This window comes from Urocitellus parryii, chromosome 9, assembly GCF_045843805.1.
Source record: "Urocitellus parryii isolate mUroPar1 chromosome 9, mUroPar1.hap1, whole genome shotgun sequence".
Taxonomy (NCBI): Eukaryota; Metazoa; Chordata; class Mammalia; order Rodentia; family Sciuridae; genus Urocitellus; species Urocitellus parryii.
The window spans coordinates 58,074,330-58,342,738 of NC_135539.1; the positions used below are offsets into that span (position 1 = coordinate 58,074,330).

The window sequence follows — 268,409 nt, forward strand, 5'->3', positions numbered from 1 at the left end:
TCTTCTGAGAAGTGTCTGTTCAGGTCCTTTGCCCATTTATTGATTGGGTTACTTGTTGTCTTATTGTCTAATTTTTTGAGTTCTTTATATATTCTGGTTATTAGGGCTCTATCTGAAGTGTGTGGAGTAAAGATTTGTTCCCAGGATGTTAGCTCCCTGTTTATCTCTCTTATTGTTTCTTTTGCTGAGAAAAAACTTTTTAGTTTGAGTAAGTCCCATTTGTTGATTCTAGTTGTTAACTCTTGCGCTATGGGTGTCCTATTGAGGAATTTGGAGCCTGCTCCCACAGTATGTAGATCATAACCAACTTTTTCTTCTATCAGATGCCGTGTCTCTGATTTAATATCAAGCTCCTTGATCCATTTTGAGTTAACTTTTGTGCAAGGCGAGAGATAGGGATTCAGATTCATTTTGATGCAAATGGATTTCCAGTTTTCCCAGCACCATTTGTTGAAGATGCTATCCTTCCTCCATTGCATGCTTTTAGCCCCTTTATCAAATATAAGATAGTTGTAGTTTTGTGGATTGGTTACTGTGTCCTCTATTCTGTACCATTGGTCCACCCGCCTGTTTTGGTACCAGTACCATGATGTTTTTGTTACTATTGCTCTGTAGTATAGTTTGAAGTCTGGTATCGCTATACCGCCTGATTCACACTTCCTGCTTAGTATTGTTTTTGCTATTCTGGGTCTTTTATTATTCCATATGAATTTCATGATTCTTTTATCTATTTCTACAAGAAATGCAGCTGGGATTTTGATTGGCATTGCATTGAACTTATAGAGAACTTTTGGTAATATCGCCATTTTGATGATGTTGGATCTGCCTATCCATGAGCAGGGTATATTTTTCCATCTTCTAAGGTCTTCTTCTATGTCTTTCTTTAGGGTTTTGTAATTTTCATTGTATAAATCTTTCACCTCTTTTGTTAGGTTGATTCCCAAGTATTTTATTTTTTGGGGGGATATTGTGAATGGAGTAGTTGTCCTCATTTCCGTTTCAGAGGATTTGTCGCTGATATACAGGAATGCCTTTGATTTATGCGTGTTGATCTTATATCCTGCCACTTTGCTGAATTCATTTATTAGCTCTAATAGCTTCTCTGTAGACCCTTTTGGGTCTGCTAGGTATAGAATCATATCATCTGCAAATAGTGATAATTTAAGTTCTTCTTTTCCAATTTTTATCCCTTTAATTTCTTTCGTCTGTCTAATTGCTCTTGCCAGTGTTTCGAGGACTATGTTGAACAGAAGTGGTGAGAGAGGGCATCCCTGTCTTGTACCAGATCTTAGAGGGAATGCCTTCAATTTTTCTCCATTCAGAATGATGCTGGCCTGTGGCTTATCATATATTGCTTTTACAATGTTGAGGTATGATCCTGTTATCCCTAATTTTTCTAGAGTTTTGAACATAAAGGGATGCTGTACTTTGTCGAATGCTTTTTCTGCGTCTATCGAGACTATCATATGGTTCTTATTTTTTAGTCTATTGATGTGGTGGATAACATTTATTGATTTCCGTATATTGAACCAGCCTTGCATCCCATGGATGAATCCTACTTGATCATGGTGTATAATTTTTTTGATATGTATTTGAATCCGGTTCGCCAGAATTTTATTGAGAATTTTTGCGTCAAGGTTCATTAGAGATATTGGTCTGTAGTTTTCTTTCTTTGAAGTGTCTTTGTCTGGTTTCGGAATCAGGGTGATGTTGGCCTCGTAGAATGAATTTGGAAGTTCTCCCTCTTTTTCTATTTCCTGAAATAGCTTGAAAAGTATTGGTGTTAGTTCCTCTTTAAAGGTTTTGTAAAACTCTGCTGTATACCCATCCGGTCCTGGGCTTTTCTTAGTTGGTAGTCTTTTGATGGTTTCTACTATTTCTTCTATTGTTATTGGTCTGTTTAGGTTGTCTATATCCTCCTGGTTCAATCTGGGCAGATCGTAAGACTTAAGGAATTTATCTATGCCTTCACTATCTTCTATTTTATTGGAGTATAAGGCTTCAAAATAGTCTCTGATTATCTTCTGTATTTCTGAAGTGTCTGTTGTGATATTGCCTTTTTCATCCCGTATGCTAGTAATCTGGGTTCTCTCTCTTCTTCTCTTCGTTAGCATGGCTAAGGGTCTGTCAATTTTATTTATTTTTTTCAAAGAACCAGCTTTTAGTTTTGTCAATTTTTTCAATTGTTTCTTTTGTTTCAATTTCATTAATTTCAGCTCTGATTTTGATTATTTCTTGCCTTCTACTTCTTTTGCTGTTGCTTTGCTCCTCTTTTTCTAGGATTTTGAGATGAAGTATGAGATCATTTATTTGTTGGTTTTTTCTTTTTTTGAGGAATGAACTCCAAGCAATGAATTTTCCTCTTAGGACTGCTTTCAATGTGTCCCATAGATTCTGATATGTTGTGTCCGTGTTTTCATTTAACTCTAGGAATTTTTTAATTTCCTCCTTGATGTCTTCAATAACCCATATGTCACTCAGCAACCTGTTGTTCATTCTCCAAGTGATGCTTGATTTTTCCTTTCTTCTTTTATCATTGATTTTCAGTTTCATTCCATTATGATCAGATAAGATGCATGGTATTATCTCTACCCCTTTATATTGTCTAAGAGTTGCCCTGTGACATAATATATGGTCTATTTTTGAGAAGGTTCCATGTGCTGCTGAAAAAAAAGTGTAACTACTTGATGTTGGGTGGTAAAGTCTATATATGTCAATTAAGTCTAGGTTATTAATTGTGTTGTTGAGTTCTATAGTTTCCTTGTTTAACTTTTGTTTGGAAGATCTGTCCAGTGGTGAGAGAGGTGTGTTGAAGTCTCCCATGATGATTGTATGGTGGTCTATCAGACTCTTGAACTTGAGAAGAGTTTGCTTGATGAACACCGCTGCACCATTATTTGGGGCATATATATTTATGATTGTTATGTCTTGTTGGTTTATGGTTCCCTTGAGCAGTATGAAGTGTCCTTCTTTATCCCTTTTGATTAGCTTTGGCTTGAAATCTATTTTATTAGATATGAGTATGGACACGCCTGCTTGTTTCCGCTGTCCATATGAGTGGTATGATTTTTCCCAACCTTTCACCTTCAGTCTATGGATATCTTTTTCTATCAGATGCGTCTCCTGTAGACAGCATATTGTTGGGTCTTGTTTTGTGATCCATTCTACTAGCCTGTGTCTCTTAATTGGTGAGTTTAAGCCATTGACATTTAGGGTTATTATTGAGATATGGTTTGTACTTCTATCCATATTTGTTTGTTGATGTTACTAAACCTGATTTGTTATCCTCTTTGACTACTTTCCCCCCTTTACTGTCCTACCTCCCATTGTTGGTTTTCAATGTTATTTTCCATTTCCTCTTCCTGCAATGTTTTGCCAAGGATTTTTTGAAGAGATGGTTTTCTAGCTGCGAATTCTTTTAACTTTTGTTTATCATGGAAGGTTTTAATTTCATCTTCTAACCTGAAGCTTAATTTTGCCGGATACACGATTCTTGGTTGGAACCCATTTTCTTTCAGTGTTTGAAATATGTTATTCCAGGATCTTCTAGCTTTCAGAGTCTGTGTTGAGAGATCAGCTGTTATCCTGATTGGTTTACCCCTAAATGTAATCTGCTTTCTTTCCCTTGTAGCTTTTAAAATTCTTTCCTTATTCTGTATGTTGGACATCTTCACTATAATGTGTCTAGGTGTGGATCTCTTATGGTTTTGTACATTCGGCGTCCTGTAGGCTTCTAGGATTTGGGATTCTGTCTCATTCTTCAAGTCTGGGAAGTTTTCTCGTATTATTTCATTGAATAGGCTGTGTATTCCTCTGGTTTGGAGCTCTGTGCCTTCCTGTATCCCAATGACTCTTAAATTTGGTCTTTTGATATTGTCCCATATTTCTTGGATGTTCTGTTCATGGTTTCTTAGCAGACTTGCTGAGCTGTCTATGTTCTTTTCCAGTTGAAATACTTTGTCTTCATTGTCTGATGTTCTCTCTTCTAAGTGATCTACTCTGCTGGTAGTATTCTCAATTGAGTTTTTAAGTTGGTTTATTTTTTCCTGCATTTCTAGTATTTCTATTTGTTTGTTTTTTATTTCCTCTATCTCCCTGTGAAATTGATCTTTTACTTCCTGGATTTGTTTGTCAATGTGATCTTTCATTATCTGATTTTGCTGTCTCATGTCTTCCTTGAGACTCCAGATCATCTGAAGCATGTATATCCTGATCTATCTATCTGACATTCCATCTGTTGCACCTATTACCTCTTCTAAAGTTGAGTTGACCTGCATTGCCTGTGGTCCTTTCTTTCCTTGTCTTTTCATACTGCTGGCGTTTCTTTCTGCTTGGTGAAACTGTTGTGTTTTGAAATTTTCCCTCTATTTATTTATATTGCTCTTGTATAGTTGAATAATCACCCTTGCAGGGCATGTAGTGGCTGTGATCCTCCTCCAATTGGTGTGATCCGTCTACCACGCTGGCAGGCCCTAGGTCTGCTCTGCTGGTCGGTCAAAGGTCCGCCTACCCAGCAGGCACGAGGGGCACCTCTATCACTCCGCAGGTTGCTGGGCCTAACCTCCCGATGGGTCGAAGGTTCGCCTAGCTTGCAGGGGGCTGCTCCCGGAGCGAGAGCTAGGCCTCCCGGGGGAGCCCGGATGGTGGAGGCCGACTGCCGGTTCAGGCGGGGCGGGCCAAGCCGCACTGGGTGCCGGCGGCTTGCAAACGCGGCTGGTATCTGCAGAACTTAACTCCTGCACCCGCTGCGGGGGCACCTTTATCGCCGAGTAGCTGCGGTCGCGTGGTTGGGACCCGGGCGGGTGGGGCCGCTTCTCCCAGGGCGAGAGCTGGGCCTCCCGGGGGAGCCCGGATGGCGGAGGACTGCCGGTTCAGGCGGGGCGGGCCAAGCCGCTCCGGGATCCCGCGGGTTGCAAAGGTGGCTGGCGTCTGCAGGACTTAACTTCTGCACCCGCCACATGGGCACCTTTATTGTCGAGTAGCTGAGGCCACCTGGTTAGAAACCGGGCGGGTGGGGCCGCTTTTCCCAGGGCGAGAGCTAGGCCTCCCGGGGGAGCCCGTATGGTGGAGGACTGCCGGTTCGGGCGGGGCGGGCCAAGCCGCTCAGGGATCCCGCGGGTTGCAAAGGCGGTTGGCGTCTGCAGGACTTAACTTCTGCACCCGCCGCCGGTTCAGGCGGGGCGGGCCAAGCCGCTCAGGGTTCCCGCGGGTTGCAAAGGCGGCTGGCGTCTGCAGGACTTAACTTCTGCACCCGCCACGAGGGCACCTTTATCTCCAAGTAGCTGAGGCCACCTGGTTAGAAACCGGGCGGGTGGGGCCGCTTCTCCCAGGGCGAGAGCTAGGCCTCCCGGGGGAGCCCGTATGGCGGAGGACTGCCGGTTCCGGCGGGGCGGGCCAAGCAGCCCAGGGATCCCGCGGGTTGCAAAGGCGGTTGGCGTCTGCGGGACTTAACTTCTGCACCCGCCGCCGGTTCGGGCGGGGCGGGCTAAGCCGCTCAGGGTTCCCGCGGGTTGCAAAGGCGGTTGGCGTCTGCGGGACTTAACTTCTGCACCCGCCACGTGGGCACCTTTATTGCCGAGTAGCTGTGGCTACCTGGTTAGGAACCGGGCGGGTGGGTCCGCTTTTCCCAGGGCGAGAGCTAGGCCTCCCGGGGGAGCCCGTATGGCGGATGACTGCCGGTTCGGGCGGGGCGGGCCAAGCCACTCAGGGTTCCCGGGGGTTGCAAAGGTGGCTGGCGTCTGCAGGACTTAACTTCTGCACCCGCCACGTGGGCACCTTTATCGCTGAGTAGCTGTGGCCGCCTGGTTAGGAAGCGGGCGGGTGGGGCCGCTTCTCCCAGGGCGAGAGCTAGGCCTCCAGGGGGAGCCGCCTGCCGGAGCGGCTGATGGTTGGGGGACTAGACCTCTGTGCCCGCGTGGCCTTCCAAGATCCACTTCTCTGGGGCAACCTGTCACTTCGAGTAAACCTACCAGTTCACGGCAGCTCTCCTCTTAAGGAAGTTATGCTAGAAGTTCCTCCGTAGCTAGGCTGCAGCTGTTTCGATGAGTCTTTCATATCCCGTTAAAGTGGAGACGTTGGAGTCGCTGCTTCCTCGCCGGCCGCCATGTTGGATCCTCGGTGGTGGTGTTTTTTAATTCAGTAACTTGCTTTGAAGAACTCTGTCTCCCTGCACTGTGCAGACACTATTTTTTCCCCTTGCTTTTATATATAAGTCTGGTTTTGGAAGGAAGCCTTTTTGAAAAGGTGGCATCTGAGCAAATATATGAATAATGAGGAAGAAGAAGAAAAATAAAAAGAAAATATGGAGTGAGATATGGAGAAAGAACATTCCCTGAAGGTTATAATATAAAGGTTGTGTTATTCAGGGGTTTCTCCAGAGAAACAGAACCAATGAATGTATAGGGATACAGTAGTCCTCCATCCATGGTTTTGCTTTTTGAACTTTCAGAAGTCTGCAGGTAATTGTAATCCAAAAATATTAATATTTATCAACTCTCTCAATATAGACAACACATTCACATAATTCCTGCTATGATTATATTGTAATTGTCTTATTATTAGCTACTGTTGTTAATCTTCTTACTGTTTTTTTCTGAACGTATGTACCCATGATAAATTTATAAATTTAACTTATATATTTATTTTGTTTACTTATTTTTATGTGGTGCTGAGTTATAAGTTTAACTTTATTGTGGGTGCATATGTTCAGAAAAAGCCTAATATATATAAGGTTCAGTATTATCTGTGGTTTCAGGCATCCACTGAGGGTTGAACACATCTCCCATGACTAAGTATTCACTGTATAAAAGAGGAGGTTTATTTTGGAAATAGATTCATGAGATTATGGAGGCTAAGAAGTCCCACAGTATCTTACTCACAAGCTAGAGAATCAGGAAAGTAGTATAATTCAATCTGGGTCTGAAGGTCTGGGAATCAGAGGAACTATTGGTATAAATCCCAGTCTGAGACTGAAGGTCTGAGAACTACAAGAGAGACAGAGTACTGGTATAAGCCTAGGAGTTTAAAGGCCCAAGAAGAGGTACTCTCACGTCCAACGAAGGGGAAGATAAATGGATGAATGGCTCAGTTCAAGAAGAAAGAGAGAATTCATCCTTTCCCCACAATTTTGTTCTATTTGTGTCCTCAATGAATTGGGTAGTTGATACTCACCCACATTGGGGAAGGCAGATCGTTTTTATTCAGTCTGCTGATAAAAATGCTAGTCTTTTTCCAGAAACACCCTCACAAGCACACCCTGAAATAGTGTTTTACTAACTATCTGGGCATCCCTTAGCTCAGTCAAGTTGACATATACAATTAACCATGAAAAGGGCCATACTGGAAAAAGTGACTTATCCCAAGAAGGTCAAGGGGAATGGGAGCACAGAAAATGAAGGGAGGTAAAACCACACACAGAGAGAGAGGCTTCTGGCCTCTAGCATGACAGAGTAAACAAATCAACAACAGAACCTTGCCTTCTCTCAATTCAGGCCCTCTTTGCCTTACTATATTTTCCTCATAGAAATCATAAAGATTATTTTATTAATCATTTTAAAACAATCTTTCTCTCAAGTTTCAAAGAACATGGATTTTTGTCATGTTCATGGTTGCATCTCAGCCCCCAGAACAATGCCTAGCATGTAGCACACCTCAATAGGAATCTGTTGAAAGAAGGAATTGACAATTAAGTTTAACTTTGTCCCTTAGATAGTTGTCTTTTCTCTATGTGTTACTGAAACTCATTTTTCCTTTTGTTGCTCTGAAAATCTTTACTTAGACTCTTTAGTCTCAAAATTGAGGCCCTTTCAGGAGATGACAAAGGTCTTCATAATCAAAGGGAGCCTACTTCTCAGGCACATATGGATGCACCAAGACATGGAGGCTCCCATCACATTAATGACTGATAATAAGATGCAGGACAACTTAATCCACCTGATCATCTTCAGGAATATTGGTTTCAGAAGTGGTTGGAAAACCTTCTTCTGGGCCACTTGTCTACTTTATCCTATCTCTTCTTCCCCTTTCCTACCCTCCAGCTTTGGCATGTAAGTGTATCCACATCTCACCAATCTAGGTTGTAATGGAGGTTTCTTATGAAGACAGATTAAATGATGCAGACACACCAATAGGAAGATTAATAGATCAAAAGGGGACAAAAGAGAAGTTGAACAAGCACAGCTAAAAGGCATAGACAATTAGATGATGGCTAAGATTCCTTGTAAATCATAGGACCTTACCTTTTCTTGGAAAGTGGGAGGCAAGGGCAGAATAGGAGAAACCCAGGAAAAGGTGTTGTTGTGAGAATGAACAGAAAATAATAGAGTGATTACAGGATGGATGTGTTCTTGGTGGAAGGGGTTAGTGCTAGAAGCAAGAAAAATTTTTCCAAGGAAGTCCAACCTGATAGCAATTCTGGAGGCTTGGCAGGGGTTTTCTGGGCTTGATGTGGAGCAAAGGGTAGGACATTCCAGACAGGATGAGCATATAGTAACAAGAAACAAATAATCCACTTTATAATTGCTTTTCAACACTGGTTTTCAGAATTAAGTTTGTTTGGTCCCATCTGATAATTTTGTTATATTAGGTTATATAGCAACTGAACATGAGGAAGGAGGTCCCTAGATAAGCTATATGTGAGGTAAGAATCAGCCACAGGCATTATTCTAAGAGAACAATTCACAGGGATATTTGAGTAATGATTGACTTGATGTTTTGTTATGAAATCTCTATTAAGCACACATTGGCAGAGTTAATTTTTCTAATGTTTCCTACCTGAATGCTATGTATAGTGCTTTTTCCTTATAAATATATTATTTAATATATTTTCTTTTTTAATGTATTTAATATTTTTTTTTAGTTGTAGATGGATGCAATATCTTTACTTATTTTTATGTGGTGCTGAGGATTGAACTCAATGCCTCACACATGCTAGGCAAGCGCTCTGCCACTAAGCTACAGCCTCAGCCCTGTATAGTGCTTTTACTTTGTCATAAAATTCTTTATATGTTTAGTCTATTCATTCTGATGAGATTTTACTGGCCCAGTTGACTGTTAAAATAAAGTAATAAGTATAGGAAGTGTAGAGAAGCATGTCCAAGCCCTCTGGCAAACTTGGATCAAATGAAGACTTATACTCCAAGAGACCTCTAAATCACTGCAAAAGAAGCCTGGCCTCAAACACGGATTGTGTGCTAGGGAAGAGGTCATCACCATTATCTTCCAGTCATGGCTTCTTTTCTGTGTCTACTAGTCATCTGACTGCAGTAAAATAACATTTACTGCTTTTTGTTTAATGTTCTAGAACGGATGATTAGGAAGCCATTGGAATAGAGACAATGGGTAATCACAGAATCAGTGAAATGCCCTGACCGGCCCTCTCTCTTGAGTTGCTGTTGTTGATTATAGGCAGAAGAGACAGAGAATGAAGCTGCTTCATCTTACCCTGAAGTATGACCAGAGCTAAAGTAGAAGGTAGGAAGCTTCTACTTTACCAAGGTCTTCGATACGGACAGGCTTAGGAGTGGTCTTTGATGGAGACTATTGTGAGGAGAGGTGCCATAATAAATTCCTGAGCTACAGGCTAGGAAGAACAGCCATCCTTCTTCCCTGTTCAACATTCCCCGCCCCAGAAGGAAGGGTCCCTCATCATCCATTTGTCTCACTTAGGAGTGAGCAAAGTTGCTAACAGGAAAAGGAACCTCGGCATGGGAACTGAGGGCCTTCGTCTTTATGTGAGAAGCCGCATTTCACCTTGTTCCATCTTCATCTTCTTTTCAATATGTGGTCTTCAGGTTTAACCCACAATTACTTTCTTCTTTGAAAAATACACAGTGGTCTTCAGACCCAGTCTTTAAACATTGCCTTTTGAGTTACCAGGGTAGATTCTTCCCTGCATCTCTCCACCGCAAGAGTGTTTGGAAAAGTGAAGTACAAATGGTCTTCTGCTCAGACAATCCTGGCAGGATCCTGGTGGCAAGGTTCACGAAGATTTGGGTTACCCAGGCCAAGTCCTGCAGACTGTGTCTTTGAAATTCCTCCTCTCTCATCTTTCTTTTGGAATGCTTCTCTTCTCCTTTCCATGTTGCCTGTAATCATCACTTTTTCAATTTTACCTCCGTTACCCAGACTTGGATTCCTGTACTGGTCTTGCTAGCTGGTGGATCTGATTGCCTGCTTAGACATTTGAAAAACTCCCTATTTTATTATAAAATGCACACATCCCTCTCTAGGAAAGAAGTCCTGCCCATGCTACCCATCAGGAGTGGTTAGCAGCTTCCTTACTTCAGGTTACAGACCCTCTGATCTGATATGGCCATGTCCTCACTCACCCAGATCACAGCCTTGGAAGGCTTATTGCTGTTTTATTTTTTTATGGAATGTCAAGAGGACATTCCCTCCTTCCTTGTCACATCTTTCTCAGCCTTTAAGACCCAGTCTTCTAAGAAGAACATTCTTGTTCTCATTCTCCTACAAATTTCTCTGGGGCTTCCTGACTATACCAATAAATTATGCCGTTTAGCGTTGACATTTTTTAAATTTAAAATATATTTAATGATGATAATTCAGTACATATTTCTTTAGTATGTTTAAAGTGGTCCCCCAAATCCTAGGTCCATAATAATTCTGAATAAATACTTATTACTTGATTAATTTTGCATTTTATTTCGTGGAAGGAGACTGTAGTTAGTTCCAGAAAAAAAAAAAAAGTGTCACTTGTTCCATTCTTCACAATGACTTTAAGACAATTTTAACATCTTTAGGGGGTTACGGTTTTGGTACTCTAGGTCCAGGATTTTTATGCTTTTCATTTGGGGAATCCTTTTTTCAAAACATAGTCATTGTTGTGACCAGCATTCTTTTGTTCCTTCTAAATAGCACCAAAATGTTCCCCTTTCTCTCTCCTTTCCAGCGCATGCTCAGACCTCTTAAATGCAAGAATTTCACATGAGTGTGGTGCTACATTCCTTCCATTATTCCCTACAGTTATTTCTTTTAGAACATGTATATTGAGTTGTTTTTTTAAATTATGGATCATTGTGTTTATACACAGAGTGAAGTACAACACATTAATGCACTAACACCTCTCACTCTGAAACATAACTACAACATGTGGTTGTCACATGGATCCTCACTCCTAAGGCAACTCAAGGTCTTGGTCCTAATATCTGTCATACTAGAGACAGCAGGATCTAATGTCTGTTGTTTCAAGGTCATTGAAATTTAGCTTTCCTGCTTTCTACAATTGGAAGTAAAAATGAATCAACTTGTAGGGAGTAGGACACATCATCTTTTGTCAGGAAGGAATAGTTTCATTGATCCCCAAAGAACATTGGTCTTTTATTTCTTTATTATACAGCGAAAATCACTAATGGATTTTCCACCCCCTCCTCTGCTTTCTTTTCTCTGTTCCAGTTTTGCTCAAGGTTTGCACTGGGGACAGTCTTCTTCAGGATATAGCACTTCTCCTGGCTTAAAATGTCACATCCGTAATAATTCCATTTTCTTTCATCCTAGGTTTTCCTTAAAATTTGTTTACTTTCTCCTCTCTTCGTTTTCTAGGCCACTAACAAAGACACCCAGTGGTCAGCTCTCAAAGGAGCTGACTATTAATTCATGACCAACCCCATTTCTTAAGAAAATTACAGGATGTATCTTCTCATCCATTTTAGTTTCAGTTAAAATGAAAAAATAAACAATTAAGCTGTTGGCACAATAATTTCATACTATCTCTATACCACTGGACCTCCTGATTTCCTGTGCTGTCTTTACGTTAAAGAATCGAGCTTAACAGTGATTTCTCAGTGATGCGTGGAGCTTTAGGTTCACCTGAAGAGTAGGAATTCATTTCCTGAAATGTTGTCTGGAGATGTAAATGAGATTAAAAGATTTAAGAGATTGCTCTTGGGAAGCACTATGCACAGGATAAAATAGAATCTCTGATGTGTCCAAATCCTTCCACTTGATCAGGGGTGCTCTTGTTTCTTTTCTAACATTCAGGAATTTTTGTAGTCCCTAACTTGGTCTGTTTCACTAACATATTAGTCACTCGCTTCTAGCTAGGACTTTTCCCTCCACTCACCACTTGATTTCTTCCATTTTAGGAGATTTTTCAATAGAGTTAGATTTAGAAGGAATACTTTTGGATGGAAAACAGAACACCCACACCAACAAGGATAAAATTCCTCACTCCTTTGTGAGGCTATTTGTAACCCAGGGTTAAACTTGATTAAGAACAAGTGTTGAAGTTTCAGTTTCCTTGTACTAAGAAAACCCCAAATCTTGCCTGAACAGTGCAGTGAGAGCGTGGATATCAGCAGAGAGATCCGCATTTAGGAATGGAAGTTCCTGCATTGCAAAGTGGCCACCACTTAGTAGGGCAGGAAATGAGGTCATGTGCATTGTCAAGCAGGCACGGGTGACTGGAGAAACTGAACAGAGTTCAACAGGCTAAAGAGATCAGCTCCTCCGCTCCCCACGCAGGCGTCCTGTCTGCCGCCGAAAACCAATAGCCCTGTGCTTCCAGCATTTCTATCCAAGACTGTGTTTTGGTTGTATGGTTGTTTATTTTGGAAATGTCACAATAAATAACTGAAGAGGCAATATGAGAGAAAGCCTCCTTGGGAAAGCCTACAAATTCTTTGGGGACATAAAGCCACATGCATGTGGCCTCTGATAAGAGGAAATCGCTATAGATAATATTTGCTTTTTCTATATTCCCTGAGGACAATAAACTAGAAACAGGAACAAGCAGTAGAAAAAAAAATCTATTTGTTTATCTAGGAAAGCCTTCTGTTTTAGTCATTCTGGTTAAACAAGGGAATGAGGACACTGGATCCTAAGCTCACTGAGTACCCTAAGGCATGCTGGAACACTCAGGAGTTAGATGGCCAGATCCGGAGGAGTGTGATCCATTTTTACTCTTCCATGCTTGGGCCAGCTCTTTGGGGAACATGCCAGGGCTGTACTGCATGGATTAGGTCTCTGATCCATCTTGTCTGCCACAGCCTGAGACTTTCTGACACACAGTGATCTGGAGGCAGTTTGTAGCCTTAGCTAAGGTGAAAGAAGAATAAAAATCAAAGTAACCCCCTCCCCACCCCATGGCACAATCCTGTTTGTGCACACATGGGCGGGGCGGTCTTTCCTTCCTAATCTCTTTGAGCTTTGCTCTGTAAGAGTTTTGTCCTGGTCACATAAACCGCCACAAGAAACACTGAGCCAGATCCAAATCTTACATCACTGAGAAGATAAAATGTTCCCTGTATTAGACCTGAAGCCACAGCATCTGGGGCAGTGACCCTCCCCAGGACTCTTGCCCTCCACCTGGAGGAGGAAAGACCCCTTAAGGAGTCCATGAGTTACTCAGGGGCTCATCAAAGAAAGGATTTTACTTCCCTGAAGAGTTGTTTATTTTTCTTCCTAATTACTAAAGAAGAAAGCCATCTTTTCCGGAATGTTGATTTGGAGATTCTGAATTTGAATTTGTGAGGCTGCCTTCCTTAGCTTGCCAGAGAGTGACATCCTAAACAACCCAGCAGGAAGACTTTAGGATTCCAATATCCCTAGAGGAAGAGGTGGACAGAAGGGTCAGAGAACACTTAGGTGACTGACACTTTCAAAGGAGTTAGTAAGGTGGAGAAAGACCAACAAATCTCCATGAAAGGCGGACAGAAGCCACTGCATTAAAAATACAGGGCCTCAGCAAACAACAGTCCCCTAGAATGAAAGGGATTAATTACACTTTGAATCTCAGAGGAAGATTCCTCTCATGTTGTAGATGACAAAAATGAAGAATGAACTTCATTATCTGATCTGAAGTGGGGAGTCAGAAGTTACTGAGAAGATCCACATGGCTGACAGGGAGGAAGGAACCAGAACAAGTTTAAAATAAGCTCAGGAAAAGCTTATTTCTTTTTTTTTTTTCTTTTGGAGGAGGGGTGTCTAAAAGCCATAGAATACTATCCTGTTTGAACTGTAAATAACATGTTTCAAAGAGGAAAAAGCTGTAATAAGGAGAAAGAAAGTACCTGCCCGGGCATCCAGGCACTCTGAGGCTCTGTGCCACCTGGGACTCTCTTTGAAATCTACCCATCCACAGGTATAGTTTGTGGAAGGACCAACATGCCGGGTTAGTCTGGGTCCTCTGACGAAGTAGATGCCAAGATGAGATCACTGTGTGAACATCTGTATAGGGTGAACACCTGTGTGAGGAGAAAATAGCACAGGAGCCAGAATAAGCTGAGAATCCTCATATTAATTATGTAAATCGGATGCAGAACGAGGATCCTGGAAAGACTGTTTGAATGGAAATGTCCAAGATGACCATGGAGTTCAAGGAAGGTTTAATAGGGACACTGGGGAGCCCTTGAGCAAAGGCAGGTCCCATGTCTCTGAGAAGTGTCATGTCTCCCAGGGGTACCCTGCTGTGCTATGTCATTGACTGGGGATCAGCTTGTGAAGGGTGACTTTGAGGCCAATGTCATGATGGACTTCAAGGCCCACAGATGGATGCTTTGGTCAATTACTTCCTGAAGTTGGAGATTTGCATGGTGCATTTTCCTGGCTGCTAAAAGAATTTATTTTTGTCCTCCGTGCTAGAGTTTTCAATACTTCTTTCTTATTCCATAACCCCTTTATAGAGAATTTGCTCCATCCTGAGCCCAGATAGGACAGCTTTGATTACTGTATGACTTGGCCTTTAGGGACACAGATAATGGGCCATTGATCCTTAACTGTCCAAAGCTGAATTGTGAATAATCTTATGCAGAAATTTGTAACTGGGAAACAAAGACTGAGTTTGTTACCCGTAGGAAGTGAGACTCGGGGTAATATAGACTCAAGTGCTGATGTATGGTTCATTGTGAGCTACACATGAATAAATAAATAAATAAACAAGCAGAGAAATCCGTGCAGCATAGTGGTTATGGAGTGAAAGTGAGGGAGTGAGAGGGAGAGAGAGAGAGAGAAAGAGAGAGAGAAAAAAAGAGAGTGGGGCGTATGGAGGGAAAGGAGAGAGAGAGAGAGAGAGAGAGAGAGAGAGAGAGAGAGAGAGAGAGAGAGAGAGAGAGAGAGAATGCCTTCTGGAGGCTTTGCTATAGAGCACACTGAAAGGCACATAGCCCTGCTGGAGGCTTTGCTATAGAGCACACTGAAAGGCACATAGCCCTGCTACCTTGGGAGTCTGTCACTTTGCTTTTTTGCTGGCTCCCGCAATTCTTGACCAGGTCAGGTGCCTCGTCCCACCCAGGCTTGGCTCACCGAAGTGCAGACCTGCTGCTTCTTTTGGGATAAACTGATGGCTGTGGCCAAGTGGTGCTCTGTGCAGAGGGTTTTAGTGAGAGGGGAAGGTAAACCAGACATTCTTCCCCTGATAATGGCGATGTTAGCTGGCTCAGGCATGGGAGGGGCAAGCCTTTGAGGCCCATTTCTAAAGAAGGAGGAGTTGGCTGGGTCCTGGATTTGAGTAAAAATGCCTTTAGGTCAGCAGGGGCTGGTCACATTTGTATTTGCTGAAGTTGATTCTGGGAAGTTGGACAAGGGAAGAAAGTCAGATGCCCCTGCATCTTTCAAATCACGTCTTTTTCTAAATCCTGGCCTCTTTTTGGTTTCTTTCTTAAAAATCATGAGACACTGAGAGTTAACTGATCTGTGGAAGCTTGGAAGCTGAGACAGGAGTGGCAGTGGCTTCTGCTGGAGGTCAGGAGAAAAGCAGAGAAAGACAAGTAGGTCTCAGTGAACCCAGTTGAGCCATTGACAGTCCCAGCTCTCACCAATGCCTTCCGGTCCTTTCATGCTCTTCACAAAGGTAAATAGAAAATGTCATTTGTAATGACCTGGGTGGGTCAGAGGCTGGGAAAGGAGGAGGCCCAGTGAAACCAAAGCCAAGGGATCATTCTCTTCTGATCACAGAGAAGCAGAGAACACAGTCTCCTTGTTCACCCCACTGTTTCCTGGAGTGAATTAATAAAATGGCACCATGGGGAGGCAGCCTTGCGGATCTTAGCCAGAGGCTGGAGCTCAGCTGGGGTCTTCCAGCTGAGCCTAAAAAGCAGCAGGTATAAGATTGGGGCCATTGTTGGTGGATATTCTACTTCCACTGACAGATATCAGAACCACTCTATAGAGTATTTAAATAACTGCAAATATAATAATGGGTAGATCAAACATTGGGTATCGATGAGAGCTGTAGACATGGTTATTATGCTTAATATAAAAATGATCTCACAGACTGTTGGAAGTTCCAAAGTCTTGATAATTATTAACCATTTACTCCAAATTTCTGGAATATTTCTCAGAGAAGACTGAAAAGCCTTTTATGTCTTAGAAAGTTCAGAGTTAAAAATTAAGCCCAATTTCTGTTGAGGAACAGTTAGGAAAGTTGCCAAAGTTTTGCAGTGACAATGGAAATTAGGTCTCTAAATTGTAGTTGCTATTGAGAACACTATACGTGGGTTAAATGCCAATTAGCTAGTTGTTCGAGTGATATATGAGCTATTTAAATCACCTTCCTGTAACTTTGGTGTCTTGTTAAACCATAGAAAATTTAAAGAACTGCTTTCTTTTCTTTCTCCTCTCTCCCTCCCTCCCTCTCTCCCTTCCTTCCTTCAGGGGCACTTAACCAATGAGCTATATCCCCAGCCCTTTTTAGTTTGATACAAGATCTTTCTAAGTTGCCTATGGCCTTGCTGAGTTGCTGAGGCTGGCCTCAAATTTGCCATCCTCCTGTCTCAGCCTCCCAAGTTGCTGGGATTATAGTCATGTGCCTAGCTTCTCTCTGCTTTCTTAAGTGGGAATAAATCAACAAATTAATGCAGAAGTTACAGTAATTTCCAGAGTGTTTTTTTTTTTTCTGCCAAAGAGTAGGCTCAGTTTTTGGCTACATGATTTTCATTATTTAAGACTAAAATTAGAATAAAGTCATTTTTGAAAAGAAAGATCAGATATGAGTAAAATGGGTCCCCTTGATCTTTTTCTCCTTTTTGGGGGGGAGCATGCCAGGGATTGAACTCAGGGGCACTCAACAACTGAGCCACATCCCCAGCCCTGTTTTATATTTTATTTAGAGACAGATTCTCACTGAGTTGCTTAGCACCTCACTGTTGCTGAGGCTGTCTTTGAACTTGTGATCCTCCTGCCTCAGCCTCCATACAGGCATGCACCCTTATGCCAGGCTCTTTGTCTTTTAAAGTGTGGAAGGTCAGGCAAGTTAAATGCAAATTAAAAGTGCTTAGTACAAAATCTGAGAAGACGTTGTAATATATTTGCAGTACCTCTGGTGGGAAGTTCATTCAGTTAAAAAATTTAACTGGTATGTGCCAGGCATATAAAACACCTATGTTTATTACTTGTATAGAGATGAAATGAGGGAACAAATCTAAGTCTTCCCCTTGAAACTTATGTATAATACCACTAACAAAAAACACATGCAATATTAAATCTCACCAAGACCAATATAGATAAGTGGAGACAACTTTGGGTGGCAAATTAAGAAACCTTTTCTTTAAGCCTTTGCTATATATCACCAAAATAGCTTCAATCTTTGGGAAATTGCTGTGTACTTTTTTTTCCCTACAGCTCTGTAACCTCCTGAAGGGCAGATCCAGCATCTAATTTGTCCAAGTCTTCTACATTGCCTAACAGATTCCTGGGTCTAACAAATGTTGCGTAAATATCTGTTGAATGAACAGGCCTCCCCTTTTCTTACATTTCTTCATTCTAGCCAGCCATGATGGTATTACAGATTGTTTTTGTTTTTGAGATTGTTTTGGCATCTTTCACATGCCAGTGTTTATAGACAAACCCCTCAAAGAAAGAATGCAGGAGGTATTTCCCTCTATCCGCACTCTTCACACATACCAAAGAAGCCAAGAAGTGTTTAGCATGGCTCCTAAGTCTTCTCTGGTGGCTCAATTTGTGCCACAATACTCTAAGATGAGTTTCACTGAAGGTCCCACACCCACATGCTTGTCACTCTTGACTCCAGCCTGCAGGCTACTTCCCCCAGAGAAGTGGTCCCTGAATCAATGCGTGGGTCAACTTCAAGATTCCAAATTGCAAGTAAGTTGAAGAATTTTTCAAGGATGGCAGGTAAGGCAAAAGAGGTAGGCGATAGGCATATGCAGAACTAATGCAGGATTCGTATCACTTGGTGGCAGTTTTAGCTAGCTTCTGAGTTCTTCTCTACTGGCTCTGTTGATCCTCAGAATCCAGGATTGGTATCCCTCTGTCCCATCACCACATATCCAAGGATAAGTCTCTTTGCTGAATAAGTATGTGTGTGTGTGTGTGTGTGTGTGTGTGTGTGTGTGTATTTCTGGTCTTTCTTCTTCCCTTTTCTCTCATTTTTGTGTGTCTCTCTCGGGCTATGACCTGCTTGTGAGTCATGACTGTTGGATTTGTAAACCTCACCATATTAAATTTTGGCATAATTTCAATGCTGGCATTGATAGCTAAATTTAAAACCAAATGGAACACAAGTCTTTACCTAAACAAGGAAAGGATATCAGAGCTCTCACCCAGGTAAGTCATTAAAGAAGGTGTTTTACTCAGCTTTTTTCTTTGCAGTGACTAAGGGATCTGACCAGAACAACTACAGAGGAGGAAAAGTTTGTTTGAGGGCTCTTAGTTTCAGAGGTCTTAGTCCATAGAAGGCTGGCTCCACTTCTTGGGGCTTAAGGTGAGGTTGAACATTGTGGCAGAGTGTGTGAAAGAGGGAAGCGACTCACATCACAGTGTTCAGGAGGCAGAGAGACTCTACTTGCCAGATACAAATATGTACCCAAAGCCACACTCCAGTTCCCACCTCCTCCAGCCACGTCCTACCACTTCAGTTACCACTCAGTTAATCCCTATCAGGGGATTAAATCACTGAATGGGTTAAGACTCTTACAACCCAATCATGTGTCCTCTGAACCTTCTTGCATTGTCTTACACAAGAGCTTTTGGGGGACACCGTACATCTAAACCATAACAGAAGGCTTTGGAAACAATTGGGGAAACTTAAATATGGACTAGGCATCAGATAGTTACTATGAATTTTCTTAGTGGTAACAATCATATTGTGATTATGTAGGAAAACATATTATTTTTAGTAGATGCTTGATAATATATTTTTGGTAAAGTGTCATGATAACTGTAATTTGCTTTCAAGTAACTTGCAGTATCTATCTATCTCTCTACCCATCTAGATAAAACACACATGGCAAAATGTCAACAATTTTGGATTCCTGATAATAGATCTATGTGTGAGCATTCTATTTTTCTGTATGCTTGAGAATTTTTACAAAAGCATTGAAGAAAGTGATAAGACAGATGTTTCTCTTCTTGGGGATAAGTATGACCCCAAAGAAGCCTCTTATTCAGGCTTGCCTATCTCAGAATCATACTTGAACACGAGTGTTGGAGAATAATCTTTCTTTCCAGGGAGCATTCTGCCACTTTTGGCAGCCTACTCTGTATTTTCAAAATCTTTTTGATCAATAAATTCTTTCTTATGTCTATTTCAAATGATAACTGAAATTCCTCCAGCTCTTGGCTATTTTGGTCCCTTCTAAAGTTCAGCGGTGATTTGGATGTAGGATCAGATTTTCACTGTTTTTTTTTTTTTTTTCTTTTCAGGATTTGAATTCCCATGGACATTTTAGAAAGGCTGGTAAGACAGGCTCCTCTCCAGTGTGGTCTGATGTTTATGTGGAAAACAGAAGGGAAACAGAACACAGAACTAGGATGCTAAGCTACACAGCCCCATGTCCCCCTCCCTCCCTTCCTTCTTTTTGCTGTCCTGGTGTCCTCTCCTCATAGAAGCCTTTCCTTCCTCGACTGCCTTATCTACCAGAGCCCTCCCCCCATTACTCTTTCCCTATTTCCTTCATTTACTTTTTTTTTTAAAGACAGCATTGATCATTTCCTGACATGATCTTACACATCTTGTGCATTTATTGCCTGCCTCTTCCACTAGAAACACACTCCACAGGCAGGACCTTGGTCTATGTGGGTGGCTCTATAACTTTATTTATTTATTTAGTTTTTATTTTTCGGAGGCAGGATCTTGCTATGGTACTTGGCTGATTTCAAACTCCCCTAATGTTGTCAGGCTGAGTGGAGATAGAGTAACCATTAATTTAGCAGAATGTTCTGGGCTCAAGGGATTCCCCCTGCCTCTGCCTCCTGAGTAGTGAGTTTACAGGTGGGCACCACCATGCCCAACATGGTTTTCTGATTTCACTGTGCACCAGAATCCCTTGGGGAGCTCATTGAACAGAAGAACTGCTGGGGCCCTTACCCCAGAGTTTGTGGATCTGTAGGTCTGAGGTAGAGCTCAATAATTTGCATTTCTAGAAAGATTTTCAGTGATGCTGATGTTTCTGGTCCACACACCACATTTTGAGAGTCATCAGTCTGTTCTTCACCAAGGTATTCCAGATATTTGTTGAACGGATGAATGCGTGAATGACTGCATGGGTGAAAGCTGTTAGTTAATATTATCACAGGTTCTGGGAGTGAGAGAATTTTTACAACCAAATGAGCAGCTGAAGAAAGCAATGTGGTTCCCTGACTCGAGGACTGCACATTTCACCAGGAGGAGCATGGTACACAGTCCTTGTTTTGGATCATTAACCATCATTAGCTAGGAGTTTTGGGATGTTTAGGTACATTTTAAACTTTGGAGGACAATGTTATAGAGGACAAATTCTATCCCTTATTAGAATAAGAAAAAAGTGGACAAGTCCATGATTTGAATCTGTAGGATATTTCTTTGTTTGCTTTGCTCTCCTCCTCCTGGTTCTCCTCTTCCTCTCCTCTCCTCTCCTCTCCTCTCCTCTCCTCTCCTCTCCTCTCCTCTCCTCTCCTCTCCTTCCTCCTCCTCCTCCTCCTCTCCTCTCCTCTCCTCTCCTTCCTCCTCCTCCTCCTCCTCCTCCTCCTCCTCCTCCTCCTCCTCCTCCTCCTCTTCTTCTTCTTCTTCTTCTTCTTCTTCTTCTTCTTCTTCTTCTTCTCTCTCTCTCTCTCTCTCTCTTTCTCTCTCTCTCTCTCGATACTGAGGATGGAACCCAGGGATGCTTTATTACTCAGCTACATTCCCAGCCCTGTTCATTTTTTATTTTGAGACAGGATCTTGCTAAATTACTAAGGCTAGCTTTGAACTTGCAATCCTCTTGTCTCAGCCCCCCTGAGTCTCTGGGTTTAGAGGCATGTGCCACCTCGCCTGGCTGCTTAGGTGTCTTCTTAGGATGCTTACCCTTCAGTTGGATTTTATTTTCTTTTAGTCAATTCCATTCTAAGGAAGCACTGTTATAAGATATCCTTCACTTGGAATTACATACTTAGGGACATTTGGGTGACAACCAAGAAGCCATTCCCTAGTTTTATTTAATCTCTAAAATCTCACAGAGACATGATAGCCTTAGCTAAGTGCCTCAAATTCTTTTCCTCAAGCTATATATGATTGTTTTCTATTCATATAAACAAAACACACTATATAGAGAACCAGTTTATTGAACTGAGTGCCAGAGAGTAAGAACAGAACAACCTTAGGTATTATTAGTAATGTGTTATATTTGTGTAAAACAATACTTTCCAAATGACACAAATGATCTCATTTACTTGGTGTTATTTTGTAGTGGACAGTTTGGTGTTTCGGAAACTCTGGACAAGTTGAGTAATTTCCATTTCCAGATGTACATTTGTTGGTCAAAATGATGGGCTCACATGCACCCTGGTAGAAGTAAGTTCTAGTCCGAAAGTGCACGTGTGTGCATATGCACACACACACACACACACACACACACACACACAGAGGCACAAGTGTGCACGCTGACATCCCTGCTAGGAAAGCTATGTTGCCCTGGGTGTGCTCAGAAGGCTGGGGGAGAGGGAGTCTGGTATGTTTCCAGGGTTCTGTTTTGGTGTCAGATTGAGTGGAGATAGAGCGCCCATTAATTTAGCAGAGCATCTGGGATCTTTAAAGCCAGAAAGAGCCATACAATTTATCAATCTTAATTTGCTCGCACTACAGTTAGACAGAGAAGATCTCTGGGAAACTCTGACAGGACCCAGATGTTCTTCATTCGGCTGATATCACACACACCAGCAAAGGCTATATGGCTCCCACCCCGGCTTCCTTAGCCCCCCTATGCCTGTCCCTTGTGCTTGGGACTGCTGTGCTGGAGCCTGGATAGCGTGGAGTGGCAGAAACACACTAATGCAGCCAGGCCTCCTCTCTCCATGCAACAGGAAATTACCCTCTTGTAAGTCGTTGGCATTGGGGGTCAGGGTGAAACTTTCAATCAAATAAACATTGGGGTTGAGTTAGAGGACTGAGAGGGAATTGGCCAACTTACCCAGTGTCCAGAACATGCTCTGAGCTCTGCAACAATCAACCCCATGTTTGAGGGCCAGTGGAGAGATTACCACAGTCACTTCATTGTTTGAAATTCTTGAAAGATATAAATTAAATGTTATATGTCTTTAAAAATTATTTTATTCATTCTTTTTAGATAGACATGAAAGTAGAATGTATTTCAGCATATTATACATATGTGAAGTATAAATTATTCTAATTAGGAGCCTATTCTTGTGGTTGTACATGATGGGAAGTTACCCTGGTTGTGTATTCAAATACAAGGCTAGGAAAATTATGTCTGATTAATTCTACTGTCCTTCCTACTCCCCTCCCCACTCTCTTCTCTTGGTCTAATCCAACGGACTTCTATTCTTACCCTCCCCACCCTCCCTTGTTATGGGGGTAGCATCTACATATCAGAGAGAACATTCAGCCTTTGGTTATTTGGGACTGGCTTATTTCTCCAGTTCCATCCATTTACCTGAAAATGCCAAAATTTCATTCTTCTCTATGGCTGAGTAAGATTCCATTGTATGTATGTGTGTGTGTGTGTGTGTGTGTGTGTGTGTGTATCATGTTTTCCTTATCCATTCATCTGTTGAAGGGCACCTAGGTTGGTTCCATTGTTTGGCTATTGTGAATTGAGTTGCTATAAACATTGATGTGGCTGCATTATTGTAGTATGCTGATTTTAAGTCTTTTGGGTATAGAATAAGAGTGGAATAACTGGATCAAATAGTGATTCCATTCCAAGTTTTCCAAAGAATCTCCATACTGCTTTCCAGAGTGGTTGAACCAATTTGCTGTCCCACCAGCAATGTATGAGAGTACTTTTCCTCTCCACATCCTTACCAACATTTATTTAACAATGCCTAATATAGCAATGTTTAGTTCATGAGTATGGCTGAATGGAATTATTAGAATTTCACTAAATTATCCATTTTCATATATTCCTATTCTCTTTGAAAATAGGGTTTTTAGTTATATAGGATTAAACACACACACACACACACACACACACACTCACTCACAATTTCTGTATTCTTTATGCTATGGATTGCCTACTGTGTGCCAGGGCCAGGTTCTGGGCATACAGAAAGAGATAAGACAGACACCATTTTTGACCCCACAAAATTTAAGGTTTGGACGAGAAGGAGAAGGAAACATTAATTACATGAAAAGGAATAAGGAACAAGAGAGGGGGAAGCATGGGTTTTTTGAAAGGGGTTAGTTGATTTCTTACTGTACCCCAGAAATCAGGGAGAAGGAAGCAACCTTTGTTTTGATTCCTAATGCATAAGAAGGAGAGAGGCAGCCAGAGATGGGAGTGACTCTTAACACAAAGTTTATAAAGGAGTTGAGCAGAGTAAGGCTGGGTTTGGGGGTAACTGTTGTGTCAGTTACTTAGATGGCATGGAGTGAAAGAGTCCCTTCACCTGTCCAGTGATGACCTTAGGCATGGAAAGAGGAAGTGAGTTTTCTTTTACTATATAGAGACACAAGGTTCTTGGCATTTGCCCAGTTCCTTGGAACTAAATCATTATATTTCAAAAGACCTTAGTAAAAATGTAAATGCTCCCAGGAAGAGTTAATATAAAAATCACTACCCAGCAGCAATTTCAAATGAATTAAATTATCTCTTCATATTTCCTAATCATCTCTCTGGACTTGGAGGAAGGGAGCAACGAGGCTGTTGAATTTTGAAGGGAAGAGGTAACATACAGAGTAAGGAAGAAGAAACAGAGATGCTAAGATCTTGAGATCCCCCAAATGGGTTTTGGGCAACACCATTTCAATTTGGTGTTAGTAGGTCTTTTATACATCTCAAAAGTTCCCATGACCATAGACGATGGGAATACACATTTAAAGAAAGTAAAAGTATATTTGTAGTAAAGCTTGTTGGAGCAACTGTTATGGCAAAGTGTGCGATGATTCTGCAAGAGATACCAGAATATCAAACATTTCCTAAATGTATTTGATCATGGAAGTACCTTTTTTGGTGAAATTTTTTGGGGACTAGAGTTCTAGCTGTTATACTTTGAGAAATTCTTTTTTATCCATGGAGTGGTTGAAAGGAAGGACAACTTCAGGAAGAGCTTCATTATCTCATCACAATGGTCGAAGCATTCTGTGGTAAGAGGCATTGGGGTGACTCATTTTCCCCCAAACCCAGCCTTATGACATGAATGAACATGTGCTTGACTCACCGAAGAGTTAGGAATATTTTAGCTCAGTCAACGATCTTTCCCTGATTTATTTATTTACTTTATCTAATTTGGTTTTTTTTGAGATTAAAAGTTTTGAATTATGCTCCCTAAATGAGGTAGACTGTTAGAGTGTCTGAGCTCTCATGCAATCGCTTTCCAGAGAAATGTGCAGCAAACAGTGTCTATAAAAGTGCCACACAATTCATCTTGTCCACTTGACCCTCCTTTATCTTGCTTGGTTTATCAGTTCATCTTGGAAACACACTTTCACCAAGCTGACCATGACTATTTATATATACTTGGAAGACATTCCACTGGAAATCACTCTCAAATGGTTCTGTTCAGTATAGCGAGGAAGTGGTAATAGGACCCCACTGTTTCATCGCTCTGTTTCCTTAAGATTGTTTCCTGTGGTGTTATCAGCCAGTTGAGGATTAGGAAAATCTCCCTCAGGCATTCCAAACTTCCTTCCAACTCTTTTGGTTTCTTTTGGAGCAAGCAACATTCATAGTATCTCTGTGCTAAAAGCTGAGAAGGCAAAATCTAACAGGGGGAAGGGAGATAGCTATTTGTTTTGTTAAGGATTTAGATGTCTACCATGCCCAAGAGACTCTGTTGGGTATTGCAGAAGATGTTCAAAGGGGTATCATGTGGCCATGTGGCCCTTGCCATCAAAAGTCTGACAAAAGAGGAAAACAAGACATCTGCATCACTGATAAATTATCAGGTAGATAAAGGCAGATTCAGATAACAGGAAAATGCCCTGAGAGTTTCCAGGGAAGACTTCATGAGAGAATTCTCATGGCATTTGATAGGCTTTGGAAGATGGTAGAATTTCACTTTGAATACAGTTGGGGATGAGGTTTTAGGGGGAGGGAAGAATGGGAGCAAAATGTGAGAAGATAAGGTGTGTTGAAGGGCGCTAGGCAATATTTGGGCATTAGCAAAGACACATCCTGGGATGTCAGCAGCTAGAAATCTGGAGTCATTCTGATTCCTTGCCTACTTCTTTCACATTTTGCCAACAGGGCCCCCAAGTCCTGTGGATTTTATCTCCTGAGTATCTTTCAATCCCTCCATGGATTCTTTCCTGTTTCATCTTTCCTATCTTGTCTCTCTGCAATCAATACCTGACTACTTTCCCTGATTTCTGTCTGGGAGGCTTCTGTTGTGCTCAGCACACAGCCTCTGAAGAAAATTTCTCAAAGGGCAAATGTAACTAAAAACAATCTTCTGCCGAAGCTAATGGCCATGGAGATGGAGCCCAAATTCCTTACCATGGCTGGAGTAAGGAATAATTTGATGGCCCTGGATTCCGATTCCAGTTCCCTCACAGGTGATGTGAACAACTGAATTGACTCATGTAACCCACAAAGTGGCCATTATTAATAGTTATCATTAATATTCATATCCCCCCTTCCTCTCCAAACCTTCCTCCTCGCCATTCTTACAGGATCCCTACTCCAGCTTTTGTCTCTGTAATGTTCTCTCTTGGCCTTACCTTTCTTCTTGAATTCTTTTCCATTCCATCTGTTTCTCCAGACTTGCCTTTAGCATCCCCTCCTCTTGGAAATCTGCCAGAACCCCCTCCACCCACTCTGTGGTCCTCAGGAGCTATTGAGTATCTGGGCTCCCATCCCACACACAGGTAGCTGACTTCATCTTTCCATACCTGGTTGCCTCCCTAGAATAGGTTCCCAGAGGTGAATTGCTGGCCAAATGAAATGTGTGTTCTGAATTCAAATACCCAGTGCCAGATTGCTCTCTAAGAAGGGCTATCCATTTCCACTCCCACAAATAGTGGAAAAAAGGGTCTTATTTCCCTCCACTTTCTAACCCTGGATAATATAACTCTTTTTAGTCTCTGCCAATCTGATAGTTGAAATATGATATACCATTGTTGTTTAATGTGACTGTCTTTGATCTCTAACAGCATTTCATTGTATCTACATTTCTACCTTTATGAATTGCCTCTTTGTTTTTTGCATGTTTTTCTAGTGGGAAGTTTCTCTTTTCCTTATTGATTTGCAAGATGGCCTTCTCTATGTGCCTTTAAAAAGACGCCTTGCAAATATTTCTCCTAACTTGTTTATTACCTTTAAACTTAGCCTATGTCATATATTGCTCTTGTGTGTGCGTGCACGTGTGCACATGCGCACCATAGGGAAGTTTAAAATGTTTAGGTTGTCAAACCCATCTTTACCTTTGAAAAATCTAAGTATTTTTTATACTTAAAAAGACATTCCTACACCTGTAATCCCAGCAGCTTGGGAGGCTCAGACAGGAGAATCACGAGTTCAAAGCTAGCCTCAGCAATGGCGAGGAGCTAAGTAACTCAGTGAAACTCTGAATAAAATATAAAATAGGGCTGAGGATGTGGCTCAGTGGTTGAATACCCCTGAGTTCAATCCCTGGTACCAAACCCCCCCAAAACTAGAAAAGATATTCCTCATAGTAAGATTGTACACAATACTTATTTTCTTTGAATATTTTATGGTATTTATGTATGTAAAACAGATCAGTCTTCAATACATTCCTAAACCAGGTAATACAGTGTTTCAATAGTATTAGATAACACTCTTTTTTCCCCCCATGAAACACACAAGTGTGCACACACATTTGAGATGAAGTCTTGCTATGTGGCCCAGGGTGACCATGAATTTGTGATCCTCCTGCCTCAGCCTCCTGAGTAGCTAGGATTGTAGATGAAACATCAGTTTAAAAATATTTGCATCATACAACGAATTCATGTATATGTGTGTGTTTGCATCTTGTTCCTGGATGCTTCGTTCCTTTCTATTGGTCTGTCTTTCCATTCTAGGTGAGTTCTGCACTTTTTAAGTTAATATGGCATGGTAGTGCATTTTAGTATCTGGCTTATTAACTGTACTTTTCCCATAGCCCTGCCCTTGCCACATGGAATGAGGAAAGGATTCACTACCATCTGAGATCCCATGAGATGTTTGAGATTCTGAGGGTGTTGGAGACCTGAATGGCCTGCAGTAGTGTGTTCTTTCAGAAATCCTTGAGATTGAGCATATTTGCAGAGCTCTGGTTCTTGGTGTTGGCTCAGACCTTTGAGAGTGTCTGTGCACATGTGAAGTATTCTGAAATGATGAAGGTTCTAGGGCTTATGAATATGCCTTCTGAGGACTGAGAGTTGAAGGTAAGGATGGTGTGAGGGAGGGCCAAAAAGAGAATTATAGGGTTTTGATCTTTGTGGTCATTCTGATTTATGCTTGATAACAACGTGTTCCTCACAAAAGGAAAAATTTCACATTCATAAAATCATGATAACTGTGCTGCTTTGTTTTCTTAAAATAAGAAGGTGGGAAATGATAGATGGCAAGCATGAACACTAGTGACTAGAACACTGTGTGAAACGTTCGGTGACAGAAAGAATGAGTTGTTTATTCGTACTGTGAAAAATTTTAAAATATTTTTAGGGCCAGGAGGAGAGAGATCTTACCCCCAGTACCTTATATGGGTCCCGTTCCTACCCATCCTTGAAGAGAGAGCACTTGAGTTGGCCTTGCCTCCATTCATACGCTCACATTTCTAACCACTGAAACTGTCTAGTTATCTTAACTCAATCCAGCCCCACAAAATACCATCTGCCAGAAACAGATCAAGAAAAGTAGCAAGCCAGGTTTGGATTAAGCCTGTGAAGAAGGCCTGGTGCAGAACTGGTGCATGAGGAGGGGGGAATGTTACACAGGTCAAATTCCACTCAGGCAAGACTTGGGCTAAATCTTCCATGGTCTGTACTTTCCCAGTGATCAATGGATTTTCTTTAAGTGGGTTATCCCCGTGGAGTGTGGCCATCTTTTTTTTTTTTACTGTGCATTTTTGTGGTGACCAGATTTAATCTATAAATAGAACTCGCATGACTATGTTTGTTCCTCTGGGAACTAGGACCCAATCAACCCTAGATCGGGCTTCCACAGGTAACTTGGCAGGTTGTGGGGAGTGGACAGTTTCTCCTTCATGAAGAAAGGACACATTTTTGAGTGGAGGTGTGATCAGAGACTCTGCAATACATGGAAGGAATTTCCCTAACGTGCTGCGACAGCGTCAGGACGTCTTCAGGCAGCTGATTTCTGCTCTGAGTTTACAAAATGAAACCCAGATTTCCCTTCTGGAGATGTAAACAGAATTACTCCCATGTAGAAGCATGGCCAGCAGGAGTCAAAATGAGTACTTCATTAGCTTCCAATTGTGATTTATTTTTTGTGTCTGCATTCTTTAATGTAATCAGTCCTCAGAGAAAGGAAAGCATGAATCTTTCAATCTAACTCTTCAGCATGAGATACTTTGCTTGACCAATAATAGACTGAAGAATCAGAATGGAACTGGGTTTGCAAGGTACAGGTCAATGTATATCTGATTTTCTTTTTTTGTTAGTTTTTCTTTGCTTTTTGGTGGAAAGCTTGTCTGTATTATAAATCCCAGGAAATAATGACACTCTCTTAGTGGTGAACATGTGACATTTACTGTGTGTGCCTGGACATAAAAAAGGCACAGTGATATGCCTTAGTGGAACAGAAGCGACAGAGCATACACAATTGGGCTGATAATAGGGAAGGTGGAGATATGAATATAGGGATGAGCGTCTTTGATCTATGAGAATGTAGAGGAAGGCCAGGTATCAGAGAGGGGATGGGGCCAGGGGGCAATCACCAATAATACTGGGGAGGGGATGGTGTCTGAACTGCCTCTGGGCAGAGAAGGAGAAGTAGGTCCAATGAACAAGGAGGATTAAAAAGAAGTTCCAGGCAGAAAATCATGATATCATAAAATCATGCTTTGGCAAAGTCATAGAGGTGTGATAAATAACTCAGGATGGGAGACAACTGGGTGTGCCAGAAACCTTACGTGATATTATTCAGAGAGCGATACATGGCCTCTGGGAAGTGGGCAGAGAAGTTGGGGTGGAGGGCAGGGCATGATCAGATTTGTACCTAGGAATGATCATTTTGGCAAAAAGGTGAAAAAAGGATGAAGAGTGATTGAAGGTAGTAACAGGAATTAGCTAGTTGTGGTCATGGATGTAAAAAGTAAAACAGGCTTGGACTGGCCCAGTAACACAAGGGATGGATAAGGTGCTTTTGACTGAATAGACACCTTGAGTGGTGGGTATGGAGACAGGAGTCTAGAAGGAGTTGGATGTTTGAACAACTGAATGCAGAACTATTTGACTGAGTTAGAGAATGGAGGAGGGGGATAGGGCAGAGGGGGGGCTTTGAAGAGGGAGGGTAAACCTGTGTCCAAGCTGGACGGGTGGAACCTAAGAGTAAATGGTTCTTTTGTATTTGTGTCTGCATCAGGTGTGAACCCTGGCCTAGAGACATTTTCCCTCCCCGGTCCCTGGAAAACACAATTCCACTTTGTGCCTCTATGGATTTGATGATTTTTAAGATGACTCATATTAGTGGAATCATATAATATTTGTGAGTTTGTGTCAAAAATTTTTAACAGTATATATCTTCATCTAAGTTCATCTAAGTTGTAGCATGAATCAGAATTTCATTCTTTTTAAAAACTGAATAATATCCTGTTGTATGTACAGACAACTTTTTGTTTATCCATTCTTTTTTTTTTTTAGTGGACACTGGATTATTCCCTCTTTTGGCTAAGGCTGACATGAACACTGGCGTGCAAGTATCTGTTGATGCCCTGCTTTTCAATTCTTTAGGGTATATCCTTAGAATTCCTTTGGATGTTCTATAAGTGTCCAGTTAGGACTTTAATTAATAATGTAATAGAAATGAATGATATTGTGAAACTACGAAGTTTTAGGAAGGAAGAAAGCATGTAAGGTTGACAAATGTGCTAGTATTTGTGCTCTAGTCAAAATTTTGTGGGTTATAAGGAAATATATTGAATACAGTCTTAAGTTAATGGCACATTTATTTTGGGAGAAAGTATCTGCAATTAGCAAAATGCACTTAGATGAGATTTAGAGTTCATTATCATGTTAATATTTGTGTTATTTCTGATGGGGGAGGAAAGTATATTGGAGTAGGAAGGAGTAGATGGTTCTGCTGTCAACACGTAATTACAAGGATTTTTTCAAGGTCATGTTTTTAAGGACCTATGATTCTTGCAAGATAACAAGGATGAAATGTGGCTTGAACGACTGAAGCACTGAAGGAATTTTTAGTGATTGTATACAAAACCTTCTGACCTATGTCCTAAGACTTGTCCCAAGTCTTAAACCTCTTTAAAAATAGCCTTATTATAGTTGTATGAAGGACTGCCACATTTCTACCACCTCCTATAAATATACCATGGCCTAGACTTGGTCAAAATGTTACAGTTGAAAAACTGAATGAAATCTGTATTGTTCCTTATGTAACGGCATGTTAACTATAGGCAGATAACTTTTAGAATAGAAATCCATCTTATATCATTGTGATTATCATCATCTTATTGACCTATAGAAACTATTTCCTTCTAAATTATTATGAGGTTTTTAATTTAATTTAATTATTTTACTTTTTACTAATTTAACCACCATGATGTTGGAAGTAAAATGATTAAAATGTAGATATTCTTGAACTGCTGCTCTAGTAGAGGTGGGGACAGGGGAGGTGATGTAGTTGAAAGATTTATATGCAGAGTTGGTGACTGCTTTTTGGGGGGCCATGGGCTTCTGTTTCCACTGGGACTCCAGGCAGGAAGTGCCTCTTTTAATCCGCCATGTTTTAGAGAAGGCTATTTCCTCTCTTCAGAGTCTCGACCATCTAGAGGGAATGTAGGCACAGAGTTCATTTAGAAAAACAGAGAGCAGGGCTGGGGCTGAAGCTCAGTGGTAGAATGCTTGCCTCACATGTGTGAAACACTGGGTTCAATCCTCAGCACCACATAAAATAAATACAGCTATTGGGTCTATCTACAACTAAAGAAAAAAAAAAAAAACACAGGGCAGCAAAATTTCAAAGACATAGTCGGTGTTTGTTTTTCAGGCCAATCTGAAGGAAAATAAATCTTCCATAGGAATAGATTGATAATAATTAATTAAATATTACTTGTCAGTTAGCTTATTTATGGTCTGTTCATCAGTCAGACTGTAAACTCCATGACAAAGGGAACATCTGATTTAGCATTGTGTAGTCTATGCCTAAACAGTGCTTGACCTGTGGCACTTACTCAATGGTTATTTATTACATAAATGAATGAATGAATGAATAAAGAAGGACTTAGCACAAAACACCAAGAAAAAAGAAAAAAGTTCTGAACACATAAGGGAGAGTTAATTGGGTCACTTTGAGGTTATAGAAGATAATCATACCTGGACTCTTTGATAGGTAAAATACTCCCCTCCCAAAGACATACATCTATATTTGAGTCCATGGAACATGTGGGTCTGTCTTACTACATGTCAAGGGGGGATTCAGGTTGCATATGGAACTAAGGTTGCTAATTAGCAGATCTTAAAGTAAGGAGGTCATTCTGACTTATCCCTTTGGGCCCAATATAATCCTAAAAGTCCCTTGAAGTGATAGATGAAGGCAGAAGGAGAGAAGAATAAGAAAGTTGAAGATTCTGTGCTGCTGGCTTTGAAAGGAGAGGAAAGGAACACAGGCCAAGGAAAGCAGGGAGCCACCCGAAAAGGGACAAGGACAGGAAACAGATTCTCCCATGGAGCTTCCAAAGGAGCACAGTCCTGCTAACACCTTGCTCTTAACCCACATGGCCACTTTCAGACTTCTGATCTGTTGAACTGGAAGATAAATTTGTGTAGTTTTCAGCCACCGACTTTGTGATAATCTCTGATGGCAGTAATAGTAATTGCTCTATGTAGTAGGTATGTGTTGATCTCACCTGTCTCCTGATAACACTACCCTGATTCTTCTTTGAGGTGCTCCTGTTTTCAATCCCTGTCTGTCTGTATGCTTTGGGTAAAGTCAACTTCCTTCTTCATATCAAATGTGAGCACGGATTCAGTCATGGCCAGTAGGAGCATCGCATTTGCCTGGTCACAATGATTAGTTAAGGGTTGGGCATTGCTGAGTCAAAGTAAGGACGTTTTCTGGGATCTTCAGGAATAAGGATTATGGACTTGAAATCTGGGAGATGTTGGGAGTCATCTTACCACCATACAATTTAAGGCAACATGGAGGAGCTCACAGTCAAGAGAGGGAGACAGGCTGGGTCCCTGGATCCTGAATTTTCTTATGACACAAGTCAATAAATCTCTTTGTTGCATAAGCTCGTTTAAATCTGGTTTTCTAATTCTGTCACCAAGTTTTTTTAGTGAGAAGACATAGAAAAGTGATAGAAAAGTTTCTGCCTTTTATAATCCTAATATTTGAACATATGTGTTTATATATTACATACTGAATTATTCTCATAGATTCTAGGTCCAGCCATTCCCAGTCAGCCATCTTTATAAAGCTCTCAGTTAAATGTCCCCTATTCGCAACCGTACCAACTATAGCTTTATATAGACAGATTCTCAACCTGAACCTACCTGACTGTTAGCATCAGATAATATCTAGAAGTTATCTATAAATACCTATTTATAGAATTTTGCTGCAACAAGTCTTTCTTCTATCTTTATGTGCTTAGCATAATGAAATTCTTCGTTATTTGAAAATCTTAGCTGTTTAAAGATTTTCTTTCTTTCTTTTTTTTTTTTTTTTTTTTGAGATTGGTTCTCTTTCTGTTGCCCAGCCAGACTGGCCTTGAATTCCCGGGCTTACTCAATCCTCCCATCTCAGCCTCTCAAGTAACTGGGACTACAGGTGTATATTACCGTACCCACAAGATTCAGTTATTATCGGGAGGTAATTTTAAAGTGAAATAACTTTTTAATAATTTGTATTCACTAAATAATTTATTTTGTTTTCTTGTGGGTTCTCCATATTTAATCAATCTATTTTTTATAAATGCACCAGTCTGAATTTGTATGCATGAGTGAGGCATAACTTTTCATTGGGGTATTCAGAATCAGAGGGCAAAGATTTCTCTCCCACTGTGTAGAAGTCTCTTTTATGAGGGCTTCGTCTTAAGAGTTAAGGCTTCATTTACAGGGGCCAGGCTCACCAATTCATGGCCAGGGTGTAATGAGTAAAGTGGGCTGGGTGGCAATTGTGGTTGACCAGAAAACCCACATCAATCTGAAGGGGGCCTTGCCACTCAGGACCAGAGCTCTTTGCTGCAGAAGAATGTAGACCCTGTTGCGGGTCTTCTAAATTTTCAAAGAAGCCAGAAATCTGGATATTTATGTACAGTTGCAAAGCTTAACATATAGGATTCAAATAAGAATATGTTGACTCATGTTTGCTCATCCACAGAGAGCAAATTTGATCACTAGTCTCATTGTGTTTACTGTTCACATGCTTCAATTTCAGGTGTTGGGGACACTGACATGCTTCACCTGTGCAAAAGCGATGACACTGTTGAAAACACTAGTGAGGAAAAGCAGACATTTATGATGGAAGGAAATTAGGGAGAAAAACAAACAAACAAATATACAAAAATGATGAATACACTGGATAAATTATTTGGGAGTTGGCATGATTCTGCAAAAGAAAGAGAATCCTACAGCACGTGAAAAGTCCACGGACATTTACAAAATTAGCAAGAAAATAAGAAAAGTGATTGACAAAATAGAAAACAAAAATAGACTATTTGGTGAAGAATTTAGCATAAAAATAGATAGCTATTTGATCTAACCATCCCTAACCATCACATGATTGAAATGGCAACTTGTATATCCAGAAGGATCTGGTGGCCAGCTGGGCTGAATGCACATGGAACAGGGGATGAGGAACAAGAGATGGTCCTTGGCTTTGGCCTTAAGATCACAAGGAGCCTGGATAAAGTTATAGGGGAGTGGAGGAAATAGAAATGGCCACAGTGTACAACTCTTTTGAGAGGTTATGTTGTAAAAGATGTGGAATGACAGATGAATCCTGAGATAATACAGTTGACTGTCTTTATCGGTGTGGTCTATATGGGTGGATTCAACCAAACTTGGTTAGAAAATATTTGAAAAAAGATTGCATGTGTACCAAACATGTTCAGACTTTTTGTCTTGTCATAGTTCCCTAAACAGTACAGTATAACAACTATTTCCATGGCATTTCTGTTGTGTTAGGCATGATGAGTAATGTAGAGCTGGTTTAAAGTCTATAGGTGGATGTGCATAGGTGCTCTGCAAATACTATACTAGTTTATATAACGGGCTGGGCCATCCACGATTTTGGTATTCTTCAGGGTGCTGGAACAAATCCTCCAAGGATACTGTGGGAGAACTGTTTCTCAGCAAGTGGGAGGAGTTTATGACCCAGCTTTCAACCTTCAAAGTGCCAACTCACTCTCTATTTAGAGGAAATGCCTCAGGCATTGCTGCCTTTGAATTTACAAACCCACTTAAGAAATACTTCTTGGAACCTAACTTATTTGTAAATGCAAGAACTCCTCCAAAGGATTCTTTCCCATCAAACTTACAGAACGATTTAAAATATTTTGACAATTTTTGTTCTTTGAGCAACTTGGGGTAACAATTTGCACAGTAGGTCACGTTTGAGTATAGACAAAATACCGTTTTATGCTCAGATGAAGACTTTTCTATTCCAAAACAATTTTATGTGCTAGAATTATTATTTTTTTTCACTAGTCAAATGGTGTGGATAGTAGATAAGAGAGGAGGAGAATCTAACTCCTGCAAAGGTGCAGAGGCCTTGGGGACATCACTTATACTCAAAAGCTGTTAGTTGCCAATGTTCTGTCACTTAAGCCCAGATTATCAAAGCAGGCATCAAACAGGAACAGATATAAAAGATGTTAGCCTCCGAACTATTTAATAGAAGTTCTCCACAAAATCTTATCAAAAGCTCTACTTGTGCCCAATAATTAATTACTGTGCAAAATTTAGAATTTCCCCAAGACCACCCAATTTTAGTTAAGAGCATCTTTCTGGTTAATATATTTGGGGCAAAAAGTGGTTTAACAACATAAATAAAATACTGAATTTCCTTTGAAAACACACTGCATTTTTTCCTCTGCCAAAGAACCTCACAACCTTAGGAAAAAAGCATTGTCAGGTTAAGGCAAAATGGCTGCTGGAGGGAGGCTGCCATCTTCTCCCTTCAGCTGTTTCTCCAGTCACAGAACTTAACTCACTCCAGATGTAAACTCCTTCTCCTTCCTCATAATTTTTGTCTTGATTGAAACAACTAAAAGAGACTATTTTTTTCCTCATGTGAACTCAAAATAGGAGACACTGAATTGTAGTGATAAATACTTGGCAGTGTGTGGTTTATCTCCTGCCCCTTGGATAGACATGTAAAGGCCATGAAATGAGGGGAAAAGCATTCTTTGCAGAGATAGGCCAAAAAGGACTAGACTTGAAAAGAAATATGGTCGTGCTTATCAAAGGAAAATCCTGGTTCTAAACTGAAAAAGACAATTCATAGGTAAGAACTCTCTCACAGACAACAGCATTACGAAGGAGAGAGAGAGAAGTGAGAGAGAGTTATGAAGACAGAGACAGAGAGGGAGAGACACTCTAAAACACACTGGTTATATGACTGTCTCAGACAATAAAATATATGCATTCAGGTGGTAATTTTTGGTTGACTTTAAGGGCAAGAAGCTTTGAAAGACATAACTGGATGTGAGAAATCCCTATATACATATACCCTTACCACAAAAATTTTAAAATATTCAATACACACCACACACACACACACACACACACACACACACACACATACACACACACACACACTCTCCATTGTACTCCAAACAGGATGTATGCATCCCAGGAAGGACTTCTCCTGTTCCTTTCTTTTTTCTATAAGGAGACTCTCTTGTAAGGACACTAGGGGAATTTTGTTATGATTATCTCAAGAGCCTGCATAGGAATGAATGTGTGGGTGAATGGGGGCTGAGAGGAAATATCTTTCCTGCTTCCAGATCATCATGGACCCAATCATTATCTGGGTGTTTCTGGCTATGGCCACCTCAGTAGGATGCCTCTCTGTCTGCCTAAGGTGAGATTCCAGGGCATCCCTTTAATTCCCCTGCACATGTATCCTCCAGAGGAATCACATAGCATGATGGTAAAGAGTGGACTTTAATGTTGAACTTCTGCTCTTCCTTCTCAGGCAAGATGTACATCTTTTTCTGTATATAAATTTCTAGGAGTTGGCAGGGGATTCTCTAATCTACTGGGTTTGGGTGGAGCTGGTTCTGCTCCTTGTTTATCTCATTCTCCACCTGGGATAAGGAGTCTCACCTGGCATGTGTTTCTTTGGTTATGTTTAAAATGAAGATGATCAAGATTTATTGTGCATGTGTGCTTCCAACATGTTTGCTCCCCATTTGCTCAGATCCCATTGACCAGGGCATGTCAGCTGGCTGAACTCAGAAGCAAGGTGTTATGGTTTATTATAACAAAAAGCTCCCGTGTTAATGCAGGAAGTGAAATGATTACATTATGAGAGCTGTAACCTTATCAATCCATCCTAGTTTGAATGGACCAAGTAGGTGGTGACTGTAGGCTGGTGAGCATGGTTGGAGGAGGTGAGTCACTGGGTGCAAGTTCTGGAAGGGTTCATCTTCCCCTCCCCTTTTCCCTCTGCTTCCTGGCTGCCAAGAGCTGAGTAGCTGTCCGTGGTCATACCCTTTGGCCATGATGCTTCATCTTGGGACCAGAATCATTGCTTTAGTCAGCTTTTTTTTTTTCTTTTTTTTCTTTTTTGCTACTGTGACTAAAAGACCTGACCAGAAATATTTTAGGGGAAGAAAAGTTCATTAAGGGGCTCACAGTTTCAGAGGTCTCAGTCCCTAGACAGCTCATTCCTCAGGGCTTGACGTGAGGTAGAACATCATGGTGGAAGAATGTGGTGAAGGGAAGAATCTCACATGCTGATCAGGCAGCAGAGAGAGAGAAAAACCTTTTGCCAGATACAAAATGTATGCCCCAAAGGTATGTCCCCAATGTCCCACCTCCTCCTGTCACATCCTACTAACTTTCAGTTACCATCCAGTTAATCCCATCAGGGGATTAATTCACTCATGGGGCTAAAGCTCTCATAACACAGTCATTTCACCTCTAAGCCTTCTTCTTCTTCTTCTTTTTTTTTTTTTAAAGAGAGAGTGAGAGAGGAGAGAGAGAGAGAGAATTTTTAATATTTTATTTTTTAGTTCTCAGCAGACACAACATCTTTGTTGGTATGTGGTGCTGAGGATCGAACCCGGGCAGCATGCATGCCAGACGAGCGCGCTACCGCCTGAGCCACATTCCCAGCCCTCTAAGCCTTCTTGCATTGTTGCACACATGAGCTTTTGGGTGACTACTCACATTCAAACCTTAACAGCCATGGTAACAAATGATTGTGGATTGAACCTCTAAAAACTATGAGCCCAAAGAAACATTTTCTCCTTTAAATTGTCCTTGTCAAGTATTTCAGTCAGGCTGATGGAAAGCTAACACACAAGAGTTGAGGAATGACAGGTGGACTTTGACTGATGGAGCAGTGAAGCCATGTGGTAAAGGGAATAGTTACAGGGAAAAGCGAAGAATTGGGGCCATTGAGTCTACCATTGAAAGGCACAGCAAACTCCCTTGGTATGGGTTCACCAGCAATGCAATGTTGGAGGAATAAGTTATTGATGTCACACTAAGTATTACTTTCCCACTGTCCGTGTGGAACACCATGAGATGAAGATCTGTAGAGGGATCTCTCTTCTTCAATGCTTTCATGTTCTCAGCTCTGTCACTGTATAAACCTTCTCTTTTTCTAACCTCTGTTCTGCAAATCTCATCTGCACAGAGGGAAACTTGCTTCCCTCTCACCAGACCTCTCTATAGAGGAGAGTCCATCTTTCTCCAAAGACTGTTTTCCCATGTCTTTTAGGCTAGTAGAATGTTCTTAAGATTCTTTATTGTAGCTTTTGACTTTCCATTGGCTGCTCCATTTGAGGTTTCTCCACAAGTGTGTGTGGCAGAATTCTCTCACTTTGTCTTACATGCACACACGAATACCCTTCAAATACATCATTCCTGTCTCCAAGGAATAATATTAGTTTTTGAAGGCAGCATAGTACAAACACATAAAGAGAAAGAAAAATACTTTCTGGATTTTTCTCTTTTCTACCCACCTCAAATGAAATGCTGTTGGTCCCAAGATGATTTCATATCACACCAGGCAACATAACATCATTACCTTTCCTTGATTCAGAGTTCAAGCAGGTAAGGTCCCTGGTTTTCTCCCCATTTGTGGCCCACAGGGGAGTGAGTTAGGAGAGAGTAAGAATATTTCTATTCTACAGATAGCATTTTGGTTTAAAAAATGCATAGCATTGCAACCTCACCCAACGTGAATTACTTATGGACAGAGATTGATTTGGATTCAGTTAGCAGAACCTCCAAGGTTGAGGATGACATTGCAATTCTAATTGCCAGGCTTAATCTTTCATTACTTCTAGTTCCCAAAAGATGAAAATGAAAGATTGATCTTCTAGAAAATGAGGTCATAGACAGATGGCAATTGTTTGAGACCACGGCAGACATTTATGTGACATTCTCAATTGAAACAGACAAGTTTCACATCTTTTGATTTGACAAATTAAGTTCATTCTGCCATTTAGACTTTTAACAAGTGGATTTTTCATATAAGGAAATTTATATAATAAAATATACTGTTCTCAAATCCTTGAAATCCCTGTGGCCTTGGGGATCAGCTCCAATGTTGGTAAATGACCTGAAGCAGAATCAATCTCTCTCTCTCTCTCTCTTTCTTTCTCTCTCTCCAAGAATCTTGAAAGTTAAAATAGCATTCACCAAACTGTTTAGGAGTCAAAGGATATTGGGATTGTTTAACCACATGCCTGAATCTAAGTTGACTTCTGAAAAGTTTAAGCGGACACAAGTTCTGATGTTCTAATTCCCAACTCTTTGTAAGCTGAAAGAAGGATTCAGTTCTGTACTTTTGTATCTAGAAACCCTTCACAGATCTGAGCTCTCAGCTTTTTATGCTCTCATTGTTCCAAGCGTTTAAAAAGATCCTCTAGGGCAGGAAAACCCATTTAGCCCCCATTGTTTCCAAGGTTCCTTCTCTTCTTCCAGCATGGAATACAGTTGCCATGGTGGATTGTGTGATCTTGGTCCCAAATTAGGCAAATCTGGATTTGAATGTCCAATCTGCCACTAACTATGGTGTAAACTGGCCAGGCACTCACTGTCCCTAGACCTGGATTCATTGGTACAACAAGGTTAATTCCCTCTCCCCTTGACTAGACTGCAGTCAGGTTCCCCTGAGCCTGCTACTCAACTTGAGCTGAACTGGGACTTTGAGCTCTGCCCTTATAGAGTCCAGTATTGGCAAGAATCCTGCTAAAGAATTCTTTCTCTCCATGTCTGTAAATTTCTCGCCCCCATTCTCTCCCAGGCAATATCCCATCACCCTGGATGACCCCTTAGTCAGAATCCCCCTTTGCCTTGATGTATCCTTTTAGTAATTTTCCATCCTCTGCCTTCTACTCTGCTTCTTGGCTATAAATTCCTACTTTTCCTTGTTGTGTTTGTGGTTCAGTCCAGTCTCCTGCCCCTACTGCAAAACCCCATTGCAGTGGTCCCAACACGGATTGCCATGGTCCTGAATGATCTGCCTTACCTTTTAACAGGGGTCAGAATAATTTTTCTTCGACGCTGTCTGCCTCACATGGTTGTGGTGAGGAGTAAATGGAAAATGCTTGTAAAGCACTGAGTAGAAGGCCTGTCACAGAGTGCATGCATAATGCATTTCCAGTTTTATTGTCTGCATTATTGCTTTTATTATTCCATCCCCAACTAATCTCTACTTTTACGATCTCTTCCTCATAGCGGTTCCTCAGATACTTGTGGTCAGTATTTCTCCCTAGACATTCTCTTCTCTGAGTTGAACAACCCCAGATCTCTTTGCATGATATGCAGAGATGCCCCTTATTCTTGTTTCTTTACTTTCAGTGATGAAATCTGGCCAGTAGAGCAGAAGCCTGTGGCTCCTGGGCTCAAACTTCTGCATCTGAGTGTGGGCTGTGAGGCAAGTAGCTAAGGGAGATGCTCCATGCTTTCCACCTGGAACTGGAGCCATCTCCTGCATGCAGATTGATGGAAATTCCCTGATAAGGACTGGGAAGGAAGACGTCCAGAAGATGGAGTGGAAGCCAGGCAAGCTGAGCTTAATCATCTGCCAACCCTGACTATAGCCTATTGCCCAATCTGTGAGATCAGATGGGCATCTGTGGATCAGCACCTTTCTCGCCCATCTGTGGCACCAAAGGATCTGCCTTCATTTGTTTGGTAAACTCTTTCCTATCACAGGTGTGTGGCTGGGTGTCACATACAACACGTGCCCAGAGAATGGCACGTGTTTTATTTTCTGTCATTCCTTATGATAGCTATTGTTCTCAGGTCTGTATCATTACAGATTTAAACAACGCCTTTTCTGTGTTAATGAACAGTGTAGATACTAAACTCTTCAGCTTCAAGGAAGGAAATTCCCTTCCACTTTCTACTGACTCAATAATCAGTGCCTTTTGTTTCCAACCAGGGAGGAATCTGTTCAGTCATTGTGTAAGTTATATTTCTGGTGCTGTAAAAAAAGAAATCCCTGAGTTTATTAATTTATAAAAGAAACGCCTTAATTAGCTCATAGTCTTGGTGGTTCTAATCTATGATAAGGTGACTCCATTGCCTTGGACCTCTGGTGGGGGTGTGTAGATGGTAATATTGGGGGGTATAGGGGGAGCAAAACCACTTACATCATAAGCCAAGAAGCAAGAAAGAGGATGATATCAGGGTCCCCAAATCCTGTTCAGAGGCATGCCTCTAGTGACCAAATAACTTCCACTAGGCCTCAACTCCCAAGGGTTCCAGCATTTCCCAATAGTGCCAACCTGGGGACCCAATATTTAGCATGTGGACTTTTGGGGGACATTCAGCATCCAAACTAGAATAATCACAAAACTCACATTTATCCTTATTGTCCATGAGAATATGATGATTATTTCAAAGGGAAAAAAAAAGCAGAGAATGGAAATAAACATATGAGGAAGCCACAGGTCTTCCTTTCACAATATTCTCATGCAGCGAGAATGCCATGTACTGGTAGAAAGGACTTGCAGAGCAAAGTAGAAGACATGAGGAAATGATACAAAAAAATGCAATCATCTTAACCACCTTTGTGTATGGTGGCAGCAAGTGAATGAAAAACAAATAAATATTTGTAAATCTTTTATGCACTTAACAAAGCTTGCATTTCTCCTGGATGAGTCAAAATCAAAGGTTTGATGTAAAGCGATTCTCTTTAAATCCAGCTTATCCTTAATGTGAATGTGCTTTTCCATCTTGGGTTCATTTTTTTTTTCAAACTATCTTATAGGATAGATACATTTGAAGGAGGATGTTATATTTAATGTGGTGTTTAACCCTCAGTATTTCAGAATACAATCCAATTCAGAAGGATCATCTTTATACAGGTAATCAAGTTAAAATGAGAACAGTAGGGTGGACCGTAATTCAATATGGCCAGTGTCTATAAAGAGAGGAAACATGGACAAGACACAGAGGGAAGAGGCTGAGGACACGCAGGGAGATTTCCCTGGGAAGAGATGGTATTGGTGAGGGGCAGACACTAGCCAAGGGACACCTGAGGCTACCAGTAGCTAGGAGCACTTAGGTGCTTCCTCAACACCCTATCAACACCTTGGTCTTGGATTTCTGGCCTTTAGGACTGTAAGACAGTAACTTTCTGTTGTTTTAAGCCATTCAGTTCATGGTAGACTTAGGAAACCAAAACATAGGAAAAATATGGAGTGTTTTTAAAATTAAAAATCCTTGGGGAAGTAAAAATTGTAAATATGTCTGTACCCTACAGTCAATTAAGTGAATAAAAGGTGAAATCTAAAACTTTGAAACGAGGGAGGTCCACTGTTACTACTTAAAAAAGAATTCCATCTAACAGTTGGAGAGCAGAATAATTTGTTGATGACCTGGTTGTTTCTATAACACAACGCACAATCAAAATAAGCAACGGCATGGAGATATTAAGAACATTCCTACTGTGTCATATCATGGCGCCAATAGAAGTTAAATTCAAGACTTTTTATTGTCAAGAGGCCCTAGTATCAGGCTACATTTCCATATGGATTTTGTCCAACAATCATAAATAACAGAGAACTTGCTCATAAACAATTTCAAAGGCAGTGTGTCAGGCAGATGGTATTTTGCGGGTGGGGTGGAGAAATTTAAAAATGGCAAGCCAAGTTGTACCTCATGTACACTGGCCATTCTGAACTCACCACTGAACTAAGCATTGCTGGGAGAATTAGGGTTTTACTGAGCTTTCAAATGAGCCTAAATTTTAAATGTTTTAAAATCCTCATGCTAAAGAAATCAATATCTTCTGTTTTGAAAAAAGAACATTAGACTCTAGGGAGTCACTGACTTAGCAATCATAGATATCAGACCAAGGTTTTCATGTTTATGCTCTTCCTGAGAGCACCAGAGAGATCTTTCTATAGGGTTAAACTGAACAGGTGCTGTAAATTTCACGGAGGAAATGTGTACCTTGTAAGGGAATTCTACCTTGCCAGAGAATTCTGTGAGGACTAAGCCTTTTCTCATTTTTCCCTGTCTAGGAAACCAAATCCCAACTCAATGTTTAGAAGGTATTAGTGCAGTAAAGTGAACGTTCACACATAAAATGGAGGAAAGGAGCAAGGATATCCATAGAATTTGTTGAGATGGCGGAGTTTCACCTTATATGTACAAAGTATTTTAGTATCATGAAAAAGAGTTCCTCTTCTTGCTCACTGTGAATATGTGCAGGCTTTAACCAGTGGGGCTGACTCAGGATGGATCCTTCTGTGTGTGCCTCAGGCAAGTCTAACCCTGAAGAGACTAGTTTTTATTGGGTTGGGCGCTTCCATCTTGATCTTTGGCACCCATATTCCCCTTTTTCAGATTTGGTTTAGCATATCTTCCTCCTAGATACACAAGTACCTCTGGACCACCATCAGCTTTTAGATATGTCTAAGTTTTGAAGGGCAAGTGACATACCATATGAAGTGAAGGATTCATCCAACTGCTTGCTCTGAGCTACAGGGAAAGTACTCAGAAGTAGGTTCTTGTTGAGATTCAGAATGTCAGCGAGAGAAATGGCAAGTATATAAATGTCTTGTGATATGTAGCCAATAAATTGAGTGGCTGATATATATCAGAACTCAATATTAAACATGTGCATTAAATTCACCGAATTTTAGTGAAATATAAATAAAAATAAAATCCAAAAACTATCACCAAACCATTTAAATAATGATGACAGAATTGTGAAGAAAATGATGTGTTTAAGTTGATGCAAATTGATATGGTCTTCTTAAGAGCAACGTGTGATCAGGAGCTATAAACATCTTTATATACTTTCACTAAGCACTCCCCCTCCTTGAAACTTCATTCAGTGAAATAAAAAAAGAATGCCCCACATATGATAGTATTCAGTTTGATGCTATTCTTAATGTATAAAGCTGTGAACGGTTATTCCCAACAAGAGGGAGATGGTTAAATAAATGTGGTTTGCTAGTTGAATAGAACATTGGGAAACTATTATATGAGTCGATCATCTCTTATCCAAGATGCTTGTCACCAGAAATATTTTGGATTTTGGAATATTCATACATACATGATGAGAGATCTTGGGGTGAGACCTGTCTGAACATGAAATTCATTTATGTTTCATATATGCTTATACACGGAGCCTGAAGGCAATTTTATACAATACTTTTAGTTCACCTGTGTTTTGACTGTGACACATTGCAAGAAGTCAGGTGTGGAATTTTCCACTTGTGGCATCATGTCACTGCTCAAAAGGTTTTAGATTTTGGAGCATTTCAGACTTGAGATACTTGGATTAAGGATGCTCAACTGGTAATAGCATTGTATGGGCCTTGTAAACAGGAGGATGTATACACATTTGTGTGTACTCTGGTGCTTAGTCATGGAAGTGGATTTCAAAATGCATGTCACCATGATTATTACTATGCACACAGAATACATTAATTCATTTATTCTAGGAGAATTCTTGAGCATCGTTTATATATATGGTAGGTGTTGTTGCTTGGTTTACAAAACACAGATGAGAAGATATAATTTCTTCTTCATTGAGGCTTAGTTCAGATGGAATATGGTCATGTAAACAGATGGAAAGGTGAAGTCATTTACAAAATGCTATTGGAGGATAGGAGAAGAAATGATGTTGGTCAAAGGTACAAGGGAAATAAGAAGAAAAAGGAGCTAAGATGTGCATGTGGACAAAATGTAAAAGGCAATGTAAAGAAATCAGTTGTTTAAAGGTGGAAATATTAGGAGCGACTTAAAAATATTTAATCTCTTTATTCAGATATAATTCACACAGCATAAATTTACCCACTTAAAGTGTATAATTCAATAGTTTTTACATACTCACAGAGTTGAACAACCATGTCCACAATCTAAGTAGAAACTTCATCATCCCAAGGAGCAGGTAGTTTTGCTTTAAATTTCTTCCAATGTTAAAAGATTTTAAAAGAATAAAGGTATAAGAATGATTTTTTTTATTTCTGGCTATTATAGCAAAGCTGTATGTTGTGCATAAAATGAAACACAAATATTCCATCATGTCTTTAATTTTAGTTTTATTAACGACAAGGTAAATTAGGTACCTGAAAATTCTTCACAGATATCTACAAATGTATTTAAATAAAACAATATTTGAGTTTTAAGAGTGGGGTTTTAGTGGTAACTAGTTATTTGTTATTCGTTTACTGCATAAAAAAATCTCCAAGTTTATAAAACTTAATTTGGCCATTTTCCCATATCTTAAAAACCAGCTGCAAGAATTGGAAAAGGGAATTCTTTGAAGAGAAATACAAATAGGTTCTAAGAGGAGCACAGGGCATTGGGACTTAGGAAAGAAATAGGCAAAGCTGTAGGCATTATCTCCTCAGTGCAGCCAGGGTGCTCTCCATGCAGAGGGAGTGCGAAAGAACCCATGACTGGAAGGCTCACCTGACCTTACTCTCCTCCCTCCCTCCACTTGCTTCCACGTTCTGAGGTTCTGAGGGACTTTGTGCATAGGATGCTCCCCCACAGTGCCTACTGGCAGCAGTGTCCTCCCGGCTGTGACTGTAGAAGCTATGGTTGGCCTTTGAAGTTCTCATGCCTTACTCTGTTCTGAGTCCCATTCCGGGCACCTCTAGTTTTCTCAAGTGTCTGCATGCACTATCTATGCAGTTCCCTATGTTTGGCTTTAAGTTTCTTCAAGGCAAAGGGTGCACTTTGTCAGGTCTCTGACCAAAAGTCCCAAGGCTAATTTTTGTTGGTCACAAGTCAGTTACGACAAAAGTCAGGCCATTATCTGGGGGAGAGAGAGTTTCCTGGCTTCCCTTAGGCCACATCTTATAGATGACAGATGGTCGGCAATCTGTAAAACCAGTTCTACCTAAAGGTTGAACACCAAAGACCCCCAGAGGCTGGTGTGGGAATCCTCAGTCTCTTAGAGGCACGCATCATGCTTCTTTACCATCAGCCGCACAGACTGAGAGCTTGGCTTCAGCTCCTGACAGACATGAAATAGCTACCAGGACAGGATTTAATTCACAAGCAAAAAGAAGATGAACTGCAACAATGTGTTTTTCCATGTGCCTTTCGTCTGCTTTCCAATGAGGTTCTGCAGCTGTAGCCAAATGGCTTCTCTCCAGGTTAATGCACAACATAAAATTTAGTGTCTGTGAGTTTGGCTCATTTTTCAAATAAAGTGTGATTGTTGAAATTGGGACACAATTTTTTTCCAACTGCTTTGTAAACTTGAGGATTATAGTCAGCTTGTTCTATCATATTTAATATTCAGGATATTAATTAAAAAAACTAATGCCAGTGTAAACATGCCTTAGATACATAGGTCTATAAAGTATTGCACATAAAAATTTGTTCAGCATTTCTTCATAGTTAATAATAATGTTTCCCATTATTATAAAAAGTATACAAAAAAGTATACAAAATTGTGCAGACTATGAATTTGGCTAGCCAATCTTATTTCAAAATGATAATATTACACATGATTATGGATTATTTACAAGTGTTTTAAACAAAAGTATTGATGGTTAAATTAAAGATGATGGGAAAATAGCTTAAATAAAAGATTATCCTCCAAGGTTATATACTATAAAGATTAGCAAAAGATGAATAATAAAGTTGGAATAAGCAACTTTAAATAAAATCTTTAGGAATTAGTTTTCTAGGTGTGTCTCACATCTATATAACTTATATGTTTCCATCCTATTTGTCTTCAACATGTTTTCTCTGTGTATACAAGCATGAAGTATAGCAGGGAAAACAGGTATTTAATCCTAAGGTAAATATTGGTGTTGCTTGTTATAGCTATTAAAAATTATGTTTATCCATATTGTTAAATTTCTTTTTTATTAATGGACTCTAGAAATTTTACCATTACTTTAAAACACCACATAGTGTGATGAGTACCTCGAAAATCATGTATCAACTAAGTGAGTGGAAATATTTAAAAAAAAAAATATATATATATATGAAAGGAAATAAAAATGCCAACATTTTTGTTAGGCTAAATGAAGCAGCTGTGAGTTTCAGAGAGTGTGAATAGTAGTGATTTCTGGTATGAGGCAGGAAAATATTAAATAAAACAAACTTCTAATATCAATTTGCTTTTTCTTAATATGGTCTGTTAATGTTACTGCACAAAGTGGTTATCATGGGAGGAAAAGAGGTGAGCGATTCAGAAAACTAGCTAACCAAATCTTAATTTCCAAATCCTCTAGACAACCAGAATCTGAACTTAGAGAAATGGAAAATAAATAAATAAAAATTTCTCCCCGCTTACAGAATGATCTTTGTCATTTCAAAAGTACTTTCACAGTACCGACAACTATTGCGTATCTCCCTGAGCCATCACTTCATTCAAAATGTTTCTTTTCCATAGGGAGATGTCAGATATTCCATTGGATACAGTAGTGTTGTACAGTTCAGTCTTAGTTCACCCCAATTCTATAGTGATTCTGACATTTCGACTTTGCAACTCAAGTTGGATTGACCTGGACAACAACTTGAATTCTCATTCCCATTTGAACCATTTCAAAATGTCTGTCAAATATGGAATGAGGAAAGCAAAAGAAATCTTCCATGATGCTGATTGCTTCTACAGTGTAGGCATCTCCTGGTTCCAGAAGGTTTTCCGGGCTCTATAGAAACTTTCCTAAAGTGTGGAGCAGATGAGGTGATAATCTCAGGGGCCCTACATTTCCTAGGTCACTGGCAGGTACAGGAAAGCCTTTATTTAGCCCTTATGTCCTTTCTTTTCTTTGAACAGGATCAGTGTTTGGGTTTTTGGTCATTGCTTTTCCTTGTCATGCCTCAGGAGTTTTGTCACTGGTCAGCTGTTCCCTGTCAGCCATATCATCCTGAGGAGGTCTTGCTCTGTCAAAGAACCCGCACTACGAAAAGAAAAACAGGGTATAAAATCAAGCCATTTGGGGAACCTGTGGAGTTCCCTCATTTGAAGAATTTTCACTTTATGTATTTCCTAAGGAACTTGGGGCCGTATGAATATAATCTGCCCAGTTCTCCAAATTAAGAGGAGAAGGTAGCATGTTGTTTACCTGGAGAGAGTTTATGGCATGGGTCAAGGTGGGCAGGAGGGCAGAGTGTTTGGGTAGTAGTGGTAGAAAGTACTTGTTTTATATCAACCACTCATGATTGTTGGATATTCTCCTGGGATTACAGCAGTGTGTCCCAAGGATGCCCTATCTGCTTTTCTGCATCTTTGCTGAGTCAGCAACAGTGCTAATTGTTGACCACAAAAGGGACATGATCTCCTGAAGAATTCTGTAGGTGGCCATGGGGTGGATTAAAGGAAGAAAGTGTGCTACATATCCCTCAGCACTGGGTGGGACATGCAGTACATAGAGGGAGAGCTGATTTGTTTTTTAGGCATTTTAGTGACTTTACATAGATTAACTTGGGAAGAGATGATTGTAGAATCTTCTTCCTCCTGAATTTCACCAAGGAGGATATATCTTTTCCTAGGAATTGGGAACCTCAATTCTTATTTATTGTTTCTTGTATTGGAAGCCCAACATGAGCTTTTTTTGTTTTGTTAGCAGAATGCTCTGTCATTTGGTACTTTGGATTGTACTTTATATTTATTGGAAATAAAGTTATAAAAATAGCAGAATAATACAAAAGTCATTTCTAAATATGTTCCATTGCCTATGTGGGCTCAGGATGGCACATAATAGGTGATAATGATTAGAAAAACCATTCTTTCACTGGAGCCAAAGCTCTTTCAGTTTATGGGTCTGTTAAGCATGCTACAAATTGTTTCAAAATAAAAATACGCAATGTTTTTTAGGGAACCACAACAATAGTGATTAACTAAGATGTGACTGAATTAGCTTATAGTCATGTAATCATTGCATTGTTTCTCTTTTGGAATGGAAAGCTCTGTAGGACTTGGCAGTTGTACATGTTTTGGGGCCAGCATTAAATTCCCATTGCAGACTTTTAGAATAAACCTCAGTATAACACATTACAGAATAAGTTATGGATCCCAATAAAGACAAATTACTTGGCAAGATTAAAAAACAAGTTCAAGCACCTTATGATATGCATTATGCATGATCCATTTGGCTTAATTAATCAAAATAAAAAATTAGAACTGACATTTTAATTGCATCAGTGCATTGCTTAGAAAAAAAAAACCCTCAAAGGATTACTGATAGTACAATGTCAATAAGAAGCTTAAGATCTTGGTCAATGAAATTTCATAATAACATTATCACTCCAAGAATATTGGACAGAATATCACAGGTCCTACCTAGTTAATAAAGCCTAAGTTTCTATATTTTTATTCACAAGAAATCTCAAGATAAAACCAACAACAAATACCCCCTTTTTTCTTAAATATGAGCCACACAAACAAATCAAGTATGTTAAAGCAAATAAAACACAATTTTCCCTTTATATCCTTTATATCTTTCAAAACCTCTAAATGATGCCTTTAGCATTATCTTTTAAAATCCCTAATAATATCTTTCTATCAATATCTGCAGAGTGACTTCTGCAGTTCAAAAGTAAAAATAAAGGAAATCAACTTACCTTCCATAAAGCTAAGGTTAAAATGGCCAGAACCAACAATCCAAGAAGTATTGCTAGTATTATGACCCACAGTGGGATGGAGAAGGATACATTTGGGGTTGCCCAAATAACTGAGGTCTTAATCTGAAATGAAAATAAAGCAAATAAGCTTTGAGCTTTGAAAAAATGCTTTGGTGAAATAAGGCGGCAATTGCTTGTATAACACTGAGGATAGTTCTGAACAGATCCATATAATAACTGAAATCGTTTTAAGGAGAGATTTGTGAGATTAAGCATTTGAACACGGACTTGAAAAAACAAGCATATGTCCAAGTCTGGGCATATGGGGTGAAAGTCTTAATGATAGATGCTTCATGACTGATTGACTTGTCATGGGCAAGGGGTGGGGGGATAGAGGGTGTGGACTCCGACAGGGAGAAGTGGACCAGTGTTGGGAGCTGCCATATAGTAGCTGAGCGCCCCCTAGCTTTGAGGGATGGAAATGTGGAGACTGGCTTCCCTGTGTGGAAGCAGGTGGATCCCCATCTCCACTAAGCAGGGGAGTGAGGCTTTGGGAGTGGGTGTTACCCAATGGAGTGGGCTGCCTTCTTGTTCCTTTGTAATACTACCCCTTACCTTTTTTGGGTGGGATGTTGTATGAACAGCTCCCCTCAATAAATAGGATGGTTTCAGACATGCTTCATCTGCCCCTCCCACTTCCCTAGTGGGAACTGAGGCAGAGGAGCTATCTCTGAACCCCAAGAAAAAGTTACTTTCTGTGCCTGTGATTATTTATTAGCTAGCCCAATTCACTTGGAGTGACCCTGACTAATTTAGTCGTGTGTTGCTGCAGACCAGTAACCAACAAGGTGGAAAGAAAGAACTTTAAATTGGGTTTCAAATACTGGGGTCTCCTTCACTGATAGAGCACAGAATCTAAAGAGTCCCATGACTGGCAATTGTTAGTGGTGGAAATTGCTTAGTTCTTCTGGGACTCAATTGTATCATCTGTAAAATGATCAGATTAGATTAGATGAATTCTAACCTTCTTGATGATTTCTAACTAGATTTGAACACCTGCTGACCCCCTTTTCAGCTTAATTTATTTAGTAACAAAGGGGATGCCAGTCTAAAATTGCACAGATACTTGCCGGCCAAACAGCTTTGTAAAATTGTTTTCTTCTAGCTTATTTAAAGACTCTGTGGTTCAGGATTATCATTTCACCCTATTTTATATAATCCTCCCAGTTTTTGCCTTTAAACATTTTGCCTTGCTGCAACCTCTTTAAATACGCTTACTGTTTACTACAGCTTGCACATTTCCATTGCACTGCTGTTCTATTCTCAAGTAAATACCATTGTCCTTTGGAGAATCTCTGATGTTATCTAGGTTGATGTGGCAGTGAGCAAAGTAAATGTCGTCTTGATGTGTTGGAGCCCCTTCAATGCTAAATCCAATTTTGGGTGCAAAATTGAAATAAGCATCTGGAGATTGGATCCCATTTCATTCCCCACTGTTGTGAAGGAGCTTGGAGGAAAATGAGACCTTTCTAGCTGGATGGCATGCTCCACACCTATGACCCATCCTTGCCTCCCAGAGTGGACGGAAGAAGCACTTCTATTGCTTGTGTGCTGGGAATCTGTGCAAGGAAGCTGCAGACTGCTCCCTGCCCCCAGAAAAAGCAAGGAGAGACCCGGCCATGCTACTAAAACCTTTTGGGAAAGAAAATAAAAATTATTGGACTCAAATGTTACTCACCAATATAGGCATGCCAGGTTTTAACGGAGAGTAAGAAGCATGGCTTTCACTAATGGTCTGTGTGTTCCTAGTTTTAAGTATGCTGGTTGAACGGATCATGATTCCAAACATCCTGAAACATGCCCAAGAACTCTAGACCACAATTCTACAACCCACTCATCAGGAGAGGATACAATCATGACTAAGGTTGGTGGCTATGGAACTTGCCCTGGCAGGAAATGTCTGGATATTTTCATAGCCTGAACCCAAGTATTGGGCCCTAACCATGCTCCCTCTTCTGTTCTGCCTTCTTAACTAGATGTGGGCACCTTGCTGATGGTCTTCTCAGCTTGTCCTGGTTTTTAAATTGCTCATCCCCTTTCAGTTCACTTCCCCTATATGCAGATATGGTGATGCCCAAATTCACTGATTCTATAGTCCTGGGATCTACAGCCCTGGTATCATTTTTATCCAGATTAAACAATGGAATCCACAGAATAGGGAGATCAGTAGTCACTCAACATTGACAGCAGTGCCAGAGACTTGACAGACCTTCTAAATAAGAAAAAGGCTGGCCTTAATCTACTTACCACTACACTTTCTCCCTTTGCCTATTAATGTTCCTTGTTAGCATTTTCCCCATTTCATCAATAAGAAAGGGTGACATTCTATCCCAATGATGGCATCATAACTGCTGCTTGCCACTGTTCAAGGATGAGACACATGGTTCGCATATTGGAAAAAAGCATTTTAAGTACCCCAAATGGCTGTAATGCCACTTGGATTCTACAGCTCCGGTAATTTATTCTAAGATGATCCTTTGTGTGTATGTGACTACATGAGCATATCAGAACCTAGATGATTTCTCTTTATGTTTCTTTGCCTTGGTTAGTTACATCTGATGATACACATGAAATCACTGCTCAATCCTAACATTTTCAGTATTCTGGAAAAGGACATGGAGTAGTATTTCAACATAATTTTACTGGAAGCAAACTGACACAGTTTTGGTAATTAGAATTTCAGAATTTTGGAAAAGAAAGGAACAGTAGCGATCATCTGCTCAGAGTCCAGTTACAATGACCCAGGAGAGAGAAATCTGGAGCCAAGGACAATTCTGGTAATTTTTTAAAATAAGTTTTTTCTCCCTAAGTTCTAGTCCACCAAGAAAAAAAAATTTTTTTCATTGTTGTTGTTTTTTGCCTGTGTTGGAACTTGCCAAGTTTGCTAACAGGGAAATTGTTAAGAGCCAGATTTGCTAACAGGGAAATTCATGGTAAGAAAAGCAACAGATGCTTCAGAATCTTCAGTTTCCTGATTCACTTAATTAATATCTTAAGTTATCTCCTACTATTTCATGGTAAACTTAGGAAGCAATCCTAGCTTTGTAAGTTAAGGAAATTTTGAAGGAGATGAAATAAGGAGCATAGACTCTTCACATTGTTCATCTAATAGTAGGAAGTGTTATGGCATGCCAGGTGCCTCTGCCACTTGGCTAGAGCAGGCTTTGATGCATTGTCTATAAAACTGGTCTATCTATAGAAAGAGGCAGGGAAGTTCACTTACAAAGAGCTAATAAAGACTTTTGAAGGTTTATTTTGCAATAGTGATGAAAATGTACAAATAAAACATGAAATAGATCAAGATATGCTTAATAGAGTCCCTTGAAGCAGGGTACTACTTTATGGGGATAGTTATAAAACCTGCTGGCTTTTTGCTTACTTTTACTTCCCAAAATTTGGACAGCAGGGCCTTAAAACAGTCTGTGAGGAAATGATCACTATGTCATGATCCAAAATTTTGAAATTCCCTTTCAGTTCCAAAATCTGAAAATCTCATTATCAAAATAGTTGCCAGTCTGCTTCCAGTAACATTAAGTTCATTTAAAAAGTACCGCTTCATACCTTTTCTCTGAGTTCTCTCAAGTATTAGGATGAAGCATGTCTATACATTGCCTACATGTATTCCTGTGCAGTTCATCAGGGGAATGGGACACACAGTATTCAAAGACAAGCTTGGGGGGTCTCTCTGTGCCAGCACTCTTCCTCCTCACTCTCTGCCTATATGACAGCCATATGGCACTGAGATGGCCCAATCACAGTCTACAGGTGGCTGCAACTGTAGAGACCTCCTTCACCTTGGTGTCTGCCTGAATTTTCTCTAGGCTTTTTTTTTTTTTTTTTTTGTAGTTGTAGATGGACCGAATGCCTTTATTTTATTTGCTTATTTTTATATAGTACTAAGAGCAAACCCAGTGCCTCACATTTGATAGGCAGGCAAGCACTCTGCTCTGCCACTGAGCTACAGCCCCAGCCCTCTCTTGGCTTTTTGGTGCATATTCATAAAGTCACTACACCAAGGGCAGTGCAAATCCAGAAAATCAATAACAGTGACCCAGAGCAGTTCTGCAGACTTGCAATGTGGAGGCTCAGTCCCTGGAAAGAGCCAAATGTAATGCGTAATTACAAAAGTCACATACACGTCTTGGAAAGAGAGATCCTTCTGGGAGGACAGTGACTAGGGAGTTCCGTGACATTCATGTCTCTAAATCTGCCAATGGCAAGGGGGTATTTCACCTGCATGTGGAAACCAGCAAAACATAGCTTTTCCTGAAACTCAATACTGTGTCAATAAACTAGAGACTTAAACTGCCAGTGAGCTTAAAAGGAAAGGGTTGAATCGATCACTTTTATAGGACCAAGGTTTATTTAAATATGTGCCAGGACTATGGAATTGCAGGCTAATTTGGGGGAAGCTTGATCCAGGAAGTAAAATGTTGACAAATACCAAAACTTTGTTATTTCTAATATTTATATTTGTCTCACAGCTCATCTTGACAAGCCCACAAGAATCTTGGATTGAAGGATCCACCAGATAATAAACAGAAGATTTTTAGGGCTTCTAATGACTAAGCAACGATTTACAGTAAGACTCTTTCATTGGTTTGAAACATTATTTATTAGACGCTCTGTGTTCTCTGAAGCTCTCTATTATTTTTGGCTATAGCTTCCTCCCAATGAGCCATATGTATAATTTACAATTTTCTAGAAGCCACATAAGGGTGAAAAGAAATTGGGGACATTAATATATTTTAACCCTAAGTATTAACTATTATCTATTTTCAATAAACTTATTATCATTTAAATATGTAATTGGTAGAAACATTTTAAAAGATATCTAACACTCTTTTTATTTTTTTAAAATGTCTCTGAATCCAGTGTGCACTATACATCAGTAACACATAACAATGGCTAAATTTTCAATGGTTAGAGGGAAATATAGTCCTAAAAAAAGAAGCAATGTTTAATGGAAGCAGTAGTTCATTTTGCTTCAGTTTTTCATTTTACATCTAAATGAGTATAAGTGAAATCAAGCTATAAGTTCAGTTCTTCAGTCCCATTGGCCACATTTCAGGAACTCAATATCCACCTATGACTGGCAGTTTCCACACTGGACCACTTGTAGTTACTTAAAGTATAGCATACAATTTTAACAATTCACTTATTATCTGCAAGTTTAGGAAGTGGAATTCATAAATTATAAGTGGTTTGGATTTTCTTAAAGTGATCTTACATAGGAAAAAATTTAATCTTACCTTCATCATGTCATAAATCTTGTTTTTTTATTATGGTTGAAAGACCACAAATGAATTTTTAATGTCTACATTTTATCAGACATTTATGATATGTTTTTGTATATTTTTACAAAAAATACCAAGATAGAAGAAAAAAACTCCTTGTATATGCAAATGTAATTAATGTTGACATCTGTATTTATGTATCATAAAATCTTGTATAAACATACTTTGGTGGGGTCAGAAGAATGTTTTAAATAAATGTACCAAGCCACCCTACCTACAGTGCCATTTAGAACAAAATAATAACACCAAGTGGATCTGACCTCATTTTCAGCATTTAAATTGCTCCTACAAGGTAAGTAGTCACTGCCGTAAGTCTATACACCAATTATTTAATATTAGGATTCTACTGTCAGGTGTTGAAATTTTGCTAACAATTCTTAAAATCAAATGGATCTAAAGTTTACATATGAATTTTGAAATAAGGTTTTTTCACAAAATATTTGATAATGAGTCCCTTTGAAATTACACTACAAATACTTTTTCCAGATGTAAATTATAGAATTGGGCATTAGTGACACGGCATGCAAATGTCAAGGTTCACTGGGGTCTTTGTTGGACTTGAATCTCTTTGACCAACATACCTGATAGGAACAACTTCGAGGAGGGAAAATTTATTTGGGCTCTTGGTTTCAAGGTTTGGTCCTTGGTGGGCCAACTACATTGCTGCAAGCCTAAGGCTAGGCAGAACATCATGGCAGAAGGGCATGGTAGAGGGAAATTACTCAGCTCATGGCAGACAGTAAGAAGAGAGAGGCACAAAGGAACCATAGGAAGGATGAAAGCTTCCAGGGCACACCCTGAGTGACCCACTTTCTCCAGCTACACCCCTCCTGCCCACAGTTAACCGCCCAATTCGTCCATTCAAACTAGGGTGAACTGATTAGGCTACTGCTTTCATAATCTAATCACATCACTTCTGAACATTCATGCATTAGCACAGGAGCTTTTGGGGGACACCTCATAGTCAAACCATAACAATTGGTAAACCAAAATAGTGTTCAGTAATAATGTTCAGTAATAAAGTAGTAATCTTTATTCTGTTGTGCTATAATGATTCAGTGTTCTCTCGTTCCCTTTGACTTCTACAACCTTTGCCTCACCTGTGAACAGGGCACATGTCACACTGCATGAAGGCATCATTTGTTATAAACACAGATATTATACAAATAGAAGATGAAAATTGCTAGTTTCTTCTCTATGTAAAGCTTACATAGGCTCAAGAAATGGCTGAATTAGGACTATGTTGGAAAGATGTACAAACTAACTATACTGCACAAATGTCTGGGAAAATGAGAACAAAGTATGTAGTCTCATCACAAAGTCTTTTCCCAGTGGCTGATTGGAACTCTGATGATTCTAAAACTACCCATTCCAATGGATTTTACTACCTTACAGCAATTCTCTTCTGCTGGTCTTTTTGAGAGAACAACAAGATCTTTGAAAAGATGTTGATGCAAAAATTGTCTGCCAGCTCCAACCAGAGTTCTTCTCTCAACTGAATCCATGGAAAAACTATTTGCCTGTATTGCACAGCTAACTCTGTACTGGCAAAATCTCCAGTTTGATATCAGGAGACTTGAAAGCTCTTCCATTCTTAAATGTTTTTTCAATAACCTTTACCTAAATGGTGTGGTAAATCATCTATATAAGATAATAAGTCTTTTATTTCTTCGCAATATGGTAACCGGAGACGGGTTGGAGGAAGCATGCATTTGATCATTTCATGGATCTTTTGAGATGAGTTGAGAACAGCAGGCCATCACCTGTGGCCAGCACAGAAAGATGCTATTCTGTTGATGGAATCAACTGTAACATGTGTTTCTGTTATGGAACACGTGCTCAGAGAAAACAAAAGGGATTGGATTTATCTCCTTTCAAGCGATAAGCCTTTGAACCTCTTTGGATGAACATTCTATATTAAAAGCCCAAAGCCTCTGTTTTCTAGGTGGAACATAAATCTAAGCTTTAGCAGATATGTCATGAGAAAAAGAGAGGTGATCTAAACAAAGAAAGATGTGGCCATGCTGGCTTCAAAATACTTTGTGCAAATCTTGATGATCATTAACGTGGGCTGACTGAGAAAGTAAGACATTGAGGAATGTTAGAAGCATTCATTGAGACTTGAGATTTACCTGTTGCACGTACAATATTAGAGCTTTATGTACATAATTTAAAAAATTGCCTTCATAATGCCAACATGTGGATGAGGTTAACAGCCTTAGGGAAGTTAAGTGACTTCCCGAAGGTTTCCTAAGTGGAGCAAAGCAGAGCCAGGATCAAATCTGAGTGGCTCTATCATGCAAGCCTTAGGCTTTCTTCTAGGTGATCTGACCTGCTTGTGCTTAAGTTCTTAACTCTGGTTCCACTACACAATCTGCACTTGTAAGGCTTTTAAAAATTCTTTTATTGGTGTATATTAATTACACACAACAGTGGGATTCATTGTGAAATATCCATACAAGCATAGAACACAATTTGATCAATTTTACTTGCAAGGCTTTTAAAGCACAGCACCAGGACCCCACCTCAGGTCTACCTAGTCCAGATATGTGGGATGAAATCTTAGCACATATATATTTATATTTATGTATTTTTAAAGCTGCAGGAGTGATGATTTTGTTTCATTAATCCATTCGTCAAAGTTGGATCATTGACCAATGGATCAGTTTAATTTAAATTGCTAAAAGTAGATTAGGTGATAAAGATTAACTATTACAATTAAGTAATAAATAAAGACCCAGGTAGAAAGAAATATCAATAGGACCATCTAACGTAGTGCTTCTCAAACTTGAGTGTGTTTATGGATCCACTGATGATTCTGATAAAATGCAGATTGGGATTCAGCAGGTCTGGAGTGAGGCCAGTTCCTGTATTTCTAATCATCTCCCAGGTGATGCCAAGGCTCCAGCCTGCCAACCACACCTTGTATAACAAAGAGTTCAATCTGGGGGTTGTAAGTATCCATGAAATGATCAAGAGATGAAAGCTGAAATCTTAATACTGTATTTCAGAGCAGTCTGTTTTTCAGAGGTTTCTGACTAACTTCACAACTTGAATGTCACAGTTTTGGTAATGGTGCCTGCTGGTCCCCTATCACCCACACCTTCATCCTTCTATATAGCCTTTGCCACATTTCTGACGATGTCAGAAGTTGTTCTGTGACAGATTTGGGGTGTCAGTGATGTTTAATAAGCCCTATTTTAAAAAAAGGAAATTTCATTCAACTGAAGCTCATTGTGTGCTTTTTTTTTTTCCTTTCCAGGTCAGAATCATGGTATCATGGGCTTTGCACAGAGAGGAAGTAGTGACTCTTAAAGCCATGTAGCCAAGTTAGCCATGGCTAACTTGCCCTAAGGAAGGGTTTCTTCTCTCCCCAACGAGACTCACCTTGCTGCCATTACAACTAAAGACTAAGTACAATTTCATTATGATGATCATTGCTATCTGATTTTCTCTGAAACAAAATGGCTTGATTAATAGATAATGAATACTATTAGCAATACACTGCAATTTTTTAGGTAGAAATTTATATTGGAAGTTAAAAAACCAGATCAAAAGGCACTAGGAAATTTCCAGACTGAAATTAAAAAAAAAAGGTGAAGTAAAAATGGGAAACTTTTCTCAATTCAATGTAAACATTTAAACCAAGCACATCCTAAACAGTGATTAAAAATGACTTTAATGATGTAATTTGTGCCCGTGTATTTTTGAAAGATACTCACTGCTATGTTTCCTTCTGGGAGTTTAGCTGGCTGATCTTTATAAGGCATCTTCTTAACTTCAAAGGACACCAGGGATGCAAGAGCATAGGGATCATTTTTTCTCTGAAAGTAAAAATATTTATTTAAGTGTATTTCCTGTAAAGCATTTAAAGGTCTGTTGGTAGCCACTTAATTGTTTTCAATGTCTCTTTTACTGTTTTTCCTTTTCCTTCCTTCCATTCACCCATCCATCCATTCATGTATCCATCCATCCATCCAAAACTCCATTCAAACATCCATCCATCCATTCATCCATCCAAACACCCAGTGGACCATTCATGCATTTCCTATTTCTAAGGATAATTTACCTTATTAATTAAAGACTTGTATATATGATTAATATGAAGCAGAAAATCAGGGTCCTAAAAAATGCACAAGGATTAATATAGTTACTGCGAGTGAAGTATAAAGGGCAGACACAATGAGTTACAAAATCCTTGTTATCTGACAGAGGAAACTATTGTGTACTTAGTTCATAAGAAATGTATCGCATGTCACTTTGTACTGAAGACCCAATAATAAAGGAGACATCAAAATGCCAGACCTCAAATTATACTACAGAGCTATAATAACAAAAATGGCATACTATGGGCTCCAATACAGACATGAAGACCAATGGAACAGAATAGAAGACAGAGACAAATCCATATAAATACACTTATCTCATACTAGACGAAGGTGCTATTAACATATGTTGGATAAAAGATAGCCACTTCAACAAATGGTGCTGGGAAAACTGGAAATCCATAGGTAGTAAAATGAAATTTAACTCTCATCCTGCACAAAACTCAACTCAAAGTGGATCAAGAACCCAGGCATTTGGGCTGGGATTGTGGCTCAGGTTTCTCAGCTTCAATGCATGTCTTGCCACCAGATGCCCCAGTGTGAAAATCAGAAATGCCCCTAGTTATTCCCAAATGTCCCCCCAGGAGCAAAATTGCCAGTTAAGAACCACTGACCTACAAGCATACAGTGTTTCTGATAGATTGTTTCCAAAAGTTCTCTTTGCTTAATTGGCTCTTATGTTAAATTTTATTTATTTTTAATATTTATTCATTCTTATTTGTTCCTTTTAGATATACATGACAGTAGAGTCAATTTGACATCTTATACATACTTAAAATATAACTTATTTAATTAGGATCCCCTTCTTGTGGTTGTACACGATGTGGAGTTTCACTGGTGGTGTATTCATATATGAACACAGGAAAGTTATTTCTGAATAATTCCACTGTCTTTCCTAATTCCATCCCTGCCTTCCTTCCATTTATTCCCCTTTGTCTAATCTGCTGAACTTCTATTCTTCCCAGCCCTATCTCCCCTTATTGTGTGCTAGCATCTGCATATCAGAAAGAACATTTGGCCTTTGGTTTTGGAGATTGGCTTATTTCACTTAGCATGATAGTCTCCAGATCCATCTGTTTACTAGCAAAAGTTATACAGTCAAGACCTCTACAATGAAAACTACAGAACACTAAAGAAAGAAATTAAAGAAGACCTTAGAAGATGTAAATATCTCCCATGTTCTTGGATAAACAGAATTAATATAGTCAAAATGGCCATACTACCAAAAGTACTATACAGATTTAATGCAATTCCTATTAAAATTCCAATGATGTTCCTCATAGAAATAGAAAAAGCAGCCATTTTTTTCTTTTATCCATTCATCCACAGAAGGGCATCTGGGTTGGCTCCACAGTTTAGCTATTGTGAATTGTGTTGCTATAAACATTGATGTGGTTTTTCCCTGTAGTATGCTGTTTTTAAGTCTTTTGGGTATAGACCGAGGAGAGGGATAGCTGGGTCAAATGCTGGTTCCATTCCCAGATTTCCAAAGAATCTCCACACTGCTTTCCATATTGGCTGCACCAATTTGCAGTCCCACCAGCAGTGTATGAGTGTACCTTTTCCCCCACATCTTCGCCAAAATGTGGCATATATATATACAATGGAATTTTACTCAGCAATAAAAGAGAACAAAATCATGGCATTTGCAGGTAAATGGATGGTGCTGGAGAAGGTGATGCTAAGTGAAGTTAGCCAATCCCCAAAAAACAAATACCGAATGTTTTCTCTGATATAAGAAGGCTGATTCATAGTAGGGAGGAGGAGCATGGGAGGAATAGATGAATTCTAGATAGGGCAGAGGGGTGGGAGGGAAAGTGAGGAGGCAGGGGATTAGCAAGGATGGTGGAAAGTTATAGATATCATTATCCAAAGTACATGTATGAAGACACAAATTGGTGTCAACATACTTTATATACAACCAGAGATATGAAAAATTGTGTTGTATAAGTGTAGTAAGAATTGTAATGCATTCTGCTGTCATTTATTTTTTTAAAAAATCAACAAAAAAATAAAATCGCTTTTTTTAAATGTTAAAAAAAAAGAAAAAGAAAAAGCAGCCATGAAATTCATTTGGAAAACAAGAGGCCTGGAATGGCCAAAGCAATCCTTAGTGAGAAAAGTGAAGGAAGCTGGGCGAGGTGTGCACACCTATTATTCCAGCGGCTTGGGAAGTTGAGACAGGAGAATCATGAGCTCAAAGCCAGCCTCAGCAATGGTGAGGCACTTAGCAACTCAATGAGACCCTGTCTCTGAATAAAATACAAAATAGGAGTGGGGATGTGGCTCAGTGGTCTAGTACCCCTGAGTTCAATCCCCAGTACCTCTCCCCTACAAAAAAGTGAAGGAAACATCACAATATCAGACCTCAAATTATACTACAGAGCTATAATAAGAAAAATGGCATGCTATGGTCTCCAAAACAGACATGAGGACCAATGTAACAGAATAGAAGACAGAGACAAATCCACATAAATACTAGACAAAGGTGGTATTAACATACATTGGAGAAAAGATAGCCTCTTTAACAAATGGTGCTGGCAAAACTGGAAATCCATAGATAGTAGAATGAAATTTAACTCTCACCCTGCACAAAACTCAACTCAAAGTGGATCAAGAACCCAGGCATTAGACCAGAGACCCTGAGTCTACTAGAAGAAAATACAGGCCCAACTTTCTATCATGTCAATTTAGGAACTGAATTTCCCAGCAAGAAATAACATCAAGAATCAATAAACAGGATGGTATCAAACTAAAAATCTTCTTCACAGCAAAGGAAACAATCATGTTAACTATTGATTAAAGTCAAAGGGAAAATATTTGGGAATAACTTAGGAAAATTGCTTTGAGAACTTATGCTTCTGTGACTCTCCTCCACTTGAAACAGTGACTAAACCCAATGCTGTGCTAGAGCTGGCCTCATAAAGGCTCTTGACAGCCAATTGTTAAAATTTCAAAAATTTTGGTGCTCAGTTGTTAAACAAAGGCATTATTAAACCTTCAAGGTAAATGTAAGTCCATTGTATTTCTTGGAAGGTAATGAATACTCAAAACTCAATACCTAATCATTTTTATTACATTTTCCTATTATCTATGCTCCCAATGCCATGTATGACTAAATAAATATCATATTTATAATAGTGTGCTACTGAGCATTCCTTCCCAGCTCTGTATTCACTGACATTGTGTTGGCAGCCTGAAAACAGCCATGATGAAAGCATTTACACCATGGAAATCAACACAAGTTATACCTCAGAGCTTCTTTTCTCCCCTCCCAAAGAGCAGTTCAGTCTATTAAACACTTACTAGCACATCACTATCTAAGATTCAGTGCTGGGTCTCTGGAGGCCAATTCAGTAATCTGGATTGTAATAATTTTGCTCATATATTTTTATGAAGCTTATTTTTTTTCCTATGGCTGAATTTTCTTTCTCTTTGGTAAATCCTATTTTCTGCATATGATAAGGACAAGTCACAGGATACAAATTTTACATACTTAAAATTATTATATATCTGGCCTTTTTTCTTTCTAGCCCTTCAGGGTAAATAGCTCTATTCATTTGGAAAAACAATTCTTTTGAAGGTTTCATTTTTCTGCTGTTCTCTTTTCTGCTGATATTTCCATTTTAACTGAAAGTTGGATTTTTATTTCTATCTTTGAGAATTTTTAAAAATAAAGTTTGGAAATCTTTGCTCATAAAATCTTCTGTGTACTTGGCAATTTCAATCTAATTCCTTACCATCTTCACTGATAGACCCAGGGGAAATTTTAGCCTGGGGATTCTGTGTATGTGAAGATTTTAGTTGAATACTCAAGTACATGTCCATGCTCCCAAACCCTGAACAAAGAAGCTTTCGTTCATTTCCAAGGTCACTTTAAAAGATTGGTAGAAAATCATATTCCTTCACTTGAAGTTGTATCTTTGGCAAACAAATTGTGCAAGACCCTTCCATCTCTGCATCAATTCTAGCTAAAAAGATTTCCTCTTACTTGATTTTCTGCATTTATGAAAGAATAAAATATGAAAACTTCTTAGCACATAAAAGATGAGGGTTGAAATCTAGAATGTAGAATGTGGAGAACTATATTTCTCTAAGGGATTTTTCTTTCCTCTTCCCTTCATCCCTCCCACTGTTGACCATAGTTGGATTCCTCACATTTCCATTCATCCTCAATCTGTACTGTTATTTTCGGTGGTTCATAAACCACTGGACTTTGTTGAGCTTCATAAACGCCTGAGATCCATCTTAGATATTCTGATTAATTAGGTCTGGGATGAGAACATATTTGAATACTTTTTGTAACTTTCACATTGTGGTTTAACGTTTTATTTTTAAAAAATTTTACAGTCGTGAGATGTATAATGATGTTTTTGGTCATCAATGGACCACGTATATGATGGTGGTCCCATAAGATTATATTGCCAAGTGGCATCATAGTGGCCTTCATTTAAGTACACTATGTTTACACAATGATGAAATTGCCTCCTGAGACATCTCTCTGAGTGCATCTCTATTATCTTTTTCATAAAATAATGTTAAATGATGCCTAGGTATACTTTTATCTCCAACTAGATGGTACAAATCTTCCATGGGACCTAGAACTCTGCACTAGGGCTTAATTGATATTGGTTGGTTGACCACCTGAATAGAGGATGACTTAAGACATCTAATGATTTGGCTGTTTGATGATCCTACCCCATGTACCAGTCATTTGAGAGCACCTTATAAAAGGCTTAATGTTTTCAATTATTGAATTGGATGTGCAACTTTCCATTAACTGAATTAGGAAGTTTGGGAAGTGTTAAGAGAAGGTCGTGGTATATATTGAGGGCTTCAATTCACAATGAGGTCTTACCTTCATTATCGATTCACTCATGCAAACCAACACAGCCTAGGGCCTGAGTCAGTTAGGAGGTAGGAAAAGAACCTATAAAGACTGAAACTCCTACATCGGCCTGTTCTTTGTTTTAAATTCTCCAAAAGCAAAATTTCTTCTATCCTTTATGGCAAATAAAGAGGAATCTTTGTCTTTAAAAAAAAATTCCCTGGAGTGCCAAGGAATGGGAAATGTGTTTTATTAAACCATGATCAGCTGGGTTGATGTCAAAGATCTTAGTTCTGCATCATAGATCCAAGGTGTGGCATGGGTGGGTATTTAATTTGTAAGAAATAATTATGGACAGTGTCACAATAATGATTCCCTGTTTAAAACTGAATGCTTTCAATTGTGCTTTTCACAAAACAAGTATAATATTCTCACATTAAAAGTAATCTCCTATCCAGCAATTACTCATATAATAGCAATCATTGCCATATTAGAGTTGATTGAAGACTGAAAAACAGGTTGTTTAATATTCCTTGACAATATCTGGGGCCTTCTTTTTACCCCAGATAGCCATTAAATCCCAGAAAAATGCCTGCCTTCTCTGTCATTACTGCATTATTTAAACTGTGGTTTGTAAGCCCACTGGCTGTCTCTATTATGTACTTTCGCACAATGGTTTGCTTACAATAATGGTACAAATAAAAATTATTGGCAACAAATGGAGAGGAGATGAGGCTTCTGAGGTGGTTAAGTACCTAAGCATGTCTGTCAAGGTCAAAACCTCTCCCTTTCCTGCCTTTGAACTGCTTAATTCCTTCTCCACAATTATTTTAAAAACACATTTCCATTTTATGAGCCCATGTTTAAATACTCAACATTTCCCAGAAGCCAAGCTTTGTGAGGTGACAAAACCTAAGAAATTGCTGGAGAAACTTTAAATTATAAAGGAAATTTCCATTTTAAGCAACAATCACAGGACAAGGGGTTCATTTAGGATTAGCTAAAATAAAAACTTTTTTTTCAGACCCATTTGCATGTTTACAAAGGGACAGAACAAATATAATGCATCAAGTTGCATCAACCATGAATTGTAGACTTTCTAGCCTGGATTAGGGAGGAAGAAAATATTTATCTCCTTCTGGATTTTGTGATAAAACTATTAAAATCCTCAATATATTATGTGTCTGTGTATACATATACATACACACACATAAACAAATAGAGAGAGAGTTTGCAGTAATGCATTCCTCTCTGGCATTAGGCTTCCAAGACTGAAATACTGAAATAAGCAGAAACTGCGAAAGTATAGAAATTTGGGCCACTAGTGTGGTTAGACACATGGTGACTCATGCCAGTTTTTCTGGTATCCCAGGAAGTGACCCTTTTCCCTGGAAAGACTTCAGAATGTTGATGCAGGTTATTTGGTTTGACTCCTTGTGCTAACAACTTACTGTTTAGCCAGTCTCTCCATTACCAGGGACTTCTTCAATAAGAAACACAGGGTCTTATTTAATAGGAAAATGAAGATGCAGTTTATACTCCGCTGACCTCTGGAATAGAATGTCACACATAGAATGGAAGCATGTAGACTGAAATACTTTCTTTGTCCCTCAATTGTAGGGTTGTAATGATAACTCTTTCATGGAAAAAGCATTCTCCCTCATTTCAGTATGATGTCATGCTCAAAGTCATAGGAGAAGTGCGTAGTTACCTTTAGATTGCATGGGCTTGGGGTTCCCTAATCTACCTCTCTTCCAACCCTTAGATAAGAAGCAACAGCAAAAGGCAGAGAAATCTGAAGCAAATCGAGGGAATACAAGTGGTAGAGTGGTTCTGGTTATTTGATTGAAAAGTTGTGTCATTAGGAAAATGGGCAACCCAGGGAAGCCCATATTATTTATGAAAAGTAGAATATGACTTGAATAGGCTAATTATAATTTTCAAATTTATGTTATTTCAATACCTCTGAAATGACATAATTTTTGTTGTTCAGTCTTTGAAGAAAATAGTGTTAAAAAATGTATACCAAAGATAATTAAACAATAAAAATCTAACATGACAATTCATAATTGGGACACTAATAATTTCATTCTTGGAATTATTAGATGGTGAAAATAGTTTTTTTAAACTTATCTTTTTTATGCTTTCTCTCTTTTATCTCATTTAAAGTTCCAAATTTTATGAAAGACCCTTCAAGAAACCATCTGACATTTTAACATGAAGTTTTGTGTTTAAACTTTCCTTTATAAGGCAAGAGAATGAAGATTAAATGTTAAGTGACACAAAGATTTATATGTAACATTCTGAGATGTAGAATATTTTGCAAAGCTTCTTTGGAGTGCATGCTTGCTTCTGCATTTTTCAATTACAGAATAGCAAGCAACTTGCTTCTCATTTCCTTATAATGAGAAAGGATTTATGTTTGGCTTTGATGATAGAAACTGCATCAAACAAGGTAACAGGTTATTAGTGGATGTCCAGGAGGATTCTCAGTTTCTGTATCAGCAAAAGAAATAAAAGAGAGCAAAATGCCTCAGCTATTTGAATATGTCATTTGGTTATGTCTAAGGGGCATAGATGTGGGTTGAAGGAGACAATTTTCAAAACCTTCTCCCCTGGTTGAGTCTAAATCAATTATGACAGCTGTGTGGGTCTTGCATTGCTCAGACTTCTGAAGCTACCTGACCTTTGGCTGAGGGCTGGAAACCGTGCTGAGAGCACCTAATAGTGCTGATCATCATCTTGGACAGGGAATAAGAAGACAATAATGACCCTTTGGACTTGTTTCTGTCACTTGGTATCCTGGATTGTCTGCCTCTTAGGACCAAAAGAATCAAATGAGGATGTGGCTCAGAGTGAAGAGGAAGCCTACTTTTTGACATTGTTAAAACCTTGCTATGGTTTTCTCCTCAATTTGAGAACCTTATCATCTCAGCCAGAAGTGTTTCATTGGAGAGAGGTAAGAAAGTGAAATGATCATTTCTTTGCCTACAAGAAGTCCTTACTAAAGCCACTTAACCAGACCAGCTTGTGGTTTGGGCGCAGGACAAGATGGCAAAGATTTGGAAGAAAAGCCAAAGGTCATAGCAAACATGACCCAAAGCTCCTCACTGAAGACCTTTCCAGCTGTGCAGAGAAGTTCCAATAGGATTATCCATGTATTCATCTGTATTTTGTATCTCAAACTGAGCAAAGTGCATTTCTAGAGAAGGACATTTCAAGCCACTTCTTGTTCATGTTTTCTGGCGACATGCTGTTAACTTTGCCAGAATATTGGCTGCTTTCAGGGTTATCAGCATTAGACCAAGAATGATAATTTGTTGATTTCATTCCTGATTAGCTCAATTGGTTTCCTTCTGAATGAATAGTCCATACGTTATGGCCCAGCCAACCCTAGAACTTGTCCACAGGTATTTCAACCATTGCAATGCCAGGTATAGCTTCCTGGACAAGGTGCTACAGGGCTGCTGGGAGAGTCAAAGACAGAACATTTTTCCTGCCTCAGAGGAGCTCACATTCCTGGGTCAGCTATAAATTTGAGGAGGACTCCCTCCAAATTTAACTTTCAAAGAATGTAATCTCCCTCACTTTTTTTTTCATTGTATATAGCAGAATTTCAATGTTTTATTTGCTAAGCAGTTCTGAATCCAAAAGTTTACTTGTACAGTCCCTAATTACATCCAAGCTTTGAAGTAAAGCCAACACATTTTGCTCCTCAGTCTGAACATCACATCATTTTGCTGTCCTTGCTGGCTAGTGGGGAGAGCAGGAGGTGGTTGTGTTTACTCAAACCTGGAATGCTGCTCTTAGTAAAAAAGTGGATTTTTGACAAAGGTTTTTGCCTTTCGAGGCAGCAGATGATACCATCATGAAACAAAAGGAGGCCTCATTCTTACCTTATCATGGGATATAAGAAGAGTCAGGAAACTAGTATTCAACAATGTCCAAATCTTCATTCATAGATATGATAATTGACCATATGAAATAACTTTATAAGTTTGAAGGGAAACATATTTCCCTAAAGTTCTAAAACAGTGCATCCCATTGGAACTCTCTTCAAGGACAGAAATGCTTTTGCACAGTTCTGTAGAGGAGTTAAGAGGAGAGATCCCTGAACACTTGAAGTGTGATTAGTGACATTGAGGAAGTGAATATTTAATTTTATTGAAATTAAAATACTTTAAATTTAGATAGTCACATGTGGCTATTACCATTATAATGGGCAATATAATTCAAGAATTATGTTTGTACTGGATTCTGAAATGGCTTGTTATGAAATTTATTGTATTCTTAAAAAAGCTAAAAAGCTTTAATACGTAGTATTTATAAAATATCTATACAGTTGTTACAGTACAGTAGTCTAACAGAAGAGTTAGTTTAGCAACCTGTAGCATTGCGATTATGATGTAAAAATCTATAGCATGTAGTTATCACATAGAAATCTCTAGCAGTTTAGCAAGGTAACATACATAGGACAAAAACTCAAAGATTCCTCCTCTTACTAGAGAAGGCCACTTAACCTCCACATCTCAGCTTGCTTATCTGTAAAATGCAGCTAATAATAATAATAATAACATGTATCCCACAGGATTTCTGTGAGAAGAAGTTACAACTCACACACAAGCATTTACTATCCTGGCGCTATGGTGATTACTCAATAGAAACCTTGCTATTTGCAGACATATCTGTTTGGAAAGGTTGGCTGGCTGCTCTTCAAGTTTAGAGAACCATTTAGATATAGTCTGTTCTGAGTCAACCTAAGTGTAAACATAATACAAAAGAGGCTATTAATAAAGCATGCTGAGCTATTGCTGACTTAAGCTAAGCAGAATAAACATTATAAATAACTTATTAGGAGAGGTTCCATGTGAGTTGCCCATACATCAGTAAAGTTTTAGGAATAAAAGGAGCCTTTAGCCCAATCCCTTCATCTCAAATGGGGAAAAAAAGGCCCCATGAAAGTTCACAGAGCTAGTCAGGAATAGCACCAGGCTCTTGCCTCCTGACCCAGTATCTACCAAAGATAGCAAAAACAGAGGAAATCAAGGTCAGGGCTCCTAGAACTTGTTCTAATGTGTGCATGTAGTTTTTACCACTTTGATTAGTTTTCACAGAGGAAGGTGTGTATATATAATTCTGCTGGGTGTGGTGCTGCATGCCTGTAATCCCAGTGACTTGGAGACTGAGGCAGGAATGAGCACATGTTCAAAGCCAGCCTCAGCAACTTAGTGAGGCCCCCATGCCACTTAGCAAGACTCTGTATCAAAATAAAATATAAAAAGGGCTGGGGATGTGTTAAGCATCCTGGGTTGAATTCCTAGTACCAAAAACATAAATAAAAATAAATAAAATTCAAAAACACACTTTGCCAGTGTTTACCAAAAATACGAAAGAGTCACCATAACTTTATTCTGATTAGAAAATCTGCCCAAGATTAGTGATGAAGTACTATTTTTAAAAGTATAAGAGTATATTTTTAAAAGTATGTAATGAACTGAAAGAAAATAGTTATACCCCAAATGCCTTAAACCCAACTAATTACTTCCCCCTGTACTATTAAGGTTAGTGACATTTTAAACAGTGTATTGTCTGGGTGTGGTGGCACACGCCTATAATCCCAGCTTCTCCAGAGGCTGAGGCAGGAGAAGACGTTCGAGGCCAGCCTGGGCAACTAAGGGAGACCTTGTCTGAAAATAAAATTTGAAAAGAGTTGGGGATATAGCTCAGTGGTAGATAGTTTGCCTAGCAAGCCAGAGACCCTGGGTTCAATTCTCAGAACTGGAAAAAGAAAAGCATACTTACTATATTAATTAATTAAAAATATTGTGGCAAAATGGAGTAGCAAAGCTTTCAGTAGGGATGTGGGACTGCTGACTGGAGTGGGTTGAATAATGTCTCCCCTAAAGTCATGGCCATCCAGAATTTCATAATATGACCTTAATATAACTACATCATTACAGATGTAGTTAAGGAAAGGTTAGAGATGAGCATTTAGTAATTAGGGAGGGCTCTAATCCAATGAATGTCCTCAGAAGAGACAGAAAGGAGATGACACAAAAACACAGAGCAGGAAGTGATATGAAGACGGGGCAGATACTGGTGTGATGTGTCTGTAGGCCACCAGATGCTAATATGGCTGGCAGCCACCAGGGTCCAGGAGGGGGCCTGGCACAGTTTCTCCCTCACAGTGTACAGAAGGAACCGGTTCTGTGCACACCTTAGTTTTACACTTCTGACTGAGAGGGTCAATGTCTGTAGCTTGAAGATAATCAGTTTGTGGTTGTTACATCAGCTTTTAGGGCACTGACACATTGGTTATGACAGAATCATTTGTTTCTAGTTTCATTTGATTAGAGAAAGAACAGGATTTATGACTTATGCTTTGAGATAAGTTTCACCTTAAAAAAAGCAGAAAAGTAAAGAGTTGGTTAATGTAATTGGGGTAGCCAGTCTCCAAGGAGGCCCCAGTGATTCCTGCCTCCTGGTGTTTCACACCTGTATGTGGGTCCCTCCCATACTGAACAGGGGTGATACGCATGAACTGCAGGAAATTGGGGAAATGCCAGAATGTGACTTCCAAGGCTAGGTCACAAGAGACATGCAAGATTTGCTCTCTCCTGGCTTGCCTGGGGGAAGCTAACCACTGTGTTAGGAGGGCATTCAATCAGCACCATCTGAAGAGGTCCACGGAGCAAGGACCTGGCTCTCCTAACATCAATCACTAGCTTTTTATGCATGTCCTTGAACCATATTGTGGATGGTCCTCCAGCCCCAGTCAATCTTTCAGATTGACTTCAGGCCTCACTGACATTTCAATTTTATCATTCAGTGAAGATACACCAAACCAGAGCACCCAGCTAAGCTGTGGCCAGATTCCTGACTTTCAGGGTGAAAGGATGAATACTTATTGTTTTAAATTTCCAAGTTGGGGGAAATTATTTTTATGCAGCAATAGGTAACTAATACAGTCAGAACTATAAAATTGTAAAAGAGCTCCTAGTTTCCTCCTCCCTTGAACTATTGTAGTAGATTCCAAACTGTCTCAGTCCTTCTGGTATTTTCCTTTGAATGAAAGTTGTTCAATTGAATATAGGGCAAATACAAATCATCATTTATAACATATGATGATAGGGAAAATCCAAGATGAACATGTACGTGACTTTTTTTAGTGAAACACCATCAGTACTTAGAAACATTCTCTATGTTATTCCCTGAATGGCCCCTACTCAGGAGATATTTACTATTCTAGCGAATTTTGTGTTTTCATTCATTTGTTTTCTCTAAGATTTACCAATGAACTGTTTAGTTTTGCTTATTACTGTACTTGACTAAACAACATTATGCTCCTGAGATCCTGCACCCACCTTCCCTATAGAGGCGGCCCCCTTTCCCACTCAATCCTGTGACCTTGTTTCACTGGCTTCAGGGGGCACTTATCTCTGTCTAAAACAGGCTTATGCATGCTTTTGTCACTTCCAACTCTTTTGCTGAGGGGACAGCTCTGTGAAGGTTGGTGCTACGTCTGCTTTGCTCACTGATATTTCCCTGTGAGGCAGTGCCTGGCACACAGTAGGTGCTCCATAAATATTTGTTGAGTGAACATATAAATAATGGTTTGGCCAAAAAAAAAAAAAGGGAGAGAGAGATTAGTGGTTCAAACCTGGGGATGATTTTACTCCCAGGAAACTGTCAATATCTGAAGACACTTTGAGGTTGTCACAAGTGGGTTAGGAGGCAGTGCTGTGGAGTCTCCTGTAATGAATGGATGACTCCAACAATGCAGGATTATCCAGTGCAACATGTTAATAGAGATGAAAGCTTTGCCTTCGATAAAAGATGATGATAATGATGATAATAAAGGTGTCCAAATGACCTTTAAAAAGTAACTAATTTTCTTCTTTTTCTAATTTTGTTTTGGGGACAAAATTAAAAGAATTGTGAGATGGGAGAAGTATTTTAAATGGTAGAAATCATGAAAATATAGAGAAATAAAATTCTATGCTTATAGGTAGGCTCAAAAGAATTTTCAGTGGCATAATGAACCAGGTGAGTTTTTTAGTACTTAAAAAAATGAGCAAGAATGCATAGATTTGGTTGGAGTTGTAATTTAGTGTTTTAAAGAAGAACCCTGCCTAATCAATAAGGTCTTAAAATACGGAAGTTAATTACTTAGTTGAATTTCATTTTATTACCATAAAAGAGATTTTTAAACTTTTAAAATGCAGACAATTAATGGACTTATCCAGAGCAGTAGAGAAACCCACAGTAAGGATAAGGCAAAGCACAGAGTAATCTATAAATTCCACAAACCAGGATCTCTGCTGAGATGCTGTTGTGGTTGGAGCCTGTGCTGCAGGATCACGTGATCTGAGGAATTTTGTGGAACACTCTCCTTTTTCCCATCGAAATTGATTTCCTCTTTTTTATTTTTCTGGACACATGGCTTGACTTGTGTTGCCATACTCACCATCCTTTCATTGGCAAATATTTATGGGAAACCTACTGTGTACCTGGCACTCAGCAGATAGGAGTGAGCTAAGTAAAAATACTTGCTTGACTCTACATTACTACTGAAGGTCTTAGGGCCTCAGGGTGGCTAAATCATCCTTATCTGCAGGAAAGATGACCTCAACTCCTCCAAAGAAATTTCCTTCAAATGTTTTTAGTGAAGCAATTAAAGTTTTCAAATTTAAACATGTTAAACATCTAAACTAAAAATTTTGCAAATGATAAAAACTTTTTTTTTTAAAGAGAGTGAGAGAGGAGAGAGGAGAGAGAGAGAGAGAGAGAGAGAGAGGGAGAGAGAGAATTTTTTTTTAAAGATTTTTTTTAAAGAGAGAGTGAGAGAAGAGAGAGAGAGAGAGAGAGAGAGAGAGAGAGAGAGAGAGAGAGAGAGAGAATTTTTAATATTTATTTTTTAGTTCTCGGCGGACACAACATCTTTGTTGGTATGTGGTGCTGAGGATCGAACCCGGGCCGCACGCATGCCAGGCGAGCGTGCTACCGCTTGAGCCACATCCCCAGCCCAAATGATAAAAACTTAAAAATTAAAGTGAGAATATTAAGAACTGGGAATGTTAAGTCAACGGTAGAAGGCTTCCTAGCATGTGGGAGGCCCTGGGTTTAATCCCTAGTACAGCAAGGAAAAAAAAATTAAAATTAGAAAGTCTAAAAATATTTAAATTAAAAATTTATTTTAAAAAGACATCTCACTGAACTTTTGAGAAGAGGTTCCAGTGAATGGTATGTAGATGTATCTGTGATATTATTACCTGGAGGAACGTGTGGGCCCACAGTCGAGATCTGACCTTGAGAACTGCACTCTCTCCTCCTTCTAGTCGTCCCACTACACAGGAGATTTGCAAACACTCGATATTTGTACAATTCTGCAACAAAACAAAACAAGACAAAAACCCCCAACATCAGGGACAGCACATTAAAAGACAGGAGCAGTTTTATGATTTAGATGCTCACATGTGAGACAATGCAAGAAGGTTTGGAGAGGAGGTGATGGGGTATTAGCATTAACCTAATCAGTGAATTAATCCCTGATGGAATTGTCTGAGTGGTAACCAGAGGCAGGTGGGGTGTGGCTCGAGGAAGCGGTTCAGTGAGGGTGTGGCTATGGGGTATATATTTTGTATTTGGAGAATGGAGTCTCTCTGCTTCTGATCACCATGTGAGCTGCTTTCCTCTGCCACACTCTTCCACCATGATGTTCTGCCTCACCTGAAGAATGGAGCCAGACTTCTATGGACTAAGACTTCTGAAACTGTGAGCCCTCAAATAAACTTTCCCTCCTCTACAACTGTGCCGACTGGGTCTTTTAGTCATAGCAGTGAAAAAGCTGACTAAAACAGGCAGTCTCTTTAAATGCTGGTAGAGAATCAACATTAAAGTCCACTTATTTCCATTTTATTTCTTCAGAAGTCACTACCTTATCTGCAAATTTAATTTAAGGAAAGAACAGACGTATTGAAACAACCAAGGACAAGTAGGCTAGTGGTAATGATGCATGGATATTAGTGGTAAGAGAGAGAAATGGACATGCATAAAATGCAAGTTCTCTTCTAAGTACTCATCTTCGGAAATAGTCAATGAGTTGTTCTGTTTCATTTACTCAGAACCTGGGAAGATGTTTCTTATAGACATTCTTTCCACTAGTTGCTATATTGAGCAAGTATGGAGAGGGTTACAGAGGAAGCTCCCAAGTCCATAATCTGAGACTCAAAATTATTGACCTATTGATAAGCATTTGTTAACATGCTTCTCTCTGCCCCAAATACTTCCTAGTTGTGGAGCAGGCCCTTTTGTGAATTCTATTCATCAGGCTGTTTTTAACCATTTCCTTAGGTTTCCCAACTTATAATGGGTCACTCTGGATATATGAGATGCATGATCCTAGAAAGTGTTCATTATGATGACATTTTACCTATCAAACCAATAATATTTTATCAATCAAATTGCAGATTGAATTCCAGTATGGAAATTAATGGATGCCAATTTTCTATGTGCCATTGTACAGAATGATACTTCTTTTTAAAAAGAATTTATTTATTTATTTATTGCATTTCTTGTTACATATATAGAGCACTATTTTTCGTATCTCTGTACATACAATATGTTCACACCAACTTATGCCATTATACATGTACTCTTTTTTTGCATTACAGAATACTTCCTCATTGCTTTGAATTTATCTTAGGGGTTATCCTTATTCATTTTTCATGTCTCAAACACTGGACTACAGGTGCCCATCACAAATAAGTCTATTGAACATTATGTGAAGCACTTGACCAAAGCATTTCACTTTAATGAAATTGATACATAACATAATAACCTGAAGAGCATATTACCATAAGAATATTTTTAGGAACAAAGAATTCTCTAAAAACTAAGCAATCAGTAACATATATCAGAATAAATTCTGGTAAGGTCAGATTTGTACAGGATGCTTCCAAATATAGGTAACTGGGCTATCCTTGTCTATTAGATTTGGAGCCTGAGGTGCTGATGATGGAAGTAGGAGATCCCAAAGCTCTGCACTTCCTGGGTCTCATGGGGACTCTTACATTTTTTATGCTCCACAATCAAGATGCTACTCACTGCTAATCCCACCCCCAGGAGGCAAGAGGGAAGCCAGTTGGTGGCTGTTGTGACCTCCCTGGAGATTTCAATCCTGGTTAGCTAGCTCTGTTGGAGGACTTTGGAGAAGCTGATGTGTGGAATGGCCCTTGAAGAGTGAGAGTTACCTGGAAGAATGGGGTGACTGGCACAAGGTCCTCCTGAATGATGGAAGGGCATGCTCAGGAAAGGGGAGGGCAGGGTACGTAGGGGTGAGATGGATAGACAGAAATAAGATGAGAAAGAAAATCTAGGTAGTGAACAATACTGCTTATGCTAAGGAGCTTAGATTTAATTCAGAAGGTACTGGAGAACTGGCGTCAAGTTTTTAAATCAAGGGCCATGATCAGGTTTGTGTTTTAGAGAGAAAGGTGGTATTTGAGAAAAAAATAGAGTTAAAGGCTAGAGGATAATTAAGAAGCTTGTAGCAAGAACCCAAATAAGAAATGCTAAGGCCCTGAACAGAGGCATTAAGAATAAAGACAGAAAGGTGAATTTTACAGAAATTTTGGAAGTAGAATAGACATTTGGAGTTTGCAATGAAGCAGAGAGAGTAGTGGAGGGAGCTCTTTGTATTGGAACAGGGTGGAAGGGTACTGGTAGGATCCATACTGGTGTTACAAATATTGAGACTGCTAGAGAAGAGACACATTTAGGGTGGTCTTGGAGACAAGAGTTTTGAACAGGTTAGGACTGGGATGGCTACTAGACATCTAGGCAAACCTTTCAAGTCTTGACTGCAAGAAGGGACTGCTAAGATGGCAGGCTGCATTTAGGCAGGACTGGAGATATGGTCATGCCAGAAATTTCCCTGAAAAAGCAAAATCATTGGGAGGAAAGCAGAGGTCCAGAAGATGGACATATGAGGTACAAGGGCATTAAAGGATGGGAAGAGGAGATGTCCCTTTAATTATTCTAAGACAGGGCTAGCCAGAACATAGGACAAACCCATGAGAGAATTTTTTTGGAGGGAAGCCAAGGGATATAATAGTTCCAGAAGGTGGCCAATAGTATCAAATGCTGAAGAGAAATTAAGAAAGATAAGGTTTCTGTAATCAGAGAAGTGAAAGGGAAGACAAAAATTTGGAGAGGATTAGAAGGACGTGATAATAACAAGAGCAGCAGGAGAACAAGATGAGAAAGGCAAATATAGTCTTAGGTGGAGGAGAATTAAATTTCAGTGTTTTAGATACAAAAAATGTTATGCAAATTGGAAATTATGATCCCAACACAGGATGTTGGCATTTTGCACTTTTAAATTCCTAATCAGAAATGTGATTCAGTAAGTTGTTTTTAACCAAACAAAAACGGTGGGAGGTCTTATTTAGCTTTTGATTTTAGAATAAACTCTGCATAATCACTCTCCAGAGTTGTTTTGACTTGAGGACATAGGGAGGTGTATGATTTGCAAGTTTTGATCCTATAAGGGAAAATGTGAATAAAAGATGAGTTAAAATCAGATAAGGAAAAGAAAGATTACCTTGGCAATCATCCATGAGCAAGTAAGCTTCTATGATATTCAGAAGTTAAAATTTATGTCAAAATATTTAATAAGAAACAATAGAAGGAAAATATTTGACTCTACAACACAAAGGCACATGATTTTTCAGAAGAATTTTAGTTATTGATCTCTTTTGCCTCAGTGTACTCATGAGACATACACAGAAGTGGAAATTTAAAAAACAAAAAACAATCTGAATCTATTTTTCACATGGTTAGTTCTATGTGGGTTTGAACATTGGTTTTTCCAAAGGGCTTTTCCCATTGGTAGTGTACATATTAGAATTCTGCAGATGTCACTCATTGTTTTCTGTTTCATTATTTACCCTGGAAGCTTTTTCTTAATGACAATATACAGAGCTCTATGAATTTATGGGATGGGTATGTATTTATTATACGGTTATGAAATTTATAGGTACTTGAACCATAATCTGCCAATTAGAGCTTTTTGCTATATAATTTCAGGCACTTCTATTTTTAACAAACACTCCTTGCTTGACCTTAGTTTTACTGCACTGTTTGCTTGTACTTTTCTGTCCACTTCCATGTTTGAACTTTTAATATCAAGATAAAATAAATGAATGCCAGAGTGTTTGAAAAATATGTTTAAAACATCATTTTGACCATTTGAACCATATATGTGGCACCAGATATGTTTACATTGTTTTGCAACCATCACTACCGTCCATCTCCAGAACTTTCTCATCATTCCAAATTAAAATTATGGATCTGGAAACCACTCTCCCCTTTTTTATTTATTTTTTATTTAAAAAATATTTATTTTTTAGTTGTAGATGGACAGCATGCTTTTATTTCACTTATTTATTTTTATGTCGTGCTAAGGATTGAACTCAGTGCCTGACGTATGCGAGGTAAGTGCGCTACCACTTGAGCGACATCCCCAGCTCCCCCTTTTTTGAATCAATGAACTAGAGAGTTGGGATTTGAGTCTTTTCACCCTAATACTCTCTCTTTGATGGCTGCTTACTACCACTAATAAAATGTTATCGATGTGCTGGGTAACATGTTCAGAATTCTCAGAACTATGAATAATCCTTTGTGGCATTATCCTACTTTATTGAACTGAAATAAATGATTAGGATTACCAGAGTTTAAAGAAATATTTGTCTCTGCTTTTTAAAAAACAATAATAAATTAATTCCAAGTTAGTATAGGAGGGTGAGAACAGAAAGGAAGTCAGTTTAGGACTTCTCTAGTTTCCCACCTCTTTATCTTCCTCAAGGCTCCCATGCTTCTCAGCCTGTGGCTGGCTTAGACAAGGCCCCTGAATGAACTGATCTGGACTCAGAACTCAAAGAAAAGCAGAGCCTGCAGGTAGGGGGTGTTCAATTGGTATCTTTCCCAAATCTGGCCTTTACTGGAACTTCTCTGCCTCTTCCCTCCCCAACATGTACTAGCATGTAGTTGATTTTTCTCATTTAGCCAAGTATGATGCTATATGTATCCAGTGCATCCTCTGCTTTAGTTGAGGGGGTCCAATGATTCATAACCTTCACTCCTACCATCATTCTAAGCTTTATCTCCTGCAATTCCTTGCTAACTTTCAATTTTTTTAATTCTATGAATTCAACTGATTATTACCCCTCTTCCAGTCATACAAATACTAAAATCAGAGATTTAATTCCTCAAGCATAGATTTATTCCCTTCAGCTATTTTGAATTATTACAGTTTCATAACTGGCTCAAATAATTATATTCCTCAAAGCAGCTGTTCATTGTCATAACAGTCATTTTATTTCAGATTCAGTAGGTAGAGAGGCTAGTGAATTGAATCTCCATCATCACTATCTTTTTAACTGCTTGCAATATATTTAGTTAGAATTGAATTGAGGGTTTGGGGGCAGAATAAGACTAGATGGAATGTCACAACAAGAGCATTTTGGAGGTGACTCAAAAAGCCATTAGTAGTAGCCATGATAACTTCATCCACAGTGTCATTCACACATTTGCTCAACAAATGAGCGAGGCACTGAGCTACACCCTGAAGAAAAAATACTAAGGAAACTAAACATATTCTTATGCTTATGGGTTTTCAACAGAGTGAAAAGGTAGGGAGAGAAGAGTACCCAAGGGCCGGTCCCTACCCTAATCCTCTGGGTGTGTCTACCCGGGATGATGGGTTTTGGGGTGATTACATGTGCAAGGCTGGAAGATGTACTTGTATGGTCTTACTCTTTATGGAACTGGTCTGTGGAACAGGGCTAAATTGTTCCTTGATGCTCATTTTCAGCCTTTGCCACATGGTCAGAGAAGTAGTGGATGTTCATGTGAGGAGATAAAGCTCTAAAAACAACATTGGGATGAGTAGGAGAACTGCATCAAAAATACTGACTCATGAATGCTTTGTAAAGTTTTGCAAAGTACTGCCTAGGCTCAACCTAGAGCAACTACAGACCCTAACGCTATGACGCTACAGGGATTATGACCCAGGAAACCTGAACACACCATTCCCGACTCTTCTGGATGGGCAGAGAACTCTGAGATTCAGGACAGGTAGGTTCTCAGGGCCCAGTGATGAACAGCCCTCCTCCAAGCTCACTTCAGACTCTCTGTGGACAGGTTAACAACTGAACCTTCATGTTCTTAAAATGGATTAAAGGTCACATTTGATGTTTTCATCCTTATTTCTCTAAAGTGGCCTCTGTGATAGGTTTAGAAGAACAAAAAGGTTATATCACAAATGCTCCTTAATCCTCACAGAAAAGTCACTTTCATTTCTTACTGCCAAAATATGTCAGGCGTATCTGAGCATCAGAGGAGACTGCAAATAAGACTTGAAGTTAAAACCCTCTGTATCTGGGATTTCTGACGGGTCCAATCATTCTCTTCAGATCTATGCACACAGAGACGACTCACCAGTATTTTTGTGGGAGTCTGTCTGTGGAGCTGGACACCAGGCACATCCCGCTTCCTGACAAGATGAGGAATGGTAGAGTTTCGCAGAAAGGCACTGAGCTCAGGGGTGTCCTCTGGGGAGGCTGCAGGCTGCAAACAGAAAGTGGAAGAGATCATACCCAATTGCATTAACAGTTGTTACCTTTCATTAGCCTTGAACTCTAGGCAGTTTTTCGTTCCCAAGTGAATCGGATTCATATGAGAGTTCAGACATGTGATTTACCAGCAAGATGTGCAACAGCAAAATGACCTGCACTGACAAGCAATGAGCCTTTCCACTCTCCTGTTACAGGAATTCATGAAGCATGGGGGAAATGAATTCTTAGGAAGTTTGTCTTGTAAGGATACGATTTTAAGCAGCAGCAATTTCCCCAGAAGGCTAGAAAATATGTAGCTGATTTTCAGACATGAGTTACTTTCCTCTCATTATATTTGGAGCTGGCAAAACTCAGGGTGGAAAGATGGCTTTTGAGGTAGCAGAAAAGTGGGAAAATAACCCAATGTGGTCAAGGGCCTAATGTTTGCATGACTGCATCCCACATTCCAGTGCTTGAGAGAAGTGTCCCTCAGGAGAGAACCATGTCCTAGTGAAAATGACTTTTGTAAAGCATGCCCCATGCACATGATGCTGTAATGGAGCTTGTTTTCAGCCCTGAGTTTATTTTGCAAGTGTTCTAGAACTGGTGATTTTATCTCAAGCTTCATGCTGGGTACATCCAATGGCTGAAAAAAAATATTTTGAGAGTTCCAATACATCACACACAATATCCTATTCACATTCTTTATTTGAGATGCACTGTCTATACAAACCTCATTTTCTGCCCCTCCCACCCCCACTTCCATCTTGAGAATTCTGTCTTCTTTTACCTGGTTTTCCTTCAGGTCATGGAAGGGAAGCAATACTAGTATACTCAGCTCTGAGGAATGAAAAAAGAAATTTCTACATTGCAGATGTAGGATGTACCACATAAGATAACTCACAAGGATCTGGAGAAATCTACCAGACTGACAGAAAGAGTCGAGTCTACACTCCCTAGCATGACATGTACAAGTCTTTACCCACTGATAATTGCCTTTGCCTGCTTCTTCAGGCTTCATCTGCCACTGAGAGCTGCGCATATCCAGGGCTCCAGTATGCACAATTGTTCCGAATCCTGAGCTGCACCTGGCTAATGCCTGACCTGTTTCATGTTGCACATGCTTGCTCTGGTGCCCGTCAGTGTCTATCAAAACAAACCACAATTTCTGCTAACTGCTCTAAGTTGCCCAGTGAGAACATGTATGTGAGAAGCACAGTCATATTCAACCTCCCAGGAAGAACACACAGGCTGAGAAAGAAGATTCAGCCAGGAAAACTCAGATGGGGAAATCAGATGTAAGAGGTAGTCCAGGAAAGTGTGGTTTTATAGAAACCCAAGGAAAAGAAAATTGCAAAAATAAACAACCAAGGATGCCAAGAGATCCTGAAAGGTAGTAAAGAAGGGTGAGGAAAAAAATCTGTTAATTAAGAAATTGTAGATGGCTGGGCGCAGTGGTACACTCCTGTAATCTGATTCGGGAGACTGAGGCAGGAGGATTGCAAATTCAAAGCCTCAGCAACTCTGCAAGGCCCTGAGCAACTTAGAAAGACTCTGTCTCAAAATAAAAAAATAAAAAGGGCTGGGGATGCGGTTAAATTGCCCTGGGGTTAAATCCCCAGTACAACCCCTGCCCCCCTCCAAAAGAAATCATGGATGCCCTTTGATTGATGGTACAGGCAAAAATCAAACTGCAGTAGCTAAGAGTGAATGGAAAAATAATTATTTGAAAAAAGTATAAGTTTAAATCTTTCTATTATTCTCATTAAAATAATTTCTAATAGCTCTGAGTTGAGATGAACCTTGTCCTCCAAAAAAAGCAGCAAAACAAAACATTAATTTTCCTAGCAACACTACGTATAACAGAGGAAAAAGATATCAATCAAAACTTTATGGACAAATGTAAGTGATTGATTAAATGAATTAAGATACATGTACACAAGACTAGATATTTTAAAAAAGCAATATAGAGCTACATTTTAATTTAGAAAGATACATGTATTAGGGGGAAAGTCAGGTTACACAATAGCATTATGTAATTAAGCTGTACTTATCAATAGAAAAAAATGATGCATACCTATTCTATGTATCTATAAATAGAAAAGTCTGGAAGAGTAGTCATCAAAGTATTACCAGTGGTAGAGACTTGATGATAGAGATCAGGGAAGTTTTGCCAATTTCCATTTCAGATATAACAATGACATTGCGAACTTTAAAAGAGTATTCTTATCTATTGTCAATATACAGTGCAACTCTTATAGGAATGAAAATATAAAACGTAAGTTAATAGAACACATAAGAGTTAAAGGGTGGGAACACCACTAGAGGTATAATATTTCCTTCATATATTGCCTGATATAGTCTTATGATGGGTGTTTAGTTTTTTTATATGAAAATTTTAAAAAATTCTAATTAAATGAGAAATAATGAAGTAGGGATAGCAAATTCAGTTTAGCTACAAATAGAAGAAAAAGAGACCCATTCCTGGAAGAGGACACAGGGCGGTGTTATTTGGCTTACTGTTTTGTTTTACAGTTGCAGGAAATTTTAGTAAGTTTACAGGATCCAAAGAAGGAATCAATAGAAAGGGGAAGGTAGGATATACAGGAAACGGGAGATATTTGCTGCAGCAAAATTAGAGTAGGAGCTGGAGGAACAGTTGTCCTTCCTCTGAGAGTGATGAAGAGGAGTCATGGATGGATGAGACATGATTAGAAGGTGTGTGGGGCTGGGTGGGCTGGCAAGGGGCCAGGGGTTATGATGGGGCAATAGATCATTTTAAGATCACCTGGTAGTAAAAATGTGAGAGAAAGTGGATAGGAAGTTCAAGGAGAGTCAGGAAGTTCTAGAGTAGCCATTGAGGAGAATGAAAAGGATAGATTATCAGAAGAGCAGAATTTCCTATGAGCTTGGCTGTCCCATGAGCAGTTCCTGCCATTAATCCAAAAAGTTAAGCGTGGAAAGGAAATTGAAAATTGGGGAAATCCTTAATCTCTCCTAGAGTTTCTATCATATACCTTATGTATGTGTTGTTTTCCCTTTTAGAGGCACCATGTGTTATTTTTATTTTTATAGGTTGCTGACAATTAGGTTGCGGAGGTTAACTTTGTAGCTACCAAACTACAGAGAAGAGGTACTGGAATGAACTAGGGAAAGATTCTTTATTCCCATGTGACAGCCCATAATTGTATTAGAAACATCAGTATTCACCTCAATCAGTATTAGCTATCAACAATAGCCCAACAGCAAGAAATTCCTGCAAGGTTCCATGAGGTGCAATTTGTGTAGGAATATATTCTACTGGGGTACCGTGTCATTCACAATTATTTGTAACAGTCTCTCGATAAAACACAGGGCTTATTCTGAGCTAGAGAATAAGTCCTTTGCAAGACAGGGGTCAGTGGAACACAGTTATTTCTTTTTTGTAACGCTTGTATTTTACAAGTGGCAGAATACCACACTTAAAACACTATGGTCAAAAGTTCTTCAAGTGGCTTGGAAACCAGTTTTCTCAAATGGCATTCCAGAAATTATTTCAAAGAACAAAACAAGACAAAAAGTAAGGAAGAAGTTATCCAAGAAATGTAAACAATAAGGTCCATTTTCAAGAGGAATATTTGGAGCCATGAACCCACAGACCATGCTTTTCCTGAATCTGAACTCACTGGAAGCGAAGAGTCCAGCTTCCTAGCATCCTGTTAGGCAGACATTAAATGCTACAAGGAGCTGCTTGTAAACACTTCAGTGGCTGTCTCAGAACGAATGACAATGTTTTTTTCTGCAATGAGGAAATAATTCTTAGTAAATATGTTTCTCCAGCTGCTACTCCAAATTTGACCCCAGCAAGAGTTATTTTCATAACTCTTCACTCTGGTATAGGTTTAAATTTATAGACCAAAGGGATACTGAGAGGCTAGAAAGTGCAATGCAGCTGGACACGTAACACCGGAAGATAGGGGCTGGAAACCAAAGCCACATGGGTTACCTTTCTCTTGTTTGTGACTTGTCTTTGGATGCCAGGTATTTCTTGCACACAAGAAACAGTAGACTGTTCTCATGGGCTTCTTGGTCTGTAATTAAGTCTAAGTGGGGACAAGTCCGGGGGTCTGTCTACTTTGTAATTAAGCAAATGTTAAGGGTTTGTGGGGAAAGAAAAAAAACACTTTTTTTTCTTCTTGAAAAGTTCATGCAAAGCATAACTAGAAGAATCATCACTTACTCCAGAGGTAATATTGGAGATTTTCTTAGTCTTGGACATGGTGTTTTTGCATTTTAAAATATACATGGGCTGATGGGCTTAGGTCCCCACCCCTAAGGCTGCAGAAACCAGGTTAGCTTGAATGGCATGAATATAATGAATATACCTAACTTAGGAACTAGTACCTTCATACTTTCATTTCATTTTTCTATGGTTGGCAATTAATCCTTTAAAAAGATATATGTACACACACACATATGTGTGTGTGTGTGTGTGTGTATAATATAATTTTGATCTCAGAATTCTTCTTCCTTAAAGTTAGACCCAGAATGTGCTGTGATCTTAACACAGGTTACATTTGAGCATCTTTCTCTCTTAGGTACAGCCTCACATTCCTTAGTCTTTCCTTAGTCTTTCTAGTATATGTATGTGTGTATAGATTATATATAGATATAGATATATATAGATATACAGATATAGATATGCAAATAAAATGTACTCTTGGGAGTCATTTCTTTTTGTCTATCTTCTCTCTGAGATAGCCTTCCAAAGTGTGTGTGTGTGTGTATACATATATATGCATATATGTATACATACACATATATGTACACATATATGCGCATACACACACACACACACACACACACACACACACACCTGAAGGCTATCTCAAAGAGAAGATAGACAAAAAGAAATGGGACCCAAGGGGTATATTTCTTTGGTGGCCAAGGATTTGACCTACAGGCACTGTTAAGAGTAAAAGGTGAGTGGGGCGCAGTGGTGCATACCTGTAATCTCAGCAGCTCAGGAGGCTGAGACTGGAGGATTTCGAGCCCAAAGCCAACCTCAGCAACTTAGCAAGGTGCTAAGCAACTCACTGAGACCCTGACTCTAAATAAAATACAAAAAAGTGCTGGGGATGTGGCTCAGTGGTTAAGCACCCCTGAGTTCAATCCCGGTGTGTATATATATATATATATATATATATATATATATATATAAAGAGTAAAAGGTGAATAAATTCCTCTGCCAGAGGCAGGGTTCTCAGAAGAAAGCACACATAAGATAGGATGGAGAAGACAAACCCAGGATCTAGTGGCTGTCACTATGGCATCACAGTTGGAAGAGAAGAAAATTAAATTCAGTACTGCTTTCTTGAATACACCACCCCTTACCCCCACAAGAAGGAGAGCTTGTAGCAGAAGCCTGAGCATATTACAGGGCAAGTAACAGACATCAAACAATGCCCTGGCTATGAAATAAATTGGAGCTGCAAATATTTAAGGCCCTCAAAATGATTAAAAAAAAGAATAAAAAGAAATCAGTAGCTAACACAGAGAAAGAAGAAATGATCTTCCTTTTTGCCTGATTTTTAAGTAGAGAGAGAACGAAGGAGAGTTGTTTGAGAACTGACAGGGGTCACTGCCTTCTGAATTAATGAGAACCAGTAATCGGCGGCAGTTAGGCAAGAAGAAAGTACTCATAAGGATAAGACAAAACTATGCAAATTTGCCAAGCCACTGTCTGCAGGCCCACTTGATTCTAAAAAACGATTTGCAGGGCTATAATCCTTGACAAATGGACTGGTTCTGTGTCTCTGCAATCCATGTTTGTGCTATCTGGTTGTAATTTGGGCTTCCTGTGGGATTGGTGTTGTTGAAAAGCCTAGTTCTCAGCGGCAACCTCCTGCTTCCCAGGCCCTAAAGACAATTCTTATAAACAGTGTGGGCTTTCTCTTAACATTATACTCTCTCCAGTGTAGTCTCCATCAGATCATTTTGATCTCCGGATTCTTCTTCCTTGAAGTTAGACCCAGAATGTGCTGTGATCTTAACACAGGTTACATTTGAGCATCTTTCTCTCTTAGGTACAGCCTCACATTCCTTAGTCTTTCCTCTCTCTCTCTCACTGTTTATTACAAAATCTTGCCAAATTGAAAAAAAAAATCCCTTTACTCTTTATGAAATTTTTGGTTCCTTAGTAGATTTTACATTTTCATCTTATCAAAAAGATCATAGTGTGTTTGAAGGCCTCTCCAAACCCCAGGATAAAGTCCACCAAAATAACAAAATTGATAGTTTGAAATAATTATTTTACTGCCTTGAGTATAGTTGAGAAATACTTTACTCAACTCTAAAATCTGATTCCAAGAAGGATCTGGAACAAATTAGATTTAATGGATTGGTCTGAATGCTGCAGACAGTTGAATGTTTCAGAATGTTTTGAATGGTAGAATCTGAAGAAATTGCCACATGACAGTCTTCTTCCTCTGACCTAAGATGGTGAAGGCTGGAGGCAGAACCTGCATGGATGTCTGCTAATGTCCCTAACGTCACAGACGGCGGGTGAATGAATCTGAGGAGGTGGAAGCCATCCTGGGGGAACAGAAACCTAAGGGCAGCAACCATGTCACAGAAGGCCAGCGTGAAAGCAGGAGGGAGTGAGCCCAAGGCACTTCTGGACCACCATGCGGACATTGGCTGGGTCTTGGTTTTCTCAGATAGGAAAATGAGGGTGTGCATAGCTCATCTTCTCCTGAACCCCATTATCACCCATATTTCTACCTACCTCAGACTCTGAGATTTGAACAGTGTCAGCAAATCAAGTTGAATGAGTCTCACCGAAGCCTGCTGGGGGGCAGGCATTCAAATAAAAAAAAGTACACAGACTTCTAACAGCATCTGTGTGTGGTCACTCTTGCCCCACCCCAACTCAGTGACTGATGCTTCCAACTTGAGCAGCCAAGGTGTGGGTGAGCTGATAAGTTGGCCCATTGTTTCCTAAAGCAGTCACAGGTTAGAAAGTTCATGCTGTTAGTGTTTCTTCCTCAAACTTGGGGGACATTTGGGTAATTTGGGGGATAACCAAACTCTACCAGTTACTGTTATAAAAACTGAACTCTGTTAGGGGCTTATTGGACTTTGAGGCTTATGTGAGAAGACTTTGAGCCTCATGTTGCATTTGGAACACTTCTTCAGTTTGTAGATGGGTTGGATTTCAGAAAGCTTTGGGCTGGATGTTTGGCATTCAGAATGCATTTCTCTTTAGAAATGATGTTTCGAATGGTAGTTCAGTTCTCAAGCCAGTCCACAAAAAGCCTACTTAAGCCTCAATATGGTTTTGATGCCATAAAACTGTGTATTTGCAATAAAAATAATAGTATCCAGGACTGTGGCCATATGGATAATTTAAAAAATAGGGTAAAAAAAACTCATTGTGTTAAGTATATGATATTGAATGCTGATATTTAGGTGGAAATAAGTTTAATCGGAGGAAAATGAGAAAGTCTGCGGAAGCTTTGTAGAGATTCTAAGCGATATCTGGGACATTTCAAAGGTTTTAGATTGGTGGCACTGGTTCCTTGAAGTGGGTGGCCTAGAAGATGCTTCTAAGAAAATCTGGATAGTTTCTTTTTTATGATAAGATTTTTTTAGAAATCTGTGAAAGGGCTGAGAGGAGAGGTCTCTTTTCAGTAATAATTGAGCAAAAGTAAGAATATACATGGGAGAAAGAAATTGGCTAAGACAAAATTGGCTAAGATGCGTGTCTAACATTGGAGAAAGGGATTTGGTTGAAGGGAAATCAACTGAGTGGCTGAGGAGGAGAATGTGGTGAGAGAATTGTGAAAATCCCTTGGCTTCTCTATGAAGGTTCTCTATGTCAGGCCATGGAACATCTGGAGGGTTGGTCCAGTGTGTGTGGAACATCCTCAGGAGGCAGAAGGATGTGTGGAAACTGGACTGTTCGCAAACACAGATGTGTCAGAAGCACTTACCACCTGTCCTTCTCCTTATAAAGAAACTGTACAGCAAATGGTCTTAGTCCGTTTTATTGCTAAAAGAGAATAACTGTGATTGGAGAGTTTATAAAAGAAAATTTATTTTAGCTCATGCTCTGGAGGCTGGGGTGTCCAAGAGCACGGAGCCAGCACCTGTGCAGCTTCATGGAGGAAGAATGGAAGGAGTCCCATGGAGAGAGGAAGCGAGAGCAAGTGGAGGAACCGCTTCTACTAACGGCTTACGGCCACATTAGGGGACCCCTTACGGAGAACTAACTTGAAAGAACAGCATTCATCCCTTTCATGCCGGCAGAGCTCCTGTGAATCAAAGTCCTCATGAAAGCCCCACAACCTCTCAACACCATTACCCTGAGGACCAAATTTTGTCATGAGTTTTGGAGGGGACAGAACACACTCGCTCCATAGCATAAGTAGGAGGAATTGTAACTTACTCCTGGGTGAATCAAGCCTGAATATTGGGATTTGATTCTTGCTTTAACAAGTATAATTCTGCCTCCCTGGTCCTTTTACTAAACCTGCTTTCTCTGCTTCTTACCAAAAAACAAAACTTTCTATACCATGTTAAAAAAACAGAACAAACAAACAAATAAAAACAAACCAGCAATTAGCTTTGATGCAAGAATTTAAAATTGATATTAATCAGAAATGTCAGGCAGGGGTTGTGGCTCAGTGGTAGACCACTTGCCTAGTGAGGTGCTGGGTTTTTTTTTTTTTTTCCTCAGCACCACATAAAAATAAATAAATAAATAAAATAAAGTTATAAAAAATTATTTTAAAAAATCAGAAATGTCTGATGCCTATTGTGCTGAAGATAAGAACATATATATAACTTCAGAACATATATAAGAACATATATATAACTACAATTTCCTTTTCACTAATTTCTACTTTGTATTTAAGACAGAAAATACAGTTTATCTTTCCATTCTCTAGGAAGAAATAAATTGCCAAGTGAATTAGTAGCAATTTGACCAAGAAATTATTTAATATCTTAAGAGAAAAAAATTTTCAAATGTTTTCAATTGTTTATAGCCATTGGTTTGAAATATGCTGGTTATCCACTTTATTTTCTATTTATTGATAAAAAGTCTTTTAGACTTTCAGGGCATATATTAAATATAGGTAGACATACTTTGAGAACCTTTAAGTAATGTTGTTTCAACCTTTTCTTGAATTCAGAATTTTAAGAATTCATATATTATTCTAATTAGTTACTTTAGAGATCTGTTGCAATTTTGTTACCAAATATTATATTCATTTTTAGGAGTTTAGAACTTTAGAAAATGAGCAGAAGTTGCATTTTAAAAAAATTTCTAGCTATGGACAGGTTCTTAATGAAAATCAATGAGTATGTACAGAATAAGTGGGAAGTCCTGGATACCAGGTGCTTAGTGTATACTACCACTTGGTTTTCATGAATCTGTCAACATTTGAGCAAGTTATCTATTAGTACTATTCCAGTCACTGTAAATGATTGTTTAATTGCCACAAAGAAAAAAAATAACTCAAACCAATATAGTGAACATTAAACAAGTTACACAATATATACAAACATATATAAATAGTGTCAGATATAAACTAAACATTGCACTCAGAGAGAGAAGTTTTCCGCATTATCATGTGCTTTAAGAATCCATGACAAAATATAGTACATGAAAAATACAGAATAGAATATGCAATAGTAAAATGAAACAGACATTATTATTACTGTGTGTATATACGTGACTACATGACCAATATGATTCTGCAACCTGTACACTCAGAAAAATGAGAAATTATATCCCATCTGATTCAAATGTATGATATGTCAAGGTCATTAAAACAAATAAAAATTTTAATTTAAAAAGAAGAATATGAAAAAGTTTGAAATACTTCAATGTTATACATCAATATTTGAAGACATTATTGTATAAGGAGCTACAGTCTCTTAGGATGTTAAAATTATCCCAATGAAGAGTGAAGAAAGAGGAAATGGGGAGGGGGGAATCCTAGGGAGCAAGTATTTTAAATAACTTTATGGAATACCAGTGGCCTTATTTATTGTTTCTCCATGAAGAAATAGACTGTTGCCCCACAAGTCCTTTACCATTGAGTCTCCTTTTTGTCTTCCTGTCTTTGAATAAGGAGGCATATGGGTTGACACAGAAAGCCTATTATGACTCCCAGTGACCCAATGCCTGGGCCCAGGGTCAAAGCTACCCTTTGCCCCAGATGGTTAAGTCAAATACTTCAGGAAACCTGCCCTTGCCCCATAGTTACTGTGTTCCTGTAGCTACTAAGGGAATATTTGCTCTTAAATAACATTGTCTTCTGAGGACACCATCTGATTAACCAATTTTTTTGTTTTGTTTGTTTTCATACAAATGTGACATTTTCTAGGGCTTATGCTAATTCGTTTCTTTCCTTCCCAAAAGGAACCTAAGCCAAATTTGGATCTTAATCTGGATGGGATCAGCTCTTTGGACACTTGAGCTCCTTGTTAATGAACTCCAGCAGACCATCACGTGCACAGGAGGTGGGAGCTTGCAGAGAGGTGGAATGTGAGGGTCCTCCAGACCCTGCATTTCAGTAGATCCCCAGGTGATTTGGAAGCATTTAAGAGATGCAGCACACTGCTGCTTTAGGTTTCTCCATAAGCTTCCAGTCTGGGGGTTTTCAGGGAGTAGAGAAGCCTTTGGCAAATTCTTGCATTTTACCACTTGCTATTGGCAACAGCTGGAAGAGCCCTTTCTGGCAAAGATGCTTGTGTCTTATGGAAATATACCAAAAAGACTTCAAAAATAGAATTTTTTACTAATTCTCCAAAACATTACATATCTATTAATGATTTTGATTTGGTGATGCTGCTCATCAAACCCTACATAAAAGATGCATATTGAAATGGGCTAAATAATCACAAGTTACTATGAGCAATAAAACCTAGGAAAATTTAAGTTTTTTAGGAGTGACATTTAAATTTGGTGCTTAATTGGAAAACTAAAAAGGAAAGCTCTGATCAATGATCATTGAGGCAACATAAAATTACTGTGCTATTTTAATTTTAAACAATCAGCCATTTTTACTTTTTCCTTACTATAAAAAGTATATAAAGCTATGATTAGACCAGACTCTTACCTTTATATCTTGTGGGTTGATATCAGGACTTGTTTGACACCGAAGAGGTCCCAGAGTTTGAATATGAAAAATATAAAGGAGAAACTCATCCCGTGCAGAGAATGGCCAGCCCACCTCCAGAATGGTGTCACTGATGGTACTTGGTCCAATATTGTGCAGCTGTAAGCAAGTGACAGATTATGGAATGGTACAGTTCAAGGTGGGGATATGAAATCCAACTCCGTCGACCTGTACCTATGTGCTATTGGTTGTAAGTCATCATGATAATAACTCTAGCAAATATGAAAAAGAAGAAAAAAGTCCATATTGGAATCAGGAACTCTGAAAGCGTGATGTGATAGTGTTTAGAAAAAACTCTTTGGTCTGGTCTGTGAAGCTCTGAAAGTGGATTTCTTCACTGAAGATCATACAGATTGAACATCTTTTACCCAAAATGCTTGGGACCAGAAGTGTTTGGGATTTTGGAATGTTGCACTTATATAATGGGATATCTTGGGGATGAGACTGAACTCTAGACACAAAATTCATTGATAATTCGTATTCACCTGAAACCTAAACGTAATCTTTCATTGTGACCCATCACATGAGGTCAAGTATGATATTCTCTACTTGTGATATCATGTCAGGTCTTAAAAAGTTTAGGTTTTTGGAAAACATTTTTGATTTTCAGAATAGGCATGCCCAACCTATATTTGCCCAGCCCAACCTATATTAACCATGTCTGATAATTGCAATGGTTACCTTGAATTTGTATTATTAGTACTAGAAATGCAATTATAATTAAATGCTTTCAAAACCTACTGATTTTTTCTTTATATTTGAAATCTGCCTTTTGTTCCCTGACTACTTGTCAATTGCAACCATATGTGATGCACTCTCTTTTACTCTCTGGAAAATGGTTATCCATCAAGGGCAAAAGCCAGCCGGTGTTCACTACAGTTCATTTTGCACATTTCAAAGCTGAGCTACTTTTGTTTTAATCAGCAAATCCCAAGGAAAAAAAGGCCACATTGAGTAAAGAGATGGATGTTGTTAACACACAAATCCCATATTCACAGTACACAAAATAGCTTGCCAAAAACACTAAGCATATTTAGATTTATCATGGACTTAGAAATTCACTTCAAAGTTAACAAGGATCTTCCCCCCTCAGCCCCACAGTTCTGATAATTATCATGCTCTATGAAACAAGAATTTTTTTTTGCTTATTTAGGTGGCCTATTTAGCTGACATTATCAAAGAAGTATGGCATTCATTGGTACCGTATATTATGAGACATGAGATTAGCATGTAAGAAACATTTGATGATTGCTTTTGGCACTGCTGGTAATTACCCTAAACTTTTATGATCTCTTTATGCTAAGATCAGAAACAGCACTACCCTGGGAATGATTGAGTCTGAGTGTTTTTTGCAAACTATAAAGTTTCAACTTTCTTGAGCAGAAACAGGCACACACAAATTTAATAAATTATTTGACAGCTTTTCATTTTTTTGGTGAGGTTCTTGATCTGAATGCCACTGGGACGGGGTTATCCCTTCACTATCAGATGAGCTTAGGGCCACACTTTGATCCAGCTCTGGACAGGGCTTGCAAACCTGAGCTGCAGTTTGGGCAGATAATAGAGGTTTCCAGGCTAATCCTACTCAGGACTTGAGGCTTTCCCCCCACTTATGGAAACAGCTCTTCAGTTTGGAAATGGCTTTATAGTTGCCCTGAGAGAATGCTATTCGTGACCCTGTAGCTTGAGATGAAAGTCAAAGCTAGAATCATTGAATTGATGGCATAAGTTACATAGGAAAAGAACATAAGGCATTACCACTCTCGAGAAGGTACCTCAATCAGAAAACATCTTAGAACTTCATTTTATCAAAATTCACTTTCTATACTCTTGAAAAGGAATAACTACTCTCCACTAATTGCCTTAACTTTATTAACAAACCAAACCAAAAAGCTGAACAATGAATAAACTAACCCTTTACTATGTGTTGGTTTCTAATTGTAAAAAAAAAAAAAAAAAAAAAATTAAATAGCTCCATGTCAATAAATCTTTACTTTGTTCACAATGTAAGACTTAAAATGGGAAAAGAACATCAGGTTCTTTTCATGTTTTGCTTATTTGCTTCTGGAAAATATTTTACTAATCAACAGACTACTTAAAACTTCAAAATAAGTTGTTAATTTCTAATCAGGTTATTTGAATGAAAAATAAATTTATTCTTAGATGTCTGCGACACACCCATCTCATGTATTATATCTCATGTACATTTTTTTAGTACAAGAAAAATTAATAAAGTTTTCTATCTGGCACCTTCTAATTGGCGACCATCAATGGGTGGGTTTTAAGGTTATCTGAAATGAAAGAGAGTCTAGGGAGTTAGACATTTTTATGTATAGGCTATTCAAATATTAAAAAGAGAGCAAACAAAGAGCAATTAAATAAAGAAAAACAGTAAGAAGATAAAATATTTTTTACCATGTAATGGCTCTCACCACCAAGGAGAAGTGACCATGTTTGTGAGTGCCCAGAACATCTCCCACCACCCACTGAAATGTGATAGCATAAAAGCATGAATCTAAATAGTATATAAAGCTCAAAACTTGGATTGGTGTCTTTTAAAATGCTGTATGTTTGTTAATAAAGAACATAAAAATAAAACCCTAATACAACTTCACTATCAGATGAGCTTAGGGCCACACTTTAGAAAACAGCTAATAGAAAATTGTTACCCAGCTGGGTACAGTGGCATATGCATGTAATCCCAGAAACTCGGGAGGCTGACATAGGAGGATCTAAATTTGAGGTTAGCCTCAGCAATTTAGTGAGGTCCTCAACAACTTATTGAGATCCTGTCTCAAAAAAACAAAATCTCTGGGAATGAAGCTCAATGATAAAGCATCCTTGGGTTCAATTCCCAGTGCAAAGGGGGAAAAAAAAAACCTACCTCATAAATATGCTCCACCAATGGTCCAACTTCATCTTCTTTGTGGGGCTCCATTTCCGGTTCCCAGTTATGAATGGGCAGAATGATCTGCGGAGGGTGGGATACTCTGAAATATGGAGTGCTGTGTTAATTGCTACTGATGGCCCAGGGGAGGAATGTTTCACTAGTGTACACTGCACTGTCATCAGACAAAGCAGGTGGCTTTCAATTTATTTCAAAAGATATTTGTCTACAAGGAAAAACACTGGAAGTGAAGTTCAACAAAATGACTGAAGGAATTAGTGGAGGATTTGAAACATTTGTTCCTATTCAGAGATCAACTATTTTATAGCACCTCATCCTTGGACACCAGGAGGCATAGCAGAGAGCATTCTTGAGAGGAGTAATTGAATATTATGCATCCATCTGTCCATTTACCTATCATTCTATCCATCCATCCATCCATCCATCCATCCATCCATCCATCCATCCATCCTGTGTGTGTATGTTTCTGTGTTTAAAGATTATATAATCCTTGCTTTAAGTCATATTGCAAAGTGAGATTCTCTCTCTCTCTCTCTCTCTCTCTCTCTCTCTCTCTCTGTGTGTGTGTGTGTGTGTGTGTGTGTGTAAATTTCTAGAATCCTCTGTGATAGATGTCCAGTTGTAAAGAAATACTGTTTCTGGTTTAAGACTTCAGAATAGAAAGCAGTCATTGTATATTCCTTTTTCCTAGGTATTTTTTTCAGTTTCCTATGAATGCAATCAGACCTCTCACCAGACCAGGTTTAGAGCCAGAACAAAATGAAGCATGATTGAGTTCTAGAGTAGAGAATGCAAGGGTGAGTCCCAAATGCCATTTTAGGGATATCCAATAATTACTACAGTCTCTAGGAAATTTAAAGGTTACTGGTTTTTCTCCTCCTTGGGGGTAATCTCTTCCCAAGGTAGAAAGTACAACTTATTGTGTTAAATTATGACCCAAAGCAAATAACTTAAAGTCAGTATGTCTGTATTGCTTCATCTTGAAAATTATGATAAACTGTTTGGGTTGTATACCACAGACAATTGGAAAACATCTCCAATGCTTGTGGTCAAAGTTAATTTGGGTGCATTGTTTTCTAGGGTGGGAGAAGGGCATTTCAAAATGGGCAACCCACAAAATGTTATTAGATTGTAAATTTATAGTCCCTTTGCATGTCCTTAATATGTAACTGTTAAGTAAGAAGTGTAGGGCTCAGCTATGCTGTGCTGACACCTCAAAAATCACTTATTCAAATTGGCTTGTCATCATGCCCTGTTCTTGTCATTATGCTGTGTTCTCTTTTCCTGCTTGATTTGATTAAATCATGTTATGCTCAAACCTGGGGATATAGTGGGGAGAAGAGCACAGGACATGGTGTGTTGCTTTCATCAGATAGAATCTCAGAGATCATGAGTTCCATTCCCAAAGGCCTTGCCAGCTTCCCTACCCAAATCTTTACTTTATTCTCAGCTTGGCAATAGAGAGGGGAGTTCATGTTCAACATTCATTATTGTGCATCTCTGGAAATTTTTTTTTTCATAGAGAACAAACATAGACCTGAATACATTTTCTCTGAAATTTTGGCTCTTATGGTTTTTAATCCTATAGGACTGGTTATAAATTCTCTAGGATTACAAAATCAAATTTTTAGACCTTAACGGGTACTATGGAGACAATGTAATCAAAACTTTTCATTTTATACACAAAAGGAAAACTGGTGTACAGAGAATAATGGGTGAGCTGCAGGTGAGGACTACAGCTTGCCTACTCATGTGGACTTTAGGGGCCACTAAGTTGCAATGATATTTAGTAAACACAACTTTAACTTCCTGTCAGGGCTCTGTAACAAAACTTAAGTAGAAATGTATGAATAAATATAATTTATCGTGGAGCACAGAAAAATAAACATTAAAAAGGGTCATAACAGTATGGTTTATTTATTTATCCATTGAAGACTGATTAAAAGCTGGGGAAACCATGGAAAAGAATGGGTCCCAAGTAAATCAGTGGCACACTATTGTTTCAACATGAAGCTTTTTATAAAGAAGAAAGCAAATCATCAAGAAAAAAATACAATATTCTAATTTTCTTGGAATGAGCAGCCTGTGCAGTAATCTAACTACATCTGTTGAATATTCCTCCCTTCTAAAATAGAGGCTAGAGCATTATCCTTGGAGATCCACAGTTAGTAAAAAGATTGGTGTACTGTTAATTGTAGCATTGGATATCAGAAGGGAATTGGAAGCAAGGAATAGTTTTTTTTTTAAATTAAATTTCATTATGAGATAATGTGGATTCACATGCAATTTATAAGAAATAATATAAAAAATCCCTTATACCCACAAATCAATCTCCCCCAATGGTAACATCTTCTAAAACAAGGTGTGCTATTGTATATAATGTCACAACCAGAATATTGACATTGATTTAGTTAAGATACAGAACATTTTTTTATTTCCACAAAGAAAGCCTTTCATAGCTACACTTATTTCCCTGTGTCCCCATCCTCCCTTTCTCTCTTGACATCCACTAATCTGTTCCACATTTCTACAATTCTGTCATTTCAAGAATGTTATGTAAATGAAAACATACAGTAGAGAGCCTTTTGGGATTGGCTTTTTCCACTTTGTATAATTCTGAGTCCCATTCAAGTTGTCCATCTATCAATAATTCATAATATTCTATGATATGGATGTATCACCGTTCATTTATCATTCACCTGTTGAAGGAAATTTGGGTTGTTTGCAGTTTGGGGTTAATTCAATAAATTGCTATAAGAATTTTTGGTATGTGTTTTATATTAACCTAATTTTCCTGAAATGAAACTTTTCTGGAATAAAGGAACTAGGTTTTTGACAGGTTAAAGTATGTATGCTGTCCAGAAGTTCAAGTCTGAGGGTCTGGTAGTATTTTGTGAACTCTGTTTTGAAATCCTATTACTTTCAAATAGCAAAGACATTCATTTATTGTCTGAACAATGCTGTGGACAGTATCCTATATAGACCTTGGTTAGATCATGATCCTTCCTAATACAAACCCATCCTATTCTGATTATTTCACAAATCCTGAAATTTATCTTTTCATAAGCTCAATATATGTTTTGATGTCTCTAGTGGCCAAATTTACTTCTCACAGAGCTATGCTAAATTGATCCTTTGTCCCAACAAATGGCATATAAATTGGGCCAAAGTCAATGTTGGTGTTATCTAGCTACGAAACGAATGAAGTGGTTATCTACAATTTTCAGCTTCAACAAAAATCCATTTTGGTTTATTTTTAAAACTGTAAGAGCAACAGTAAATTAAGGAAAAAATACTATAGAAGATAGCATGTGATAAAATATGTTCAGATGAATACTATTGGACAAAAGAAAATAAAATTTTTCTTAAGATTGAACATGGAAGGTGTTTAGCATAGCAACTGTTCATTCCTTGAAGAAATAAACACTGGAACAAATATTTTTGCTGCATATTCAGAGGAAAGAGTTTTACTATATAAAATAGTCCAAAAGAACTTCAATACTGTCTTAGAGAACAGACTTTGGACATTAATGTAACAATTAAAATAACTGTACCCATGTGAGAAAACTAACTTTAATAAACTGTTTGGATTACTGGCACAATTGAATAGAAATTTTCTTCTTTTATTTTTACTGTAAGTGATGGCAGAAATGCATCTCATAAAATAAATATATGAAAATAAAGACAGATCCATTAAGCTTTGGATTGAGTTATGACTTATTAAATAAAAATATTTCCCAACTTTAAATTTATTTTGGAATTGCTAAACACTTCCCACTTATTTTTGGTTAGCCAAATTAAGCTAAGCCAAGCTTAAAGAAGAAGATAGAAGTTCACATATAATAGCTGAAAATTTTGAAAAGATATAAAAATAAGATAGTGCCAGTCATGGTGGTGAATACCTGTAATCTTGGCAATTTAAGAGGCTGAGGCAGAAGCATTGCTTAGTTCAAGCTGTGGAATTTAGTGAGATCCTGTCTCCAAAAAAAGGTGTAAAAGAGAGTGCTGGAACCCAAAAAATTCCACCAGAAACCTTCTAGGACTAATAAATGAATTCAGCAAAGTAGCAGGATATAAAATCAACACCCATAAATCAAAGGCATTTCTGTAAATCAGTGACGAATCCTCAGAAAGAGAAACTAGGAAAATCACCCTGTTTATAATAGCCTCAAAAAAATAAAATACTTGGGAATGAACTTAACAAAAGAGGTGAAAGATCTCTACAATGAAAACTACAGAATGCCAAAGAAATAAATTAAAGAAGAGCTTGGAAGATGGAACGATCTATCTTGTTCTTGGATAGGCAGGAATAATATTGTCAAAATGACCCTACTACCAAAAGTACTATACAGATTCAATGCAATCCGAATCAAAATCCCAATGACATTGCTCATAGAAATAGAAAAAGCAATCATGAAATTTATCTGGAAAAATAAGAGACCCAGAATAGCCAAAGCAGTCCTTGGCAAGAAGAGTGAAGCTGGTGGCATCACTATTCCAGACCTTAAACTCTACTACAGAGCAACTGTAACAAAAACAGTATGGTATTGGCATCTGTAGACCAATGGTACAGAATAGAGGATACAGAGACAAACCCACATAATTACAGTTATCTCATATTAGACAAAGGCACCAAAAAACATATATTGGAGAAAAGATAGCCTCTTCAACAAATGGTGCTGGGAAAACTGGAAATCCACATGTAACAAAATTAAATTAAACCTCTATCTCTCACCATGCACAAAACTCAACTCAAAGTGGATCAAGGACCTAGGAATTAAATCAGAGATCTTGTACCTAATGAAAGAAAAAGTAGGCCCCAAACTCCATCATGTCGGATTAGGCCCGAGCTTCCTTAATAAGACTCCTATAGTGAAAAACTTAAAACCAAGAATCAATAAATGGGATGGATTCAAACTAAAAAGCTTCTTCTCAGCAAAAGAAATAATAAGTTAGGTGAATAGAGAGCCTACAGAATGGGAGCAAATTTTTACCTCAAGCACATCAGATAGAGCACTAATCTCTAGGATATATAAAGCACTTAAAACCTTAACATCAAAAAACAAAACAAAACAAAAAAATAAATAACTCAATCAATAAATGAGCCAAGACACTTCTCAGAGCAGGATATACAATCAATCAAAAAATATTTGAAAAAATGTCCAACATCTCTAGCAATTAGAGAAATGCAAATCAAAACTACTCTAAGATTTCATCTCACTCCAGTCAGAATGGCAGCTGTTAACAATACAAATAACCAAAAGTGTTGGAGAGGACGTGGGGGAAAAGGCTGGTGGGACTGCAAGTTAGTGCAGCTAATCTGGAAAGCAGTATGGAGATTCCTTGGAAAACTGCGAATTGAACCACCATTTTTGACCCAGCTATCGAACTCCTCGGTATATACCCAAAGGAGTTAAAAACAGCATACCTCAGGGACACAGCCACATCAATGTTTATAGCAGCACAATTCACAATGGCTAAATTGTGGAACCAACCTAGATGCCCTTCAGTGGATGAATGGATAAAGAAACTGTGGTACACAGCGGAATGTTACTCAGCAATAAAAGAAAATAAAATCATGGCATTTGCAGGTAAATGGATGGAATTGGAGAATATAATGCTAAGTGACGTTAGCCAATCCCCCCAAACCAAATGCTGAATGTTTTCTCTGATATAAGAAGGCTGATTCATGGTGGGATTGGGAGGCATAGCATGGGAGGATTAGATGAACTCTAGATAGGGCAAACAGGTAGGAGGGGAAGGGAGGAGGCTGGGCGTAGAAAAGATGGTGGAACGAGACAGACATCATTACCCTAAGTATATGTATAAAGACATGAATGGGGTGAATATACTTTGTATACAACCAGAGATATGAAAAATTGTGCTCTATATGTGTAATATGAATTGTAAAGCATTCTACTGTCATATATAACAAATTGAAATAAAAATTAAATAAATTAATCTAAAAAAAGAGGAGGCTGGGGATGTAGCTCAGAGGTAGAGCTTCCCTTGGTTTAATTCCAAATACCTTAAAAAGTAAAAATATAATAGTAAAAAAAATTGCTTATGTTTTCTTGTCTTTTAAAAACAGTGTTTTTTTCTCATCAAGAGCTAGAACAGAAACAGAAATCAACAAAAATAAAACATCTAGATTAGCTCCAAAAATCTAAATCAAACAAATATTTTCCCATAAGTCAACTCATGACTTAAAGAAGAAATCATAAAAGAAATTTAAAAATATTTTGAATTGATTTACAATGAAAATTTAACGTCAAAATTTTAGAATGCTACTGAAAGTCTTATAGGAAAATAATAGTACTGTATGGGTTGGATCTGATATGCCCTGCCCCCCTGCCCCGCAAAAGCTCATAGATTGAAGGCTTGATCTCCAAGGCAACAGTGTTTACATGTGAGTCTTTTGAAGATGATTGGATCATGAGGGCTCTAATCTCATCAATGGATCAATCTGTTTGGTGGATTCATAATTAATGGACAATCTTCAGCTCTTACCTCACACCAAATACAAAATTAACTTAAAATTAATCAGAGACTTAAATGTAAAATCTAGGATTATAAAACTTCTGGTAGAAAACACAGAGGATAAAAATACTTGTGACTTTGGAAAGGCAAAATATTTCTAAGGATACAAAGAGCACAAAATGTGAAAAAATTAATCAATTGGATTTCATGCAAACTTTAGAAATTTTTGTTTGAACACAGCTAAGAAAATATAAAGCCATACCTTAGACTGGGAGAAAATGTTTTCAGGACATGTAACCGATGAATGATTTTCTATCTAGAATATGTAAAGAACTTCTACAACTCAGTAAGAAAAAGACAAACAATCACATAATAAAAAAAATTGAGACACTTTATCAAAAAAAGAGTTGAAAATAGGCATTGAAAGATTGCTCAATACAACTAATCATTAAGCAAATGAAAATGAAGCCTCAGGGAGATATACTACACATTTATTAGAGTGACTAAATATAAACAAACAAAACATGGTGGCTAAGATGAACATGACTAGAGAACTCTCATCCATTGCTAGTGAGAATTCAAAATGGAAATGACATAACCTTTCTGGAAAATGTTGGGCAATTTCTTACAAACATATACATCCTGAAGAAATCAGTATATCCATTTGTGAAAACAAAATTCTCAACAGGGACCTGGCTGTGAATGCTAATAGCAGCTTTATTCTTAACAGCCCCAAACTATAGACAACTTATATGTTCACCATATAACAAACACCTTGCAGGACATCATATAATGGAATACCTCCCAGCAAAAAAAGAAGCAGACTACCGATACAGGTGAGAAAATGGATGCTTCTCAAATTCGTTATGCCAAGTGTACTCTGAATGAATGAGACCATTTATGTGACATTCTGGAAATGATAGAAATACAGTGACAAAAAAATAGATCAAGATTCCCAGAGTGCAGGAGAAGGACTGACTAGAAAAGAATCTATAGGAATTACTGGGGTGATGATACTGTTCTATATTGAAAGTTTTTATGGTTTTATAGCTCTTCAAACTGGACTCCCAAAAGGCTGAATTTTAGTGTATATAATTTATAACTAAGTAAATGTGACTTAAAAAACCCACAGACCCCATAAATTGTGAAAAGATATTTGCAGCATATGTAATTAATAGATTAGTGTCTAAATTCTTGAATAGAAACAAAGTTCTGTGCATTGACAAGAAAAAGTCAATCCTTTTCAGAAGAAATATGTACATAATATTAACAAGAATTTTTCTGAATGTGAATAACTAAGAGACATGAACCTATAAAAAATCTCAATTTCATTTAAGGATAGGGAGCTGCATATCAAACTATCAGTTACATATTCTTTCTTATCCATCAATGGCTTAAAATTAAAAACTGGACCATTTTATCTGATAATGTGTAGCAATGAAAACTCTCATACACTTATGGTAGGAGTGCAACTTGACATAACTATTTTGAAAAAGAGATTGAAATTATTTAGTAAAGTTAAATGGTGTAAACTCTCTGATCCTGAAATTCCAGTTTTTAACATAACGCCTGGCTGACATTTGTCCATTGTGTACTGGAAGACATGCATGAAAAAGTTTGTAAAAAAAGGAGAAAAGAAAAGTTCCAAATTTTCATCAAAAGTAGAATGGATGAATTAATTATGTTCTATATTTCCAATGTAAGACTGTTGTGCAGTTAAAATGAATGAACTACAAGTATGTGCACAAAATTGGGTAAAAATAAAAATACTGGTTTGAATACAAAAATCACAGAGCATACATATATAAATTTTATAGACAGGGTCCCAAAAAACTCTGTCTCATAGGCAGGACAGGACAGCATGCTCATTCCTGAGCATGAGCTCTGAAGACAAGTTGCCAATGTACATATTCTGGCTATTTTCTTCCTGTATAGCCTTTGAATTCTTGTACCATAATTCTTTTATTTGTACTAGGATACTACTATGTAATAAGATGTAATACATGGACTAGTACACAGAAAATGGTGATAAACGTTGGGCAGTATTGATAATAATATTATGTTATCATCATCATCATCATCATTTAATCCACTGGGGGGGGTGCTCAGTGGTACCCAGACAGCTGGGCAGGGTCCCTGTGAGAGCACCATGGGACAGCCATAAGAAGGCCCATGGAGAATGGCTCTGGAAATGTAGAAATCCATTGTTATCGTGGCGGAGTGTAAACCATTCAGGACCTGTGGAAAAGGAAGGGAACCAATATTCTGGAACCCCAAGGATGATTGGTCCAAAACACCAGTTGACATTTTTTAACCAAGTCCTTGATTGTTCTGAAAACAGCAGAATTACCATAACAAGATCAATGGATTCCATATTTGTACAAGATAAGAACTTGGCCAGTCCACTGACCACTTTCCTCCTGTCTCTCAGTTGACTGCTTATTGGCACCTTCCTCAAAGTACAAGACCAAAGGGAAAAATACAGAATGTATATTCCATCCACCCTTGCACCTGAGAGTTAGTTATTTATTAAACTCAATGTGTGATAGAGTGAGGCTAAATTGTCACTGTGTCTAAAATAATTATTGAAAAGTGACCTTATTTTCAGGCAATCATATTGTTGTCTATTTTATCTAGCTTCTCATCAACTGGTTTTTATAGGTTGAACTGTCAGTTTGGGGAATTCACTGATGTTCTGACATACGTAGAGTTAATTATTATACAAAGTTTACTGTATTTTTTGATAGAATGTTAGTGATGAGTAGAAAAGAATGCAAACTAGTAACAAATTGTGATCTCTAATACATTAGGAATATTTCATATAATTTTTTTGGTATGTGTGTGTGTGGTGCTGGGAATTGAACCCAGAGCCTTGTGCATGTGAGGCAAGCACTCTACCCACTGAGATATATCCCCAGCCTCTCTATATAATCTTTACCAGTATTTCATCATAAGTCTTTACATACATGGAGCCATACTACCACTACTGCTACTGCATGCTATTATATTATTTTTATGTCTTGTTTATTACTTACCCTCTTATTTCTACTTGAGCTACAGCAGTGATGTTGATCTGCAAACTCACAAAATTGCTGTCTGGATTGTCCTTGTTGGAACTAAAACACAATGATACATTATTTAAATATATTTCCTCAGGTGTGTTACACACTATGTGACCCTAAAAGACATTCTGGTGATCACAAGAGCAACACACATTCCTAACCTGATCATTCAGAAAACAATGATATATTCATTCTACAAAATCATAACCATTTGTACAGGGCAATGCTAAGATCTTTTACGACCAACAGTAAGGAAACAACTTTCCATGAGGAGACACTTTATCTGGAAATACAATACAGATCTAGAGAAGCCAACGCTTTTTAGTTTCATTGGCTAAAGCAAAAAGGCATTTAGCTGAGTTCATTTTCTGGCTTCTACCTTGGACAAATTCCTTAGCATCTCTGAGCATCATGTTCACTGCCCATCAAATGGGAAACGACAACACAGTCAACTCCTGATTTTCCATGCTTATAAAGAGGGGAACTGGCATGAATAATCCAGAGCAGCACTTAATTGAAAAAGCATTTGTGTTTGGCTCTGGAATGCCTCATACCATACATTGTTTTGGCAGCAATTTTATCTTCCTCTTGGTTTATTTCTTAAGTTAATGTTAAAATAAGTGTATGTTCATGGCATACTCACTGTCTGGGAGAGGAGTGGGGAGTGAATTGGAAACATGGCTAATGGCAAGGAGAAACGAGACCCAAGGAAGTTGGGCATTTCATAAACAGGCCATTCAGAGGTGACATGGATCTTTCTGAAAAGCATCAAGAGTCTCAAGCTGGAAAGTGTGTGTTTACTATAATATTTCTTTGAACAGTGACCAAATTATTTTTAATTTTGCTGTTTTATTCCCTCAAGCAAATGTGATTAGATATGAAAATTAAACTCCAAAAAAACAGGTGTGTTAAGTAATCAGTGTTGTAAGGAAAATAAAATGTACCTCCCAAGAGGCTCAGTCACTGGGCCATTTACATTTGTTGTCCCTCTGTGCTATCATTGAAGTCACTAGGCAGCTTTTAGCCACCTGGGATGTGGCCACATTACCACTTATGGGTCATATTTATATTCTGGTCTCATTAAGAAAAGCTTCCTCTTTGTTCATCATTGAATCTCACTTGGATTTAAGGGACAAGATTTGACACCATGGTGATGGGAATGGGGTAGTTTCTGTCTAGATTTTGAAGCTTTCAAAATGTGGGAGCTGGAAAGAACAGGATGAAGTTCTGTTTTCAAAGGAAGAAGAGACAGAATTGTTCCCATGATGCTTTTGCAAAGTCCTGATCCATTGTCTACACTGATAAGGCAATTCACCCGGCAAACACATAACAGATATAAACAGGCAGGTGCCAGGCTCATTTCCTGCAATGGAGCATCACTGCTAACCTTGTGAAGGAGCCTACAAGAACTTTTTCAGTGAAGTTTGAACTCCAGTTTCCAGGCCATTCATTTAACTATTATCTATTCTATCTAGCTTCTTTTCATTCCTCACCTCTCCTCCTCTTCTTCTTTCAAAGACAGGATTCAAATTTCTAATCACCAAGAAATCATTACCAAATAATTCTATTTGTGGCAGAGTTTATGGTCCCAAATGTATTGAGTAACTCTTTAGTTTTGAAATTGAAATATCCTCGCTCCACAGATTAACCAGATTTTTTTTTCTATTTCCAGTTCATTACTGCTTTGCAGTAGTGGAAATCAGAATTATGAAAAAAGTATCATTTAAGCTATTGCATAATAATTCCATTGAGTTTGTTGGTAATTAGTTTAGAGAACAACATATTCACTATGATACCCTGAAAATGTAAATGAAGGTCAAATGTTGAAATTGTCTTTGAGATTCAGTCTAATATGAGGCTGTCAGAGGCTGTTTTAAGATGCAGCAAGAGCAATGGCAGAGTCAGAGTCCGAACCCTCTGGTAGGTTAGTCAGAATCATCCCCTGTGACACAGGCATGCCATGACACTTGCTACTGAGTACCATGGGTGTTGATAAGATCTCCTTGTAATAAAGGAACCAGGTTTGATATACAACTTAGATGTTTCTCTAACCTTCCTGGAAGGAAGTGTCCCTCACAAATACCCCCACTACATTCAAACAAGCGATCCATCACTGCCACAAGGCTGAGTTATGTAAGGAAGGATGGATTTCCTCTACATGACTACGTCCTATGGCATAAACCACAGAAAAACATGTTTTTCACTTTGTTACCCAAATGCCATTTTTCTTTTTCCCATTGTTTCCTATTTTCTAACATTCTTTTAAAATTTTTCTGTGGTCCTTGGGATGTCAGCAAAGACAGTATAATGTACATTTCACCACTACTTAGGAAGTAACTTCAAGAATAATTGCAAAACCCTGTTTGTATGTGGAGACTGCCGTGTGAGAACCTCTCTACCCAGGGAGGGAAATGTTGATGTCATTTAGATCAGGGGCATGGAAAGACCGTTAATTCAAATATTTGCTAATAGAAAATATTTTAAGCTTATTAACTTATAAAGCCCATTTCTCTTTTTTTTTATTTGTAGAAAAGTGAATTAGGCACAGGTAATGGTGATCAAAGTATGGTTATAAGAGTTCAGGTTTCAGAGCATTGGTTTAATTTATTTTGGGTTTGAATGCAGTTAAACTGAATATAAAACTACCCATCTCAATTCTTATTTACATCTTCAGAGCCTGCCAGTGTAAGCAGATAAATGTCCATCTCTTAAATACTTTTAGTATTTGAGTTTTAAAAATATTCTCAAACAATTTTATCTCTATAATATATATTTTGAGAATTTGATGTTTTATCTATGTTCCAGTTCTTTCTGCATATTTGCATTCTTATTTTTTAGTGTAATGTTAAAAGAGTCATGAGTAGACCTGAAATATAATTATGATCCATTGTTAGATGAAGGGGGATGTTAAAGTATGTACCCATTTCTATTTTCGGTCCAATTCAACATTTCATTACTGAATTAATTACTTAAGTGATGCTCTACAAGGTGGATTTGGATGTGGCATTTACAATATCATCTACTGCCTTTTACCTCTTCAGTTAACTACTGTTTGCTTCCATTCTTTTATTCATAATTGCAATCAAGAGAAAGGAGGAAATATCAGAGAATTTGCTTGGTACTTTATTCCTAAATAAGGCCATGTATTTTATGAGAGATATATCCTTCGCCAAGTACATAAAGCTTCATGCTCCTGTAGGATCAATGGCATAGGCAATGATAGAGGGAAATAGAAGCTTCAGACAAAAGTCTAGAGTGATGTTGGTCCTTCACTTTGGCACTTTTCCCCTGTAAACTCAGTAATACAAGCATAATAGTTCCAAACTGAAAATATTTACAACTATCTGAACGTTTTTGGAAATACATAGTTTTACCAATATAAAAACTCAATTTAATAATCTTTTGGTAACATGAAGAGATATTCTTTGAATACATTCATTCCATCTGATCTCATTGCTATCTGGAGAAAATAAAAATGTTCTAAGATTCAGCAGAAAATATTTAAGTTAAATTCAAGAAAGACCTAGGTAAAGTCAGAAAAGAATATCTAAGCTAAGTTAGGATAACTTCCTCCTAAGAGATCTATCACAAAATGTGAAGAGGGGTATTTTGTGATATAGGTTGCATATTTTTAAAAATATGCTATACTCTTCTAGAGTTTATATATTTTAAAAAACCTCTAAACCTTTCATTGATGTAGTACTAAAAGGTAATCAGGTGCACAGAATAATTTTTCTAAAAGTTATCGCATACTAATGGCACTTCTTGAAAGATATTAAGATAAATTTAGAGATTAGCCACATTGCATTGCTATTAGAGAACCAAATTCTAAGCACCAAATTGTAGTCATTTCTATCTTTAGAACAGGGATTCAAAATGTTGACAAATTATAACTATGGAAGGCACATATGTGCATCTATACCAGAGTTTTTTGAAGTTTTGAAACTTTACACCATATTATGGTTTGGATGTGAGGTATCCACCAAAAGCTCATGTGTGAGACAATGCAAGAAGGTTTAGAGAAGAAATTATTGGATTATAAGAACCTTAATCCAACCATTGAATTAATCCCTGATGGGGGTTAACTGAGTGGTAACTGAGGCAGGTAGGGTGTGGCTTGAGGAGGTGGGTCCCTGGGGGCATGGATTTGTGGTATAAATTTTGTATCTGGCAAGTGCTTCCTGATCATCATGTGAGCTGCCTCCTTCCACCACTCTTCTGCCATGATGTTCTGCCTCACCTCGAGCCCCAAGGAATGGAGGCTACTGTCTATGCAGTGAGATCTCTGAAATTGTGAGGCCAAAAGAAACTTTTTCTTCTCCATAATTGTTCTGGTTGGGTCTTTTAGTCACAGTCATGTAATAGCTGAATAAAACAGACCACACACACAAAAATACCTATCTACTTCACAAGGCACCTGCATGTGTACCACCATGCCTAGATTGTTTTCTTTTAATATGGCTTTTGAGCCATTAAATTGATTCCATTCCCAGCTAATGGGCGAAGTACATAGCCAGGAAGCCCTGACCTGCAGCCTCACTACCTGTGGGTCTTCCTGCTTATCAAATACCACTTTTGGCCATGAAGGAGCAAACAGAATAGACAATGAAAGGACAAAGTTACAGCTGAATTCTTGAACAGGATCATCCTTAGAAAAGGGGGATGGCTATCTATGTGGCTCAGTTTATCATTGCTGGAGAAGGTTCTGCCCCCAAAATTGCACATGCAAAATCTATGCTTTTTTTTTTTTGCAGATTTGCAGTAATTACCTGATGCTGTACTGAGACTATGGAGTGTGGTAGGGGTGGGAGGCATGTGCATGGAATGTGGGAAAGTGGAAGAGAAGTGAGGTGTCCAGGACAAAATCTGATTATCTCATAATGTGGCCTATGAAATGCAGTCTCTGTGTCAAAACCAAAATGTTGAAAAAACTGAAATAATTTGAGAAAAATAAAGAATAACTGATCTGTGAAAGTCTAGGTTCTGATTTCAGAAGGATTTTTCAGATAAAAGAGCTTATAAGTGGCAGATACTATGAATCTCTGCTCGTGAGTGCTGTCCATAATGTGAGCATCGAAAGGTCTAACCTTCTGATTTGGAGATCGAAGTTAATGCTCATGTTGGTTTTCTCAAGACGTGGAACTGCAAACCGGAGGCCCAGAGAATACTGTAAACAAGGACAACAACAACAGAACACACAAAGGATACAAAGTTATTCTGTGAAAATATTTCCTAAGTAATTCCTCCAAAAATCGAACCTTAGTCACTGTAATATCCTTTTATCTGCTTCTGCCCTGGGTGGCTGAGAGTTGAGAGGAAGTCATGGAATCAGACTTCAGGAGTCCAGAAGATTCAGGTCACTCTACATTTTGTCCTGGACCCTCTCTTTTTATGTCACCTCCCTAATGCATTTATTGGCATCAATCCAAATGTATGAGAGGATTGGTTCAGAAATCTATGATGCTTCTGTTTGATAGACATTATATAGTTGTTGAAATTATAGCTGTAAGGTCAATGCAATAATGTGGGTGATGCTTTTGATGTAATAATGAACAACAAATAATAAAAGTTACAAAGTTCTTTGTGTAATGGGTTTTAAAAAGTCTATGTATGGAAAAATTACCACATGGGAGTGGGCATGTACTGGAGGGAAGTATTCCACAACAATATGTTGGGTTAGGGTTATGGTTGTATGGATTATTTTTTCCTCTTTTATTTCCATTTTTTAAAAAAAACTACTCTTATTATTATTTTTTTGCTCTATTAGTTTTATAATTTGAAAATAGATTTAAAAAATGGAGAAAACAATAATATAAAATGAGGAAGTTGGAATAATAGTTAACATGTATATAAAATTATGTTATTCTTTCAAGCACTCTACTAATGTGCCTCATGTCCTGTAATCAAGACAAGCACTCTGAGATAGGTACAGTGGTTGACATTTTTTAAATGAATAGCAATCTAAGGATTAAAGAGATTAAGTGTCTTGCTCCAGGTGCAGAGCAATAAACTACAGAGCAGGAATTTAAACCCATGCATAATGACTCCAGAATCACAGCTACTATAGTATGAGAATAGAATCAGTTATAAAAACATATTAATAAGAATCAATAATACTCTAAGAGTAAATTATCATTTTGGTCATAGATCATCCTCATTGTTTCACTGGACTTTATGGAATGTGCTAAGGGTCAAACACCATCCTAGTAGCTTTACTTACACTATCTCAGCGTCTTTCTTCAAACCTTTCTACAAGTAGGTTTTTCCCCATTTCTCTGTGACTTGCCCAAGGTATCATAGCTGATAAGTGGCAAAGCTGGTATTTAAACCCAGATGTATCTTAATTATAAAGCATGTGCACCCTCATGCTCCAGTAACAAGCAAGTCCTTTCTAATTCCAAATGAGCAATTTTTCTGTCAGGCCATTGCCCATGCTCTTTTCTCTTCTTTGAGATATTTTTTTAAGCCTTTTTCTGCCTTTTCTACTTGAAGAACTCCTACTTAGGCTTCAAAACTCAGGATTAGAGTTGTTATTTAAGTTCTGTAGTCACCGGCCAGGTCAGGAAGAATTTTTCCCTCTTCATTCTCAGTCTCCTTTATTACTCTACCACAACTCAAACCTATGACGTTGCAAATTTTGATTTTCATATTGGAAGGAAATTGTGTATCTTCATATTTATATTGTCAGATTCTAGTTTAGGAAGAGGCATAGGGGAGGATGCAGTAAAAATTGTTAAAAGAATTATGAGAGTGTGCCCTTGTTTGCACACATCCATGATGGGAATTGTACTATATTGTGAATGAGGCTGCTTTACATTGGTCTTCAGTATAGAATGGTTCACAGGGATGAAGACAAATCAAGGCATGGCAAGGTCATATTGATAAGAGGCACATGTGGTCTTAACTCATACCTAACACCAGATCTCTGGACATTCATTTCAAAAATGTTTTTGATCTCCCCTCCTTTTTTCTCTTTTCATTTTCTTTTTTAAAAAATTTTTATTGTTGGTTGTTCAAAACATTACATAGTTCTTGACATATCATATTTCACACATTTGATTCAAGTGGGTTATGAACTCCCATTTTTACCCTGTATACAGATTGCAGAATCACATCGGTTTTTCATTTTCTTATTAGAGAAAATTTGTGAGTTGTTAGGAACCTTTATTGGCATTGAACTATTTTCTATTATAACTACTAAAAGAATATGATTTTACTATTTAAAAATCAGAAGCAAAACTTCTAAATACTACCTTGAATGTTTTGTTATGTTAAAAGTCACTTGGAAATTAAATTTTTGAAAATATTGGGACTGAGATAAATATTCCTGATGATTTATGATTTTTTTTTTTTAAAAAAGATTTAGTGCTGCATTTCTATTTGGGATTTTACTGCAATTCACTGAGAGTCTTTTAAAAGTACAAAATGAAGAAGTAAATAAATCAAAGTCTTTTATAACAAAACAGAATGCAATAAAATTTGATGTGTTTAAGGGCATTAAGGGGTAAGATAAGAAAGCTATTAGGTTTCTCCTACTAGAGAACTCGGAGATAAATGAATGTAAACAATTTACTTCCCTGACTTTTAAAGATTATTTGCTGGTAAAATGGATTGACATCCTTTCACATAAACACATTTGTGGTTCATACCACACCGCCATTTTTACCCTCCTTTTTGAATGACACTGGTGGCCAGTTTTTGCTCCAAGACTATTCTCTGTTATCGATGACCTTATACAAACTCTGGTCCATATTTAACACTTAACCAATACTGGAGAAGGGCAGAGTGACTATACCTACAGATGCTAACCTATGGCGCCATGTCAATTCATTTTCATTTGTCCTTAGGTAATCATATTGGGTGGTTGGATATTTTTCTTCAAAACTGGCAAAAGAATTTATTAGCTTCTAACTAAAAGGATTAGAGTGAAAAATGTTCTAATATCTCAGTTTGGACATCCCATTCTCTTCCATGGATTCATTTTAAAGTCTCATCTGCTCTTCATTAGTTTTTATCCAAATCCTCTCACAGTTTTGCAGACCAGACAGAGTAAGGTCTTTGTGGTTAGGCCTGGTTTATATCTGGGTTCTGTCTTCAACTTCTGTGTGACTTTGGGTAAATCATTTGACTTCTTTGTGCCCCAGTCTCCTCATCCATAAATTGCAGGAATACTTGACTCATGGGGTTTTGAAAATTGAATAAAAGAACACAAAAGTACCCCCTTTCCCTAGGGATGGGTTTATAACACACAGGATAATCAATCCATGTGACCCAATAGTAATCTGTTAGAGGAATTTACCTTTCACTTAAATATGTTTTTGACCCAAAAAGTAAGTTTACTGGACTACAGCTTGGTACATTTTTTTTAAATACCCAATATTAGTATAATAGTACAGTCTATACAGTCTATATTATTCTTGTTTATATCCTGAAGTATAAATTGGGAATACATATTATTTGAGAAAAAAGTTTCACATATTCAGGTAATTGTGTGAAGCACTGGCCTAAAAGATTTATTTACTGGAAAGCTTCTCAGTTTCTTTAAAATGCAAGTGTGTGCCTAGATCTCTCAGGGAAGGACAGGATGCTCTTAGTGACTGCAGAGCTCCCTTTAAAAGGATGCCCAGAGGAGCAGCACTCTTTAGAATCCATGGAGAATTCACTTGAATACAAACCTACATATAATCATAACTTTTCACAAATTTTTTTCAAACAAACCATTTCATTACCCAAACAAACCATTCACAAATATGAACACTAACTTTAAATCCAAGAATATGTTAGCTCAGTTTATGGAAGATTTATTATGTAGCATTTTCAGATTTCAGAATTTTTTTCCTGCCTTATGACTTTGTAATATAATTGCCATGATGAGATTTATTAAAAAATTACTATGTGTGGACTTAAACTATGATTACATAAAAGAAATTGATTATCCATAAGTAGTCCTGAGTGGGAAGTTCTTAAATTTGGAAACAGAAATAAAAAAGGAGGAGGAGAAAAACAAATAACTCCTATTCTTTTACAAGCATGTTGGAGAAAGTCATCAACCTTTTTGCCCTTGCTATCAACAATTTTCTGTGGTATTTTTCAAATGCAGACCCAGCACAAAAGCTACAGTATGGCAATAATTTAAATATGAATACTGTGAATAATATCTATATAGGAAGTTATACTGAAAATAATAGGGTTTTTTTTTTTGCTAAAATTAAGTTATTTTAAGTACCCCCCATACATTGTATTTATTTTTTAATTCAAAGGGGGAAAGTCTTTATAAAATTAAAAAAAATATTTAAGGAAAAAAATCTAGTAAGAACATCTTCATAGATTTGCTGAAAAAGACTCATAAATGTAGAGTCTAAAAAGAAACCCTGTAAAAGTCAACATCTTTTTGTATTTTTAACCTGTGATCATCAGTCTATGGTTATAGTGCTAAATTCCTCCACCTGGGTAATTTCCTGCCTAATTTGTTTGGGGTGCTGTGTGCTAGGTTGATGAGTGCTAATAGGGGGGAGGGGCGGTACGAATTCTCTATAAAATTCAATTTGACGGAAATTGGTACATTCTGCTGGTTTTCTCTTACATTTGTTCCAGGCGCCATAGGGTTCCCAAGGTCACACACCACCATCCTGGTCACATTTTCCATCTTGTACTCACAGCTCAGTGGCCGCAAAACCTACAACGGGAAAGAACACCGGCTTGGAGTTCAGGGGGCAGAATAAATTACATCCCGAAGCAATGTGGGGCCTGGGAGCTGCCCTTGATTTCAAACACCTGTGTGAGAAGAGCTGCACAGAAATTAATCTGTGACCACTGACTCAGAAGAAACGTGAGAGGAAAAAGGGGAAAGTAAAATTTTAGAAGAAAATGTGTTGAAGGGTAAACATGGGCTTCACCGAGGAACACAATGTTCATATTTATGTGAATATTTTGGACATTATTTTCACTGATGTTAATGTTAAACTCAGGGCACGAATAAATAGACACTCCTTATGTTAATCTGGCAAAAGCGAAATCCAGTAACATGTATGGTTCATCACAAGACTTGATGAACATTTGCAAGAGAATTTCCTTGAATACAAATTTCTACCCACCATGGTCTTGTCTAGAAATTAGAGTTAATTTTGTTCAATACTCAAAATATGCAAACAGAAGACGTTTATACTTAACCAGTATAATTCCAATCTCTTTGCTTCTCCCTATATCCTGTTCTGATTAGAGTTTATAAAAAGTCAATTTGGAAGAAGCACTTGGAACTCTAGCCTAGATAAGGGGAGGTAAAAAGAGTTTATCTTTGCTGCCTTCTGCTCCTCCCACCTCTACTTCCTGTCCTCACGCTACTACCAGCTGCCTAGAAATCCCTCCCTCGAATCTCACCCTGACTCTTTTTCCAAACTCCGGAACCTACTGGCCCATGCCCCTGCTCTCCATTGGATGATAGCTACTTATGCTAATCCATTATCTTGCTCTAACTATTACATGTCATCAATGCCCAAAGATAACCTTGCAATATGATTATTTTTTTTACAATGGATCACCCTTTTGGGGATTTCTCTCCAGGAGATGATTCCCACCAAGATGGTCCTTTATCTACCTATCAGAAGTGTTGAAATTTTATGGAAGGAAGAAATGTGAAATTTTCAGGTAAAAGTATCAGAAAAGATCCTCTATTTCTTTCTTTCTACTTTAGTAATGAAAAACCCCAAATCCAAACCCAAATCAAAACAACAAACTCCAAATTCCAGACATCTGCTTAGAGAATTCCCTAGGCAAATCACATACTTTGAGACTTCAACACACACACTCTTAACTAAAGGGAAAAGAGTGAATCACTGACATTTGGGAGCACATTTAACACACGCTCTCTCCAAATACCCTGAATGACATGTTAGTTACGCTGAAGGAACTAAAAAGCATATTTTCCAAAAGCTGGTAATCTTCTCTTTTCTAAAGTTTGATTTAGCAAGTATTCAACTTCTTAAAATCCCATAACTAATCCTAATTACACAGGGATGTTTCATGTTGAGATTATTAACTCAGACACGAAGACAGAAAAAAAAAAAGCTTTAACAAGTGCCCATATATCCCTTGAATATAATTCAAGGATTTAGTTTCTATAGAAAATATTTTTTCATCTTATCTAAGCGTTAAAGTATAAATGAGGACATTTTTCCAGCTTTCTAGAAATAGTTATTTGAAATCAATCAAAGATTTTTCTCACTCCCACATCCCCTCCACCCTCTGTCTTTTTTTTAACCTTTATTTCCTTTCTACGAGAGAAATTGTTTGTCTAGAGATTGTTTGTCTAGATATTTCTAGATTATTTTCGTCAGCAGTTCCAGGGACATTTTGGTTCTAATCTGTTTATAGCTCTTAAAGTATGATTCACTCACATATTCATCCACTAAAAATATTTACTGTGGACCAGCTATTTATCAGGTTTTGATAGATAAGATCTTTTGTCCTCACTGAATTTCTAATTAATATTATAATGGTAGCAAGTAACACCAGCAATTATAACAAGCCATGGAAACACATTATTACGTAGGAGCTAATAAGTATTATAACAGGAGAATTAAATCATGATAAAGGAGGACATACACACGGATTTCAGCAATTGGAAATGTCCTGGAGGGGGTGGCATTTAAGTTGAAGGGGCAATGCTTGCCAGTGGTGAGATTTGAATCTTGATTCTGCTAGATCAAGTAACCTTGGGCATGCTACTTGATTTCTCCTTATCTAAAAAACAGGGATCATGATAGCAGTTTCTCTATAAGCTTGTTATGGGGCTTGAATAAATTATATACATACAAGAGCTCCAAGCAGTATCTAGCCTATAGCCACTGTTAATAAATATTAGCAAGCTCAATTATTATTAAGCTTCAGTTATTAGTACATCTCAATTATTATCAATGTCTGAAGGATGAGTAAAGAGACGTAAGTCAGGTGAGCAGAAAGAACCAGTAAGCCATGGTGAGGCTGAAGAAGTGAGCTGGGGTGGCAGTATGAAGAGCTTCAGAAGTCATCTGAAGGATTTGGATCTTATTCCCCAAACAACAGGGAACTGGTAAAGATTTCAAGTCAGAGAGTGACATGGTCGGATGTGCATTTGAAAAAGATGGTTTTCTCTGTAGTGAAGGGACTGGTAACAGGGAGATGGGAACATGAATTAGGAGACTGTTGGAAAAATCTGGTTCACGGGTCATGCCAATTGGGAGGAAGGCAGAGTCAAGTGCCAGTGGATGGAGAGATGGAATATGGACTAAGAAATGAAGGACTGGTTTTAGGCTTTGGGAAATTGGGTGGCTACTGCTGCCATTTTCTTAGGAAATACAGGAGGAGTGTGTGGTGGAAAGACAAAAGTCTAGTTAGGGACAGGCTGTAGGTGAGGTGCTTGGAGAGATTTAAGTGAAGATGTATATGAACTACCTAGAATAGAAGGGGCTTTGGAGAGACAGACAGAAGAGTGGTTCCTCGGGTCTGGGGAAAAAGGGTAATGGGACTGTAATGAAGACAGAATTTTAGTTTGGGATAATGAAAAGTTCTGGAACTGGAGAGCTGTGACAGGTGTACAACAGTGTGAACGTCAGCCACTGGATTGCACACTGCAGACAGTAAAAACGGTAAATCGGACCTCATACATATTTTATTACAACAACAATAATAAGGCACATAGGCCTTTATTCCTAGAAAAATTTAGAAGAAAAGTCAATGAAAGAAAGTATACAGGTTGGCTCAATTCATATTTCTAGAGAAAGTAATAATCAACATCTAAAAGATGAATGTTTTCAAGAACAAGAATAAAACTCCCAAATATGCAATCAGATAATTCCTAATACTTTTCCCCTTAAGAGAATGTTTTACTAAAAAAAAAAAAACCAAACTGCATTTAAATGAAAAGGTTCACAAACCTCAAACTGTATTAAAAACAAAGAAAAAACAGAATGTGGCTTAGTCTTGTAAAATTCAAAGACTGAGTAAAAATCTTGGCCCAAGGGAAATTGATGGAGAGAAAAATTTGCTAAGGGTTCATTTGAGATGACGGATAAGGTCGATGGTATTATTTACAGCCAACCACAGAGTGATAAGCCCTCTCCCAGGTTTTCCATTGCAACCAAGGGAACAGTAAGCTGAAAGTTTTGCTAAAAGAACATAGATGTTTTGTTTAATGAAGTCAGGGGTGGAGTGACACAAAGGGAATCAAAACAAAAATGTGAGTAGAGCTCTGGAACATTTTAAAAAATATTATACTTGAGCTTCTTTTTCATAATTTGCTCACATATCATTTGCATATAAGTATTTGTAGGTGATTTTTCTTTCTTTGTAGAGGGTTTATTACAAGATGACAGTTTTCAACTCAAAATGGTCATCAAACACCATCTTTATAGGTGTATGTATAAGTGCTCCACTTATTCTCATTTTTTTTTTATATCTTGAAGTAACTTTAATGGAGAAATGAGTAAGGAAAATCACGTAAATAGAGGAAGAAGAAATGCAATGATTATAGGCCATTCACTAGAGAAATGAAGGTACAAATTGATTTTCATGTCTGTAATGGGGACAGGAAGGAACAGGTTGTACAGCTCTATACACTTTTGAAAAGAAATGGGATGAATTTTCCTCTTCCCAGTCTCATTGCTGACATAGAAAAGAGAAAAATTTTGGACCATTTTTTAAACTCCTTTATTGAGGTATGATTGACACACCCAAAGCTATATATATTCAATGGATACAACTTGATGAACTTGGAGATATTTGTTCTATGAATTTCTTCCATAGAAACTCATAATGATTTTAAATGAGTCAAAGATACTTGATTCTTATTCATCTGGATTTTTCTTTTCTTTTACAGGGAAGATAATTCAACTAACTTAAAATTCCATGAAACTAGAAGTGCTAACAGAGTGTTTCATATTCCCTAAGTATTAAAATGGCTTTAAAATAGCAATATCAAAACAGAGGAATCCCTTTTTATTAAATTATTAGAACTCCTTAATCATTAGGAAAAAAAATCATTAGAACTCCTAGTGGTTTCAGTATTTGGAAACTAGCAAGACATTTAATAAACTTTAGTTAAATAAATCCTTCAACAAGTATTTAAAGAGTGCCTGTTCCTATTGAAAGAAATGTGAAACTTGGTCTCTACTCTCAATTGTGAGTTTTGTATACTCCTGAAACTGAGGGACTCTTAATTAATCTATAATAAATTAATAATGGTTTTCTAGACCAAGTGATTAAGAACACTGTAGGAGCAGAGGATACACTGAGGTGGGAAATTTCATGTTCTGATCACGAATGTAAAGATGATAAATAGTATTAGTGTCATTTTAACAAACATGAGAACTTAGGAAGAGGTTTTTTATTTTTTTATTTTTTTTAATTTTTTTTTGTCCTGGTCACAATCCCAAAGTAGGCCAAGAAGAAAGAAAAATTTACTAGTTTCCTTTCCAGATTCTGTCCAGGTTGTTATCAGAGCTCAGCAAGATTGACTGGACCTTCTTCCCCAACCAATAATCAAAACCAGGCCTCCAGTGACCTGCTGGGAACTAAAAGGAACTCAAAATAAACCTTGAAAAGCCCACAAGGATGGGGATTTAGCCTGGGATATTAGCTGATCTACCATTTTTCCCAGCTCTGTTCTCTTCCTTGCTGCAGCTTTCAGTCTTTGGCAAACTTACCTTTGTACTGTGGCAAAGACAGACATTACCACCATGTAAACCCTTCATCCTACCATGATTTGACAGAGCAAGGTACCATTTTGTTTTCTCTCAGTTAGGAAGAAACTCACTCAAGCTTGATGACCCTACTTAACATTATGTGAATTTGAAAGCATACCCAGCTCCTTACTTCAAATAATTTTCAGGCATTACCTTGTTGTTACGTTCAATGCCAACATAATCCGCCTCTTCGGGTATCATTACAAAGAGTTCTGCTTCATAGGCCCCTTCCCCTTCATTTCTTGCATTTATTATGATCATAAGGTGATTTTCATCTCCAATGATAATCTGGTGCTTATCTCTAAAAAATGTAGTTTAGGAAGAATGATTAGTTTATTCTATTTCTCTGACTTCATGGATTTTCTTTTAAAATAATTTAGGAGGGAAAAGGAACAGAGCAAATACTAAACTAGAACTTCAACAAAGAAGATAGGTCATCATGAAGGAGTGGCAGGAAGAGTCAGGAGAACTGTGTCTGGATGGGAATGGCAGAAAAACACCCAGTGGGGTGCTGGAATTGTTTGACAATCAGGTCTCAAACTACAAAAAAAAATCTGATTTATAGCATTTGTGGATTCCAATGGGATAAATCGTCTCACGGTAGTTAATTTCAAGCTACGAATATACTGAGCAATCTGCTAGCAAAAAATTATGCAAAATTAACATTTGGCTTAAAAGCCAGAATGAAGCAGCTTTGGGACACTGCTAAAACATATATTAGGAAGAAAATAGGCTATGAGAAAAAAAAGAGAGATGGTTTAGAAAGTAAGAGGGGACATGACACACTTATGATAAGAAGGAAGAAACGGGCAGGGCAGATCAAACAGGATCCTAACTGGCTGATAGAAGGTTTTGAAGGATTTTGAAGAACCTTAATTCACTTTGAACTCCAAATCAAACCAACATTTAGAAATGACTCTTCCACTTTTGACCTTCACTCAAATCCATTGCTTTTGACACGTGGTAAATTATGAAGTTTGGGCAAAGTTCCCTTGAGAAATTACCAAATAGATTCCAAACTATAGCAGTAACCGTAGTTTCTGGGAGAGGAAGGAGCACAAATCTGCTTTTGCTACCAGAGGATGTTTTATATCTCAGTCTGAATTCTTTCTGAATGCCGTGAAATTACAGATGCTCAAGTCTGGGCCCCCAGTTACTGACAACTAGGAAGCCCTTTGATTCTTATTTGACTTTCTGACATCTTATGCTTTACTCCCTTCTGTGCATTTTAAGTTCCTTTTTTTTTCCAGCAAGTTAAAATGAATTTTGTTTTGACAGTTTTAAGGATGGCTTTGAGCATGCATGCTGTGAAAACCAGTTTGGTTAAGGTGTAGATAGAACCCCCCTCTCTGAATGCTTTGCCCACTTGACTCAGACAAGTAAATATAACCCCAGCCACCCCGTATGTGAGTTTACTTTTAACAAAAAACACTGTTTTTTTTTTAACTTTTGTTGAAAGACGAAATAGCTCAGGCAAAATCTCAGGGTGTCACTTGACGCCAATGACAAAGAACTAACCAAACCCCAGGCTAACCCAAAGTGTTGCCAAACTCAAGAATTTCAAGTAAGTTGCTTTTTTTTTTCTCTAGTTGGAAGTGTGTACCTTCTCCAGAGGAACTTTAAATAAACACCTGTATCTCATTGGATAGAATGCACACATTTATTTATTTAAACTCACGGTCTAGCCGACAGCTTCAAGTCAGGAACACACAGATTATCATCTCCACAGTCCACCAGGATGTGAGCCTGTGTTGTACAAACCACACATCAGGAATAATCTGGGAAAACCTGAATCATATCCTTTCTCTTGAAAATTCCAAGCAATTCCAAAAATTAAACCAAAGCTTTTATCTCATGATGTCCGATTCTACCCAGTCCTGTACCCTAGGTTATGAGGTGACCTCTTGACATGGGCTAGTTTACCTTGTTGTCTAATTCCAATTCATTCTGAAATGTCTGTCCAGAATGATACATGTCAGTGTTTTGAGTATTATAGGCTGTGTTGCTTCTATTACTGCTACATTTTGATCAAATTAAATCTTGGTTGCATAAGAGGAGGGACTTCAGAAAACATCAGGATGCAGTGTTTCAGGAAACATGTTAGAAAAAACTCTTAGAAAAAAAGAAAAAACTCCCAAATGTTGCATAGTTACACAACTATATACAGGAAACAAAACATAAGGGGCCAGCCTTCATCTCAGGTCACAGGAACCTGCACCCCCAGAGGTTACCTGTCAAAAATGCCATCAAAGTTCATCAAGGACATACCTGCTCAGTAACGACATTGTCCTTGTAGTGGTTCAGTATTGGGTTCACTTCCAGGCCTTCTTTAAAGGTGGATTCATCCAAGCTGTAATTCAAACTAATGTTGATCGGAGATAATTTATCTCGGAATTCTGTTTCATCCTAGGAAAAATAACCACAAGCTCAAGAGAGGCTCCATGAAATAGCTGCAAGATGTTGGTCTGCAAAAGGCAGGCAACACTCAACATTGCTCAGTGAAAGTGACTGATAGAGCAACAACCATGGCAACAGGTTTGGACACATGCTGATTTATGTGGTATATAGTAGCTAGCGTAGTTAGTTTATGTTCAGTGATGCAATCATTTAGAACCCCAGCTTCACTAACATGTGCTTCTAGAGGGAATCTTTGGGATCTCTGGATTGTCAACAACTCACACAGAATCTGTCAAGTTGCAAAGCAAAAGATTACACTTATATACTGTAAATTCAATGAAAACCACCAAGAATTAGGATTTTTGTTTTCGGGAGATTGCCAGAATTTATGAGTACACTTAGCTCAGGGGAAAAAAAAAATCTTGATTCTCTTCCTCCCTTATTATTTCTTTAAGGCCTGGCTTGCGTGAACTTCAAAACACTTTCAGCACATTTCACATTCCCTTGATAAAAGGCACAGAATTCTTCCAAGGAGAAGCTAAGCACCCAGTAGCAAGCACGCAGCAGGCCTGTCACCTTTCAGTTATGCCATTTAAGGCCACAGTAAGAGGTGTGAGTCATGCCTGGCTTTTCACGTGTGAATGTGGCTGTGAATCTCTGGTCTTCCCTAGGGTTCCTCTTGCAAACCAGTCCCTTAGGGGAGAAGAATTGAGAATAAATGACCATCATCCAACCACTGGCAAGGTGAAGGTCGATATTGTGTTATAAATATTTGGACTTTTAAAATTTCATGGTAGGTTTTAGAGTTGTAAAAACATACTACTTTTAAAAAGCATAATTATAAATTACTTTTAAATTACTTTTAATAAAAGCCTTGAATGCCTAATGTTTTCCTAAGTTGGCTCTGAAATGCATACTGATAAAAATCTAACATGACATACTTGCATAGGATAAAAACTCAAATAAATTGTATTGAACTTTTATGATCTTTAGAGGGGAGGCACTTAGAAATGAAAACCACCTGAGTTGAGTGCTGTTATCAAGATTTTGTTCAAAACAGAAAGAAGCCTTAGAAATTAAGAGCAACAGATCATTAGGTTTGTTGAAGTCAGGGTCAGGAAGAGTATTCAACCTTGAAGTTTCCTCCTATGAAAATGAAAATAGATGGGGATCTCTGGAGACAAATAGGATGATTACATGGGGGAAAATGGCTGGAATTCAGATTTGCACGTGAGAGGCCACGAAAATGATTTCTGGAACACTTACTCGAAGGTAAACGACCAAATCCTGGCACTGGAGGGATTTCTGACGCTTTATCACCAGAGGGAAGAGGAGATGGGGCTGATGGTTACGCAGGAAGAGTGTTCTTTTAATGGCTCCTTTCTGTTTCAGGGAATCTAACTGCACCTCAGCTGTCAAGGCTAAATAGAATCAGGGGAGGAAAAGTATCCAGATATGAATTCTTGTTTTAAATTGCTTATTCAGGAAATATTTTTTTTTTCAATTAGCTAAGATCAAACACATACATGAACTGAAAAACAAAGTCACAAAGTATTCTCCAAGCTCAAATGTTTTTGTAATGTTTTTACAGACTGTCATTTTCCTCACGATTATATACTTTATACAAAATAGTAATACCAGTTATTGAAGTAATATTATGTACAAGTCTCCAAAAGTGCAATAGAAATCTGGGTGTTGAGTAAGGGATCTTTAGTTTTACATAGTCTATGCAGAGAGATGATTACTTTTCAGTTTTCTTGGTACAGTACAGGAGTATACTCACCTATTGTGTTTGAAATGCTCTGACCTGCTACAGATGCACACACTCTTAAAGAAAAGCTATGAAAAAATAATAGTCAATAATTGATGGGTTAATACAGTTTTGAATCTGAAGTAGAAATCTTCCTATCTTTCTTCTCCATTAAAACGAACACATAATTTTCCCTTTATATTTTTAATTGTACACACACACACAAACAAACATATATATCTGCCACCAGTCTGCCCCAACACCAGTACAATTAAGACAGGTAACTTGTTATAGGAAAGTAATACTTGAAAAAATTCCTAGAGTTCAACTGATTTAACAATTGATCAACTAATACCCTGCAGCTTTTATGCAGTAAATACATATAAATATCTTCCATATGCAATGGAGTGAAGAACAAGGCAGGACAGGTGTGGATAGTAATGGCAAAGCCTGGATTAGTAGGAACATGGCCCGATCTGCAATACTGAAAGATTCATGTGGTTAGAGCATCCAGCAAGATACGGAAGTTGGTGGAGGCACAGCTGACTTGGTGGAATGATGGGAAACAGGGCTTTGAAGTCATGCTAAAGAATGTGAATTTAATCCTAAAAAGCATAGAATAGCACACTCTGCTTCACTTACATTGCCCACTCTGCTTGGAAGGACTGGAACTTGGTGGTAGCATGCTAGATGTGGGGTAAGACTGGCAGTAAAGGGAAAAGAAAAGGGAAGACAAGAGAAAGAAAATAAGGAGCTTAAGGTTGCTAGGTAGGTACAATATATAAGCTATTGGGCTGGGGATGTGGCTCAAGCAGTAGTGTGCTTGCCTGGCATGCGCGGGGCACTGCGTTCAATCCTAAGCACCACATAAAAATAAAATAAAGATGTTGTGTCTACCGAAAACTAAAAAATAAATAAATAAATATCAAAAAATTCCCTCTCTCTCTCTTTAAAAAAAAAAAAAAAATATATATATATATATATATATATAGGTTATGAAGACAGTGATGAGAGGAAAGGTGTGCACAGAAGACACTTTACAGTTTTACCATGAACCTGCCTGAATCCTAATCCAAGGAAATATCTTGCTATGGCTTGTGGGATGACCTGCACTTGGCCCTGGTCTGTGACCACAGAAGGAATGAGAAACATCCCATTGTCTCCTCCTGAGTTTGCCGAATGTTCTCACCTTCCTCTTGGAAAAATTCTGAGTTTTAACATATAGCATGAAAGATGGAGCCTTTTCACATTTCAAAGGAAGTAAAAAATATAAGAAAATACTTATTATGATCTAATGACAGTCTTAAAGATTTTACCAACAAAATACTATAGTATGATTTAAATATTTCCACAGAATTCAAAGTAAATAAGCCCCAATCATACTTTAATTACATGTTGGCTTCCTGTGTCAAACATAATGAAAATGTGTCACATCTGGGATTCATCTATCTCTGTGACCCCAGTCAATGTCTCCCTTCAGGGTAAATAATTCGCCACATACCATTAAGTCAAAAGTTCCCCGAGATGTCTATGCCATTACAAGTGTTTATACCACTTCCCCAGGGAAATCACAAATTCCGGTGCACTTCTACTTCAATTAGAAGTATTCAAGGACGATGACTAGTTAATCACATCTTTAAATTTTGTAGCAGGTCTGGCTTCCAAAAATGGAGATTTTCTGTGTACAACTTTTTTGTTAAAGTCATCTACTGACCTTTATTCTATTTATCATTATTCTGCATAGACAAAGCTCATGAGCTTTTAGAAGATAAGTTCATATTTGTAATGAAATGATCGACATGAGTAAATTAAAATAATTTTGGAGATAGTGTTTTGTTTAATACAAACAGTTCAAAAGCAATATAGATTTTGGAAAAGGAATAAATTAGAGCTATGAAAGTGGACATTATTCCCACTTTGTGAGAAGGTATTTGGTAAATGAGGTTATCAACTGAAGGGTTCCTGTTGATTTATGGATTATATGTTAGTCTCCGTCTATATTTCTTAGTTTCCCCTTTCTGTTCCTTCAATACCATTAACAACTGGATGACTCACATTTTTCATGAAGCTTAATATAATCACTACAACTTACTGAATTACTAACAACAGTAGTCCAATCTGAATCTGTTGTTTTAAAAATGTCTTTAGCAGAAAAAAATCTTTGTAAGTCACAAGTTTCCAAGAACTCTGTTCTAATCAAAAGAGAAAAACCTCAGACTAGTTCAGCAGTGGACTGGCATATTCATCTAAAACACAGAAAAAAAAAATCTGTTATCTACAGATCCATGCACAGACATCATGTGTTTTATATACCGTAGAATTAGGACCACTTGCAGGTTAGTACATAGTTATAAAGTATACTTGGGTTGTCAGGAAAAGCTGTGAACCATTATTGAATTTATGGTCATATTCGGCATGGCCCATTATTCTGAATAGGTCTGATTGGAATAACAACCATGAAATCAATCCAGACCCCTCTTCACATAAATCTAAATGAAACTGTTCACAGACAGTGCTTCTGATATGGTCAGGGCAATACAAAATCCTCATACTAATTGCCACCCATGCACGATTGGAATAATGATCCTGTGATATGAGTCTGCTCATAGCCATCCACATATGATGAGACAAAAATGAGATCAATAAGAAACGTGATTTAAAAGTACAAAACAATTCATTTTTCATTCTCACCAATTCAATCCTTTTTTGATGATGGCAAGTATTAGATTTTATATAAAGTCACTTAAATCTGGAAAGGCTTTTTGTTTGTTTTTTTCCAGATTGGTGAATTGACTAGTTACTTTTGCATTTATAAAATGCAAATTTCCACTAGTTTTTTTCTAATTTGTTAACAATTAATTATGCTAATATTTATTGAGTTGGATTTCCTTTTCTTTTTCTAACTCAGAAAGCCAATAGCAGATATCTTATAAAGCTACACAGCCAATTGAAAGACAGAAATCTACAATAAGCTGGGTTTGGTTATACATGCCTATATGCCTATGATCCTAGAAACTCAGGAGGCTGAGGCAGGAGGATCATAAATTTGAGGCCAGCCTCAGCCATGTAGCAAGGTTCTAAGCAACTTAATGAGCCCCTGTACAAATTAAAAATAAAAAGGGATGGGGTTGTAGCTCATGGTAAAGTGCCCCTGGATTCAATTACCAGTACCAAAAAAAAAAAAAAAAAGGAAAGACAAATCTATACTGATGAAAGTGAAGAACCATTTCAGATCTACAGTAAAAGGTTATTCACAGAAGCCTTTCAATTGCTTTGGAAAAATATGCTAAGTTATAAGAATAATAACAATAACTATAAAGAATGAGAGAGACACATTCTATACTAAAACAACTGCTACCTCTGTATTTTTTATACTCTGAGGTACCATTCAGATTTTTTTTTAATTTTTTTTTTTTTGGTACCAAGGATTGAGCTCAGAGACACTCGACCACTGAGCCACATTCCCAGCCCTGTTTTTGTATTTTATTTAGAGAGAGGGTCTCACTGAGTTGCTTAGTGCCTCATTTTTGCCAAGGCTGGCTTTGAACTCACCATCCTCCCTGCCTCAGCCTCCTGAGCTTCTGAGATTACAGGCCCACTCATAAATTTTGCAAATGAAAATGAAATGCCTTTCAGGAAACATGTGCAATAGAATTAAATAAATAACTTTAAAGGAATGCAATATAATTTGTCTACATAAGAATCGCATCTCATCTTAATAACATGACTTAATGCAATAGGAAAAATTGCTCACACAAAAAGAACATTTTCTGGTTAAAAAGTAATAATCTTTCTGTAAAACCAAACAGGTTCCTTAAAACTACTTAAATCTTAAGGAAACTATCCAGGGAACTAAAAATCCTTAGAAAAAAAAATTACCTAGTTCAAAACCACCACATTCTATACCAGAGTGTGCTGTCCATGCTGAAAGATCTCCTTCTAGAAATCCACGGGGTTAGAGAAGACTACACGGGGATCTTAAAGTTTTAATACTCACACTCATGTAGCACTCACACTTCATTTAATGTTCATTTAATCATGCCAGGCTAAGGAAAAATGCTGGCTCTTTCACATATTTTCTCAGATCAGGTTTTCATTATACTATTTTATGGTTTAAACCATTTAAGAATGTGCTCAGGGCATTTCCCAACTACTTTCAAAAGCAGTTAAGGGAGAGGACATGCCTGCCCACTCTAGGAGCTCCCAGCAACAGGATGTTTTTGGAAGAATTCTTCAGGGTCTTCTGGATATCCCCCACCCTCCATCCTCAAGTGTTGACTCTGATATGAACTCCTGTCGAAAGGCCATCGGTAACATACTCACACGGGCTGGAAATACCTTCTTTGGGTCAGGACTGGCCTGTTCTACCTTCTGACATTCTGAGAAACTGAACATACTGGCCTGAGTTAGACCGTATCTCCTGGAAAATGAGGGCAAATCTCAAACACCTCAGGGATTTATTGATTTTCCAGAAGATAAGCCCCGTGGGCATAATCCAATATAAAAATGACCTCTGACCCTTAAGGACCTACTGTTGAAATACAAGGGAGTATTTTCTTGGGGTTTGATATAATCTAGTTTCATTTTGTCCTCCTTTTATGTGACTGGCACAATTCACAAGGGACACTTTGAAAAGCTGGCTCAGCAATATTCTCCTGTGTTCCAGGCCAAGGAGCCATGATTCTGCCACAATTCCTAATGATGAGACCGTGATCACAAAAATTCTGTTTAGGGAATACACACACACACACACACACACAAATTATTATTTTTTGTACTATTTACCTTCTATCTAGTTGTACATGCTGTTACAAAAGTGACATCTGTTTTCAGCCCAGGAAGCACTGATTTAACCCAAGCTAGACTATTAGAAAAGTTGCATGGGAGGGTACATAAGAGATATCCGAAAAGTGGTATCCAAAAGCATATGCAAATGCAAGATAAGGTATTTTGTTTTATTTTTAATTTGATTATCATTTTAGTATGCCAAAGAGATCTCTCCAAGGTTTGTTTCACTGGGAATTTTCCCAAAGATTTTGATGTTTCTCATTTCAGAGCCTAAAGATCAGAGAACTAGCCAAAGGTCAGCATCACGTAGTAGTTGCATTTGAAAGACTACTTCCTTGCTACTCAAACTTGGTCCACAGACAAGCAGCATCAGTGGCCTCTTGAAGCTTTTTCTACATATGCAAAGCTTCAGGCACTACCTCAGACTTACTGCACTGAAATATTTCATTTTTTTTTAACAAGATACCAACGTGATCTGAATCCACATTAGAGGTTGAGAAGCACTGGGCGAACTCACCAGGCCACAGGTGTCAAAGATTCTGGAATCTGGCAAGTTTTATTGTCAATATTGATAATCACTGGGTGCAGCAGAAGCTGGGCATCCACAGTCACAACTGGCCTTGCTCTGCAGGGAGAAAACACAGGGTCTGAATGGACCTCACCGCAACAGGCAGAAGCTGTCTTCCTGAAAGACAGAAGTTTGCTTCCAAAGGCTACTGTCAACATTCCCAGCTTTGTGCCAAGAATTCTGTTCTCTGCATGAATAAAGAGGGTAGCACACTCAATTAGCTACCTCTGAACACATCTGATAGCATATGAATCCAAATAAGGGATGCCCTTGGCCTATCAAGTGAAGCCATACTCACAGATCTGTTTCTTTATGGAATGGACTCACAATATTGTGACAACATTGGTATAAAATATTGCTTTACAATTTGGTAGAATATGTATATCCATATTTGAGAAAATCCATCATCTTTCAGCCACTCACAATAAGTATTTGAATTTTACAATGTTGTTGGCTCATTGACAACGTTTTACCTCAGTTGACAATGTTCTATCTGAGCTTTGCAGAGTTAGCTAAGCAGTCGAGGGTGGGTTTACAGAATAATTCTGTACTTAACTCAGAGTCGTGGTTCTTAATCTTGACTGCCCAATAGAATCACCCAGGGAGCTTTGAAATACAAGGCTCAGGCCACACCACAGAACAGCCAAAGGGGAACCTCTGGGGCAAGAACCACATTGGAATGTGTTTCTAACATTCAACAAAGTTTGAGAGAAGAACTGATAGAGTTAGCACCATTCTGGCCACTCAGGTAAGGATAAAAAGACCAGAGAATAAATCACCACAGAAGTGAGTGGAGTGATCTTTAAAGCTTGGGAATCAACACCAACAGATTTCAGGATGACTATAGGAATCAAGGCCACCAGGTCTCAGGATGCAGTGGGTAAATCTTCTCTGAAGACAGAAGAGGGAGCTGTGACTCAGGGGTCAGAAAGTTGCTTAGGACATTGCTTTAAATAATTCCATCATTACCACATGGGGCCTACTGGGATTTTTCCTAAGGTGCTTTATGCTGTAGACCTCTACTTCATTATTTTTATTTTCAATATTGTGTTAACTCCAGTCCTTAGAATAGCAGAGAACAAAATGGAATTAGACATGCAAGATATTTATTGTAACAATCACCTACAAGAAAAGAAGGGAGTGAAGGGAGGAGGCTTGGAGTTTTGATACCAAAAGGATGAAGGGAAGACAGAAGGTGGAATAAGAAAGTTCTGGGGTGGGTGATGGGGTGTCCTTGGGTCAGAGTTGCCTGTGAGGGGAGTTGCATGTCTTGTAGGAATAAGCTTCTATTTATGTCCTTGCTGTGTTCAGTAGTTGGCGGGGAGCTGCTCATGGGAAACAGGGCATTGACACAAGAGCAATGGCAGATGCAGAAAGCAGCAGTTGGGGCCATTTCTCTTCAACTTTTTGTGGCCATTGCAAATCCCAAGCCCCATACTTCAAAGACTTTGGGAGTATGGAACTGATGAGGAAGAAAACCCATCTACAGAAGGAAACCTAACCTCAGACTTTCTCTGGGAGCTGACTGTATTAGCACTACCTTCCCTACATGCCTAGGGACAGCAATTTATGCTCTATGACTTTTGTCTTAATATCCTGACATAGTTTCTTAAATTCTTATAAATGTTTTAAAGGAAAGTCCACACATTTTGAACATCAACTATCTCACCAGCTACTGTTCAGAGTACTTCACATGCAGATTCTCACTGAATTCTTTTGAACAAAGGTTACCTTATGAAATAAGCATGGCTATTCCATTTTGCAGATAAAACACCTGAGGCTTAGAAAGTTATAGGAATTTGTCCAAGGTTACAAATTAGTGAGTGTGTGGAACGGCCTGGCTTGGATTCCACACCTGTTGCATTTGAACTGCTGATCAACACTTGATTTTGCAGGCTGCCAACTCCTGGTATGTTTTATTCCTTAACTCGGTGTCCACACTTGATTATAGCAGCCAAGGTAAAGAGTAAATTCCCCCACTCCAAACTCCTCTACAAGTGCACATTTCAATGATTTCCAAAGTACAAAGAGAAAATCAGATACAGTAATATTTAAAGAGTGGCTCATTTTATGATTTTCTGAGTTTCAAATCTTATTTAATGTTTCACTGGTAGGGACTGGAAGTTTTGTCATCAAGTATGAAAATAAAAATAGAGAAGGATGAAAGGCTAAAAACTGAGGGCCAAAATACCTCCAGATTTTAAAAAAGAGCATCTGGAGTATTATCCATAATAATCAGAATACGTTTTTAAGGCAAAACAAACAATAAAAAGAAAATGTACCTAAAACCATTAGAAGAACATTTGTATACCACCAGCCACATACCTGTAAACAGCTACTTTTCCTGTTCCAAATGCACCCACAAGTAAATCTAAAAAACAGGGAAAAAAAATACATGTGCGGTTTATAGAAACAATCTACAGGTTGAGCATCCCTAATACAAAAATTCAAAATTCAAAATGCTTCAAACACCAAAACTTTTGGAGCACTGACATGGAACACAAATGGAAAATGCCACACTACGATTCTTTGTTTCATGCACAAAATGATCACAAATATTTTATGAAGTTACCTTCAGGTTAGGTGTATAAGATGTATATAAAAAATATAAACCAATATCATGTTTAGACTGGGTTCCCATCCCCAAGATATCTCATTATGTATATGAAATATTCCAACACCTCCCCAAGCTGGGAATCCTAAACACTTCTGATCAGGGCTACTCAACCTGTGCTAAGCTCAGAAACATAAGTAACACGTGAGCATCCTGAAGTGCTGATTGCAGAGTAGAAACCACTGAACAGGAATGAACAAACCTTTCTGAAGACATTTTGGAAGGAATGGGATAACAAACATGGAGGGAAATGAATTATAGTAGATGGGGTAGAGAGAGAAGATGGAAGGGGAGGGGAGGGGGGATAGTAGAGGATAGGAAAGGTAGCAGAATACAATAGTCACTAGTATGGCAGTATGTAAAAATGTGGATGTGTAACCGATGTGATTCTGCAATATGTATTTGGGGTAAAAATGGGAGTTCATAACCCACTTGATTCTAATGTATGAAATATGATAATGTCAAGAGCTTTGTAATGTTGTGAACAACCAATAAAAAAAAAGACATTTTGGAAAGGGTATTGGAGCTTCAGATAAACAACTAGATATGGCAGGAGAGTCAACTAATATCAAATCCTCCAGGACTAAGGGAGACCATCTTTCTAGAAGTGCCTAAGAAATTCATCATGACATCATTTTTCCTATCCTCCAAACTAGAGGTACACATTCCTAGAAGAGGAAAAGGCACAAAGCAGTTCTCAGTGTCCATTATGCATAGTGTCTTATGAAGCCCTTACCAGCCACAACCCTATGAAGCCAGGATTATGACCCCTGGAGAGGGATACAACCATTTGTTCTTCATAGGTAGTGTGGATGGTGAGTTTGCTTTTGGCAAAGCAGTCAGCAGTTGGTGAAATAACTGACATATATTCTAACAATCTTAAATCACAAAGTGATAATAATAAATAGCTCATATTGATTGAACATTTATTTGCCACAAAAAATTCTTCTAAACAATTTACTTTGATTCCTAACCAGAAGTTAGGAAGTCTCTATCATTAGTACAGTTTTTCAGACGAGGAAACGGAGAAGGCCATGGTATAAATTTACTAAAGTTCAACAATCAGGTCAGAGGTGAAGCTTGCTTACAGCAGTAGATGATTCTGGAGTATTTGGAGGGATAACACTCACAGTTGTTTCAGGGCTTCTCTGTGATTGGTTAGTATATATAGGTGAAACTACCCACTTTTCTCAACCTAATTTACAATGTTTATTCTTGGTGGGAGCTATCCAACACAAATGGGAACGACAATAGCTAAATCTGCAGAGTGAAATTCAGATGTGACAAAACTGGGCTTCATAGAAACAAGGGCCAACCAGCAGAAAACAGTTGAAATTATAATTGGCTCACTTTAGTAATAAAATAGAAATGAAAATAGAAAAAACCCAAAACCCTCCAAAAAAAACAAAAAGGAGAGGAAGGACCCTGAGTTTGTTGCTCCATATGGAAACTAATAGCCTAATTAAATTGGAATAATGGAGTTTACACAGCAGAATGATCTACAGCCACCTCAGCACCCACCTTTCCAGACAGCAAGCACCTGATTCTCCACCTGAGGGATTAATGCTTCTGGCCATTTATGAATGGAACCAGATGAAAACTAGTACAGTTTCCTATCCCTCAGGCATGCTTGCCCCCGTACCTCTGATTTTCCTGCTCAGGTGGAGCCCCAGCTGCCCATAGCAGCAGCTACCTTGATAAGAAAATAAACAAAAAAAAATCCTATGTCTTTATTCCTTACTCCCTTCTCAAACCAACTACCTGTTTTCTAGTCCTTGTTTTAATATCTGCTTTGGGAAAATTAAACTTAAGACACAAAAATTCTAGTTAGAATTTGTATTTAAAAAGTGAACTCAAACATCTTTAAGATCAAAACCACAGTAAGATATCTTATAGATACACAGATTGCAACAATAGGCTCAGAATTTTGATACCAAATCTCTGCATTTAAAAAGATGCATACACTAATATTCAGATAAGTCAAACAAAAGTCATCTAAAGAGCTCACCATTAGCGAAATGGAAGAAAACAGTAAGCAAATAGCCAACGATGGCACATGGAACAAAACTCTTTTTTAAGGGTTTAAATCTTTGAAGATACGAAGGTTTCCTAAGTCTACCAATTTTTAATATTATAAGGATAAATGATGATATCAGAACTTCAACTTTTTCAGTGATTTTTCTCATTCATTTTTGTTACATTTGCCTCTTTTAGCATATCAATGCATTTTTGCTATGTCACAGGAAAAGGAGCCACTGATTTGCAGAAACATAAACTCAGTCCATCCTGTGTAATCACAGACTCCAATATTTAGACAAGTGTAACACATGTGGCCCTGGCCTGAGTCCATATGTGTTGACCTGACACCAGACAGGAGTGCTCCATTATGAAAAGCGATTCAAGAGGAACTACAAGCTGTGCTCTTGACTCTGAGTAAGATGGCTATTTATACAGCAAGAGTAGAACTTGCATAAATCACAGGTGAATTTTATGAATGGACTCTCTGGATGGGCAAAGAAAACAAGACTGTAAACCTTTCCAAGCAGAAATCTTTAAGTTTGCATGTCCCCGGTACTTCATAGAATAGTATGGGTTGAAATAAAAGAAGAAATCATCTTTGCAACCACATTAGCAGGTACCCTGTCAGATACAGAGTAGAGACCTCATAAATGCTTGCTAAGTAGGGGAGTAAGTAATAATGGGATAATATACAAAAGATGAGAGGGATGAAGAAATGAGATACTTATTCAGATGTGTTCATATAAACCACAGTGAAATTCTGCTGTGTATTTGGAGGTATTGGGACCTCCCCCACAACACACACACACCCCAGATTTTACAGAGTAATATAGAGGATTCGTCACAACTAGATTGTCATTAGAGGCGAGCATTTGAGATACCACCTGATGGTCCTCAGGAAGATAACTTTTCCTTTAGGAACTTTAATTCCTGTGCCTTAGGGTGGAAATTTTCCTACTCTGGAAAAAGAAAATAACTGGCAAATAGGCCACAATTTTCTTTAAGGAATGTGGCCACAGTTCTTTAGAGGCCAAGAAAACAGTTATCTACCACAAAAGTATGTTTGTCTTTTGAGACACCACCTTGGTATTGTGCCTGCTGGAAAAGGCCAGAGAATTTATAATCAGGACCTTAAATTGGTCAGATCTCTTTAGAGGAGCAGAATTTATTTGCTGGTTTGTGTTTCTAACCAATTTGTCTTTCCAAAATATGCGATTGGTTTTGATAAGCACTATATGATTTCTCTTTCTCTTTTCTCTCTCTCTCTCTCTCTCTCTCTCTCTCTCTCTATATATATATATATATATATATATATATATATATATATGTGTGTGTGTGTGTGTGTGTGTGTGTGTGTGTGTGTATGTGTGTGTGTATTTCATTTCATATATATTGCATATAATGTAACATTTATATGCATATATACTTTAATATATGCTATAGACATGTGTACATGTACATTTATGTGTATATGTACATATTTATGTGTATACCTACACAGACAGAAACAATACCCTTTAAAATTCTTGCTTAATTCTGTGCTTAGGAATTTAAATGATAATCTGCAGACAAAATAATTTTTGTGCTGATCTTTGAATTCATAATTCTGAAGTTTCTTCCTTACTTTGAGATAACATAGGTCTCACGCCGTTATCTAATGTTTACTTGTCTTCCTTACAGAAATATCTTAAAGGCAGATCTAAAAACAAACAAAAGAAACACTTTGCCCTCTCTCTACATAGACACTGTTTTTTCCACGTGCCCCCACCCCCAAGAAATAACTGGCAACTATAGTTGGTTCTTTCCACTCAATCAAAAAAATGTTCTCAAAGTGCTCAAGGCCTTTCTTTTTGCCTCACATTGCCTGAGAAACAGAGTTTATTTTCCTTTCTGCTTTTGATGGAATAACTGAGTACTTTTAAGGAAACAAAAGGGCTGTTAGCATAAACGCAGGATCAGTTGGCAAGGAAAAAATTACCCTAAAAATGTGAGGTCATAGGAGATGTATTACACCTTTGTTTTGTATTTCATTCTCTAAAACTGTTATTCTTATGTGAGAAAGAAGAGCCAAGCCTTTAAAGTAGTGCTTGGATTGTTGAATCTGATTCCACTAACAGTGAAAGAAATCTTAGCGTTGGAAGAAGTGCTATTTGAAAACATGAGCTTTGTTTTGAATGTTTCTTTGAGGTTTAGGTAGGTGCACAAGGTACAGGGAGGAGATGGAAAGAGGAGATTTCTTGGTAGAAAGGGCACATGGAAGAGGCAGATAGGAGGAAGAGAGGGGCCAGTATTCAAGAAGCCCCCAGAGCCACTTTGTGGGAGAAGTCTCTGCAGCCCCTCCAGCACTACATTCCATAAGCTGTCAGCCTTTCCCACCTATCACCTCCCTGGGGACCATCTTCTCACATTTCACTCCTGTCTTGTTGAAAAATGGATGGATGCTGAAGTTGATTGCTTCAAATTGCTGCAGATGTCTCCTTTTTTTTTCATTTTGGAATTAAAAAACATTCATTAGCCTGACACAGTGGTGCACAACTGTAATCCCAGTGGCTCAGGAGGCTGAGGCAGGAGGATTGCAGGTTCAAAGCTAACCTCAGCAATTTAGCAAGGCTGTGAGCAATCTAGTGAGATCCTGTCTCAAAATAAAAGGTCAAAAAGGACCAGAGATGTGGCTCAGTGGTTAAGCATCCCTAAATTCAATCTCTGGCACACACAAAAAAATTACTATTTTAGAATACTTCTACAATGAGAATTGCTATAAAGAACTATCAAGTGAATGAGAAACACAGGAACATATAAATACTAGTTTATGAAATGATTACAATTACTCAAAAGGGAAGACCCCCTTAAACATGAACAAGAACACAGAAATCACAAAGGAATTTTAAAAATTTTATCTTCTTCAGATAACATAAAAAAACTTCAGTAAAGTTGAAAGAAAAATGAAAGAAGCAAGGAAATGTTTACAAAGTGTATGCTCGATTGAATGCTAGTTAATATTTTAGTGCTCAGTAGAATGGTACCTAGTAAAAATGAATGCTAATTATTATTGCTATGCCTAATTAAAAACTCATACAATTAATAAAACTATAAACATTCTAATAAAAAGATTATTCACATAAAAATTTATGATCAAAATATATTCAACTTCACTAGTCATCAAAGGAGTACAACAGGATGGACAATGAAATATCTTTTTCAGCTTTTCAAATTTACAAAGATGAAAAGGTTAGAACCAGGCAGGGTTGGCAGAGAGCAGAGGACCAAGAACTTACATGCTCTATTTGTGGAAGAATAAACTGGTATATTTTTCTTGGAATGCAGTTTGTTAATATGTGTGACAATGCATAGAATTTGCACTTCTAGGCATTTATCCTGAGATATATTGCAAAATTGTATGGGAAATGTCAAACAAAAAGCTAATGTTCCAATTATCTAAAATGTAATTACAGCAATCATCCTTTATAGCAGGTTCATTTTCTGTAGTTTGTTACTTACAGTCAACTATGATCTGAAAGTATCAAACAAATATTTATATATTCATTTAATATACACATGGGATATAAAAGTATAGTCATATATTTATCAATATATAAATTCATAAATAGAAAATTCCAGACATTAAAATATGTATTTTTTAAATTGGATACTGTTCTGAGAAGTGTGAGGAAATCTTGTATCAGAGTGTCCATTCTGCCCGAGACCGTCTCTCTGTCTAGTATATCCACACAGTGTGTGCTATCACTTAGTAGTATGTTGGTTATCAAGTCAACTATCATGGTATCACAGTACTTGTGTTCAAGTAACCCTTATATAGTTGCCTAACACTAAAACCCAATGCCTGTATCATTCATCTCACATCACCTCATCATGTAGGCATTGTATCATCTCCCATCATCACAAGAAGGGTGAGTATAGTACAGTAAGATATTTAGAGGGGGGAGACCTTATTTACATAATTTTTATGACGGTATATTGTTACAATTGTTTTATTTTACAAGTTATTAACACTTTACTGTGTCTATGATAATGCATAAAAAAACAGAATATACAATGTAAGATCATATTCAATTTCAGGCATCCACTAGGAGTTATGGAATGTATTCCTCAAGGTCAAGAGGGAACTACTTAAACTCCTTTGTTGCAACAATCTCATGAGGAAGGCACTTTTATTATACCCACTTTATGGGAATAAAATAATAACAACAGTAATGAGAAAGAGGAGTTATAGAGAGGCAGGGCCCAGTTTGAAGACTGGACACTCTGGTGCTCAGCCACACTCCTACATGCTTACTAGGATGCCACATTACATGCTATTTTTCTCTTTTCAAGGTTTTTTAAAAATTGAAGTATATTTTACCATAGTAAATTTCATTCTTTTTAATATGCAGACGTGAGAGTTTTCATAACAGCATCTAGTCATGTAATTATTACCACAATTAAGAGATTGGTGGTGGTGCACACCTGAAATCCCATCGGCTCAGGAGGCTGAGACAAGAGGATCAGGAGTTCAAAGCCAGCCTCGGCAAATGCAAGGTGCTAAGCAATTCAGTGAGACCTGTCTCTAAATAAAATACAAAATAGGGCTGGGTATGTGGCTCAGTGGCCGAGTGCCCCTTCACCACTGAGCTCAATCCCCAGTACCAAAAAAAAAAAAAAGATATAGAACAATCAATCCATCATCCCAGAACAATCATCCCCAAGCAACTCTGCAGTCCAACCTGCCCTGACACCTAGCACCTGGCATCCTCTAATCTGTTCCAGAATGACATGTATAGTATGGAGCCTTTTGGATCTGGCTTCTTCCATTCTCCTTAGTGTGTCTGAGATTCAAACATGATGTTGTGTGTTGGGAATTCATTCCACCTGTCGCTGAATGGTGTCCCAATGCATGTGGCACTGGATGACCCACGATCTGACTGACCATTCTAGCTAAGAAACCCCTGAGTTATTTCTGGGTTTTGAAAAGTCACTGTACATACTTGGATACAGGTTTTTGTGCATCTACAGGCTAATTTTGACTTGCACATTGTCTCTTGTTGAATTTCTCTAAAGCCTTTGAATCCCTCTTTTCAATGCAGTGTAGTACTTCAAGTGGAAAATTAATGAATGAAAGGTAAAAACTAGGAAGTCTACATTCTGGTCTACTTTGCCACTGGCTTCTGAACGACCTTGGAGAAGTCACCATTGACTGCCATTTCTCTGGTGAAGCCTTTAAGGGTCTCAGATGAGAAAGCCAAGAACTCAGGAGAATTTGTTGGGGTGAGGTGACTGTATTCTCTGTGCTCTGATGTACAATCCAGGACTCTCCTTAGTCTCTTGTCACAAAATTCCTCCTGAGGTGGGGGTCTTTTCTTGCCTCTATTAAGGTAAGGTCAGTTTCTGACACTCTCCCTGGTTTTACCAGCCCTGTATGTGAGACCCTGCATGTCACCTGTGCAACTTGGCTTCACCAACTCATGGTTCCTGTCTTGGCATTTCTGCTGCCCTCACCCCACACAATCACCTCCAGGCACTGCCCATAACTGACTGGATTCCACTTCCGGTAGCCTCTTCCCCTAGCACCCAAGTGTTTTTAAGATGAATGAAGGTTGTCAAGTGGAGTCATTTACTTGCACCTACCAAGGTCTATTCGCTTTCATTCGATGATGATATTAAGAGAAATAACAGGATTAGAGACATGGTATGAAATACTGTGGTTAAAGATGGCACGTAAATCTGGCAATGACCCTTTGGAAGTGGGCTATGGCATTGGTGTGTTTGGCACTAGAAAAACAGCTCTTGTCTGTGGAAAGGAGGCATTTAGATAAGTCTCCTTAAGTCTGGCAAATGTGTTAATCTAAAAATAGACAGAGGCTGTCTTTCTTCCTTGCTTTTTTATTGCAACATACAAAATATTACTGAGGGGAAGGTTATGAGTTGAGGAAGAAATGTTTGAAAAAAATGCATGATTTTATCCCAGAAAGTAATAATCTTAACAATCTGTCTGAAATGCTTCCAAATGAACTCTGAAGAAAAACATTTATGAGCTTGAACATGGTATTAGGTTGCAACATTCTAATTTACTAAGCGTTTGCTTTCCTTTTAAAAAAAAATCCCACAAAAAAGTAAGAGCGAAATATCAAACGATGAGTCTGCCTTATGAAAATAGTTTTCTATACATTATTAACATCCTGTGGCTGCAAGGATTGTTTCTTCCCCTACTCTGCTCTATTGATCCACTTGCTGAATTCCATGTCACTGTGTCAAAGGCATTTCATTTTGTCCTTGTCGTGGCCACACCAATTAACAATATGGGTGCTGTCCAGTCAGTTACTGAATATCCCAGGGAAAAGTTTGTTTCTGTAAGACCAGGGTCATTTATAAGTATCTTCCTATTGGGAATGGTTTCATACTCCAGAAGAGCCCAGCAGCTCATAAGACACTTCCCTTGACGTCCAACCTGATGGAGAAACTCCTATGATTGGAACCTCATGGGGTTCATAGGCTTGCTAAGTGCTGTGGGTTGAATTGTGTCCATACCCAAGTCACATGTGGAAATTCTAACTTGTAGTACTTCAGAATGTGTCTGGATTTGGGGATAGGGTCTTTAAAGAGGTAATGCATTAAAAATGAGGTCACATGGGTAGGATAATCCAGTAGGACTGGTGTTATAAGAAGAAATCATGACACAGACACACACACAGAAGGGAGAGCATGGGAAAAACACAGAGAGTCAGTGGTCAGTTAAGAACCAAAGAGAGAGCCTTGGACACCTTGATGTGGGGTTTCTAACCCCCAAAACTGGGAGGAAAGAAATTTCCTTGGTGTTCCTTAAACTACCCTCTCTGTGGTACTTTGTTATGGCCGCCCAAGCAAACCAATACCCTAAGATAGAAATGTGCAGATTTATAAAAGAAGAATAAGGGAAGGGAAGAACATTTACACCAGTGGATTTCTGTGCTGGGCATGCTCACTCAGCAACTCTTCACCCACCAGGAGCACCCACCAGGAGCCAGGCCTTGCCCCACCTAGGCACGTAGGGGGTCTGCGAAGCCAAGCACACAGGTACTCCCAGCACTCCATGTACTTAGTGTCCATCAACCAACTCATCAATGGATCATGTTGAAAACACAGACCAGGACCCACTGAATCGAAGTCTCTAGTAAGACCTACATCTTCTTAATTACTCCTATCCTGAGGAAGATATTATGATTATTAGATCCTTCCCTAGCGCACATTTGAGTAAGGGAAATAGTACACATTTCTACAATTGGTGTGAGGCAGCTGTTAGGGACAGAAAGGAAAGAAGCCGAGGAAGAGAAGAACTGGGCATCCCCAAATGAGCTTCCCCTACTCCATAATTTCATCTGAGGCCCGGCTAGACCCCAGGCTTTTGTTGTTTTTGCACTCTCTTATGAGCATCTTTTAGGGTTGATAGATTTTAGGTAACAGGCACTAATGTCATCACAGGAAAATGTCAGTAAACTTTGTTCAATGATTACCCTACAGAAAGAACAATATTCTGTGACAATATTTCCAAATAGAAAGGACTGACGGGGATTTTCTCACTGTATTGATTATTTTGAAAGTTGCCTAGCTCTCATTTAGAGGTGGTTTTAGACATAGATCACCTGTGTCAACAGCTTATAGCACAGAAACAGATCTGGAACAAAGGACCCAGACCTCAGCCTTAAAGCTTGATTCATTCCACTCCTCCACCTCCATTTGGCCAGTGGAGTTAAGAAAGAAGAGCAATTGACTAACAGAGTAGTTTGAGAGTTTGCAAATTGTGTCCACAAGAATTCTGAATGGTGGGAGTTTGGTCTAGTCATTTTTCTTGTATGGTTGGATAAGCTAAGGTTAACAGGTGTAAGTATGTCCCAGGCTTCAGAGTTGGTCCATGATGGATGAGGAAAGGATCACATGGGCCGCTACCCCTGGTGTGGTGCTCTTCCCATTATGCTGGCTACTGACTCTCCTGAGCCAGTCACTTGAGCAGCAATTGGCACCTAAATACCCAGCTAAGATAGAACTAGGAGCAACAGTTGAACGCTTGGCAAGAACGAGCCTGCCACTTTGGAGCCTCTTGTGCTCCCAGGAGAGGAATACCAAAGTTTATTTTCATCATCTCTATTTATATTTTTCATACTCATTCTGTACAGGAATTACATAGTTTGCTGGTTAAGTAGGGTTGGAAGGCATTGGTGAGGTAAAGAGAGGAGAGCAATAATTTATGCGCAAAGATGTGTGGTTGTGAGGAAGTTGGTCTGTTCATTCATTTAGGTCTTCACATTATTCATTCTATCAATCATCCATTGATGTACCCAGTATTGACCAGGGGACATTTATATCAGTCACTGTTTTGAAGACCAGGATTCCAAAGTGAGCAAAACCAAATCTGGCCTAGCTTTCAGTTAATATTGCATCCAGTCTGGTGGGGTGAGAGACATTTATTTCGACTTCCTGAGGAAGTGACATTTGACCTGGGTTCCTCAGTGGGAAGTGAACTTCTGGGAGAATGGCCAGGGTGCACAAAGACTGTGACACAGAGGGAAGCATCAAGAGAATGACACTAAAAGGTGATTTAAAATTTGCATATTAACTAGTTAAAAATGACTTAGAGAAAAAATGGTCAGTGGGAAGGCAGAAATAATGTGGGATTCTAATATGAGGACAGCTTATTCCAATTGTTTCCCTTTCCTCTCTCCCTCCTCCTCTCACTGAAAGGAACCATGGCAAGGCAGCACGTTTTTATTAACTGTATCTTTGCAAGCAAGATGAAGGGTAAATGATATTTTCTCCTACTCACTGATGCCCCGTGGCAGAAATATGTAGTAGCCATATATAGTCAAGAATTCACTTATCTGGAAATGTGCTATATTTTACTACTTTTTAAGTAGTATATTATTTAAATCTGCTCTGAAGCGGACTCTAGGGTGAATCATGTATGAAAGATTATTATTTGTGGAAAGTCTTGTTTTAGAACATGATTCAGGCGTGTGAGAAGGTTTGGGTTTTCAATTTAAGGTCATTGCTGTGTCCTTGATGGAAGGCACCATATTTCAATATGGCTGCCTCATCAAAAGTGAACCAGGGGCAAGGCAGAAAGGGGCTCTCACAGGTCTTCATATAGAATAAACAAAACATAAATATCTGTCGCAGAGATATAACAGTTCCCAAGCTGTCATGTTTTAATCTAAGCCTGGGGAGAAAAAAGCTCAGCATACTATGCTATTGGATTTGAAAATAATTGCAGATAATATTCTTTTGGTTTTTCATAAATGCAATTTTAACTATAGATGACAGTCATTTTCAAGCTCAGTCTGTGAATTTCTTCCTTGGAAAGACATCATAAACATAGAAGATGAGTGTGTTCGTGGATGCCTGGGCACTAGTATGTGGGTATGCCAGGTTCATTTCAGCTGTACATAGAGCAATGATATAACTCTTACCACAGAGGAGTCAATACAGCTTGAAATCAATCATGGTGGTGATATGTACACTGTGAAAATTGGTAAATTATACAAACCTTGACTTTTTATCTTTTTTCTCTGGAGAGTTGGTTGTTAAATATTTTCTCCAACACACTCCTGAGTATAAAGGCTCATTTCAAGTTAATGAGATGGACAGGACCTCTTGAAGTCATGCAGGATGCTCCCCAGCTGTCTGAGGGATGGGAGGCAGCTCTCACCAACAGGAGCTGAGGGTGGACCTAGGCTTCTAGCTTCCAAACACCTCCAGCTGAACTCAATTGATTCAGTGCATCACTCTCACCTGGGAGTCTTTAATGTTTTCAAACTCAAGTTTCTTTTCTATTACAACTCATTCTTCTCATTGCTTAAAATCAAAGTCCTTAAAACATAATTTTGAACTATAAAAGATACTGCCTTTTCTCATTGTTTTCCTAAGAGTATCAATTATTCAACCTGCTATTCAAGGCCTTTAATTATCTATCCCCAATTTACCTTTCAGCTTTATTTCTCCATTTATGCTCCAATTAATTTGGATCAAATCACTTCCAAAAATTGCCTTGGAATGATGGAAAGAGAAAACCGCAACTGTGCAGTAATAATTGTTACAGGTCAGACTCGTCAGTGGATGCTTAGATTAGTGGACCAAAGTATGATTAGAAACGAGATATTTGTATAGTCTCATAATAGCTCTTCAGAGATAGGGGGAAACATCCTCGGAAAACCTGGCTGATAGCACCCTTAGCAAGTGATTGAAGTGCCAAAGTCAACAGACATCATCTCATGCCTCCAGGCACACGATGCGGGGCACAGCATGACATGTGTGGTATTCTTGCCAAATATACAGCAGCTCAGTCTAATTGTGAGCAAACATTTGGCAAACCTAAATTCAGGGACACTCTTAAAAACTGGCTAATACCTTCAAAAGTGTCAAAGTTGTGACAGCAAAGAAAGACCAAGGGACTGTCTCAGAGTAGAGAAGACTAAGCAAATGAGATAGTTAAATGCAACAAGGAATATTAGATTGGATCCTGGACTTAAAAAAAAAAGAGTATGAATAGAACAAATGATGTGATTATGTAGAATTTCCAATAGATCAATTTGATCAGTTAATATTTCATTGTACTGCAGAGGTACAAGATGTTACTGTTAGGAAAAGCCAGGTGAAGGGATTATCAGCTTTTCCAAGAATTTTTTTCCAAGCAACAGTTAAGAAAGTCTTGTATAATTTCACTAAACTTTTTTTTTAAAGATAAATCCTTAGTAATCCACTCAAAATTGCAAAGCAATCTGTGGAGGCAGAATATCTAGGTCTTTTTAGAATAATAGAATCAAAGAATTTTAGAGTTAAAAAAATTTAAAAAGAAATGTAATTCATACATCTACTTTACTTCTAGGTAGGAAAGGCAAGGCCTAGAGAAGTTGAGTTATTAATATCACAGTTGGGAGAATTGGTTCTAGAACGCAGGCCCTTTACCTCCCAATTCCTTTTGACTTCTACTTTATGACATTACTTGATTCAGGTCCATGAACTTTTCCAGTATAATTAATTCAATTCAATCCAAATTCATAAGATATTTTTATAAGAAATGTAACATTCTAATTTCTAATATGTTTATAATGAAATTATGAAAATCTTGCTCTAAAGGAATGCAATGTTTTGCTTTTCATACAAACTTGAGGAGCAGTTTGAGAAGTGAAAATAAACTTTTACTACAAGATTTGAACTTGGTTCAACTAAACTTGATCAATTTCAAGGAAGCGCAAAGTTAATTAAAATGCATCATTCTCTTCGGGTAAGCCCTCCCCCCTCCATTTCCTCTTGTATATAGACTCTCTTGTTCACTTATTTGCTTATCTCACATACACACACACACACACACACACACACACACACACACACACACACCTCATTAAAACAGATGATGGGTCATTTTATTTCACTGAGTGTAATTGTATGAAATGACTTCATGATATAATCATTGTATATTAGAGGTCTGAATGGAACAGTGATAGTCTTGGCATCCAGCCCATGTTTTCCTTCAATTTTTATTGCCTGAAAGATTTCTGCTCCTCAACAAAACCTACCCTTCCCTCTCCTCCACCCTCTCATGTCTGGGCTCTGCATTTAGCAGATGGTGTTGTTATGCAATTATGTTTAACGGGATTAAACTAGATCATTGAATTTTAAAAATCCTGACCATCACAGCTGTTTTTCCTCTGAAATGCTTTCACTCAATTAATGTGTGTAAGACATCCTTCTGGTCAATCCTAGCTTTCCAAGGAGCATCAACAGGGGAACCTAAATACATCCATATTTTGAATAAGAAAAATAACTTGGGTGCTAGAAATGAAAATACTTATGACTCCTATTTCCGTATGTGTGCCCGGTGACAATATTTGTCACCAAAAAATGTCTAAAAAATACTGGGTGGATACATTAGACATTAAGAAAATGATTGCCCATGTTTCTATAATCAAATCTCCATAAATCTCCCCATGTTTGTCCTTGAGACAGTATTTTTCTCAGGTATCCTGCTCAAAACTCCAGGTCGTCTTTGACAGTCACCTCTTTTTTACTTTCTGCTGTTCTGCTTTCCACTACAACCGGTAAGTCCAGTACAGTCTATTTTTCATTTACACCATTTTGTTAGTTCCTTTCCTTCAATTCCCATTGTTACCACACTAGTTCCCACCTAATTTATATGTAATCAAATATTTTTCAATGGCTAAGGGGCTGAGAGGGAAGAGCATCTTCTCTCCCTGGCCCCCTATAAAGCACAGCAGTAAGGAAAGAGAGAAGTACTTGGTCTCTCATCTCCCACTTTGGGGTAGGAGTGAAGAGGAATAGTAGTGGATTTTGTCACACTGGGGTAGCAAACTTATGATCTTATGGGGGACCTTCTACTGAGGGTCCAGCAACAGGAATTTTTTGAATGGTTCTCCACCCAGCAGGGTCCCAACAGATATATCCTTACTCTCATATTCCCAATTGTCTGGGGCAGAAGAAGCAAATGTAGTCCTTTACATTAAACTTGGAGACCATGGAAGTTTGCTTATTTGAGCAAAAGAAAAGAATATCAACTAGTTGCGTATAGGAAAAAGAATGCCTCCAAAAGATATACAATTTTGTTTTAAAAAGTTGTTTGAAGAGCTGCTATTTATTAAACAAGTTCTATATAATCTCACTGTAACTTAAATATATGATCTCATTTTATATCATAAAGTTATCTCCTTCCATTTTCACACCAATATATTCTTGTCTGTTTCTATATACAAGAAAACTGAAATTCAGAGAGGCCAAGACCGTTCCTTACTCTTACATAGCTAGAAACCAGTGAGGTCAAATTTGAAACCCAGGCTATTTGTTTCTAATATCCTAGAGTGCAGTTCTTTAAAATCATATGTGAGCCCAATGTGACTGGGAAGTAAAGTGGTTTCTATTCTGTGAGTGGCAATCAAATTTATTTTCTTTGCTATTCTAAGCTCTTCAGGACATTTTGTAAAAATCCTCTCCCAACTTAGAAAGTGCAACCCACCCCTCTCCCCCGCCCAAGCAAAGTAGGTCTTTTTAGATCTATAATACTAGATACGGACATGGAAACTCAAAAATGTCAAATAACTCATTGAGTGCCAATTGAACCAGTGTTGGGTGGGAATTCAAAATCAGGCATCTGGTTTCCCTTTCCCTGATGGAAGTCTTTAATAAGGTTATTTTTATATTAGTTAGATGTTTTCCAAAAAGAAAGAAGTCTTGCCACTCTCCTGCTATGTAAAAACATATACATACAAACAAATATATATATATATATATATATATATATATATATATATGATGGGATAATGGTAATATTCTAATGAATATGCCCTGTATGTATCTTCTATGCAGTGCTACTATGCTTTGGACTTATAATATATCAATAGTTATAACTGCTATAATTACAAAAAATATTAACAATATAATTGACTCCATTCCTGAGATCTCTGGCATTCCTCCTTCCCAAAACAAGAAGACTGAGTGGTCCTGCTAAAAGACATAACATATGTAGCTTGCAGAACAGATCCCGTGACAATCCAATTCTTTCATTTTGACACCAGCCTGTACTCATCTAATTTTATAGAAAGGAAACTGAAATTCAGAGAGGTCAAGACATTTTATTACTCTTACACAGCTAGAAAGCAATGGGGTCAAATTTTAAACCTGGGCTGTCTGTTCTCATCATCCTAGCATGTATAGACATACATCTTTTTACATGTCCATGCTTTTAGTTAATTCAGGTACCAGGTGAACTGATTTCTAGACAGTGTATAAGATGAAACAGCTATAATGCACAATAAGCAAACATAAAGCGTCACACTCATCCCTACTCTTTTTCCGTGTAAATAGCAGCCAGGTTATGTAAAGAACAGGTAGAGTACTGTGCTATCTATGAGTGGGGCAAAGGGTATGCTCTGCATTATTCGAGGCGGTTCTTCACAAGCTGCCCAGACAGTGAGGACAAAGAAGGCCAACACTGCAATCTGTTTCTATCTGGCTGCTCACCACTGTAGTACCTCAAATGGGGAAAACATGCCGGTTCATTCTCTAGAATGGGGAAAGGAGCTGTGCTGCATGTCATCACTGTTGGGAAGCACCATCTCTTAGGTGTGTTCCATTTCATAATGATTCCAAGTGGTTTGACTTGTGTCAATTCAGAATTTCTAAACTCTTTGTCTTTGCATTTATTTCCTCATGATCCTGCAGGTAACCAGGCAGACGCAGTCATGAGATCTGGGATTTTTGTTTCTGGTCTATTTAGAATGGAAGAACTGGAACAGGGCCACTGAGAACATGTGACTTTGAAAAATGCATGTGAATTTTAAAATGTGCCCCTGCCCCTTCTTGAGTGCAAGACAGGCTTAAGGAATGCCCCAGAATATGAATCTTCCCCAACTTGCTCCTTGGCTGGTCATAACCTGTACATCATTTGCAGCAGCCCTGGTCCTGGAATTAACTCAGGTTCTGGAAGTAATCAGGGGAACGGGAGATGCTTGTATATAGGGCTACAGGGCCTGTACATTCTCTTCTGGTAATGATTTTAATTAAGACCAAATGATTATAAAATTTCTAAGGGCCAACAATATTTTCCTCATAAAATATTTTAAAATTCACAAACATAATATTCAGCAACATGTTGATTTTTTTTCAAGAACTATATTATTGTGTTCCAAAAAAAAAAAAGACTTGCACTTGCAAGATTTAAGTATTTCATAAATTTGCAAATTCTTCCCTGCTATGGATTGCCTGGAGAAAGGCAAGAAAAGAGCCAAGACACAAAGAGAATTATCTCTCAGTTCAGTGTGAAGATTCATCCTTCATGTCTTGAACATGTAATTGGTGGAACTGAGAAAAACTAACACTGAGCATGTTCAGAGGGGTCAAGAAGCTTTGAGCAAGGACTCCAGAGGGTAACTCACTGACAGAGAAATCTTGCTGAATCTGAATTATTCCTAACTGGCATCAAGCACAGATACCACTTCAGCCTCCACTCCCTCAGCACCTGGAGTTCTGGCCGAGACCCATGCCTCCCACTGCTTGGGGCATCCCACCTGTCCCATGGGTGGGCCAAGTTATCCCAGACTCACAATGTTTAAAAATCATTATTTTCTCCACATTTCTGGTCTTCCTTCGTATTTTCTGTTTCAACAAATGGCACCACCAGCCAGCTTGTCACCAAAGCCAGAAAACTGGAAGTCATTATAAAAGCCTCCCTCTCCTTCATCCGTCCCCCATGAACAGTTGTCACCCAATCCTGTTGATTCCATGTCCCAACAAGCTCTTCAACCATTTACTTCTCCACATCTGCACTACCACTCCTGGGATCCAGGTCACTGTGAACTATACTGGTGCCACTCACTGCCAACCCCTCTTCACACCAAGCCAAAGTGAAACTTCGAAAGTGCCTTCTCCTTTTCCTCATTAGACACGAAATCACAAATGGTGTCTCCATCGGACTCCAGCCTCCTCCTCTCTTGAGCAACACACTGGCTATTTGATCAACACATCCTTCACTTCCTTTGCCTGGTGTCAGGCAGAGCCATTCTGTCTCTCAAGTCCCCTGGTACTGAGAATGAGGGAAGGAAGCCTAAGACCGGCCTAAGGAATAGCAAGAACTTTCTAAATTAACTGTTCACCTAAATCGCAACCCAGGAGTTGAATTTCATTAATCACTGTGACATATGTTGGGTAGGAATAACATAAGGGATCTAGATTTTTGAATTATTTAAAATTAGAATACATTATGCAGGAGATCCCCTTTCCCACCCTCACCCCCTAAAAAGTAAAACTAAACATCATTGACTATACTAATATATCATGACCTAGGAAAATAACTAAATGTTCTTGACATTACCACAGGTAGAAAGCACTAGTATACGACATAATAGCAAATCCTCTTTGAGCCCACTACAACATCTCTGTTGGTGTTGTGAAAGGTTTCTGGCAAATTTATAAAAATGTGTAATGTTATCCTTTTTGCCTAATCCCAGAGGAGAAGAGAAAGCCAACATATTAAAATTAATGATGTATATTTAGGCAGTCAGCTTATTGGACTCTTGCCCCAAACCAGAGAAAACCCTGGAAAATATATGGAAATATATGGAAAATTCCCAATTAGGGGAGGCGCTGGTGGGAAGAGACAAGGTTTCAATAAATAGCTGAAGCTGTCAGTTAGCTATTAATGATTTCTCAGCATTTATTGAAACCATTTAAAAATAACCAACATGAAAAAATAAAAAGTGAACCATAAAACCAAGGAGCCTTTTGTTCTTTACTAAAAGTTCTGATTACTGAAATAATCCTTGAAGACAAACCCCTATTTTGATGTGGAATGCATAGAACATGAATTATCTATCAGCACTTTATGAATTTCAATTTGAATTAGGTAATCAAGAAGAGTTTATGATTCCCATCACAAACCACTTTTTTTGTTTTTTTTTTTTCCTTAAAATATTCTATCTTTGGAAAGCTCTAAAATGTGGCTGGAAAATATTTATGCTCTAAAAACATGAGTCTTATGACAGAAAAATGTTGAGGCTCATCTATTGATTAATTGGAACTGTGAGCATAAATGGGAATTACTGGGTTAAAATAAATTATTCTAGAAAGGTATCTGCTGTACACTGTGTTTGTCAACAGAGACAAAATTACTGCAGGGTTTCAGTGAAAACTGGGGCTGCAAAGTTGATAAGCTTTACGTTGACTGCAGCTTTTTAAACTATCTTGCCTCTATAATGTTGTCTCTTGCCTGGAAAGGGAAAGTTTGTTTTATTTTTCCTTCAAATTCTTATGAAAGTGTTTAAGCTCGACCTTCGTCTTTATGAGAGAACTGCTTACACATGATCCACTCTCCAGAGAATGGACTCTTGCCAGGAAGCAGACTCTCACATGGGAAAAGGAAGAAAACCTTACCTGGGTAATCATTCTTGTCTATGTCTGAATCTCCTCTTAAAGAAAAGCCAAATCCGGAAGGGATGGTCTGGGAGGCCCACGCTCCTTGCAGAATCTGGGACGCTCTGGTGTTCAAGCCATTCTCATTCCCATTGTAAATGAGCACTTGGCCTCTTTGATCCTTGCCTGCAAAGGGCACACCAATGGCGATGTCTACAAATAGAGACATAGAAACATACTTTGAAATAAAGAAGAATGTTTTTTTTTTAAAAAAAGAGCAATATTTTGAAATCCAAAGGGTTTATTACATTTTTCAGGAGGATTCAGTAGTATTGCAGCAACAGAAAAATTATCTGTTGCCTTTTATCCATCTGACAAGTATTTACTGACAAGTATTTATTTATTACATGTTGGGTGCAGTGGGTACAACAGTGAGTGGGACACTCAGTCTCTGCCTGTGTTCAGAAAAAAAAAATGTATGCTCTGGTGCAGGTAACAGACAATTTGAATGGAGACATAATCAAAAAATATCAAAAGTGATGAATGCTGTGTAGAGAATCTTAATGTTGATATAATTGGAAGTGGTGGGAGTGTTGTTTTAGATTAGGTGACCAGAGATGGCATTGCCGTGTCTGGCAGAGAAACTGAAGCCTAGGGACAAGGAGTAACCAACCACATGAACCTTAGAGGGAAGAGCACTCCAAGTGAAGTCACCTGCCCAAGGATGAGCTATGGGGGAGCATGGTAGGGAAGGGGGAAACCAGGTCAGATCACAGATCACAGGGCAGGTGGACCAGATGAAGCACCTTTGTGAGTACTTAAGAGTTGTTTCTTTTGAAAAGTAAAGAAAAGTAAAGAAAAGAAAGAAAGAGAGAGAGAGAGAGAGAGAGAGAGAGAGAGAGAGAGAAAGCCAGCCCCTTGTGTTTAAAGATGAAACTGTTAAATGGTTACCCAGTCCTATGAGCTAGGCAAGACCCATTTAATAGTCGAGGACATTGGGAAACCTAGAGAGTACCTGACTCCCACTCACGTATAGTTTACCTGCCTCATTGTTTTGCAGGTTTTTCCTGAGCCATAAGTATAAATACATAGTTGTACTTGAAAAAGAATACCCCAAACATAGTAACATAAGAGGCCATGGCAGTGGACCATGGTGGTGTCCCTTGTTTGTAACGTTCCTTCATTTCTCTTTGTTCCTAGGTCAAAGAGGATACGGAATGAACTAGGACTCGGTTTCAATTACATTCATGAGGATTGTAAGTCTGCTTTTATTCAGCAGGTCAAGATAAATGATCTCAGAATTCAGATCTCTTAGAAGGGACATGGTAGTGGGGTAGGGTGAAGGCACTCTTCCTTCTCTTCCTCTGAGTCAGTGACTTGATTTCTGTCCCCTCCGTTAAGCTCAGGAAGAGTGGCATTATTTTACCTAGTCAGGACTCCTGATACCAAGGCTCAGAGGCTAAGACCCTTTTGATGGGGTTAAAAATGCTTCTTTTAGCTCCTAAAAGTATCATAAAGGGTTTAAGAGAAAAAAATATGAATACAACCACTCATAGATGATTGTACATTATTATTTCACTTAATAGGAAATAACGTACTGTGAGCAGCAGTAAGTCACTTAAAAGGGAACTTTTCTTTTGTCAATTCGTGCAATCATAAGCTTTTAGTATGTTTTCTGGTACTTTAAAAATTACTAGGGCTGGGATTGTAGCTCAGTGGTAGAGCATTTGGAAGCTACTAGGTTCAATTTATCGGCACCACAAAAAATAAATAAATAAATGTATTATGTTCATCTACAACTAAAAATATATATTTTTAAAAAATTACTAAACACACATGGCCCAGAAATACTCTTTTCATTTATGGTACTGGGGATTGAATCCAGGGGTGCTCTATCATTGACCTATACTACCAGCCCTTTTAATTTAATTTTTTCTTTTTTGAGGATAGGGTCTCACTAAGTTGTTGACACTGGCTTTGAACTTGTGATCCTCCTGCCTCAGCCTCCCAAGTAGTGGAGTCAGAGGTGTGCACCACTGTACTCTACTAAAATTGTATTTTCAAAGAAAGCATGAGTTCAATAACACTTGTCAAAAGTACAAATGAATTCTGACCTGATGTGAATACTTCCAAGATTATTTTGTATAGCAAGTTTCTGTTATATTCTCAGCTTTGATCTAGAAATTCATTCTACCTTGGTTCTTAATTGAAAATGTCTATAAAATTTTGTGTGAACTTGCATATTTTTCTGAGAAGAGGGTACTTCTCTTTAGGTTGACTTTCCAACCTAAAGAACTCCAACCCTATACTTAGGAATTTAGCACTACTTTACTGCAAACATTGAAAATGCCTTTAAAATTATGGAGTTTCTGGACCAATCACTATTTCAGCAAAAACTATATGTAATCCATATAGGTTAGTCAGAAGACAATATACTTGCTAATATATCAATATGTATCTATTTGTCTTGACTCTTTTACATATAGAAGATTCTCAAGTCACTAATGAAAGTTATTGTGGGACTTCCTAAATTGAACATGAGAAAATTTCCATGTAACATCTACATTAGTCAAAACATAAAAATTTAAAGTTGTCTTGAGATTTTAATAATTTATTAAAAACCAACAATAATAACTATACCGCCTACACCACATGTATACTTTAAAATGCCCATTGTTTCCTTCATGCAGCAGTAACATGAAATTATGACATAAATAACTTCCATGCATTCATTTGAATTACCATTGTATCCATCCTGGTTCAGGTCCCCTAAGTGTGCAATAGCACTTCCAAATCTTCCAAAAATCTCAGTGCCTGTGAGGACCTGTGGGTCTTGGAAGAGGAGGGCACTCACTTGCAAATACAGGTAGACTTGCCCTACTTCTCTAGGGTTACTCTCAAATTCACGTTCCATAAAGAGGGGTGCCCCAATCAATATGTCATCCATCCTGTAGGGAACAAAGAGAGCAGTCAGCAACCTGGAAGGCAGAAGATTGCTTTTTGGTATACTCACAATAGGCTAAATTTGTACATTTTCGTTGATATTTTTCCTTTTCCGAGGGTCAATTTACACCCATTGTATTTCTTTCACTGCTTTGTTATATCTTTGAAATAGAATGCTGTTAGAAAATAAGAATTGTTAAATTATCACCTGGAACCTTTTCACTACGTGGAAAATGACTACTTTAAGAAAACCACAGATTTTCCATAAGCTGTAGTTACATGAGGAAAACATATCAAAAACACCTAAGGAGTTATTTTTCTAGAAGGAGATTAGAGTTTGTCTACAATTTATACAGCTATAGACCAAATTATGCATATTTTGTGCAGTAAATAAGGTCTAAAATAAATGTATCTTTCCTTTTCCTTTTGCTACTTCTAAATAAATAAAAGAGTCCAGAGAAGTGAATAGTGCTGGCTAGAAAACCAGAAGAACTTTCCGTCTCAGATGAAAATTTATAGTTATTCTTTTTACATGTCAATTATAGCAGGAAACAAATTGATGACTTTAAAGGTTTTAAAAATTCAAGAAACCGCACCTAACAGATGATTTCGAGATGAAGACATAACCATCAGGAGAATAAAAAACAGCAGTGCTTAAAGGTGTTTCTTTCACAGAGAAGTATAGAACAGAAAACTTTAATTTTTTTTTGCCATGAGCCTTCCTAGTTAGTTAATTTTTATTTTACAAATAAAAAAAATTAAAAATGAAATTCTTTAAAAAAAATTAAAAAGCCACACCATTCTGTGTATATGATCTTGTGTTTCACTGGTGGTGTATTTATATATGAAAACAGGCAACCACAAGAATGAGATCCTAATTAGAATAAGTTATACCTCGTGTATGTATAATATGTCAAAATACACTCTACTGCCACATGTATCTAAAAAGAACAAATTAAAAAATTTTTAAATGTCACACCAAATATAATACACAATTTGACCTCTACTAATGACTAAAGTTTGCCTGAAGGCAGCCCTATCCTGGAAAATGCAATGACGTAAAAGGTCGCTTAACACAAATAAATACAAACCTGCATTTAATGTTTAAGTATATGTAGGTTAGGTAATGCTGGAGTTTGACAAGTAACATAATTGCTAAAATATTATTATAATTTAATTTGGTATCATTAATATATTACTACTAGTATCATATCATTAACACAGCAAGTACATTAATGCCATATATAGCATATTACTAAAAGTATAACTTATTGCTATATATTAATATAAATGCATATTCATATTAGCATAGAATGTAAATCATATATATGCTGTATATTTTAAAACTCATTAATAGTTAAGGTCAAGGATGAACTGAGGGCGGTTACTGATAGCCAGAACCTGCTTGCAGATCTGAGTCGTCTGAAAGACACCAACACTGCTATGTCCCTTCTCTCTGAATTTTCACCTCGCCTATGGTGTTGGTCTCCTGTCTGCTTCTGATTCTAAGTCACAGGCATCCTGTGTTCCTGCTAGTTCCTGCTAGATACTCTGAAGATCCTATGATAAGTTATTGAAAGAATACAATGATGACTAGTAGATGAACTAATTAGGTCCCTGATTAATTTACAACTGAGGTTAAATTGTTACCCATATAGTTATACAAGTAAACAAGGCAGGCTAGGAAAAGTAGTATAAGGGATCGAAGTTAATGTTGGAATCACAGACAGGGCAGAGGCTGTGTACTTGGAGGGAATTAAGGAAGGCTCCCAGGAGGAGATGGCATGTGCCCTAGGTAAGATTCTGATAGGCGGGCCTGGAGGTGAGCTTTCCACAGGGTAGTGTTGTCCTAAATGAGGTCAAAGCACCCTGGGGGGGGGGCGTGTCATGGCTCCATGCTAGGAGGATTCCAACTCATATGATTGGAAAAGTAAAATATACAAAGAATTCTTGGAACTCAATAATGTGAGCTAAGAATAATATATCCCCAAAACACATTAGCTATCGTATTATGATACACAACACTACATTATACTATTTGCTATTTTTATAATTTATAGTATATATCTATAATATACAATAAGAACAAGAAAAAAAAACAAAGAAAAATTGGACAAAGGATCTGAATAGATACCTCATCAAAGAAGATACAGATGGCAAACAAGTATATGAAAATATGCTCAGTATCATATATCATCAGGAATTGCAAATTAAAACAATAAGATACCACTACAAATCTCCTTGGATGGCTAGAGTCCAAACTGCTGACACCACCAAATGTTGGCAAGGATGTGGAGCAATAAGAACTCTCATTCATTGCTGGTGGGTGGGAATGCAAAGTGAGATGCTCCTTTGGAAGGGAGTCTAGTGGTTTCTTACAGAGCTAAATATAGCCTTACCATGTGATCTCACATTTGTGTTCCCTGATAGTTGCCCAAATGAGTTTAAAAAGTATGTCCACACACGGGCTGGGGTTGTGGCTTGGGCTGGGTTTGTGGCTCAGAGGTAGAGCGCTCGCCTACCATGTGTGAGGCACCTGATTCAATCCTCAGCATCACATAAAAATAAAATAAAGATATTGTGTCTACGTATAACTAAAAAATAAATATTAAAAAAATCTTTAAGAAAAAGTATGTACACATAGAAACCTGCACACATATGCTTATATCAAAATTGCCAAAACCCGGAAGCAACCATGATATTCTTCAGTAGGTGAATGAATAAACAAACTGGTACATCATACAATGGAATAGGGTTAATTAAAAAAAATGGGCTATCAAACCATGAAAAGATAAAGAGGAACCGAAAATATATATTACTAAGTGAAAGAGGCCAATGTGAAAAGGCTACATACTCTATGATTCCAAAGAGCTAACATTCAGGGAAAGGGAAAACTATGGGCCAGTAAGAGCCATGGTTGCCAGGGATGGGGGAGTGGATGGAGATGACAAGAAGAGCACAAGATTTTGAGGACAGTGAACAATTCTGTCTGTACTGTAGTGGTGGCTGTGCATTGGTATGCATTTGGCAACACCCATATAACACAGAGTGAATCTTTATGTAACTTTTGCTTTATGCTCCTTTGTTGATATGTCAATGTAAATTTATCAATGGTAACGAATGGACCACATCCATGCAAGATGTTAATAATGGGGAACTGAAGCGGGAGAAGAGGGACTATAGGGAAGCTCTCTGTCCTTCTTACTCAGTTTTTCCTGTAAACTTGTAAACCCAGAACTTTAGTTTGCTCACATTGCTTGTTGTCCTGCTAGATGAGAGGAGAGCAGGGATCTGTGCTCCTCCAGTGCCTGGCCTTTCCTTAGGGGGAGCCTCAGTTGCCTGTTTCTGTCATTGTCACTGTCCACATGAAGAGGCATTTATTACACACCTAGGTGTGGATGTGGATGCCTCCTTCCTCAGAGTAAGATCCAATGTCGCTGGTTCCCTATTGCAGAGATTTAGCAAGGCCATGTTTTAATTCAGTATAGAAGGAACAAACCATACAATTAGTCTCCGGGAGTTAAAATATGACACAGGTCTGATACAATTGGCTCAATACCTTCTTCACTGTGAACATCAGATTCTAGAACTGGAAATTATTAGACCTATCATTGTGAAGGCCTGGCACATCCATGGAATCCTTGGATTTTAGAAGTAATATGAAAGCACTGATTTATTTTCTTAGAAATATGTTTCCCCAGATACTTAACTGTCTTAAAATGTTCTTAGCCTCCAAAAAGACAAAGAGGCATTTGTTCTTAATTTGTGATTATGCTCTCATAGAGTTGATCACAATAACTGTCTTGGATTTAATTGGTACAGTGTGCCTCAGAGTGTTTTGGACTTAGTATTGTATTAGCAATACCACTTAATCATGGTACATATTATTGTTTAGGCTGGCATTTTAAAACCTTGATTTGCAACTCATTAGTGGGTTATGAAATCAGCATAATGGGTCTCTGCCAGCATTTAAAAAATGAAATTGCATACAATAATAGAAGACAGAGTAAATGCCATGCATAATAAAGATAATATTGTCTTGTGAAACTTTTATTTCCATTGTGTGTGTGTGCGCGCAGGTATGTGTACTGGTTTGTAATATCAAATGTATTATAAACCACAGGCAAAAAATGGTTGGAAAACCACCGCAGTAGACTATTTTGCCATTAAGCTATTTCAAAAATTGCCACATCCTCTTGTTAAATATATCCAATTCAAGTGTAAAGTTTTAAAATATTTATTAGTAAAGATAACTTTTGTTGAACTTCTGATAAGTAGTTGAGTATAGTAGGCTGGGTACCATTCTAAAAGGATATATACATACGCATACACACACACACACACACACACACACACAGAAATAGAGAGAGAGAGGAGATTTTTAAAATATATTTTAATCTAAAAGAAACAGTAATGCAAAAATAATATTAATGATGTGGTTCTGATAAGTACCATTTCCTCTGGGTCATGTTGGTTGTTTGGACAAGATTTAAGTCATTTGGTAAAGGCATTTCATAAAAGTAGGATGTGTACTTAAACTTCATTTTATCCGAAATGTCAAACTCAGTGTGGCCTTCATACAGTTTTTATTTTTGTCTCACTTTTATGTCTAAGTTCACTCTGATAATCTCATACCATGTGAGACTCGACTCATCTTTCACATGTCATTTGATACAGAACATTACCAACACTTTAATCAAAAGCAAAGCACAAATATTATGATAAAGTATGAGCAGACCCACCAATGAGAATATTCAATAAGAAGAATCTGAATTCAAGTTTTCAGCAGTCAATTGGTGTTAATGGTTTGAGTTAATATATAAACTTTGCTTTTTCTCTTTCTTTTTTTTTCCAGTAGTACTTTTTGTATGCTAAGTTCATGACTAAGTTCAGAATGTAGTTATTCATTAAAAGAATGCAGATCAGTAAACTGTACAATAGAGTTGATATCTAATCAATCTAATTGATTTATGACAGGCAAGAACAAATATAAGAATTATGCAAAATTACATTGTAGAAATTAGTTTAACTTACTGCCTTTTTATGTTTTAACTTTCTAGATGTTTTACCTAATTCGATCATAATGACATGTCCTGTACAAATGATCATACTTGTACTAAATCGAACATAAAGCCATAGCCACCCAAAGTGTCTTGCTTTCAAACAGATTTCTCTAAACTGCTCTCAGTTAACTAACTACTACGAATCTATGTAAATGTATCTGCTTTTGGCTTCACAGAGGCTGGAAACAATATGCATATGGAAATAAATGTCCAATGAATTAAATTGTAATTCTGTGAATATCTGAAATCGTATAAATACTGTAAGATTAAAAAGCCTCAAGGAAAAAACCAAACCAAACCAAAATAATACAGATTGCTTCCTTGGGTACAGGATAAAAAATACCATCCCTACTTGTTGTTAAGGAGTTTGTCTAGAAATTTCTAGCAAAGTTTACATTGAAAGAGTTGTAGTTCTGGCTGTCGTTAGATAACTAAACTGAAGTTATTTTGCCAGTTTGTTTACACTGTACTTTCAAAACCATCACAAGCTTGACAGTATCATCTCCCAGCCAGCAGGCACACAATTGTTTGGTCTAAATTTTTTTAGTCTACTCAGAATACTGGAAGGTTTTTTTTTTTTTTTTTTTTTTTTTGTAGTAAAAAATATTGGGGAAAATCTCCACCCATTTACTTGTCACTTAATGACACTTTCTTTTTCCTGATATTGAGATGTTGGAGCATTTGTAGGCACCTTGTTTTTGTTGCATAGTTGATAAGGAATAATGCTGCCGGAAGATGTTCACTAGGTAGCCTCGTGTACAATTATACTTGATTTTCTCAATTGGAGAATGGAAAGTCTGGTCCATCCCATAAACTGTGTGTGTTTGAAGGAGTCCTTTCTCTGAACTCTGAACAATGACCTGGCCCAGTTATTTTCTTAAGTCTGTATATACTATCGATACCATTATTGTCATCTCAGACTTCATTTTAGCTACATATTTTTATCTGGGATCTTTCTTTGACCAATTGCAATTGCTTCCAAAATAAATTTATTTCTAATAGGACCTTGAATTTAAATATGATATATCTGAGTAATTACAAACAGCAAGTTATTACCCCCTTTGGTCACTTTACCTTTGAGAATGGCAACATTAAGTTATTAGCACCTTTGGTTACCTCACCTTTTTGAGAATGGCAGCATTAAGTTAATGGACCTATTTTTTCATGCATTCTGAAGAATTTGGAATATGCTACCTAATAAAAAAGAGAAGTCATGTGCACAGCAGTTTTTATAGGGACATCAAGAAAGAACAAATTTATCACTTGAAAATTCCTGTGTTGTTATTATCATGTTGTTTCGATCAGCAGGAAGCCAACAAAGTCCTTTTCTCATGAGTTTTTGTCCTTAGCATGGCAAAAATATTTACTATAAACATTGTCACAAAACTTGGCTATAGTCTAAATTGAGGATGTTTCCAGGAAAGAAAGAGGGCCCTCCAGGGCATATTGTGAAACCTGGGAAAATTTGCAGGGATTCAAAACAGGAGCGGCCTCGGAAAAGCACACATGGAATGAATCTGTGCCCTATAAAATGCCACAGAGCATTCACAGGGAAAAGCCCCTGTAGTCATGGGACCTTCTGTTGAGAGAAGCATATCTAGACACATCTGAAAGGCCACCGCTGATGTTTTGTATTCACCGTAGAGTGGTTTCAATAAACCCAAAGAACAGGCTGTGTTTGGACTTCAAGTTCTTCTCAACAATTGTCTTCCTAAGTTATTGACAGCCTTCCATGACAGTTACAGTCTGTCCAGGTTGGAATTCTTGACTGGTGCTTCGAGTCTTTCTTTTTCTTCACACTCAAGACAAATAGAGATTAAGGGGATTTGATTTTAAGTTAAAACTGCTTCCAGGAGAAAACTGGTACTGAACTAGACTTTCAAAATATATCCAGAGTGTAACCATTTCTGTTTCCCTCCAAGCCTGCAGCTTGGGTCCAAGATCTTGTCCCATGTACCTTGGCACATGGCACTTGACCAGGTGGACAGAACCCACCTGTGAAAAGCAGAGTCTGGGGACTCAATTAAAGCAAATTCAGGCCACTCCCTGCCTTGGAATCCTCCATGGATCACAGGTTGCACTGTCCCTGTTGGAGACAGACTCATCCTAGTTCATAGAAGAGTCTGGGTGGCACTATGTAAATCTGTCGTGAATGCAGTGGCCTCTGCACCTTTATGATCAGACTCCCCCCTTGCTACCTCTCTGAGCCTCTTTGCTGATCCTCAGATATGCCAGGAGCTCCCACCTCCAGAAATTTGTTTGTTTTACTATTTGTCTGGGAACACTCCTCCCTTTACATCATCAATGGCTTCCTTTTTAAGTCTCCTTTAGGTCCTGTCTCCACTGTAATCATCACTGAGGTTTTTTCCATGTACTTCATTTAAAACTGTAGCCACGTCAATGTTTGTAGCAGCACAATTCACCATAGCCAAGATGTGGAACCAACCTAGGTGTCTCTTCAACAGAATGGATAAAGGAAATGTGGTGCATATACACAACGGAAGATTACTTAGCTATAAAAAAGAATAAAATTATGGCATTTGCCAATGAATGGATGGCAATGGAAAACATCATGTTAAGTAAAACAACCTAGTCCCCAGAAGTCAAAGGTGAAGGGTTTCTCTGATATGTGGAAGTTAATCCAAAATAAGCAAAGGGGACAGATAGAAAGACAGACAAGAGGGGAAAAAAGAGAGAGGGAATTGCATCAAACTAGAGGAAGGATCAGTAAAATAGAGCAGGTGGTTGACGAGGAGGAGGGAGAGACAGGATAAGGGAAGAACAGTGGAATGAATCTGACCAAATTCCATAAGAACATTCATGAACATACCACAGTGAATCTCAACACCAAATATATCCACAGGACACTAATTGTAAAAATACCTATAAATAAATTGCAGAGAGATCAGTCGAGAAGAGGTGTGGGAGAAAGGAGGGAGAGGAAGGAGGAAGTGCTGGGGACTCAATTAAAGCAAATTACATTCCACACTTTTGTGGTTTTATCAAGATGAATTCTAATGTTATATACAACTACAAAGAATCAATTTTTTTAAAAAAATGATTGCATAAGAAAAATAACTGCATCCATGGGGCTGGGGATGTGGCTTAGTGGTAGAGAACTTGCCTAGCATCCCCAGCACCACGAAAGAATCAAAATAAAAAAGATAAAAGACAAAAAATGTCCCCTAGTACTCCTTTCTGTTTTCTTTTAAAATTTAATTCATAAACTTTATCTTATAGAGTCGAATAAAACTAAGCAGAAAGTACAGAGTTCTCACATTACTCACTCTCCTGTAATAGCCTTTCCCACCCTCATCCCCCACCAGAGTGGTGTCTTTGTTACCATCAATGACCTGACCCTCGTGCACCATTATCAACCACAGTCCATAGTTCACATGGAGTTCACTCTTGCTGTAGTGCGTACTATGGGATTTAACAAGTGCATAATGACATGACAGTATCTTTTATGATAGTTTCAGTACCCTTAAAATCCTGTGCCCCACCTATGCATCCCTTCCTGCCTCCCCCCAAACCCCTTGCAAACACTGATCTTTTATTGTTTCCATAGGTTTTCTCTTTTTCCAGAATGTCATACAATTAGAATGATACAGCATGTAGCCTCTATACATTGACTTATTTCACTTAGGAATATGCATTTAGGGTTCTTCCATGTCATTTTCTGACTTGATAGCTCATTTCTTTCTAGAGCTGAATAAAATCTCATTGTCTGGATGTATCACAGCTTATTTATCCACCCACCTACTGAAGTATATCTTGGGTGCTTTCAGTCCTTGTGTTTTGGGCTTTTTCTACAGAGTTCTTATCACCATCTATTATTCTCTGTATTTGAATGATTTTTTCCCATGTGGCTCCCACTTTTCCAACTCTAGCATAATTACATGAAGTTGTTACATTCTGCACCCAGAACCAGGGCATAAAAGATTCTCCAGAAATAAATGTTCAATGAAAGGATAATAATGGGATATTTTCCAAAAGGTATACAAGTTACTGAACTTATCTCTAATCATATCCCACAACAAAATATAGAAAATACATTTCTAGCTGTACAAAGGTTACAGGAAAATGTCAAAGAAACTATTTAAAGAACTTGTTCCAGATCATGGAATGTGATAGGAGTTTTCAGATATTTCCTTTCTGCCAAACTGTGAGCTCTCTGAAAACAGAGAGCCAGTCTAATTTATTCACCTTTGTGCAGTATTCTGGGCATGGAGAACAATGTGTGGCACAACAAGCAATAGTATTTATTGGGTGGATACTCAGTACATCTCATCTTAAAGATCTTCTTATTTAATGATTTATGAATTTATAGTGAATAAAGGGGTGTTTAATAGTTTTGAAGTAATGATGTTACTACAACCACAGTGCAATAGTGCTGTTTGGTCAAAGCTTGACTGTAATTACTATCCTAATCAGAAAAATGACATTATTATTATTTCATCTTCCCCATGGATATTGCTAATAGTTGGCTAAAGCAATGTCAGCAGGAAAAAATTCATTTTTGTGCAAATGTATTATGACTGCATCACATTCTAGGGGGAAAATTCTTAGGAGTGAAGAGACAGATGAACAAATTCCTCAATGGATGTGGATTTTGAGTGGCCAAGGATTATTCACTTCATAAAATTAAAAATAAAACCAAATAAAATAGTCCTCTTTTAGAAGTGGCAGATGTGGAAAATCTCAGTAAAGACATAAAATAGGATGACAGAATTCTTTATTAGATACATCCTCTTGTCCTGAATCAGAAAAAACAGTTCAAACAAAGGAGCCTCTATGTTTTTGAGGAAGTACAAAAGGATATACTTTAGGAAGGAAAAATATCCCATCTTTATGAATGACCATGGTATATAGAGACTGAGGGGGGGTTCTTATAAACTTACCCATCATTGTTAACATCCGATACGACAACACTATAACCAAAATAAGATGCCATCTGCAAATAAAAAAAATCAAAAGTGACATATTTTGTGTTCAAAAAAGTCATTTTTATAGTCACCTCTTAATTACTCCTGAATGATACATCTTATCTTGATACATTTTTGCACTTAAATCCTTGGATGTGGACTGACTGCCGGAGTCATTTAGTCTCACTCTGACCCGATGAATAATATTCCCCATAATAACCCTGACATCTGCTTGGACATCCTCCTCTGGTTAGGCTTAACAATCAGCCCATTCAATCTGTGAAGACAACAATTAGAATGTTCTGTGCTTCATGCAACCTTTCATAACTTCTAGTCTTTAATCCCACCTAGTTCTGTAATCTTGAATCCCACAGAACAAATCCAATTCCGCCTCCACATGAAGTCTCATGTTCAAATGTTTTCAGATGGATCACCATGTAGCACCTCTTTCTTAGAGTTGCCACATGTATAAACAACAAAAAAAAGGATGATTCTTATGAGTATAGTAACAGAAGAGTTAAGTGGGATTGCCAATCTTTACTTTGGCCCCTGTACATTATTAAAGCATAAGGGCAGTTTTAATTTGGGGGAAACCTACATCTCAGTATCAATTTTATGTTAAGCTCATATTCAATGAAAGCTCCTGAATCTTTTCTACAAGTGTAAGTAGGGTACCATAATCTCCCCATGTTTTGCCTCTGATATTTTGTTGTTCGATCTAGGTTTTCAGGAGTTATATAGTCTTTTCAGATATGGCTGATCATTCCAGCTTGTCAATGTTGTTTCCATGGTCTGCCATCTGAAGTTTCAATTGATTTAGCCTCCTGCCATCTGCTAAGCTAATCAACTTCTAGAGAGTATGTCCATGGAAGGCAGAGAATGATCAGTTTAGTTCTCTCTTCTACTTAAGCAATGTTTGGACCAAAGCAGGCACCAGGTACCAAAATCTCTTTGCTGAGGGAAAGAACATGAAAGTTACCAAGTGTCACATGATCTCAGTTCTCATTTTCTTTTCTTTATTCTAAACATAAACAGTGCAAATCTTAAACCTTGTGTGATGTGTGCGGCCTTTGCTCAGAGAAATTTCATCATGTATGCATTAAGTTCTGAGGTTTAAGATGATCAAACTAGGTGGTATTGAAGATGAGAAGTTATAGAAGGACTAAATTTAGCAATATTAAAATGCTTCTAATGATAAACATGAAAAAAGAGATCTAGCTAAAGTAGACTTTCTGCATTTTCTCTTTGGGTTTCTTTTCTTTATTAACATGTATTAATGGGATTCTGTGTGATATCACCATACATGCAATCAGCACACATTGGTCAAATCCCCTTAGTTGTAGTTGTTCAAACTTTACAGAACCATCCAACTTCACTGCCATCCCACCCTCATTCCTCCATAACTTCCAAAAGAGTATCATGAGAGATGTGAACTGCTTTGTGGAAAACTGCAGAGTAACAGGTGGACTGACCCCCCACATTTTGGCAACAAGATGTCAAAAGCATTTTCAGCTCATTTAATCAATTTTCTTGACATGCCTCTCAGACATCAGTACCCAATTCGGTGCTTGAAGAAATGTGGCAAATTTCACCAGTCACAATACCCAGGAACATGCAGGGTGGGAGATAAACTGTGGTCTCGACCATATTTGGTCAAGAGGGTGTTAGCATCCTGTGTTCAGGAATTGACCCACTCACAGTAGAACCTCAGGAAATGACAGTGGGAAAGGAGCAATGGTCGTCTCTGGGAGGAAAGGGCTCTCAAGATCCCATTTATACTGAGGCTCAGGAGAGAGTTCCAGTTACAGGAAACAAGAGCAGCAGAAGTCCAGGCCCATCAGCAGTGACCAATAGGATGAGACCTCAGAGTTGCCACTGTCTTCTGAAAGGGAAGGAGGTACTGAGAGCTCACCACCAGGTACACTAAACAGCACTGGCAATATACTAAGACCACAGCAGGTAAGGGGGTTTTTCTTTTAAGGAGGGTAATCTGCCTCACTGTGCAAGCCTTGCTCAGTGGCTAGCATGGAGAATCTGAGAGTCCTACATCCCAGGACATGTTCTAGCTTGCTCTTCTAGGATTCTTCCTTTCTTAGAGCCCTGACAATATCTTCGGAAAACAGAGGAAATCCTACTTGCTTTTCTTAATATTGCAATCTGTTGTCCTGAATTACTAGGTTCTTAGAGAGGTGTTTAACTCATTTGCTCCAACACACACACAAGAACACACATGCACACATACACACCCTCACACTGTCTGTGGGAGCTTTTCTCCTTGATGTTATTGAGGACCTGTAGCTACCTGGCATCCCAGAGGCTCTTCATCATTTGCAACTAATTCCCAACATGCAGTGCCAGCTCTACCTGTGCTGCCACCTATTACTAGTAATTACTTACTCACTTCATTAAGACCCCGGCCCATTCTAGCATAGCCTCAGTCAACTCATTTTCAATTGCAGCATAAAGTGGCTAAGAGATCATCTTAAGTGGAACATGGAATTCTCTCTTTGCCACCTCAAGGAAGAGATATTCTAAAGGGCTTTATCTTTATGTCACCTTGAAAGACAGGAGCTTAATACAGGCTGTTCATGTCAGCTTCAAAGCATGCACTTAATTTAAATGTGAATTTACTAAAAAATAAGTTGAAACTAGGGGGTTACTGAGAAATCTCATGGGTTAAGTCCCTGCCCCTCTTTATCTTTGACTTCTACTTCTGTTTCCCTTGTATAAACATTCTAGAGACTTTTCTGTGATTCTCAGACATGTAAGATGTTTGAATGTCTTAGAATTAGCTGCTATTAGCTATGCATTAGATGTTGCCCCCCAGAGGATCCCCTGACCACCCTAAGAGATCCTTTACCACCCCATAATTATATAGCTATTTATTTTCTTTATATCATCGATCACTATCTGAAATTATCATGAACATTTTATTTGATTGCAAATTAACTCTTCCATCCTGCTGTACTCCACACAGAGCTGCAGGAGAGCTGGGTTCATCTTTCTGCTCCACAGTTGTATCCCAAATCAGTTTCTCACACATATCAGATGCTCATTAAATATTTTTTGAGTGAATGAATAAATGATGTAAGTATTAAAGTATATTGGCATTGAGTGATACTATGATTTCATATTAAAATATCTTTACCTGTTCACCAGTGAAATTCTGAATGAAGGTCATATCTGTAGAATTAATGATTGACACCTAAAATCAGAGAAATTAGATAGACACATCATTTGCCATAAAGCTAAAGAAATTATTTTTTAAAAAATTGCAACTTAAATCATTTAATTTTTTGTGAAGAATAATAAGCTTTTTTAAAAAAATTTATTTTTTTAGTTGTAGCTGGATACAATACCTTTATTCCATTCATTTATTTTTATGTGGTGCTGAGGATTGAACCCAGGGCCCCGCGCATGCTAGGCGAGCGCTCTACCGCTGAGCCACAATCTCAGCCCCACTAATAAGCTTTAATAAGTAATAAGAATTAGTGATATGCAAAACAAAACTGAAAGTCCTGGAGAATGACCTAAAGGAAAAATCCAAATAAACTTTTGTTTGTAGTTAACTCTAGAATATTTTCAGACAAAAAAAAATTCATGCTTACTTATTGGAGGTGGGGAAATAATAGTTCAATTCAAAACCACTGAGAACAAGTAAACTGATGGTCAGATAACTTACTAATCAGGCTTTTGTCTAAATATATTTCTGTTTTTATGCTATTCTAAGAATTCAGAACTTTGGTTCTTAACCAAAAGAATAGATTTTAAAGTACTATCAATATAGCAAAAATAGTTCTTTTAATTCTGTCTACCCAAAACCAAATCAACAAACATTATACCTTCTAGATTTTTAAAAAATAGACTTTGTAATATATGTTTTTATTTTTATAAAACTTCAATATATTCTTTTCCTAATTTCATGATGACTAGTTGTGATGGACTTGCCTAGTATCCATCCCATATTCCTGTCTACCTGGAACATCAGAATGTGACCTTATTGAGAAGATGAAGTTAGTTAAGGATCTCAAGATGAGATTATCTTAGGTAGGCCCTAAATCCAATGATGTTGCCACAAGGCCAGGAAAACCAGAGTCATTGAGAGTTGGAAGGGTCAAGGAGAATCCTCCTTTAGCTCTGTTGGAGGGACCAGAACCCTGCCCACACCTTAATTAGACTTTAGGCCTTCAGAACTGTGAGAGAACATATTCATGTTGATAAAAGTCACTCTGTGGTTTATGGCAATTCTATGTAGCAATCTTAGCAAAATAATGTCCTAGTGAAATCACTGTTGATTTATTATTTCTACCGTATGAGACACATTAAAGTGCTGATTGTAGCAATGCAAGCCTTTACAACATTCCTCAATTGTGCACACAGACAGGGTCAGCTTCCTGGGTGTGTGGCCTATGTAGTCACACAAGGCCCTGGGCTCCACCAGATCCAACCTTAGTTTAACGCTTTGTTGTTGCTGTTCTGAAATTTTTAACAATTTAAAAATCTTTGATAATTATGGTTCTTTGCAAAAAAAATTGCCCCACATTTTCATTTTATACTATGTCCCACAAATCATAAAGCTTCTCCTGCATGTGGATCTGATCAAAGTTATCCTCATTTGTTTTCCTTCCTATTTTAGTAAGCAAACAGCATGAATCAATAGGAGGCACTCATTACTGAAGAAAAATTTTGAAGCCTTAAATATACATTGCGGGAAAACATTTCTCTTCATAAACAAGAAATATCTTAGAAGGCATTGTCAAGTACTCACATATCCAAAATTCTGTGCTCCTCTTGGAACTCCAGCAACTAATTCTGGAGATAAAATAGAAATTTAGAAGGGAAATTCCATGTATACTTAAAGCTGTATAGTAAGTAACTGGTAATGAAAGTATTTTCAAAATGGGGTAGAGGGTTAAAAGTTCAAAGTCAGAATTTTGCATTACATTTTCATTAACCTTTGTTTCTTTACAGACAACAGAAAACATAAGAGCAAGTTTTTCTTTGAGATTGTCGAGTTTTCAAACCATTCTGCATGCACTTCTGTTTCTAGAATATCAGCCTGACTTTTCAAATCTGCAAGTGATTTCTAGGTTGAAACTTTTATTCTGATTTGCCAGTAATCACTATGGGAACTTTTTTTTTTTCTTTTTCTGGTATAGTAGTACAGTTCCCATGATACTAACATGCTAAAACTAAATGCAAAGTTTGATTACCTAAGGGAAAAAAACACATATCATAAGTTAGATGCTAATTTAATTTTACTGCCTCTTGGCAGCAGTGTTTGGGCAACATGGCAGCTAAGTATATCCCAGGGAGGAAGCACTGATGGTACAGCAGACAAGTCTGAGGAGGCGGGCAGTATAGTCCAGTGCACAGTGGCCTGGCTATAGGTTCAGAAAACAGTGGTTGCAGTCATGGGTCCTCCTATACCTGAGATGAGTGACTGAACTTAGTTTTCCACAATTACCTACAATCTATGGGAGTTAGATTATAATAATAATAATAATGATTATTATTTCTAGCTCTTGTTTATATAAATCTAAAGCATCTTTTATATTAGGGTTTAAAATTTAGTATAATTTAAAGAGGCAATGGAATAGATTCCTATTCTATCCAAATTGCTACCCATCCTCCAAAACTGCTCCTAAAGGTACAGCACATAATCATTGTAGCATTAAGTATATCTGCTGTTCTGTGCTTCAGCAGAGTTGAGCGTGTATAGTATTAGTATTAATCACAAGGGAAGATTCACTTAGGTCAGACGTTAGATATTTCATAAGTAAATTCATTCATCCAGTTGACAAAGATGTACATGTGATTGTAGGGAAATAGTAGGAATAAAACAGACAGAATGCCTTGGTCTCTTGGAGCTTATATTCTAGTTGGAGAAGGTAGTCACCTAAAAATTAGAATCAATTAAATGGCATAGCAGAATAAAATAAATGAAGTAGAGAAAAGCAAAGGGATGAACTGGTAGATGGGGTGTTGGAGTTAGGATGGGGAAAGGATTGCAATTTATTAGTGTAGTCAGGGGAGACTCGTGTGTAGAAAAGGAAGAAGTAAGTATTGTAGATATCTGGCAGAAGTATGTCCTAGTTAGAAGGAACATCAAGTGCAAAGGCCCACAGGTAGGAGTGTGTTTGGATTTATTCAAAGAATAGCAAGGAGGCCATAGTGACTTGAATAGAACCAGTGAGGGGTAATGGAGCAGGAGATGAGACCAGATTTGGGCCAATGACCAGAGCCTTTTAGGTCATTGTAAAGACTTGGGTTATAGTTGGGAACTCATTGGGAGAAAAGAAGGTACATGATCTAACTTATGTTTTGGAAATTGAAGTTTGATTTCTGGATTTAGGACAGACTGTAGGAGGGCAAGGGTGAAGCAGGGAGACCAGGCAGAATGCTCTTGCAGTAATACAAGTGTGAGATAATAAACTTGGATCAGAGTAGAAAATATGCAGGAAGAAAGACATGAAAGAAGTGGTCTGATTTCTGGTTCTATTTTGAAGGTTTAGTTAGCAGGATTTGATTGTGGATTGGATCTGGAGAGAGAAAGAGCACTTGGCTGATTTCCAAGGTATTTGACTTGAGCAACTTAGAGGACAGCACTGCCATTAGGTTGCAGCTGGGAGGGTGAAAATGGAGGGCAGCACCTCTTTCTGTGGGAAGGGCAGGCCTTCCGTACCACCACATCAAATTTGGGATGGCTACTCTATTACAGCTGTGGAGTAGGAAGCTGGATCCATGCACCTGGAAATCAGTCTAAGCTGGAGAAATAAAAACTACAAGATCGCCAAGAGAGAACTCAGATTTTGTAGAAACTGTCCATGGATTTAGTCCTGGGTCGCTCAGTGAGGTGAGGGAACTGAAAGAGCTGCCAGGGACCTAGAGGGAAGCCAGGTAGAGAGATGAGGAGGGAGGAATCCAAGCTGTCCAGTGCTCCTGAGGTTCAGGGAAGATGAGACACATGGAGACCCCTGGTTTGCCTGACAAGATCAGAAGCAGCACAGATCAGCAGGCTGAGGCTTAAAACAAGGGAACGGAGGAACTGTCACACAGAGAATACCGAAAGAGAAAAGTGACAATCCTTTCAAAGCAGAGAAATACAGGCGTTAGTTATAGCCGCAGGTGGAAGTGGGACAAGTAGATGTTTTTTTTGTTGTTGTTGTTTTTAATGGGAGAAATAAGAATACGATTGAATGGTAGTAAGAATGACACAGGAGAAAGGGAAATGGTTCTATGAAAGATAGAAAAGCAAGAATTGCATCTCTGAGGACAAGAGCAAAAGGGACCAAAGCAGAGGGGTTAGCTTGAGAGAGCATGTGAGTAGTCCACCTATAGCAACAGGAGAACAAGATAAGGTTCTGGCCAAGGAAGCTTCTAGCACTAGTAGGATACTGTCCACTTTTTAGTCATCTTTTTGGAGGGTATAAATTAAATCCTCCTGACACTGAGAACCAACTACAATCTAATATAATGGAATTGACTTCAGGGTCAGACCTGTCAACTAAGACAGATTCAGGGGGATTGTGTCATTTGAGATGCAGGGCAACCATTACTTCTCGTATCTCACAGACATTTAGAATCTTGTTCCCCCCCAAATCAATCATTATACCCAGTAACTTTGGAAACGGCAACCTCCCAAGACCACACCATTAAGGGGCTATTAAATGAAATGTTGATTAAAGATGTTTATGATCATTCATAAATGATTAGGAAATTTAATTACTTAGGGCCAAAGGCAAATTAGAACTGTCAATCAACGACACAGATTTTTGCTTGGAAGAGAAAATAGGAGACTTTTCTTAGATCTATTCCAGTAACTCATGGTGAAACCTTCAGAAGTTTCTTAATATCAGCAAATATGTTCAGAAAAAATTTAGGTCTTTGACCTGAAAATTTTTGTCTAGTGAGAAGCAGAAAAGAGACTTTTCATTGAATGTTCTTCTCTTGAACAAGCAATATACCATATGATTTATCATATTTACCTCACTTAACCTCTAAAGAGGAGGGATTAATATCCCATTTTGATATATAGGGAAATCGAGGCTTAGAAAGATTCAGTCACTGTGGAGGCCATAGTTATTGAGTAGAAGTCAAGAATTGTCAAGTCAATGTTCCTTCTCCATATTCAATTACTTTCCTGATAAGGGTCACGTTCAGATCATTTTCTTGGGTCTTAGCTCACCACATCTAATTCCAAAATGAGATCACAGGCTCTTTATCTTTTTTGAGTCATGAATACATTTGAAATGGAAAGAAACTTATGCATCCTCTCAACAGAAAAATTCAAATACATAGAAACCTTGAGATTTTTAGAAATATATATTTACATATATATTTATATAAATTATATATATATATATATATATATATATATATATAAATCAAATTTCTAAGAGCTCAAAACTAGTAAAGCCTATCTGTGGACCACCCAACAGTCCAGAGATTCCATATTAAGAATCCTTCATGTAGAGGACATCAAATCCTTTTTCATGACATTCTAAGTCCCTGGTGTCTAATTAAGTAAAGAGTGAACATGGACAGCCTTGGATTCATAACAACCTAGTGAACTGACTGTGGTATGGTTTCAGAGAAGTTTTTATTTCAGATATCCTCAAAATTTGGATACATTTTCTAGATATTCCTGAGATCCAATGGAAAAATCATTATTTATTTTCTACCATCTTTCCTGGGAAAGTGTTGATGTGCAGCATCACTAATTTCCTTGGGTCAGAGTATTATTTTAGAGAGCTTTTTAAACAAGTGCTCAAATGCCATGGAGAAAGAAAAAAAGGAAATCATGTTGGGCAAAGTGGTGCATGCCTGCAATTCCAGTGACTTGGGAGGCTGAGGCAGGAGGATTGTGAGTTTGAGGCCAGCCTCAACAACTAGCAACTTAGTAAGACCCTGTCTCAAAATAAAAAATAAAAGGACTGGAATGTAGCTCAGTGGTAAAGTGCCCCTGGGTTCAATCCCCAGTAAAAAAAAAAAAAAAAAAAAGTGCATGGATTTTGCCTTTAAGGAGACACATGAAACAGCTTTTGTGGTTAACCTTCTTCCCTTTCTTTTTGTTTTGTTTTTCAAATCACAAGTATAATTGGATTATACTTATTACTCTGCTTAAACCTTGTGTGGCTTCTCCCCTGTTTTTTGCATAAGTTCTAGAATCTTTTCCATGACCTACAAGACCCTACATGATCTGGGCCAGTCCCTTTTCTCTAAACCAACCTTATTTCATTATTCGTATCAAAGTCCAGCCAGTTAAAACGAATTCCCTGAAAACTACATATTTTTTTACACACTTTAGAATATAAAAATTGGCTTTTATCATGGTACTTAGCACAATTTCTAATTCGGTATTCTGGGTTCATTAGTATCTATCAGACTCTGAGATTAAGGACCATTTGTTCACCTCTGCATGCTCCACACTTTACACACACACACACACACACACACACACACACACACACATTTGACTAATGAATGGCCAATCCCATAGGAGAGAGAAAAGGAAGATGACATAAGGGTTTACAGAAGGAGGCTAAGTAAGGATTTCTGGAGAAGATGACTTTTAAAATTGACCTAAAAAGATAAATAAATAAAAGCACTTGGCCACTGGAAGATGGCGATGGATACAGACTTAGAGGACTGAAAACAGACACAACAGCCAAAGGAAAGGAAAGGAAAGGATAGAAGGCAGGTGATTGCATGTCACACACGAGAACAGGCATTAGATTGTGCTGTTATTTTGGGACTGCACATGTTCAAAGGAAAAGAGAGAAGTAATGTTGGCATGAGGCATAGGAGTCAGGTGGGGAGTGTAGTTTCAGACATCCACAATATGAGATCTTAGAAGTTAAATTAAAAAGAGGGATCTTAATTTCTCTTTTAAGAGAAATTGGGTCTGTTGCCAATGGCATGGCTATTGTCTAATTATTTAACCATCTGTACGTTTTTCATTCGCAACATAGGATGACTGCCCTAATTTTTATTTCTTAAGGTTTATATCAATTCCTATGAAATTTGTTGTGACGGAAAATGCTGCACCAAATATGTACACATTTTTTGCAAAATATTATCATATGTATTTGGAATTCCATTTATATATATTGTGTATAACAAGAAAACATATTTACAAAAGGACTTTTAATGTCATTTTACCTATTCTCTATGCTTTTAAGATGACTTAAGTTCAATGATGTCTCTCACCTTGCTGAGAGTCTCCAGTGAATTCCCCAGCAGCAACTGAGTATCCTGTTTTAAAAGAAAAGAAACAAACTGTAATCAGATTAAATGAGATATATCTAGTATAGTACTCCTTTATTTAGAAATCTTTATCAACATTATGAAATAAAAGCTCGTGGTTCAATAAAGAGGAAAAGCAATCTCACTACTATGAATACTTTCATAGTAAATCCTAGATACACAATAGTTGTTACTACCAACATTATGTAGAAACTGGCAAAAAAAAAAAATCAGATTCCCAATCAGGTCAATTTTCAAAACATGAACACTTCATCATCAATCTGTATATGGAAATGGCAGCTGTTACATTTTAAGAGCTTTGCTACTTTTGATCATTAACAAGGCATGCTTACTAATTCCTTTAGTAATTATTTTTCACAAATTTCACTTAGCTCCGAAAGGAGGTGCTAGCTGTTCTTAGAAAACATAAGTACCATTTAAAATTTTTTTCAAATTTATCAAGCAAACAAAATACCACTAGAATACCAAAGGTGGGAAAGAGTAGTGATGAAATGATTTTGTGCGGTTTGCGTATGCTAAAGTTTGAGAATATTCGAGCAGCTGGAAAGTCTCTTGTTGCTGATCTGGACACTGGCTCAGCAACCATGTTGCCCCGGTAACATTGGTAGCAGCCCTGCTAATACATGGTGTCTACTATCAGCCAAGTATTTTATATGCAAAAGATTGTTATGGATCCTACAGAAGAGCTGCTCAAAAACAAACAAAATAGCTTCTCAAGTTATGCAAGTATACAACATTAGTAAAAAAAAATGGTAGTTGTATTTAAAGAGAAAAGCTAAGCATCTATTCTAGTAAGGAAAGGAAACTTATAGAAGATGACAAATGACATCAAATAAGTATGAAATCAAATTTGCATCTACATTTAAATCTGCTTTTCTTTCAAGAAAAAAATGTCTTGAGCAGTGGATCTCACCAAGGTAACTATCATCGTAGGAAGCTGGAGCTACTTCGGTCTGCTTTTCTCCAGCCAGTTTCCTCAGAATATCCTTGAATGAGTAATTTGCGATAATGTCTGCAATGCTGGCGGTGATCACTTGACCTGTTTTTAGACAAACGAATAAGTTAACTGAATGAATGCAAGAGGCAGGCCCTCAGCAGACCCAGAACCACACACGATCCTTGAAAGCTACCATGGGATTACTTGCATTCTTGATGATAAATTTTCCTGCCTGCCACTAGAACTGAAAGGTAGAGTTGATTATAGCTGCACAGAAGACCAAAGATGAACATTTCAGGTTGCTTCCAGCACACCTACTCCCTTTGCCTTCAATTTATATAATTAAATTTCTTATTCTAGAATATTCATTCTAGAAGCAAACTTTGAAATCATCTAGCCAATATAGTTTCTTAGAAAAGGGGAAGATGAGGCTCAGAGCCCTTGAATGCATTCTCTAAGGTCACATGATTTTGCTAGAAGGATATCTGACATGACAACTAAGGTCTCCTTTGGCATTTTAATAAAACTTTGTAGTCTTGCAAAGTATAGATGTACAGTAAATCTAAATAAATAATTTAGATTTAGATTGAGTATAAGTACTACTCATTAGATTGTAAACATATCAGTTAAGTTAAAGGAAGAAATTATATGATCAATGAGTCATTTACTTTTTATGCTAAAATATATTGAGAATAAAATCTATTGAGCATAAAATTATGACAGTAGGAAGGAGCTAGGTTCAGTGAGATCCAGAATTTTAGCAATAAAGGAATCCATGGCCACCAACATTGATAGGATAAGAAGTTTTGCTAATTTCTCCCAAATAAAGTCACACTTGAAAGTCTTGAAATATGATTGTACTGGAGTACATGATTGTCTAAAAGATAGTAATTTTTCTCTATAGTTGCTTTGCATTCCACATCTTTTATGGACATCTAGGGCAGAAGTGTAATCATGAGCTCCTTGGAAGGAAACTGGAGGAATGCTTTCAAAAGACTAATATTTAACATCAATTTTGAAGCCAAATTAGTCTTGAGAAACTCACACATAAAATTCCCACAATCTTTCTGTTTGAAGTCACCCCCCCAAAAAAAAAGTGGGGGGGAGAAAGAATAAAACCGTCAAAAAACCCCAAAAATCACGTCATAAATATTTCCAAGTCACTGGGACAGAAATGACTGTTCTGATATTAGACAATGGTGTTTACATATGAATTTTTGAACAATATCTATAGAATTTGCCAATTTTCTTTTAATTAAAGCTCTATAAACCTTCTTTCCCTCCCACATGCATACTGCCTTTGCTTTTTTTCCTTCAGCTGTGTCTATAAACATAATCTTAAACCTGTATAAAATTTTAAATTCTATGTCTCAGACAAATGCTTCTATATGTCCTTGCCAGAGCTAATTTACAGCAAATCATTTGTATCAAACATTTCCCCAATTTAAACAAAGAAATGTATTATGCAAAATTAACCAAGTGAATTAGAAGACAATCTTTAAAAATAAACGTAAATTTTATTTTATGTCCATCTCTTGCAAAACATGTTTTTCAGTTTGCAAAAGAATCTTTAAAGACCAAGATGTCAATTATTTGATATTCATGATTAATGTGTATGAATTAAGCTTAAGAGTAATTTTATATAAATTTTTATCATAAATTCATCTTCCTGGACCTTTCCCATTGGCTTTTAAATATTATCCAGTCTCTTCCATTTAAAACAATCATTCCTCAGCTATTCATCTGTCTCACATTCTACTCTAATTATCCTGAACTTTACGGCCAAAATTTCATCTAAATTCTCTGTATTCTCTTGTTAGATATCTCATTCTTATCCATGGCTTCAGTTATCACCAATATGCAAGTGACATAAGTTTATCTTTCACCCCAAGATATCTTCCTAGAACTTAAACCTTGATACCTAAATACTTAAGTGAAAAACTCTCGGACAGTCCAACATTTCTATACTCAACATAACCAAAAGCAAACTGAACACCTTCTCTTTCCAACTCATTCTAAACCTGTTTTTTCCATTGTTCTCTAACTCAGTGAGTGGTACCCAACTGATTTTAGTTGCAGAAGTCAGTAGCATATTCTTAACATGATTTCTTTCTTTCTTTCTTTCTTTCTTTCTTTCTTTCTTTCTTTCTTTCTTTCTTTCTTTCTTTCTTTCTTTCTTTCTTTCTTTTTGGTAGCATTTGAACTCAGGGGCATTCAACCACAGAACCACATCTCCAGCCCTTTTAAATTTTTTTTTTTTAATTTTGAGACACTGTCTCATTAAGTTGCTAAGGGCCTCACTAAGTTGCTGAGGCAGGCCTTAAACTTGCCATCCTCCTGCCTTAGCTTCCTGATTTCAGGTGCGTACTACCATGTCTGGCAAATTTTTTCTCCTTTTCAATCTGCATATCTCTATTCTTAAGGAGCAAACATGTTTACATGAAATCTATAGCTAGTTGACTTTAAAAACTTTTAGTTAGCTTATAACTTTATAACAACCTTATGACTTAGTTTGCTAATATTTCACTTCGGCCAACTTCCAATCAGCTTTCAGATCATAGCCATGGTGATGGTCTTAAAACGTGAATTTGATAATAGTATGCCATGAACTTCCCCAGAACCTTCCCATTGTTCTGAGGACAAATATCACCTTCCTACTCCAGCTAAACCCATCCATTTATACTCTTTAAATCCACCAGTAGTGTTTTGTTTGTAGGACAGTAACAATGCTGTTTACCTTGGCCTGCAAGCCCTTTGCGTGATGGGTAGGGCCACTCCATATACAGCTCTTACCCCCTCCTTTTAAAAATCCTAATTATCAACCTAGTGAGGGCCTAAGAAGTTTAGTGAGATCTTGTCTCAAACAAAAAAAAATTAAAAGGGGTGGGGATATGGCACAGTGGTTAGGCACCCCTGGGTTCAATACCCAGTAGCAAAAAAGAAAAAAAAAGAATTAGAGGAAGTCATCCCATTTGGGTACATGCTGTCTTGCACCTGAGTTGGTGGCCCTTAAGTAGATTACAACTTGTATTCCAGCTCCCTGTCAGCCAAGGATCAGAATACAAAGCTCACCTATTTGCAGCCATCCTGGGAAAGCCTCCTGCTTTTTATGGCCCCAGCATGACATAACTTTCCTTCCTTGTGTGTATCATGATCAGAGTTTCTTAGGTATTCATGTTACTATTCAATTGATGCCTGTATCTTTCCCCAGTTATTAACTTCTGTGAAGGTAAAAACCATATCTGTTTTCACCCATTATTATATTCCTAGCATCTAACACAAAACCTTAGCACAGCGTCAGTAAATTCTGGGGGAAGAAATGAATTGTTAAGTTGCAAGAATTTTTTAAAATAGCATTTCTATATTAAGAGTACAAATTGAAACGATGCTTTATTCAAGAAACTATGACTAAGGATAAAATATTAATGTAATAAAAAGTCAACATTTGACTCCTTATGAGTAACAACAAATGTGCTTTTCTCCTCTGCTAACAGAACATACCTTGCCAGTAAAAACTTCCAGGTCCTCCGACAACGAGGTCTCCATTCTACAAAACAGAAGCAGCAACAGGAACAACAATTGGAAAAGGAACACTGAGAAACTTTCAGAGCGATAAATCATTGCTAATAAGCACTACTCTAACCATTTGTTCTCATTAAAAAACGATTTTTCAAAGAGGTCCTTGTATCAGAGGCCTGCAGGTCATTTTCTTTCCTCTTTTAATTTCCTTTCAATTATTTAGTATGTGATTAAAGAGTGGTAATATGACTCAGGTAAGTTGAACTTTCTCCCCTGAGAATATATAAATTCAGTTTTTTTGGCACTGCCTCTGGTAAACAAAACATCTGCATTTTTAATGCACGATTTAGCAGGCATGGTCTTTGAAAAAGCCTTGATAATAAAAGGAAAATTCTGTCCTGATTTTTTTTTCAAGGCCACAGTAATGCCTGCTTTATTTTCTCATATATCTGCAAGCCTACCCCCTTCTCAGGAAAGAAAGCAAACCCTCCGGACTAGAAAATGTAAATATATTTTCAACTGCATACATTCCCACTTTTGATACCTTAAATCTGTATATCCCAGTGGGAGAAAAATTAATAGAAAACAAAAAAGCCATGACAGAAAATATAATGAACAGCAGTCAAACAACATATGTTGATGAAAAATTTCTACTGTATCTCTATTTCAAAACCCTAGGATGTCTGTTCTCAAGTACAGTACTAGACATCTGTGTTTTTAATTTTGTAAAAGGATATGTGAATTTTCTTGTATAACCAAATCAATCAGTCCTAGCTAAGAGATTAAATAATTTATAGATTCTTCTGATCAATTTAGAAATATATTTTTTCCCTGAGTTTTTGAGATTTTCATTTAAAAACAATTGCTACAGGGGATAGGAAAGAAGATGATTGCTTTTCCTGGTATTCCTATACATATGTCATTGTATGTGATTTCATCAATAAATTGTTATGTGCATAGATTCCTTAATAGAAATAAAGAGTAAATGGAAAAATAATCTTAAGAAGTTGCCAGACATGGATACATAGGTACCTAAGGGTTCATTGGTTGTTGCTATTGTTGAGGGGCATGGGAGGGAAAGAGGGTTAAACAGCAACAAACCACATGAAATATTAGAGACTGCAAGACCAAAGCAATTCACCTTATAAAAATCCAGACTAAATCCTGCTTGGCAGTAACCTTGGCCTTCAGGATCGGCATTGCCTGGAAGGATCAAGATATATAAGTGTTATAACGTCATCATTTCTAAGATATATTTTAATGACCGATTCCATATATTTTGTTGTTTTCCCTGTAGATTTCTAAACCTGAAATAATTAATATGTTCTGTATTTTAAAAATTCATTCCAAGTAATTTGTTAAATGTGTTCCACGTATTTTCTGATTCTAAACATCATTGTGATTCTATAGTAAGAGCAATAGGAATAATATCTTTTTGGATCTACTGCTCACATAGAGTATTGACTATTCTACGTTTAGGGAATACAGCAAAAGAAACAGAGTTAAATTGGGTTTTACAAATCATGTTCATTGGAAGAAATAAAATCTCCACCTTTAGACTATCTTTCTAATTGCCCTTGTGACACTAACCTCTCATCTTTGCCTGCTCCTTCTCATACATTTGACATTCCTAACAGGAATGCCTGGAGAAAGATCACCTGTGTTCTTGCTTTCTACTGGGGGAACACCAAAAAGGATTTCCATTTCTGTGCTTTTCATTAGGAACTGACCTTAAAATTATTCTATTGTTAGATAAATTGGCAAATTCCATTTCTGATTGCAATCACTCTCACAGGGACATTCCAATGCTGATGTTCACGAGAAAGAGAACACTCTAGGAATGGTTATTTTGTATTCAGTGTTATTCACTAACAGAATGTCCAAAAATATCTCATTGTATACTTGTGCAAATTATATACCAACAGAAGGATTCCAATAGTTTTATTATCAAAGTCTTTATGGCATTAAGATTAGAAATGTACTGCTCATAACTTGTACTTTAAGCACTTCTAAAATGCTTGAATTATAGCTAACATGTAGTTAAGTAGGGGAAATCTTAATAGTTAACATAGCTAGATATGGACCAGGTGTGGTAGCACACACCTGTAATCCCAGCAGCTTGGGAGGCTGAGGCAGGAGGATCAAAAGTTTAAAGCCAGCCTCAGGAAAAGCAAGGTGTCAAGCAACTCAGTGAGACCCTGTCTCTAAATAAAATACAAAATAGGGCTGGGGATGTGGCTCAGTGGTCAAGTGCTCCTGAGTTCAATCCCCCACTACCAAAAAAGAATATGTGGTGTGTGTGTGTGTGTGTGTGTGTGTGTGTGTGTGTGTGTGTGTAGTGCTAGATATGAACATGCTATTAATTACTTATTTTTTTATCAAGAATATTCCTAATGGGAGTTCATAATCCACTTGAATCAAATGTATGAAATATGATATGTCAAGAGCTTTGTAATGTTTTGAACAACTAATAATAATAATAATAATAATAAAAGAATATTCCAGAATGAAAACCAAAATGAGAGGGCAGGAAAGGAAACAAATACACATCATCACAGGAAACACCCACAGGTTGGATGTGTGCCTGTTCCAGACACTTTCTGAAATGGATATTGTCCTTCCAGCTTTTCCTAGAATGTCTTCCATTTTTTCCCTGCCTTTGGTCAGTACTTAGCTAATTTTAGTATCGTCATCATCAGTTTCTCCAGATGCTCTCCTTCTTTTTTTAATTTAATTTTTTTTTTACATTTCAAAGTTTTCTACCATATACAACATATTGTGACATAATTTTCCTTCTTTTTTTAAAAAATATTTTTTAGTTATAGGTGGACACAATACCTTTATTTATTTATCTTTATGTGGTGCTGAGGATTGAACCCAGTGCCTCACCCGTGCTAGGTGAGTGACCACTGAGCCACAACCCCAACCCGTCTTTCCTCCTTTTATAATCATATTTTGTGGCTTATGGCTATGATTTTTATTAAGTTCCATAAAAGTTCATCTATATAACCTCTGGGTACTAGTTTTCTAGAAAGTCATGGGTGTAAATATTCATACACATCTAGAAATATATGTGCATGCATGATACACTGCTATGTGAATCTATATGTGTTAATCTCAATATGTTTAAGAAATGTATTCTTAAATGCACAAACCTTTTACTTTTTCATTAGAATTATACATAATAGTGGGATTCATTAGGACATATTCACACATGCACATAATATGATCCATTTCATTCCCTAGTACCTCTTTTCCCTACCTCACTCCCTTACTTGATCCTCTTCCTCTACTGGTTTCCCTTTTGCTTCTTTTTAAAATTGGAAGGCACAAATCTTTTTTTTTTTTTTAAAGTCAACTATTCTTTTTAATATTGTCAAGTATTCAACAGGAAAGGAACATGATCATTCTTGGAAGCTATTTTGCTTTAGAACAAGAAACTGAAAAAGATGAAGAGAAAACACTATTTAAAAAAAAATCATTGAGAAAATAACCAACTTCACATGTTTATTTTGAGTGGCAACTGGAGTAGCTTGTGAAGTTCTTTCGTCCACAAAGCCATTTCTCTTTTCTTGTTGAATCATGATTTATTGGAAGAGCTGAAGGCATCCTTCTTCCTGGAATTTCAGAATGTCTCTGAACTTTATAATTACGTTCCAGTGAACTCAGGAATGTGAGGACGGATGCTGTTCATTTGCTACTAGATTTGGCATCCAGAGTAAAATGGGAGAGTGTGTGTCAACGCTCCTCACCTGGATCATGAATAACTGTAAGAGCTGAAGATGTGACATCCATATGAATGAACAGGTGAGTTCCCACATTGCTCACAGTTGCAGAGTGAGTTTGTGGTGCGGAATGAACAGAAGCGATTCTTTAAATTCTCTTTTGAAAATAATATTGCTGATGTCCCTGTTCTGTGATATTGACCATATGCTCATGAACAAGCTGGCTTTGTGTTAATGAACTGTGAATTTCTTAACCATGACAGGAAGTCTTCTCTTTGGATGATTTAAAGAGGAAGGAGTACAAGTAGGAATAGGGAGCCCCTGAGGATGTGAAGACTGTGGGTTGTATTAGAGTCCAAAAAATTCTTGGCCATTTACCTAGCAATTCTGCAACTCAGCCTCAGCTCCGTTTTTGCCTTTATTCCACTACTCTTCTATTTAGGAAAATAAAGAATAAATAAATCGGCACCATAAAGAAGCTCAAGATGAGAGTGTCTGTAATTTATATTTAAATCATGCTTCAACCTCACACTGAAATGTGTGTCCCACAAGACTAGATTCTATGGGCTGTGTGAGCTCTCACATCACATGGGCAGTCAGGCAAAGGGGCAGAACAAGAAGTAGGACAGGTTTTACAAATGATCACCCTTGATGTCAGTTGGAGGAATAAGACGTGTCATCAAGGCAAAAAGCGTGTAAAGATGGGCTCAGCTTTTAATTACCACAAAAATGTGTAATTTGGGGACGCAACTATAGCCATCATGAAAAAAGTGCTATGGATAGGTATAAGCAATGATAAAACAAGTTCAGCATTGAATCTTTTGGGCTTAACAACACTGACCTCTTACCAAACCCAAGAACCAAGCACCTGAATGGAAAGTGAGCCACGCTAGCCTCTTCTTGACTATGGCCTGTTCCTGGGAAATTTCTCCCCTCACCATCCCAACTACCACTTACTAAAAGAATTTCTCCCTATCGTCCTGTCTAAGGAGCCCCCTTCTACCTGTCCCCCCCAGGCCTGGGTCATGCCTCTCTCTCTTGCTTTGCTGTTTCAAGGCATTTTTCTCTACCTGATATGATATTTGAATTTATTTGTTGATATATTTGTTGTTTGTTCTCTATCTCTCCCACTGAAGTGTCAGTTCCTTGGACAAAGGGATTTGTTTTCTCTTATTCTTTGGTGTATCCCGTAACTGTAGAATGGGTAGTGCTAATGTGTTCAATAAATGTGTTGAATGAATAAATAATGAAATCTGGTTATCCACAAAGAACCCTCAATATAGCTGTTTAAAGCGAAGTCCTTATTATTCCACAGATTATTTATTTAGCTGACATTTAGAAAATCACTTTCCTCATCAAAACCCATCAGAGTTAAAAATAAATTCCACTTTCAGGTGTGAAACTCAGTGGCCTCTCTCTTAATCCAATTGTATTTTATTTAGAAACAGGGTCTCACTGAGACCTCGATTTTGCTGAGGCTGGCATTGAACTTGTGATCCTCCTGCCTCAGCCTTCCAAGCTGCTGGGAGTACAGTGGATGTACACAGTGGCTGTACCACTGTGCCTGGTTTTATTGTTTATTTTGAAACAGCGGCTCACTAAGTTCCCAATAATCTTGAATTTTAAAAATATTTATGCAAAATGAGGAAAATTCACTTGTAATTTTCGGAGTTAAACTAACTCTGGATTGAGATTTTTTTAAAAAACCATGTACTGAAATCAGTCTCTAGAAAGTTCTTTCCAATGACATTTTTCCCCATCCAATGTCATTTGCTGAATTAATAAGAATAAGAGTAAAAACCCATTGTTCGCTTATCTATAAAAACCAGTAATCTACTTGGCACTTAGAAAAATGGAGGCATTCCCAAAAAACTCTGAGCAGATGATCAGTCAATCCATCCACCCATCATGCCATCTCAGAGTCCTTGGGTATTCTACAAAATAAAGGGATTATACAGCAACGTCCCCCAAATGGCACTCACAGGCTTCCTTTAAAACATGCTTTATTGGAAGATTTCTAGAACTGTCAGAGGAGATTTGGATTCTAAGTGTACAGCATCTTCACTGGGGGGAAAAATGGTGGTAGTGGTGGTAGTGGGGAATTGAATACCTTAAGGAGAAAAGTGTCTGTCAATCAAAGCAACAACCCCTGAGCACACAGGCCAGACAGAACGCTGATGCTGAGCTGGGCCCAGCACCATGAACTGACCAACACCATGCCTGCCATAAACAAGCAGAATGGGCAGCCACCCTCTTTAGAATACTGTGTGAAATTTAAGCAGCAACTGACACTTTCAGACCTAAAACAGGGAAGAAATCAATTCTACTGCAGAATATCTAATAACTGAATTTCCAAAAACACAGAAAAGGGTCAGCAGAATTCTGAACGTTGGCCTTCCAATCAAAGCTTTCGATAATTTACACCTTCCTCCCTTTCCCCTGTCATGTTACAATGTATCATTGGTGGGTTTTTTTAAATATTAATTTTTTTAGGTGTAGATGGACACAATACAATTCCTTTATTTTTATGCTGAGGATCGAACCCGGGTTCATGCCCCTGCTAGGCGAGCTCTCTACCGCTGAGCCACAATCCCAGCCCTCACTGGTGTTTTGAATTTACCTGCATCATAGAAAAGGAACAGATAGGAATCCATCATAGAAAAGCCATTGAGCTAGATTTCAGTCTTAATGGATAAAAATAACTTACTGTTCCGACAAGGGGAGTACTCAGCATAGGCACTGAAATTCTGAATTGCCACGTAGCAAGTGCCAACCGGGTCTTTTTCTGGTGTTGGTTTAAGAGTCCTCCAGTGATATAAAGGAGCACAGGCCTTAAAAAACATCAAAGACAGTAAAAATATTTCTGATGCAGTTTTCTATTTATTTTTCCCCACATTTTTATTGGTGCATAATAGTTGTACATATTGATGGGATTTGTTTTCACACATTTGCACATACACACAATATAACAATAAAATTTGGCCAATATCTTTTCCCAGTACTTCCCCCTTCTCTCCTCAAGGTAGTTTTCTTATATAATAGTTTGACTCTAATTTTCAATTAGTGTACCTAAAGCTAGGACATATTATTTTAAATTGTCAGTTGAATTAATTGGCCTTCATCATCCTAGTGAGTCCTTGGTTGATTTAAACTCGCCAAGCTGCTTTTTAAGATTAATATACATTAAACAAACATTAATATACATTAAACAAACATTAAACATATACAAAGGAATGAGCCCCCCCTCCAAAGAATTTTAAATTTAAAAAAAGTAACATGGCAAAAGAAAATTACTTCCTAAAAGCAAATAAACCTTGTATTTTCTTTTCATTTCTTTTTTGTTAATTGAACCTACAAGAAAGCTAATGATCATTTAAACAGTGAATGAATCACTGTGATGTCTTAAAATGAGAAATGCTCCCTTTCTTTGTTTAGTTGTTACTTTAAAAAAAAGATGACTTCCAAATCAAAGGATGCACACAAGTTTATAAACCTCTGTTTGGTGGATTTCCATAGTTGCTTCTTATGAATGTTTAAATAATGACTTCCATCTAGACATACTACCTCCTTATCACAGTATTTTGGGCTTTATTTTCACTTATTGTTTTTTTATGCACAGTAAAACTGAAGGCAAGAGATAGCATCTTATGCCTGTTTCAGCAATTTTATGAGAAGTAATCAAAAAGTCATTTAAAAAGCACATGTTGGGGCTGGGGCTATAGCTCAGTGGCAGAGCATTTGCCTTGCATGTGGGTTCCATCCTCAGCACCACATCAAAAAAAAAAATACACAAATAAATTGAAGTCATGCTGTCCATCAACAATTAAAAAAAAAGGACATGTTAATGACCTATAAGCATTTCCAAAGCATAACATTAGATGTGAAGTAATTCAACAATCTGACTCTGCTTGTTATGGAGAAATTTATTCTGATAAACTCTAAAGACCACAGACAATGTTTTTGAAGGAGGCAAGTTATCCAACCCATTCCATAAATGCACTCTCAATTCTAACAAGGCAAAACCCCAAAAGGTTAGAAAAGAAGCGTTCATGCTTATTTCCAGCTAATCTATAGAGTGGTAAATTTGATAAGGGTGCATGTTATACACTTGATCTCACACTGGAGCCTCTTTTGGAATTTATTAAACTGCCAACAGCACTTAACAGAGCTTTTTATGTAGATGTTTCTTAATAATTGCATGTTAAATTAAATTAAATGCATGCCCACTAAATAGAAATTGAAACATAATTTTATAATATTAAAATAGTATGTATTAGTTATTATATCTTTGTTTTATGATAACAAATTTGTCATATTAATATTAGAAACTTATCTGATGCTTTACTCACTTCTTCTTCTTTTAAGAATGCTCCTCTGGAGAAAATAAGACATATTTATTAGAGTCTTCCTTATGGTGCTGCTTCTAGGAGTAAATTATGGTGAAAAGAAGGACTTGCCTTTGAATTAGCTCACACAATATTAAGAATTTTATCAACAAAAATAAATTTAAACATCAATAAGAAAAATGTGATTTTTTTTAGATGACATGCTCTGATTTCTTCTTCGGAATTTAGATTCTAACAAGGGCATGATATTTAAAAGGATAGAAATGAAATCCTCTTTAAGTTAAATAATATTAATGTTGCTAAGAATGAGAGAGGCAGTAAATGTGTACAAAACATAGGCAGCTTTTTAAAAAAAAATATTTATTTTTTAGGTGTAGATGGACACAACACAATGCCTTTATTTTTATGTGGTGCTGAGGATCGAACCCGGGTCCCGCCCGTGCTAGGCTAGAGCTCTACCTCTGAGCCACAGTCCCAGCCCAACATAGGTAGCTTTTTTGACTTCTTTTTTGCTAGCTTGAATTGATTGTTCAAGCCTCATTCCTAAGGACACAAAATTGCAGAATCCTAGAAGGTGGAGCTACTAGGCTATCTTCTAATGAGAAGTGAAGACGTACTGATTTTAAAGTCATCTTCTGCTTTTAAATGTATCCTTTATAATCTAGTCCAATACATACTTTTAGCAGAGACAACCCATATTTTCAAGTCAATCACCTTTCTACAACTTTTGCTGTGTGGTTTTGCTTTCCTATATAGTATAAAGTCTTGCTAGTGCCCCCAAAGTCTCCAAGGCATCTCGGCTCCCTTGTCTTAGCGCCCTCTCAGTTACTTGGTTAATAAATTCAATGCAAGGTATGAATGTTGAACACAGGGGGAGTCAGGACAGTGAAAAGAGTCACCTGTAGGCCTGATAGTATCCAGTGTTTGCCTGATGTCCATTCTAAAAGGTTACTATAGATAATATAGATATAGATATTATCTCTCTATATGTCTGCTTGATTTCACTTATATGATATGTTTAGGTTTTGACTCAAGTCTGATGTATATCCATGATACCTGGGTATTGAAGATGATCCTTTTGGGGGCGGGTATTGAAGATTGAACTCAGGGGCACTCGACCCCTGAACCACATCCCCAGCACTATTTTGTATTTTATTTAGAGACAGGGTCTCACTGAGTTGCTTAGCTCTTGGCTTTTGCTGAGACTGGCTTTTTAAACTCATGATCCTCCGGTCTCAGTTTCCCAAGCCCTTGGGATTACAGGCATGTGCCAACTCACCCAGCAAAATGATCCTTCTGTAGGCAGATTTTGTATAATTAATTATTGTGCATTACTAATTGTTAATTTTAATATTGTATCACATAGAGTAGAATTTAATTCTTTATTCTGCTAAGTTTTGGCACTCAAAAAAACAAAGATTAACTGAAAATACACTTTACACTATTCTTTTCATCACATAATTTAAAAAATGCAACCATATCAAAAATAAAACTTTCTTATCATGAACATATTATATTATTGTATTTCCAATTGGAGGTTTCTAGAAATATTGTGCAACAATTATGTGCTACAGATAAAATTTCAGACTCCAAAAAATAAAGTACCCAAAAGATATTTTGAATCACAAACAGTTATTAGGATGGACTTAGTTTGTCATTAGTAATTCTCATAAGCCATATATAACTAAAGAATAAAGAAGATCTTATTAATTCTGGAAGAAAACTATATAAATGTAAAAACTATATAAAGTGCATTGTAAATGCTGTATTTCTAACTAAAGAAGACAACCTATATTTTGCACATCCTCTATTTATGTAAAGATCTTTTGGAGGAGGTTAGCCACAGAATAAATAAAACTTTTAGATATTTATTCTCACTAAACTGTAATTTAGGTATTTATTCTTTAGATGTTTATTCTTAATAAACTATAATTCAAATAGCTTTAAACAAATTCTAAAATCCAAAATTATTTCTTTATTGTTGAAGAGAAATTAAAGCCAACAAATTAAAAAAAATCCCTAACCCCCCAAAATTCAGATTAATTCAATGGTTACTTATTTCTCAACAACTTAGACATGTATTATTGTTTATCAAAAATAAGAATAGGAGTTATAATCACAACAGTTTAAAACTAAAAGATCTATTTGAGAGTTTTCAGTACAAAAGCAGTAATGAAATCACAAAATCAGGTAGTTAGTAGTTTCTAACATTTTTATATTAAAGAAAGCTTGACTTTTATTCAAAAAAGAATCAGTGGTAACTGCAGTAGAGGAGTGCTCGTTTTTCTGTTCAGATTTTAGACAGATCTTTAAATCTTAATCAATAAAATACCCTCCTGAATAATTAGCTCTTATTTTTTTCATATTTCTTAGTCACCTTTAAAATATGTGAAAGTATCTAACTGCTCTTTTGAGAAACAATTTTCATTTCCCATAGCTTTGAACATTAAACTACATTGTTTAATTTTAAGCACTAAAAAGTATTAGAAGCCAATACTTTATCTTTGAGAGTGTAATAAGTTCCTGGGTAATGGGGTTTTTCTAAATATGAGCATTACAACATTTCTGTGCACCTACTATTCCAAAGCAACACCACAATCACACAATTTGTACTCACCACAACTTTCCCTTTGTGAGCTTTCACTGTTGCTCCAAACCACTGATTCGATTTAAACTCTATAGGTTCTTTGGTTCCATTAACTCTGATCTTTCTGTTGTCTGACAAGGAGGATATCAATTATTAGTAATTTGTAAAATTTGTCATCCAGTTAAAATACACAGTAATAAATTTGTGCATTCAAATGTCAGAAGAACTAATACTAATCCTTTTTAAACTTTTCAAAAAAAATGGAAGAGGAGAATATTTCCAAGGAGCAGCATTACCCTGATACCAAAATCAGACAAGGACACTACAAGAAAAGAAAATTATAGGCCAATATCCATGGTGCACACAGATACAAAAATACTAGTAATTCAGATTAAACAGCACATTAAAAAGACTATTCACCATGATCAAGTGAGATTTATTCCTGGGATGCAAGGGATAAAGTTTCAATATATGCAAAACAATAAACATGCTACATCATGTCAATAGAATAAAAGAAAAAATATATTATCATCTCAATAGGTGCAGAAAAAAGCATTTGACAATATTTATCCTTTCATTGTAGCAACTCAACTTTCAACATATTAGGTATTAAAGGACCATACCTCAACACAATAAAGGCCATTTATCCACAAGCCCATAGTTAATATCATACTCAATTATGAAAGTTGAAGGAACAGGATAAGGATGCTCACTATTGCCATTTCTATTCAACATAGAATTAGAAGTCCTGACCAGAGCAATTGGGCAAAGAGAGAGAGAGAGAGAGAGAGAGAGAGAGAGAGAGAGAGAGAGAGAGAGAGAGAGAGAGAGAATGTAAATCAGAAAACAAGAAATTACCCCATCTGATTCAAATGTATGATATGTCAAAATCATTGTATTGTCATGTGTAACTAATTAAAACAAATAAAAAATTTTAAAAAGAAAAGAAGAAATTATATTGTCTCTGATCTCTCTTTTCAGATAACATGGTCTTATATACACAAAACCCCACAGTGTGCCAAAAAATGTTAGAAATAATAACCAAATTCAGTAAAATTTGCAGAATGCAAAATTAATACAAAATCAGTAGCATTTCTAAACTATAAAAAAATAAGGTCAAGAAAATCAAACCCATCAAATAGCATTAAAAATACTTTGGAATAAACTTAATGATGAGCTGAAAGATCTATACATTGAATGCCATGAAACACTGATGAAAGAAACTGAGCAAGACAAAAACAAATGGAAACGTATACTTGGTTCATGGATTGAAAAGAATAAATATTGTTAAAATGGCCATGAAAAAGAAAATATGGTATATATACATAATGGGATATTATTCAGCATTAAAAGAGAATAAAATCATGGCATTTGCAGGTAAATGGATGGAGTTGGACAATATAATGCTAAGTGAAGTTAACCAATACCAAAAACCAAAGGCTGAATGTTTTCTCTGACATGAGGAGGATGATTTATAATGAGGATGGGGGTGGGGGAAGCATGGAGGAATAGACAAACTTTAGATAGGGCAAAGGGGAGGGAGTGGGAGGAAGGGGGTATAAGGGTAGGAAAGAAGGTTGAATGAGATGGACATCATTACCCTAAGTACATATGGACATGAATGGTGTGACTCTACTTTGTGTACAACCATAGACATGAAAAATTGTGCTCTATATATGTACTATGAATTGAATTGCATTCTTCTGTTGTACATAAAAAAATAGGAATAAAATTTAAAAAATAGCCATGATATTCAAAGCAATCTATAGATTTAATACAATCCTTATTAAAATTTCAATGAGGAAAGCAGTATGGAGATTCCTAAGAAAACTTGCAATGGAACCACTATTTGACCTAGCTATCTCACTCCTCAGTCCATACCCAAAGGACTTAAAATCAGCATAGTACAGTGATGCAGCCACATCAATGTTCAAAGCAGTATGGAGATTCCTAAGAAAACTTGCAATGGAACCACTATTTGACCTAGCTATCTCACTCCTCAGTCCATACCCAAAGGACTTAAAATCAGCATAGTACAGTGATGCAGCCACATCAATGTTCAAAGCAGCTCAATTTAAAATAGCTAAACTGTGAAAACAACCTAGATGTCCTTCAACAGATGAATGGATAAAAATAACTGTGGTATATATACACAATGGAATATTATCAGCATTAAAAGAGAATAAAATTATGGCATTTGCACGTAAATGGGTGGAGTTGGAGAATATCATGCTAAGTGAAGTAAGCCAATCCCCCAAACCCAAAGGCCAAAAGTTCTCTCAGATAAGTGGATGATGATTCCTAATGTGGGGGGATGACTGAGGGTGGGGGCAGAAACTTTGGGCCAAGGGGAGGGAGAGGAGGAGAGGAATCATGGGGGCAGGAAAGAGTGGAATGAGATAAATGTCATTACCCTGGGTAAATGTATGACTGCACATATGGTGTGACTCTACATCGTGTACAACCAGAGAAACGAGAAATTGTGCTCCATTTGTGTGCAATGAATTGAAATGCATTCTGCTTTCATGTTTAACATTTAGAACAAACAAAAGAAAAAGGAAAAGCAATTGTAAAATTCCTATTGGACTTACAAAAGACACCAAAAAGCCAAAGCAATCCTAAATGAAGAGATCAAAGCTGGAGGCATCACACTACATGACTTTAAAATACAGTATTTTTGCAAAGCTACAGTAATCAAAATAACATAGTACTTACATAAAAACAGGTACAGGGACCAATGGAATAGAATAGAGAGCCCATAAATAAATCCAAAAACTTAAAAATCAACCAATCTTCAACAAAGGTGCCGAAAACACACAATAGGTAATGGATAGCCTCTTCAATAAGTGCTCTCGGGACAACTGGATATCTACATGCAGAAGAACCTTTATCTTACTCTATATACAAAAATCAACTCAAAATGGATTAAATGCTGAATTGGAAGATTTCATACTGTAAACCTAGTCGAAGAAAACATGGGAGGAAAGTTTTTTGTTGTCGGTCTTAGCAAATATTTTTTGGACATCACCCCCCCAAAACAGAGACCACAAAAGCAAAAATAGGCAAATGGGATTGCATCAAATTATAATGCTTCTATACAGCAAAGAAAACAAACAAGAGTAAAGAGACAACCTATGGAATGGAAGAAAATACTCACCGACCATACTTGTGATAAAGGTTAATACCTAAGATATATAAGGAATTCAAGGAGCTCAATAGCAAGAAACACGTAATCCAGTTATAATCTGAGCAAAGGACCTGGATAGATATTTCTCAAAAGCAAAGGGTGAACAAGAATAGGAACAAATGCTCAACATCACTCTGATCTACAGGGAAATGCGAATTAGAACTATAATGAGGTATCCCCTCACCTTAGTAAGAATGGCTATTACTAAAAAGACTAAAGACAACAAATGCTGGCAAGGACGTGGAGAAAAGGAAATGATGGCACATTGGCGATGGGAATGCAAACTAGTACCCACCCTCCCCCTATGGATAGGAGTGAGGAGTTAAAATACTTCACACCAAGTTAAAAAATAGAACTCCCACATGCTCAAGCAATCCCACATCTGAGTATATATCCAAAGGAAATAAAATTAGTATGTTGAAGAGATCTCTACGCTCCATGCTCATCGCAACATATTCACAACAGCCAAGATATGTAATCATCTTAAGTGTTTACCAATGGAGTAATGGATAAGGAAAATGTGACATATATACACTTGGGATGCTAATTAACCTTAAGAAATGGAATTCTGTTATTTGTGGCAACATGGATGAACTGTAGGCACATTATACTACATAACATAAGCCAGGCACAAACAGACAAATGGTGCATGATCTTGCTTATGTGTGGAATGTAAAAATGCTGAAATTACAAAAGCAGAGAGTAGAATGATGTTGGTCAATGCATGAAAAGTTTGTTAGGAGATATAAGTTTTAGAGATCTATTGTATTGTGTGTGACAACAGTTGTTATAATGTGTACTTGAAAACTGCCAAGAGAATAGTAAATTTTTCACCTCAACAACAACAAAAAAGTAACTGGGTTAGATGGTGGATAGATTAATTAGCTGGATTTAATTGTTCCACAGTATATACATATATCAAAATACCTTGTTGTACACTGTAAATATATACAATTTTATTTGTTGATTTAAAAAATACTTAAAACTGATTTTCATACACAAGGGTGGTTTCTCTTTAAGTCCAAGGTAGAGGATGACTTTCATTACATAAATACAGAATGAAAATTTGTACATGACATTTCACAACTTAAAAAAAATACTTCTCACAGTTTACATTTTAGAGCTAACCATACCTGATGTGGACGCTGGTAGTCTTGAATCTACTCTTCTATTATTGATTTGTTTCAGATAGAAGACCAAATGATTATAACTGCCCTAAAGAATTCCAAACCACAAGATTCTCTCTGGTCTGAAAAGCACACAATTTCTCAGCATGGGACAGCAGGAGCCGGCATCAAGGATGTCAAGGTCTTGTTTCTTAACTGAGTAATGTATCCACACAGCCACCAAAGATGACACTCTATTTTACACACACTTCACAGGGATCCTCATGAGAGGAATCAGCTGGGGAGAAACTCCTCCCAATTATAACCCACTTCAAGTCTTAAACAAAGGCAAATATCTTTATTCACTGTTGTTTCCCCAATCAACTGACTCCCCACACAGTTCCAACTGCATTGTTCTAACAGGAGTGTTATCAAAAATAGTTGATGAGTTTCTAAAGACATTGGTACATTGGGTGTGGTGGGGCACACCTGTAATCCCAGCCACTTGGGAGGCTGAGGCAAGAGGACTGCAAGTTCAAGACCAGCCTCAGCAATTTAGTGAGGCCCTAAGCAACTAAGCAAGACCCTGTCTTTAAATAAAATACAAAAAAAAGGGCTGGGGATGTGGCTCAGTGGTTAAGTGGCTCTTGAGTTCAATCCCTGGTACAAAACAAAACAAAACAAAACAAAACAAAACAACAACAACAACAACAACAAAGACATTGGTTCTAAGTCCTCTTATTTACATATCTCCTTTCGTATGTATTTTATTTTTCTTTCTTGATTCTATCATAAATACATTACAAAATGAACTTTGACTCTCCGTTACATAAGGCCAAAATAAATGTCATTAAACCTTCAACTGTGTATAGAATGCTTATAGACTTTTTAAATGAATTATATATATATATATATATATATATATATATATTCAGTCTTACCCTATACTCAATATTTTGATATCTTTGAAGAAAATAATGAATTTCCTTCTTAAAATTTGTATGCTTTTGATATGGACATTAAAACAAACAAACAAACAAACAAAACAAGCTCTGGATATCCTCACCCAAAAGTGCACACAACTGGCAAAGAAGAAGGGCATCTTATACCTTATAGCCTAAAATGAAAAACATAAACATTTCTATTTGTGTCCAGGCAGCATGGACAGTTGTAGAACTCAGAACCGAAGGATCTTGCCACCACTAACTGGGTAGCCATTGGCCATTCACTTAATCTTTTGGAGTTTTAATTTCATCTGCAAATTGAGGCTAATACCTTCCCCCACTAGTCCCTTAGAGATGCCATAAGTTACTAAGACCAAAGGAGATAAATGAACTTGGAAATTCTTTATATACACTGGGAAGTCACATATTCCAGAAATCTCATAAAAATACAAGTCCATAACCAATATCTTTTAAACAGAAACCTGGAAAGTCAACTTAGGTCTAAGAATTGAAAAGGCTCACAGACGCACAAGTATAGTAAATTATTACTAGTGATTTGTGGCACTCAGGAATGAAATTAATAACATCTCATCAAATTGTCAATGCAGCTTTGATGAAGCACAGGGAGAAAATACACCTATGGCTTTGAAATTTCTAAACTACTAAACCATCATGGAAAGAAGGCTGGTACCTCAAAAACCCAATCATAGTTAAAAGAGGTCCCAAAACAACTTTTAAAAAAGCAGGCTTCTGCAAGGAGGGAATTATAGGGAAAAAAGATACAAGTTCTGAAGTAGGCCTGGCTTTGCTAGATTCAAGGATGCTATTCTACCAGGGTGATCCTGAGGCATCTTTTCTACCACTTAGGTTTAACTGTGTAATGACTTCATCGAAAGCATGAACTGTGGGCTATTTTTCAACAATTTTTTATGGATGAAGAATACAAATGGATGGACTTCATTAATTCCATACCCTGTCCAAGGAGCAGAATAGAAAAAAATGCACTATCCCAGGTCCCAATTTATTAAAATGAGTTTTGATCTAGATATATCATGCTTTTATTGATTCTCAAAGTCAGTAAATCACTTTTTAAAAGTTCTATTCTAAGCCAGACATAGTAGCGCTTGCATATGATCCCAGTGACTTAGGCGCCTAAGGCAGGAGGATTACGAGTTCAAGTCCAGCCTCAGCAACTTACTGAGACCCGCGTCTCAAAAAAAAAAAAAAAAAATTAAAAGGACTGGGGGTGTGGCTCAGTGGGTAAGTGCTAAAAGTAAATTAAAAATAAATAAAAGTTCTATTATTTTCTGAATTTTCTGGTTTTAAATCTAACATTGTAAATTTTTTCAAATAATTAAAACAGATTTGGCTTAATGGTGAAGGTAGACTTTTCTTCGTCCTTTTTTTTGTAACCTTTCTTTCCTGAACAAGAATTTTTAATATTAAATAACTGATACATTAGCTCACTGGTGCTCAATAAATTTTTGAAGCCTGGGGGATGTTTTTGATTTAATTTGATCTAACCTTAACAAAAAACAGCCCCTAGGTAATGTGTGTCAATATGCAGCGCTCTTTCTACCCTTCTAAGCTTTCCTCTGCGTATCGAAGACCAAAAATCTAGAAAACACATTTCCATGAGTTTCTTATGAATGGGATTCAGGCTGAATGAGCAACTCATGAGAGGTTTGGGGAAAGGGAAAAAGAGAAGCTGTTATTTTCTGGTGGCAGCTGGAGGCAGGCTCATGGGCACAGGTGACAGATGCAATGCTCTGCCAGTGGCTCTCTGGTCTTCCGACCTTCATCTTTGATGGGCTTCAGGCAGATCACACTCAGTGATTCCTGAACTTCCAGATTCTCTGATCTGTAGGCAACAACTTTTTGACCTTCATACCCCAGACTTTCCCAAGGCCATCTAAGTAAGCCTCTCAGTCTCTGTGTGAAATCCCTCCCTAGTTGAGACACTCAAATCAGGTTCTGTTTTCCTAAGCAAACCCAAACCCTGACCCACTAATATTGTGGGACAAAGCATGAAGGGCTGGGCCACATGTCCTCTATAGAAAAAAAGAAAGCTTAAAGTTATCCCAGGACATTGTCACCTCCACAGAATTCGTGAATGGACCAGTGGCTCTGAGGGATGGTTGGAACCACTGGTCACCTAAGCGAGTCTCTCCTTGATATATCATAAATGATAGAGAAAGCAAAGTCTAAAGCTAGAAAAAAGCTTTTACAGTTACTGCATAAAATTTAAGTTTTTCTTAGTGGCATAAGACTATTTATGAAGTTAATAAACAGTGAAAATCCTATGAGTCTTTTTTCAAGAGAAGATCAATATATTTAATATGTAAAAAGCTCAAAAATCAATACAGAAAGACTAAAATTCTATAGAGAAAGAGTTCTAAGGGCCTGGATAGGCCTTGCAGGTGAAAATAAATTAGATAGCTTGTGTAAATTCATGGAAAAATCTTGTGTCTCAAATTAAAACAACAATGATTTAACACTTGTCATCTACTGGTCTGGCAAAAGATTAATAATATTTGTTCTTAAGAGAGTAACTTGATGCAATGTTTTGGAATGTCCATAAACAATATGTATCAAATTTTTAAATGTAATTTTTTTCTTTTGATTGAGAAATTCTTTGAAATGTTTGTTCAATGAAAATATAACACTAATGCTCAAAGATATAATACAAACATACTACAGTTCTATGTGCAATATGAAAAACTGGAACTTATAGGCACATATATAAGGGACTCAAAAATAAATTCATTTTGTCTATAAAATGGATTATTATCCTACTGTTAAAACATGTACAAATAGAGTTATATGCATTGGTACAGAATAATGTGTATAAAATATTTTTTTTCTTTTTCAAGCATGAAAAGTACAAGGACTTAATATGGCAACCACGTGTTCCCACTGTATAGAACTGATGATTGTGAAGTTTTTCAAATGAGCAGTCCCATCTAATGCCTATGCCACCTTTTCCCCACTTCCTTCCTTGTCCAGAGGTTGCCACCATCATGAATTCTGGCCATCTAAAAAATAATGTCTATGGATAATACAGATCAGGGCTCTGCAAAAATTTTTTTCCATCAAGATCCACATAATAAGTGTTTCACGTTATTCTATCTCTCTGGTCTTTGTCACAACTACTCAATTCTGTCCTTATAGCAACAGCAACCCGTAGGCAATATATAAAAGGATGACTGTGATGGTGTTCCAATAGAATTTTATCTATGGGCACATATAATTTCATGTGTCATGAAATATTATTCTTTAAAATATTATTATTATTATTGAAAATCGTTTTCATCCATTTAAAAATGTAAGAACTATTCTTAGTTTATAGGTAGATCAGACTTAGTTGTGGTTTGCCAACAATTGATAGAGTATTCTTTTGTGTATTCCATTTTTGGGGAATGGGGAGTACCAAGAATTGAACTCAGGGGCACTCAGCCACTGAGCCATATCCCCAGCTCTATCTTGTATTTTTATTTAGAGGGTCTCACTAAGCTGCCTAATGTCTCACTGTTAGTGAGGCTGGCTTTGAACTCGATGTCCTCCTGTCTTAGCCTCCCAAGTCAGGCATGCACCACAGCACCTGGCTGTGGATTTCTTTTAACTGAAAATAAGGCATTACCTTATCTTTATGTAGCAGCCTATATTTGCATTTTACATTCATTTTTATGTCTGTGAGAAGTGAGATGTCCATGAATAGCTAGCTAGATACAAAGACAAATACATAGTGACATAAATGGGTAGGTGGATGAACAGATGGAAAGACAGATGGACATCTCCAGTTCATTCTTTATAATTCCCATATAGTATTGAATCATATTGAATAATCACCTAATTTTTATTTATCCATTTCATTTACCTATAAAACTTTAGGTTTAAGGCAGGCATGGTGGTGTATGCCCGTAATCTCAGCAGCTGGAGGAGCTGAGACAGGAGGATCACAAGTTAAAAGCCCACCTGAGCAATTTAGCAAGGTCCTAAGCAACTTAGCAAGACCCTTTCTCAAAAAAATAAAAAGGGCCAATGATGTGGCTTGGTGATTAAGCACCCCTGGTTTCAATCCCCAGTACCAAAAAACAAAATAACAACAAAAACAAAATTAGGTTCATTTTCAGTTTTACAACGACTATAAACATGAGCTCTAGGTATCTTTATATCCATTGTCATCTGCATATGTACAAGGGTTTCTCTCTGGCAATAGACCAGAAATGACGTTACTGGATCAAAGAAAATGATCACATCCATTTCATCACTTCAAAGCAACCACAATTTCCGGGCCCACCAGTGGCTCATGAGAGAGGGGGTATCAGCTCTTGATGTTCCAGATCATTTAAATTATTCCCAACCTGAGTGGCTGTGAAGTATATCTCACTATGTTTTCATTTTCATTTCCCTGATTGTTAGTAAGACTGATCCTCTTTTCATCTTTATGTACCATTCACATTTTTCTTCTGTGAATTGCCTGTTTATATCCTTGGCTCATCTTATTTGGTTAATGGCCTTGATTACCACAAATTCATCACCCATTGGGGGTCTGGAGTCTTCTTTCCACATATCAGTTGCAAGTACTTTCTCCCAATTTTTCTTCTGTTGTTTTAATTATATGGAGATTGTTGTCCATCTGAAATTTATTTTTGCATATAATGTGGCAGGAATATCTTGCATATTTCAATTTAAAGAGTCAGTTGTCCCAACATCATTTATCAAACAATTTCTCTCTGCTGGATGATTTATGATGCCACCTTTGCAACAGTAAGTCCTGGCGTGGCCTATGGGGCCCACACAACCTGGCCAGCTTGCTTCTCTGGCCTCACCTCCTCCTACATTTTCAGGTTCATGAAGCTGCTGTCATACTGACTATCTGTCCATTGATCACACCCAGCTATTTCAGTCTCGCCATTGCAGTTACTCTTCATGCTGCCTGGACTGTTCCTCCTGTGAGTCCCACAGGGATGCTATCTCATTACCCAGGTTGCAGCTCAAATGCCACTTCTGCAGACACACATCCCTTCATGCACCTGGTCAGACTGCCCTGTCATTCACTCCTCCTGTTACTCTTTCTAGTTTTCTTCGTAGCACTTGCCACCATCTCAGATGGCCTTGTTAGTTTGCATTTTGTTGACTACGCCCTTGAGAATACACATAAATTTTGTGAACAGAGACTCCTCTGCTTCTCCAGTGAATTTCCCATTTTTTAAACAGTGGAGGGCACATAATAGACCCTCAATAAGTATTTGTTGAATGAATGACCAATGGCCCATCTGTGCCTTCAGAAGTTCGTCTATGATACATTCATTGTTCAGTATGGTTCCACTTTCTTTGAAAGGGCAAATATTGTGTGTGTGTGTGTGTGTGTGTGTGTGTGTGTGTGTAAGAGTGCTTAGAGTGGGTATTATTACATTTATGATCTAAAAAAAATAAGAAAAGAAAACCTGAAGATACAATGAAAAACTCTGCAGGCTAACTTGGGAAATTTAGATAGGTATTAGGAATAAAATTGATCTGGTTCATCCTACGTTTCTAGACTTTGATGCAATCATCCTTAAATGGCAGCGTTGGACTGTCTTGGTACAATTCCCAATGGGTGGCAAGCCTACTGGGTTTTGTTTCCTTCATTCTCGGGAGTATGCCTTTGAGAGCAGGAGTCAGGGAGTGTAGAATGTGGTGCGCACATGAGCTACAACAGGTTTTTCCAATCTTCTCCTTTAGCAAAACGGGGAGAATTACAAGAAGTGAAGATAGATCACTATGGACGAGGGAAGGGAGAAGCTGAAATGGACACAGGTGTGACCAAACATTTTGGCAGACGATGTAATTTTTGAAAACTATAAAGCTCTCGACCTTGTACTGGAAAAACAGTAAGTTTCCCTATAACTTTCAGTCATCACTTCCAAATCCATCCCCTTAGGGACTTTCTTAAAGCTGTTGCAGGAGCTGTTCAGACAGTTTTAATCAGGAAAAGGGGGAAAGAGATCTTTAAACATTTGTTTATAATCTTTACCACCTTCAAATGTGCACTGTAAAAGTTTCATTGAAATTGTGAGAATGAAGAGCACTCATAGTTAAAATTCAAGATAAAATAGCAGTGGTCAGACAAATCCCCAAAATGAACAGTGAATTGATTTTTTTTCTCCCAGAAGACTAGACATCAAAATGTATAATTCCTAATACTGAGAAATCGCTATAGAAAGAGCACCTTTGTAGCCTTCACACTCTTGGTCATCTTAATATGAATTTTCAAGTATTTAAGGAAATATCGCACTAATTCATTTTCCATGTGATGTTCAAGAAATGTGTTATTCTGATTAAGTGGGCATTATATATAACAGAGAGTAGTGATCTATATCATATATGTGTAATATTTAGATAGGTACATAGTGCATTGTATGCACACAGTTGTTTTTTTTTTTTTTTGTCTTCCTAATGGATCATGTCTAAATGTCCTGTGCCTTGCACCTGTGGACCCTGACCTCAGCTGATTTCTAGGTATGGGGTATCCTTCTCAATCAGTTGCTACCCCTCTGTTCCCTCTGAGTCATACTCTAAGGCTGCCTTTTCAGCTCTTTATCTTGTCAAATACATTTCCCTCTTGTTTGCCAATTTGCCCAAATCACTTTTTTTTTTTGTCACCAGAGATTGAACCCAGGGGTGTTTAAACACTGAGCAACATCCCAAGTCTTTTTTATTCTTTATTTTGAGACAGAGTTTTGCTAAGTTGCTTAGGGCCTCTCTAGTTGCTGAGGCTTGCCTTGAACTTGTGATAGTCCTGCCTCAGTCTCCCAAACTGCTGGGATTATAGGTGTACACCACTGCACTGGGCCCAAATTGATTCTTTAAAAAGCTGTTTTAAAATATAGGGCCCAAAACTCCTTACAAATTAAAGTTATTTCAGTTATTCAACAATAAAAGTTGTTCAACAATAAAAATATTGTTCCAAATTTTTTAAATAATAAAATGTAACAAAACTTATATAAAGAATTATATGACATAGCAAGTGAAAGGCTATTAGAATTCAATTCAATTCAAGTCAAGTCCAGTTGCTGTTAAATTTGATAAACTCATCCAGCTGTTCAGAATTTAAGAGACTCTAGTTCACTTCTCTAGTTTATAGAGAAATAAATTATTCCTTTCTGGAACTTTTATTTTAAATCATTTCTTTATATCAGTATTTAAATGTTCAATTTCATACCTAACCAAATACTAATAAAGATAAGTGAGATAAATGTGTAATTTTAGAGTTTTAAGAATTATGTTTTTATGTATGGATTTGGAACAGCAATCGTATAGATGGTATTGCAACCTTCCTATTATATAGTTTTCTTACTGTGGATCACCAAACACATTTTTTGCTATAATTATTTCCATGTCAAGATCATCTTCCCTACAATAGAGATCACATTTCCAACTCTACTATTTTGAATAGCCAAGAGTAGCTAGCTAGTGTTCTTCAGAGTTTTGCTTACTAATTAAAAAAAATGAATAAGCTTTCTACATTGAATATCATTTGAAATGTTTTTCATATTTAACTTGACTAAGGTCTTCTATAAGGAATGTTCTGGAAATAATGTGGAATTTTGCTGGCACAATATGAACCATTTTGGGGGTGGGTATTACGCTGATTGATATGATGCAAGAAGAGCAAGAAATTAGGGGTTAAGAAATGAATGAATGACCTCTTCAAAGAGAAACCTCAGCCATGTGTGGCAGCCCAGATTGAAACAAAACAAAACACCGTGAGTCCCAAGACATAATAGTTGGAAAGTCGAAGCTGGCTCCAGTTACACTGTAGTGATTAAAACATCAGTTTTCACCTCATTTACAACTTGCTTCACTACATCCACATTGGCTGCAGCAGTTTTCTCTCTTATCTGCCAATCCCAGAGATAGACATGTACATGCACATATTTATTCATGTTCACACATGCACATTCATGTCACTCTTTAGATCTGACCTTTAGTGCCATTCTCTCTGAAAAGCCTTCCTTGACACATCAATCCCCCCCTTCAGTCAGAAAAGGGGTCCTTTTGCACACCTAAAGTATTCTTCACTTTCTGCTGCTATGGCACTTATACCTGGATTAGAGATGCCAGGTACTGGTCTTCCATAGGAAGCATTGCAAGGTCAGAGACTATGTCTATCTTGTTCATTAGTTTTGCCCAATATAATAGTAACCCCATTAACCAAGCCATAAACTGGGAACTCATTTTTTTTTAGTTTTAGATGGACACAATACCTTTATTTTATGAACACAATACCTTTATTTTATTTATGTATTTTTTTATGCTGAGGATCGAACCTGGTGCCTCAGGCTCTGCCACTGAGCCACAACCGCAGCCCAGGGAACTCATTCTTGAAAACTACCAATCTTGTGCTTACAAATTCCATTCAGTTATCACTTCTGGTTGATCCTTCTGTTAGGTTTGGATATGAGGTATCCCCAAAAAGCTCACATGAGAGACGATAAAAGTAGGTTTAGAGGAGAAAGGATTGGGTTGTAAGAGTCTTAACCCAATCAGTGAATTAATCCTCTGATAGAGATTAACTAAGTGGTGTCTGAAGTGGTGGGGTGTGGTTGGAGGAGGTGGGAGTTGGGGTGTGGCTTTGAGGTATATATTTGTATCTGACAAGGAAGACCTCTCTCTCTCTCTCTCTCTCTCTCTCTCTCTCTCTCTCTCTCTCTCTCTGCTTCCTGATCATCATATGAGCTGCTTCCCTCTGCCACACTCTTTTGCCATTGTGTTCTGCCTCACCTTGAGCCCCGAGGAATGGAACCTGCCTTCTATGGACAAAGACCTCTGAAACCGTGAGCTCTCAAATAAACGTTTCTTCCACTACAGTTGTTCTGGCCAGGTCCTTAGTCACAGCAGCAAAAAAAAAAAAAAAAAAAGCTGAATAAAACACCTTCCTTCCAAATCTCTCTCAGTCCATCTTCTTTCCATCCCTATTTCCGTTACCTCCATGGTGACCACCATGTGCTTTAGCTCTGGTTACTGGCACAGTTTCCTGGCTCACCTTCCTTGCTCTAGGCTTGCCACCTTCAAGCCCATTCTCTATCACGGAGCAGGGTTCTTTCTACAATGAGAAACCAGTATAAGCCAGGATCATCCTCAGCACTCTCAACCACTGTGATTTGCTTTCAGGTCTTTGAATTTTTCACTTTCTCTGGGTTTTTTCATCCTTGGAGTAATTACCTGGGATCACATATCATGGTTGTAGGTACAATTGAGAAATCAGAACTCTTGGTGTGGCTTAGATATCACCTTTGGACGTTCAGGAACACAGCATGATTCTGCTTAGTGCCCCATTGTTTATTTGCTTCAAGAAGTAATGAAAACCTCTCAGCATGGGAATCTCAGGAAGCCAACTGACACAAATATCACTGGTATAATCTCAAAGGACCACTTTAAATACAGGATGTGATTGGGTTTCACAATGAAGGTTGTATAAACTTACTTCCCATTAGCACTTGAAAAAATATATTCCCACTCCCTCCTGTTTCATAGCTGTGTATTCCTCTAGACTTCATCCCCGTTTCTAGAAATGCTATATTAAAAAGGGGTCCCAACCATTCATCTCACAAAACTCTTCATATTGTGTTTCTTTAAGAAGGTAACTCCCTAATGTTACAAAAAGTAGGAACTGAAGAATTCAAACTTTTTATGTCTGCAATGTATTTAATCTTCCAAGGTAGAAGATTAAAATCCAAGGTGGAATTGTTCTCTAGGAGATCTCCTTAAATCCTACCCTAAATAAACGGTACCATTCTGTGGGGTGAGCAGACAAAAGTTTACTCATTCAACAAACAAATTCAGACTTCTTGGACATCCCATTTCTTCACTAGTTGGTTCATTCTGTCATTCTGCTATTACCAGTCACATTGTCTTCTCCTCCCAACCTTCTTCTCTGCCTCCTCACTCTTAGCCAGTGACCTTGCTTCTTATTTCACTAAGAAATGGAAAATGATCATTTTTTTTCCTCCAACCCCCAAATCCAAGAACTTACCTTTGGTTGTTTCCTTTCTCTGCCTTCCTTCCCATTGCAGAGGCTGAACTGCCTTCCCTCTATGATGCTCTAAGGCCAGTCCCACCCATTCTCATCCACTCAGAAATGTGCTCCTGCACAGTTCCTCTGTTTTGATCATCGTGGTTTCCCTCTTCGTGTATTCTGAATAATTTCTATTAGGCTAATACCTTATGCGAGCTCCTTGACTTAAATTTCTCTGGTCCTATTTATAACAAGACTCCTTTAAAAATTGTCTGCCTGCATTGATGTCTCCTGTTGTCTTCTGCCACTTCCTTTCTTGATAGACTGCCCTGCAACTACTATTTTCAGTCACTGATAATCTTCAATTAGTAAATCAAATGTTTAAACTTCAGTCCTCATTTCACTCAACCCACATTCTTCCTTAGCTTCCCAGCTTTTACCTAACTGCTGCTCATTTGTGGGTTTGATGCATCCTCCTCTATTTCCCAATACTTTTCCCAATTTCAGGGTGCTCCAGGGTGGCCTCAACCTTGATTTTATCTCTTTTATGTTCCTTTTTCTTTGATTCACTTCTCTTCTCTCTGTCCACACTCACTCCTCAAGTCATGTTCTTTAACATCACCCACATACTTCCGATTCCTAATTTAAATCCTCAAGACATCTTGCCTGAGGTCTGGGTTTATTTATCTGACTGCCCATTTGACCTCCATTTGGATGTCCAACTAAAGTCTCAAATTTCACATATCTGGACTCACCTCTTGATATTTCCTCCAATATGGGCTCTTTTCCCCACTGTTCCCTGTGTCGATCTCTTTCCTCCAGAAACTCAAGTCAAAATGTTCTTTTGTACTCTTCATCTGACCCATAATGATATCCTACTAACTGCACTTTCTAATCCCGTGTCCAACCATTTCTCAGGCATCTGCTCTCCCTCAAGCCAAGCCCTATTTCTTTTATTGGACAATGAGAAGAGGCTCCTGTTCATGCTCTGACATGGCCCCAGGCTATTTTTCGTCCAGAAGTGAGACTGATCCTTTCAAGTACATAATTCAAATCATGTTAACTTGCCTGTTCTAAAGGCACCCTGGGCTTCCCACCACTCATTTAATAAAATCCAAAATTCTGATTCCAGATCTGATCATAATCCTGAAAGACAGGATCCTGAATGCCATAATCCCAAATATTGAAATTCCAAAAGATCAAAATCTATATCTCAAGTCAAAAATCCCACAAATCATAATCCTGAAAGATTAGAATCCAGAATATTAAAATCCCAAAAGTTGAAATCCCCCAAACCACAATTCCCATTGAGGGGGAAGAAGGTTATCTAAGAGGGATTGAAGGCCGAATTCTGGGGAATATTTTTGGTTGTTTGTAGAATAGATGCATTGTTACACAGAATGAATATGTAGAAACCTGGTAAAGCACCATTTGGGGAGTGTTTCCAGAGATTAACGTATCCATTTAGCCAAAGGACCAGAGATAAAGAACATGGAAGGTGAATTGGTCTCTGAAAGCCTGGGCAGAGTTTTCTTGTGCTACCATAGACATCAGAACTCCAGGCTCCCTGGCTTTTGAACTTTAGGATTTATTCCAATAGCTTCTTGTGACCTCAGGCTTTCTCGGTTTCTTTCTTTCTCTCTTTCTTTCTCTCTCTCTTTCTTTCTTTCTTTCTTTCTTTCTTTCTTTCTTTCTTTCTTTCTTTCTTTCTTTCTTTCCTTCCTTCCTTCCTTCCTTCCCTCCCTCCCTCCCTCCCTTCTTCCTTCCTTCCTTCCTTCCTTCCTTCCTTCCTTCCTTCCTTCCTTCCTTCCTTTCTTTCTTTCTTTCTTTCTTTCTTTCTTTCCTTCCTTCCTTCCTTCCTTCCTTCCTTCCTTCCTTCCTTCCTTCCTTCCTTTCTTCCCTCCCTCCCTCCTTCCTTCTTCCTTCCTTTCTTTCTTTCTTTTTTTCTTTCTTTCTTTCTTTCTTTCTTTCTTTCTCTTACTATTTTAAATCCTTATCATTTTCTTTTTACAATTTGCTTTGTATGTGTTGTATCTTTGCATCTTTTCCAGTAATAGCAGTATTAATTGTGTAATGACTTTTCAAGAGTCATAATTCACTTGAAGTATTTTTTGAAAAATTAACACTGAAATTGTATTATATAAAATAATTGACTAAGCTTGCAAGCATTGATATAAACATTAAAACCTTGGAATTTCCTCAATAAATAAAGAGATGTTCTTTGTATACATCTGTACTTGTTAAAGGTAAAATTTCTCGATATTTTAGCTCTTTCTGCAACTGTGCATGCAGTGGTTACCTACAGAGGTTTTTTGATTGATCTTGCAAAAGCTTAGGTTGTCCCTCACAGAATTTCAGAGAAGACAGTTAGAAAGCCAGGTGCACACAATTATCAACCTTAGTAAGATAGATTTATATGCTTCACTTTTTGACCATTTCTTTATGCATCTGGCACATCTGCTTGCAGCTGTCACACTCACAACTGTCATTAGTATAACTGAGAATTTATGTTTGCAAAACTATGAATCTTCTTATTGTCCGCTTTATAATGCCATGAGGTCTATGAAGTGTTCAGTCCTGTTTTTATGTGTCTCACATAAATCTCCTTTAAAAACTATAAATAGTCTTTTAGATAAATTCTTAAAATTATATTTTCAAAATTTTTGAAATTTTAGACTTCAGGGATTTTAGAATTCAGAGATTTTGATCTTTTGGGATTTCAATATTTGGGATTATGGCATATGAGAGTTCATTATTGGGGATTATGGCCCCAACCCTATATGCACTTGGCTTTTGGGCCAGTTTTCTATCCTTCTTTCCTTGACTTGTTTCTCTAGGCCAGAGGCCTTTGCTCCATTTCCCAGGCACACTAGTATTCCCTCTAGTCTTGAGGGAAGTATTCTAGTCTTGAATGCTGACTTTGCTACAATCCAGGCTCTTCTCCCAGGGAGACCTCACTTAATTTAAACCCTCACTCAAATATCAGCTACTCAATGAAAAATTTTTGACCACTTTTGATAGGCAAAATAATAGGCCTCCCCGCAATCTACACCTTTATTCCACAAGCCCATAAATATGTTGTTGCATAAAAAAGGGAATTAAGGTTGCAGATGGAATTAAGATGGCTTATCATCTGACCTTGAGAGAGGGAGATTATCCTGCATGGTCAAGGATGGGTCCAATGTCATCACCAGGGTACTTGAAGGTGGAAGAGGAGGACAGAGAAGAAGAGGACAGTGGAGATGGATTCTGCCCAACATTGTTAGTTTTAAAAATGGAAAAGGGCCATAAGCCAAAGAATGTGGGCAGGCTGTGAGTGCTGGAAAAAGCAAGGAAAGAGATTGTCCCTAGAGCTTCCAGAAGGAACACAGCTCTGCCAAGACCTTGATTCAAGGGAAACCTATTTTAGACTTTGGCCTCTAAAACTGTAGAATAACCAATTTGTGTTGTTAAAGCCATTAAATGTGTGGTGATTTGTTATAGCAGCAATAGAAAAATAATGCCACCCAACCTAAAATAACATGCCCACTCCCCGACTCTGTCCCCTCAACCTTACCTTAATTTTTCTCATCTGGTCCCTGCTGTTCACTGTAAACCATACATGGGCAAGGCCTTGAGCTTTGTGGCCGTCTTCCAGGGTCTAGAAGAACACTGCTTGTGGAATGTCACAAATGCTAAGCTTTATTTTCAATTCCACTGAACCCTTCAGGTGAAGTCATGATATGGTGTTCAATTTCACAATATGAATTGGTGATTAGGTCTCAATCTGCTATGTTCAATAAGAAGGGTTCCCCCCACTTTAAAATATTATATGTGCCCCAAGGGTGAGCTAAAAATCTATTTAGAGCATTTCTTTGGGGATAAACTGTATTACTCAGACCCAAGTAAATTGTTCAGAATTCTGTAAAGACGTGTCTGTTTCTATAAATGAAAAGTATGTCGACATATTTGTCAGCAATAAGGGTTGAGCAAAGAAAAGGGGGAAAGCAGTTGGGGGTAGTGAATGCATTTTCCAGAATCTCTTTTACAGAAGTATTTTGACTGAACATTAAGGGTAAAAACTGGTTCTGTGTCCAACAGTTGCAGAGATGATTGCATTTGGTCTCTTCCCATGAGACTCATCGTGCATGTTTTTTTCTAGAAAAGGCACTAAGAATTCATGAACTTAAAAAATACTGGATTCATGGGGTAGAATTTATTGCTATTACTGCTCCTCACATGTACTAGTAGGCCAAAAGGTGCCAAGATGAGACTATAGAAACAAATGACCTCAAATCTCTGGCTTAATACAACCAAGGTTTATTTCTTGCTCATATTATATATTTCATGTAAGTTGACAGGAAGGTTCTGCTTATTCAAACCACCCAAGGATCCTAGCTCATGGAGGTTCCTAATGGATACACGTGTCCAACTTCTCCCTGCTGGGAAAAGGGGAGAAGACACAGTGCACACTCTCTATACACCTGGAGTGGATCTTCATTGTTTCTGACATTTCATAAGCCAAAGCATGCCTAGGAGGTTGGTGATTCCAATTTATTTAAATGTTGAACACTTTATTTATTATCTGCCCCTATCAAAATGGTATCCGTACCTTTAAAAGACCACAAGAAAGGAAATGCAACAAAAAAAGGTTGTCTTAGGGACATGTGATTAGCACCAATTTTACTTCTTTTTACAACAAATGGCTTTTCCTGAAGATGTTTTTGGAACACTCAAATGGCATAGTTCTTTGAGGCTTTCATCCCAAACCCAACACTTATGGTAGGGAGCATATCATGTGGCAAGAAAAGGAAGATGTTTCTGACAGCAGATTTGAAGATATGACTTTCATAACAGCTGTCAGTCCTCAACTTGTCCCCACTCTCTACCATGCATATCACCTGGTTTCATTTCCCTTCTCATACTCTTCAAAAAAGTTGCAGACACAATTTTGGAGTTTGTTTTTCATTTAACATTAAAACAAGCGTATCTTCCATATTAATGTTGATGCTTTCTGCACTTCATTTTTATGGCTGTATAATATTTCATCATATATCTTATGTCATTCTTAATGGACTATATCCATATTCAGGCAGCCTGAAACATTTCTAGGTGTTGTGTCCCTTTTTTTCCGCAAAAAGGACTCACAATGATTTTAGAATTAATTTCTGAAATAATATATCCTGGGGATATAGGGAGAAAGAAGAGCTGAAAGTATTGGAAAGTCATCACTGAAAGATAAAAAGTTCTGAGTGGTTAAGAACTGAGGCCCAGGGTGAGGGGGGACATGTGTATGTAGTGGGTATTTTCCATGTACTTGTACTGTCCTGCGGCATGAGGAACTGGGAGAAGGAGGTAAATTGTGCAAGCCATGTGGCAAGAAGCGTTGGATGGAAACATCTGGATAAATCACAGGACGTGACAATGGAGGCAGCTACCAGGAGTTGGCTTCCATCTTTACCTCTGGGAGGGATGCTGGGTGTAATTTGGGCCACCTGGGCTCCTTTAATAAACCTATTCCTGTAGCAATGGTGTGTATCCTTCTCCCTAGTTTCTGTATGGCCTGGAAATCTGGGCAGATTGATACAGAGGCTTTTGCAATGTCATATCCAAATCTGTTTTCCCATGTCAAATACCAGAGATAAAGAAAAACGTTGACCTAATGTGCATAAGTAAAAGCCCTGCAGTGCAGTTGTACTTTTGTGGGTAACTACAACACGTGTCTGAAGTGAGACCTCCTTAGCTTAGTGAACACCAAGGAGGGGTCCCATGCCTGCGTTTCATAAGCACAGAGGAATGACACAGGGTGACACTGGATTGCACAGGGGTCATTCTTACTCAACATGTTCTCACAGTTCTTCCACCAAATACATGCTGAACATTCTCTCCTTTATTTACAGAATGAAAAAGAAGGTCCTACATGATGATTTTGTTGTTCACCCTTATTTGGGAGCAGTGGCCTATGTTATTCAGTCACAAAATATGCCCTTAGACTTCTAAGAGCTATTGTATCAGAACTTCCTGCTATCAAAGATCTTACTGTCAACCTGCTCATAGCAATGGTCAGAAAACCAAATTGATCATATATACAGCTCCCTCATACTATCCATGGAGGTATTTTTCTCTCTTCATTTGGTTTTTACTCGCACACCATCAAATTCACTTTTACTGATACATAGTTTTATCGGTTTGGATAAATACACACATACCATAATAATGATTCAAAAAGTTCCATCACCCTCCCTGAATTTCCTTATACTCCCCCTTCAAAGTCAGCTCTCTCCTCCCCCCAATACCTAGAAAGATTTATTTTTCTAGAAAGACTTAATTTTGTAACCAATGCCTTATTTTTACCAAAAGAACACAACAGCTAAAGGATCATTTTCATTAATGGTTACGGATCTAGAAAACATTCTCAAGTTGGCAGACATTTGGGATGCTACACTAAATATCAGAGATCCAAGTTCTGGTCTTTCTGTACAGATGAGGTCGAGCTTCAATTCTTCTAGGATGTCTGGAGACATCCATCTAAGGACTTCCTGCCTGGGTTCCATAACAGTCCAACTGAGGCACTGAGTGGACTATTTTGAGTTTCAATCAGTGAATCATGATTTGCTTGCACATCTAAAGTCTCCCTATAACATAACCCAGAATTGACTTTACTTAAAATCTATTTTAGGATTCATCACTCAGATACCTTGCTTTACCCAATACATATTTTAAAGCATGTATTAAAGATATATATTTTTAGGGGGCTGGGATTGTGACTCAGCAGTAGAATGCTCGCCTAGCTCGGGTGAGACCCGGGTTCGATCCTCAGCACCACATAAAAATGAAGGCATTGTGTTGTGTCTTGTGTTGTGTCTATCTACAGCTAAAAAATAAAATATTTTTTAAAAAGATATATTTTAAACATGTATTCAAATGTATTTGAAAAAATTACATACTTAAGGGTCTTAAGCATGTTGACTGGTTAAAAGATGAATGGGTGCTTTTAATAAGATCAATGATCCATTTTTCTTCCATCTTCCTCAAAAAATCCATGTCTGTGTGTCTGGATGGTGTCAATCAGGACACACTTCAGTGGAGCTCTTAATGATGTTGGCCATTCTCTTCATCAATACAACTCTCAGGTACAGAACTCTTTATACACATGGGGTAATATTTGAATTCATTCATCTCAGCCAGTCAGCTGAAATGTCAAAACATATTTTGTTTCCAGGATAACGTCAAGACTATTTTGGACAATTCTTCCAAAATTCTGCAGCTGCTGCATGGAGGATTCCTGCCAAGAACCTGGCAGCCTTTTCCCTCTGACGAACTTCTAGCTTCTTGAAAGAATTTTGCAGATTAAGGAACAGGCTCCTATGTTCATACTACTCAACTATCCATAGAGCAGGTCTGTTTCCTATTTCTAGCCAGAGTTTCAAGGACTTCCTTTTTCTAATTGCTTCCTTGGTTGCTGTGCTGTGGAGACCTCCTCTCTGCTCCTATCAAGACTCAATTGCATTCTGTTGCATGGGTGTCTGAGCCAATCAGGATCCTTACAGGGATGCATGGTGGTTGCCTGTGTCAGGTCCGCATATTCAGACATAGCAGCCATTGTGAACTGGAGAATTGCTTGCAGAAAAATAAACATTCAGCAAAACAAGACCTGATGACTCAGTGGGATCAGAACTCGCTATAGGAAGATTTCTATTCATATATATGTATGTATGCAAATAACAAAACTCTTTCTACTCCTGGCATTATGAATTCTTAAAAGAAGTAGGTAGTCTTTGGGCAACCCCTCACTTTTTTTTTTTAACCTTACAACTGAGCTTACTGGACCACAGATTTCTGCTGTTCCTGAATCTTATCACATTTATATTATTTCTTCTGTCATCTACTTGAGTAGCTCTGACCTACATTTTTTTCTTTTCTTTGTTCCCAAACAAAACCTAATTTCTTTCTGGGCAAGTCAGAAAAAGCAAGACTTATGTGACCAATATGTTTCCCAACCCTCACATGAGAAAGAGGGCACACCCCATACTATCAAAAACCAGTCCTGTACCAGTCACAGAAACAGATGCTGTGAGCTGCTTCTTATTGTGGGCTTACTCGACACAAAATAAAACAGAACCCCCAAAACAAAGGCTTCCGGTCTCCAAGCTAAAACACAATTCCAACAAAAATGTTACCGTTCTGGAGCTTTGAAACGTCCTAACCAAATCATCTTCCATTCGAAGGGGTTTTTCATTTACTTATTTTAAGCACAAAGATACTAAATTAAGGCCAGGCTAATTCTAGTAGTGTCTCTCAGATGACTTCCAAATCTCATGGCACCTCCCAGCTTTTCCTGTTCCCTTTTTATGTGGGTCCCTAATTGTGCATGTATCCCAGCTGTACTGACTCTGCTGATGTCAGTGCTATGATGATTATCATCATCTATTAGCACATGCCATTATCTTCCTCCTCCAAATGTGCCATTTGAGCATTGAAAACAATCAAATATTTCATGTACTCTGCTTTGGCTATTATTGTTGCAAATCACCCATTCATTATTCCAAAAATGAAGTGTCTGTTTCATTTTTTTTTCATTCTTTCCCCCTTTTATCAGAAGGGTTGTAATCTAGCCATCCTTATTTAATCTTCACATGGGTTTGGGAAGTGTTGGAAAAAAGAAGAAATAAATGTTGGAGTAGACTTAGCGACTAGAGGCATGAATGGGGCAGATGTGATGTTTTAAGTTGGTTAAGATACAGCATAGTTCAGAGAGCTCCTGAGGCAAAAGTGAAAGAAATCAATTTGGTGATGGGAGGAATTTTGTTCTATTGAAGTACGAGGGAAAGACAGAAGGGAGACGAGAGAAGTGCTTTTTTGGAACCATTTGATTTTGTGCAGAGCAGGAAAATTATCTACTCTTTGCACCTCCCCCACCACCATATGCTTCCTTAAAATTTCCCTTTTCCTTACTTGAAAGGAGCAGAATTTAATAGTATTCATGCATTTGAAATGCTAGGCAAAGTCCAAGCTTCCTCTCTTTTTGAATTAAAAAAATAATAATAAAAACCTCCCAGAAATCCAAGCTAAATGATAAGCTGTAAATCATTATTATTTAATGAAAAATTTAACTAACAGCTTATTTGTTTTTCAAAAGTGGTTGATCTTAAATTGAGGTACAGGATCACAGCCAGATTCAGGGACTAAATTATAGGCCCATCTACTTTAGTATCTAGGCTGAGAAAATGTAGTTGGTTACTCCAACAAAATGCTAAATTACAGACACCCAAGAGGCCTGAACAAGTTGAAACAACTTTATTAAAAGGTTAACCTACTTGGCACGTCTTGAATTCAGACATGATAGTAAGAGTAGACGGGGTACAAGACAGCAAAAGTCACAGATATCCCCACAGAGGAATAATATCAACATTATATATATACTGTGCTGCACATCACAAACTGTTCTGTGGATGTCAGTTTGTCGGTGTTCACCAGTCAGAGCCACTACACTGTCAAGCAGGGACATTTGTTTCCTCTCTTTAGGGAAACAGTGAATTGTTGCCACAGGGCAGAGAGTAACTCTGGACGTAATAGGGGACTCTGGGGATGATTCTATGGGAGTTTGAGCAAACCAGAGACATACACAACCAAGACAAACTTCTAAACCTTGCTTCTAAACCTCTGGTTTCTACAACTTTCCTAGCAGAGCTGTTCCTCATTTGCAGCTCTTTTCTGTAGGGGCACTTCTGTTGGAATATCTAGAGCCAGAGTTTGGGGTGATGGTGGATGGAGAAAAGTCAGGAAAGGGGCACAGTGCCTGTTGGGGCTCCTCATGATCTTGTCACAACCCTGAACTTGCATGCCATGAGAACTACTCCTCTCTCCATCTTTGGGAGGGAGGCAAGGTGAAGAGGCTAGATTTGGAGTAGGCAGACCTCCATCTCAATCATGCCATTGTAGGATTTTGGACCAGACCCTTGAAGTCAGTTTCCTTATTCGTGTTACAGATTAGGAATTACATATACCAAGTGACTGGTACATGGTAGTAATCAATAAATGGGATACGACTGGCAATATTGAGTGCAAGACCCAGAGTCAGCAAGGTCCATTTCTATCTTTCCAAGATTCTACTCTGCCCACAAAAGTGCCTGCTCTGATTGGAGCCAGCTCTACTGGTTTCTGCTGGTCCTTCTTCACCTTCACAGCCAGTTCCATTGTCTCAGGACATGTGGATAAAGTAACTGGTGTAAATGGGGTACCAAGTGTTGGCACCCACTCAGTAGCACCCAGCTGTGGTCCTGATTCCTTTTCATCTTGCCTTTTCCAGGCCATTCCCAGCAGCAACCAAGGTTTCTGGGCCCACAGTACCCCCTGATGGCTAAGGAGGAGAACTTTCTTTTCCCAAAGAAAAATTTCCCACCTCTCTTCGTGAGACACCCTTTTCCACAGATCACTGCCCTGTTCATTCCATCATGAACCATTCATTTCTTACAAACTTTGTATAGCCTTCCTGCCTTGCTGCTGCTTCTTTTTTTTAAGGAAATTCCTGCTCAGTTAACTATTTCAGGAATATCTTTCTCTCTCCTGCCCCCTCCCACTTTGTTCCATTTATGAGTCCTTAAATTACTACAATGATAGTTGATATTAGTACGATGCATCTGTCTACCTGTCAAGAAAAACTCTACACATTTCAAAGTAAGATCTAGTATAGAGCCAGCAGCATCAATCTCTGAAGCCCTTTGAGAGAGACATCCAACTGTCTTTTTCAGAACCTGTGTAAGAGTCATCTACCCCAACTTCCATCTTTCTCCAAGCAATATTGATCTTTCCTTGACATTGTTTTCCTATTCATTTAATTGCTGAAATTGTACAGGTTTATCCTCAATTTTCTCACTGCAAATATAATTCAGCTACAGTAAGGGTGAAAGGCATTCCTGTAGGCTATTCTAGAAACCAAAGCCCAATTTTTCAGCATTAGTTTTCTATGGGAAAGTGAATTCAAAGTTCCAAACAAGTGCTTTAGAATGAACTTCGGAAAGTTTTTCCTGTTGTGATTTAACACCAGAAAATCTTGGTTAGGAGTGGTCAGTTTTTAAAAACTCATACTAATGCCTGGATTTTCTAGTTTTTAATCTACTGAATCATGGCATTACTGGGATTGGGGGTATAAAAGGTGTTTGTTCAGGTGTAACTTATCTGGGCAGACATTGATTCTCCATTTAACAAAGGAAAACTACACCAACTAGATCCTGACTTGATATGCTAAGAAATGTCCTAGGTGGGTTATTAAAATCATTTCCATGACTATAGATTGTTTCTTGGTGAAAACAAACTGAATGTGTCAAAAATATACACTTATTTTCCTGAATGTAAATTCAATTGATGTCAAGGATGCTTTTACTTGTCAAGGTCTGAATTTTAAATATTTTTAAAAATTCAAAGGATTTGGGCATGAATGATTAAAATGGCATTAATTTCACGCTTAACTGATCAATTCTTCTGATTTAGGAAGTTTATTTTTAAACTAAGGGTCAATAACTAGGAGGCATCTCAAGCCTGATAAAACAACTAATTAAAGAATTTCTGTCATAAAGTAACATTAAGCAACTTAATTTTTCCATTATCAATCCTTAAATTTAAAAGAAAAAATCTTATAAAACTTGGTTATGAAATAACTGAATTATTTAATGAAACATCAAATAAGCTATTATGACCATATATAGACAGGCATGAAAAATATAATTTAAAAATGCTTTTATGGAAGACTTTCTTAGTTTGGTCATAAGTCAAGATAATTCTTGCACAGAATTTTTTAAAAATGATTTCCATATTCATAAAACTGAAATACTTTTTCTCCGTAGCATAAAAGGTATAAATTAACAAGTAAATACCACCCAATGGATTTCATCAAAATTCTGTTAAAATGGACATTCTACATAAGTTATGAATGCATACTAGGATACCAACAAAATACACAAAGAATGATGTTATAAAATAATTGAGCAGTGCACAAGGGATTTTAAATGATTGGTCATCAAAGGGTTATTTGAACTGACATATTCACATTTTTCTGGAAAGTGATTAGCTTTCTGATAATACATATCATTTGAATTCATAAAAATTTGGTGGTAAAAATTAAAACATTCAGTGTTAATGTTTTTGAACACATTACATTTAAATTATTTTCTCAGAACCCAAAGAGAAAACACAGAGGAAACGTAACCAGACTGAATTGTTTAAAATGTATTTTTCCTTTAATTAAATAAGAAACATCTGTCTAGGGATTTTGGAAATGAATGTAATCCATCCACACTCTGCCTGTACTAGTTTGCATCCAATGTCCAATATTTTGAAAGAAAATTCTTTCTTTCTGTAAAGAATTAAACAGCAACATGGAGTGATGTCTGGGTCTGCTGCAGCTAAGTCAGCTAAGTCTTGCCTCTGGAGTTTGGAACTGGGCTAAGAATCTGTCTTTTCCCAGGTTAGTCCTTGGGAAGCAACCACATTCTCTTCATGGTCTAGGTTAAGATGTAACTTTTGTATTTTCCAAAACATCCACTTACCCTAAAAATGCTCACCTCTGGACAGCAGAGGGGAAAAAAGAAAAAAAAAATTACCTGGACGCAACTAAACACTCAAGGTCAGATACCGTTCCTTCTCTAAGGGTTCACTAAACATTTTCACTCAGGGTTGAAAACTTATTTCTCTAACCTGCACCGTCCGCAATACCGAAAAGTCGAACAGGACTTTGAATACAAAGAAAGTGGGAAGTTGACTCCAGGATTGCTCTGTTTCTTTCAAACCAGGGCCCAGAGTCCAGAATGACAAATAGCACTTACTGGTGGTGTCAAACGGTATCTGCTTGCACTGTGCAGATCCTTCCACCGGCCAAGGGCAGTAATAGACGGCTCCCCCTTCCATGATATCCGGCTGGCTGGTGTTGGCTTTGGGTGCCCCCACCAAGACACTTGCTCTGCGAAAGGATTGGAAAAGGTCACCTGGTGGCAATCATAAAACTGTGCGCACGCTTTGCACTCGCGAGTTGCGTGTCTACTGAGACTGGAGTAGGGGTGGAGGGCAGAAGCATATTTATGATGGAGAGAGTGTTAAGGTTGATTTCCTCTTGGAAATAAATGGGCGTCAGAAACCTGGTTTGGAAGAGGGTGCGAGTGGTCCTAATTCTTCTCTAGGTGGAGCTATGTAGATACAGTGAGATGAGAGTCCATGGGGAGAAAGTAGAGGACAGGAGTCCAGGTGCTTGCAGCCAACCAGCAGCACTTGCACCATATTGGGTTTTTGTTTTAACCATTTTAACTGGCTCACTTCGGTCCCGTTCTCTCCTTTATGATATGCAGGAGTTGAGTCTTTGAACCAGGAGTTCTTTGCAGTGGCATTTCTCTAGTTCAAAGTTCACAAGACACATCTAGCGTGCAAAGGGAAAGAAAAGGCTGATGGCGAGCCGAAAACGGGACGGAAGCCCCGGTGAGCAGTGAGGTGGGACCTCAGAGGCTGCCTTTCCGAGCTCAGGAGACCTTCGGGTGCTAGCAGCAGAGGGGCAGGGACCCGACCTGTGAGTGGGTTCGCGCACGCGTGCCACCTCCCCCAGGAGAGCGACTTACGTGCGAGCATCAGGTATGTGGAAGTCCACTGCGTAGCCGAAGTAGCTGCCGTTTGGGCCGCTGTACACGGTGAGTTTGTCCACGTCCAAGTTGAACGCCTGTGAGGCAGGGGTCCACAGCATCCCCAACCCGACCGAGAAACACCAGAGGGGAGCGAAATGCTGCGCCCGGTTCCTCCGGGGACCGCCTTGGGGACCGCGGCGGGCCCCAGCAGACATCGCCCTCTGCCTGATGCTGCTCACTGGGGAGCGGGAGCCAAGGACTCCGGTGGGACAAATGGTGGGGTGGCGCCTGGAGTTCCCTTGATGCTCGAGTCCCGGGTCGGTAGGAGCGGCGCGTCCGCGGTGACAGTCCCCGTGTCTGGTCCCGCCTGCCTGCCCCGCGGGCTAGGGGGTTGGCGGAGGGGATCAGGCGCTAGCCCTCCTCCAGCAGCGGGCGGGGGTGGCGCGCTCGCGGCGCCTCCTAGCGGCCGGTTCTCTGGCTGCGAACCGGAGCCGGAGACCCGGAGGTTTCCCTGGTAGGCTGGATGGACGTGTGGCGCTGGTTGGGGCTGCCGGCTTTCTATTGCGGTTGCATTGCGAGGACTATGCTATGCGAGTCTCCCTTATGCCACCGCCAGCCGTTGTTTTAATTTCTCAAGTGGGAGACAGTTTGCGCCAGTTTCCTCCCATTGCACCGCTTGAATGGAAGAGTGGGAAGGGCGGAGTAAAACTGGTATCTTCGCATCTAACTTTTCTATAGCCTGAGGACTCAGGGTTCCACGTTTGTGACTGGGAGTTTAAAGTTGAAATGCCACAATCCCCACCTCCCTTAACTCCTCCCTACCTAAGAGGCAGCTAATAAAGAAAGCCTTGGGGATTTTACTTAGGTCTTTCTCAAAGGCATCTTGGGTATTTAAAATGACTTGGTAGTAAATCTCCACCCTGTGTGATTATGATGTGGCAAAGTTAGGGATGTTGCCATGTACTGTTTATCCAAAGCAGGAGTAAAAGGTGTGGATTAGAATCTGAAGGGTTAAACTTCAGTTCCCATGCACAGCTATTAACTGTTGATCTCTTTCTATGTCCCTTGTGTAATGAGGACTCAGGAACCAGGAGGTGAAGGGAGGAGAAGGGAATTAAAGTATAGATGCTCTTACTTAGCACATGGAGCTTCCAGGATCACAGGACTAATGTTCATACAGTATAGGGCAGAGGGTAGATAGCAAGGAGAGTAGAGTCAGAAGAGGTAAGTAGTTTCTGAGGTATTTTGAACAAATTTGAGGACAGATGTAGACAAACATTAGATTTGGGTATTGTAGGAGAGAAAGTCGCAGGGACATTATTAAAGGAAAAAAAGGCAAAAGGAGTGGGCTAGGGATTGGCAGGAAATAGGACTGGATGGATCTCCTGATCTTCATAACAAGAAAGTGTATTAAGTTGGGGTAAAATTGGGAGTTCATAACCCACTTCAATCTAATGTATGAAATATGATATGTCAAGAGCTTTGTAATGTTGTGAACAACCAATAAAAAAATAAAATTATAAATGAAAAAAAAAAAGACAAAGGGATCCAGTTTTAGAGTAGAGACAGGGCTTGCACACAGGGATTCAAAAAGTTAGAGGCAAGGGTGTGTATATGCATGGTTATTGAAAGGAAGAGAAAACGAAGAAGCTTATTCCCAGAGATGCATGGGGGAAAAGAAGTGCCCTACTTCGCTGAGAGAAGTAAGAGAGTGGAAGGTCAAATGTTAGGGAAAGACAAAGGGTCAGAGAAGAGATTGCAGGAGGAAAGGGTCCAAGGTGAATCTGACAGTATCCATTTAGAAGAGAAGAACCACAGATGGTATTAGCAGGTGGAGGTGAAGAAGGTACAGGAAATAGGTGGTGAATTAGATGCTGGACCTGTTGAATGAGTTACTAGCCTGGGATTAGTTTGCATTAGTTGTAGTCTGGAGAGCTGTCAGATTCAGACTTGGGAGACTATCTGGAGGAAAATCTCTGAGCCCACTGAAAAATCAGATGTTCTCATCTATCTCCCTCCCATCAGAACCTGCTTGATAGACTGATGTGAATATCATGTCTTTATTTGTCTCTATCACCAGAACCCACTTGGTAGACTGATATGAATTTCTTATTTTTATTTGTCTCTGTAAAATGCTAAAAATAAATAGTATGTATTGACAAATTGTCACATCTGGATCATTTCCTAACTGGATAGTCATTTCCCAGATAAGGACTTAAGAATAGATGATAAAAGACGTTTTTTTTTCCTGTCATTCAAAAGTCCTTTTGTGTTGGACACAGAATCTGCTACTCTGGTCAAAATACTATTGTTAATGAATATGTTATTCCCCAGAGCAAATTTCCATGAGTAGTTCACGTACACCACACACATAAGGCTAGGGAATAACCTCAACTTGGTCATTCTTGACATTATTATGTTAAAATTTGGAAATTTATCATGTAACAGACAAGCTTTAGGTTATGTGTAACATCTATATAGGTAAAAATTATAGCAGGGGCCTAGAGGTACACCTGACCCATATACTGTCTTAGAGGGAGAATGAGCTGTGTATTACACAATGCTTTGGTTTACGTGGGATAGCACATCATCAGAGCATCCTCTATTGCACACATTTCATACTTTACTGGCATATTTCTTTTCTTTTCTTTTTTTTTGACGGGGGGTGTACCAGGGATTGAACTCAGGGGCATTCAACCACTGAACTACATCCCCAGCCCTATTTTTTACTTTATTTAGAGACAGGGTCTCACTGAGGTGCTCAGCACCTGGCTTTTACAAAGGCTGGCTTTGAACTAGTGATCCTCCTGTCTCAGCCTCCTGAGTCACTTGGGTTATAGGAATGTGCATCCAACTGACATATTTCTTAATTCTTATTTTTTAAAACTTTTTGTTTAAGATGAATAGGTAAGGAAAAATAGTCTCCTTCTTGTCATGTAATTGAATATATTCTTGCTCGTTTCCTCTAAAACACACTTGCTCTTGAATTACAGAAGTCTATATTTTTAATATTGCCACTTTCTACTTTACATATGAGGACACAAATTAAAGTTTAGGAAGTACAATAATATGCATGTTTACAAAGGAAGTAAGTGATATGATTTGAATTCAGGCCTCTCTGATGCCAAAACCAAGTCCTTATGCCATAAGGTCTCTAAAGAATAATGTGTTTAAAGTTACAATCGTAACAAAATGTCACCTTTCTAAGGCAGTAAGGCATTTGGGACTTACCCTTTGGGCATGCCTGAGTATTGCTTGTAAGATAAAATAAAACAGTCCTGTGTTTTTCTAAGTGATCTTGGGAAAAGGTTTGGTGGCACCTTGGTTTTAAGAGAGTTGAGGGAAAGTAAACTAACTTGAAGCTCTTTGACCTTCCTGGGAGGCCAAAAGTCTGGGAGAGTAGTAAATCTTCCAAGAAGTCAGAAAAATAAAATAAAAAAAGCATCTGCAGTAATTGCAGGGACAGAAAAGTTTGAATAGGTGTCTTGTACTTTTCAGCATTCTGACACTTGGGAACCATGCCAATCATTAAGATCTGAGATGTTGTCAAAGAAACACATGGAGAGCAACAGGTCTCAGGCTGAATGAGAAGTTTGACATTTCAAAGATGTACTGGCACTGATTTATTTGTCAGAAAAGCAAGTCTGGGAATTGTTTATCATGCATGTGAATACGTGTGTATGTTTAATACTGGGAAAGGTATACATAGTTGTTTCCCTAAAAAGAAAAGAAAAAGAACCCAAAGGTCAAAGTTGGAACAGATTTGGCCGAAACATTCCAAAAATAAACAAGTTAAGAGAACCAGAGGAAAAAAAATGATCTTGGACTTGTAGCCATGGATGAAGTGCTTAAAAATAGAGATGCTGCAGTATTTAAGCAGTTAGAACAAACATAGTCAAAAACTTAACAACCAACTCTAATTTCTGATTCTGCTTCTCTATTTTGTTATGTGATGTGATCACACCTTAAAATCTCGAGGTATGAGAGTTCTAATGTAATTATTTCATCAATACAACCACACTCTCAATACATTAGCTAAACCACTTAAAAAATAAGCCAAATGTGAAAGCAATGTGTTCTCGAGGATTCCATCAGCTTTAAAAATAAATACACTGGACCAATAAAAAAAATATGGAAAAAATAAAATAAATGCTCCGGAAAGGGAAAATCGTTTTCCAACCTCTTATGATTTGGGTCATTGAGGTAATTTTGAATTTTTCTTTTTCCCAACTGTACTTAACTTTCCTGCAATTTTAAAAACAACTGATGAATGGAAACGGGTAAGTTAAACCTACTGAGGAAAAACAACTTTTATATCTGTCAAGTATCTCTGCTGTCATAAGCTTATGTCTGCAAATTTTTTTCTATTCTGGTCTCTAGAGGGTGATTTTCATCACAGTCAAATCATTTTTTCTCTTTTTTGATGATTTTGTTTGTAATTCTCTTTTATGATTTTTCTTCATGATTTTATTAGCTACTATTAAGTTTTAAGTGCTGTAGTGATAGCCCCCATACTGGCAGAGATTCAAGCACAACCAACAGGTTTGGCTGAAGGAAAATTCCCACTAGTCAGAACCAGATTTGAATTTCTTTTAGAATAAAAACTTTTAAAAACAACATTGCTTTAAAGCAAAATAAAAATTGATAAAACAATGATTTCTCTAAAAGGAAGGTTAAGGATATGAATGTTCTTTTCAAGCATTGAAATGAAGGGCTAAATCTTCCTGAGAGGTCAAGATCTGAGTTGTGGGCATTGGTACCCTGTAGCCAGGATCTTGATTGATTTACAAGTTTCAACTAAGACCAATTCATTCCAGAATCCTGCAAATCCTACACGTCTGATGGCTTAGTAGGAGGGAACTTTTGCTAGCTATTGGCCAAAATTACTAAAGGGAATTTATGGGGAGACAGGGATCTAACAACAGCCTTTTAGTCTTATAAATGTGGAGTCTGGAGAATGGGAAATCTAGTTTCCCCATGGGCTTGTGTTTGAGTCCAATGCAAAAAGAAAGGGTAGGGATGTATTTAAGAGGCTTTAAAAAAAATCTAAATTTCCTTAGCCTGCTAAGGTTGAGTACCCCTCTAGAATAAGGGCATTTTAAATGGAAAGTAAGGCCTTCTTTCCACCCCTGCATACTCCAGGGCTTGGAAGCAGAGACCTCCCTAAGTACGTGCTGCATGCTCCTTCATGAACCCCAGACAATGGCAGAAGCAATGCCTGTGGTTCCTGGGGAGCAGCCAGACCATTTCCATTCAGCTCTTGGGGGAGGCTCCAAGACTCAGGCAGGACACCAGAGAAGTTTTCCTACAAATAGGTGGAGAAGCCATGGAGGAAGTCCCCCAATCCTGGAGGGGTGAAGGGTGGAGTATCTGTATGTTGACATGCCTGTGCTTGAAACCCTAGGTTAGGCTGCTGTGTTTATCCATCATGAGGAAGCATCATAGGGGTGTCTGGGTCTGCCCTCTAGTGTCTGTGATCTTATGTGAGTCATGGGATTTTCCATGGGAAATAAAAGTCTTCCTTGTGAAAAATGACAGCCTCAAAATAATGTAGACAACCTTCACAAACGGATTTTTGAAATATTTTCATTAAAAAATGTCCAATGTTAAGGTGATCTCTCCCACATTCATTAGCATTTTTATTTCCTTGTTACAGTTTTGCAAATCATTATGTGGGGAAAAAAAGAAAAGAAGAAAAAAAGAGAGAGGCTAGAAGGGAGGAAGGAAGGATGGGAGGGACAGGGGGAGGAAGTAGCCCATAAAAACACTACTTAATATTTTCCCAATTAATGACAACATCCAAATTGGATTTCCGTGTCATCCTTGCAAAATTTATGACTTACTCAGCCTCACTTGCCTTCCTGATTTTGTAGATTTATCTATTCATTGTTTGTATCCTTTCAACAAATAGGAGTACCAAGTATACACTAGGCACTCTGCCAACACTGGAGATACAATGATGAACTAAAGGGATACATACAGCAGCCGGCCCCCCTCCCCGCCCGGCCAGCCCCAGATCTAGTCAACTGTACATTGAAAATATTCAAGAAAAATGTCTGTACCAGACATAAGCCAACTTTTCTTATTTTTTTCCCTCCAAACAATACAGTGCAACAACTATTTTCATTATTCTCTAAACAATACAGCATAACAACTAGTTACATAGAATTTACATTGCATTATGTGTAAGTAATTTAGGGATGATTTAAAATATATGAGAGGACCATGGGTTATATTAAAATACACCATTTTACATAAGCAACTGAAGCATCCCTGGATCTGGGTATTCATGGGGGTTCTGGAACCAATCCTGTGCAGATACTGAAGGAAGGCTGGTTCCTCCTTTTATGGAGCTTATGTTATAGTGAGGATATAGGTGGAAAACAAGCAAGAAAACAGATAAGAATATAATAAAATAGATAAATATCAGGAGAAAAACTAACAGTGTTTGGTGCTACAGAATAAACAGGGTGGAGGTAAGGTGGGGAACTTTTTTTCTTTTTCTTTTTTGATGGTACTGGGGATTGAATCCAGGGCCTTATACATGAGAGGCAAGCACTCTACCCACTGGGCTATATCCTCAGCCCAGGTGGGGAATTCTTTATGAGAAATTTTTCATTAGAGAAGACTAAAACCATGTGACCAACTAAAGAATAAAATGGACTATTCATGACATAATTGTGGCCTGCCTAACCTATTTCTGAAAAACAAGAAATGGCTTTTCTGGGCCCATGGACTTAGAAAAGTTCATTCTTAGCATACATCTGTGCACATGAAACTGAGTTAAGACATTTAGCGCTCCTGTAGAGTACCATATGTCTCCTATATGGTACCAGTGCATTTCAGCTTCTGTGTAGCTTACATAAAAAGGCTTCCTGGTGGCAGGCACTGTGACACACATCTGTAATCCCAGCTATTTGATAGGCTAAGGAGGGAGAATTGCAAGTTCAAGGCCAGCCTGTCTCAAAAATAAAATGAGTTGGGAATGTGGCTCAGTGATAGAGCACTCGCCTGACATTGGAGAGGCCTTGGGTTTCAACCCTAGTATTGAAAAACAAACTAAGCTCCTACTTCTCATCTAAGGATTTCCATGATGATCCATGATGGTGTCTAAGCTATCTAAGATCATGGCAATTTTAAATTGCCTTAGCCAGTTTGCACACTTAGTAAGCTTCAAAAGAATAACTTGAAAGTTGTAAGTGAATTTCTTGCCTTCTACTTAGATTACCTAAAATATGACTAATCGACTTAAATTGATCTCTCTGGTTTTTATTGTTCTGACGTGTTAAAAAATGTGTCCTTTTCCCAAAGGCCTTGGGCACATGTACAAAAAAATAGAAATATGACAAGTTAAATTAAAACCAGCAGATGAAAGTTAAAGTCCTCTCATAAAGGAAAAAGGAAAGGCATGAAGTAGTATTGCCGGAAGGAGAAAGGACTAAATCAAATGGATTCAATTTAGCCCATTTCTCGACTGGTTTGCAAGGAGGATTTGTTCAAAGTAGATGTGACAACAATTTCCTACAAAACCCCTGAAAACTTTCTTGCCGCTCCTTATGTTATCATACCAAACCAGGGAAATAATGGTCATCAGAGGGGCAGAAGGGCTCTAAATCACAGTTCTTTTTATGGAGTGCTTGTTTAGCACTTAGTTACAGTGTGACCTCACTCATTTGCGCCTCAATCAAAAGAGGTGAGACATGACCTCTAAACATAGTTAACATGTCTCTCCTGAGCTCTAAATCTTGCAGTCCACTTAGCCACGGTATGATTCTATTTGGAAACCAGTGCTGTGCACAGGTACAAAGACCATGTACTGCAAGGGTTAAGAGAATAGATTTTGGAGCCAGATACAGTGGTTTGTTTTTACCCAGTGTTGCCACCTATCTGTGGGAGCCTAGTCAGGTGACTTACCATTTCTCTGTCTCAATTTCCCCATTTGTAAAATGTACATGCCAACAGTATATCACATGGGCTTGAGGAGTAAATGAATTAAAATATATTAACCTATGAGAGAATCCATACAAGAAGCATTATTAAGCGTTAGTCATTTTGGCTACGTACATTTCTAATTGGTTATGGATTGTTTATGGAATGATGTTATCTTTTGCTTTTAATTTCCCACATATGCCTGCTCTTCACCAGAGACTCAAGTACTCACTATTTGCTGGAACTCAGCATGAAAATTGTTGTACTCTTGAGCACAGTGCGTGGCTGTCTTGGTTGAACCTTCTTGGTTAATACCCTTGAGGCAATAGCAGGGTATAGAGAGGTCACCAAATTATTTTGAATATTTGGGAGGTATCATAAATGATGTTTTAGGAATATTAATCTGACAGTTATGTGACTGAGGAAGAACAGAGAATAGTTAGTACCCTCTTAGATTTGTCCATAGGTGAAAAAACAAAGGTCAGAATTGGGATGGTGTAAGGCAACAGGATGTGCAGACAGGAAAATTGTAAAGAAAGAGTAAACAGAACCTTGTGAATGCCTGGCAGGAGAGGGCGGGAAGAGTAAACACGTAAAAACTGGAGTTTAAAAGATAAAAAAAAATCACAAAACAGAAATATAATTCATAATGGGGTATCATAAAGTAAAATACCTATAACTATCACCCAGGTCAAGAATTAGAATATTACCACATCCTAAAACCTCCACTAGTGCTGCTCTCAATCATCCCATTTGTCTCCTCCTCAAAGTTAAATAAAGCATAAATAAAGTAAAGCATAAATAAAGCATTTGTTCCTAATAAATAAAGTATAGCATAGGTTTGTCTATTTTGAACTTTTTATCTATGGAATAATACACCGTCCTCATTTGTCTCTACTTTTTTTGTCTCAATGTATGTTTGAGAGTCATCTGTGTTATTGTTTGTATCAATGGTTCATTATTTTGTATTGTTGAGTAGGATTTCATCGTATAAATACACTACGGTTTATTTATCCATTCTCCTGTTGATAAAGATGTGGATTGTTTCTGAAAGGAAAGTGACCACAACACTCAGAGCAACCAAAAGATCTTTATTGCAGCAGTGCAACAAAGAGAAAAGAAGGAAGGAAAGAGAGAGAGAGAGAGAAAGAAGAGATGAACAGGGAGAGAGCAAGAGCAAGAGAGAGACAGTGCGCGCAAGAAAGATAAAGAGAGCAAGAGAGAGAGAGCAAGAGAGAAAGAGCAAGAGAGAGAGGAGCCTGGCAGGAGGGAGTTTTTATAGCTCAAATCTAATGGGGCCTCTGGGTCTGCAAGCTGCCTTGTTGGCCCAAGGGGGGTTGAGTGCTCAGCCTTGAGAGGGACTTGACACAAACAGGTGATAAAGGACCAGATAGAGGGGGGTTTGAGTGAGTGGGCTATCTTGCAGCCAACATCTGTTCAGCCTGCCCTGCAGACAACACAGTTCAGCCTGCTCTGCACCCAACAGTTTCCATTTTTGTGTTTGTACAAATAATAACACTGTGATCAGTTATGTGCATGTCTCCTGGTACTCATGAGTGCCATAGTCTGGCTGGGCACAAATAACCGAGCCGCCAGAAAGCATTTGTAGGTTCAAAACAGCAACTCTTTTTTGCCAAACTCCACCAGCACTCCACACACACTCCCCGGGAACACTCTCACCCTCCACCGGGTCCGCACACACTCTCCCTGGGAACCCTGAGAGAACTCCAGCGAGAACTTCAAGGGAACTCCAAAGTCGCTGGTGCTGGTGCTGGCACTGGAGACAGTAAAGGTCAAATATACAATTGAATACACAGCTTAACATAACCATCATCATCTCAATGGCTCGCTGGTGTCACCTCTCAACCACTCCTGTCTGGCAATATGCCTTGCATCATCCTGACTCAGCTGTGGCCCTCAACACATGAGTATGCATTGTGGTAGGATATACACCTTGGCATGGCTTTGGTAGGTCAAAGGTATTGCTGATTGGATTGATGTTTGTGTTCAATCCTTTTAATGTGGATGTTGTGTACTAAGTAAAACAGATAGGTTCTGTTATTTTATCTACTCTTCTAGTCTTTGACTTCTAATTGGAATATTTAGTGAATTTACATTTAATAGAGGTTATGGATAAATTTGGATTTGAATCTACTATCTTCCTATTTGCTTTCAATTTGTTTTAATCCTTCCATATTCTTTCTGCTCTCCTTTCTTGTCTGCCTTTATACTGTTGACTATGTTTATTATTTGCTTCCCTCTCTCACTTTTATACTTCCACACTACACTATTCTAGATGTGCACCCTTTTCATGTTTAGTTTACTGTAAGTTAACATTTTCCCCTCTTCCCAGTAATTTTCAGACACTTTAGAATATTATAATGCCATTTACTCCCTCTTGAATTACATGCTATAATTTTTATATATTTTAATTCTCAAAATTGAATAGCACAAACATTATTACCTCATGCAAGCAATGCTTATTTATATTTTCTCACATGTTTATCACTTTTGTTTCTCTTCAATCTTTCCTGATTTTTTTTTTTTTTTTTGGAAGGGAGAGTACTGGAGATTGAACCCAGGGCACTTAATCTCTGAACCACATCCCCAACCCCTTTTTTTTTTTTTTTTAAGAGAGAGTGAGAGAGGAGAGAGAGAGAGAGAGAGAGAGAGAGAGAGAGAGAGAGAGAGAGAGAGAGAGAGAATTTTTAATATATATATATTTTTTTTTAGTTCTCGGCAGACACAACATCTTTGTTGGTATGTGGTGCTGAGGATCGAACCCGGGCCGCACGCATGCCAGGCGAGCGCGCTACCGCTTGAGCCACATCCCCAGCCCCAACCCCTTTTATTTTTCATTTTGAGACAGGGTCTCGCTAAGTTGCGTAGGGCTTTGCCAAATTGCTGAGGCTGTCTTTGAACTTGGCAATCCTTCTGCCTCAGACTCCTGAGCCACTGGGATTTTAGGCATCCAACACCAAAAATTTTTCTGAATTTCTGCATGTACACGGTCATTAGCCCTCTATCTAAGAACATCCTTTAGAGTCTTTTGGTGGCTGATGATGAAAATGGTTTTATTTCACTTTCATCCTTGAAGGATGTTTTTAATGTGTATAGAATTTGTGGTTGACAACTGATTTGTATTTGTTTGTTTTTGTCACTCTGAAGATATTACTCCATTGCTTTTTTTCCTATTAGCTCATTGTGGCTTCTTTGAAGGTAGTACACCATTTTTTAAAACTGCCTGCTTTTCAGATTTTCCTTTGCCTTTGGTTTTAGTAGCTTTAGGATGATGTGTATAGTTGTGATTTTCCATTTATTCATACTTCTAGAGGTAAGGACCTTTTTAAATCTATAAGTTAATATCTCGTGGTTTAGAAAAAAGTTTCTGCTATTAACAACAGCTTCAAATATTGTTTCTTCCATGATATCTGTCACCTATTGACACTCCAATTCATGCATATTATGCCTCCTCATACCATAGCCTGTATTTTTATATATTTTATCTTTTTGATTCTGTGGTTTATCTCAATTTTTTTAAAAAATTTATCTCCCAGCCCACTATCTCTGTAATGATGATGAATTTGTTTGTTAGTAAATGAATCTATCAAGTTCTAATTTTTCATTGTTGTTGTGGTTACCAGGATTGAACCCAGAGTAGCTTAACTCCTGACCACATCCCCAAGCTTACCCACTGAGCCACATCCCCAACTCATTTTATTTTTATTTTGAGACAAGGTCTTGCTAGTTGCTTAGGGCCTCACTAAATTGCTGAAGCTGGCTTTGAACTTGCAATTCTCCTTCCTCAGCCTCCAGAGTCACTGGGAATACGGGTGTGTGTGCCATTATGCCTAGCTTCAAGTTCTAAATTTTGACTGCTATGTCCCTAAATAGTAGAATTCCCATATTATTTTTTTTATAGTTTCAAATTTGCCGCTAAAATGTTTTATTGTTTGTTAATTCACTGAACATTTCCAGAGTGATTTTAAAGTTTATGTTCATTACAGTAACTATTATGGACATCATGGGGTAGGAGTATATTTGTACTTTCTACCTTTTCTCCTCAATTTTGCTCATATTATCTGGTCTCCTTATGTAGCTCTCACATAAAAACACTTGAAATTTAAATGATATATTTTACATATGAATGATGCTATCTTCATCTAGAGCTTAATGCTCAGAGGGGCACTGTGAGCCATAATAATATTTAATCACTTAAATGAATTTTTTAGGGATGGTGGTGGTTTGAACTTGGGCTTCAGTTGCTGGAATGCTGAATCTATTTCCAATTTATCTTTCATCATAAGGTGTCGACCTTTGGAGTCTGAAGCCTATGTGTGACTTGTTTCCACTGAATTCTTGCAAATCCATGGATTAAGATTTTTCTCCCCTCATCCAACAAGCCCTTCTCATTGCTACCTGCAAATAGTTATAAATAACTACAAATACTGGCATCCAACTCTGAATTTTCTTCTCCCTTTGAACATCAGCTCTATAACTCTTCAGTGCCTTATAAACACTTCAATGCCTTTAAGAATATTGAAAAATATTTTGTCAATATTTCCTAGTTGTTTTCAAATAGAGTATTACTATGAAATATATATTTTGACATTGTTCAAAGCTAAAGAGTTTGAGTCTGGACAATCTGAATGGATTATTGTGCTTCTATTAAAAAAAGAGAAGATCTAATGTGGGATTTGGTTTAGGAAAAATAATCAGCTTCAAATATTTTAAATTGGAAATTATATTCATATTCAGTCAGTAATTGGTTTAAAATACTGGACAGAATCTGAAAAAAATAAATGAATCTATCAAGTTCTAATTTTTTGTTATCAACTGACTTTTGCATTACATTTCACATGTGGAGAAAAACATTTATAAAAACAACTATTCCTTTATTAAAAGGTCTAAAAAAAGAATGAGTAGTCCTTTTATGCTAAAGGATAGCTAATATTTTTCAGTCATGGGCATGGTCTTTATTTTACCCTTTATATACATAATCTCTTTTAATATGTTTTTAATTATTCACATTTTGTTGGTATTATTTCACCTTAATCTGAAGTTTTTTTCAACTTTCTGGGCTTCAATGACTCTTAAAAAAAAGAATTATCTAATTATTCACATTTTTTTTAAATGATGGGTCCCTGGCTTGACGGTGGTAAGTAACTTGCAAGAGATTTTGTATCTGGTCAGTGACAAAATCAGAAGGTAAATTACAGAACGTATATCTACTTCATTCCATTATTCGTTTCCTATTTCTTGATTTGGGACAAAGCATTATATCAGAACCTTCTTCTTTGTTGTTTGTTTTGAGACAGAGTCTTGCTATTGAAGCTGTGGAGGAGCTGGCCAGTGGGCTAGAGGGCAGGCAGAAGACACCACTTGGGGTCACTCAAAGCCTGTCATGCTGGCACTAGCTGGAGGCAGCCCAGAACCATCAGGTACAGACACCTGCTCTACACAGCAACCAGGAGCACCCACAATCTGAACACCTCAACCTCCTGCTTCCCTACCAATAGTAGAAAAACCGAAGAGGGACACACCTGAATCTGATTGAAGGTCTAACCAATAACACTGGTACTCTTCCAAACCCTAATTAGCAAAAATGTGGACCAATAGCATAAACCTCTAGACTAGCACACTGAGATGAAAACCCCTATTGGGGGTCCCCTCTGGCCCCGGTGAGAGTTCTGTTTCTATTCCCTACCTCCGAATAAATCCTACTCCTTTCATTCTGGTCTTCTATTGTCTTGTGAACTTCATTCTTCAGATTTGTGAGAGAAGAACCTTGAAAGAAGTTGGTGGGGAGCTGCTGGAGTCTAGTGCCACACTGGAGGGCACAGCGCCCTCATTCGGAGCTGCAGTACTGAGAGCTGCCACACACCTGACTCAGAGGTAGTGGAGGAGAACTGGACTTTGCCAGCTGCGACCCTCGGAGCTGACACAGGTGGGCATTCCTTGTCGTGATTAAATAGCCTACAGCTTGCTCAGGCCCCATCTCCCAACAGAAGGAAGAATCCAGTCTCCTCTCGAATTTCAGTTTCACGATGTTGTGGGGCCAGGTCTCAAACTCATGACCTCAAGGAAGCCTTCTGCCTCCAACTCCAGAGTAGCTGGGACTATAGGCCATACCATCATTATCTTTTATGAATGTTTGAGAAGTCAAAAATAAGGAGCATTAAGTCAAGAGTTACCACTGAGAGGACTTCGAAACAATGACACCCCAGAAGCAATAAGCACAGCCTGGAACCATACCTTGGTTTTGAACACCATTCTCCAGTAAAAGGAATTGGGCTCTCTGGAGAAGTGGCTTATTCTAGAACTGGGGCAAGAAATACACAAATTTAACCTGGTGTGCCTTATGATGCAGAAAATAAGAGAGGCCTCAAAAGACAAATTTATGGGAGTATGACAAGGGACTGCAGGAATCCACTAAAGAAGCTCACAAGACCCAAGGCTGGAACAACTTGAAGAACAAAATAAATAATACATGAATGATAATGAATTATAACTCAAAATGTAAAATAAATACCCATAAATTCATTCTGATAAAAGTCATTGAATAAATAAATACATGGGGAGATGAGACAAATCCCTATACAGAAAAAAAAAATGTTTAATTTATGCAGCTACTTCCCCAGCCCTTAAAGGTCAGATACACCTAGAGACTTCCTTTCCAAAGATTAGAGTATGGAAAGGGAGTAAACATGCTAAAGGTGAACATCATTAGCAATAGGTCATGTTGATAACCTACCCTTGATACAATGGGGTGAGAGCAGCATTTTACCTCTCGATTCTCCTCTGCCAAACCTGTAACTCCAGTCTAATTGAGAAAAACATCCAAGAACTACAAATGGAGAGACACTAAAAAATGTCTGATCAGTATTTCTCAAAAGTGTCATCAGAAAGAAGCAAAGTAAAAAAAAATAAATGTCACCATCTAGAGGAGACTAAGGAGATTCGATGTCTATATGCTAGTGTGATACAGGAACAGGATCCTGGGGCAGGAAAAGGACTAAAGACATCTGAGTAAGGCCTGTGTGTTGGCTAATGATATTGCATTAACCTAAAATTACATGCATTCATTGGTTGTGACAAATGTATCAACTCATTTGAGATACTAACAACAGGGGATATGGAAATTATGTGCGCAGTTGCCCCTTGATATCTATGGGAGACTGGTTGTAGCCTCCCCTCCTGAATATACCAAAATCTGTGGATGTTCAAGTCCCTAATATAAAATGGCATAGTATGTGTGGGTAACCCACATACATCCTCCTCTGTACGCTGAATCATCTTTAGATAACTTATGATAACTAACATAATAGAATGCAAAAGCTATCTAAATACTCATTGACTGTATTGTTTTGGAAATGATGACAACAAATAGAAGTCTGTACATGTTCAGTAGAGATACCATTTTTTTTAGAATATTTTCTACCCCCACTTGATGGAATCCATGGCTGCAGAATCCAAGTATACACAGGGCCAACTGTATGTACTATGTTTTGCAAATTTTCTATAAATCTAAAACTATTTTAAGGTAAAATGTTTAAAGTCAATTACACATTCCATATTCATGGCTTTTTCTTGGGAACAGGGTTATTGTTTTGTTTTGTTGTTCTGCTTTTTCTCACTGAGCAGGACCCCATATTCTGCCATGTTTTGGCAGAAGCCCAGGAGGTGAAGAAGGTTTGGGAGAGGGCAGGCATATGCGCATGAATGGGGAAGCCCCATACTCTGAAGACACATGGTAGTCCTTGGAACCTTCCTATGGTTCTGCCCTTCTGTCTTTTAGTGGTCAGTCTTTTTCTCTCTCTGTAGAGAATCTCTGGAAATCCCTGAGAACAATATTTGCTTTTAGATGTTTTGGATTAAATCCTCTATTGTCTTTTTTTTCCTTTGAATCCTCTTCTTCTCTCTTTTCCCACAGAGAAACTCCCAGAATTTTCATTTTAAGATTATGTTACTAAACTGGATGATTCCTCTTGATCCTTTGCTTCTCAGGCTAAAAAAAATAAAATAAAATAAAGGCTAAAACAAAAAAAGCAACCGCGGGTGCTGTGGGATTTAACCAACACTTCTATCTCTTCTTTTCCAGACCTGTCAGCTGCATTGTTCCAACAGCACTCAAAGTAGATCGACAACTCCAAAGCTCATTCCTCATGGATTTTAGTGCTGGCCTTCAACCAAGAACTTGCTCCAGCTGTGCTGGCCCTCTGGTTTCCTTAACTCTTTCCTCTTCTTTCCTCTGGGTTTGTGAATTAGAGAGAACAAAGGCGATCCACTCATTCTTCCCCCGAGTGTTTACTAGACATCTATTGAATGCCATGCACCTAGGTATAGCAATGAAGCAGGCAGGTCACATCTAGTGGTTGGGTTATAACTATGAAATATTTATTACTTTAAAAGATCTATTTGCATGTATTATTTAACTTAGTCCTTATGATGTAGGCACTGTTCTTATTGTCAATTATTGAAATACAGATAGCACTTATTGACTTACTGGATATCAATACGAGTGCTAAGTGGTAGAGGTACTATATAAACAAAACCCAAAGATTCCAATTCCAGGACACTGATTTCTAACTACTATAATTATGATAAAAATGATTCTTTTGAGTAAATAAATACTATACTATTTATTTTTCTTCCAGCTATGAAAAAAAATGGTATGCTAATTTTTAAAATCTGCCATGTCTTATTAAAATTCCAAAGAAAACAGGGTGGTTGGTATTCACTAGTTCCTTACCTAGTATCCCTCTCCTGTCTTTCCCAGGGGTGGAGCTCACCCTCCTCACTTTTCTCCTCATCTCATTACAGGCTATCAGGTGGGACAGACCCACCATCAAGTCTATGGGCAGACTCTGATTGGCATGAGCTAAACAGTATATGCCATCTTCTGCCCACATGATTGGTAGGAATGAGGTTAGTGTCCCAGGTATGAGCCTATCAGTGCCTGGCATTCAAATAGCTGCAAGGATTGGTTCAGGCTCAAGGAGCCCTGTAACTAGGGATGCATGGAGGTGTGGCTTTCTCTCCAAGTATATAAGCCTAATGGCCACTAGCAGCTTTCAAGAGGGCAGACTGTCAATAGCACAGGGAGTGGAGCCTGAGTTCTAAACTCATTGTGACTAATTTCTGCCTCATTCCCTTCTGGACATTTTGGTCATGAGAGTCATAAATACTCTTTATTGTATGAATCACTGGAGTTTTACTTTCATCTCAAATCATTCCATCTGATACAAATAATTTGTTATATTTTAGGCACATAAACATTTAAGTAACTTTTTATTTTGGTGGAGGACTACTGGGGATTGAACTCAAGGGCACTCGGCAACAAATCCTCAGTCCTGTTTTGTACTTTATTTAGAGACAGGGTCTCACTGAGTTGCTTAGTGCCTCAATTTTGCTGAGGCTGGCTTTGAACTCACAATCCTCCTTCCTTAGACTCCTGAGCCGCTAGGATTACAGGTGTGGGTCACCATGTCTGGCTTAAGTAAGCTTTTAAAAAATATTTATTTTTTAGTTGTAGTTGGACACAATACCTTTATTTTATTTATTTTTATGCAGTACTGAGGATTGAACCCAAGGCCTCGCATGTGCTAGGCAAGCACTCTACCACTGAGCCATAACCCTAGCCCTTAAGCAATTTTTTAAAAAGCAAATTTCACTAGAAACTAAACCAAAAGAAAAAAAAAACAAAATTTTAATTATCCAGGGGTTTTCAAATATCTGGAGAATATTTGCAAACAAATTCAAATCTCTAACTTATGAGGAATAAAAAAAAGATAAAATACATGTAGCCTGGGTGATTGCTTTGCTTCACATGTGAAAACAATCAAGATTGTGAGCGAGGAGTTGGAGGCCAGATGTAACAGATGCTCACTTAATTGGTCCTTGCTATGCTGGTTTCAGATTGTAGCATACAAGTGTCTTGGATTTTGTTGCTAAAAAACACTCCTGTTTTTGCCAAACAACCCTGTTTTGGAGACTTGCTGTGAATGAAGTTTTGTGCTTTTAGTGCTACTACAGGATATAACTAGATTATAATACTGTGAGAGGGAAGACATCAGTCTTCATGTGATCAGTTTATCACATGTTCCTCTGTAGATTTAAAAGCAAACTTCATTCTTGATAATCAGTAATGAAGAGGGAAGACAACAGTGATGTGATTAGGACTTAAAAATGCATGGAAAGCTGCCCTCTCTATAGGAATGTGTGCCCAATCAGGGACATTCCTTCCATGTCCAATTTAATGTTCCATGGAGATTTTAGCCTATGTGGGACAGAAAGGCAAAGCTAATCAAGAATCAGTTGGAATATATCCCTCTAAGACTCAACTTTTACCAAACTGGGAAGATGAATGTTGGAGAGGATATAGCTCTCTATTTGACATACTCCTTCCTGTTTCCAGCTTCCCTGTTAGCTTGGTTGGCCCAAGATAGCTCTATGGGAGGCCATTTTGAAAATGGAAGCTCTCTGCTCTGACAACAAATACTAACAAAACAGAAGTCTGCCTGGCAGTGGGAAAAACAGAAACTTTTACTTTCCATGTTTGTTTCTTTTAACATTGATTCCAGTTATCTGACAGCTGAGACATGGATAGACATAAGCCATAATTTTTTTCCCGTAGGAATGAGATACACGTGGGCCTATGCTCTATTTTACTGAAATGAATGAGGTAGAAACTCATTTTGACTGTGGGGATAACATCACAGGCAAGCAAAGCCAGGCTTGGAACACATCATGCTCTAAATGTCAGTTTTTATAGACTGTATGGTTTGCTCACAAGGACCTCAGTCATGCAACAGTATGGCACAAAACCCAACTCTGTGTGTACAGGTATTTCTGGGTGAAATGGTTCAGACCTCACACTTGGCTTTCTGTCCTTCTCCCTGGCTACAGTGGGAATGAGGTGCTCCTTGGCAGTTCCATGGAGCAGGTGGCAAAGGTCGTTGATGGCTGGGAGTGGGCAAGGATATGGATGTGAAATGGGATAGTACTGAGGGAGATGGGAGCCTTAGCAAGTCAGGATAAGAAAGTCCATGCCTCCTAACAGTGTATGCCTTAGTCCCTGCTTGTGATCTGTTTAAAAAATTCTTGTCATCTTCAAGTACAACATCAAGGATGCAAACTTTGTCTAAGGTCACCTCATTGATCAAGGAAATAATAGGGCATTTATTCAACTCAAAGAGTTGGTGGGGCATTGAACCGGACTCTTCTGACATAATGAACTAAAGAACTAATTTTATTAATGGTTCCAGAGTCCTATGTATTGGACTCTGTATTGGGATAGCATGATGGCTATCCAATAGGAATGTCAAAACTAAATAGATATTGGGAATAGAGATGTGGTTCCTGTGCTTATCCAGGGGTCAGGAAGCCCTGTCTATCCCCAGTACCACATACACAGACCGAATGAATGTTAAACATTATCCCATTATGGAAATTATTGCAACAAAGGCCTTACTATTATTTCATTTTTTAAAAATTTTGAGGCAAAAAATTCTACTTCTGATTGATATGTGACTTATAATTTCTTTTTCTGTTTTTATTTATGATTTTTAATTTCACTCAGGTTTTATGGCAGGAAGTAGACATTAATTTGCCATGAAATAAAACATACGTATACATCTTTTTTTTCCTGTTTTGTGTATGTGAATAGACCCATTTACAAGTAAAATAAGTTAGATAAACTTTTTTTCTTGGGAGAGGGGCCACAGCTTTTTTTCCATCAGCTCCTCATAGCATTCATGTCCTCAGAAGGTCAAGAACACTGCTCTACAAGGAGTTAGTGTACAATTAATTATGGATTCATTTATAGTTGTAGTGTAATGGGTGGTTTTTTAGAAAAGCTGGAGATCTTTCAGCAACATCTAAAATGCTGACTTTAGGACTCGTCTGATAGTACCAAATGCTTCAGTTCTATTTTAGGAGGACAAAAGCGAAATTTAAGTAAACTCATGGGAGTCTTAAATTCATGACTTAGAGTTTATTAAGGGAGAATAGTTATAAGTATATAATATTTATTTTACAGATATTGTTTAAAGGTACATGGATGTATAAATGATGAGAGCTAAATGATGATTCCTGACTTAACAGCTTAATAAACCATTTCCTGCTGTGATACTTGGTCCAGGCTGTCATTTATACAAAGCAGAGAGCATAACCCTTTGTGATTAGGAGCTCTACCTTCCACAATCTTTGGATTCTTCCCAGGAAACAATGTTTTGCTATCAGTGTTTTTATACATCTTCTGTTGCACATCTGAGGAAGATGAGTATGGGTATTGGTCCAGTTTTCTTTCTTGCCCCTTGTCAACCGTCTTTCTCTTCTTAATACCTCCACTTACTCAATACCCTAGTGATCCTCCTCCAGTATTAACATCCTCTTTGTCAATATCCTCTAAATTTCCCCCGAACTCTTTCTGCTATCCCATTGTCATCTTTGCTCACTTTTCCATGTTTCTAGAGGTGATCAAAAATCTTCCTTAACTTAAAATCAATATACTACAGTGACACAGCCACATCAGTGTTTATAGCAGCTCAATTCACAATAGATAAGCTATGGAACCAACCTAGGCATCCTTCAACAGATGAATGGATAAATAAAATGTGGTATACATACACGCAATGAAAAATTACTCAGCTGTAAAGAAGAATGAAATTATGGGGCTGAGGTTGTGGCTCCGTGGTAAAGTGCTTGCCTAGCATGCAGGAGGCACTGGGTTCCATCCTCAGCACCACATAAAAATAAAAAAATAAAGAAATTGTGTCCACCTAAAACTAAAAATATAAATAGTAAAAAAGAAGAAATTATGGCATTTGCCTGTTAAGTGGATGAACTGGAGAATCTCATACTAAGTGAAATAAGCCAGTCCCATTTGAACAAAGATCAAATGTTCTCTCTGTTATGCAGGTGCTAACCCATAATAAGGCACAGAGGGAGGGGAAGTATAGAAGTTCATTGGATTAGACAAAGGGTAATAAAGGAAGGTAAGGGGAATGGGAACAGGAAAGGTAGTAGGATGAATCTGGTATAAATTTCCTTTGCTCATAAATGATTATATGACAAGTGTAACTTCACATTATGTACAACCACAGGAATGGAATCAAAATTGTCATGGGCTTCACCCCATGTAGGTACAATATGCCCAAATACACCTTACTGTCATGTATTTCTAAAAACAACAAATAAAAAATATCTTCCTTAATTTTCCCCCCTACTTTACTCTCTTTGCTTGGTAAGAACCAAGAATATGAGTATTTGATAAGCATTCCCTGAGCACACTCTGTTGGTATCAGGCAATATGCTTGGTACAGGGGACAAGATGCATAGTCTTTGCCCTCAAGGAGTTAAATCCAGGCAGATTAAGCAGACTTGCAAGATCTTCCAAGACCTTTGTCACTCCACTGGGAAGGGAAAGGGCTACTGTGAATGCATAAGTTGGGGTGCTGCTCCCTCTACCATATTTTCTTGCCCTGTTGTGTGTATGTACAGCCATTCCCCAGTCTCATTTTATATAGGGGCAAGCAGACATACTGAGAGAGTGACCATTTCAAATATTAATTCCTCTCAGAATACTCCAATTTTCCTGCTCCCTTTCCATCAAAAGTCCTATTCTGTTTCAACCGATTGTGATGCTTTAGAAAGATTGCTTTGGACTTTATTTAATCGCCCAGTAAATGTTTACTGAGCACAGGTTGTTAAGTGCAGGGTACTGAGGTCACAACAGCAGAGACAAAGGCCTTACCCTCAGGAATGTATAATGTACTAGAGAGCAGGTGGGGGATCAATTAGATTGTCCTTTGCTACAGTTCTCTTGGGTCTGATTTAATTTCCTTCACATCATCCAAGCCCTGTAAATAGCTGGTTTGGAACCAAACTTGAAACTCCTAGCTTCCAAGCATCAGGAGTGTGGTGAGACCCCTTAGAATAGCCCCCAGTCAATATCAGTAACAATGACCTGTCTCCTACCGAGACTGATTTTACTGGCTATGTGGGGATCACTTTTCAATTGGAGAGACGGCGGTAACCTTAACTATACTGAGTGGAGCCATAATAATGTTCTTCTGCCAAATTCTCCCACAGGATAGACTGACTTCCATTTGCATCTACTACTGTGAAACTCATAAAGGTGGATTTGATCCATAACATTACTAAAGGTTTTTCCAGAGATATTTTAATTTGATTTCTGGGAAAACAAATGGCAAGCTTTCCCTTCAAAGCCTGTGACATAAGCCTCAAAGAACTTTAAAGTAAATATCCCATCAGAGTAGGGTTTAACTATGTTAGCTTTCTCTCCACCCCATACAGCCCATACTTTGTGCTGATGCATTAAGACATGACACATGTCCCTCTGTCCTCATTCAGGATTCTATGCAAACATACTGAGACCATTTTCTATTGATCTTTCTAGTTTTTTTTTCCAACATTGTGATTTTCTGAAGGAATGAATTATCATCCTGAGGAAATTGATACTTGTCTTAGACCATTTCGTCTTGTAAAATAGAATATGTAAGACTGAATAATTCATAAAAAATTTTGTTTCTCATTGTTCTGGAGACTGAGAAGTCTATGTCAAGAGATGTGCATCTAGTGAGGTCTGTCTTACTGTATCATCCCATGGTAGAAGGCAGAAATGGAAGACTGCATATGTATGGGAGAGAATAGGGAAGAGACCCAATATTCTTCTATTAGGAACTCACTCTAAGGATTACTGACTTATTCCCATGATAACGGCATGATTCCCTGATGACTGAACCACCTCTTATAAATCCTCCTTCTCAACACTATTGCATTGGGTATTAAATTTCCAACACATTAATTTTGGGGAATCACATTCAAACCACAGCAGTGCTCACACAAGTTTGGAGTCCATCTACATCTAGATCTTTTAGCTAGTCTACTATAATCTGGGTAAAAGATAACACCTTATTCTGACTACCTTTACAGTTACTGACTCTTGATGTGACCTTGTAGGCTGACTAGAGCATCCACTCAGCACTGAACTGATCACTTGGTGAACAGATGTCTGTGCCTCCTAAGTCCCTTCATGAGGAATTCTTTGGCTCCCAAACTTTGCAATGTTATAGTTCTGGCTAACATAATGACAGAATGATAGTAGATGTGTCTGTACTGTGTCTTGAAAATAAGACAGCAATTGTCGAAGGTGGTGCCGAGGAGAGGATATGAGATGATGATGGCCATGGACCATTCAAGGTTGCCCTGAGCTTATGTACTTTGTTTGTGCTTTGGTACCACCCAGCTGACACTGGGCTGATTCAGAACATTAAATGTGATCCAAAGAGACTTTTGGTGACCTTATATCTGCCATGGCATTGCGTTAAGCTGCCAACTAGTGGACATGTCTGTAGACTGACCAATTTAGTTATAGGAATTTGGACCAATGAAACCCACTCTCCTCTGGATAAAACTAAGCATTCTAGATAAAACACCAGCAACTTTAGAATGAAATGAAATTATGATCAAACAAGGATATGGTAATAATAATAGATTAGATAGTCTATCCAAGCTCCCCAGGAGGATATTTTCATGGCTGGGAACTATGTGGTTGTCAAGGGAGGATGTTAATAATCCCCTTGAACCCAGACTTGCTTGCTGTGGAGATATTGTTTTTCCTTGCTTCCCTATGGGAAAATCATGGAGAAGAAATAAGTCTCTTCATCAACATGTTCCCTGCAGTGATCCCACGTCTCAAAGCTTTCTGCTTTTGTCTAGGGCCCACAATCCCCTCCCATTGGTGTTATCATAGAGACTTTTCCATTGGTCATTCTTTTTGTTCTGATAGAAAGTGTCCGGAGCCATTGTCTTATTTACCAAAATCCAACCAGAAGAGTAATGATTCAAATACTACTAATACAACCCTTTTTACCTCAGTGGATTAAATATAGATTCTCCCCAATTCATGATGGCGTTATGTCCTGATAAACTAACTACATTGTAAGTGAAAAATGTATTTAGTATACCTAACCTGCCAAACAGCACAGCTTAGCTTCGTCTACCTTCCATGTGTTCAGAACACTTACGTGAGCCCACAGTTGGGCAAAACCATCTCGCACAAAGTCTGTTTTATAATAGTGTTTAATAGCTCATGTACACACACAGGCATTTTTAGACAAAAGGGGATGCCAAAACACAAATCACAATATCCAAAAAACTCTGGCAACACAGTACGTTGTAGAATATTGGTTATTTTCCCTGGTGATCATGTAGCCAATTGGAAGCTACGTGATCATGGCCATTGCCCAGCATCCCAAGAGAGGATCATACCACACATCACTAGCCCAGCAATAGATGAAAACCCCAAATTCCAAGTGTGTTTTTTACTGCATATATGTCACTTTCCACCATCATAAGCTTAAAAACTTGTAAGTCAAATTATCATAAATTGGGGACTCTCTGTACTTAGGAATGATAGTAGATGTGTCCGGTACTGTGTCTTGAAACAAGACAGCAATTGTCGAAGGTGGAAAAGGTGAATCTGACTAGGTCAATCCAACCAGACCATGATTATGTCTGATCATATATTTTAAAACATTAAAAAATTATCAGCCTAACCTTCTAAACATATTCACCCTCTCCTTTCTCTCCCAAGAGAGATGATCAAAAACAATGTTAAAATAAGTGAGCACAGACTAAGATTTATTGATCATTTCCCTTGTTGCTCCTAAAGTTAAATAACTTTAAACAGAACCTGAAGTCATTGCTTTTTAGCCTTGGAGTGAAGATACATTTATCTCTCCCTAATTCCTGCATGAAGAATTGCCACCTTGTCTGTCAGGAAGGGCTTCTGCCTCTGTGGATTTCCTAAGTATAAAACATCTCCATCCATGGCAATGGCCCTATACCATCTCCACAGTGTAACTAACCACACAATGTCAGAAGTAGCCCTCATTTTGCATTCCAATGATGGAAAATACGGTCCTAAAGTGGAGGTTCACATCCTCGACTGTGGCTCTGAATCACTTTAGGAGTTTTAAAGATGTTTGTGTGCTGATATTCTGCCCTGAATACCCTGATTCAGTAGACCCAGGAGGAAGTCAGTGGTCTGTAGTCTCAATTCCACAGACAAATCTGCTGTCAGACCAAATAGTAGGCTGTTCTAGACCTTCCAAGTCTGGTTCCACATGTTCACTGCCTGCAGCCTACCGACCACTAGCCCATGTGGATTGTATCCATTTGCACTCAACTGATAACTCCAGAGTAACATGGCTTCCTCAAGAAAAAGACAAAAAAAAAAAAAAAAAAAAAAAGACAAATGCTCTTTGTGTTCACAACAGAATTCAATTGTAGTGACTCACCATAGTCCCCTCGCCAGAACACTCCCTTTGGTAACGATCATTGCTCTACCCCTGCTGGTCCCCTGCCATCCCTGGCACCACTGTTACACTAACAGCTGGTCAGGATTAAAGAAGCTGTCACCATATACATATAAGGAATTCAATGACTAGGGCTGGGCCTGGTGGAGTGGGGGGGGGGATTTGTGAGTCTGGGCTCCCCTCCAGACACAATGCACACCCTGCCCATGCCAGCTGTTGGAAGGCCACAACTTCAAACTGTTCAGGGACATGTTATCTTCATGTTCTATTAATGCTTGTTCAAGTTTCAAGACTTTCTTCTCCACCTTGAGTCCCACTTGTGTGTTGAAAGAGGCTCTGAGAGCCCCATGGCACAGGGAAGTGTGTGGATGAAAAAAGAAAGCATCCGCCTCAGAATGTTCTAGGGAAACTTGGGGCCTGCCCTGGATAAATCTGGGAAGCACCATCCCTCCCTTCCTGGTGGGAAAGGGTCTGACCTGGTGGGAGGTGGTGTCTATGTTGAATGAGCCCCATTTTTCCCACTAAAATCCAAGGTTATAATTCTCTTTAATGTAAAATGCTGCAACTATTTTCTTTGACTTGGGGAATGTTCCTAGGCTCTGCTCAGCCTGGTTCAAATCTTTCACTTACCTGGGCTTCTTTGTTTTTTAGCTGGTGACCTCTCTTGACCTGTATTTTCTCTCCTTCCTTTCTCAAATCCTGGCCAAGATGGTTGAATAGATTGAATTCCTGATTGACTGTTCTACAGAATTCCGATTTAAATTCTTCTCAAAGGTACTGCTTCTTGGGTTGCCGGCAACATTTTTCCCTATGATCCTTCCTCAATGCCTTTGGATAGAAGATCATGAATCAGGCCCAGCATCCAAATAGTTTTTAGTAGGTGGAGGGGCTACACTCAAAACATCCAGCCAGACTCTTAAGAAAAATTAATACTTCTTTCTGCATAGACGGCAGAAAGTACAGAAGAATATCTAGCCCCGGTGGGATTTCTCCTTTTGTTCCTCCAAGCAATTTCTATGTATCCTGAGCTGTTTCTTAATTGCTGCATCATTATTTAATTCATGACTTTTTATTTCGTTCATCCTGCTAGATTGTGAGCTCCTGGACAGCAATACCATACTGAACATACTTGGCATCTGGTATTGTCTTACTTGGAATAGGGCCCAAATAAACATCAATACACAGAAACACTAAGAAATATGCAAATGGACATTACTAAGTGCTGTCTTTTCATACAGAGACAGGAATCTGATGCACTCAGGGGACTTTCTGTGGTTTAAGATGAAATGTGCTGGTTGAATAATCAGAGACCTCTAGAAGGGCTCAGTGACAGATAGGAAGGCTGTGGCCCACATTCACAGGAGGCTGGTGGTGAGGGCATGACAAAGGCAACAGAAGGGTTTACTGAGAATGGCTGAGCTCATATTCTAAAATGAGAACTACATGCAATTTACCATAGATCTTTCCAGATTCTTCCCCCAGAGCTATAAGAAGCATATGGTGGATTGTGATAACTATCTTCAGTCTTCTTCATTTGTGAACTATGATAGTTTTAATCATAGTGGGCACAAGATTCTAGTCTGGAATCTTCTTTTTCCAGGCTCTGGTCTTTGTTCTGTGCTGTGACATCCTTTCTTTCTTTTTCTTTTCTTTTTTTCTTTTCTTTTCTTCAAAATCCAAATAACTAAGCACAGAAAGTTACTAGCTTTTGCTTATGTAATTGCTCCCAGCGTGCTCTTTCAGTGATGAAATCTTTACCAGTTTTTTTTTTTTTTTTTTGCTTTGTTTTGTTTTAGGTTTTCTTTCTCTAGATGTGTCCTGCAAAAAGTTGGCTAGAGGCTTCGTAAATCAATGCTGCATCTCTGACTTTCTCTCCACCTAGATGACTTGTGCTTGAGTGCTCTGGGGGCTTATTCTCTGCAGGCATGGGGCACTTTGTTTTTCCAATTTACTAATTCCGTGCAGTTTTAAACAGTACTGGTGGGTGCAGCCACTTCCTGTCTCCGTCTGGGTTGAACATGGATTTTCCTCTGTGCTGCCTTGACACTCCCTGTGGCTCAGAATGAAAGAGCTCAGGGCGTTGTCACTGTCCACTCATTTCAGGCTCAATGGCAGGCCTGGCAGAGCCATGGTAAGGGGGGGGGGTGGGGATGAGCAGGAGAGCTGCTGCTGCTGTTTGTAATTGAAGTTGAAGGTTGTTGGATGCTGGGGGGAAAGATGCCAGTAAAGATCTCTGTGACCCATAATTGGTTTGATTTGATGGAAACAATAAATACAATTTAATCACTGTGATAGCCAGTGAGGAACTCTGAGGAGACGGTCGCAGGTGTGAGATGACATAGGAGGAGGCTGATGCAGGAAGATTGGTGAGGGGCTCATTTAGGTCCTGTGGCTGAATAATTCAGGAGAAGGGCAATGCCTAGCTCTGTGTAATGGACTGGAGAGTGAGGGAAGAAAGACTATACATCTGGAAGCCCCAAAGAATATTGGGCTGCCAACCCCTGGGCAATGTGAGAGAGTGAAATTTAGCTGTTGGTTAATGAGCTGCACTTATGAAAGTCTTTTAACTCATTGACTCCTATGTTCCCTGGTCTTGAGTGCCTGGGTTAGCATGAGACGTGGCACTTCACTGTGCACAGGGCTTACAGTCTCATTGGTTAGTTCCCTTAGGACTTTCTACCACCAATTTGTAGAATTCTGCTTGTCACCAGTCTGTGGATAGCTTCAAGGACTTGCATGACTTTCTTACTGCTGAGGTGCTATTAGCATAAGGCGATATCTTCTTGGGGTGATAGTCCATATATGCTTCATATAGCTTTGAGAAACACAAAGTAAGATTTTTTTAAAAAATTCTTTAAAAATCAATCAACGTGGTGAAATTCTTTTTCAGTTTGTCTATGCAGAGGACTGGAGGTTGGGTCAGGGAGTGAGTGAGAAAGGAGGGACAATTTGAGAGAATATACTGTGGTGTGCTGCTTGGTTTTTGTTTTGTTTCTTGAAAGCCATAAAGCCCAGTGCTCAATTTGTTTTTGATTAGCTGCAATTACTGAAAAGAGACCCCTTTATCTCTGGCAAAGCCAGACAGGAGTTTATATAGCAGTAATGCAATACTATATATTTGATTTGGGCTCCATAATAGAGGCCAACAGTGATAAGCACAGATAATTCTCTAGAGGGGCCCTGAGGTGACAGAGTGTAGAAGGCTGAAGGTTCAAAAAGCGCTAGGCTCCCATGCTGGGGAACTATGGCTAAGTTTGATGGACATGAGTTGGTTAAATGAAAAGGTCTGGATTTCTGAATGGTACCAATAATTATCTCAGTTTTCATGGGGTCCTAGCCAGCCGGCAGGTGTGTGCGTGCGTGCATGCGTGTGTGTGTGTGTGTGTGTGTGTGTGTGTGTGTGTGTGTTTTGATCTTCCACTAAGAAGCAGTTAGGATATGAGAGACTGTCTTGTGTTCTTTCAGTGTCTAAAATTATATTGTTTTACTCTTAACAACTCAGACATTCTAAATCTCATGTGGAAGCATTAAAAAAAATACAGTAACTGGGAAGAGGGTAGTAAAGCCATTAACAGCTTGCCAGCACACAATAAGAAAAGGCAAGACGATCCCACTGGTATGGGTGAAGCTTTGTGTGGATTGTGAAGTTTTTCTAGTCACAAGACAAGGCAGCCTGCCCGCTGTCTGTCCTCCGCCACATCTGTCGTCCATACAATGAGAACTCCCGTGAGAGCTGGGTACTGAAAGAATAATGATCCATCCTTTTGGTTCTCACCAAAGTTCTTATTAGAACCCCCTCCACACCCCACGCCACCACATCAAAGTATAAATTTAAATTAGGAACACTTCAAACTTTAAGGAAATTAAATAATTAATTAAAATTCAATTTAAGTATAAACTCACAATCTATCCTTATGCGGCAAATACCGTCACATAATCTTGGCAATCAATGGACAAATTTGAATACATAAGTCACAATCTTGGAGATAATGACACCACAAATGTCATTTTATTAAATGGGTCAGATACTGGAAGAATCTCCAGTTTGTACCGATGCATTAAAACTCATGCATTCCATTATAACTGTAGAACTTGCTTTTTATTAAACCACTTTGCATTTCCCATGCTAACAGTCAAGATAGGAAAATAGATCATTCTATAGTGCTGGAAAATTCATAACATCATGTTTTAGGGCCAGATTTTCTCGTACTATATGAATAGCTAAGATTTGACCCAGCCTTTATTTGGAAAAAAATCTTATGCAGATATTAGTATTCTAGAACTGTGTGCAGTTTTTAAAAATGCCAAATTAGAATAGATTGTTATTTCTCTTATAATTGAACACACATATTTATTTAAAAAATAGGATATACAACTAAGCATAAAAAAAATAAAATGACTCTGTAGTCTTTCTTCTTAGAATTAAATAGTATTTAGTGTCTTGGGGCACATTTTCCCAACTCCTTTATTATGTATGTAAATAGCAGAGAGACCACTTGCCCAAGCTTGCCCAGGACAGATGTGTGTTCTGGGGTAGTGAACTTTTGGATCACAAACTGGACAGTTCTGTGTAAACCATGAAAGTTGGTTTGCATAGATGTACTCATGTAAATGTGCACGTGTACACACACACACACACACACACACACATTAATAAATGAAATTATTCCTATTGAGATTTTTAAGTGCAGGGCCAAGACTAAACCCTTTATGTGCATTATTATTATTCCCATTAGGGAAGTGTTTTTCATTAATGAGTATACTGCTAGTCCACAAATCAATTTTCCTATTGGAGTACAGTGATGATATAATTTTTTTGTCACATATATATATATATATATTTTTTTTTTCCCTAGTTTGTCATTTCATTTTTTATTTTACTTATGATTTTCTACATATAGAAATTGTAAAGTGTCATCATTTTTCCATGATATATAATGTTTAGAAAGTCTTTTTCCCTCCTAAGGCCACATAAAGAGTGGCTTACAACCTCAACAGTACTCTTATGTGATATAAAATTAAATAATTTACGCTTTTCCTTTTGATTTGAAATCCACATATTAAACACACTCTATACTCATGTGTACACAGGCATGAGCTCATTTCTATACCTTCTGTTCTGTTCCCTTGGTCTCTTTGTTTCTGGGACTAGATCTCATTATGCTAATTATTGCAGCTCTAGGATGAAGACAGAATGGACAGAGAAATGTTAATTACTTCTCACCTGATTTTAGGAACTATGAGAGCAAAGATAGTCTTACAGACAATAATGTAGCCATGAAAGTCTTCCTCCAAGTCAACCAAGGTTGTGAGTGGTAAATATGACAGGGCCAGGTTGTGTATCAAAGTCATAAGTTCATGTTAGAGTCTGTAAACAAGTCAGGATGGCGCCTGGCAAATGTTAGAGTCGGTAAACAAGTCTGGATGGCGCCTGGCATTTTGCCAGGGGGAGTGGTTTTTGAAGTAACACCATTGAGCCATTAAGTGTGGAGATTCCTTATTGGTTGACTGATGTATCTAGTTTATGCTAATTAAGATAAGTTTTGTGTGGAATGAATAAATACCTCTGTTGTCCTACAATAAACGGCTCCCACTCCTGCTATATCAATCTACACAAGTTGCTCGTCACCCCCCCCCCCCCCAGTTATTTTGCTGCAGCCGGACTGAAGCAAGTTCATGTTTTGTAGTTTCCATAGAGATAGGCCAAGGGGACCCATGATGAGATTGATCCTTGTAAAGGTCTTAATTGCCGTAGCAGACAACCCTGAGCCTCGGCCCCTCGTCTGTATTGTTGCTACACAGCACAACACAGAGCTTCTACTGTTCTTTCACATGGAAGATTCCAAGCTCATCACCCTTTTCTTGGAGGGGTGGTTCTTTCTGGAAAAACACAGAAGTTTGAAGGGGTAATGAGGGGGTTGATAACAAAACTACAGAAAGCAAACAGCTGCAATTGGAGCGATATCAAAAAATCTGGAATTCTGGTTTCATTCTCAAGTGGCTCAGTTGAGGATTCCAAGTTTCCTTTTCATCCTTAACTACGATATTAACAAAAATGAAAGTTAAAAATGAAAATATCATTGGCACTGCTTAATTGTAGTGAAGAATGTGTTTTTCCCTGTTTAATGGTGCTGCTCTAAACTGTAAGCTGGTTTGTTTCCTTAGTCAGTGTAATTCAAACTATTTCACTTTTTTTTGAAGGCTTGAGAAAAGCAACAAGTGATTGCCATTTTTGCTTAGAATGTCTTAGTTGTAGCAAACTGGTATCATACCAAAAAACATGCTTGGCCTGTTTGTAATTTGCTTTGGCAGTAAACTAGTGATAAAAAGTAGTTTGAAAAGTTTATCAAGTTTTGATAAACATGGCAATTATTTTGTAGTAAAGTCCTTGAGAGTGTGTACAGTTTTATATCTTTCCTTTCAGACGTGGTGTCGTAGCGAATGAGCAAAGACATCCAAAAATAGCCAACTGAATGACAAAGACCTTCTACAATTCAGGCTTTGTTGCAATTTTTAATCGATTCCATGCATGCTAAAATCTTGATTTAGTTCTTAAAGATTTTATGCATCAAATGAGCTTTAAAAGTCCATCTAAATCAACGATAAAAAACATATATCAGGTTGGTTAATCAGTGCCCGATAATCAAAAAAGACAGGGATTTTGTTGATGCATGAAATGGTGGAACATTCCATTTGTTCTAAAAGTTTGTGGCAAAATTGGACCAAGACACATGGCAGCAGCCTCAGTCTCTAATTTTCAATTTCTTTTGTCCACCTTTAAAAATGTGGAAATTTTTCCTATGAGTGCATTGATCTGTCCATTCTGTAACTTTCAAGTGTCTGGGGGTGTGAGAGACACCAGGTGCTGAGGATGTAGCAATGAGCAGGTAACAGTTCTATTTGAGCCATATTCTAGAGAGGAAAGAGAGGCAAGAAAAAATAAACCAGTGTAGACAGAGAGTGCTCAATAGTACAAGGTAAGGGAGTTAGCAAATGCTTGTCGGGCAGTTGGTGGTGGAGCTCTTGCCATCTTACTTGGGAGAGACTAGGAAGGCCTTGCCAATAAGACATTATTGCCTAACGATCTGGAGAAAAGAAGAAGTGGGCCTTGCGGGTCTCTTGGAGAAAAATCACTAGAGGAAGAAAGAGCCAGGAGCCCACAAGCCATGCCCAGGGAACTGCTGGTGGAGCAGGAGGTTGTGCAGGTAATAGTCAGGTCCAGGAGGTGAGAGAAACCGACAGGGAGGGCGAGTGTGGGGGAGACACGTGGGGTCTTCTGGCCATGTGGGACGTGGGTTTTATTCTGAGTGAGATGAGAAGGCTTTGGGGGTTTTTGAGAGGAGACATGATATTTGGCAGGACTTGGCTTAGATTTTCATAGGATCATTCATCTCCTGATTTGAGAATAGACCCTAGGGACTCAAAGAGGGTTGGAAGGGTCTCAGGAAGCTTCTTTGATTAACTGGGAAAATGAGGGAGTTGAATCATCAAGACGACAGCAGTAGTATCTGATGTATTTTGAAGATATAACCGGCAATACTTGCTGATGGATTGGATGAGGGAACATGAGAAAGGCAGGAAGACCAAAGGCGGAATCACGGTTTGGGCCTGGAAAAAAGGAAAAATGGTGTTTAGGTAATAAATAGCCACAAATATTTTCACTAGCTGATTTCACTAGCTGCGGTCCTGACTCTCTCCTTTGACCTCAGCCCACTGCTCTACTCAACCCCACTGGTTTAAGTTAATAACATCTACCTTTTAGAGCAGTTTTAAGTGCATGGCAAAATTGAGTGGCAAGCACAGAGTTCGTATATAATCCCATGCCCTCCTCCACTCACAACCTTCCCCACCATGACGCCCTTGCCCAGAGTGTGCCATGAAGCTACATGGACACGTGGTTATCACCCAGAGTCTTCAGTTAATGTTAGTGTTCACTTTCCGTGTTTTATGTAAGCTATGGGTTTGGACAAATGTATCATGGCACGTATCTACCACTGGTATCATCTGGAATCGTTTCATTGCTCATGGAGATCTTCCCTGTGCCTTTTTATCTGTCTCTCTCTGACACCACTGATCTTTTTACCTGTATTGTTTTGCCTTTCCCAGAACATTATACAGTTGGCATCGTATCATATGTAGCCTTTTCACACAGATTTTTTTCACTTAATAATGCGCATTTTGGTTTTCTCCCTGCGTTTTCATGGCTTGTTTCTTGTTAGTGCCCAATAATTCCACTCTCTGGATGTACCAGAGTTTATTTATCCATTCACCTATGGAAGGACATCCTGATGGAGTTCAGGTTTTGGCAGTTGTGAATAAAGCTGTTATAAATACCGGCGTGCAGTTTTTTGTGTAGATATGAAGCTTCAAATTTATTTGGGTAAATACTAAGAACTGCGATGGCTGGATTGTGTGATAGGAAGATGTTTAGTTTTGTAAGAAACTATCCAATTATCTCCCCAAAGGGGATGCGCCATTTTTCATTTCCACCAATAGTGAATAGGTGGGTGTTCCTGTTGCTCCATGTCCTAGCCAGAGATTGGTGGTGTCAGTGGTCTGGATGTCTTGTCTGTTCTCATGCTGTGTAGTGGTATCTCATTGTTAATCGATTCCATTTTCAATGGCTTTCAAGACTTCTTTTTAAAAAATTGGCCCCTTCCAAGCCTTTATCCTCCTGCATCACTAAGATCTTTGGAACTTCCTCCCAGTTTTCAGGAATTCTTTGGGGTCTCAGATTAAGCAAAACAACAAATAAGTCCCTACAAAGGGCATTGCTAGTAGATAAAGTCCTCCAAGACCCAAAGTCTGTCTTTACCCACGTTCAGGTCATTTGACTCTCTCCCTCCACTGACCATTCATCTCTGTGAGTGGCCTTCTGGTTTTCATGCATCCTGTCCCTGGCTAAAGAGCATTCATTCCCCTTTGCATGACTTACTGTTCCTATTCAATGCTTAGTCCTTATGAAAACTTCAACCACCATATTTCGGCTGACAATTCTCCAAATTACAACACTCATCTTAACCTTTTACTTAATTCTAGCTCTACATTTATAGGTACCTGGAGAATCCTCCCACGTTGAATATCTTGCTATCTTTTCTTTTGCTATCTCTCCAATTCTTTGTCTCTCATTTTTGCTTTCTTGGGTCTGCAAAATAGCTTGCACAATACTCTCCTTTCCTCACATTCTTCCTTGAATCTGCCAGAAGGTGCAGTTGGCTCTTTCATCCAAGTATATTCACTGAATTATCCTTGACTGTTCTGCTGTTAGCACCTAATTCAGCCAACATCTCTTCCCTGGAGTCCTGCAGGAGCCTCTCAATGTCTCTGGCCTCCTCTTGTGCTCCTTTGTGATAATCTCACAGAGCAGCAGAGTGGTATAGAATGGTCTTTCCAATTAAATCCTTACACTGTTTTTTTTAAACCAGGGATTGAACCCAGAGCCACTTAACCACTGAACCACATCCCCAGTCCTTTTTTTTGGTTTTTTATTCTGAGACAGGGTCTCTCTAAGTTGCTGAAGTTGGCTTTAAACTTGTGATCCTCCTGCCTCAGCCTCCAGAGCCACTGGGATTACAGTCATGTGCCACTGCACCCTGATACCTTGCACTTTCTTCTTTCGTTTCTTTTTTTTTAAATTAAATTATTTATTTATTCTATTTTGTTACATATGACGGCAGAATGTAATTCATTTCATATTACATATATAGAGCAAAATTTTTCAAGTCACTGGTTGTACACAAAGTATTTCACACCATTCGTGTGTTTATATACGTACTTAGGGTAATGATGTCTAACTTATTCCACCATCATTCCTACCCCCTTCCCCCCTACCTCCCCTTTTCCTTATCTAAAGTCCCTCCATTCCTCCCATGCTTCCTCCTTATTGCCATTATTAGTCAGCATGCTCATATCAAAGAAAACATTCAGCCTTTGTTTTTTTGGGATTGGCTCACTTCACTTAGCATTATATTCTCCAATTCCACCCATTTACCTGCAAATGCCATAATTTTATTCTCTTTTAATGCTGAGTAATATTCCATTGTGTATATATTTCCCTATCCATTCATCTACTGAAGGGTGTCTGAATTGGTTCCACAATTCAGCTATTGTGAATTGTGCTGCTATAAACATTGATGTAGCTGGGTCCCTGTAGTATGCCATTTTTAAGCCCTTTGGATATAAACCAAGGAGAGGGATAGCTGGATCAAATGGTGGTTCCATTACCAGTTTTCTAAGGAATCTCCATATTGATTTCCAGATTGGCTGCACCAATTTGCAGTCCCACCAGCAATGTGTGAGTGTGCCTTTCCCTCCACATCCTTGCCAACACTTATTGTTGTTTGCATTCTTGTTAGCTGCTATTCTGACTGGAGTGAGATGAAATCTTGGAGTAGTTTTGATTTGATTTTTAATTTTGATTTCTCTAATTGCTAGAGATGTTGAAAATTTTTTCATATATTTGTTGATTGATTGTATATTACCTTCTGAGAAGTGTCAGTTCAGTTTCTTGGCCCATTTATTGATTGGGTTATTGGTTATTTTGGTGTTAAAGTTTTTGAGTGCTTTGTATATCCTAGAGAACAGTACTCTGTCTGATGTGCTTGTGGTAAATATTTGCTCCCATTCTGTAGGATCTCTATTAACCTCTCTGATTGTTTCTTTCACTGAGAAGAAGTTTTTTAATCTGAATTCATCCCATTTATTGATTCTTGATCTTAATTCTTGCACTATAGGAGTCTTTTTAAGGAAGTTGGGGCCTAATTCGACATGATGAAGATTTGGACCTACTTTCTCTTCCAGTAGGCACAAGGTCTCTGGTTTAATTAATAGGTCCTTGATCCACTTTGAGTTGCATTTTGTGCATGGTGAGAGATAGAGGTTTAATTTCATTTTATTACTTGTGGATTTCCAGTTTTCCTAGCACCATTTGTTGAAGAGGCTATCTTTTCTCCAATATGCTTTTTTGTGTCTTTGTCTAATATGCGATAACTGTGTATCCTTTATTCTGTACCATTGGTATACTAGTCTGTTTTGGTGCCAATACCATGCTGTTTTAGTTACTATTGCTCTGTAGTATAGTTTAAAATCTGGTATAGTGATTCCACCAGCTTCACTCTTCTTGCTTAGAACTTCTTTAGCTATTCTGGGTCTCTTATTTTTCCAGATGAATTTCACAACTGCTTTTTCTATTTGTATGAGGAATGTAATTGGGATTTTGATTAGGATTGCATTGAATCTGTATAGTGCTTTTGGAAGTATGGTCATTTTGACAATATTAATTCTGCCTATCCAAGAACAAGGGAGATCTTTCCATCTTCTAAGGTCTTCTTTAATTTTTTTCTTTGACATTCTTTTGTTTTCATTGTAGAGGTCCTTCACCTCTTTTGGTAAGTTGATTCCCAAGTATTTTATTTCTTCTGAGGCTATTGTAAATGTGGTGGTTTTCCTAGTTTCTGTTTCTGAGGATTTGTCACTGATGTACAGAAATGCCTTTGATTTATGGGTGCTGATTTTATATCTTGCTACTTTGCTGAATTCATTTATTAGTTCTGAAGGGATACATAGATGAGTTCCTCAAGACATTTAAAGAAGAACTAACACCAATACTCCTTAAACTATTTCATGAAATAGAAAAAGAGGGAACACTTCTAAACACATTCTATGAGGCCAATATCACCCTGATTCCAAAACCAGACAGACACATCATCAAAGAAAGAAAACTTCAAACCAATACTCTAATGAATATAGATGCAAAAATTCTCAGTAAAATTCTGGAAAATTGAATTCAAAAACATCAAAAAGATAGTGCAACACAATCAAGAAGGGTTCATCCCAGGGATGCAAGTTTGGTTCAACATATGGAAATCAATAAATGTAATTCATCACATCAATAGACTTAAAGATAAAAATCATATGATCATCTCAGTAGATGCAGAAAAAGCATTTGAGAAAATACAGCACACCTTCATGTTCATAACACTAGAAAAACTAGGGATAACAGGAACATATATCAACATCGCAAAGGCTATATATGCTAAGCTTCAGGCCAACATCATTCTAAATGAAGAAAAATTGAAGGCATTCCCTCTAAAAACTGGAACAAGACAGGGATGCCCTCTGTCACCATTTCTGTTTAACATAGTTCTTGAAACTCTAGCCAGAGCAATTAGTCAGATAAAAGAAATTAAATGATACAGATAGGAAAAGAATAACTCAAATTATCACTATTTTCTGATGATATGGTTTTATCTATACCTAAAAGATCCAAAAAATTCCACGAGAAATCTCCTTACACTTTCTTGTTTGATGTTTTTCAATGGTGTCCCATCACTATTAGAATAAAACCCAAATTTCCCACCAAGGGCTAAAGTTCCTGTATCACCCAGCCTCCAAACTAACCTCTGGCGGTCATTTCCAGGTTTCAAACAAGCAAACCTGGTTCTTTCCTCAGGGCCTTTCCACTTTCTGTTCCTATTGGGGAGCCTGCCCTCAGGATACTCGCTGAGGTGGCTCATTCTCATGATAAGGTCTTAGGCATTTCCCTGAGCTCCCCAGGGAACACAGTTATATCACCCACCCCTGTGATTCCCCTTCATTCTCTATCCCATTTCCTATTTTTATTCTCTTCATAGCATTTATTTATTATTATTGGAAATTATCTTATTGGCTACCATGATTGCTGTCTGCTTCTCTCCAGTCAAATGTAAGATCCCCCAGGGAAGTAAGAGCCTAAAACATAACCTGCCAAAGGAATAAATATTTTAAAACTTGATACATCCCCCAAATAACTCACCATTCTGTTCCTTCCATCTTATTCCAAATAATTTTCTTTCTTGCATTCCATTTTCTCACCCACCCCCTCAATAAAATTGTTTGAATCATCTTTATTTCTTCTCTTTGTATATCGTATCCAACATTTGGTCCTCAAGTAAGCCCTCATGCTGCTTTGGATTTCTTCTTCCTTCCATGGCCCTCATCACTGATTTGTTTTTCCATCTTGGTCTTGCTATATTTTCCCAACATTGTGAAGAGTGATACTAGAGGGATGTTTCTAAACATTTGTGTGAAAAATTTATGCTCATATAGGGTACACTCTTTTTATGTGCAAAAATATCACTCTCTACAACTGATGCTGGAAAGAAGCCTCTAGAAGTGAGTGGGATTACCTATTAGGGTCCCTAATCAACTATGAGGTGTTCTGTATAGATTTAAACCAGAATCCTTGAATTTCATCCAGAATCTACTAATTTAAGTTTAAATTAGCAGAAGATAAGTTCTTGGTAACTCAGTAGCATTTAACTATAAATTAATGATTGCACAAGTCAATAGAAAGTCTTTAGAGAAGACTTAGAGGGTGGAACTGGATGCCGTTCCTGTGATTGAGATGGAAACACTCTTTGACTTGGAGAAGGATAATCTATGAACTGTCATTAGTTTGCTGTCATGTCCTTTTGATGATGCAGAGCCTTCTCTTTTTTTTTTTCTGATTCTTTGCTGACCAAGTGACTTGCAATTTGGTCTCCTATTGACCCTCTCCACTTCAAAAATACACTCACACACATACACACAACACACACACACACACACTGAGTTCTCACTGTGTGTTAAACATTGGTGATATAGTAGTAAACAATACAAGTGAAAAATCTTGTGTTAATTGAACCTACATATGACAAATATTTGTGTTTTTTTGCATTTCAATACTTATTGCACATATATAGCATAATTTTTCATATCTCTGGTTGTATATAAAGTTTGTTCACACCAATTCATATCTTCATATATGTACTTTGGATTATATATATGTATAGTCCACACATCTATACATATATAGAGAGAGCATTGAGTTTTGATATAGGTGTATTTCTCAAGAAAATTAAAAGATTTGCATTTTCATTTATACAATGGACTTTTGTGAAGTTGGTTGGTGTGAAATGACCTCTCAGATTAATTCCCCCTTAGATAAGTGATGAGTCTGAGATTTTGGATGCTGGATTTGTATTTGCTGCAGTTGTTTCCTGGGGTGTCTGTAGTGGACTGCGACTTCGCCCCCTCTAACAACCTGGACTTCCTGGTGCTAGTGTCCTGGTGTAGCCACCTCTCTTGTTGATTCTGAGCTTGGCAAGGTGTCTGACCTGGTCAGAGGAACCTAGCAAACATGATACAAATGGAAACTGCTTGGCTATTTTACTCTGGGCTACATTCTCTTGGAACAGCCCTTTCTAGAACCTAGCTCTTGGGTTGGGGCAGGGGTGGGGGAAATCCATGCACCTATGGGAAAGTTTACGTAGCACAGAGCTGAAGATGGAATGGAACTTCAGCTGAACTCCCAGCCAGCAGCCAAGATCCAGCGTCAGCTGCATATCAAGGGTATTTAGAACTTTCTGCCATCCCCAGTGACCAACAGCTTCCATGTTTTTGGCATAATTACAGATATGCTTTATCATACAAAGAGTGATGATAAGCATGATAGCAAAATTTGTTTGCAGTTGTGTGATCACAAATCTGTGGTGGTATAAATGTGATGTTTTGTGTTTTTTTCTCAGTCACTGATTTAAATCACACTCTGTCAGTTTCCCATTATTTTTCTTTGACAAGTTCTTGGCTGGAGTGATTCATTCAAAAAATACCAAGTTCCCACTGTGTTAAACATGGATGATACAGTAGTGAACAAGTGAAAAATACAAGTGGAAAATTTTGTTTTAATTGAGCCTATGTTGTAGGAAAAAATATAGATAATAAAAAATAAATAAATGCATCAATTAGCTTAGAATGAATTATATGATAATAGCAACCCAAGAAAGCAATGGCGAAGATGGTAGCATGGCCTATGTAGGTTGTCTGCTGTTCTCTGTATCTTCTTCAGAATCAAGGAACAAACCCTTTCCAGGTCATGCTGGTCTCATAGAAGAAGGTAGAAGAATCATGTTATGGTTTTTGCAACTTCTGCCCAGGAATAGCCCACATCACATTCTCTTATATTTTATTGACCAAAGCAAGCCATATGAAATAATCCTTAATGAGTAAGGAAGCACGTAATTGGGAACATAATATGCTCTATCACAGCATCATTAGATGTTGATAAGAGTTGAATCAAAAAATAAAGAAAATGGAGAGAGGGAATACTGGGGACATGGAGCAGAAATTAAGATTTCAATGTCAAGTGATCTTACTTGGAAGATGACGTTTGAGAAGGATTTAAAAGAAGAGGGTGTATTTGTCCATTTTTCATTGCTATAATAAGACACCTGAGGCTGGAAAATGTGTAAATAAAAGAGGTTCATCTAGCTCATAGTTCTGGAGATTCAAGCTTCAAGCGCACGTTACTGGCCCTGGCATTGGGTTGGCTCTGATGAGGGTCTCATGGTGGATGACATTACACTGGCAAGATAGTATGCCATAGAATGGGGAGGGGCCAGCCTTGCTCTTTATGACAGCTCCCATGAAAAACTAACTAAGGTCTTGGGAGCACTATTTTAATTTCTTCTGAGGCTGATGCTCCAATGTCTTAGTTACTTTGTACAAGGGCCCAGTAACTCGCAACATCACTGCACTGAGGATCATGCTGTCAACACACAAACCCTGGGAGGACAAACCACATCTAAACCAGCAGAGGGTGAGTCTTGATATGTTGGGTAGAGTTTCAAGAAGAGGTAAAGCAAGTTCAAAGGCGCTGAGGCAGGAGCATGCCTGAAGATCAGAAGAACAACAACAAAGAGGTCAGTTGCGTCTAGGAAACGTAGTGTTTTTATGGGTAAGTTACCAAAAGTAAGATCAGAGATGAACAGGGTTTAGTAGGTACAGAATCTTGGGAGTGGTTTGGACATAAGAGTGCCTCCATTTGACTTGAATTTTAATAGGATCATTCTACCTGCTTTTCCAGACAGACCAACGTGGGGGAAGGCTAAAAGCCAGGATACAGTGTAGAGACATTTTGCAATAATTCAGGAACGTGATAATGCTGGCTTGTACAGAAATGGAAGTAGCATCGTGGTGACAGTGGGTTGAAGAGAGAACTGACAGGCTCTTGGAATGATGTGATTGTGGGATGAAGGAAGGGAGAGGAATTAAGTATGACTTTAAGGTTCCTAAACTTCAGGGCAATTGTAGTTATTAGAAGCAATTTAGTCTGAAGCTTTGGTTTCGGACTCAATGTCCAACTCAGAGTCGCCTGCCTCCTTTCCTCGCCCTTCCTGAGCTTGTGTAGGGACCTCACTTGGATTGGTGGTGTTGGAAGTGCTTGGAATGTGTCTGAGATACTTTTCTCCCATGCCCTGCCTCAGTAAATAAAAGAGGTTCAACTAGCTCATAGTTCTGGAGACCCAAGAGCCTCAGATCCTCCCATGTGCTGGGGCAAGGAGGGAAGAGAGGGACAGCAATGAGTCCTTCTTCCTATAAGTGGAAACTCTTGCAGTCTGGTCTGGGCTGGTTGTTACTCCTTTCCTGGATAAGATGAGACTCCATTGATGTTCTCTGTTCAGTGGGCTCCTAAATGCTGCTCTTTCAAGTGTGTACCCAACCAAGTGAGCTCTTTGGAATGTGCCAAGGTCCTCCCTTCTTTTGCACCATCTCCTCATGCATGAATTCCTGTTGGGTGGCCATCCTCGCTGGGCCACCTGCAGATAATTCAGATATGGCTACTTCCCCAGGGACCTTGCTACCTGCTCCAATTCTCTTCTGGTTCAGCAGGCCATATTGATATGTCCTTGTCCCTGCTACCCGAGGAGGTCTCTCATACTGGCAACAACCTACCATCTCAAAAAGTGTTTCTTTTAGTCTTTTTCTTACCTGGTGGAAGGGGAGACACCTTCTACCTACTTCCAAGCCCAGCATGAATATTTCACTTGTACAAAGATGGCCACCACAGGACTGTGCTCTCCTCTGTACCTTCATTTTCTTCTACAAAGCAAGAGGGACAGGAAGTGGTAGACAATGGTTGCTGAACCAAAACAGCAGAGCTGAACTAGATCAGCCAACTAGAATATTTTAGATCTAGGGAGCAAGGATCTGATGCCAAAAGGAAGGGTGTTAATCTTTTTTAAAAAATCTTTTGTAGTTGTAATTGGACACAATACCTTTATTTTATTTATTTATTTTTATGTAGTGCTGAGGATTGAACCCAGTACCTCACTTGTGCCTGGCGAGAGCTCTACTGCTGAGCCACAACCCCAGCCCAAGGGTGATAATCTTATTGGCTCCCGTCTCTGAAAATGGTGGTCTCACTTCCTGTCAGTCTAGCCTTGCCCTAAGGTCAGCGACAAGTAGGTACTACTTGTGTTGAAGTCCCCATTGTGCAACCTACTAGTGCGTGACATTGGGTCTTAATTTGGTCCAAATTGCATCAATGAAGATTCCTTTGGGCCACTCAGTATCAACATTTCTTGGTGCACAGGGGTTCTGGTCAGTGGAAGCTTGGTCTGATACTCCATATTCATCCTCCTAGGCAGGCATTATAGTAGATATTAAATTTACTGAGACAATACAGGAAAATTCTTAAAACTCCTCAGCTTTAGAGAAAAATTAACTCATGCAATTTCCATTAGTGGTTGAAAATTATAGTAGATGACAGATGAGTATTATGTTCAGTAACAATTCTAACACACCACTGCGGAGTCCCAGTTTTGTTCCATAACTTCTGAAGGCAGAAGTAAGGTCTGGTTGCTCACTGAAAAGCTTATAGTAGTGCTTATTTATATCATCAGGAAGGGCACAAATCCCTGTTGAAAACTTGTCCCATTGATCCTGTTCCCTAAAAGGGTGGATTATTTGGGGGCTTGAGTCTTTTAAATAGTTACTACTATTTGTCTGGTACACATGTATTTGTGTACCATCTCTTTTAGTGAGGTGATTTTTTTTTCTCCCATCTATCATAGTTGAGTTAGTAGAATTTTTTGATTGGCTATAATATTGAGCCATTTGTTGGTGAGTAAATTGATAATGATGATTATAGTCCCCACAATTTTTTGAATATTTACCTTGAGTCAGATAATTCACGCACAATATTTAGAAAGCTCAGTTACCCATTTCACAGAATAGAAATAGAGAACAGAATAGAAACCAAGTGATTTGTCCAAAGTCATGTAACTGGTCATGTTTAGAATTAGAGATGTCCACATGCTAGCTTCTGGGTCCTAACCCTGGCTAAGAAATGCTGGCAATCCAGTCAGAATTTGGGGACTCTGCCAGGTGAGGAAATAATGTACTTGACTTTCTTGGAACTGTAAAAATGACTAAAGTGTGACAGTAAGTAAATAAGACAATATAGAAAATGTAGTAGATAAAATAAAAACATCATTTTGTTTTATTTTCTCAGATTAGCATGATTTTTGACATATTTCCCCCATTAAAATTTTAACAAGATTATATATGTATTTATAGACAAAATGTTTTAATTTAATTCCCCAAGACAGCAGGAAATTGTTCACATTTGCTTTTTCACTCAGAATATTTGTTTAGAATTAGTGAATTGATTTAATATGTAACATCAGTTAGTGTGAACAAGAAAAGAAGGGAAATTGACAGGGAAGAAAATATTATTGCATAATGTAACCACTGTGTTGATAGAATGAGTTAGTGTTCTCCAGCCGAGATGTTTAGTATTAACTCTGATTCAGAACACAGTGAAAAAACTATTTATACTGTCAGTCTTACATCAAAATACCTTCATGGAAGAAACTCTTATGCTTAGAAAATTGTTGTAAGTCATATAACCTGATACGGTAAATACTATGCTATAATGGCAGTCGGCCATTTGTGTATTTTTCTTAATTAAATTGGTACTTACTATAAATTATAATTATAAAAATATATCTTAAGTAGATTCAATCTAGCGTATACTTAAGTGCCAGGAAGACGCCAGCAGAGAGAATAAACATTTGTTGATATATGTGTTAGGATGCTTTATGTTGAATAGCTTGCTTAGTGCGTGTAACAGTGTTCAAAAAATTCCTGTGAATGAAGATGAATATTATTTTCAATCCAGATTATATATGAAAGGGACTTGGTATTTAAGTACATTGCTCAATACATACAGGGGCAGTTAGTTGGGGGGGCAGGTAGGGGGAGACTAGCCCTTGTCTTCATTATGCTGTGTGCCAAGTCTCTGGATCTTTGAAGGTGTGGGTGACATTCTTGATGTTTGGCACAACTGTTCATGCGAGTTCAGAAGGCAAATTCAGGTCTCTGGACCACTTTGAAATGTGGCTATCTTTCTCTTTTTGATTGGTAGCAGTTCTTTTAAGTCCTAGATACAGTACTTTGTGTCATATATATGTAATGCAGGTATCTTTTCCTGATGTTTGTATTTGCCTTTGCCTTTCTTAATGTCTGATGAACAGAAGCCCCCAAACAAGGTCCAATTTATCAATCTTTAAATGAATCTTATATGTTTTCTTTTAAAGATATCTTTGACTCCTGCAAAGTCATAAAAATATTACCCTGTGTTCATCCCTAGAAGTTTAGTTTTATAAATTCACTGTAGGTCCCTTTTCCATTTTAAATTAATTTTTGTGTATGAAGTGAGGTAGGGATTAAGTATAATTTTCAAATAAACACTAATCAATAAACACTACTTATTAACTAGAACATTTTTCTATTTAACTGTTGAACCATTTTTTTAAAGAGAATCCAGCTGTATTTGAGACTGTTTTAGAACTACAGATTGAACATCCCTAATTTGAAAAAGAGATCCAAAATGCTCAAAAATCTTAAACATTTTGAGCACCAAATTCCACACCACAAAATTATTAAAAATATTATTTAAAACTACCTTTAGCTATAAGGTATATATGAAATACAATGAATTTTATTTAGGCTAGGGTTCCATTCCCAAGATAATATATCATTATGTATATAAAAATACTAAAATATCTGAAAAAATCCCAAATCTGAAACATTCCTTATTCTAAGAATTTCATATAAGGAATACTTAACCTGCATTTTGTTCCAGTGATTTGTTTATTCCACTACCACATCTAATTATTGTAGTTTTATAAAGCATTTTGAAATTTGATAATTAAATCCTCCAAATTAGTTTTTCTACATTCAGTTGATGTTGGCTACTTTCAATCTCCCTTTTTGCCGTATAAAGTAATCAGTTTATAAAATTCTATAAATTAAACAAAAACTTGTGAGAGATTTTGTTTAGAATTTCACTAAATTTGATCTTAATCTGGGAAGATTTGACTAATTGTCTTTGAATTTATGAGCATGGTCTGTCCCTCCATTTGTTTATTGCTTCATCTTTTAGCAATGTTTCTAGTTTTCAGCATAGAAATGTGCATTTCTTTGACTGGATTTTTTTGTTAGGTATCTGGTATTTTTTGATGCAATTGGAAATGATTTTCCAAACAAAATTTTCTAATTACCTATGTTATGTCTATAAAAATGTGCTTTTGTTTTGTATCCAGCAACTGGCTAAATTAACTTAAGAATTCTAAATGTTTCTACAGAGTATTTTGTGTATTATCTATGAACCATATTTTAACTTTTTAATTGCTTTGTACTTATTTTATTGCTTTATTACAATGGCTATGACCTGTGTGGGACAATACTATACAGAAGAGGTGAAAGATCATATTGTCTCTTGAACTTGGGTAGAAAGTGTTTACTATTTCACCATTAAGAATAATTTTTTTGTAAATGTTCTTTACATAGGAAGTTCCCCTCTGATAGTTTTTAATCAAATGCTTTCTATGCTCTATTGAAATAATCATTTTCTCCTTTATTCTGTTAATGTGAAAACCACACATGTATAATTTATTCACGTGTTTCAAATATGTACAGGATTTTTGTCCCCATGATCATGGGAAATATTTATCTATAATATTTCCTTCTTGTTCATTGGGTTTTAGTATTGAATCAAGGTCATTCTGGAGTCATAAATTGAATGGTGTTGTATTTTTTTTATTTCTTGGAAGAATTTTTTAAAAATTGATACTTTTTCCTTAAGTGTTGGGAAGCATTTGCCAGTGAAGCCATCTAGGCCAAGAATTTTGCAGGAAGATTCTTACTAAATTTAATGAATATGGGATTCTCTTCATGTGTCACTGCTATGTTGTTTTTAAAATAAATAGTCCATTTGATCTAAGTTTTTAAATCCATTGGCATAATACAGCTCATAATTTCCTTCCACAATTTATTAATATCTAGAGAATTTATGTTCCCCCTTTTCTGCATTGTCTTGTTTTTTTTATCTTGATCTGTCTTCTTAGGTGTAGCACTTTTATTTTTTCAGGGAACTATTGGATTTGCTGAGCGCTTTCCCCCTATAGATCTGCTTTCTATTTCACTGGTTTTTCTTTTAGCCTACAGTTCAGTTGGTTTAACAACCATCACCATGTGCCGCAGTCTGGCTGGGCACAATTCAGGAGCCACTTGTCAAAAGAAATGAACTTTATTTTTAGAACACACACACCAAACCACACAGCTCCTCAGGAAAAACCTTCAGAGCCCAACTGCCACCACCGGCTTCCCACAAGCCTCTCAACCTCCCCCACTCCTCCTGCTCTTGAGGCCGATTGGCTGGGTCGCGTGGGCATAGCCAAAAAAAGTCCCCCAATGAGCAGCTCCGTGGTCTGAAAGGGCGGGGAAACAACCCAATGAGCATCACCGCACAGGAGCCAATCAGTTGGCAGCTAGAAGTTTGCTGGGGCCGCTGTGAGCCAATCATCAGCTGGCAGCTGGAAGTTTGCTGGGGCCCCTTTGGCTGTGGCTCTCAACATCTCCCCCTCTCTGTTTAGACAACAAACGTGGCCTAGGGACCGTGCCTGCCTTAAGTTGTCCAATAGTACATATGGTCCTTACCCGTTATCGGATGAGCTGACCTCAAGGCGTCAGCCTCCTGTCTTAGGTTGGTATCATTGACTACGGGTCCAGCATACAGTCACACCTGTGGATAGGTCTTTGTACCAGAGGGGGGGGGTGAGGTCTTTTGCCTCACCTCTGTTGGCCCCCAAATTTTAGCTGAATGGCCATGACAAGCAGAAGGGAGGAAGATACACCGACCATGACAAGCAGAAGGGAGGAAGATACACCAAGCCAATTGACGGCTTCTTTTGGAAAAATTGTACCACCGATGACACTATCAGCAAAAATACCCCAACACTACCCCAAGTCGCTGCACCAACATAGTTCACAATGCATACAAGTGAGTTCACAATGCATACAAGTGATACATAGTCCAGACAAGTTCTGCAAGCAGTTCAGTGATGGCTATTGCAGAAGCTGTAGATTGGTTTTATCTTTGTCTTCACTGGCACTGGGATGAAGATAGGAATTCTGGCTACAATGGCTAAAGAAAAAATTATGTAACATTCCAGAAGGCACTAAAAGAAAAAAACTTTTCTTAACAATTTACATTATCTTGAACAGAATTATTAAATATAATGAAAAGGAAAGGTGAAAGTAAACAAACAGATCTGTTAACTTCCTTTTTTGTTCAGATATTAAAACAATCCTCAACAGCTGTTTACCCAATTTAAATTAAACTATTTAAATCACGTGAATAAAAAAAAATATTTGGATCCATTTTTTTCATGAGCGCTCATCATATATGATATATGGACATACGTACATACAAACATACAACATAAAACACAAGTGTGCACACAACATATAACATAATAGTAAAGGCCTTATAACTTTTTACAGGTGAAATCTCCATTGCAATATTTAAAAACTCTATAGTCAAAAAATAGAACTGATCAGCAAAACATTAACCTAGGTCTGCATGAGCTCAAAAAACAAAATAGAACTTCATGATGTGGGAAAGGGTAATAATAAAATAGATATTGAAAAAAGCATCCTGGTTCTATCGCAGATGTAAGAATAGCCAAACTTGAGTTTTGGATATCAGTTGTTATGGATTTGAGCCAAATCATCTTCTTTTTGTTCTGTGGAAATTGCTTTAGTTAATCTTTCTGGAATCCAAATCGGCTGCTGTTCTCCCTATGGAAACACACAAACAGACCCCCGACTCCAGACAATTACTTGGTCAGGACCTTTCCATTGTCCTGTTAGAATATCCTTCCAAAGTACCTTGGGCTTATGTACATTTTTTGGACACATATGCCTTTCTGCAGCACTAAGCCCTGATGAATCCAAATTTTAAAAGTTTAGAGTAAAAAGGGTTATTTTAAGTTTATCTTTGGGGAATATATACCCCTTCCCAATTCCTTCTTTTTGCTTTAATAAGTACATTTTAATAGTTTGATGAGCTCTTTCAACTATGCCTTGTCCCTGTGTGTTGTATAGGATTCCTGGTATGTGAGTAATGCCAAATGATGAGCAAAATTGTTTAAAAGAGGTAGAAGTATAACCAGGGGCATTATCTGTTTTTAACTGTTTTGGAACACCCACAGTGGCAAAATTTTGTAAGCAATGAGCTATAATATCTTTAGTTTTTTTCTCCGGCATGAAGGGAGCCCATCAAAAATCCAGAAGAAGTATCAACTGTAACATGCAAATATTTTAATTTTCCAAATTCTGGCAAGTGTGTGATGTCCATCTGCCAAATATGGTTAGGTATCAGTCCTCTAGGATTGACTCCAAGATTAACTTGTGGTAAAAAGGTCACACAATTTTGACATTGTTTTATTATTTGTCTAGCTTGTTCCTTAGTTATTTTAAAACACTTTTGTAAAGTATTAGCATTGACATGGAACTTTTTATGAAAATTTGTAGCTTCTTCTAGTGTAGAGAAAATATGTATGTCATGTATAGTTTTATCTGCTAAATCATTGCCCAAAGTAAGGGCTCCAGGGAATCCTGTATGTGCCCTGATATGTCCTATAAAGAACAGATCTTTTCTGTCCCAGATTAGACTTTGTATAGTGGAAAGTAAAGAGAAAATAGTAGAGGAAGGGGAAATCCTACCAGCATCTTCAAGGGATACTATAGCATTAACTATATACTGACTATCGGAAAATAAATTAAATACAGAATCTTTAAACATCACAAAATCTTGTAATACTGCATTAAGCTCTACCTTTTGAGCTGATTGTTTGGGTACTAAAAATGTAAAAGTTTGATCAGGTATAACTATTGCTGCTGTACCATTATTTGACCCATCAGTGAATATATTTGGAGCATTCATGATAGGCGTTTTTCTTGTCATTTTTGGAAAAGTTACAGGATGCGATGACCAAAAAGACAATAAAGGATTATATGGTAAGTGGTTATCAAATGAAACATTAGATTTGCACATGATTATTGCCCAAGTATTTAACTCATTAGCTAACTCATCAATTTGATTCATAGTATATGGAGTAATAATTTTATTGGGAGAAATTCCAAACACTCCCTTTGCTGCTTTAATTCCTTTGAGTATTAATTGTCCTACAGCCTCAGGATACCTAGTAAGAATAGTGTTAGGAGAATATCCATAATAATGGACCTTCTTGCCAAAATACTCCTGTAGGAATATTTTTTATTGGTAGTACAATAAATAATAAAGGCAAACTTATATCAATTCTATCCAAATGCATATTTTCCATATATGTTTCAATGATTTTTAATGCCTTTCTAGCTTCAGGCGTTAACATGCGGGGTGAATTTGGATCTGATGGACCTTTTAGAATATCAAATAAAGGTCCTAATTCTCCTGTTGGTATGCCTAGATAAGGCCTTATCCAATTTATGTCTCCTAATAACTTTTGAAAGGCGTTAAGTGATATGAGTTGATCTACTCATATTTGAATTTTTGGTGGACGGACCATGGTTGAGGATAATAGAACTCCTAAATAATTAATTGGAAAGTTTAATTGTACTTTATCTATTGCTATCTCTAGATTATAATTTTTTAATAAGTTTGTAAGTGTGGCATAACATTCTAGCAATGTGTTTTTATCTTTATGTGCTAATAATACATCATCCATATAGTGAAATATTTGTAGTTCAGGATTTTGATTTCTAAGTGGCTGGATTACTTTGTTAACATAAATTTGACACATAGTTGGGCTGTTAGCCATCCCTTGAGGGAGTACTTTCCATCCATATCTCTGATCAGGACCTTCATGATTCAGTGCAGGGATAGTAAATGCAAAACGTGGACTATCCTCAGGATGAATTGGAATTGAAAAAAAACAATCTTTAATATCTATAACTAAAACATACCAGGTTTTTGATAAAGCAGACAATTGAGGAATCCCCGATTGAGCAGGTCCCATAATAACCATCTCATTATTAATGGCTCTTAAATCTTGCAATAATCTCCATTTACCAGATTTCTTTTTGATGACAAAAATGGGAGTATTATGGGGAGATACAGAAGGTTGTATATGTCCTTCCGCTAATTGTTGTTTAACCAGGTCATGGGCTGCTTGTAACTTTTCTTTAGTCAGGGGTCACTGAGGAACCCATACTGGTCTTTCTGATTTCCAAGTAATTTTTATTGTCTCAGTGACCCTTTCTGAAAATCCAACCCATGTCTGTCCGTTCCTTGATCTATTTGTATTGGTGCTGCTATACCTTGTTCTTGTTTTTCTAATCTTTTTCCTTTCCTAAAACCTTATGTAGTCATAATAGTGGGTGCATTTTGCTGATGTTATTTGTTAATGTCAAACCTAATTGATCTAGGACATCTCGTCCCCATAAATTTACGGGAAGATGATCCAATACATATGGCTGTATAGTTCCTTCACATCCTTCAGGATCCTTCCAATCTAATACCATTGCATTTCTATGGGGATTAGTCACCACTCCTAGGCCGCAAAGCGTTTGAGTGGCTTGTTGTAATGGCCAATGTTTTGGCCATTCTTGATGAGAGATGATGCTAAGGTCTGCACCTGTATCCAGTAGCCCATTAAATTCATGTCCTTGAATATTTAGTTTTAGCATGGGGTGAGAATCTAAATTTAAAGAAAGCATAGCCCAATCTACACCTGTGGAGCCTAATCCCTTGGAACCTCTTTCTACAGTACGACTGGAAAATTTATCATGTAGGGTGGGTATTATTAGTAACTGTGCTATTCTATCTCCTGGTGAAATTACTGATATACCCTTTGGAGAACTGGCTATAATTTTTATTTCACCTTCATAATCAGGATCAATTACCCCAGGACTTATCATAAGTCCTTTTAGAGTAGTAGAAGAGCTGCGTCCCAATAATAAGCCTACTGTTCCTTTGGGAAGAGGTCCTTTTACCCCTGTGGGAATGATTTGAACTCCCATCTCTGGAGTTAGTACTGATTTGGTGGAGGCGCAGATGTCCAACCCTGCGCTCCCTCTGGTTTGTTTGATGAGGAATCTAATGGACAATGTGTCCTGGGCACTACCCTGATAGGGTTGTTGGGTTCCTTCAGTGCTCTGTATATTTGTGGTCTTGGGTCCCGGAGCATTGGGCCCCCTTGTCCATTTTTTGGCAATGGAGCCTTTCTCCACGATATCGTGGAAAACACCTGGTCCTTGTTCATTTTTTGATAATGGAGTACCCTCTATGGTGGTTTGAGAATGGCATTCATTAGACCAATGTCTCCCTCTACGGCATCGTGGGCAAATACCCGGTATTCTACTCCTTTGATACCTAGTTTTGTTAAACCCTCCTCCTATGGGGCAATTCCTTTTAAAATGTCCTGTTTGTTCACAATTGTACCATGTTCTTGGCCTGGCATCTAAAGCCTGTTTTACTGCAGCTGCCACGACTTGCTCTTGTTCATTAATGTCTCTACATAATTTAATATATGTGTTTAAATCTTCATGTTTCCATGGTCTAATGACTTCTCTGCACCAACTATTTGCTTGCTCATAAGCCAGTTGTTTTATTAATGGAATTGCTTGTTCTGTATTCCCCAAAACTCTGGTAGCTGTTTGAATAAGCCTATCTACAAATTCAGCATTAAGGTTCATTAGCTCCTTGTATTACCTTAGATAATTGAACTTGTAAACCTCCATGTCCTTGTAAAGTCTTCCATGCCTTAACCGCATCTGCAGCAATTTGTGTGTATACGCCAGGATCATATGCAATTTGTTGCTGCTGATCCTCATAAGGTCCCTTTCCTAACAACATATCTAGATTTCTCTGAGGAT

At 38.1% G+C, this 268,409-nt stretch overlaps 1 protein-coding gene across 1 annotated transcript; it reads right to left on the reverse strand.

The window, feature by feature from the left end:
- Window positions 1-46,736: 46,736 nt before the first annotated feature.
- Itga8 (integrin subunit alpha 8) lies at window positions 46,737-216,368 on the reverse strand. The gene is made up of 30 exons (XM_026408128.2): window positions 216,109-216,368; window positions 215,329-215,462; window positions 187,319-187,419; window positions 183,063-183,186; window positions 177,772-177,833; window positions 176,613-176,658; window positions 173,088-173,213; window positions 172,118-172,162; window positions 166,674-166,717; window positions 165,054-165,110; window positions 161,882-161,934; window positions 151,717-151,922; window positions 148,996-149,187; window positions 129,786-129,831; window positions 127,410-127,517; window positions 122,138-122,193; window positions 121,621-121,775; window positions 120,226-120,363; window positions 119,636-119,703; window positions 118,111-118,258; window positions 112,824-112,916; window positions 108,328-108,407; window positions 103,214-103,294; window positions 93,675-93,780; window positions 90,731-90,889; window positions 79,504-79,632; window positions 73,275-73,388; window positions 58,791-58,892; window positions 49,712-49,834; window positions 46,737-48,048 (listed from the first exon to the last, which is right to left on the reverse strand). The coding sequence occupies exons 1-30, from the start codon at window positions 216,324-216,326 to the stop codon at window positions 47,962-47,964; spliced, it is 3,201 nt and encodes a 1,066-aa protein (XP_026263913.2). The 5' UTR covers window positions 216,327-216,368; the 3' UTR covers window positions 46,737-47,961.
- Between the last annotated feature and the right edge of the window lie 52,041 nt (window positions 216,369-268,409).

What these genes read in the sequence shown, in the direction of transcription:
- Itga8 (XM_026408128.2), bottom strand. Translation starts at nt 216,326, where the DNA reads ATGTCTGCTGGGGCCCGCCGCGGTCCCCAAGGCGGTCCCCGGAGGAAC. An exon ending in GAACCAGGATGGATACAATG is followed by an intron (nt 149,188 to 151,716) that starts GTAATTCAAATG and finishes CTCTATTTGTAG; the next exon opens with ACATCGCCATTGGTGTGCCC. An exon ending in TGGTGGAGCATATTTATGAG is followed by an intron (nt 90,890 to 93,674) that starts GTAGGTTTTTTT and finishes ACTTGCTTACAG; the next exon opens with CTGCACAATATTGGACCAAG.